Source organism: Eublepharis macularius, chromosome 15 (genome assembly GCF_028583425.1).
Source record: "Eublepharis macularius isolate TG4126 chromosome 15, MPM_Emac_v1.0, whole genome shotgun sequence".
NCBI lineage: Eukaryota > Metazoa > Chordata > Lepidosauria > Squamata > Eublepharidae > Eublepharis > Eublepharis macularius.
In genome coordinates this window covers 15601966-15890323 of record NC_072804.1, presented here as the reverse complement: position 1 = coordinate 15890323, position 288358 = coordinate 15601966, and the positions used below count along the sequence as shown (strand labels likewise).

The 288358-nt window shown below is 44.6% G+C and overlaps 2 protein-coding genes across 5 annotated transcripts; one reads left to right on the top strand and one right to left on the bottom strand.

The window, feature by feature from the left end:
• Positions 1-49964: 49964 nt before the first annotated feature.
• On the bottom strand, positions 49965-145449 carry ADGRA3 (adhesion G protein-coupled receptor A3). 2 transcript variants are annotated; one of them, XM_054999223.1, is made up of 19 exons: positions 145166-145449; positions 129450-129521; positions 120301-120372; positions 118240-118311; positions 117155-117226; positions 116471-116631; positions 100554-100767; positions 98631-98795; positions 82971-83172; positions 82344-82493; positions 66766-66927; positions 66301-66504; positions 63399-63612; positions 63071-63279; positions 61662-61786; positions 57333-57456; positions 56261-56406; positions 53859-53954; positions 49965-53400 (listed from the first exon to the last, which is right to left on the bottom strand). In XM_054999223.1, the coding sequence occupies exons 1-19, from the start codon at positions 145426-145428 to the stop codon at positions 52155-52157; spliced, it is 3969 nt and encodes a 1322-aa protein (XP_054855198.1). In that variant the 5' UTR covers positions 145429-145449; the 3' UTR covers positions 49965-52154. The 2 variants fall into 2 exon arrangements, with proteins under 2 accessions (XP_054855198.1, XP_054855199.1); XM_054999224.1 differs by lacking the exons at positions 49965-53400; positions 53859-53954; positions 56261-56406 and having other exon boundaries at positions 57345-57456; positions 63067-63279.
• Positions 145450-157150: 11701 nt separating this feature from the next.
• On the top strand, positions 157151-284462 carry LOC129343294 (cytosolic beta-glucosidase-like). 3 transcript variants are annotated; one of them, XM_054999440.1, is made up of 7 exons: positions 157151-157230; positions 192167-192256; positions 226863-227063; positions 240183-240410; positions 248340-249145; positions 251613-251736; positions 284209-284462. In XM_054999440.1, exons 3-7 carry the CDS (start codon positions 226943-226945, stop codon positions 284412-284414), a joined length of 1485 nt encoding a protein of 494 aa, XP_054855415.1. In that variant the 5' UTR covers positions 157151-157230; positions 192167-192256; positions 226863-226942; the 3' UTR covers positions 284415-284462. The 3 variants fall into 3 exon arrangements, with proteins under 3 accessions (XP_054855415.1, XP_054855417.1, XP_054855416.1); XM_054999442.1 differs by lacking the exon at positions 192167-192256 and having other exon boundaries at positions 157172-157230; XM_054999441.1 differs by lacking the exons at positions 157151-157230; positions 192167-192256 and adding an exon at positions 226529-226602.
• The last annotated feature ends 3896 nt before the right edge of the window (positions 284463-288358 follow it).

Genomic DNA, 288358 nt, shown 5'->3' with positions numbered 1-288358 from the left:
ATACATGGAAGTAAGATCTGCCCACTAGTTCCAAGGCCAAATGCTTACACCTCAGTGTTCAAAGGCTCTAGGGTTGCCAACTCTAGGTTGCAAGATTCATGGAGAGTTGGGGATGAGGCCTGGGAAGGGAGGTGCAGGGGTTCAGTGAGGTATAATCCCATAGAGTCCACCCTCCAAAGCAGCCATTTTCTCCAAGGGAACTGATCCCTGCAGTCTGGAGATGATTTGTAATTCTGGGAAATCTCCAGGCCCCACCTGGGAGCTGGCAACTCTTACGTTCCAAACATGAGGCCTGCATCCTGAAAAGATGATATATGGATTATGAGAGCCAGTATGTGTTGTGGTTAGAGTGCTGAACTAAGTTCTGAGAGAGCTAGGTTCAAATTAGGGATTTCCCCCCCCCACTCCCACCATCCACCATCCGCCACCACTCATCTGGCTGGTGGGAGGAGGAAGGAGGGGGAACAGGCCTCTCAGGCACACTTCCAGAGCCCAAATCAGCCCGCTGCAAAGTGTGGGAGCACTCCCAGGCCCTGTGCGATGATGTCACTTCCTGGAAGTAACATCTTCATGTTACCTTGGGAGCATGAGCACACAAAGATGAAAAGGAAGGTGAGTGCTGGGTCCCGTCCGTCCCCCCCCCCCTACTGGGAAGGGAAGGTAACCTGGCAACCCTAGTTCAAATTCCTTCACTGCCATAAAGTTCATGGCTAGCCTCATTTACCTCGCAGGAAGTGAAGACAGACTAGTGGAAAGAACAGCTATGGACACACCTTGGTGGAACGGTGGGATAAAAACTCACTAGAGAGAGTGTACATTCAGAGATCATACTTATCGTGATGCGAGCATGCTGACAGGGGAATTTTTGTCATCGTCCTCTGCTGCTAATTATAAGTTCCCCAATTACTACTTACCCAAATATATTCAAGACACCAATCACAGTGATACAAGGAAATATGTGTTTTATTGTGTTTCAAACAAAACCCGGATGCATATTGCCTTTCTCTGGATCATATGCATAAAGACCAGTTACATCAGAGAATCTTATATACTTTAACACTACTTGTTTACAGAATAATTGTTGATTGTTTACCGAATAAAAGATCAAAAGGGTTAATACAAACATCCCTTCAAAATTACATTTCCCAGGGTGCATGGCACCCGACAAGCTCGAGTGACAGGATATGCAGATCTCACTGTAATATAAACAACTCAATGCTGAAGTCATACTTTTGTTAGTTTGAAATGCTTCTGGGAAGTAACACATTCAAGGTTAAATCTTAGTTACAGAACGAAAACAGTGAAAAATGTTTACTGTTGTCTCCGAGGCTCTTCTCATGTGTGTTGAGATCAAGCTGACCCTGCAGCCCAATCACGGAAGTGAGGGAGAAAGCATTTGCCACTGAGGCAGGTTTGCCTTTTTTGTGGGTGTTCAGCTTCAATACTACTCACATAGGATTTTATGAGAGAGGTCCTCAGAAAAATCCCTTAACACATGCACTCCCCTAAACATACATCCCCTTCAATGTGTGGAAATTGGGATTCGGCAATGGGATGAGCCTGGTCTTCTACACACACATCTCTATACCAATTGACTCTCGGAACTGGACTTCCATGCCTCCAGACGACCCCAGCTCAAGGCTGTATCTAAAAAGGACATTTCACCCTTGGACATCAACTAATTTTAGACATGAAACTGCCATTGCAGAAAAGGTGACATTCAAAATCAATACTTTCTATTTCATGCTGGCTGTGTTTAATTTTAATAACAGCTCCACATGAATCCTCCCATCCTAATGCGACTCTTATGCAGACGTCCCCAATTTCAGTGCTTTCTGCAGATGATATGAGACTGCTCTGTTCAAAACAAACGTACATTCAAGTCCTCCTTTTCCAATGGAAACTTAACTAAACCTCTTTTTATTCCTATTAAAACCGCTGGCTACAGTTTCAGCACAAAATATCAATAATATTGATTCACTGTTACCCATCCCCTTTTCTTGACTATATAGCTGAAACTGAAGATATTGTATAATGAGAAATGAAAAATGTATTATTGTATAATGAGAAATGAAAAATATGGTATTTTAATAACGATAAAATAAAATCACTATCGTAGATGATCACACACACACACACATTAAGTTCCACAATGCATTTCAGGGTATAGCTGATAAACATGCCACCTTCAAGAGTTACACTTTTCTAGCTGAGAGTTTTCAACACAGGGCTTTTCCACTGGTTCTGTCCCCGACTGCTTTGATTTATCCCCTGACTTCCACATACATTTTTTTTTTGCTTTTAGTTTTCACTTTGTTTATTTTTAATTCCCCCCCCATTCCCCCCCCCCCCAGTTCTTATGAGACCACTTTTAACACCAATCTTTTCCTGGAAATCAATTTTTTCCTCCTGCGTAATGTTTCCTTTGGTTTTGTTTATCCCACCCACCTCCAAATCACTTTTCATTGAATGGACATTCATCATAATCGAGCCAGTCCTCCCTCCTTCCTCCCCCCCCCCTCAACTCTTAGTTTTGTTTTCTATCTTTTTGTAATAATCATTTTCATACTATTATATAGACTTACCATTGTAATAATACATGTAGAATTCTCAGCTTTCATTTAAAAAGAAAGGTAAGTCTCTAGCCCATCCATTGAGGAGATATAAGGGGAAAGGCAAATCTCTTTAATAGAATGGGCTAGAGACTTACTTTTTTAAACAATAAAATCTAGGGGATCAGAGAATCTGCTATGTATTGTTATAATGGTGGACCATTATAATACTATGCAAATGATGGTTTTTTAAAAAAAAATGGCAAAAGCCCTGAGGGGTGGCCACTTCTGGCACCAGAAAAAGCAACTTGGTCTGAAAAGCACATAGTATTGGGATTTTAGCAAGTGTCCTACGTTCAGTCATGAAAGAGTTAAATTGTTGTTGTTTTGTCAGATAGCTAGTTAGCATAGAACCACTTAGGCCTCGAGTAAAAGTTCCTGCCGTAGAAAGGGGAGTCTTTAGTTTTAATTAAGGAATCTAGGATTGTCTATCAGATGAACTAGTTTATTGGGGGCAATTAACTAGCAACATATACAAAGGTTTTATTGCTCTTTGTTCACTCTAAGACTCTCACTCTCTCCTCTTCTAGTCTGATGATCAAGATGTAGTTAGTTAGCTATTCTTTATTTTCTCACAAAAAGTACCCTTTCCCCTGATATGTAGTAAAAGTATTTTTCTAGAGCTAAAACCACAGAAGTCCGTCTACTTATTTCTACTGCACTAATACTAAACTCTGCAGCTTTAAATCCACCAACAGAAGGTTATTGGCCCAACACACTTCCCCTGCTCTAATACTAAACTCTGCAGCTTTAAATCCACCAACATATAGCCGCTGCTGCTCCAGGCTACATCCCAACAGAGGTTGGTTTGCCCCACCAGGGCCAGCTTCTGCTTCCTAGCGCTGCATCAGCCTGGCTGGGGCTCTCTAATTATAAGACTCTCTGGTTATAAGGGAAAGAGAGGCTGTTTCCTGTTTCAGTCCACCAGGGAAAGCCCAGCTTGCCTCAAAGAACAAGTTCTCAGAACTGGGTACATGCACCAACTCACTGCCATGGAATTTAACATTTGCTATAAAATGACTAATTCTCCAAGCTTCGTAAGAATTTTTTAACAGGTCTGATTTACATGAATGTCCTTTTGAGAAATTAGGGAAACTTGCCCATCCCTAACCCTTAGTGATGTATTCTACAGTAGAAAGAAATACAATTCAATGACCTCAAAAATGGGCTATAAAGAGTAAAAGATGAGAAATCTCTTGAAATGGCAAAAGGCAGAGAAATGGGTAGATTAAATTTGATCATTTTAAAGGAAATAAATCACAAATGTTATTACTAAGCATATTAGCAGATAACAGTTAGCATTTGCATTGGGATGTCCCAAGTTCAAATTCGGAAAAGGATATATTTTCATCTGTATGGATCTCTAGATCTCCAACATTCAGTTTCAGATGCCAGATAATTATGTGTGTGTTGTGACACAGAGTCCAAATAATTCTGGTATTAATTTTAAAAATTGATGTGTCTTAAATACGCCTCTGCTCTAGCATCTTCTAGGATTGCCACTATGGTGGGAGGTTTGCCTGCCACCACTCCAAGCAGCAGAAGGAGAAAAATAAAAATGCTACCAGCCTCTGCACTTGTATGTCACTTCTGGGTACAACTTGGAAATAATGATGGAGAGCTCTGGGAACCACCAGAAATGTTATGGTAAAACCATAGAGCTTCTGGCGATTCCTACAGCCACCCATTGTCACTTCTGGTTGAAGCAACCCTAGTTGCTTCATATGCTACATATACCTTGCCCTGAGCCCTTTTGCTGAGAGGGTGGGGTATAAATGTGATAAAATAAATAAAAATAAATACAGGTTCATAAATACGGCTGCTTCCTCATGGATATTTTGCTCAACCTTCATTTCCTAACTGGAGAGCTTTCTTCCTCCTTGTACCCATACATTGTTCTCTGTTCATCTCCCTGCCAGGTTTCCTTCTGCTTTTCTCCATTCTTTCTCAAACCTGCTTTGATATGATACTCTTTGAAACAACACAATCCTGTTTTGTTTGCCATTGCACTGAGGTGTAAGCATTTGGCCTTGGAACTAGTGGGCAGATCCTGCTTCCATGTATACACCTCCACACAGCTTGTATCCCTCATTCCAATCCCCAAATTTGTGAATGGTCTGTCCTGATGAAGAGAGCTGTGGTTCTTGAAAGCTGATGCTACAATAAAGTTGGTTAGTCTTAAAGGTGCTACTGGACTCTTTACTTTTCTGCATTCATAGTCACAGTGAGAGCAACACAAGATCAAACTGTACATGACAGTGACCTTGCAGTTGCCATGAGGAAGCTGTTACCATTGTAAAATCATTGTAAAATGCAAGGGCCTGATCCCACAATGTGGTGCTCTTTTCACCCTCCCCCACACCTTTTCAAGTGCCAGAACATCTGGGGCGGGGGGGGTGGGGCTTTTGGTGCTTGATAAGATGCGGGGAGGAATAAAAGCCCTTCAGCCTGCCATGCCATGGACCCTCACGACATTTTAAAAATCATGTTTTATTGGTAGCCATGATAATGTCATCACATCTAGTTTAGCCCACAGAGAATATTTGTGTAGATTCAGACTACATGAAGGCTGCCAGTCAAAGCAGCCCTTCTTCAAAATGCAGGAGGAGAATTAGGTAGTTGCCTAGGCAGTGACAAGTCTTCCCCTGAAAGATAACGACAACAACAACCATGAAGCAGTGCGAAGCACATCTGTGAACTGGACACGGTCAGGACAGTTTGCCTACCTTTCCTACTTCAGTAGCAAATTGTGCTTGAAAAAGTATAACGAGACAGAGTAGTGAACAAAATGTTTTGGATTGTGTTGTTGTTACATTGAAAATGTATAGAATGAAATATTTATTTCTGTTATAACCGTTAGAATGCTGTGAATTTTGCACCTAGCACTTTCAGTAAACACTATAAAGTACGTTATGTTGTTATTTGACGCCAGTCTTACAGCGGTGGGGTTTCCCTTTGTATTGTACTTTCCTAACAAGTATATTCCAAGACATATTGTTGATTGGTCAAGTTTTAAAAGCAAGATTTGGGTGAATGTATGTGGGAGGACTACAATATCCATGAAGCAGCGCAGGAAAATGCACGTGCGGATTTATCCTAATCCAGACAGTTTCCCAACTATTAATGAATACTGAGAGATGCTGCTATAAGGGACACAGAAACAAGGCTTACTACTAAGTCATAAATAGGGATGCTATGAATTTCATAGCAAATCTGTTGGTAGTCAAACTTATCATTTAACGTTCATAATTCAGTTGTAAGACAATTGTAAGCCAGATGTGCTCGGATTGCATGGAGCAACTCAAAACAGCTACCAAACCATTTTGCTTCTGCCTGTTGGTCAGAAGCCAACAGAACCTAGGAATTGGGTTTTGATTCCCACTTCTGTCTCCTGAAAAATAGCTTTACAGTGAAGCTGTAAAAAGAAGACGAGAAAGAGATTGTTTCTCTTCTCTCCTTTCCAAGCAGGGCAGGGACAAAAGCAATGCTTTTGATTTTAAAAAGAGAGTAGAACGATTTTTCTCTTCCAATCTGGATGGGGACAGAAGCAATATTTTTATCTCCCCAATCTCATCATTGCAAAATAGAGAGGAGAAAGAGACCTTTTTCTCCTCCACTTTCAAGCTGGGCAAGGGGGCAAGAGTAATGCTTCTAAGCACCTTGTTGCAAATGGAAGAGAGAAAAGTTTGCTTCTTTCCTCCCCACCCAAAGTTGTCAGTTTGAGCTGCAGCAAAAGGATAGAAAAAATTGTTCATTTCTCCCCATACCAAACTGAAAGCTTGGCCTGTGGAGAACTGGGAAATCAGCTGGGCTTCTGATCACTTGTGCACACCTTCTTGCTAAATTTGCTGCATCTCAGCAAATCTGGGATGCAACGAAGTTTCCAGCATGGTAGAGCAGGACAGGAGACCCTGACTTCCAGCTGATCAGCTGGGAGTCAACTTCTGATTCTCCTCTGCTAAAATGTGCTGGGTACAATGCAAACTTTCCCCATGTGAAAAGCAGAAGCTGAATCTCAGCTGATCCCACAACAACTGTGTAAGGGTCTTGGTTTTGATTTGGAAAGTTATGCATGGGTCAAAGGTTAAACCACATCTCCCATCACTACCTGGCCTTGATTTGAATAAAATCCTAAGATGGCTTTTAATTCATCTTTATAAAACACTTTGTCACATCTGTTTTCACTGTATGCAAATTGCAACTAGCTTCCTGTGTGACATCAGAAGACTGTGATCATCCACAAAGTTTCCCATCAAGCCCAATAACATTATTGCCTTCCCCATCCCTTTTATTTTCTTTTTGTTCAATATACACCAGGATGAAGAGCTCTGGAGAACATGGAAACGATGTGCTGATTGGCCCTAAGGGAAAGCACACGAACGGCTACATTTGAATTTGTTTTAACACATCCAACCCAGCTGCCTACAACATTCATGATTTGAATGCTAGCACAAAAAATCCTGTCCCTGAGTTGGATCTGGAATGAGTTTTCCACTAACAGAAGAGGAGGTGCCATATCTGCCCATTACCCCTTCCTGCTTCAGACCACCAATTTGCGCTGTGCCATTTTTGAGTGCCCGCTGTCCCACGGGAGCAGTATTTTGGGAGATTGATGGACTGGCTTGCAGTGGGGAGGAAGGAAAGTTTTGTTCCACTGACGGAAGTGCTTTCCATTAATGGAAAGTTTAATCGGAATCCAACTCTTGATTGCTACTATCCACATATCTAGTCGTATACCAAAGTTCAAAATTGGGAAATGTTATTTGCACACTGCCTACTGCTTCTTACAGTCTTCTGATTAAAACTCGTTGCTTGGAATAACCTTGGATAGAAGGAGCATGACTTAAGTCAAGCAGATATAACTTGGAAGAGCAGCACATGCTAGAAGTGCTAAGAGATTTAAAAGGCAAATTTTTAGAAATGCACAGGAAGCTAATTTGGGAGGTGGACACAAGGGCCGATTCCAGACGACTAACCTGAAGGCACTGCATGCTGCCATGTTCCGGATCGCGATGGGGAAAACGCGAAATATCGCATTTTCTCGTGCGAGTTTTGCGCGACGTCGCGCCAAACTTGCACGAGAAAACGCGATATTTCTCGTTTTCCCCGTCGCAATCCGGAACATGGCGGCATGCAGCGCCTTCAGGTTAGTCGTCTGGAATCGGCCAAGAACTTGCACCCTTGAGTGCGGATGAGAATTGAAATGTCTTTAAATCAACAGGGCACAGGTGGCCTCTAATATGCATATCAAGCAACCTGAAAATGCATTCAGAGAATGGCTCCAGAGTCCAGACCTGGCCGGGTGAGTCAGCCCAATCCTATGCACATTTCCTCAGAATAAAATCCCACTATATTCAATGGGTCTTGGTCCTCCTAAATATGTGTAGTCTTAGAATAGCAGGAAATATGAAGACTTAATACGGCACAAAAGAAAATGTGTACTCTGGGCTGGTTTTTGAAACTAGCCTCTCTTTGTAAAAATCTCCCCACGCTTGCCCATCTGTTGCTTGTAACTCCAAATATAAATAACTGCTAGTGAAGTATACACTAGGCAGGGCTGGCCCACCCATTGAGGCCGGTGAGGCTGCTGCCTCAGGGTGCTAAGGTGCCAGAGGGGCGCCAGCCCGGGGGCAGGGGCGCGCGCCATGGAGCCGCCGCTGCTGCCACCAGCCAAGAGCGTGTACAGGCGGTGGCAGCATGGGGCAGCTGAGCAGGCAGCCTCCCGTTCAGTTGCTCTGTGGGCCAGGCGCAGCCGGCGGCCAGGATGGCCGGCTGCACCTGGCCCACAGAGCAACTGAATGGGAGGGCTGGAAGGCCCCCCCCCCCGTGCGCACACCAGCCCTGCATGATGATGGCACATGTGGTGATGTCATCACCCAGCCCGGCGAGCGCGTGCACACAGAGGCAGCCGTTAAGCTGGAGCCGGCCCTGACACTAGGGATGCCAGCCTCCAGGTGGTAGCTGGAGATCTCCTGGAATTCCAGCCAACAGGCATCAGTTCTCCTGGAGAGAATGGCTGTTCTGGAGGGTGGACTCTGTGGCATTATCCCCTGCTGAGGTTCCCACCCTCCCCAAATCCTGCTCTCTCCAGGCTCCACCCAAAAATCTCCAGGGATTTCCCAACATGGAACTGGCAAACCTAGTATGCACCATGAAGTGAGCTTCAATTCACAAAACCTTCTATTGGAATACAGAACCAACATTTTAGCCGCTGTATTTACATGGTCCAAGTGGAAGGGATCATTTACACAGAAGGCCCCTCCATGGGAATACAGCCTACCAAGTGTCTTCATGCAGAGACTGCCAGCAAGTCTCACCTGGCTCAAAGAAAGCTTCCTTCTTGGTCTGCCCTTTGTCTTGAAAACTACTTGACTTCCCTGCTTTCTTTACCTCCAGGAAGAGGCTCTGATCTGGCTGGTTAACGACTCCTCTTTTTACTTGCTTGGCTATGGCTAGAACTGACCTTTGGATTCTTTTGTTGGCTGTATCACGGCAATCCTTCAAAACTGCCCTGTCCCTTTGCCTTTGGCTCACCCTCTGATCTAGTCATATCTCATCTGCATTTGTCATGCAAGACATAAAACTACGTCAGCTGCAAGCCTAAGCAACTTGGGATCCAGCAGAGCCTCGGGAACCAGTGTTTGTGGCCTGCCTGGGAGGAGAAAAGGGCTTAGACCCACCCAGGATGCCACAATATATGGTCAGCCAGGTGCATTCAGATTGGTAGTTTGCCAATTTTGCAGACCCACATGAATGCATGAATGCTCAAAAAAAGTCTTGGATACCCAAGGTGACCTTTGGTTTGAAAGACAATAAAACTTACTGAGGACCAAGTGGGTCTTGCTTGTTCTGCACACTCAACAGCCCAGAGATGAAGTGAACAAAGTCAATAAATGGAATGAAAGACGCATCTAAGAATAATGATTTTTTAAAAAAATCTTGTGTACATAGATTAGAAATATGCACGCTGCCACATTTATACTGATAACAGGACAAACCAGCCTTGAACAATTGATAAATAAAAGAAATAAGCTGCTTTGGGGATTTAAAAAATCTTGCATATGTAGGTTAGAAATATGCACGCTGCCCCATTTATACTGATAACAAGAAAAAACAGCTTTGAACAATTGATAAATAAAAGAAATAAGCTGCTTTTAGGTCAAGAGAACGGATAGAAACTACATGGGTGAAAAATCATAATGATCGTTTTGTAAGGAAATGATAGAAGTTTCTTTTATCAAAACAAATGCAAAGAATAAAAGGAAATGTCAGAAAGAACACACTTTGCAACTCTACAAACAGCAGATGCCGGCAGGCAGGCTAATCGCTCTTGCGGATTCAGCTTTCTACATAAGGCAGGGCATTATGCCACTCATCTTGGGTACTTGCAAGTGGCAGATCTGAAATAGCTAAGGAGTTAAACAGGCATGTAATTCTGCATCCTACTGAGATTAAGCCATGACCCAAGAAGAAGTGGGTGCAGACAGCAAAAATTTCTCCAGCCCAAGCACTGCGTTGTTGAGCATCTATCTGCCTATATAGCCCATTACAAGTGTTACCTGAATTGCTCTCCTTGCAATAAGAGAATTGGGGGGGAGGGAATTATCAGCAAGGAAGACAGCTACACGAGAGGCAGTGACTAAAGGATCTTTTTAAACCAATTTTTACAGGGTCCCTTCCCAGATAGCAGACGAGACTGGTGCTTTAAATTCAAAGAGTAAACTTTTATTGAAGAGGAAAAACACTTGCACATACAGGAGTAATTAATAAAAATGGTTACACACACACACACACAGAGTCCTAGGAAGCTAGTCAGAAGTTGGAATAGAGGGAGGAAGGGAAAAAGTATATCTACCTATCCTGAAGAGTAGTACAGTCCACAGGAAAAGAGAGTAGCTTCAAACACCTGCGTTCTCGACCAGGAGAGCGAGAGGCTTAGGGCAACCTCAAGGGAACAGCGCCTTGGATCCAGTAAGCATCCACTGTTCGATTTGAATGGGGCCAGGGCATTACTCTCATAGGGTGAAACGTGCCCTGAGGTGGGAGAGCCCACCTAGCCATTGGAACAAAGACTCCAACAGTCTTGGGGACCAAGATCAAGATAATCCAAACTATGATATTCTTCATTACTATGTATGGATGTGAAAGTTGGACAGTGAAGAAAGCTGAACGAAAGAAAATTGATTCATTTGGAATGTGGTGCTGGAGGAGAGTTTTGCAGATGGACAGCCAAAAAGACAAACAAGTGGGTTTGAGATCAAATCAAGCCTGAATTCTCCCTAGAAGCTAAAATGACAAAATTGAGGCTGTCATACTTTGGTCACATCATGAGAAGACAAGATTCTCTGGAAAAGTCAATAATGCTAGGAAAAGTGGAAGACCTAAAATGAGATGGCTTGACTCAATAAAAGAAGCCACATCTGTCAGGGCTTGCAGCAGCTGCCGCTGGGCGGGGCACTGGGCGGTCTGCTCCTGACATCAAAGGGGGGCCAGGGATTCTGCAGGACCCTGCTCTGTGGAAGGAGAGGCGGTATACATCACCCTGGCTCCCTCTCAATCCACTCGCTGGCCTGCTCAACCTGGCCTGCTTACCCCCTGCATCCTGCATCCTGCATCCTGCATCCTGCATCCTGCATCCTGCATCCTGCATCCTGCATCCTGCATCCTGCATCCTGCATCCTGCATCCTGCATCCTCTCCTCCTCCAAGCCTCCATTCTTGCACTACTCTGCTCTCACTCCACACCATCACTCCTTACTCACACCCACCACCTCAGAGCTCTTCCTAGCCACCTTATATGGGGTTTCCTTTCCCTGCCCCGCCCTCCTTCTAGGCTTGTTCCCTCTCCTGACTTGGCCCAGCTGTGCCTTCCCTCAGGTGTTTCCCTTCTACCACTAATCCCTTCTTGGCTTCCTTGCCTTGCTGGCAGGGTGGGGTTGAATGCAAGCCATCCCCAGCTGAGGTCTCCTTGGCGTTCCTCACAAGGAGCTACCCCAGTAGGCCTTTGAACTGCTGAGCTTGCCTGGCCTTGCTCGTGAGGAACTGCCCCAGCTGGCTTCTGTGCTGCTGAGCCTGCCTGGCCTTGCTCGCGAGGAGCTGCCCTGGCCAGCTTCTGTGCTGCTGAGCTTGCCTGGCCTTGCTCGAGAGGAATTGCCCTGGCCAGCTTCTGGGCTACCTGCTCATTGATGCCGGGCGGGGCTGCCCATCTCCTCCCCCAGAATGCCTGTAGCAGCTCCACCTGGAGGGGCTTGGCTCCTAGCAACTCCTGAGCCAGGCTACTGTCCTCTTGCTGGGGCGTGGCTCTGGGCTGTAGTGGCTGCTTCTCCTCCTTGGCTGGTAAGGGCTCTGTTTGGGCTGTTGCTGGGTCCCTATTCCCCCTGTTTTGGCCCTTTTCCTCTAGCCTATTTAGCCCCCTCTCTTCCCCCTGGAGGGTGGGACTGGCTGGTCTCTCTCTGCTCCCCCCCAGCCCTCTGAGGCTTTGGCCTTTTGCCCCTTCCCCCTGGAGTGGGCAAGTTCTGGACGTGGTTGCTGGCTGGGGTGGTAGGGCCACTGCCTCCCGGTTGCCTCCCACTGCTCCCTCCTGGCAAGTCTGGGGGCTGGGACTCAGACCCCAGACAACATCCTCCAGTTTGCAGGAGCTGAGCAAGTGTGTTAGTGATAGGACATTTTGGAGCTCTCTCATTCATAGGGTCGCCGTAGATCAGAGGCGACTTGATGGCACATAACACACACAGAGGAGTAGCCTGGCTTCTGCATTTTGGACCAACCAAAGTTTCCAGACAGTTTACAAAGGCAGCCCATGTAGAGTGCATGACAGTCATCTAACCTGGATGTGATCAGAGTCAATAGTGTTCCCCTTCATTGCTAACTCATCTTGATTTGGCCTTTCATTTTTTCTTAAAATTACCTCAAGTCCTTTCAAGAGTCTCACATAAAACACACTTTAGAACTCCTCAAGAGTCCAGCAGCACCTATGAGACTAACAAAATTTGTGGTTGTTACCTGAATTGGTCTCCTTGCGAATAAGTGAATTGTGGGGGAATTAGCAGCAAGGAAGATGGCTATACAAGAGGTGGTAACTACGGGATCTTTTCCACCAATTTTTACTGGGTCCCTTCCCAAATAGCAGACGAGACTGGTGCTTTAAATTCAAAGAGCAAACTTTTATTGAAGAGGAAAAACACTTGCACACACAGGAGTAATTAATAAAAATGGTTACACACACACACAGTCCTAGGAAGCTAGTCAGAAGTTGGAATAGAGCTTATGACTGTTACTAAAATAAATTTTTTTTTTAAAAAAAGAAGAAGTTGGAATAGAGGGAGGGAGGGAGAAGTATATCTATCTATCCTGAAGAGTAGTCCAGTCCACGGGGAAGAGGGCAGCTTCAAACAACAGTGTTTCGGCCAGGAGAGCAAGAGGCTTGGAGCAACCTCAAGGGAGCAGCACTTCAGATCCAATAAGTGTGCACAGAGAGAGAAAGAGTCTTAGGGAAGAGACCCTAAGGGAGCAGTGTCCAGGAAGTAGGGGTTCTGGAAGCATGCATGATTTGAATGAGGCAAGGGCACTACTCTTATAGGGTAAAATGTGCCCTGAGGTCCCACCTAGCTGTTGGAACAAAGACTCCAACGGTCAGTTCCTGGGAGTAACAAAGGGTTTGATAACCTTGATTGGTAGCTGCCAGAGTGTGTGAAAGCAAATGCAAAACTTGTCCTGGCTCTGCACAAAAGGACAGTTTGTTAATGAAGTCCACTGGAGCTAAATTGATTAATTTAGTTGGAGAATGTACTTCCCAAGAATGAATTATAAATGCTTATGAATGCTAGTTGATTCTCTCCTCAATCATGGACAGGAGATCTCATCACGGAAGGAGGGAAAGGGATGTGTTAAGTGGGGGTGACTCTGCGAGCCCTTTGTTGTGCTGGATTCCTTTAGGAGCTGGGGAGACTGCAAAACTATTCACCGCTCTGCATTTACATGTGGCATTCCATTCACGTCTGGGTCTCCCAGGCGGGATTCAGCAACTGTTAGCTGGAACTCCCCTGGCTGCAATTCAAACTTCCATCTTAAATCCAGGGGCCTTGTGGTTTTATATCACAGGTAGCCATGTTAAATGGCTATTAAAGATGGCTGAGGCCGGGCTGATTGCTTACATGGTAGCATATGAGCTTTCTTTTTTTTTTCTTTTTCTTTTTAAAATTTTTTTATTGGTGAGTACATAGTTATTACATACATTCCCCATCATACCTAATTTATTTCAACCCCCACCCTTTCCCTCCCCCCTCCTTATAGACTTCCAACAGCTTTCCAACCCTTAACCTATCTTATTACTTAACTTATTTTCCATTAAATTCTTCTAAATCATATATGTATTATATCTCTTACTCTAAGCATATTCAAATTCTCTTATATATACTCTATCAAATCCACTAATATATCCATTCTCTACATCACTATTTAAACTGTATATTTTTGATAAAGTCTCTTAATAGTAATACTAGCTTAGGTTAATTAATAGCTAAATTTTCCCATTAGTGGTAAAGTTACTTCTCTGTTCTATTTAAGAAATCACAAATTAATAGTTCTCAAACTGCCACAGTCCTCCTTTCACATCCCATTTTTTTTCTAGATATTGTTTCAATTTCCCCCAGTCTGCAATATATTCTCCTGGATCAAGGTCTTTAAGTTTTCTTGTCATTTTATCCATCTCAGCCATGTACAGCAATTTGTAAATCCAATCTTCTGTAGTTGGTATTTCTTGTACTTTCCATTTCTGCGCATATAAAAGTCTTGCTGCTGTAGTCATGTAAAATAACAATGTTCTGTACTGCATTGAAACATCTTCCTTTCCCAAGTTCAGTAGCAGCAGTTCTGGGTTCTTATTTATTTGGGTTTGCAAAACCTCATTAATTACTTTAATTATATCTCCCCAGTATTGCTTAGCTACCTCACAAGTCTACCACATATGGTATAATGATCCTTCATGCTTTTTACATTTCCAGCATCTGTCTGACATATTAGTGTTTCCTCGCGCAATTTTCTTTGGTGTTAGATACCACCTGTACATCATTTTATATACATTCTCTTTAATATTTGTACAAGTTGAAATCTTCAGTGTATTTTTCCACAAATGCTCCCAAGCTTCCATTGTTATTTCTTTATAAAAATTTATTGCCCATTTCACCATCTGGACTTTAACTGTTTCATCTTCCGTGTGCCATTTTAGAAGTATTTTATAAATTTTCGAGATTTCTTTTTTACCTTCTTGTAAAATCACTTCTTCTAAGCATATGAGCTTTCATGAGTCACACAGCTCACTTCTTTTGTGAGTCACAGCTCACGTCTTCAAATACAGCTAGAAACATTCAAAACCCTGCTGTATCTGAAGAAATGAGCTGTGACTCACGAAAGCTCATACCCTACCACAAATTTAGTTACTTATGGGTGCTACTGGTCTATTTCTCTTTAGAAATCTTGTTACACTTTATTGTTCCAAAACTAAATGGCATGTTGTCTGTCACCATGGCTGACACTCAAAGCTGCCCCCCAAGACTTCACCACATGAAAATCTACAGTAAAACTGGAGTTTTCTTCTCAGGTAAAACATGTGGCAAATAATGAAACCAAAAGAGTTTCAATATGATTTTTTCAAAGGGGAGGTGTCATAGGTTGCTGCCAGAATTAAAGTAGAAGCAAGCACAAATTAAGTGTTGAGAATTAAAGAAGGTGAATGTGTTTATGTCCCTGGTGAACACACACTGGAAAGGCACTCGTGTTCTCCTCGCCTTATACCACCACTGTCACGTTTCACATTTCACATCAAAACAATTCGAGGAATATTATGTTGGTTGTCCACTGAGGTCTGCTGGCTCTAAAGTGAGAAAAATAATCTGTCCCCAAACATTTTTCTACAAAACCAGAACAGAAAGATACACTTTTGTTTAATGAGATGATCAAGTATATGGGAAAGCCATCAAGGGCAATAAACACTGCAAGAATAAGTCCCATTTCCTTTACCCAGATTTCCCTTTTAGAAAGTGCCATAGCTGTGCGTCACTGAGCTATTCTTATTTGCTCATCTGTCAAATTCTCATGATGTTTCAAAAATCTTTATTAGTCTTCTGGTTTGTTGTATTAAAAACACCAAATCCAGTACAAAAACACCTGAGCCATCTCTGTTTTTATACTATTCTATTAACCAGCTTTCTGGATTATTTCATTTCATTCTCTGGTTTGTTATGGGGCACACAGACTTTCTTTTCTGCTCTGATTTAATTTAATCTGTGCTTAATTTTGTTCCTCCTGCTCACTCTCTCTCTCTGTATGCATATTTTATAACATTTCCCAACAGTTTTTCCATTCAAGTGGTGTTTAAAATATATGATTTAAAAAATATAAATCAAGAATTCAAAAACTAAGACTGAAGAAGAATAAAAAATAGTGGTTTTGACAGAAGTGCTGTTGAATCAAGCAATCCTTTAAAAATAACAAATAAAGCAGTGGGGAATTTATAAGTCTATGGAAGAGTACAAGCTGGGATAGCAAAACGAAACATTCAGACAGAGTCTAGTTTTCAATATGGATTTCTGGGAAACAGACAAGAAGCCGTTCCTTACCTAGAAGAATATGGTGACCGGCTCTGGGAAAAAAGGATGCTCCATCCTAGGAAGATACTTGGCTTGCAACTGCCCAACGTTTGGTGAAGAGGTCTCTGCCTCCATGGCAGCCATTTTGTGGAAATGGCAATTTTACATTCACAAAATTCCAAAAGTGTCCGCAAGCTCAGCGAGACTAGGGGCCATTTGGGTTGCCAGCCTCAGGTTGGGAAATTCCTGGAGATTTGGGGGTAGAGCTAGGGGAAGGCAGAGTTTGGGAAGGAGAAAGGCCTCAGTGGGGTATAATGCTATATACTCTACCCTCCAAAGCAGCCATTTTCTTCAGGGCAACTGACCCCTGTTGTCTGGAAGTCAGTTATAATTTTAGGAGATCTTCCAGGCCCCAGCTAGAAGTTGGCAAGCCTATCTGCCACACATACTATGTAGTCAATAAACTATAACCCACGTGTGGTTCCTTCTGACTCACATAGACAAAGCAAGTTTTCATTGCGCAAAAATTTGATCTCTACAAAATCTATACTCTGACTCTTTGAACTTGCAGAACTGGTCTTTCCTGAAACTGGAATCCTTCCCAATGCTAAAGATTAGATATGTCCCAGTCCGCCCTTTCCTGGATTGTCCCTTTATAATAGAGTCATGTTAGCTTTTCACCAATCCCTGGATACTGCTCTGGTTGCTGATGAAGTGTTCTCATCCATTCTGTTTGTCCCTGAGCGCTTTCACCATTTTAACGCTGAAAGGTCTACAGTCCTGGAACTTTCTCTGTTTTCAGATTTCCGGGTTTTCAATCCCTTTTCTAATAACCCTTCGCATACAATTTGCTTTTTTCACTTAGATAGTAAGACAATGTAGGTCAGATGATATTATTCAGTGAGAAGATAAGACTGCCACCTGAGGCCCCTTTTCTTGGTAACAAAACAACCCAAGAAATCTGGTGAATCGACCTTCCAAAGAAACTTGCCTAGGAGCAGACTGTATATGTGACTATCAGCAGAGTGCAAAAACTGCTTGTTCTCTGTAACATAAAGGAACAAAGCAATACTGTTATTTAAAGGGTGTGAATCTCTTTAAGTTTTCTATTGTGTCTTTAAAAACTGTTAGAATAACAGCTAGTCCCAAGGACAGATTCTTGCATTTAGTAAACACTGATATTTCTTCTTTCACCTTTTGGGCTTTGTACAAAAAGGAACTCCATACCACACATTTCAAAAATGTGCCTGCGATTTTCAAAGCAGAACAAATGAAAATGGGTTGGCCAGAGATCTTGAAAGGAGGGAAGCAGAGGGCGGTGGTCATCTTCTGCAGAGTGAAGAAGTGAGTACCTGTTGTGATGCTGTATATTATTTTTAAACTTCTGCTGCTGCTATTTATCTGAATGGTCTATCAACATTTGCATTTGTATAGACCGTCAGAAATATACTGATATTATAGACAGAGGGAAAGACAGTAATTAGTTTTGTTGCATTGCATCAATAGGTCTGGCCCAAGCAACAAAATCAATTTATCCTTGGGATTAAGTCGTGACTGGGTCAACATCAAGTACAGTATATCGGTCACCTCCGTCTAGACTCAAAGTGAGGCATTGATTTCATCCAGTGCCAATCACAGGCTGGTTTCAGTTGTGACGCACGTGGCAGTTCGTGGCTACTGAAGGCTGTTTTGTGAGAGATGAAGCGTGATGCTTTTGCCAGGCGGCGTTGGGAGGCAGGGATGGGGGCAGGGGGGCTGCTCGCTTAGAGCATCGGTCATGCAGAACTGCTGAGATGGGAGAAGCATCTTTTTAAAAAGAAAAATCATTTAACCTGTAAAATAGATATAATAAATTCAGATAAACAAACATAATACAGCCATTAATCCATAGGATTAATAAAGCTAAACATTATCGATCAGATCATAAATTTCTAAAACATCAATTAAACTATCAATGAAGATAATGTATAATATAATAATTTAACACAAATATAAAAATCCATTCGCCAAATCAAAACAATAACCATTTTTGGTAAAAGGGATTGCTCGGCAAAACTTCATATTCCGTCAAATATTCAAGTATAAAATATGTCTGCATGAACTTTTCTACTGAGATATATGAGTTGGTATATCTAAACTGACCACAATTTTGTGATGGTAGAAGCATCTAACACGGTCACTGATGTCACAGCTATGTACAGTTTGCATCTTTCCACCCTCTTCTCTGTGCCCTTGGACCACAGTAAAATCGCCGTTCCAGTGCCTTCTGACATTAGAGGGGCAGTGGCTGAGTGCTAGAGTATCTGCTTGGCCTGCAGAAGGTCCCAAGTTCAATCCCCGTCATCTCCAGTTGGAAGTATCAGAGAGTAGGTGATGTGAAAGATGCATTATGTGGCATTAAACCAGTTTTATCTACAAGGAACAGCCCCCCCCCCCGAACATTGTATTTTAAACTGAGGGCACTAAAGATGGCAGAGATTTCTCAGCACACGCAAAACTAAAATTTCCACTGTGCCTCGGGCAAAGTTATCATGACTAAAGTAGTTTAGAATATATAGCATGGACCTGCCCAAGGTCAGACTCAAAGTAATCTCCCTAGCAAGCTTGGATGCTCAAACATAAGGATGTTCAAACACGTATTGGTTTGATTCACACTCGACATTCCAGGGGCGAGCAGGAAGCTGATTTTTCAGTGAACTCGTTACAAGCAGCTCAGTCCTGTTTGCCGGGTTACTTTTCATGGTTTGTTTGTTTGTGGTCCACCTTTCTCACTGAGACTCAAGGCGGATTACACAGTGTGAGATTAGTACAGTCAGTATCAATGACAATTTCATAAACAATGCTGTAGGGTAAATAAACACAAGTTTACAAAGACACAACATCAGCAAGAATCCAATGCACAGTTGAAGAAATGCTGAAACAGAACATAAGCAATTCTAGGGCTGACATAGGAGCACACATTTAAAGCAACACAGTGGTGAAGTCTATGGGTGAAGTCTATGGTCCCTAACTTATTAGTCCCCTCCCTACAATACAAAAGCCTTTTTGAATAATTTGGTTTTGTATCATTTGTAGAAAGCTAGGAGAATGGGGGCCTTATCCTGACCTCCTCAGGCAGACTGTTCCACAAGGTGGGGGCCACCACAGAGAAAGCCCGTATACGGGTTGCTGTTGATTTCGCCCATGTGCAGGATGGCACCTGCAGGAGACCCTGTTCAGATGAGCGAAGCTGCCGTGGAGGAACATAGGGAGGGAGGCGGTCCCAGATAGTATAGTATAATGCAGTCAACAGCATTTCTTGTATGTCCATTGTCACATGGCTCGTCATCACTGCTCGCTGCGTAGTACTCATTCTCCTAAACTAAAGTGAGCAAATTAATCAGTCAGCCCATGATTATAAATCATCACCATATTTTTAAAAAACAAATTCATCATTTGTGTTGAATTTCATTTTATTGTTAAGGTAACTGTCATATATGCCTGTCAGCATATCTGCCATGAATGTATTCTGTGTTATGTACTGACCCTCTGAGGACATGAGAAGTTTCTTATTGATGTTAAGGCAGTAGGTTATCTCTCAAATATTTACTTTCTCTTTGCCCGCTGCTTCCAGAAGTGTCCTTGAAGGCTGCTTGTGGCCAGCTCGACATGTATCCTTCTTGGGGACTGAGATGACTTTATTCTTTGTTCTGTCTAGCCAAAACCTAGCTTCTCCCTTTCACCTCCCTGGCTCTTTCGTGCCCAAAACTTTAACGGTCCCTATCCTGATGGCGGGAACTTTCCCTATAACTAACATCACCAACCCCATGTACATCACTTCTGCCAATTCAGTTGTCTGAGCATCTTAAACGTGATGGATCTCTAATAAAGTTACTTCAACCAATACACCTGCGTTGGTTGTTGTGGGTTTTCCGGGCTGTATTGCCGTGGTCTTGGCATTGTAGTTCCTGACGTTTCGCCAGCAGCTGTGGCTGGCATCTTCAGAGGTGTAGCACCAAAAGACACTGAGAGATCTCTGTCTTTTGGTGCTACACCTCTGAAGATGCCAGCCACAGCTGCTGGCGAAACGTCAGGAACTACAATGCCAAGACCACGGCAATACAGCCCGGAAAACCCACAACAACCATCGTTCTCCGGCCGTGAAAGCCTTCGACAATACATCAATACACCTGCGTGTTTGCTGTGGAGAACTGGGGGATTCTGCCTGCCAAGGATTAACATAACTTTGCACACACATTAAGGGAGTCACAGCCCCCTCCCTTATACAGTTAAATACTAAACTCTCCCATCTATGACCCTGGGAGAGAATTCATTTCACCAACTGTATAGATGTGAAAGTGGCTTGCAAGGCAGAAGAAAACGAAAGTGAGCCACCACAGCTATTGCGCAGCCTCAAAGGTCAAGTGATCTTCATGGCTGTCAAACCCAAAATGTTCACATGCGGAACCTGTTTGCTGTGAGGCTTGTGGCATCCCTAGTCTTGGACAACTATCATCGTTATTCATTATCACCAGTTTTAGAGAGTCAGGAAGTAATTGGAGGATAACACTAAGATGGGGGCAATAAACCTTATTTGTATTCTTCCAGGTTCATTAAAAGGCAGGGATGTGTTCCCTGACCCTCCCACCCCACCCCAACTTAACCCATTGTTAGATATTAGAGGAATGGCAGGCTGGAAGGACATTATTTATCTGGAACGCGTAAACCTGTTGGTTTAACTAACCTTGTTAAAGGTGTTCATTTTATCATTCCCTTCCCAAGCTCTGAGTTGCAATCCACTGTACCGTAAGCTACAAATCTTCCAGGCCTGTCTCATTTGGCTTAATTCTGAGGGTTCGTTGGTCATAATCGAACACTGGCAGTATTCCTGCACTCTTCACTGTCGGCTAGCAATATTCTAGCAATAAATGGCCAAAGTAATTACATTAAGACAGGGAATATGCACTAAAGTTAATTCTAAATTCTCTTCCTTTTGAAGGAGACTCAGTTATGGCCAAAACTCTTTTTGAAAGGCTATGAAACCTTCATCATTATCTTTTAATTAATGATTTCATCATTGCTCTTAGCTGTCCTTCCAGTCTCTGAGTCATTCTCAGAAATCATGCATTTGCCTGAATCCCACCAGACAATTTCCTAAAGTCAAACAAAACTATGTCATACCTTTGCTAAGGACCTATATGCAGGCCTGGGCTTCAGAACTCAGCCTGAGGGATCTTTAATAATCAATAGTAACCATGGGGCCCCTGGTTCTGACTGGACTCATAATGTGCGGAGTTTAATCCAGCTCCTTGACCCCTTTTTTCTGACACCAATTGGTCCTTAACAGTTAAATATATTAACCTTGCCTTATTTTTTTCCAAATTTGTTCAATACAAGCTGTATGAGGCAGTCCGAAGACAGGAAAATGTCACAGAGGAGAGGGTTCCCCCCAGGAACATCTCTGTCCCCCTATGCCCCACCTTAGCAGCTTGGCTCAGCTGAACAACACTGTCACGATTGGGTGGGCCCGCTAGCGCTGTTGGTGGAGGGGTGGCTGTCCTGGCCCCGGCTCGAGTGGGTCCACCCCACTTCCTGGCACCAGCCACCTGCTCGGCAGTGGCTGCAAGAGTCCCGAGGGCAGGAGAGGGGTCCCCCGCACAGGCCCCAGAATGAGTGTCCTGGGACTGGGCCCTTTGCCTATCTGTGCCATGTGCACCTTCGAGGAACAGTCTCTTATGCCAGAGACAGACTCCTTCCCTCTATATTCCTCGGCCGGGGTATGGAGCCCTCCTTTATACCTCCTCCTTCATTCTAGCTCCACCCCCGCTCCCACGATCCTGCCCCGAAGGTAAGGCACAACACCTGAACCAAGTGTGGCCACATGCTCTGGCCCCGCCCTGGCCTATGCTGCTGACCGGGGTCTGGCTTCTCCCTGCCCAGCTGCCCCTCTCTCCCAGGTGGACTCTCCTGTGCCTCCCTCCCTCCTGGACAATCGCCGCCCGCCTCTGGGTTGGCAGGGGCGTGCCAACTCAGGAGGCATGCACCCTGCATCAGGGAGCAGTCAGTGTCTGGCCGGGTGGCGCGACGCAGGCTCACTGTTCCTTGAGACGCCTGTGCGCCATGCCACACTGCCGCATCTTCCCTGCGTCTCAGCTGTGTGGTGGGCCTCTGCTGCCGCCGCTGCCACTGTGGGAGCCTCAAGGGCTGGCCGTGCTGCGCTGCAGCTCCCTTGGCATCCCTGTCCTCCCACATCGCCACGGGGCCTCCATCTCTGCCTGGCCCTGGCTCCAGCTGTTAAGTGCAGTTGAGTGGGAGGGCGGTTGTCACTCATCCGGGGCTCGGCCACCATGGCCGTCACTGGACAAACACCTTCTAGGGTTCCCAGGTACCCACAGTGGCAGGCAATTTCTCAGAAGTTTGCCCCACTGCAAGCCATCCAGCAATCTCCTGTGACTGGCAGGCAACCCAGGCAAGAGTGCAGGGTTCGATGACATCACTTCCTGAAGTGACATCATCACACTTCATGCTTTTTTTTAGAATTGGCCCTGAGTGAAGCACAAAACACAATGATGTTACTTCTTGAAGTGACGTCATTGTGTTAGTACTAAGTATCAGTTCCCCCCCAACCAGAAGGGTACGGGGTCCTGGCAGCCCTAGTGCCTTCTGCTGGTGCCCTACTGAACATGGGCAAAACCAACAGCTGCCCATACACTTGCTTCCTCTTGGGTGGGATCCAGCTTATGGAGTGGCCTGCCTGAAGAGGTCAAGGGAGCTCCCACTCTCCTTGCTCCTCACAAATTATGCAAAACTGAATTATTCAGGAGGGCTTTTTTAAGACAGGTAACAGGGCTGTGCTGTAAGGAAAGAAGCCCCGGTAAACGGATAAGGACCGTAGACTGCTCTACTGCCTGTTGTTGCAAGTCTGCTCCTACTGGGGAGATTCTGCATTGTTTAATATGTCATGTTAAATGACTTGTGCTTTGTTTCCACATTGTTTCAGCTCTGGGTTGGATTTCTGCTTGTTTTCAAATGTCTGCAACTTTCGCATTTGCATTTGCATTGAATGTCCCTGCTGTTGATCTTACTGACTTAATGCCATGTAATGTGCCTTGAGTAGAGATGGGCACGAACAGCAATACGAACACAAAAAAAGCCACGAACAGCCCAATCTGCTGTTCGCAAACAAGCTGTTCGTGAGGCCCCATTCTAAACCAACAGGTGGTCGTGGCAAGCCTCGTTCGTTGCTGTTCATCAAGCCAGACAGTCTGGCACCTGCAATCAATTCCCTTGGCAGCTTAGGCAGGGATTGTCTGAACTCTGTCTGAACTCCTGCTGTTGCCCTGGAAACCCCAATCTAAGCCCCATTTAGCTTGATAGGCAGGTCTTCCTTTCAAGTGTGGAGCTCCAAATTTGTTAGAACAAGGGAGCAAAGAGCAGGGGGGAGGGGGGCTCCCAGCTCTGGCTTTGCAGACAGTGGAGAGACAGTTGCTGTTGGCATTTTGATAGAAAGAGTGCATTGGAGCTTGAATTTTCTTTGTGTGTGGTGGGATAGGGATCTACCCCTTCAAGTTCCAGGGCTGCTGCCAGGCTCTGGGCCGATCTATTATTTATTATTGGTACCTTTCCTGCTGCCTGCTCAGGTCAGATTTCTAGGAGTGGTGCAGTAAGGATCTTGACTTGGGTGATGGCTGGAGGAGAGCCTGCTGGCCCCCACGAACAGCCAACCACGAACATGTTTCTGAACAGGGCCATGTTCGTAGTTGTTTGTGAGTCCCTGTTCGTGGATGGCAACGAACAATGAACATCATGTTTGTTTGTTTTCTGTTCGTGCTCATCTCTAGCCTTGAGTCTCAGTGAGAAAGGTGGACTATAAATAACAAAGATTGGATGGATGGATGACTCCTCACAGGTGTGGCCCACCCACAGCAAATATTGAATAGAAAATGTATTCCTCTAATCTGTTTGCATTTGACACTCCTGTCATGGCTTGAAAGATCTATTGTAGCAAGCAAAAAAGCAGATTAAAAATGAACAATAGCTCTACATCTTAAGACAAAAATGTGATGGAAAATAAAGTCTAAAAAGAGAACAAACCCTATTTGTCACAACAACTCTTGCTCTTGTCCATAATGTCAGCAAGAGTTTTGGAAAAAATTCAGTAAAGGATGATGCTCCTTAAAATAGTTTGAACTTCTCTCTTATTCCTCCACCACAACCAATACATCCCCAATTTTTCTAAAAACACGGTGACTTTCTCTCCTCTAAATCCTATCAAATTAGTAAATTGCATCGTCAGTCAGGTATTGCCTTTTCACCAGAGCCACTCTTCATTTCAGTTCTTCACTTAAAAGCCGTTTCCGTGCTTTAATTAACTGCTGTGCCACCAATTCTTTTCCCTCTTATACAACATTTGTAAAGTAATCAACCCAAATATTCAGAGGATTATATAGAGTGCCTTGTCTTGTTATCTTCTTAATTACAGCTAACACTACTTTCCAAGGAGGAATAACTTTTCAGCAAGTCCACCAAATACACCCATTCTCATAGGGCTGCAACCAGAATTGCAACTGCTCTCCAGGCCACAGGGATCAGTTCCCCTATGTTGGAAGGTGGACTCTATAGCATTATACCTAGGCTTCCCAGTTCACCCACCACTGAGAGGCAACCCCAAAAAGTGCATACTGGGCACGTTCCTGGTGGGGCCAATTTTGGCCTCCAACAGGCTGAATTGGCCTTGCTCGAAGCATGGGAACACACCCATGGTGAGTATGATGGTGTCACTTCCTGGAAGTGATGTCATTGCACAAGAGCCAGGAATGTGTGCATGCTTAGCACATGCATGTGCAAAGACAAGATTCCAAGGAAGTTCAAGGTAAATGCCAGGTTCCCCCCTCCACTGGGGGGGACCTAATTATACCCCAATGATGTCTCTTCCATCCCCAAAGCCTGTTCTGTCCAGGTTCCACCCCCTAAATCTCCAGGAGTTTCCCAAACTGAATCTGGCAACTGCATGTTCTAATATTTTGAAGTGTAGCTTACTTGCACATAAAAGTGTGTCCTTGAGATTGTGAATCTCTTCTCCTGTGCTTTCTTTCCCACTCTTCATGCTCTCTCTGTCTGAGTTCTGATCCGGCTGTTACCATGACAGTCCTCAAGCCCCACCTCTTACCCCTACATTCTACCCCAAACCTACTTCCTGCCAAACCCCTACTTCCATGGAGGCCCAGCAGAATCAGCATAGCATGTGTAAGAGTCATGCCCTGAGGGTTACCCCAACTGCATGGTTCATTCTCACGACAATGCCAGATACTGGAGATGTGCTGGTGTAACTCGTGCCATTTTCTCTTGAACGTTTCATTTCTGTTTCTGCAGCAGGCGAGGGAAGACCTAGAGCTTGACTGAGGGAACTGCTTGTTTCTTCGGAGGCCCCAGCCAGAGTTAGGAAGCCTCAAGAGCAGCAGGAGCAGGAGCTGTTGAGTAGCACATAGGGGAAGATGGAGTCCTTCACTTCTTCTTTAAGTGAACATTTTGGACTTGCTGTTCTTTTTGTGTAACTGGACACCATTTGTTAGGGCTTGCCTTTGTTCAGAGTGCCCCTCCTGAAAGGCTCTGAGGATCCTGTCTTTGCAAATGTTGCTGTGTTCACAGCAATTATGATTCAGTGATTGTAAAGTTGTTGGGTTTATGATAAATGTTTGGCAACTGGGGTTGCAATGTAGTGTTCAAGGCCAATTTTTACTGAACTGGTCCTCATTGAGACCGTCCCTTCCACGTCTTGCCAGGAATGTTGTTCTTTCCAGCACCACTTGGGAGCGTCCAGCCCCGTTCCACTGTCCTTTCCCCCTCCCCACCAGCCAGGTGCGAGGGGGGTGGAAGGGAGAGGCTGGGAGCAGGAGATCCTCCACCCCCATCAGGGGTCTGGTCACCAGCAACCCTAGTTATAGGGGCCACTACAAAATGGCTGCCGTTTCTGACGGTCTGTGTCTTATTAGAATTGGCTATATCATTCCTTAAGCCGACACTTCAAAGTTCTTCTGAGCTACTTTGAGTCCCTCTTCTGGTATAAAAATGGGTTTAACATGTTTTAAAATACTTACATAGGACTTTCAAAAGATCTCCCATCCAGGCACTGATCAGACAACCCACAACAGCTTGGCTTTAGCAGGGTGGCAGCGAGGGTTGCCAGGTCCCTATACCCTCCCTCTGGGAGGGTGGGGGACTTGGCACTTACCTCGTGCTGGAAGCAAGGCTTTATTCGTGCGTGTGTGCCGACACCTGCGTGATGACCTCACCTTTGGAAGCGACGTCATTGTGCTGGCCATGGGAGCACTCTTGCGCTCCATGCGGGGCTGATTCAGCCTGTTTGGGGCCCAAACAGGAATGCTCCCATTGCCAGTGTGGTGATATCACTTCCAGGGGTGATGTCGTCACGCCCCTTGAGAGTGCATGCACGGCGCACGTTCCTGGGGTGCCTGTTGGTGGTGGGCAACCTCCGGGAGCTTGCCACCTCTTGCCAACCACTGGCAGGTCAACGGCCTAGGTGGCAACCCCCTGGGAGTTTGCTTGCCACCAGTGGGCACCTGGGAACCCTAGTGGCAGCATCATGTGCCTTCCAAACACACCCTGGATCCTCATTGGCAAACAGATATTTTCAAGCTGGCCAGGCTACAGAGTGTGCAGGAGGGCAGCCTAAATGAAAGAATTTAGTATTTTGGAGAGCCTTTGTATTTGGAAGTCCTGATTGGACTTACAGTATCATGTGATTTCCCAAGCTAAGAGGATTATGGGTTGTTACACATGTTCCCTGGCTGGAATTGCGGCAGGTCCTCTCTCTGGCCAGCAGCTCCCGGGGTGACAGATGTAGCACTGCTTGGTCCGCAAGGAAGGCTCTTGCTTTGACCCCTCCAGGGCACCTGAGAGTTTTCCCCCTATGCTTTTAGTGTCATGTGTGATGAAGGAACCAAGTGGTTGAGGCCAGGGACATGGTTACATCATTACCAGAGCAGCATGCATGTTCCTTTAAGTGCCTGGAACTCTGAGGTGGACTGAAGGACATTGAAACAGATGATCCATGGCATGTTAGGAATTAAGCATCGCACGAATATCTTAATTTTTTTCCATCCAGGGTTTATTCAACTAATATTTCAATCATTTATGTTGTCCTCAGCTTTGATCTCATTTTTAATCCTGACCATTCTAGCTAAGGCTTTTGTTTCTTTATACTGAGAGCCCTTTCAACTTGCATTTGCATGCTGATTTTCGAGGTTTCTTTAGCAACCTTGCATGCTTAATTTTTTGTGTGTGCACCTATTAACATATCTGCTTTCTTTTAATCCCAACTGGATTGGGGGAGTAGCTTTATTTTCTCTGTTCTGCGATCCTATTTTAATTATTACTTTGTTGAAAACAGAACATCTTTTATATATTTTTATTAATTTCTTTTATGTCCTGCTTAAGCCCTACTGCTGTGAGCAGTTAACATACATTTTTCATATATTACATTTATAAAACAGGAAGAAGTAGATGTTCTTCTTTGTATTTATATATTCTGCAGATTTTAGACTGCTTTTATATTGAAAAAATACTCAGTCTAGCTTGCTAAACAATATTAAAACTCCCATTAAAACTATCAATATGAAACAAATCACAATGTCAGCATGATTAATGCTGTAACGAAATGGTTTCCAGGGGTGAAATGAGTGTCAGTTGCTGTTATTCTGTCTTTAAAGAAAGGGGAGGAAATGTTCCCCATGAGGTCTGATGGGCTGTGGGGCCAGGGAGAGGCCTGCAGGAGTCTTGGTGTGGGATGCCCTCCTTCCTGGACTACAACTCCCAGCTGCCCCGGGCCAAGAAAGGGCGGGAAAAATAAGGGGTGGAGCCGGAATTGAGAGACTCAGCCGATCCTGAGGGGGGAAAACGTCAGTTAGTCACCCTTCTTGGTTGAAGAAGGAGAGACTCCTGCTGCTGGGTGAAACCCGGGTGCCTGGGCCATAAATGTGGAGGGCCTGGGAGGCAGGAGAAAGGGAATAAAGAGAGTCACCTTCTTGGTTGAAGAAGGAGAGGCTCCTGCTGCTGGGTGAAACCCGGGTGCCTGGGCCCTGAATGTGGAGGGCCTGGGAGGCAGCAGAAAGGGAATAAAAGGGAGTCACCCTTCTTGGTTGAAGAAGGAGAGGCTCCTGCTGCTGGGTGAAACCCGGGTGCCTGGGCCCTGAATGTGGAGGGCCTGGGAGGCAGCAGAAAGGGAATAAAAGGGAGTCACCCTTCTTGGTTGAAGAAGGAGAGGCTCCTGCTGCTGGGTGAAACCCGGGTGCCTGGGCCCTAAATGTGGAGGGCCTGGGAGGCAGCAGAAAGGGAATAAAAGGGAGTCACCCTTCTTGGTTGAAGAAGGAGAGGCTCCTGCTGCTGGGTGAAACCCGGGTGCCTGGGCCCTGAATGTGGAGGGCCTGGGAGGCAGCAGAAAGGGAATAAAAGGGAGTCACCCTTCTTGGTTGAAGAAGGAGAGGCTCCTGCTGCTGGGTGAAACCCGGGTGCCTGGGCCCTAAATGTGGAGGGCCTGGGAGGCAGCAGAAAGGGAATAAAAGGGAGTCACCCTTCTTGGTTGAAGAAGGAGAGGCTCCTGCTGCTGGGTGAAACCCGGGTGCCTGGGCCCTGAATGTGGAGGGCCTGGGAGGCAGCAGAAAGGGAATAAAAGGGAGTCACCCTTCTTGGTTGAAGAAGGAGAGGCTCCTGCTGCTGGGTGAAACCCGGGTGCCTGGGCCCTAAGTGTGGAGGGCCTGGGAGGCAGCAGAAAGGGAATAAAAGGGAGTCACCCTTCTTGGTTGAAGAAGGAGAGGCTCCTGCTGCTGGGTGAAACCTGGGTGCCTGGGCCCTAAGTGTGGAGGGCCTGGGAGGCAGCAGAAAGGGAATAAAGAGAGTCACCCTTCTTGGTTGAAGAAGGAGAGGCTCCTGCTGCTGGGTGAGACCCGGGTGCCTGGGCCATAAATGTGGAGGGCCAGGGAGGCAGCAGAAAGGGAATAAAGAGAGTCACCCTTCTTGGTTGAAGAAGGAGAGGCTCCTGCTGCTGGGTGAAACCCGGGTGCCTGGGCCCTGAATGTGGAGGGCCAGGGAGGCAGCAGAAAGGGAATAAAAGGGTCACCCTTCTTGGTTGAAGAAGGAGAGGCTCCTGCTGCTGGGTGAAACCCGGGGGCCTGGGCCCTAAATGTGGGGGGCCTGGGAGGCAGCAGAAAGGGAATAAAGAGAGTCACCCTTCTTGGTTGAAGAAGGCGAGGCTCCTGCTGCTGGGTGAAACCTGGGTGCCTGGGCCCTAAGTGTGGAGGGCCTGGGAGGCAGCAGAAAGGGAATAAAGAGAGTCACCCTTCTTGGTTGAAGAAGGAGAGGCTCCTGCTGCTGGGTGAAACCCGGGGGCCTGGGCCCTAAATGTGGGGGGCCTGGGAGGCAGCAGAAAGGGAATAAAGAGAGTCACCCTTCTTGGTTGAAGAAGGAGAGGCTCCTGCTGCTGGGTGAGACCCGGGTGCCTGGGCCATAAATGTGGAGGGCCAGGGAGGCAGCAGAAAGGGAATAAAGAGAGTCACCCTTCTTGGTTGAAGAAGGAGAGGCTCCTGCTGCTGGGTGAAACCTGGGTGCCTGGGCCCTAAGTGTGGAGGGCCTGGGAGGCAGCAGAAAGGGAATAAAGAGAGTCACCCTTCTTGGTTGAAGAAGGAGAGGCTCCTGCTGCTGGGTGAAACCCGGGTGCCTGGGCCCTGAATGTGGAGGGCCTGGGAGGCAGCAGAAAGGGAATAAAAGGGAGTCACCCTTCTTGGTTGAAGAAGGAGAGGCTCCTGCTGCTGGGTGAAACCCGGGTGCCTGGGCCCTGAATGTGGAGGGCCTGGGAGGCAGCAGAAAGGGAATAAAAGGGAGTCACCCTTCTTGGTTGAAGAAGGAGAGGCTCCTGCTGCTGGGTGAAACCCGGGTGCCTGGGCCCTGAATGTGGAGGGCCTGGGAGGCAGCAGAAAGGGAATAAAGAGAGTCACCCTTCTTGGTTGAAGAAGGAGAGGCTCCTGCTGCTGGGTGAAACCTGGGTGCCTGGGCCCTAAGTGTGGAGGGCCTGGGAGGCAGCAGAAAGGGAATAAAGAGAGTCACCCTTCTTGGTTGAAGAAGGAGAGGCTCCTGCTGCTGGGTGAAACCCGGGTGCCTGGGCCCTGAATGTGGAGGGCCTGGGAGGCAGCAGAAAGGGAATAAAAGGGAGTCACCCTTCTTGGTTGAAGAAGGAGAGGCTCCTGCTGCTGGGTGAAACCCGGGTGCCTGGGCCCTGAATGTGGAGGGCCTGGGAGGCAGCAGAAAGGGAATAAAAGGGAGTCACCCTTCTTGGTTGAAGAAGGAGAGGCTCCTGCTGCTGGGTGAAACCCGGTTGCCTAGGCCCTAAGTGTGGAGGGCCTGGGAGGCAGCAGAAAGGGAATAAAGAGAGTCACCCTTCTTGGTTGAAGAAGGAGAGGCTCCTGCTGCTGGGTGAAACCCGGGTGCCTGGGCCCTAAATGTGGAGGGCCTGGGAGGCAGCAGAAAGGGAATAAAAGGGAGTCACCCTTCTTGGTTGAAGAAGGAGAGGCTCCTGCTGCTGGGTGAAACCCGGGTGCCTGGGCCCTGAATGTGGAGGGCCAGGGAGGCAGCAGAAAGGGAATAAAGAGAGTCACCCTTCTTGGTTGAAGAAGGAGAGGCTCCTGCTGCTGGGTGAAACCCGGGTGCCTGGGCCCTAAATGTGGAGGGCCTGGGAGGCAGCAGAAAGGGAATAAAGAGAGTCACCCTTCTTGGTTGAAGAAGGAGAGGCTCCTGCTGCTGGGTGAAACCCGGGTGCCTGGGCCCTAAATGTGGAGGGCCAGGGAGGCAGCAGAAAGGGAATAAAGAGAGTCACCCTTCTTGGTTGAAGAAGGAGAGGCTCCTGCTGCTGGGTGAAACCTGGGTGCCTGGGCCCTAAGTGTGGAGGGCCTGGGAGGCAGCAGAAAGGGAATAAAGAGAGTCACCCTTCTTGGTTGAAGAAGGAGAGGCTCCTGCTGCTGGGTGAAACCCGGGTGCCTGGGCCCTGAATGTGGAGGGCCTGGGAGGCAGCAGAAAGGGAATAAAAGGGAGTCACCCTTCTTGGTTGAAGAAGGAGAGGCTCCTGCTGCTGGGTGAAACCCGGGTGCCTGGGCCCTGAATGTGGAGGGCCTGGGAGGCAGCAGAAAGGGAATAAAAGGGAGTCACCCTTCTTGGTTGAAGAAGGAGAGGCTCCTGCTGCTGGGTGAAACCCGGGTGCCTGGGCCCTGAATGTGGAGGGCCTGGGAGGCAGCAGAAAGGAAGTAAAAGGTGAACCTTCCCTGAGACCACCACCCCCTTAAGGTAGAGTAGGGAACAGTGAAGCAGACAGTGGTCCTCTTCAGTTTGATTTCCTGCCCTATGAGTTCTGAACAGGGGTGGGTGGGTCTACCCCTATGTGTTGTGCCTTTACCTGCTTTGTATATAGTGCCCTGTATATAGTTATTAATTATAACTTTTTGAATATAAAGGACCTTGTGGTGCTCTGACTATGTAAGCTCCCCCACTTGGCATGCTACAGGGAGGGAGGGAGCCCAGGAGAACTGATCAGGCCAGACCTTGGTGGGTTGCCAATTCTCCAGGGCCCACCCAAAGATTGGGGAATTCACTTCCCAGTAGGGAAATTCAGCCAGAGGGGTCTCACTGCCCCTCAGTCAGGCGGTGTACAATTCAGTGAGTGGTGGCAGCAACGAAGAGGGTGAACCACGCCCACCAGGGACGGTGGGAGGCAGATAGCGGGGCTAGCAGGCCATTGACGGCGGCTCAGTTGCCCGGACTGAGAGCTAGCATCCGTTCCGCCACAAATGCAATCACATAAAATCATCAAGAGTAACAGCCAGCAAGTTCAGTATTTCAGTGAACACCTTCTGGTTAAAACATGTCATTAAAAGTGTTTGCTAAAATGTAGTCATTATAAACCAACATTAAAGCTTGGCAGACTTTACCTGATTCCTCAAATATATTAAAGAAGAATCTACAGAGGGTGAACAACTGATGTCCCGTGCCCAATAGATGTCATCATGATGTTTGTCTCAGAAATATTCACGAGCAGGGGTGGGAGAAAAGATTTCAGTGAGTGGGAAGGAGTGTATGGGAGGAAATGCTCCCTTGGGCATTCTGGTCTTAGGCAGTCTATGATTTAAGGGCCAGAAACAAATAGGTAGCTAGGGTGCCAGGCCCCCTCAACCTCCCAGTGGGGGATAGGGGCATGGAACTTACCTTGGGGGAGAGGGGGTGCGCCCGCGCAAAGCGCGGATGCCCCCACAAGCACGATGACGTCACTTCGGGAGTGATGTCATCGCGTGGCCCCTGGGAGCACGCCCAGGCTCTGCAGGGGCTGAAAACAGGCCCGCTCCGTGCCAAAACGCCCATTTTGAGGTGCTGTGGAGTGCAGGAGCACTCCTGTGCTCCGCAGTGCTTGAAAACGGGCCCATTTTGCCACGGATCAGGCCCGTTTTGAGATGCTGCAGAGTGCAGGAGCACTCCTGCACTCTGCAGCTGTAAAAAATGGGCCTGTTTTGCCATGGATTGGGCCCATTTTGGGCGCTGCAGAGTGCAGGAGAGCCCCTGCCCTCCGCAGCGCCTCAAAACGAACCCAATTTTGGCTGAAACGGGTCTGTTTTGAGGCTCTGTGGAGTGCAGGAGTGCTGCTGCGCTATGCAGCAGCCCTGATCTGGGCCAAAACGGGCCCAATCCCAGCGGCTGCTGCACACGGGAGCATGCAGCGTCACGGGGGAGCATGCATGGAAGGTGCACCCCCCCTGCTGGTTAGGTAAGTGGGGGTGGGGGGTGGGGAGTGGGGGCAGGGGATCCCCCACCCCCACCAGGGGTCTGGCAGCCCATGGAATTGCTGGAATACTGGAGAAATGTGTTTCCACCTGCACGTAGCTACCAGGACAGGCAGCAGCATTCTGGTCCAAGTGAAGTTTCCAGGCAGTCTGGAAGGGCAGCCCCGGATCGGCAGCATGCCAGTAGTCTAATCTGGATGCGTCAAAGGCAAAGGTGAGCCAGTGACCCGATCTCTCAATCCCAGTAGAGATTCAAGATGGCCCATGGGTCCATAATGGTGCCTGGGGCAGTTTTATGCATGTTCCTGTTGGAAAGGAGGGGAGCCTTTGGACACTTGGCTGGCAATTGGAGCCCCTCTGCCTTCCCTCTCACTCCACTACACACTGTGAAGGAGCAATGGAAAGTGGTTGATGCTCTGGAAGTGCACAGTTGTACCAGGCTAATCTTCCTTTTACAGCAGGATTTGAGTCCAGTGGCACCTTAGAGACCAGACAGATATTCAAACTATAAGCTTTGGGGAACCAGAGGTCCTGACTTCAGGTACTCTGAAAATCTTGCTGGTTTCAAGTCCTGTTGTTCTACTGCAGACCAACGTAGCTACCCACCTAAAAGTTTCTTTCACTGGTGGGGTCCCTGATGGAAGGAAAAGCAAGGAAGTTTCTGAACCGGGGCTGCAGAACTTTGGATCCACCAAGATGAGTTCCGCTTACTTGCCTAGTCAACTTCCACCCTAATCCCCAATAGCAATTTACCTACTAATGAATTGTTTACCAAGCTTTGAGGAGGAAGAGGATGTGGTGGGGGAGGTCACAGGGAGGTCACCGTATTCACAGTCGGTTTTGATGCCTCTGGGATGACAAATATCTTATAGCTGTTTTCTGTCAGCAAGAGCCCATCTGCATTCTAGTCCCCCCCCCCCCGCTTTTCATTTAACTTATCTTTGCAATGGATTGCTCTGAACATATAAATTGCACCTTGATAAGTCATAAGTTTTGCTTTGCCAAGTAAATCAATTTTAATTACACTTTATGCATCGGGGGATTGAGCGTTTCATTTGGAAGCTTGGCTACAGCATCTTTGTCAATGCTGAAGGCAGGAGATAAAAGATGCGCTGAGCTTTCTCATCAGTGCTCATCATGGCCATGTAGGCCGTCTAAGCCTGGAGTGTGCGGCTCAGTGAGGCTATCAAAAGGGACAGAACATTAGCCTCTGACGCCCTTAATCTTCACTCCAGTGCGTGCTGTTTGGGGAAGAAAAGTATGAATATTGGAGTTACCTGTAAGTAAGATCAGACTGTTAATGCATATTAAAATAAAAACACTCAAGACGGACATTGATGGCAACATGATGTAAACTTACCGTTTAGCAGGACTGCATAGAACAGGTACATCTAAATGTTTGGGTCCAAGATTCATGCTGATAAATTGTTTGGTGTGCCAAGGACTGTCCCATTTCCTCCCCCTTATTTGCCACTGGCCCATGTGAGAAGGCTCAGCCAGCAAAGAGGATAGATTATGGCTGCTTCCCCTTCGTACTTGAAGAGTGTGCTGTGATTGGTGCAGGAGCAAAGGAACTGGAGGCTCCATGCAAGGGGAAGCCAGGCATGGTGGCTCAGGAAGTGCCAGCAGGGGTTGCAGGCCACCAAGACACCCGAGGAGGGAGAGCAGGGCTGGGGGAAGTGAGAGCCAAATGAAGAGTTTGGAGGCCCCTAGGCTGCACTGCTGGATACACCAGCATAAAAGGATGATTCCATATTTTATTTCAAGCATGCACCAGACTCTTGAGAGTATAAAAAATTAAGAGTTGAATTTATTTTTAGCCCCTTTGATCAATCCAGTGTGTCTTAACCATTATCTGTTTCAGGCAGCAATGCTGTATAGGCTAACTCAGCAGTAAGTTTCACTAGACTTACTTCTGAGTAAACATGCACAGGATTACATTGCACATGCCTGTTCCAAGAAGTTATGCGGCCGAATGTCAAGATGTCAATTCTCTAGCCAGAGTAACGCCATATTAACTTGTGTTATAATCAGTATTTGTCTAGTTTTCCTCCCTCCGGGCCCAGGTGTCGGCCAGGCCTTTCATATCCATGGGAGCGAAGATGAAGAGCCTTATCTATCCAGTGCAGCCAACGACCTTGATGTTCCTGTCTTCTCATGCCTTCGCAGACAGGACTAGGGGGGAGGCTGGGAATGGGTGTTTGAAATGTTGTAAGTTTCCTTTTACATGCCATTCTCAACAAAGCTTTCATTCAGCCAAGGGCCTCATCAGCCTTTGGATTATGGACACCTGTATCCTGAGCATAGTCTTTCAATAAACCTTTTGGAACCAAGAAACCTTGTGCTTCTTGCAAGAGGGGGTGGGGGGAGATGAACTCTAGATAACTGGGATTCCGTAGTCTGACATCCAATGGCTTTTTCTCCAAATTTATGTCTTCAAAGGAACGTTTCACACTTCATCTCTAAATATTTGCAATGTGCTGCAGAGGATTCTGGGATGAGTTTGAGCATTAGCTAGATGTGCTGGACTTCACAGTAGCCCACATGACCTGCAAGTACAAGATGGAACACAGCCAACTTTCACTGGGACTAAGTTCCTTGGAAAGACCCATAGCAGTAAGCAGACTGTCTTCAACAAAGATAGTCTGTCATTACTACCCTTTCCCTTGAAGGATCCATGAAAAGCTACCAAGGAACTGCAAGATCCCTCAGAAGTTACTACCATCACTGGTCCCCTTGCTTAACAATACAATCTTTATTAAAGACACTATTCCACTTTCTTTGGCAATTCATCAGCAGTTGGGAATAAACCACTTTCACTGATGGGATCACCTGATCTTTGGACTGGATCATCTTTTCATATGTGCTCTGCCTGACGTCCCTCTCTTGGATTGTTTGGGCTTCTGCCCTTATCCAGTCCACCCCAAGATCAGTAGACACACAATATATATCCCTGTGTGTCTGTCCTAGCACACCAAGAACCACACCGTGCGCCAAGTACCAGCAAGATCATGCCGTTAAATACTGTAGCAAAGCATGGGCATCAAGCTAGTCTCTATATATAAAGACAAGTGTCCTGACTAACTCATCAACCCCCAGCCCAAATCTCTGGACCTAGAAATCTGAAATTTGGGGAGAACGTTTTTTTGTGATGTAGAGGCTCACTAAGAAGGGATTTTAAGAAATTCTCCCCCTAAGGGGGTAAAAAGGGGAAAATGTGTTTTCCCATAGGGATACAATTTCCCTGTGTGGCTGGCAGGGTGCTCCTCCCTGCCCCGGCCAACGGCTTCTCTTCCCTAAGGTCATTTGCATATGTGGCCTGATTGATCATCTCCTCAACATTCTAAAGAGTATACAGTTGCTCTTGTGAGTCAATGAATGTGTCCTGAGGTAAAAATACACCTCCCAGTCTTCCCCTCTAGGGTTGCTAATCTCCCTGTGGGGCCTGGCTTTCCTGTGTAGCCAGCAAGCTCCTGCCTGCTCACACCCTCCCCCTCCCTGATGGGTCAGCTGTGGAATTCTGTGTTCTGAGGTAAAAATCAGGTAAAGGAAACTGCAGACAGTTGAAGAAAGACAGTACAAGACTCCTGAAAAGGGATTTGATATAAAAGTTAGTATGGCAACTGAGTTTTTAAATGATCATGGGGAGATGGTGCATGACCTTTCTAGGGGCCATTTCAAAGCGAACCTCTCACATTAACCTGCCAAAGTGCCTACCACACCACCCCTCCCTCAGTCCAATTCCACCTAACACCTCTTGCAGCCATCATTGCTTACTGCCCCAAAGAAGACTCCTGGCAGACATTGTGCAAGATATACCCATGCTAAAAGGAGGAAGCAACTTAAGAGATGCAGCAAAGAAATATGCACATCATACTCCTGTGGTGCACTGAGCAGCTGTGGCCAAGTACCAGCAAGTCCCGAGTCCAAGGGAAAGGTGGCCATCCCTGCAGGCCTGGGCACAGTAGTGATGACCCTAGCAAAACTAACAGCCACAATATACCCTGATATTCCCATTATCACGGAGAAGCCCATGGACTGGATGTGAAAGTGTGCCACTCTGACCCCGAAGAAAAACAAGGCTGCCATCATTAATGAAACACAACTTAACTCCCTCAAAGGGGCAGAAATGGAGTACAGATCTGTGGACTCAGTGGTGCAAATGGATGATGTGGTCCACTACCCTATGGAGTTCCTCAACACGCTCAACCCTCCTGGCTTCCCAGACCACAAGCTTCTCCTCAAAATGGGGGCTCCAGTGATGCTGCTCCAGAACCTCAACCCACCGAAACTCTGTAATGGTACCAGAATGCGAGTGAAAGCCCTCCACAGGAACATCATCGAGGCCACGTTGTTCACAAGCAGTGCTTGGGGGGGAGGGGGTCAGTGTTCATATCACTCATACCACTCATACCATCAGAGAATCCGTTCAAATTGAAGAGACTGCAGTTTCCCTTCAAGGCCTGCGTTGCTATGACGATCAGCAAGCTCCAGGGGCAGACACTGAAGGTGGCAGGAATTGACTTGAGGGAGGACTGCTTCTCACATGGGTGGTTCTACGTGGCCTGCTCCAGAGTGAGCTCACCCAGCAGCCTAGTGATCCTAGCACCTGAGGGGAAAACCACCAATGTGGTCTACAAAGAGGTCCTTCAGTAGATAAAAACAGGTTGTACGTACTTTTCACTTTATTTCTTACACTACAATCTTTTCCTTTTAAAAATCTCTTCAATAAATATTACATTTCAAAATTCACTCAATCAGTTTTAGGCATCAACATACTTTGCTTTATTCAAACACTTTTGTGAAGCTCGGGTACTACGCTATTATACTACAAAACCAACTCAGCACGCGCCCCCAACCAAAAAATGTTACATATATATAAAATTATAACTGGATTTAAAGTAGTTAAATACCGTAGTGAAGCGCAGGCATCAAGCTAGTGTTGCAATAAACGTTTTCCCATTTGCACACCTGTATTTTTGTATGCCTTTGAGAGAAACCATGTTTCCAGCTCACAAAGATGTATGCTACCATCAACATGCTAGTCCTGAAAGGACCACAAGATTCTGGGTTGAAAATTTTGTAAGCAGAGGGTGCCAGCAAATGCAGCTGTTCACCCAATCCCCCTTCCTCTGTAGCAGTCCTTTCCAACTCCCAGGAAGTTGATTCCCGGGGTGTCAGGAGGACCTGCTGCAGTGAGGACAAGATGAAATTATCTCCTCCTCCAAACATCTGTGTAGTTGCTCTTGCTGGCACCTCCATCAACACCATCTGTATTCCACTCTTCCTCAAATGAGTTCTTGATGGTTTGTTTTCTTCATTTAAAGGGCAGGGGACAGTCCTTTAAAAAGAACCATAGAAACAATTACAAATGTTAATCCCTTTATGGTACATATCCTTTTTCCTGCTAGTAGCCCTATCCAGCCCCACCGTGCTACCAAATCACTATTGTATCAGGCAATCACTCAAACTGTTGATCCTTGTCTCTTTGTAGAGGCTGTTTTGATAATTAAGTGTTGTCTGCAGTTGAATAATTGAATTCATGTTCTGTGATGGACTTATAACTCATTGCAAAGTCTCTCACATCAGACAGCAGACCTAATTCATCAGCTAATTAGTCCAATTATCCTCCACTTAGTCTAACAACTTTTGGACTCCTGCAGCTCTTTAAGACTGCAGCCCTGTCTGCTCACACTTGATCTGGGAAATCCATCCATCTCTACCTGATCTGCAAGAAGAGGAGAGGAGAGGAGAGGAGAGGAGAGAAGAGATTTGAATGGTGGGCCCAGTTGTGATTGGCTGTGCATGCTGTAAACTTGGTTATGTAAGGCCACTGCCCTGCAGTGTGGATGCCATGTCTAAGAGCTAAACTACACAAGACGAATTACATGAGGATGCTCAAGTGAAGGGAGACACAATGTTAGCCGGGAAGTGTAATTTGAATCTCACCTCTCTCTACAGCGCCAGCAAAAATTGCTCCTCGGAGGGTTTGTTAATTTCACCCCTCTGCAGAGCCAGCAAAGTTCATTCCTCATAGGGTTTCATAGAACCATAGGATTGGAAGGGATCTCTAGGGCCATCTAGACCAACCCCCTGCACAAAACAGGAAATTCCCACTATCTCCCCTCCCCACACCCCCAGTGGCCCCTGCTCCATGCCCAGAAGTTGTTAATAATTAGCAGAACGTTTGAGGAGGCAAAGAGGAAATTAACCACACAGCCTACCATCTGAGTTACAGACAACTTGGCAAGGGCTCGCATCCTGCTGCTGCTGATGTGATTGGCCTCAAACTTAGTTGGAATCCTGTCGTCACTGGAGCTGCTTGGGCTTGGCCAAAAGTGGGTGGGGCATCATTGACTTCAGCGTGAGTGTAATTGCTTCTAAATTCATAACTTTACAATGTTGAGGAAGGAAGGACTTTACCTTGGAGAAGCGTTGGATCAGCATCGAGCTGGCCACTCCTCCATGCCTTCTCAGACACATCCCATTCCCTCTCATTTCTAGTCAGTTGCACTGGAGGAGTTAGTAGCCACTTAAACGTAGTCCAGACTTGGCCTCCAGTCCTATGCACACTTATCTGGAAGTAAGGCCCATTTAACTCAGTGAGACTTATTCCTGAGTAAACATGCATAGATGTTGCATTGAAGTTACATGTATGCAGGGCTTTTTTTCAGGGGGAATGCGGTGGAATGGAGTTTTGGAACCTCTTGAAAATGGTCACATGGCTGGCAGCCCTGCCTCCTGATCTCCAGACAGAGGGGAGTTTAGATTGACCTCTGCACCACTGAGCACTCAGCAGTGCAGAGGGCAATCTAAACTCCCCTCTGTCTGGAGATCAGGGGGCGGGGCCACCAGCCATGTGACCATTTTCGCCGAGGGCAACCCCCTGACTTCCACCACCTCTTTTCCCAGAAAAAAAGCCTTGCATGTACGTAACCTGAAATTAGTCCCAATGGAAGGACCGAGCACAGATGAGGACCTGCTTACCTTTGGAGGGATTATTTTCCTTTCATTTTGAGAAGTATATTGGCAAATTAGACCACACCACCTCACAGGGTGTTTGTTGTGGGGATAATAATAATATACTTTGTAAACCATTCTGAGTGGGCATTAAGCTATCCTGAAGGGTGGTATATAAATTGAATGTTGTTGTTGTTGTTGTTACTGTGTGGTAACACATTGGTGTCTGGAAACCACATCATTTGAATGGGCATACAGAGACATACAGAGATGTAGGACACATAGCATGTGGGCATTTAGTCAACCGCCTTTTCCAGGAAGAACATTCAACTTTGCAGCTGGAGCCACTGATACAGCCTGTTGGATTTCTGCCTGTCATGCAACCTGTCACAGGAACAAGTGGCCCCTCTCTGAGTTCACATGGTCTGGTTGCTGCTTCCTTCCCTCTAGGGACATCCTTAATACAGTGTCTGTCGTCTTGTATGGGGTGAGAAAAGATAGTCTTTCAGCAACTTAATAAGGCACTTAACCTACTTACACATCCTTTCAGAATGTATTAGGGTAGCCAAAATCCTGCTTTACTTGGTGCCCACAAGACCAGAAATATTGATTTCCCATCTTCTTGATTACTAGCTTTGCTTTTCATAAATGCAAGCACTGAAGCTAATTTGGAAATGAAAAACTGGATTTTGTATCATTGCAGTGGATAATTGCAATTGTAATGCAGACCTGCAGTTTAAAACTGAGTCTCGCAATCTATTTATACTACCAGCCATCGGTATTTCAGTATTTTCTCTTGCTAGCTAACCCTATCTAAATAGCCAAATCATTCATTAATTGATCTCTCAAGGAATCATAGCAAAACAAAATACTCTAGGAAATGAATTATAAGTTGCTTGAAGATGCCTCTTTATAGTAATGCAAAGGAGTTTTAAATCAGTTTGATGTTTAGTATCAAAAGTTTCTCCACTTCCCACAGAAAGCTACAGTAAAGAGGCAGTATGAGCAGTCTGAGCATACATTTTAATGATGCTTTTCATGTGATTTCATAGTCACATCATGCACAGCTTTGTGAGTCCCGTGTTACTCTTCTCACATCGGTATCTTCTAATGAGGATTTCGCATCCCATCAATCTGCAGGGTCACAATTGATCTGCTGCTTGGCCAGGGCTTCAGGTCAAGAAGGGGGGGGGGAGAAGAGGTTTGGGGAGTAAAACCAAAGTGAAAAGCATTTTTATTCTTGTCATTCATAGATGCTGATAAGCAAACATTAAGTGCAAGGGGGAAAACTAACATTGTGCTGAAACCTGCTCTTTCCACCCTCCTAGCAGAAATAGTTGCAGCAAGTGAATGGCAGATGGAGCTGATGGAGAAACTAAAAAGGATGTAAATTTTGAAGAGTCTCGTTTCAGAGCGATTTCCCCCAGGTTTCTTCAGGAAAGTAGGATGCCCAAGTGATTAAGGGAGCCAATTAGCTTGGATCTGAGAGCGCAGAGCCAAGCGCCTGCCTCAGCCTTCTCAGAAGGTCGCCAAAGTGCAGATAAGGACTCAAAGCCTGTTGTTATTCTGCAGTGGAGCCACACTGGGACTTCCCCCCAGAAAGACTTACTGTGGGAGGTAACGACACGCCTGCTTCCTGAGCCTGCAGATGAGTTCCTGGCTGTCTATCAGACATGGAACAATGTTGCTTTGGCCATGGCCCTCTTCAGACATTATGTCCATGCAAACTGGGAGCCCACCAACTGCATGAATCAGGTGCATTTCAGGCACCACGCACTTCTGCTATGCGCAGTTCATGGGCTCTGAGTCTGCATGGAGGCAATGCCTCAAGAGGGTTCCTGCCGTGGTGAACCGAGTGTGAGGCTGATCTTAGTTCTCCAAAACGTTATAACGACTTGCTTGACAGCTACCTCTTCCATTTTGAACTCTGCTTCCACACACTCTCTGGTAGAAGGGAAAACAGTAAAGAATCCAGTAGCAACTTTAAGACTAACCAACTTTATTGTAGCATAATCTGTCGAGAACCACAGCTTTCTTCGTCAGATGCATAGAGGGTATGAAGAAACTGGCCAGATTTATATAGGTGGTGAGGGGAGGGGAGAGCGGATGCAAATCAGTTGCAAAAGTCATGAAAGAGGTGGAGTGCACAATCCAGGCTGGGTGTGACCCCTCCCCTCTATAGCTGAGTCCGAATGGAATGCCTGAAAGGCAGTGACTTCTGATAATGAGATAACCATCCAGAGTCTCTATTCAATCCAAGTCTGATTGAGTCAAATTTACATATGAATTCCAATTCAGCAGCTTACTGTTGGATTCTGCTTTTGAAATGTTTCTGTTTAAGTATGGTGACCTTTAAGTCCCTGATGGAGTGTCCTGGTAGATTGAAGTGTTCTCCTACTGGTTTCTGGATAGTGCCATTTTTTATGTCAGAGATTGCCAAAAATGTCCATGATTTACGGCCAAAAGTGTAGCTTGTTCTTTGTTACTTGTCTGAAACTTTATTTGAAAGATGGCTTTTCAATGAAATACTCAAAAGCTCAGTTAGGTTTAATGTTTCTGAAATTTCTTTGGATGTATCACAGCTATCACTGAAGAATGGCATAAGCCACTTCAACAACTGAGATAACGGGATTTTGTTCCAGATGGCTGTGAAAGATGGGACTATGGACTATCAGCCTTAGAGATGTATATTTTCTGGAAATTCTGAAGTCATGGGGGAAAGTAAACCTTGACATTTTGGGGAGAAATTGAAATATATGCAATATTTATTTTTCTGTCAAACCTAATCTTATTTTTTGCTGCTTGAACAACATGAGATGTTTTGTTTAGCATATACAATTATATTGTTTGGCACATATATGGTATTCTAAAGTATAAACGTCTTAGTTTTCTAAGCCAAATTTCAAATAGGAGGGAGCTGCAAATTGCAGCTCACTATGTTCCCTTCACAAGTTTCAAAAGGTATATTTCATAGAAGTTTGTTTAGCACTCTCCCAAAGTTCCCAATTTTTCTACTGGGAAAGTTGAAAAATGCTTAGGGGAAAATACTCCCCCCCCCCCGGGGACTTTCACATCTGGGGTTGCCAGGCCATTCCTGGAAACAGGAAGGAGCTTGAGGGGCAGGGATATGGAGGGGGGACACAAAGATGCATGCACCATGACATCACTTCCAGGGAAAATCCAGAAATGACAGAGAGCAGCTCAAGGAATTGCCAGAAACTTTATGGTAACCATTGACTTTCTTGCAATTCTTTGAAGTACCCATCACTTCCAGGTTTTCCCTGGAAGAGACATCATAGGGCACGGGCCACGAACAGGACATTTTTTCTGCTGCCATTGCTCCAAATGGGTTGCCATCTAAAGGCCTTCTGCCTGGCAAATCTATTCGCATCTCTAATCAGCCCTTTCTGACTTTAGATTTGATCATTTATGATTAACTGAAATTTTCACAGGAAGTGGCCTGTTCTCAATTGAAAACACATGGATATTCGTTCACAACAACTACCCTATAAAACTCAGTCACGCTAAGAGAGTATGGCTAGGCCCATGTCACCCAATGATCTTCATGGCTGTACAAATCAGAATCTGAGAGCTAAAACACATGAGACAAATTACATGAGGATGCTCAAGTGAAGGGAGACGCAATATTAGCCAGGAAGCTGAGTTTTAAGACAGATCGGAAGGCTTTGTCAATTTCCCCTCTCTACAGAGCAGCAAAGATTGCTCTTCAGAGGGTTTATTTCATCTTTGCCTTCCAGAAGGGGAGGTGAAACTGACAGAGCCTTTGGGAGGTGAAGAGGAAATAAAGAAACCCCCTGAGCAGTGATCTTTGCTGGCTCAGTAGAGAGGGGACATTGACAAAGCCTTCCAATCTATCTTTTAAAACTCGGCTTCCCGCTAAGCATCCTTGTGTAATTTGTCTCGTGTGTTTTAGCTCTGAGACTCACTAACCACATTCTAACCATAATTGCATGACTTCAAACTGTCATGCCTAATAAAAGGAAATGGAGAGAACTTTCATTTGTGGTTACACTGTATCTGTATAAGAGCCAGGTTGATATAGTGAGCAGAGTGTTGTACTAGGATCTGGGAAACTACAGGTTTAAATCCCCTTGTACTAGTGACAAACTCTCAGCCTAACCTACCTCACAGGGCTGTTGTTGGGGTAAAATAGAGAAGAGAATGCTAATTGCTTTGGGTCCCCACTGGGGAGGAAGGGGGGTTATAAATGTAGTAAACAAATAAACAAATGTCAAATACTGATCATAAAGTGAGTTGATATTTATTCATACATGGAAGATTCCTTATCCTGATTTTCTTTTCAATGAGGAACCAAAACGACTTATGCAGAGCACTCCTACAATTTAAATGAGCAATTTAAATGAACAAAATATGGTTTACATAAACAATCAGAAAAAAATCCAAAAGGCATATAAGCATCCTGGGCTGGGCAGATCCAGCATGGTGGGCCATCAAGGCCACAGGCTGTGAACCGAAGGCCACAATCCCTTTGGCTCTAGCCATTTGGGTCCGTCCCCCCCCCCCCATTGTCTGTGCTATATCCAGTAGAGACAGCAGCAGCAGCAGCGGAGGTGTAGGTGGGGAAGCGAACCTTACAGCAGTGCAACAAATACTAAAAGAAGGGGAGATCATTAAGAAAGCAGTAAAGAATAGAAGCATGCGCGAGTTTCCATGTCATTTTGCAGAGGTCACTGAACCAATTTATGAATTCATTTATGGGACTTGTATTAATTTAAAATAGTATTAGCACTTGATTTTGGAAATGTTTTACGGAAAAAAATTATATGATTAAATCATGATAAGGTTTGAGGGCTGTTGCCCAAGAGGCAGGGACCAAATAAGAATAATTTCATTTCTGGGTTGCTGGCAGGGTCCATTTAGGGCAGGGTCCTGCAGAAAGTCCTAACCCATAAATTTCAGCGTTCAGGCAGATTGGTATAGGAATAAGCAATCCTTTGGGCATTAAAGACCTAAACTCTTCCCCCCGCCCCAAACCTAAACTCTTTATGTCTTTCAAAGTCACCTTGAATCAAATGTGAAAGCCAGCTACAAGTTGGTGCAACTACAACAGAACAGTCTTAATGTTCTAGTTGTGACAGCCAGACCTCTCCTCCCACTGAGGGGCAGTTATAGATATGAAATCATAGACACCTTTCCTCATATAGCGTAAGTGCAAGACACTGCCTGGCATGAATTAAAAACAAAACGAATGCCAATCTGGAATGCCAATCTGGAGCCTGGAAAATATTTTAGAAGGCGAATCAGAATGGCTGACTGACTGAAGACCCTGTCCTTGCCCTAGAGAGATGTATAACTTAGGACAATGAGATCTCCCAAGAAACTCCTGACGAATCTCATCCTGCTTCACTTTCCCTCATACATTTACCCTAAATCCCCTTAATCCTATTCACCAAACTTGGTAGCTTTTCCCAACTGGTACTGAAAAGATCATCAAGCACCATTTACACCCAGAGTCCAGCCATCAAGCCTCTCCCAACTCATTATCCACCTCCGGAAAAAATCCATTGAGTCGTCGTTTTGGAAGAGGAGATGTCAGCTTGCCCCAGAGAGCAAAATGCAGAGGCAGAGGGGGAGACATGTTCAACCTTTCCAGTTAAACATCTGGCTGCTTTATTTTGAGAGTTCTCTTAAGGGAATAATCCCTACAAATATAGGTAGAGAATCCCACTTACTCCCTGTTGCTTGTCTCCTTTAAGCTAATTCACCTAACTAATTAGGAGACCACCTATTTGCATAACAACAGGATCATTATTGGAATCTGTCGAGCTAAAGATTCTGAACCATCTACAAGGACAATCCCACACAGAGTCTAAAACTGGATTAATATGATTCAAGGAACTGGATTTCTCACAGATCACCAGGCTAGGGCCTAGGAAATCAGAGTTCACAATGGATCTCCTTCCAGTGGGTTTTGTGCATTCCTAGTGTTAATCTACACACAAAGGCATGAAGGTTGCCTGCAATGTGCTAACTTTCCACAGGAAGTTTTGTAAAAAGGGAGAGCATTTGTGTAACCCCCAACTTGTGTTCCAGAAAGGCAGCAGGGCTATACCACATGCCCCCATCAAGTAAATCAGGTGTTAAAATGGATGAAATATAAAAGTTATAGCACAGGCTTGTGTAGTTTTCAGACTTTGAGCAGTGATGAAAATACAGACAGACATTGGCTTGGATGCTGTGCTAAGTATCTGTTAACCAAGGTGTTGCGTTGATTTTTGCTAATTCCTTTCTCCCTCGGTGGATTTCCAATTTGTTCCTCATGCTGTCCTTGAGAGTTCCCTGTCCTCCAGGAACAGCACTTCAGAGTCCATTTCACACAGTAAGGAAGTCCTGTTCTACTGGTGGACAGGTCTTTCATTATGAGACGTTTTCTTCAGGATCCAGGGCAGCACAGCAACGGTGGTTTTGTTGATTCCTGAAGCATTTGTCTTCAAGGCAGAGAATCTGTGTTCAAATCACCTCACAACCACACTGAGAAGATATGTCTGATTCTACCCTAGCAATCAGAAATAAAAATTATAGGTAAGGTGCATGGGGCAAGTTTGGAACTTTTGATACTAAGCAGTTATGATTTCTTTTTTTACAGTTACAGTACTCAAAATTAGTTTTGAGTTGTTTCAGAAAGATTTCATCTCTAGGCTTAACTTCATGGTTATTTTCAAAATTTCTGCTACTGTATCCTGTTGTATCTGTTTCACTGAATGTCCTAACTGTTGTTCATTATTGTATTTGCTCAGTGAATGTCCTACCTGTTGCGTGTATTGTATTCCACTTGTACTGTGTAATCCACCTTGGATCTCAATGAGAAAGGCAGACAATCAGTAAATGAGTAAATGTTGAAACTGAACCCAGACAAGACAGTAGTGATGCTGTTTGAGAAGGCAGAGATGTGAAGGATATTGCTCTCCCCACTTCCAATGGAGTTTGTCTGACCCTTGCAGACTCTGTTAAGAGCATACAGGTTATAACGGATCCAGCACTACAGCTGGAAGAGCAAGTTAAGGCCACTGCAAAAATGCTTTCTACAAACTCATTCTAGTCCCCCCACGGCCGATCAGGCCACTTTGATCTATGCCACGGTTAACAGTGAGACTTGATTACAATAATACACTGTACATGGGTCATCCCTCTGCGTTAATTCAGAGACTCCAGTTGGTGCAGAACGCTGCAGGTTCAATGAGGCTGCAATCACTCCATTGGTTACCTATCAGCTACCGGGTTCAATTCAAGGTATTGGCTATCACATATCAAGCTCTCCACAGCCTTGGTCCATCTTATCTATGGGACCACCTCTCTCCGTATGTTCCACCACAGCAGTTTGCTTGTCTGAACAGGGCCATCTGCAGGTGCCACCTTGCAGGTGGGCAAAATCAACAGTCGCCCATGCATGTGAGTTCTCTGTGGTGGCTCCCACCTTATGATATGGCCTGCATGAAGAAGTCAGGAAAGCTCCTTTTCTCCTGACTTTCTGCTAATGATGCATATACCGCCCTTCAGGACAACTTAACACCCACTCAGAGCGGTTTACAAAGTATGCTATTATCCCCACAACAATCACCCTGTGAGGTGGGTGGGGCTGAGAAAGCTCCGAGAGAGCTGTGACTGACCCAAGGTCACCCAGCTGGCTTCAAGCGGAGGAGTGGGGAATCAAACCTGGCTCTCCAGAGTCCCACCACTCTTAACCACACCACCAAACTGGCTTTTTACTCAGAGGAGGGATGCACAGTAACAAAGTGGCCTCAAAGGGAGAGATTTTAGGACTGTAGTGGCTGGAACTGTAAGTATGATCTTACTGGATTGTTTCTGTGTTTTAATATGTCAAGCTTAAAATTGCTTACGTTCCATTCAGCATTTCTGCTAGGTTTAAATCTTTGCAAATTTACATTTATAAACCCTATTACACTGTTTATTGAAATATATTCAAAATTGATGGTACTGACTCCCACTGTGTAATCCACCTTGAGCTTCAGTGAGAAAGGCAGACGATAAATAATGCAAACAAACAAACAGAATATTAAATGACAGGATGCATCGTAGGCAATGTCAAAGTATAGAAAAGTAGATTTTCACAGTCCGCATTTGAAATTTGACATTGTCAAGTCATGTCTTTGATTTTATCACAGGCCCCAAACGACAGCAGAGTTCTGTGCTATTAAGAGCTACTTATAATGGGACTTATTTTTAAAATAGTTGTCCCTCCTCAGCAACCTTAATGGGCTTTTTGATAACCAAGCTAAACACGCACCACGTAATTCACAAAACACACAACACATTTATTACAATGTAAGAAATCCACAGCTGTAACATTAGCTTTCCTGCCAAATGAGTTATTGAACAATTTTTCCAACTTTTTTTGGCCCATGAGCCAGCCATGCAAACCAACCTGGACAGAGCTCCACAATGCTGGGGAAAAAAAACCCTTATTTTTCACTATTGTAAGCTTCACTTCCAAAGGTTTAATATCTACTCGCAGGTATGGCTTGGGCATCGTTGCTCCACCAGTGGACCTTCCAGAGCATCCAATCAGCTACTACAGGAAGCCGGATGCTGTATGACATGGTTCAGTAAACTGACTCCGCAGTGGGGCTCTTCATGTTCAAGAGCTTCATTTCTTTGGAAGAAGTCAAAATCCAGGGAGTTTTTGTGCACAGCTAAATAGGATTTTCTAACCAACCCTGTTATTGAAACTATTGACTTTGAACATGCGTAGTAAGATTATTAGCAGTAAGATGAGAGACAAAAATGCTCCTCTCCATTTCATTCTTTATGATCGGGTTATTTGAACAAAAGGGCAATTAAATCACTCCCCCCCCCCCAAAAGCTAATTCCTCAAGTAGTTTTTAAAATATCCTGTGACACCATCTAAACCACAAAATTTTATTTAAGCCAACACTTGGAACCCAAATTGCTTGACCCCATCTCATCACTTGTAATTTTCAGTACAAAGGTTTAGATTCATTCTTCAAGACTAGAGAATTGTCCCGATAGATGTTAATGCTGGAATGTCTGTCATATAATTTACACTCACACCAACCACCATAAAAATTTGCTTTTCTTTATCGAAATGTTTGTGTGTGTGTGGGGGGGGGGGCAGTTTCCTTTGGCCCATTGGTTTCTTTCCTTTGGCCCACTGGTTTTCTTTGGGGCCAAAACGTTCAGTGATTCCATGGACGGAACTGCTGTCTTCACTCTGCAAGGGAGGTGGGGGGGGGGGCAGCCCCACAGTCGCCTTCCGAGCAAGACAGAGTGGGTGTTTCAGGTGTCGAGAGCTGAAGGGGCAAAGGCAGGAACTCGTCGCCGACATTTCATTTGACAGCAACAGGAAGGCGGGGAATTCATTCCCCGAAACATTTTTGAAGAGCCCAGCCAGGGTGACATGAGACAAGAGGGAAATAACTCCCTTTCAGGGCCACAGAGCAAATAGGCCTCTTCTCCCACTACTGGCTGTAATTTAACTGGTGTGTACAAGTGAGTGTGAGGAACACTGGGGGCTGCTTGCTAAGCTGAATCGAACTTAGCTAGGGAAATAATAGGGGGGGCGGGGCTTGGATATGGATTTACAGTTCCTGTTTGAACAGGGAGAGGTGCCTTATGAAAATGAATTGACTGGTTCAGTCAAAAAACCCTAACTCTTAAGATATTCTTTATTGATGAAAACATTCAAAAAATGATCTCTTTTCAACCTGAAAGCTGTAACAGTTAAAGCCAAAAAACTCCGTGTCGCTGAGAATGAAGCTTTGGTGATGATGCGAGTGGAAAGGCGGAATCAACTTCAAGAGAACAGACTACATCCATTAAGAGAATGTTATTAGAATTCAGTGTACAGTCTTGGCACCCAAGTTCAAATCCAACCATAGCACAGCCATTCTTTATTTCAGTTTTGCCCCAGTAAAATAGAAATAAAGTACATGGATGGATCAGAATTGGGTTAGCCCTCATCTTGCAACAGTTATTTTACTGCTTTTGCCTTCAAATGTCCTTAATAGTTCTGCCTTGGAATTAAGTCACTTTAAAGGAAAAATTACATAAAGAAAAGAAACTGTAATTCAGTAGCTTCGCTTCTCAAAGAGCAGTCCTCTCCCCTCTGCTTTAAAAACAGTGTACACATTTGGGCACAGGCACGGCCTGCCTGAAGTAATTCTTTGGAAATCTGCAAAGAGAAAAAAATCCTAATTTTGACCCTCAGGCCAACTTACTCAACACCAACTCCAGGAAAATATTTAATAATTCCTTAAGAAAAATGGAAAAGTTGTGACACATTTTGCCAATTTTCTGATAAAACAGTACATTTGCCATTTTGAATCCTTTGTCTCCGAGACCTGAAGAGCATTGGGGTGCTAGAATTTAACAATGAAAATTTTCAGCTTTGGATCACCAGCCACTTTCGTAACAGACTCAGCTACAAAAACTAACTGATAGAAACAAATTATTGTTTATCTGTACAATTCTCAGTGCCATGAGATTATCAGTTGCTACATGTAAAAACGCTCATTGAATACCAACTGTTCTCAGATCTTTCATTTTCACTTGACATTGGCTAAACAAACACAACCACTGTTTCACCTAATTCATACGAGAGACTCACAGAAGTACAGACAACTTAATGAAGATGCTTCTATGAATCTCTACCCAATTTATCCCTAGCTCTCAGAAATGATTAATCAGTACACAGCTTATATCTATGGAATGCTTGGAACTGTTTATTACAAAAAGTACCAAAACGTGGCTTTATTGAGTTCCTCTGGTAACAGACAAATGATACTTTCCAGCACAAGCATTATATACACCCTAAACTCTCCCATTTAAAGAACTTAAACCATCTGAGTATATTAGTAACTGGGATGGAGACGAAATGGAAGACGATTTTAAGAAGGCCAGAGAAGCAATTTCACTAAAGAAAAAAAAATGACAGAAGGGAGGTGTAGTAACAGAAGAGAAAAGGGACCAACAGATATGCAAACTATTTTTATTGTCTGCAATTCCCAGGTGATCTTTAGACATCAAGATGTTTTGCTGTGGGATACACTAATTCAGTGCACGTACGGAACAGTTAAATTGTTACTAAAATTGCTGATATAGGAAAAAAGATAGATGTTGTAGTCAGAACTCCATGACCTGCTAGACCCACAACATCTTTTCTTCTGTTTGATATTTAAAGTCACGCATGTCTCTGTACCATTTTAAAATGCACAGTTAAGAAGTGCACAACTAAAAGGTAACTCGTAAGCTGACCTACGGCATGGATTTATTTCTTGAACTACTCTAAGAGCACTTTTTTCCTTTAAAAAAAACATTTCCTGATCATTTCTGATAAAACAAACAAACTGGTAAGTATAAAGGTGTTTGGGCTACACAGTCTGGATATCTAGAAACCTAAAAAGTTTAGAGGCACATGCCTGTTACACAGGATGTACTTTTTCCAGTTCAAGAGCTGGATATGACCTGCACAGCCATCTTTGGCATATGTTTACTGTACCTTGTCCAGAGTAAGGAAGACAGCATTAACTTGATGGGATGTCCTCTACTAACTTGTAGACAAACAGCCCTGGCAGATCTGGATGTGTTCTGTGCAGAGTCATGCAACGGTGACTTAGAAACATTTCAAAATATTTTTCCTACATGAAAAGTAACTAGATGTTGATGACAGGAAAGGCCATTCCAAGAGTTTATGTCACCCCAAAGCCACAAATTGTCAGCAGCTGAAATCTGTTCGTTCTAAGGCACTTAAAAGAACCACTAATGTATAAATACAAACGACAATTCACCCTCCTGCCCCTTTCGCTATTTGAACCAATATGGCACATAACAAGATTTTAAAGAAACTTATTTATTTTACACATTTAAATATAAAAGTGAAATGCATTGGACATGTCTAGAAGAGAAAAAGTTATATGTAAAAAATGTAAGTATCCAATTCTGCATCAAAACAGAATCTGATAATTTAAAAAAATTCACAAAGAACAACTATTCTTTGTAAAAATGTCAGTGATATACTTCAAAAGGGTGTAAGGTGTTTCCATTTGGCAGATCTTCTCCCCTATCTCCTAGTCTCCCAACTTAAAGTACCTTTGATTGTAAACTGTAGAAAATTGTTCTGATCTGAAAAGGAACCTTTCTTTTGATACCCTTCAGCCTCCAACCTTATTATACAGTAGTTTCATGCTTCCATAACCCAGTCCTGATATTGCCGGTGCTGTCGGCACTTAGCAATGTCCCATCTTGGGCACTGCTTTTCAATGGCCCGTTTTGGGTAGCCAAATTTAAGCCATAGGATTTCTGCTGCCCTTCAAGCTCAACCACTATCGGCTTCCTTAGTAAGTCCTTTTTGAAGTTTGTCGGAGCTGTCTTTTCAGTGTTCCTGTGGCCTTTTTGAAGAGTACTACAAGCATCACTGCTGTCTTGTTGGGACTGAGTATACTGCCGCTCTCGGTATGCCAGATAAGCTCTCCGGCTTCTGGAATGTCCTTCACTGCTGTTTTGACGAGTTTTCGGCAAGCCGTTCTGGATGCTCCCCTCAACACTGGTGGGGACGTCATAAGCGTACTCCCGTAAGACTGTCAGCCTGCTGGCACGGTGTCCTTTATTTCTGTTTTTGTGATGACGACTTGGGTGCCCATTTGGCCGCAAAGGTGCCTCTAAAGGGGCCACGTGCATTTTGATCTCATTGTCTACCGAGTGTTCGGTAAGACTGTTATCAAGCGGTGGGCCCGTGTTCAGTGCTAAAGGGCCAGGAGGACACTGAGCTGCTGCAGCCTGGATATTGGTCAGTTTGCAACCTTGAGAAGAATTTCTTACGCTTGATGTGCTTTTATTAGTGCACGAAGATTCTGCGCTGCTATTGGTGCACTTGGCAGACTCCCCATTTGTCCCACCTGTATTGGAAGAGGGCTGAATGTTAACCTGTACCAAGTATGTGCTCCTTCCAGGGCAGCAAGTTGTTATCCAAGCATGCCTAATATCTTCTCTGACAATACCGTGATGTATTATTAGAAAACCACTAAGACTTAAACACACAACTCCAAAAAAGCAGCTGAATACCAAATCCAAAGGGTAAGATAAAGAAACAGCAAAAGCACCCAAAATCCACAGAGTCACATAAAGAAACAAAGTGAGGCTCACACCCAGCAGCTGAGCATGAAAACTGTGCTCGTTTTCCAAAACGGAAGAAGAAACCAGCGAGACAGACATTGAATCTTGATGGTTTAGTTCCCCATGTTCATTGGAGGCCAATCGCTGCTGTTCTTCAGTTGGTTCTTTAAGCTCAAACCTGCGCTCGGGGTGCCGTTTCAATTGTATAAATATGCTGAGAAAATACATGCAGTTTACAAAAATGATGAAACTGGCAGGTCCATAGAAAGCTCCCAAGCTTGGTTCCCAGGCCATCCAGCAGCTGCAAAAAAACAAAGCAAAGGCGTCCATTTTAAGGACGTAGGAAGAGCTCTGCTGGATCAGACTGGCAGCCCGTCTAGTCCCACATCCTGCCTCACTCAATGGAAAACCAGTCACTCTGGAACAACAGGGCACAGAGGACACGGCCTCCCCCCGATGTTGCCTCCTGGCATAGGTATTCAGAGGTTTACGGCCTCTGTAGATGAAGGCGCCCTTCAGTCGCCACGGCTAGCCACGGACAGACCAATACTCCACGAATCTGTCTACTCCCCCTTTTCTGTGGCCATCACTACATACTCTGGCAGCGAAGTCCACTTGTAAAGTAATGTTGTGTAATACTATGTATTTTCAGAGATCATTCCTGGTGTTGACAGTAATCATTTTGGCTGCCTGATAAAGCTGGACTAAGACTGATGGGCCCACGTCTACCCAGCTCCACTTTGGTGAGAAAATACTTACTAGGCTGCATTAGGTCTGCTTCCATAATTTCTGATGTTTGCTGCAGCTGTTATCCCACAAACAATGACAGGGATACCTCCACCAATCAGGTAGAACCTAAGACGCAAAGAAAATGTCAAGCAGTGGTTGCAACCTTCTTACACCGCAAGCCTAGAATCACAACAAATTTATCATTTCCAAAAGTAAAGGCAGATAAATAAGTAGAGGGAATTATTTTGAAGTTCATTTCTTTCACTCAATTGATGGGATTTCTCTCATGCAGACAAGTAAATAATCAGGAATATTGGTCTGCTGAATATCAAGTTCTTTTGTTCCACAGAAATGAGGCCATAAAAGTTGTTCTTCCCAAAAACGAGCTATTATCCCCATATTCTAACTCAACACACTTCCAAAACCTGTTGGACAGGTCAGCCAGAAGGCTGGTACACACAGAAGGGGCCTCTTGGCTTCAAAACTTCAATTTCAACTGGAGATCTTCTGTTGTGAGCTAAGTATGTGCCAGTGAACTCAACAAACACTCTTCCCTTCCTCCTCCTCTCATCTCTCTGAAGCTGTCTGAATGTTAGAATATGAACCCTTCAGGCATCAGTGCTACAAACCCTCACACCAACTTTCTTTGTGTTCATCAGGAACCACTTACAGATTTACAGGGTTCACATAGAGGGGCTAAAGTGAAAAGGACCTTAGCAAAGAGGTATGAATGGCCACAATCAAGTTAGTTTCTAACAGCTTCAGAAAGGACAGGACTGTATTCAGCAAATATGTTTGCTGGAAAGCTGAGAAAACAGCAGAGCTTCGAGTGCTACCGTAGTAATTAACTGAGTACTTTCCCTCTAGTGTAAAGTTTGATGTGCACAATCCACCAAGAGCTACTTCGGCACAAGCCCCACTGAAATGAGAGCGGAGACAATCTTCCTCCATTCCTACTTCAGCTGAGTAAGGGGATATGCAGGAAAAACTCCCAACTATTTCTCCGTCTTGTGCTCCATCGTCATTCTCTGTGAGCTAGAGAAAAATACTGCATGTGACAAATTAACACAGCAGGGTTATGAAATTCCACTCAGTTTTTTTAAAAAACTGATCAGTTTCTGCCACCTGGTGGACAACTCAAAGAAAGCAAAGCTTTACGGACTTGACACGAGTGCACCTGCGCCAAAAACCATGAAGAACGTGTTGAGTCCTGAGGAGGGAAGAGACATTTTGAAGCAGGGGAACGACGGAAGGTTATGCATCTTTTGGCCTCAGCTCCTCTGCTCTAAACCCCTTTCTTCTAAAGCAGGCTTGTTTCTTTTTAAAAGGTGCCATATATCATGTAAATAGCTTCCTAATGTGTGTGTATGCATGTGTCAAAGCAGGAATGTGCGCTCACAAGGTACACACTGTCTCCCTCCAAGGCAGTGAGAGCTACTCAGAAAAAGCCATCTTGTGTTCACGATTATGACAATTACGTAATGTGATAGCTGTTGTAAAGCTTGAAGAAAATCTTGTTTGGAGGAGAGGCATACAATGACTGCTTAGTCCAGGACAATGTTTGTCCCAAGTTTCAAGATAAATATATTGTATCAAGGTAAAAAAAAAAATCCTACATGCAAATCAACTGGTGGGGAACTGGAAACAAGGGTAGCAAACTTTCTGATCAAATGGAAGTACAGATCAGTTTCTTCTTATGTTGAACATCTGATTGAATTTCCAGTTCAACTAATGGAGGGTGGTACTTTGATTATACAGTTTGTTAGCATACATACCTCTGAACAAGTGAATCAAGGCCAAGCATCTTATATGTATCACCTCAATCTCCCACTCTACTGACATTTTCATCCTGTCTTTTCCCCAAGGAATTCAGGGTGGCATACATAGCCTGCCTCCCAATTATGTCCTCACAACAATCCAGTGAGGCAGGCAAAGCTGAAAAGGAGTAACTGGCTCAATGTCGCCCATAATTTCATACGGAGGATTTGAACTCAGTCTCCTGGATCCTAGCCTGATCCTCTCTTATATGCCCCTTGGACTGTCTCTGTCCCTCCTCCTGCACCCTATATATGGTAGGAAAGAGCTTGGGCACTTTAAGCAGCACCCTTCTCCTTCCTGACAATAACTCCACCCCATTTCTCAATCCCATTCCTCTGAGTCTTTATCCAGACTCGCTCCATTCCGAAATGCTCTACCGTTGGAAGAGTTACTTGTTCTGACTGATCTGAGCTTCCATCTCATTACAGGAAACCAGTGCTAATTAAAAACAGATGGACATGTCGCCCCCAAGCTTAGCGTCCACGAAATACTTCAAGCATTTCTCTCTCTGTCAATTAGGTGCTGGCATTTCACCTACAAGCTTACTGAGTTTTGAGTTCAGCCCAGTATAGACGCACAAAATTAAGAGGATGGTGAAGAAGAATACTGGTCACCTAAGCATTGGCCTGGGAGGAGGTGGTGGTTCATCGGGATCTTGACATCTTTTCACTTTTCTTGTGACTTGCTTGTAAATGTTCCTAGAAGTGACTCCCATCCACAGTAATGTGGCCAGCGTAGAGTAGTGCAGAATTATTCCAACCTGGAGAGTAGATGTTAAGACAACAAAGCCTTTATCTAAGAGATAAAATGCTTTGATTTAGCATTTGTGTTTTTTTAAATGCAAAAAACAAAAAACCCATGCAGAATGCCAGTATTTTTTTCTACAATGTTTATATCCTCTGGCCATAGCCAACTTAAACTTGCAAACATCCATTTGTTAACAGATAAATTTTAGTATTCACTGACAGCTTGTTTTGATAAAGACAGAATATAATAGACCAGAAAACTTCTGATAAGATAAAGTAACTGCAATCCTATACAGAGGTGCCCCATCTAATCCCCCACTAAGTAATCTTGATTTAACTTTTCAACTGCACACAGATCATTAAGAAAATAGACTTCAAAATATAAACTTTATAGAGCATAAGCCTGTGAATGTGTATATATTAACTAAAACACAGCACGAGTGAAGCCCCTGTGAATTTAATCGGTGGGGAAATCACTCAAATCTGTTCGTTCCAAACTTTCTTCTATCCACAGGAAGAGAAGTTTCTCATGCAACTATTTGTACTCAACGATAAGTATCAGAGTTCAAAATAGTTGCAAGCCATATACATTGTGAAGGGTGTATGTATGTTTACTGTCTCTCTCTTTAAAAGCCCTAGCACTCACTTCTGTGTACATGTCATGGTGCAGCACACGGCTTGCCTTTAAATACAGTAAAATGAGGCACTGAAAACGGGCTCCTAACAAAATGAAAACGACGCCTTAGAAAGGGGGAGGGCACCTAAACCCTTCTTCTGTTGGCTGCAAATCCTCCTCTAGTGGCTTTTCCTGCTGCTGGACTCCAAGTGCAGGTCAGCTTGCAACCATTTTTATAGAGGAGTCGTATTACTGCAGGGCTCCCTCCCCAGCCACCCTCATTACACTTTTTAGCACCTTTTCCCCAACACCCATTTCACTTACTGCTTGGCAAACAGTGGCATTCTTGCTCTGGGTTATGCCTCCAACATACATCACACATGTCAAGAAGATATGAAAGCAGAGGTTCACTAACATGTGCCAACTTTTCAAGCTGATCCTGATTACACTGCCAAACAAAGACACAGCAACATTTCAGACAATTGCCCACATTACACAAAACATCTGTTTCAATCCTATTCATCTGCCCCATCATCCTGGACCCACGTGGGCCTTCCAAAATGAATACTAAATATTCTGTACATCAGTCAGTTGCAAAGTGACCTGGCCAGGGTGTAGGAAATGTCCTTTAAGATAAAGTTAAGGGGTGTTATCAGTGGTTTCCAGATTCTGTAAGGTAAAGATAAACTGAGCAATCAAGTCACAACTAGGGGTGTGCAGTTCGGGTTAATGAAACCCGAAAAAATCCCGAATCACCCTGATTCGGGGTGATTCGGGGAAACCCGAATCAGCATACCCCGAATTGATTCAGGGCGATTCGGGGCAGCATTTTGCTTGCTTTTCAATGGGAAAAATCCTCCCCCAGGCTTCTCTGAAGCCTGGGGGAGGCATTTTCCCATCGAATCAAGCCAAAATTGGTGGGGGCATTCCTCTAACTCCCCTCTAACAACCTCCCAAGTTTCAGACCGATTGGACTTTGGGGGGCCATGTTATGGCCCCCCAAACTAGGTCCCCCTATCCTCGCCTATAAAAGGGCATAGCTTTAGGTTGCTGCTGCTAATCTCCATTATTTCCTAGGGGGGAAAATGAAGAGGCAGGCTTCCTTTGCCAGGGATGGCATTTTGCATGCAAAATGCCCCCCAACCCTCAGGGGCCCTTCTCCCACCTTTCCTCCCACACCCCACCAAGGCTCATCCTGCTCCCACTTGGGGGGCATTTCATGGCCTCCCCAAGTAGGTGCTCTTTTCTCTACTACTTACAGCTGGGGGAGGCTTGTCTTGCCAGGGGTGGTATTTTGCATGCAAAATGCCCCCCAACCCTCAGGGGCCCTTCTCCCACCTTTCCTCCCACCCCCACCAAGGCTCAGCCAGCTCCCACTTGGGGGGCATTTCATGGCCTCCCCAAGTAGGTGCTCTCAGCTCCCAAATTCCACCCCCTACAGCCCCACACAAACCCAATTCCCCCCCAGCTGCCACACATAGACCCAAATCCCCACATTAGCCCCTCACAGACCTAAATCCATCCCCAGCAGCCCTACACCCATAACCCCAGGAACAGGCTGGCCAGCCCTCCCCCTTTGTTCCCTATGCTGGGAACTTCTAAACTCTTTCCCAGGGCAATTCCGCACAGCCCAGGGGTGCCACAATGGTGGGCAAACTTCTGAGTGCCAACTTGTCCCTGGGAAAGAGCACCTGACCTGACACACAGACAACCACCCCCTGACACCCCCACCACCTACAGAGATGGCTAGCCAGCCTCCCCATTGTTCTCTATGATGGGAACCAACTGCACAACAAAGAATAAAACATGAACAACACAAAATACAGTTTTTAAAAAATTATTTTCTCCCTTTCAAAGTACAAGTAGGCAAAGCATTGACACATTACACCAGCAGTCCCCCACACAGAAAAATAACACAACTCTCACTTAACATCAGAGAATCACAAAAACACAATTCCTGTCAAAGACACTTTATTTCTTTAACTGCTTTAAGTTACACAGTAGGAGGGCACAACAGGGCATGATAGCAGTGTACTACACAAAATAATACAACCCACTTCACCGTTTTTGACAGCAATTGTGTTTGGGTGATTCTCTGATGTGAAGTGAGTTGTGTTATTTTTGTGTAGTACACTGCTTTCATGCCCTGTTGTGCCTTCCTACTGTGTAACCTAAAGCAGTTAAAGAAATAAAGTGCTTTTGACAGCAATTTTGGGGTGATTCTTTAATGTGAAGTGAGTTGTGTTATTTTTGTGTAAGATACTGCTGCCATGCCTTTTGACAATGAAATGCCCCCCAAGTGGGAGCAGGCTAAGCCTTGGTGGGGGGTGGGAGGAAAGGTGGGAGAAGGGCCCCTGAGGGTTGGGGGGCATTTTGCATGCAAAATGCCACCCCTCACAAAGGAAGCCTGCCTCTTCATTCCCCCCTTCAGGAAATAATGGAGATCAGCAGCAGCAAGCACAAAATAGGAGATTAGCAGCAGCAACTTAAAGCTATGCCCTTTTATAGGCGAGGATAGGGGGACCTAGTTTGGGGGGCCATAACATGGCCCCCCAAAGTCCAATCGGTCTGAAACTTGGGGGGTTGTTAGAGGGAAGTTAGAGGAAGGCCCCCACCAATTTTGGCTTGATTCGGAAAATGCCTCCCCAGGCTTCTCTGGGGAGGCTTTTTCCTATTGAAAAGCTTACCCGAACCCCCGAACCAAGCCGAATTGATACCCGAATTGCTGTACCTGAATCGGCTTGCCGATTCGGGTACAGCTGTTCCTGAATCGGCTTCTCGATTCGGGTATACCCGAATCAGGAAAGCCGAACCACTGTGCCTTTGCACACCCCTAGTCATAACTAGAGATGGACATAACTAGAGATGAAATACGAATTAAAGTTCTACACGAATCAGGCTGTTTCATGGTTTGCAAACCAGTGATTTCTCAGAGGCCATTTCTGATGAACTGCCACGAAGTTTTAGGCCAGTTCGTTTGGTTTGTTTTTCAGTTCATCACTATAGACAGCCTGGTACTGATCAATCAGTTTCCTAGGCAATGGGGGGGGGGAGGGATGGGCTTTCTGTAGACCTTCTGCTGCCCTGGAAGTGACATTTTCATGAACCAAGCGAACCATTTCGCAAACCAAGGCAAGTTCGTGGTTCGTGAAACGCGATGAACAACAAACCACACAATTTGGTATTTTCCCGGTTTGTGCCTGTCTCCAGTCATAACCAACTTATGACGACCCTCATGGGGGTTTTCAAGGCAAGAAATGAGCAGAGGTGGCTTGCCATTGCCATCCTCTGTATAGCAGCCCATTTTTTCCTTGGTCTCCTATCCAGGTTCCGACCCTGCTTACCTTCCGCGCTCTGATAACGTCGGGCTAGTCTGGGTTTATTAGACTCTGTGCCTTTCCATGTAAATATATCTGCTGAACAACACTTGCTTATTTACTAAGGAGACTGCACATTGCAGTAGATTTTATGGCAAGTTTTAGAGTATACACTTAATTTGTGTGGCATGTTGACATGTCAGCTCAGTCATCAGGCCTTGCCATCAACCCAAACGACCTTAAGAGTGTATCCTACAATACAGCCAACTCTTATCTGTATACTGCAAAGGAATATCAGTAGCGGTGGGCAAACAGTCTTTAAGAACATTTAGGCTACCATTACTGAAGGGTCCCTGGTTTATTTCTAGGGGACCACAGTGTCACACTCAAAAGTTTCCTGGAATACAGTTTGAAAATCATTTAGAATTGTAGCACCAGTTAATGTTAATATACGACAGAGAAAAGTACATGTCTGCAAAGAAGTTGCCCCACTAACATACGCCATGCCAGTTTGAAGATGGCCCAGATCAGAGGGACATAAAGGCAATTGTAAAGACTTCTTTTTTGCCATCAATTTGCAGCCAAGGTGGCTGCCACTTAGGGTTTTCAAGGCAAGACATGTTAAGAGGTGGTTTGCCATTGCCTGCCTCTGCATAGCAACCCTAGACTTATTTGGTGGTCTCCCCTCCAAGTACTAACCAAAGCGGCAATACCTGCCCCCCCTTCGCCCAGCCCGAATCAGGAGTGGAGAAGGTGGCAAAGCCTGCCCCCACCTTCACCCGCGTGGGATCAGGTGCAGAGCAGGTGGTAATGCCCGCCCCTCCTTCACTGGCCGGGATCAAGAGTGGGCTGTGAAGCAATGCCTACCTCCCTGCACCTGAATGGGATCAGGAGCACAGCAGGTGGCAATTCCCACCCCCTGCCTTCACTCAGCTGGGAGCAGAAGGCAATACCTACCCTCCCCTTCACCCTGGCAGAATCAGGCATGAAGCAGGTTGCAATGTCTGCTAGTAAGATATAAAGAGTTATTCTGATGGCATATTTATCTGTAACCCTAATGCAGTCTGTATATCATGCTTCATGCTATGTATTTTTATGCCAATAAAGGACTGATTACTAGTTGACCAAATGAGTTGGTGACTGACAAAACATCATTCAGCTTTCCAAGCCAGCTGATACCTTGAAACAAACATCCTGCCCGTCTTTTCCTAATTTAATAAGCACTTCTCTACTTCTAGTAGAAAGTTGCCACTACATGCATAAACTATCTGAATTCAACTAAACATTTCTTGAGTTTGATATGAATTCAAAGTGACGTAACATAGGCTGTTGTTACCTGTGATGGTATATGTAGCTAACTTTGATCATCAAGAGGCACATCAGAAGAATCACAGCAGAGGCATAGGTCACTGGATGCAGAAGGCCAACTGACTGGGTATATAATTCTGTCTTTGTCAAATCCTGACCAATGACAAGACAAGACATAGCATTAGTCCAATCCAGGCTACCATTTGGCATAGCAGCTCCAAAAGACTGCTAAATGACAATGTAAAACTTGGACAGAGCCAAACCTGAACAGTTAATTTCACTTTAGCAATTAAATAAGGCCTCCTTGGGCCTCCTTATAGCTCTCAGTTCCACCCCTCAGTCAGGAGTTCCTGAGGAGGGAAAATTGGTCATAATAATTAAATATTGAGAATTATTAATGCTGTTAGAGCCCCTTGGCACAGTCAGAAAGGCTGCCTTAATGACCTTCTCCCCAAATTAACAGGATGAATACCATGAGCACAGTCTAGCCATATCAAAGGATTGGGGAGGGGGAGTAGAATGACATTTGTTTGCTCCACCAGGTGGCCCAGTTATATTTCACTTGAAATCAGTTCCTTCTTTAAATATAAACCAAACTCAGTTAACGTTTCAGATTTTTTTTAAAAAAAACCTTTTCTACAGAAGGCTTAGGTGTAATTGTCAAATTGAAGAATAAGAATGATTCAAGTTCTAGGATTATACTGATTACCATTTTTTAAATACCTTCTAACACAAGAGTTCAAAATAATTTTTTATTTCAATCTTTTTCAACATAAGACTTCACAGACCATAGCATCACATATATTACATTTTTTTTAAAAAAATGTACTAGCAACAAAAATTAAGAACTATTGCTATTGATATTCAAAGAGACAATAGAGAGCAAACAACGATTGTACTTTAATGACAAATCCAGGTCCCTCTAAACAAATTGAAAATATTTTAAGTTATTTGTCATAGTAATACTTTCTCAATGACTAACCTGCTTAACAACACAGATATATTAAGGTTGAGAACAGCTTTGGAAATAATTCAAATGAAGTCAGTAGCCTTCAAGATTCTTTAGTGATTGGCCCACTCAAACCTCTGTGAGTTCATTACACTGTGTTAGTGTTTCCAAGAAAAAGTGGGAGGGAGGCACAGGACAAAAAGCCCTCCAAATTCACAGAAAGTGTCGTCCTCCTTGTTCTGGAGGTAATTCTTTCTTGCCACAGGTTAGCATGAGAGTGGTTATTTAACAAGCCCAGATTGAATGAGACGTTTGCCCCTGTCTACCCAAATGAAATGACAGGGGATGTCAACCTGTATCTATGCCGAGATCCAGCATACCATTCACTAGTTGCGTGGGCAGAGGCAATGAAAAAAAGAGGTTTTTCACTTTTAGATATAAAAAAACATTCACATAGAAAACTGGTAAGGAGTTATCAGCTCACCTACCATCAAGACGGCATAGTTACTGAGCGAGTAGCACTGTATGGTAGTGACATTTTCATCTGAAGAAAGAACGTGGCATCCATCCGATTTCCATCCTCCTTGTCCGTTCAACAAATCAAAGTCCCACTGTGCCGCAACAGCGTCTGCGCCATGTGCAATGCGTCTCAATGTCACATTAATAGGAATGTGCTGATGGGGTAGACTTAAGCCATCTTGTTTGGTAATAAAGAAAAAAAATCACTTCATGCATACCCAGATGTCAAAAAAGCAATTATTTCAAGGTTAAAGACACAGATATAGAAGGCACCAAGCTCATGTTCTAGGAACAAACCTATTTTGGTGAGGATTACTGGCGTGACCACAGTGCACCGCTTTCTGTCATCAGCTAAAATTGTTGAATTCCCTGTGGCTGGGAAGAGTTTCCCATTGCGGAATGCAATAAGTTGCAGCTTGTAGACTGTATCATCTGCTGGCTTGACTTCTCTTCTGCGCTTTTGTGAAAAAAGGGCAGGTGGCAGTTGTATAGATGCCTCCACAACAGTGTTCTACAATCAAATAATAAGCATTACTGCAGAACCAAAAGAGCATGCTGCCGATGCACTGTCTATATTTTAAGAAGCTACTTCTTCAGTCCTTCAACTCTGAATATCCTTTCTCTCAGCAGAACCCAAGAATATGTTTTGGGGTGGCCTGCACATTGTCTACCAGAGTCAAAGTTAAGAGCAAGAGCTTCTTCTTTACAATAACCCCCAAGGTGCAATAGCCTTGTCAGACCCATTTTAGTAAGGGAAATTAGGACCATGTCATCTGCACATAAACATATTGAAATTTTTTGATGGCCCAATAAAGGGGGAGTGAAGTGGGGACCTGATAGGCTTCCAACTATGTTGTTAATACACAGATTAAATAGTAGGGGAGCCAGCATGCAACCCTCCTTCACGCCCTTCCAGATTGGAATTCTGTCAGCGAGCCAGAAGTTCCTACTCTGACTTGGGCGTAAGTATCTTTGTGTAGCTCTTGAAGCAAAAGTAGTGGGCGATTGTTGATGTTTATGTCTGTTAGCCTCAACCACAGTCGGGTCCTGTCAGTCGAGTCAAAGGCATCAGCCAGATCAACAAAAGCTACATACAGTGTTTTCAAAGAGCCTTGGATGCCTGAATGAGCCAACTGGTGAAGTGTTAGACAATGGTACTTCATCCCTTTCTGAATACTGCTTGGACTGGGTGAGAAATTTGGTTCTCATCTACCCAGTTTTCTAATTTGGACAACTGGAGTCCAACATGGAAATCTTCCTACACATATGGAGAGTTTTCACTCGTGAGTAGAGATGGGCACAAAATGAACTATGGAACAAAATTCTGTATGGAATGGCCGGTTCGTAGTCAAAGAACCACGCGTTCTGTGGGACCGCGTTTTTCCTAACCAAATGAACTTTTCTTACCGTTCCATTGCTGGTTCGGACACTTTTGGTGCCAAATACTCCCTCGCCCAGGCAACGGTGGCAGTCTTTAGTTTGCCCCCAATCTGAGGCCTCCGGGCTTGACTGGCAGCTGTCCCTGCCAACTAGAGAGCTCCCACTCTGGCCTATCCAGCCAGGAAAAGGCGGGGGGGGGGGGGGGGTTAGAATCTCCAAGGCAACTGAGGAGATGGACCTTCAGCAGCCATGGTAACACCAATCTCTTCCTTCCAAAACCATGGTAGGCAGGTTTTTCTGCCAACCAGAGTGCTCCTGTGTTGTTCAATCTCTTGACTTTTTCCATAAATAGGGGAAGCCGTGTGATTCCTGGTTTCAGTTTCTCTAGCGTGGGAGAGGGAGGAGAGCTTGGTGGCTTGGTGGCTGGCTGTGGTGTTGGGATTGTGATTGGTACTTGGATCTTTGGCCTGCACTTCTGGCTGCTGGAAAAGGGGCTGAAAAGCCTCTTTTTTCTCTTGCTTTGTTTTTCTTACTGACTGGGGACTGGGGAGGTGTTTGGGAAAAGGGTGCTTTTTTCTTTGAGCATGAAGGGGGCCGTCCTGGCCCACCCCCGAAATGGGTTCGGAAATTGGGTGAGTTTATTAAGTTTGTGTTCCATGGAAATTAACGAACCATGAACCGAGCGGTTTGGTTTTTTCCGTTCCGTGCCCATCTCTACTTGTGAGCGATGTTTTTAGAGGTATCTGCTAATACTGATACTTTCCACACAAGGTGAGGAAGGGCATATGAAAGGAGGATGTCTACCCCCTCCCCAGCTACAGCTCTTAAAAAGAGATTTCAATACCTGCAACCCAAACTTAGCCCTACCTTGGATGGCCCTGGCTGGCATGATCTCATCAGCTCTCAGAGGCTAAGCAAGGTTGGCCCTGGTTAGTACTTGGATGGGAGACTACCAAAGTAATCCAGGGTCAGTACACAGAGGCAGGCAATGACAAATCACCTCTGAACAGCTCTTGCCCTGAAGACCCTACGGGACTGCCTTATGTCAGCTGTGCCTTGATGGCACTTTACACACAAACACCCCTGAACTTACTTGAAGGGGGAATCTTTTCCGCCAAAAGAACACTGTCTTGCATAATTTATGAGGTTCTCATAATCTCTAAACCACACCCCGTGAACACTGGTATGGGACAAATATGCACAAGCATATTTACTTGTACCTAGCACACCATTTGCTCTACTTAAGAGTCGCTGCTGTAATAGTAGCCAGTTTCTCATACTAAGCCTGGGAGGCAAAGGCTTGAACCTCCACTCAGTCATACAGCTTGCTGGGCGGCCTTGATCCATTCACCCTTCTCAGAGTAATTCCCAAGGATAAATTGGAGTAGAAAGACCCATGTAAGACCCTGAGCACCTTGAAGAAAAGGCAAACTGACAGTAAAATGTACAGATAGTGCACGTGCACTCCTAATGCCATGAGCAGCCACCAATCCAGCTATCAAGTTTTTATCCTGCCTTTCCTCCAAGTGGCACAGGGCAGGGCACACAATCTACCATTTTACACCATCAACCCTGTGAAGTAGTTCAATCTTTGAGAGAATTAACTGGAGGCTTCACTCAGGGAATGGGGCATGAGTACATCATAGGAAGGGTTCCTTCAAGCCTTCCTTTCAAAAATCCTCTTTTTTTGCACAGGGGACCATTCACAATGCACTTCTACCCGAGCAATATGAAATGCTACAATCTAGGTAATGCTTTGCAATTCAATTCTGGTGAAGGTGTAAACTATCCCTAACCTACCCTCCTCCATCAGTCTAACCTTAAGTGCCAGGCTTGACAATGTATTGGAGACATTGCACTTAAAGCCCAGTTGCTTATCCAGATTTCCATCCAGGTCCCTTCGCCCATAGTCAGGCAGTCCCGTGCGGTCTGTCGCAGCCACCTTCTGGAATACGGTGCACGTCATCCCAGTGAAGCTTGAGCCCTTTATGACATAGGCTTCCACTGCAATATTTGGAGAATACTGTAGAAATCAAAAACAAAACCCCCACTCTGTACTGTATGCAATGTAGACACTGTCACCGGTATCATAAAACTCTTAATGAATAGTTACACTGACAGGAACATAAATGTCAAAATTCAAATATTTTGACCCCCCCCCCCCCCAACAGATTAATTGTATTTGCGCATGGAGTGAATTTCAAGTTTGTTTTTAATTGAAAAACCCTACTACTAACTACTAGCATAAAACAATACCAAAAAAACCCTCCATGCAATTCCCTACCGTTGAGTAAACCTGAGCACCATTTGCTAGTCGGTACGTTGCAATCCTCTGTAAACACTGTACAATTCTAGTACAAGCTTTTTCTTCTCTCTGTGCCATCCACAAGATGAGCTCATCGGCTAGCATGATATTACTTGCAATGTCAACCATCACGTCACCAAGCTAGTGGAGGAAAAAGAGAAGGATTGACACCTTTGCAAGCGTGTCTGACACACAAGGATTTTTAAATATAGATTTTGTTCCATCCCCTCACCCCAAGTCACAAACATCAGGCAATGCAGTTTAAATCATGCATTTATTTTAATTTGCATGGTTCACATCCTCCAGGGAACTCAGTTAATGGTTCCCCTGTTCCTCCTTTTACGCATACAGAAAGTCTTTTGTTTCACAGACTAATGTTAAAAACACCACAAAAATAAATAAAAACAAAGTTTGAGTTATAAAGTAACAAATCCCTTCAAGTTTGTAGTGTAAGTCTCTGTAACAGCCACCATTTTGACACTAATGTCTAATGTTCTGAATTCTCTGCTGCATTTAGTTCTACTTAAATGGACACATTTTAGTTTCATTTATTTGACTGTGGACATTTTGTACATGAGTTTTCACATATAGACTTTGTTCCCTCTGTACCTACACAAGCTCTCATAACCATGGTTAGTCCTCCAAATGCGTTTACTTGCATGTATCAGAGACCAGGTTTCTGCTCCAGTGTAATGTTATTCCCAACTGAAGTTGTGATTAGGGGCACGCACCCCCCACCCCCCAAATCTGGGAAATCCAGACTTGGGCTTCAGGGTTCTAAAAAAAATACAGGATTCCTGAAATGTGGGAAATATTCTCTGATCCGTTTAAGTTAGATCAGAGAATTCCAAACTTATTCAGCCATTATTCCTTACGGGGGAAAACTATCTGGGGGCTATCTGGAGGGAAGATCATTTTTCAAGGAAACTCCACCAAATTTGCAGGGACCCTACTCCTGACTGTCCTCTAAAGATCCTCCAAGTTTCAGGAAAATTCAACTCCGGGGTCCAATTCTATGATCCCCTGAAGAAGGTGTACCCAGCCACTCTCCATTGTTTCCTATGGAGGAAACATTTCCAAACAGAGAGACACAGTAAAAGACTGCCAGTGGCCAAAGACACACTCTCAAATGCAACCTCAACCTAGAGAAAGCTCAACAGAACCAAACTGAAGACCCCCCCCAAACCAAAGTGACCCCTGGACAAGCTGCCCAGTCAGGGGTGTGCACCTCCAAAAGATTTGGGTTTCCCACTTCGGGGTTACCTGAAGCGGGAAAAAATCCGGAATTACCAGAAACCCGAAGTGGCAAGCCGCTTTGGGAATCAGGTATTTAGCTCACTTTGGTATGCTCCGTAAAGATTCAGAGCATACTGAGGTGAGGGGAAGCAACCTCCCCAACCCCCAACCCCGCTTACATGGTCGGCAAGGAGAGGGGAGGCTGATCAGCTGGGCAGCGGGAAGGCACTGCTGTGGTGGCAGCGGCGGCAGCCCTCATGAGGCTGGGATGGCCCAGAGCCGGCTCCTCAGCTGCCACACCGCTGCCTGTGGGCCTCAGCAGCCAGCTGGGCAGCGGGAAAGGCTAGAGCCACCCCCTCCAGCCCTTCCTGCCCCTCAAATGGCTGCTGTGGTGGCCATTTGAGGGGCAGGAAAGGCCTCCTCCGCCTCATTCGCTGCTAGCTGGAGGGAGGAAGGGAGAGTTTAAAAGGTAAAACGCTTCCCACGCCGTTTGCAAATGGCGCGGCGAGCCTTCTACCCTTTAAACTCTGCCCTTTTCCAGCTGGCTGAAGGGAGTGGGGGGAGAGTTTAGAGGGTAAAACGCTCCCTGCGCCATTTTCAAACAGCATGGAAAGCCTTTTATCCTTTAAGCTCTGCTCCTTTCCAGCCGGCTAGAGGGGGGGGGCAGAGTTTAAAGGGAAGAAGGCTCCCCCCAGCACCATTTGCAAATGGTGCAGGAAACCTTCTACCCTTTAAACTCTGCCTCTTTCCAGCCAGCTGGAGGGAGGGGGGAGAGTTTAAAGGGTAAAACGCTCCCTGCACCATTTGCAAATGGCACAGGGAGCATTTTCCCCTTTAAACTCCCCCCCTCCCCAACCAGGCCCAGAAGGTCCTTTAAACTTCAGCTGGCCCAAAGTTTAAGGGGCCACAAAGCTTCCCGAATTGCTTCGGGAAGCTTTGATTCAGGTGTTCCAAATCCTTACAGATCGGGTCCGATTCGGGAATTTTTTCCAAAGTGGAAATCCGAAATACACACCCCTATGCCCAGCTACTCTCTATTGTTTCCTATGTGAGAAACATATCCAAGCAGGCTCTCTGGCAGAAAAACACAGGGGCAAGGCTGCCAAAGGCATATTATCAAAAATAAGAGGAAGCCCAACAGAACCAAATTGTAGCAAAGGAATGGATGGAAACCCCCTCTCCCCTCACTAATCAGGGGACCAACATCAAACCAGAGAATGTCAAAACAGAGAAGTCCACTCAAACCCAACTGAAGCAAGGGACACTGTCACAATTTAGCCCAACTGTACCAATGTCAATCATAAAAGTGAGACAAACAAGAACTCCTGCACCAATTGGTCACTCCCTCCCCCATACCTCAGTCCTCCCTCTGCCTCACTCCCCTCCTCCTCTCTTGGAAAAAAAGTGGGAGAAGCCTAGGAAGGAGCCAGCCAGAGGCTGAAGCCATATTTCCTGGATTTACCAGGGGCTTGGATCAGCCTAGGAAGGAGCCAGCCAGAGGCTGAAGCCATATTTCCTGGATTTACCAGGGGCTTGGATCCATGACTGGATCCCAGATTTTCTTATTTGATTCAAGGAAAGCTGAATTTTGCCAAATCAGCAAAAATCTGGGTTTTCTCTTGAATCTCAGATCCAGACTGCACATCCCTAGTTGAGATAATCCCTATCTATTTCAATAGTGACCTGAACTAAGGAGTCAAAACAATATATAATAGGTAGACTTCATCCATTAGAAAAATCCCCTCTTCCTCTGTCCTTTTGGTTACGTCCTGATTGAAGTTTCTAGACCAAATTTACAATGGCCTGTTAATGAAGCATGCTTTAACTTTCCAGAGAGGCTTATATTTTAAGATGATGCATCTGATAATACGTTATACTCTTTAAATAGTCCAGATTTGCCCAGCATCATGATGAAGATGCAAAAGAAATTTGTATTTAAAGAAGTACAACTGGAAATTGAATTTATTCTGCTGTGTGCTCTTAAAAAATATTACAAAACAGAAAAAAAGAGTGGAAAAAACTTAAAAATATACAGGCCCTGGCAGTGGTGACTGTGAAACTGGGAATGGCCATTCCTGGGTGTCAGCAAATGGAGGTTCAGTCTTCTTCCACAGCTAGTGTAAGAGCAAAATCATGCAAAATAAACTTCTCTGTAATTAAAAAAAATCCAGCCTCTCCTAGACCATGCCATAGCATTTTAGGAATTAATGACTAATTGTTAGTTTTTAAATTGGTTGTTTTTATGGAAATAGTTTTCCATTTATTATATGCCACACTGGGTATTACTTGGAATTGCAGATGGGTTTGTGAATTTCTAATTTTACTCAATGCCCAAATCATCATATTTCTTCAGTGTCTTCAACATTACCAGGAATTCCAAATGAGATTAACAGAAAAGCTACAGCAATAAGCAGGTGATAAAGTTAGAGACTAACAAGATTTTATTACAGCACAAACTTTGATGGTCAGAGCCCATTTCATTAGATGTGTGTAGTGTGGGGGTCCTCACTTGGATGAGACCTCGGGGTGTGTGCTTCGGGATTCGGATTAAATACCCAAATCTGACCCGATTCGGTATTATTTGGTATTTCTGAAGCGGGGCCAGCATAATGGCCCTGTTTCAGAAATACTGAAGCAAAGCAACCCGAAGCAATTCGGGTCAACCGGGAGCACTTTGCTGGCCTGTCTGCATTGCAAACAGGTCAGCAAAGTTCTGCAAAAAGCAGAGTTCCTGATCTTTCCAAGCAGAGGGGAGCGGGGAGGAGTGAGTGACTCACTCAGTCCTCTTTCCCCCTCCCTTCTTGCTTGGGATCAACCGGGAGCAAAGCACTTTGCTGGCCTGTTTGCATAACATTGCAATGCAAACAGGTCATCAACGTTCTGCAAAAAGCAGAGCTGTTCCCGCTCTTTCCAAGCAGAGGGGAGGGTAAGAAGAGGAGCGAGTGACTCATCGAGTCATCCTTCCCCCTCCCATCTTGCTTGGGGTCAACTGGGAGCACTTTGCTAGCCTGTTTGCTTTCCAATGCAATGCAACGCAAGCACACCGCAAAGTGCCTCCCAGGGATTCCCGCCTAATTTACAGGATGGGATGGGGTGAGTAGTCCAAGGGGGAGGAGGGAGGGAGATTAGAGAAGGGAGGGGGAGTTAGGAGTGTCCAATCCCACTGCTGCATCCTCCTTCCAGCCAATGGATTCTCTGGAAGGAGATGCTGCAGGGGATTTAAACTGGAGGCTTGCCTTTGGCCAGCCCACCTTTTCCTTGGCCTACACATAGACATTGTGAGACTTCCACAGCTGGACAGACTGTCTCCATTTTGGCTGGAGGTCTAGACTGGACTTCACTTCACCTGGAGGATTACCTGCCTGCCTGCCTGCCTGCCTGACTAACTGCTGGACTTCAGGACTGGTGAGAGAGTCAGTGACTCACTGGGTTTTCTTGGGGGGGGGTTGCTTGTCTGGGTGGGTGGGGAGGAAGGGGTGGGATTTTTTAAAAAACCTTAATTTAAATTACTCTTTAATTTGGGGGTGGGGGTGGATTGCTTCTTTTTGGGTGTGTGTGTGGGGGGGATTTTTTGGTTTGAGTGGCTTCTGGCTGGAGCATGTGTTTTTTGGGGGGAGGCTGGTCCTGATTTACAGTTTTAAATTTGGGGGGGGGGTTAATTTTTTTCCAGTTGTTGATGGTGCAGGGGAAACTGTTCCTGTTTTGAGTTGTGTGGTTTAAATGTTACTGTTGGGGGTTTAACTTTTTTCCAGCTGGTGGTGGTGCTGTGTGTGGGGGGGGGAAACTATTCCTGTTTTGAAGTTGTGTAGTTTCAACATTTACTGTTGAAGGTTTCATTTTTTTCCAGTTGTTGGTGGTGGGGAACTGTTCCTATTTTGAGTTGTGTGGTTTAAAAGTTACTATTGGGGGGTTTAACTTTTTTCCAGCTGTTGGTGTGTGGGGGGCAAACAGTTCCTGTTTTTAAGTTGCGTAGTTTCAAAGTTACTGTTGAAGGTTTAAATTTTTTCCAGCTGTTGGTTGGGGGGGGGACTGTTACTGTTTTTAAGTGTGTGTGTGTGTGTGTGTGTGTGTGTAAGTTTATGTAAGTGTGTTGGGGAGTTGTAGGTGGGATTCAGAGGGGGTTTGCTTGGGGGTGTTGCTGTTTTTTACTGTTGGTGTTTGGCAAATTTTACAGTTGGTGTTGGAGTTGGTGTTTCTTAGAATAGGTATTGGTGTTTTACAGTTAAGGTTTATTGTTTGCTGCTGTTGTTTTGTTGGTTGGGGGTTGTGATGTTTGTAGTTATAGCAGTGTTTGGTTAGTTTACTTTGGGTTTCTGAGAGAAATTAGTTTTAAATAGTGGACTTATGAGGTAGGCTAGTGGTAGGCTTTCGTCATTGATTATTTGCCCTCTAAAATAAATTGTTAGGGATTAAAGGCTAGTTTCCCCCATTAAATAGGCTTCTGTAGGAGAAGAATTAGTAAAAATTAGGTGAGGTTCTGTTCAAAGCGTATTCATATAAATAGGCTGTCCAACAGTAGTCCCTTAACTATGGTTTCCCTGCCCACCTCTGACACCCTTGGAGCCCAGCTGGGCACATTTTTTGTTTTTTTTTAAAAAAAATTTTTATTGGTGAGTAGATACAATGTTATTCAATACACAAATTCCCCGTCTTATCTAAATTATATCAGCCCCCTTCCTCCCCTCCTTACTGACTTCCAACAGCTTTCCAACCCCAAACCCCTCTTATTACTCAAATTACTCTTAACCATAATTTTTCTAAATCCTATATATGTTATATCACTTATTCTAAGCATGTTCAAATTCTTCTATATCTCCAATTTTCTAATATATCAATCTACATTTCACTGTTTAAACTATCTATTTTTTAATACAATCTCCTTATTACTAATATTAGCTTAGATTAATTAATAGCTAAGTTTCCCCATTAATGGTAAAGTTACTTCTCTCTCCCCTTTATAAAGTCACATATTAATAATTCTCAAACTGCCACAATCCTCCTTTCACATCCCATTTTTTTTCTAGATATTGTTTCAATTTCTCCCAGTCTGCAATATATTCTCCTGGATCAAGATCTTTAAGTTTTCTTGTCATTTTGTCCATCTCAGCCATGTACAGCAATTTGTAAATCCAATCTTCTATAGTTGGTATTTCTTGCACTTTCCATTTCTGCGCATACAAAAGTCTTGCTGCTGTAGTCATGTAAAATAGCAATGTTCTGTACTGCCTTGGAACTTCTTCCATTCCCAAGTTCAGTAGCAACAACTCTGGGTTCTCTTATTTATTTGGGTTTGCAAAACCTCATTATTTCTATTATATCTCCCCAGTATTGCTTAGCTACCTCACAAGTCCACCACATATGATAAAATGATCCTTCATGCTTTTTACATTTCCAGCATTTATCTGACATATTTGCATTTCCATGTGCAATCTTCTTAGGCGTTAAATACCACCTATACATCATTTTGTATACATTCTCTTTAATGTTGGTACAAGTTGAAATCTTCAAAGTATTTTTCCACAAGTATTCCCATGATTCCATTGTTATTTCTTTATGAAGGTTTATTGCCCATTTCACCATCTGGACTTTGACTGTCTCGTCTTCCGTATACCATTTTAAAAGTATTTTGTATATTTTCAAAATATCTTTTTTGCCTTCTTGTAGAATCAATTCTTCTAACTCCGAGTTTTTTAGTCTTATTGCTCCCTTTAGACAGCCCGAGTTGTAAAGATCCCTAATTTGCCTATATTGAAACCATCCATAGTGAGGAGATAACTCTTCTTGTGTCTTTATTTTTGGTATTCTACGTTCTATCGACATTATCTCTTTATAAGTTAAACATTGTTGTTCATTATAAACAGTTCTCGGATCTATTACTTCGTATGGTATCACCCATGAAGGGATACCACTTTCCATGTAATTCTTATATTTCTTCCAGATTGTGAAAAGGCTTCTTCTGATATAGTGATGCAAAAACATAGAGTCCGCTTTAACTTTATCATACCACAAATAGGCATGCTATCCAAACAACTTTTTGTGTCCCTCCAAAATCAGCAGTTTACGGTCTTTTAACGTTATCCAATCTTTTATCCATGTCAGACAAATTGCTTCGTAATATAATCTTATGTTTGGCAGTTGCTGCCCCCCTCTTTCTTTCGAGTCTTGTAATACCTTCATTTTCACTCGGGGCTTCCTGCCTGCCCACACAAAGTCTGAAATTTTTCTTTGCCATTTGTCAAATTGTTTGAAGTCTCGGATAATTGGAATAGTTTGCAGCAAAAACATCACACGTGGTAGCACATTCATCTTCACTGCTGCTATTCTTCCCAACCATGACAAATTTAATTTATTCCATTTTATCAAATCTCTTTCTATTTGTTGCCACAGTTTCTCATAATTATTTTTAAATAAATCTATATTTTTTGCAGTCAACTCAATTCCTAAATATTTTACTTTATTAGCTACCTCACAGTCCGTTATATCCATTAATTCTTGCTGTTTTTGCTTCATCATGTTCTTACACAATATCTTCGACTTCTTTTTGTTCACATGAAATCCCGCCAAATCACCAAATTCCTTTATTTTATCCATTATTTTTGGCATATTGTCTACTGGATCTTCCACTATCAACATTACATCATCCGCAAATGCCCTGACTTTGTAGGAAAATTCCTTTATTTTTATGCCACGGATTGTATCATCCTCTCGAATTTGAATCAGCAAAATTTCCAAAATCAAAATGAACAACAATGGAGATAATGGGCAACCTTGTCTTGTACCTTTACCTATTTTCAATTTTTTAGTCAAATCATCATTAACTACAATAGCTGCACACTGGTCTTTGTAAATTCCTTTAACTGCTTGTGTGAACTTTTCTCCCATTTGCAGCTTTTCCATAGTGGCAAACATAAAATCCCAGTTCAAATTGTCAAATGCTTTTTCCGCGTCTACAAAAAAGAAACCAACTTCCCTATCACAGTGCTTATCGTAATATTCAATAGCGTTTATTATTGTCCTTAAATTGTCCTTAATTTGTCTATTGGGTAGGAATCCAGTTTGTTCTTCTGCAATAGATTCCGACATCCATTCCTTTAATCTTTCTGCCATAATTTTCGCAAATATTTTATAGTCATTATTCAGCAACGAAATTGGCTGATAATTCTTAACATTGGTCAAATCCTGTCCATCTTTCGGGATCCCTGCCCACCTCTGACACCCTTGGAGCCCAGCTGGGCACATTTTTTGTAATGGGCTTTCCCTTTCAGCTTGATTCCTGAAGAAGAATTCAGCTGTTTGGTGTAGGTTTAGGTTCACATACATAAATAGGGCCCTTTAAAAATATTTAAGTGACCATCTCCAGTGACAGAGCCCCCCCTCCAAGTTTAGAAATAGGTAGATAAGCGATAAAGTCATGCTTTGGGCTGGGCTTTAGGGTTTATTTTTAAATCAACTTAATAGCTGGTAGTTAGTGTAGCCTCAAGGGGGGAGAAGCATGAGTGAGAGGAAAGCTGAGAGGGGTCCCGGGGGAAAGGCTAGCACTAAGACCAAAAGGGTGGAGGGGAGGGGGAGGGAGAGTGCTGCAGCTCTCCCCACACCTGAGTGGAGGATGCCCCCCCTTGCGCTGCTGCTGTTCACAAGCCTAGCTTCTGGTGACAAGCAAAAAACAAAGGGGTGCCTCCACTTGACAAACTAACTAAACACAACCATACGGAAGGCAATATGCAATGAACTGTAACATTAAAGAAACAGTACAAAACTGAATTATATCAAACAATTTATAAACTGCAATGTGCCCAGTGTAAATGCAGTCAATATAAAGTCAAGTAAATATTACAATGAATGAACCATCAGTAATGCATATGATCAAACCAACTGGTAAGCAATTTAAGTAAATAAGAGTCTCTCTGTGTGTAGACCACGTTACAATCAAACATCCCAGTAGAACAACCACTGCAAACCGTTCCTGCAGAGTAGCCACCACAAACTGTTCCTGCAGAGTAGCCAACGGGTCTATGCCAGGCGTTTGTCAATTCCCGTTTCGCGACAACCGCTTCCTCACGGGCAAGGTGTTAATAAGGTCTCACAATACACAGTCATTCTAGCCAGTCAATAACCAGTCGATGCAGAGTGACGGGACATTGACCTCCAGTATCTCCTGCAGAAATGTCAGAGGCTCACGAGTCACTTCTCGCACAGTGTGAAGTCCACTCAAAAACTGCGCCAGAAGCACACCTGGGCAGGTGCGCCAGAGCATCGCCTGATCTTTGATGCAGTCACTCGCTGGAACTCCACCTGTGTCATGCTGGAGCACTTGGTGGAGCAGCAGTGTGGCTGTCAGAGAGCAACACTTGGAGGCAGGAGGGTGAGTTCAGCCAGGAGGATTGGCTCACCATCTCCCAGACAGTGGAGGTCCTGAAGCCCTTCAAGGACTTCACTGTGGCAGTCTCATCTGACATGGCGACCCTGGGTCTGGTCATTCCTCCGGTGCACACGCTCCAGAGTTCAATGGCCTCCTTTGTGGACCCAGGTGCACCACGTGCAGACATTGTTCCAGCGGTGCGCACACTTGTGAGAAAGCTATAGCAGGGCATGCCTGCATTTCAGATTCAGTCGTTGCTGGAATATGGTCTTGTAGGCTTGCTCTTAATGCATCCAGTCTATCTACAATTGCTGCTTGTTCAGGGACTGGTAGAGTATTGAAGGAATCTAAGATCTCGTTGTCCAGTGCATCCAGATCCACAGAGTCAATGAGAGGTGGTATAGGCTTCTGTGATGGGGTCTCATTCCGTCTTGGAGTTTCCTTCTCCATGCCCCTGCATGTGAGTGGTTCAAGTGTTGAGTTGATAAATACATGGGCAGGGAAAATCCCTTTTGTTCTCAGAAAGATTTTCTTTCGTAATAAGAGTTTTGGGATTTTGGGGCTATTGAAAGTCAATAGAACCCTTTGGGTTTATGAGGGATTGTTCAGAAGTTCCACGGTTTTTATATCTACAAGACCAATTTGAAAGCCAAATAGTTCTTGGACATGTTGTTTAACAAAAGAGATGTCCTTCCAGGAAGGGGTGCCCCCATTAAATTTGCAAATGGTCAGACAGACCTGGTGGGAATCGCACTCTTCTCTAAAGTAAACTTAGAAGTAGAAATCCAGCAGGAGGAAGTTGGTACTCAGTGGCAAAGGGAATGCACCCTGCAATTTGGCCTCCCCTCTCCAACAGGAGGAAAAAAGGCAATCCAAAACTGTTCCAGCCCCTGTGGGCACAAATTTATTCTGATAATTGAGATGTCCTGGAACATGCGGTTGCAGTCATGACTGATTGGTTGAAACACAGTCAACTGAAACTGAACCCAACAAAGACGGAGGTCCTGTACTTGAGCCACAAAGGACTGGATTCGGGACTCCGGCTCCCAGACCCTTGATGGGGCACAGCTTGTGCCAGTTCCAAGGGTTAAGAGCCTGGGGGTGATCCTAGATGCCTCCCTGAAAATGGAGGCACAGGTCACAGTGGTTGTCAGTCTTCTTTTTTCCACCTGTGGCAGACCAGGCAACTTGTCCCTTACCTGTCTACCTGTGACTTAACTACAGTGATCGAGGCAACGGTCATCTCTAGCTTAGATTACTGTAACTCATTCTATGTGGGCCTACCCTTGAGACTGACCCGAAAATTACAGCTGGTGCAAAATGCAGTGGCGCACATCATTAAGAAAGCACCAAATAGGGTACATATTACAACAATATTGCACGAGCTGCATTGGTTGCCAGTGGAGTATCGGATCAGGTTCAAAGTCTTGGTACTGACCTATAAGGCCCTGTGCGGACTGGGCCAGCATACCTGAGGGACCGTCTCTCCCCATATATTCCCCAGAGGACCCTCCGATCGGGAGAAAAGCAATTGTTATTAGTCCCTGGGTCCAAGGAGGCCCGCCTGGCCTCAACTAGAGCCAGAGCTTTCTCAGTCCTGGCTCCTACCTGGTGGAACGCTCTGTCTACCAAGACCAGGGCCCGGCAGGATCTACTATCTTTCCACCGGGCCTGTAAGACAGAGTTGTTCCGCCAGGCTTATGACTGAGGCTGGGCCTCCGCTGGCTGGAGGATACAACATCTATCCCCCTCCCTGTGAGAGCAGCCCACCAGTGTTATTAAGCTGCTGCTATATTCAATTGTACTGTTATATTATTTGTTATTGATTGTATTGCCGCCCTCAGGGAAAAGAGTGCTGCTATTTTTATATTTTTGTATGATGCTTTTAAATGTTTTAATATGGAATGTTTGAAATGTTCTTGATGTTGTTATCCACCCTGAGCCTGCTCACGGGGAGGGTGGAATACAAATACAATATAAATAAATAAATAAAACAGGCCCCAGAAACGTTGATTGCCACTGGAGGGAGAGACAGGTTAAAGGCAGGTGAGGTTAGGGACTCACACACAGCAGGAAACACAGAGAAGCAGCCCAACTAAGCTATGCTGCTGAGGAGCACGTTGTCCTCGTTAAATGTTGTTGCTGTTAACTTGAACATTTTAATGTTCATATTGAAGGGCTGGGAGGAGTGGAGCGAGTAGGAATGGTGTGTGATACTATGGTTCGGTTCCCTTTGAGTCACTATGATTCTGTTGGGGGGATTTTATAAATGTTGTACTGCTGTTGCTGTATGCAGTTTCCCACCCTCAGCCCAGGAAATCCAAGAAATAAAATGTTTTTGCAAGTAATTCAATGTGTGTGTGTGATTCTCTGGTGTGAGGGTAGGTGTTGTATATCTAGAAGACTGTTGTGATGTGATACTAGTGTCGTGTGTCTTTAATGCTGTAAATGAAAGTGAAAAAATAAAAAATTTTGAACTTAATTCAATGTGTGGGTGTAAGATTCTCCGGTTTGAAGGTTTGTCCTCAGAGAGAACAATGGAGGGTGGCTGGCCAGCCAGCTCTGCGGGTGATGGGGAATTTTGGGGTTCATGTCTGTGGTTCAGGTGTGCTTTCCCAGGGATGAGCTTGCACTCAGGAGTGTGCCCTCTGCTGTGGCACCCCTGGTCTGTGCATAATTGCCCCTGGGAAAGACAGTTTAAAAGTTCTCATCATAGAGAACAATGGAGAGTGGCTGGCCAGCCTGCTCTGGGGGTGGTGGGGAATTTTGGGGTGCGTGTCTTTGGGTCTGTGGAGCTGCTGGGGGGTAGATTGAAAAGGGGATTATGCCATGGATGCTACATTCCATGTGTTCCTGCTGTGGGAGTCTGGATTTTCCCACAACAGGAACCAATGGAGAGTGGCTTGCCAGTTATTGCGGGGGTGGTTAGGTTTTTGGGGAGGGAGGCCCCCCAAAGTCCAATCTCCCTGAAACTTGAGGAGGGCATGGTAGGACAGGTAGGAGCAAGTCCCCTGAATATTGGGTGCATTTTGCTTGCAAAATGCCACCCCAAGCCACCTAGAAAGATCACTTGTTTTTCCCCATAGGGAATAATGGAGAGTGGAGGAGGATGGGGTACCTTATTTGGGGGGCCCTAACATGGCCCCCCAAAGTCCAATCATTCTTAAACTTGGGGGGAGGTCATTAGAGGAGAGTTAGGAGAAGGTCCCCACCAAGTTTGGTGTGATTCGTAAAGAAAATGCCACCCCACCCCCACCCCCCGCCTCACAGAAAGCCGGGAGCATGTTCTCCACTGAAACCCGAAGAGTGAAACCCGAATTTTTTTCAGATGCACACCCCTAGTAATCATGTCCAGAGTACAAAAGCAAATAGTAGCTGATATCCTTCAGCAACCACACAGAGACAAAAGAGGATCAAAGGGTGCAAGCTAGAATGAAGACCTTTGCTTTATCCAAAACTGTTGCAACTGGCCTGATCATAATTAGCCCACGAAGGACAGTGCACGTACTCTTACCCAAGGTCCTTTGCTAGAATGATACAATGCAGATGCAAGACCTTGATAAAATGATCTCTTTGCACCTGCCTGTTTCAGTTTCACTTTGAAAACTGCAAAGGCATGGAGACAGTAACTTTCCACAGAAAATCCTTTGCTGCTTAACCAAACCTGGAAACTTCAACTAAGGATCTCAATAGCCAAGAAACAGGCTAGGATCAACCACTTTCTTTACACAGAGCGTGGTCAATTTTTTTTAATATTGTGCCTCCTTTTATACTTCCATCTTATTTTTATTGATTGACTGTCGCTATCGAATCATGTGGCTAAGGACCACACAACTGCTCGAGCTAGACGTGTCTGTTCACCTCTCGCTCTAGGGATTTATCCTTCACTAACCCCCGCATCATACTTAAGCTATTTTATGATCCCCACTTACAGGTTTGCATTCACTCTTGCAAGACTAAATGCTTTCCCATCAGATTTACCCAAGTTTCTTATTCAGATAGACTGTCCGTGTGCGTCTGGCATGACAGAGACCGTAGCCCACTTACTATTGTTTTGCCCCCAATGGCCTGTTCTTGGCTTCCACTAGATATTTCCCATTTTATCAAAACACTACCTTCCACTAGAGTCAGGGACAATTTCTTATTTATTGGCAGATACTATTCCAGAAATTACAGTCTCAGTGGCAAAATTTCTGGCAATAATAATTTCACTGAAATGCAAAGCCAGTTTTAAATGAGTTTTAGGTCAGACTTAGCACTGTCATCTGCATTTAGGTATAAAGTTATTTTTTTGATATTTAAATGCTGAATTTTAATTATATGGTCCATTTTTATCAATTTTATAAAATATTCTATTTATCATGTATTTTTATCTTACAGATCTTGTACTTTTAACCCATTATTATTTAGTAATTGCATATCTGTACCTGATTTTAACTGTATTAAATTATGCTCAAGGCCTACGGCCATATAAGTAGAATAAATGACGATGGATGATGGACTGTCCTAAATACTGGAGGTAGGGCTGTCAGTCCCCCGGTAAGGGCAAGGGATCATCTTCTCCCAGCCTCTGCCCCCTTCTGCCACTCACCTAGACGGCAGGGAGGGGAGGCCCTGGGAAATGGGCCCAGGAGGCAAGAAGCCTCCCAAGCAGGCGTTCTCCCCACAGGTGGTGGTGGGCATGCTCCCACCCTTCACAGGGCCCCCTGTGAAGGTTGCCAAGATAAGTGCCGGGTTCCACCCCCCCCCCCCGGTTAGGAGATTAAGGGTACTTGGCAACCCTAACCAGAGGGCTCTTCTTTTGGCCAGGTTAGATGCTTTTCCCTCTGCTATTTTGCTGGATAGATTCTAAGGAGTAGCTTATTCAGGCAGACTGTTTCCTTATGACACAGTGCAATTGAAATGTTAGCTCATATCTTCTTTGATTTCATGCTGGTGGCCCCTTTGATAGATCTCTGGGTTCAGCCAATGATTGCTTCTGGTGCTTCTTTTGATACATTAAACTGTGCAGGGCAGCTCTGCTTCCAAAGCCACTCAGGGCATACACCAAAGAGACAGAGACAATCAGGAATCAGTATGTTGCCTTTGTAGTTTTATACATTTATGGCCCACATAGCTACAGCAATCATTACTGCCATATAAAGTAAACAGCACTCTGAGCAATGCATAAACCTAAACACTATTACAGCAATATTCCCTGTAGAGTTTCGCAAGGAATTCTCTCAGTCACAGCACTTCATCTGCATTTTCAGTTGACTGTAGGTTATTTAATATATTGAACATTCATACTAAATAAATAACTAGCACGCTGGCATTTTTTTATGGCTCACTAACGCAAGGCATCACTAAATGAGGCTTCACTCAGTAATGCTAGAAAAGCACTGTCTATTACCACACTTACACTCCTATGACAAACACTGCTCATGAATTCCTCTCTGGCACTTTTATAGCTTTTACTGCCTTCAAACAGTGACAGAACATTGTCAGTGTGTGTCAGTCCGGCCCCTATACATCACAACAGGAAAAACAACATTCTTAGAATGTAGTAAATCATCCTGTAATCCATAACCTACACACACTTAATGTCAAATTAAATCAGTCACTTAATGAACTATTTTGATTGTTTCAAAAATACAATGTGGAATTGCCTATTTAATTTAAAATATTCCTGGTGCTTTTTAATTTAGTATCTAGGGTTCTTTTAATTTGGTGGCAGTCTTAGTAGACTGTGGTCTCCAACATGTCTAAATGGGAAGATCAATAATGCTCTACAAGAAAATAGAACACTTCTACCCAAAGATAGATGTTTACTCTTAAAAGCTACTAGACAAGCACTTTCAAATTAGGTTGCCTCTGTGTAAGGGATAAAGATTTCAAAGAAAGGAGTATTAACTAATTGATGGTATAGCTTAGTTTCACAAATGAAATTTTAAAGGTGTTTCTCATTCTTAAATAAAATTACCTCTTTGTACTTCTCGGCAAATCTCCCAAATTTTTCTATCATTTCAGCCACAAAAATAACATCCATCTTGTCAGAAAAGTTTGCTGCTTCCACAGTATAAGCCAAAAGCTGCCGTGCTGTTGCCACAGCATTAGTAAGGTTGAGAGGCATCTGTACAAAACACAAAATATTGGTTCAAACACACAAGGAAAACAAATCAGACCAGAGTCGGCCATACAGAAAGATCCTCACTTGGAAGTCTGTTGATTAATGTGGCCCTGCTAAAAAAAAACGGATGAGATCCGAAAGGATTATGCCTCCTGCCTTCCCCCTACCTGACGCCCTCCCTTGGTCCCCAAAAAGCAGCTCCTGACTAACTGGGAATCCTCTGTAACCATATGTGGGAAGGGGGGGCCTTGCCTGCTAGAAGATCTGCTGTTGAAGTTCAAAGAGCTTTCTGAAATGCTCTCTGGGACATGAGCGGCTGCAGTGGAAGTGACCTGCAAATACACAGGGGACTCTTTTGGATACTAAATACAGTCCTTGAAATGACTAAAATGTCCCCTTCCATAAGTTAGCATGAATGCTTTCAACAGTGATTTATAAAGAATTTAACAGAAGATGGGGGGAGGGGGGAATGTGAGTAACCTGATTAAACATGTACAGGACTCTAGTGGCATCATTAGCATATTGGCACCGCGAGTAATCCTCTTCAGCCCAGAATCCTCCCCTGTTACATCTGCGCCAAGCTCTCTTCTCATCTTGAGAGTTGCCAGTATAGATTCCGCTGCCAGCTGAGTAACGAGTGCACAGCAGGTACGCGGTAATGCCTGCCAACGTTCGAGGCCACCTAGAGAGTTGAAGGCGAAAGATTAGACAAATTTACATGGCAAGTGTGAAAAAAAATTAGTAAACAACCGAATTGAGGTATACACATCCAAATGTGAGACACTTCAGAACTAAGTATCTGTGACCTATGGAAAAGGTCACCTTGGTGTATCTTCCCACATTAAAATTCAGAGAGCATGAAAATGCTGAAGAACATTACTATACTATCAATTTTAGTGTATTACCATTCAAAATTGTCCACAATATGGCAAACTTGAGGGGAAAAGATGCACTTGAAAGAAATTATATATAGCTGTTCCCCAAAGAAAAATTCATTGATGTGGGAGCCAGTTTGGTGTAGTGGCTAAGAGCGGCGGGACTCTAATCCAGAGAATCATGTTTGATTCCCCACTCCTCTGCTTGAAGCCAGCTGGGTGACCTTGGGTGAGTCACAGCCCCACCCATCTCACAGAGTGATTGTTATGAGGATAATAACAACATATTTTGTAAACCGCTCTGAGTGGGCATTAAGTTGTCCTGAAGGGCAGTATATAAATCAAATGTTAATATGTTATTAACTCAAAACTAGCATTTTGTATTGAGACATTACATCCTTTCAGAGTACTTGACAGGTCGAGATTTACCAACTGAGAATCTCTGGCCAAAAAAAGCTCCCAAAGAAATCTCATCTTGCCAAACTGCCAAACCAGAAACCAAAGAGATGTGGAAGTGTAATTTATTTGCTGCACTGGGGCCAACCTACGGTGGGGAACGGAGCCTCAGGTTGCTCATTCTCCAGCAAAGCTCGTTGCTAACCAAGGCAATATACTTATCCCCTACCCCAAAGTGCAACCAAAACACCACAAAACAGTCAGCAAACTTCTGAGTTTCCCAGAACTCTATCAAGATGCTCAATACCAGAAAAAGATATTTTGGAGTTTGATGAAGGAGCCATTTGTAGTTGAAAAATGGAATGAACATATGTTGTGGACTACTTAACAGTTAATCAAATGTCTCTCTAGCCATAACTGGAACATAGCAATTCTCTGTAAAGCAGAGAAGAGAAGAGAAGAGAAGAGAAGAGAAAAGAGAATAGTATTGATGTTAAGAAACGTGCAGACAAATCTAGACAAAGGAAAAGAGTCAAGAGAAGCCAATTATGTAACATTCCTCTACTGCTGATTCAGGCATCTCTTTCATACCCTTAAACATCGTTTCCTTTTCTGTTTTTCTCCTCCCCCCTCTTTTTTTGGTTTCTGTAGTATATTCTGGTTAGAGATGGGCACGGAACAAAAAAACCCAGAGCCACGTGATTCGTAGCATTCCACGGAACATCTAACCACGAACTTCCGACCTTTTCCCAGTTTGTGGTTCATCGTTCCGTGGCATTTCAATTGCCCTGCACTGGCTGCTGAAGCTGGTGCGGGGCGTTTGAAACAGACAGACCCTTTCTTCTGCTGCCGGGCAGCAGAAGAAAGAAGCTGTCATTTCACAGACCCCGCACTGGAACCGGCACGGGGTCTGTGAAATGACAGCTTCTTTCTCCTGCTGCCGGGGCTGTCATTTCAAACTGACAGCCCGGGCAGCAGAAGAAAGAGGCTGTCATTTCACAGCCTCCGTGCCGGTTCCAGTGCGGGGTCTGTGAAATGACAGCCCGTTTGTCCTGTTGCCCGGGTGTCTGTTTCACAGACCCCGTGCTGTGAGTCTGTAAAACAGACAACCCGGGCAGCAGGAGAAATGGTCTGTCAGTTTCACAGACCCCACACCTGTTTCAGCTCATCGGCTGAACCCCGCACAGGGTCTGTGAAACTGACAGCCCCTTTCTCCTGCGCAGGGGCTGTCAGTTTGAGACCCCATGCTGGGTTCAGCCGATGGGCTGAAACTGGTGCGGGGTCTGTGAAACTCCAAACCCGGCCACGGAACGGCTGGAAAAATTCATTTGTTCCATAAACAAGCGTTCCCATGGAACGCATGTTTCGGTGCAAACGAACCAGCCATTCCATACGGAATTTTGTTCCGTGGTTCATTTTGTGCCCATCTCCAATTCTGGTTGATCCTAATAAAAAAAATGAATTAACGCTACTAGTGTTTCTGGATTTTTTTTAAAAGGGACCAATACTTTTAAGACAGCACTTTCACCTCTCCGAACCATACAGACATGACCTGCCTGCAGCCAGTTTGCATGAAACAGTAAGCAGCTTTTTAGATAAGGGAATTCAAATAAGATCAGCATGTGTCAGAGTAACTTTCAAAGAGGAAGTAGCTTGGAAAGAAAGGGGTGAAGCATGGGGTGGGTGCATCATTCCTATGAACCAAAGACAAGAATCTGAGATTTGCTGTTTCAACAGAAGATGGAGCAGGATCAAAGGCCCACAAGTAAAAAACAACTATGTTGGGACACCCCAGTATCATGTGATTTTAAGTAAAAAGCATCATTAAAAATGTTCACAGTATGTCATAAGAGCCATGACCTGGATAGCCCAGGTGAGCCTGATCTCACCAGATCTCAGAAGCAAAGCAGGGTCAGCCTTGGTTAGTAACTGGATGGGAGACCCCCAACGAAGACCACGGTTGCAGAGAAAGACAATGGCAAACAACTTCTATTAGGCTTTTGCCATGAAACCCCATCAAGGGTCACCGTAAGTCAACTCTAACTTGAGGGTACTCTCCAACACCACCATGGCTTAAGAAATTAGAATATTTGAAGAGGGGAATCAGCAAGGGCTTGTGAGAAGCATCTCATCTCTCTCCCCCAAAATGTTCTCTTTCTTTTCCCTGGATCCTCCCCCAATGCCTCTCCCTCTTTCCTACCCACAACCAATATACCTTTATCTGTTCCCTATGTTCAGCTTTTCCCTCCTTCCCTGGCAGCCTCTCTCTAGGAAAAAGTTGGGCCCAGCTGTGTCGTCAGGCCCAGTTGTGTAGATAGGTAAGTTAGTGGTTGTTGCTACCAGGCCTGTCCTCATTGAATCTTCCTCCAGCAGAATACACAGGAGGGGAACAGGATATTTTCCAGGGTTGTTTTGCTTTACAAGTGCTGCCCTAAGAGCTTTACTTTACAGAAACTAAGGGACGGAAGGCTCATAAATACTGTTGTTGTTGCCGAGCGACTTCAAAAATGGCAACTGAAAGCTCAGTGAGCATTCTTTCCTTAAAGATACTGATGTTGACTTCCTTCAGATTTATAGAGCATCCTGCCAACCCATCCCTAACTTCATTTTGTTGATCTATTAATCCACACTCTACGATCCAGTTTGGAATTAGATATAACTATATATGGAATTAGGTATATAACTATGTGAAGAAGTGATAGATTACGCTTAAAGATTGTGCAGTTTCCCTGAAATTAAGCCAATTTTGAGGACTTTTCTGGTGATCAAAGAAGTATTCTTATCCTATTATCTTTACAGTAATTAGTATTAGGGGTGTGCACTTTGGGTTTCCAATTCGGATAAAATACCCGAATCGGACCCTATTTGTAAAAATTCGGGATTCCCGAATCGGGGCCACCATGGTGGCTCCAATTCCAAATCAAAGCTTCCACAAAGCATTCGGGTTGCTTCGGGAAGCTTTGGGGCAACTTTAAAGGGCCCCTTTCCTGCCACTTTCAAGTGGCAGGGCCCTTTAAACAGCCCAAACCCCACCCCTGAGCCACAGCCCCCCATCCTCCACCCCCCCACCTACCTTGGCTCTGATGCTGGGGGGGGAAGGCCTCCTCCACTGCCCTGCAGGCTCGCACAGCAGAGGAGAATGCCAAAAACACCCTTTCTGCCCCTCAAATGGCAGCCGTGGCTTCCTCCGCTGTTGCGCAGCCCGCAGGGCAGTGGAGGAGGCCGAAAACGCCCTTTCCGCCCCTTAAATGTCAGCTGTGGCTGCCATCTGAGGGGCAGAAAGGGCGTTTTTGGCCTTCTCTGCTGCCGCACGGGCCTGCACAGCAGCGGAGGAGGCGCCCACCACCCCAACATCAGAGCCAAGGTAAGCAGGGGGCTGGGGCAGGGGGCTGGGGTATGAGGGTGGGGTTGGGCTGTTTAAAGGGACTTGCCACTTAAATTGGCAGGGGGGTGAGGGGTGGGACGGTCAAGGTGTTGGGAGAAAACCCAGCCCCTTGAATCACTTTGGAATGCTCCGAATCTTTACGCAGCATTCCGAAGCGATTCAAATACCCAAATCTGAAGTGGCTTTTGAGTGTTTCCGAATGTTTTTCCTGCTTCAGATAAACCTGAAGCAGGAAACCCAAATATTTTCTGGGTGCATACCCCTAATTAGTAAAAATAAACACCACAGAAATTCAAATATTTAAGTAGAAAATTTGTATGCCACCTCTCCAAGGAACTAAAACCTAGCATTAAAAATCAAGCTCAAAAGAGAATATTGAACAGCTTAATATGAATTTAATAGTTTTCAAGCTAAAATCACTCTGTTAAAATAGTACAAAAAGATTAACTTTTCACTTAAAAGTCTGGGCAAGTAAACGTCTTGGTAGTATAGGTACCATACATACCTCAATAGCAGGGCTGTCATTAGGCTGCAAGCACAATAGTGTAATTCTTATAGTGTTTTATTCAGCTTGTATTGTATATTTTATCTGCATTGTCGCTTATATTTTTGCAGAAAGGGCGTTTTATTGTTTGCAATGGCCTTTGGCCCAATGCAATAAATCCTGAACTGAACATACCTCAAGAGGAAGGGTATGAGGGACTACTGCTGACAAAGGCCCATCACTGGTTCCTGCTGACCTCGGCTCTGAAGGAAAGGGTGCAGAGAGCAGGGCTTGCAAGGAAGCTCTTAGCTGGTGAGCTAGACAGTACGGGAGGAGGCAATCCTTCAGGTACCCTGTTCCCAACCCTTTTAGGGCCTTAAAAATAACAGCCAGCGCTATGAACTGAGGCTGGAAGCATATGGGCAGCCAGTGCAAATCTTTCAGTCCCCAAGTCATATATTTGCCATATTCTGCCCCTGACAGTAGTCTGGCTGCTACAAATAAGAACAATGGCAGCATTTGCAAGGTATTTACTGGGTTTCTGAGGTACCTGTCCCTTTAAGGTCTGACATTCCATAGTTACTTGTTTAAAAATGTGAAATATAAATATAATTAAATGAAATGACGAAACAGAGGAGCACCTCATTATTGCTTTTTACAAGATTCTGAAAAAAGCAAAGCATAACAGAGGCAACAGTAAGTGAAAGAAGTCTTTAAAAAGTCTATATATGGTCAGAACGCCCAGCATTACTTGACCCCAAAAACAGAGGGATGTATATCTGTATCAGGCTGCTAAGGAAGGCGGGGAAGGGGCTTCCCCCCATGTCATATCATCCCACCATTGAAATGCTCCCCCTGTACCCCAGGATGCTTTAAGCTCCAGTAGGGAGAAAAAATAAGAAAATCATAGGCAGCCTTTCCTCCTGTATTGAGGCTTTATGCAGCTGGTGATTTTTTATCAGGACGATCATGGAGGAGGATAGTGAATTGCCCTCTCCCATGTACCAATCACTTTTGATTCTAAAGCAGCAAATCTATGCATACCACTATGAGCATCTTCTACTTTTCTCAAGAAAAGGCTAACAGCTTTTGGAACTTTTGGGCTTTGAAAAGTCTGAGAGAAGAGACCTTCAAAGAAATGTATCAGATTATGAATGACTTGGAGACATAACTGAGAAATATTTCATGCTCTTGCTATCCTTGGAGGTCATCCAATGGAAATTATTTAAGAAAAAGAAAAACAGGGTTAACATACCTGTAACTTATGTTCATCGAGTTCTTCTGTGCCGACACACATGGGTACTGCGCACGCGCAGGCCAGCCGCCGGAAGATTTTTTATCGCTTTCCCAGCTCCGAAGGGGCCGTTTGCCGCGCGCCTCAGCGACCGTTTCCCGCCCAAACGGTCACATGCTCCTCCAGCGGCCAACGGCCCCTTCCCTCAGTTCTCCCTTGCCGCCGCTCATCCAACACACAGAGCCATAGCCCCGAGAAGACTAGAGCCATAGCCCAGCCATAGTACAGCGATCTGCGTTGGAGTTCACAGCGGGGTAGGAGGGAGGGTTGTGTGTCGGCACAGAAGAACTCGATGAACATAAGTTACAGGTATGTTAACCCTGTTTTCATCTTCGTTCTTCTGTGCCTCCACACATGGGAGAGTACCAAGCTTCACACAATAAGGAAGGTGGGGTGAAATCCAACTCAATTTTATTATACAACAAGAAAGGAACAAGATAACATATATACACATACACATATGTTACAAAGGAAAACATACCAACCCCACAACATCCAGCAAGTATAAATACATATCTATATATATATATACACCATATACAGCGCCTCCACCTCCCCATTGGAGCATATTAACCAGCATACTCCTAGGGAAACAAGGAATGGAGGACAGCCCTAGCAACAGCTACATCCTCATTGGCATTTACATCCACAGCGTAATGCCGTACAAAGGTATCGGCGGACGACCAAGTTGCAGCCCTGCAAATATTAGCTAAAGGTATACCCTTGAGCAGGGCCGAAGATGTCGCCTGGGACCGTGTGGAGTGAGCCCTGACACCCAAAGGGCAGTCCACCTTAGCCGTGGCATAGGCCTTCACAATGGCTGTCACAATCCAACGTGACACCGTCTGTGCAGACGCCCTGCGGCCCTTGTCCTTCGCCCCGAAACACACAAAAAGGTAAGGACTGTTCCTGAACACCCTTGTTCTTTCCAAATAAAAAGCCAAAGCTCTCCGCAGATCTAAACTGTGGAGGGCCTTTTCCCCCTTAGTAGAAGCTTCAGGGAAAAATACAGGCAGAGAAATCTCTTGTGAAAGGTGGAAGGTTGACACCACCTTGGGCAGGAACGAAAGACACGGTCGCAAGACCACCTTATTCGCATGAAAGCGAAGGAACGGGGGGTCTGCCCTAAGAGCAGCCAGTTCGCTGACCCGTCTGGCAGAAGTGATCGCCACGAGGAATGCCACCTTGTAGGAGAGCAAGTCCAGAGGGCACGTAGCCAAAGGCTCAAAAGGGGGCAACATCAACCTGGCCAGGACCAGGGAGAGAGACCACTGGGGCACAGGAGGTGACACAGGCGGGTAAAGATTAAGCATCCCCTTCAAAAACTGGCGGGACTTCAGGTGAGAGAAAACCGTGCAGCCATCCACCCGATCATGGAACGCAGAGATGGCCGCAAGGTGCACCTTCAGAGATGCTACACTAAGGCCCTGGTCTTTCAGCTCGCAAAGATAATCCAAGACCATCCCCAAGGGGCTATCCAGAGGCGCCACCTTCCTAGAGGCAGCCCAAGCCTCAAACCTACTCCACTTCGCCTTGTAGGCACGCCGTGTGGAGGGCTTCCTAGCGTTCAGTAGGACCTTCCTGACGGGCTCAGAGAAGCCTAGGGACGGGGCTGAATCCGCCAAGCGGTCAGGTGTAGTTTCCTGGGCTCGTGGTGGAAGAGCTCCCCGTGTAGGAGGAGATCCCTCCGGGGCGGAAGGGCCACGTAAGTTCGGCCGGACATCTCCAGCAGCTTCGGGAACCAGAGCTGCCGTGGCCAGAACGGAGCCACTAAGATGCAGTCCGTGTTGTCCCTCTCCACCTTGCACAGCACTCTGGGTATGAGAGGGATGGGCGGAAACATGTAATGTAGTCCCCGGGCCCAAGTAAATTGGAAGGCATCCCCAATAGAGAGGGGATCGCTTCCTGCCCGAGAACAAAAGACCTCGGCCTTGGTGTTCGCCGACGTCGCAAACACGTCTATGCTTGGGCGACCCCACTTCCGAAAGATCGGCCCAGCGTACTTTGCGTTGAGCCCCCATTCGTGATTCAGCATGTGCACCCTGCTGAGAGTGTCCGCCTGCACATTGTCCGACCCAGCTACATGAATGGCGCGAAGCGTCACCCCATTCCTGATTGCCCATTCCCAAATGAGCGTGGCCTCCCTGCAGAGGATCATGGACACCGTGCCGCCCTGTTGGTTCAGGTAATACATAGCGGTAGTGTTGTCCGTCTGCACCAGCACCTGATGGTTCTGCAAGATTGCTGTGAACGACATAAGTGCAAAACGAACAGCCCTCAGTTCAAGCACATTAATATGGAGACCCTTTTCTCTCTCAGACCACACATCCTGAACACATAGCTCCCCACAGAAAGCCCCCCACCCCTGCAGAGAGGCGTCCGTGGTTACGGAGAACTCGGGATGATGGAAACCAAATGGGGTCCCTTTAAACAAATTAACATCCGACAACCACCAGTCAAGAGAGGATATAACGGCTCCGGGAACAGAGAATTTAGCAGTCGGAGGATGCTGTAAAGCATTGTATCTCTTCACAAACCAATTCTGGAGCGGGCGCATCCGCAGCCTCGCAAAAGGGACCACCGGGGTCGCAGCAGCCATATGCCCTAGCAAGCATTGAATCATGCGCACTGGCTGATAACGATTCCGTTTAAACAGGGTTACCAGTCTCTTCAAAGAACGTGCCCGCTCTGGAGGCAATAAAGCCTTGGCCTCCACCGAGTCGAACACTGCCCCAATATAAGGCACAACACGGCTAGGTGTCAGCTTAGATTTTTCAAAGTTAACCAGGAGGCCCAAGCGTTCGCAAGTGTCTAGCACCAATGCCACATCTTGCAGCAGCTTAACCTCCGAGCTAGCTGTTATGAGCCAATCATCGAGATAGGGGTAGATGGTACAGCCCTGCTCTCGGAGAAAGGAAACCACAGGAGCCACGCACTTAGTAAACACACGTGGGGCTGTGGAAAGGCCGAAGGGGAGAACCTTGTAACGGAATACCCGCTGCTTGTAAACGAAGCACAGAAATCTTCTGTGCTCCTCCAAGATCCCCACGTGGAAATACGCGTCCTTTAAATCCAGGACAGCGAACCAATCCCCCTTCCTCAAAAGGGCAATTACAGCAGGCAGTGTGATCATCCTAAACTTGGTGACCCTTAGAAAGGCATTTAAGCCCCTAAGATCCAAAATGGGACGTAGACCCCCGTCCTTCTTAGGGACCAGGAAGAACCGGGAAAAGAAACCCTTCTCAGACTCCACAAAGGGCACCTCTTCCACAGCACCCTTGGCCAAGAGTGACCTAATTTCATCCTCCAGCTCAACCAAGGTATTATTCACCGCACTCAGCGGTGAAGTACACATCGGCAGTTCAGTGAATTCCAGCCCGTACCCCTTATCAACAATAGTTAAGACCCATGAGTCAGATGTTATTGACTCCCATTCAGACAAAAAAGGACTGAGTCTGTCCGAAAAGTTCAGGGCTGCCGCAGGGCCGGGTCTTCAGAACTGCCTTCCAGCCCCTTGCGGATCTTTCTGCTGGGGTGGAGGTTGAGACGAGCGGGGCTTGAATGGCCTACGCCTCCTGCCCTGGTGTTGCGCTGGGGTATACTGGCGCTGCGAAGTAGGGTACTGCGGATAGTACGGACGGGGTTGGTATCTGCTGCGGTACTGGTAGGGATTATACCTCGACGAGTACCGAGGCTTGAACGTAGACCTGTCCGCCGGAGTGACCCCCAGGGAGCGAGCCGTCTGCCGGTCCTCCTTCTTCTTTTTAAGCGCCTCGTCGGTGGTGGTAGAGAAGAGGGAGTCACCCTCGAAGGGCAGACGTTCAATCTTGGCCCTCACCTCCTGCGGGAGGGCAGTCGACCGCAACCACGAGTGCCTCCTAAGAAGCACCGCTGACGCCATACCCCGAGCAGCCGTGTCAGCCGCATGACTTCCAGCATTCATCTGTTGTTTTGATAATCGTACTGCCTCCGTCTGCAGCAACGACACCACCGCCTTCTTGTCAGCAGGGAGGTCAGTGACATAGTTGGCCAGCTTCTCCCATTGGTAGAGCTGATAGCCCGCCATAATTGTTTGATAGTTGGCTATCCGGAGGGCTAAAGCAGCGACTGAGTACTGACGTCTACCCAGTGCGTCCATCTTCTTTCCCTCCTTATCCGGTGGGACGGAGGAGGACCCCGACCTCTTGTGCTGAATCTCCTCGGCTATCAAGGATGATGGTGGAGGGTGCTTGATGAGAGACTGCCACGTCCCCTGTTTGATCTTATACATCTGTTCGATGCGTTTGGACGTGGCAGGCAGGTCAGATGGTGACTTCCAGACCTTGTCGATGATCTCCTCCAAGCCCTCCAACATAGGAAAACCTACTGTAGCCGGGTTCTCCCCATAGATTCTGCACAGCAACTTGTCTTTCGTCTTCGGGACCACGGAAGACACGTCAATCTCCAAGGCCTTGGACATGCGGGCCATTTGGTCTGCATAAATCCGCAGGTCCTCGAAGGGAGAGCTGGTGGATGGGCCAACATTGTCGTCTGGAGATGGTTCAGAGAACGACTCAGAGCGATAGCCGGACCCCACATCCTCGTCATCCTCATCAGACGCAAGAGCTGACACTTCGTCTCCTGGGAAGGGTGGGGGCAACCACTCATGACGGCTAGACGACGACGGCCCCGGATCCGATGATCTGAAGCCAGGTGGAGCCCCTTTACACTGGCATCGATAGGCCTCAGGTAGACCTGTAGCCTGTTGGTGACGCGCAGCCACAGATCGTTCGGATCCGACTCGCTCGGATCCGACACCCCCTCCGACCAGTACCGCTGGCTACGGGCAGACTGTGCAGGCGAAGGATCCCTGGTCGTCTCTCGGATCCGACCACGCGGAGCCGGGCTCGATTCCGGTGTTGGCGAACGCCGCCCACTCGACAGGACCACATAGGCCCCCGGATCCGGCACCTCTTCCTCAAGGAGGGGACGGTCAGGGGAGTCTAGGTGAGGTGATGGCGTAGGTGGAGACACCTGGACCACCTCCTCTGCAGGCCGGCGCCGAGGGGACCGAGAGCGATGTTTGGTCTTCTTAGCCTTCTTCTTCGGCACCGATTCGGAGGAAGCTTTTGGAACCGATGCCCTCTTGGTCGACGCCTTTCGTGCAGCCTCCGGTCCCGGGACTGCCACAGGCCTTTCGATCGACGCCGGGGCTGACCGTATCGGATCCGACTCGCCCGGTTCCGGCCTCGGAGTCGACCTCCCCGGTTCCGACCTCACCGACGCCGACTTGTGCGGGGACTTCGCAGACCTCGCCACCGAGCTTGCCCTCGACGCCGGCTTGTCCGCCGGGCGGGATGTAGCCACCGATTTTGAAGAGGCTACAGAGCCCGCTCGAGACCGGCTCCCGGCATGGGTGGAGGTTCGGCCAGCCTTCTCCGCGGCCCCAGGTTTCTCCGCCTCGGAGGGCCCAGGGGCGTCCAAGACCCGCTGCCACAGTGAAGCCTTGAGGCGGGCGGACCGCTCCTGCCTGGCTTTATGCGTAAAGCCCTGGCAGATCTTGCAAGTGGGGACTACATGTTCCTCCCCCAGACAAAGCAGGCAAAGGCTATGTCCATCCGTTTGGGCCATTTTAGCACGGCACTGGGCACAGTGCTTAAACAGGGCTGTAGAAGCCATTCCGGGGGGCAAACCAAAAAGCGAAGTCAAACACAGTCCTGGTCAAATACTTCACCAAGATCAGTCCGTCCAAATCAGTAAGCAGAAGAGAAGTCAAATCCAGTCCAAGTCAGTCACGAGAAAGCAATCCAAAGCACAGGAAAAAAAACACGGAGCTACAAGCGAACGTTCTCCTCAAGCGGCGGCAAGAAGAGAACTGAGGGAAGGGGCCGTTGGCCGCTGGAGGAGCATGTGACCGTTTGGGCGGGAAACGGTCGCTGAGGCGCGCGGCAAACGGCCCCTTCGGAGCTGGGAAAGCGATAAAAAATCTTCCGGCGGCTGGCCTGCGCGTGCGCAGTACCCATGTGTGGAGGCACAGAAGAACGAAGATGAAGTACTTTTGATACAAGACACCCATGCCACAGGCTTGCATGCATGTAAAGTTATAAAAGTACCATCAAATGAAAGCAAACTTAGGGTTTTAAAAAAGTATTACATGGATTCATAGTCTATCAACAGCTATTAGCTGAGCTACCAAAAATCAAGCCTCCATGTTCAGAGGCACTGTACCCCTTTGAATGCCAGATGCCGGGGAACATATAGAATAGCCTATATAATTCCTTCAAGCCCTCTTAAAGATTTCCAAGAAGCATCTGGCAGGCCACTGCTACAAAAGGGATGCTGTACTGATAGACCTTAGTCTGAGCCAGCAATGGCTTTAATTATTTTCAACAAGTTCCCAAAGAAAAGACTTGCTAGAAGAAAGCTGAGTAGTTGTTCCCCCAGAATTTGTTTGCTATTTTACATTTTGCTATGGCAAGTAATAAAAAGATGCTGTTTGCGCAAGATGCACAAAATATGCAGATGTAAAAGAAATATCCTGCTGAGTAAATATTGAGCTATATATGGAATTTCGAAGGACAATCAAGCTAAAATGAAGTACGTCTTATGTACACATCCTTCTTTCTTTGCCCGAATAAACCATTTTCTTCCTGGCAAAGAGTTCAACACCTTCAATATGAAATGGTTTCTAAGCAGAAGCAAAACAGGCACTTCCAGCTAAGCTCTATCCATCCAAAGCAGGAATAAAAGAAAATGTTCATAGGTGCATTTACAGCCATCTGTTCAGAATAATTTCCTTCACAAGTCAAAACCTGATTCCTGTATAGCCTCAAAAGATGAAAAACAACTCTGCGTTGCTGCTCTTTATATACCATAGACAGGGAAGTCAGTGAGTAAACCTGACTCTACCAAACCTCCTGATAAAGTTAATGATTCCAGAATCTTTCCTTCGAAGGAATTTCAGTGGGACAAAATCTCATTACATTAAATAATCAGTAAGCAGGACAGGTTATTTGAATGGGGAATGCTTGAAGGCAAACCTTTTTGCAAGCTCAAAGACAAACTTAAAAGTGTTTTAAATTGCAATGCATGTTCTTCCATGGACATCACCTGAAACACAGTTTATATCATAGGCTCAAGACAACAATGACTACAAATGGAGAGGGCAAAATACTGATGGGGAAAGCCCCCCTGCCCAAACTATGTTAGACATATAGTGGTTTGGATATGCCAGATGGAGCGATAACGCTTCCCCCCCCCCTTCTCAAACCAGTAGCTACCTCTTCTCTTCCCATTTCATGAAGCTTTTTTTACACACTAAGTTTATGATGTGGCCTTGAGACTGCTTTGGAGTCTAGTAAAAGTATATGAAGTTCCACTGCATGTGCAAAATTATGTACATTGTTTGTGCAATACGGCCTGGGTCCAAAGAATCAGGGCTATGCCAGTCTATTAAAAGCACATGAACCAACGATGAAATAACGATGGAAGCATTGGAACAATTATGGAAAAATACTTTAAAAATATCAACATGTACCAGTACTAGAGAGAATGGCTATAAAATGTTATATAGATGGTACTTAACACCGAAAAAATTAGCCATAGCCAACAAACAGCTATCTAATAAGTGTTGGAAATGTAAGGAGCATGAAGGTTCTCTATTTCATATGTGGTGGACTTGTCGTAAGGCTAGAGACTTTTGGAACAAAATATGTACTGAGATGTCTTTGATACTTTGTTATAATGTTGCAAAAAATCCAGAAATGTTGTTATTATCATTGCATTTGGAAGATGTTAATAGAAATGATAAGGTATTGTTATATTATATGATATCAGCAGCTAGAATAATATATGCCCAGTAGTGGAAGAGAGAAGAAATACCTGAAATTGAAGAGTGGACAAGGAAATTGTTGTACATGGCTGAAATGGACAAACCAACAAGAAATTTGAAGGAGCAAGATCCAGAAGTATTTTTAGAAGATTGGAAAAAGTTGAAAAAATATATGGAAAAGAAATGGGATGTTAAGGGACAATTATGGTCTTTCGAGGGGTTTTAAAGAAATTAAGTAAGATAAGATATAATTAAGATCCTTACTAATATTAAGAAAAGAACAACTTTAGTATAGAAATAAGGTATCATTAATAACGGGGGGTTGGAGTGCTGTTGGAAGTCATTATCAAAAAGGGGGGAGGGGAGGGGGTGGGGAAATATACACAGGGGAATTGAAATGGAATGTATTTGTATTTGAAATTGATTATATATTGATCCATCCAATAAAAATCTATTTTTTAAAAAAAGCAATGAGAAAGAGCACATGAACCATCACCTTCAGGTGATGATAAAAAACCCATTTCTAATATGTAAGTAAACACTCAACTGACCACCTATGACATAAAAATAGCATCCTGGTACAGATACTTTTGTACAGTGAAGGAAGTTGTTCCCTTTCTTATTTCTTTCAGGTCAACAATGTCTCACAAACATGAGTGAGGCAAGCTAGGAACGAATTGTGAGTCATGTCCTTTTATGGACCTCTCTGTGATGGACATGGTGGGGAAGGGGGAGACCACAGCTCAGTGGCTGTATGCAAGTAAGGCTCTCAGGTTTAATCCATGGCATTTCCCATTTAAAGGATATTAAAGTTAATGGATCTGAGGTAAGCATACATGCCTGAGACCTTAGAAAATTGCTGCCAATCCTAATAATTATATTGGGTTAGACCATTTATGTGACTCAGTATAAACTACAAGTTCAGCAACATCTAGTTTCACTTTGAATTCAAAATAAATTTTTCTGAATGCAGGTTATAACCAGAAGTTAAATTCTGTAAAATGTTTTGATTTGAACACAGATCTCACACATGTTAGGTTATAATACATAGTTTTCTTAAATAGAAATGACAGCCATGCTCAAAGTCACCTTAAGAAACAAATTCCTGAACTGAGCACAAGGGGGAGAAAAAGAGATTGAAATAAGGATACTAACAAGCATCGATTAATAACAAATGTGTATGCTCACTTCAAATACTAGAAAGTAAAACCGATCCACGTTAGAAACAGAGTTCTCACACACAGATAATCTAACTGTTGTAACTGATACCTCTAGAAGTAACACACTGTTACGAGTGACCAGCAACTAGTACAGAAGAGGGAAAGATGGGGGGGGGGGGGGAAGAGGGAGAAATAAAACACAAACTTGAGAAACTTGCAATATAAAAGGGAAAGGCATATTTAATATTGACAGTTCAATGCCACCAAAATGAGATACAAATGATACTTCAGCACCTACTGTATTCACCTCTTGAAAACAGTTGTTTACCGTAATATACAACTAATTACTATAAAAGACAACAAAATTCTTCCAAAGAAAATTATATCCTTAAAATTTCAATTTCCATCCATTTAGCATTCTTCTTAAATCATGGCTATTCACTGCAAATTTTACTAAATACTACACTAAGTTTTAGCTACCCTTTAAATCATTAAAAATTAAAGCTAATTTTAAGCTGTTGTTCTTTAATTCTGGCAATTTTAAGCTGAATGAGATGGTCAGCTTTCTTCCAACAAGCTGTCCCATTAAGAGACACTGACTGTATGTTTACCTCTCTAATGAAATTGAGCACTAGGATAACCCATTTAACAGGAAGGAGAATAGAACTGAGTAACAGTTGAGTTCAAAAAGCAATGAACAGCCACCACATCCACTTCCAAAGCTGTCATCACCAACCTGAAGTCACCTTTATTGTTGACAACTCTTTCCGGAGGACAGTATTGTGCAGAGCTGTCCAATACAACAATGTCAACAGTCCTTGAATTATTCCCACGTTTGGTCTGCACATGGCAACCCCAGTTGCCAGTAGATCCAGCTTGAATATTTAAGATGGTCAGGGCACTAAGATTAAAGTAAGAGGAAAGACCAGCATTCAAAAACGGCAAGAAAACATTCAGAAAGGGTCATTCTGTTCAAAAAGGCCATTTATTCAGCTTAGTGGGAAAAAAACCTTAAACATTAAAGATGCCCTAAACTAATAAAAAAGCACTGGGTTCTACTTGCACTAGAGCTCCAGCCCAAGCAGAAAGATGAGAAAAAGAACACAGTGGCTGCTTGCTCTAGGTCAAACTTGTTTTCTCTCCACTTGCATTTTTGCTTGCACAAAATCTTGAGCAACCAATTTGTAGACACTGATTGGAAAGAAAGTGCTAAACGTTACAATTAGGGGTGTACATGGGGAAAAAAAATCAGTTTTCCTGTTTCGGGTTTACCCGAAGTGCGAAAATGATTTATAATACCCTGAAAACCAAAGCGGCAAGCTGCTTCAGCTTCGGGAATTTAAATTACTTCGATATGCTCCGTAAAGATTCGGAGCATACCAAACTGAGGGGGAAAAGCTGTCTTCCAGCCCCCCCACCCCCACTTAGTCCCCCCGTCCTCCCCACCCCCAACCTACCCCATGTACCTGGCCGTGAAGCCAGGAAGAAAATCAGCTGGGTGGTGGGGAAGGCCAGAACTGGCACTTCCACTGCCCGCGCCACCTTCTCCGCCACCGCAGTGGCCAGCAAGGCGATGGAGAAGGCCCGAGCCGATGCCTTTGCAGCCCGCAGCAGCCAGCTGGGTGGCAGGGATGGCCAGAGCCAGCTCCTCCACCGCTCGTGCCACCTTCTCCACCACTGTAGCAGCCAGGTGGGTGGTGGGGAAGGCCGGAACCAGTGCTTCTGCTGCCCATGTCACCTTCTCTGTCGCCGCCGGGAAGGCAAAGTTAAGTGGGGTGGTGGGAGGGAGCCCTTTAAACTTCAACTGGCCTGCGGGGGGAGTATTCCCCTGCAAGCCAGTTGAAGCCCGGGAAAGGCCCCAAAGCTTCCTGAAGTGATCTAAATCACTTCGGGAACCTTTGATTCGGGGTTTCTGAATTGGGGCCAGCATGTTGACCCCAATTCAGAACCGCTGAATCTTTACGGATTGGGTCCAATTCGGGTATTTTTCCTAGATCGAATACCAGAAGCGTACACCCCTAGTTACAATTTCTTGTATAAATAGAATTGCGCTAAGTTCATTGCTGGATACAAGCCCTTCACTTTCTGCAATAAACAAGGAAAAATGATTTGATAATTTATGGCTTTGAATTTTAAGATTAATCTGGGAAAAAAACAAATAGAAAGGAGGCAGTCGTGGAAAAGAAAATTTTGGAGAGATTAAATTTTAAGAATGATGTTTGTTAAAAAAGGTGAGTGTTGTAGAGAAGAATGGAAATAAATACTGCACAGAAGACTTGATTTTATGTCTTCCACTCCAAAATGTGTCCAGTACAGCACTACTTATGGCAGAAAAATGCATGTTAAGTGCAAACAATAGCAAAAACTGCTCCCACGTGTACGTGATTGAACCTATTGGCAAAAGCCTACACACTTACAAACATATACATATGTGAACAAGAACCTTCAAAAATTTGGAGACCCAACTGCATACACAGGTCTTGTGTGCATAGGCTCCTCCTTCACAGATTATAGTGAACATGCATGGGGCCATAGGTGTGATACTGCTACCACTCTATGTATGTTCACTCTCCCTGAATAATTAACTTGTAAACTTCTATATACAGGTATTTAGCAAAGTAATCTCAAAATAACCAGAAACTGCAAATGAAACCCTTACCTTGCAATGAGTGAGCAGTTATGAATCATATTCTTTTCAACAAAAATCCCCTGGGATTCATCAGTTTCTACTATCTTGCCATCCTGATACCACAAAACCTGCATGTCCTGATCAATATATGAAGCCATACACTGGAAAGGCAGACTGTCTCCTTCAAATACAACCTGACGATGAGAGGGGGTCATGTAGAAAGATGGTAACTCCAGAGGTGGCTCTATATTTCATTGAAACAAACAAAAAATGCATCAAGTATTCAATCAACAATTTGTGGTATGACAAAATAAAAGTCAATGCAGACTTTAAAAATCATTATATCAGGAGAGCCATTTTGAGAATCTGGAATAAATATAAACTGAGACTAACACAGAAGACACCACTTTGGATTTCAACACAGGAAGCATTTTATAGAAGAGAGATGATTTTAAAACAGGGATGGTTGACTTACGGAGATTTACTAGAATTCTCAGAGGGAGATTGCAAATTGAAGACAAGGGAGCATTTAATAGCTAACAGATATACATGTCAATGGTTTTCCTATGCTTAACTTTTAGAAAGATTCAAATTAGATAAAAAATTATGGGGATTTGAACATGACAAGACTTGAGTTTGAAAAAGAGCTGTGTTTAAATGATGAACATGTTATTTCTAAAATGTACAGGTTGTTGCTGAAATTTGAAACAGATGAAGAATCTGGGAAAGATTGTATGGTAAAATGGGCTACAAATTTGGGTATAATATAATGATGGATCAGTGGGAAAATATGTCGATAAAGGGGCTTAAATTTACTTTCAGTGTTAGGCTTAAAGAAAATATTTATAAATATTTATATGATGTATCACTGGTATATGTCCCCTGACAAATCAGCTAAAACGAGTAAAGGTATGTCGAATAAATGTTGGAAATGTAAGAAACAAGAAGGAACATTCTATCATCTCTGGTGGACTTGCCGTAAAGCTAGAAAATTCTGGATTCAAATCCATATGATAACACAATTTTTTAAAAAGACTACTATACAGTTTAAGCCAGAAGCCTTTTTGTTGGGATCCACGGACAAACAGTTGGAAAATCAGCATGGGGTTTTATTTTTGTACATGACTACAGCAGCTTTTATATGCGCAAAAGTGGGAAAGCACAGAATTGCCTTCAACTGAAGACTGGATTATGAAAATGACAGAGTTAGCGGAGACGGCTAAACTTACAGCTTTGATCAAAGATAAAACATTGGCTGATTCCGCACACGTTGGATAATGCACTTTAAATGCACTTTATCAATCGTTTGAGGTGGATTTTTTGTTCCGCACACAAAAAGATCCACTCCAAATGATCTATAAGGTGGATTGGAAGTGCATTATCCAATGTGTGCGGAATCACTCACTGTCTACTTTTTTGTCTAACTGGAATCCCCTTATTGACTTTCTGCGTGAAACGAGGAAGAGTGGTTTGATGATTTATGGCTTTGATTTTTAAAATAAATTTAGGGGGGGGAAATAGAAGAGAAGCAGTAGTGGAAAAGAAAATTTGGGAGAGATGAAATTTTAAGAATGATATTTGTTAAAAAAGATAAGTGTTGTAGGGAAGAATGGAAATGAAGTATGTATTATTGTTTTCTTTTATTTCTAAGTTCTGTCTTTTCTTCTTCTTGTAAGCTTTTTCTTATCCTTTTCTTTGTTTCTACTTTCTGCCCTTTTTATTGAGCTTTTAATTCTATGAATAAAATTTAAAAAAACATTTTTTTTTTACTGGAAACACTTCTTAGTATCATTGAATGTGAATCTGAAAATTCTTATACTGAAATTTTACATAACCATTAGCAGGATCAGATGAGCAAACAATCATACTTCCTACGAGACAGCTTGTACTCTAGATCTAATATCAAAGTTCGAAAGACATCTGGGAGACAAAATACATATCGGTTGTATGCAAAGCAGGCTGGATAAAAATCAATGATTTTTTAATTTAAATTGGATTTTTTAAAATAATACATTTTTGAGGAAAAATCTATCTAAAGATAGTTTTCTGTTTAAGATACATTATAGTTCATCATGAAATGAGGATTCGTTTTTAATTATGTACCATGAGGCTATATATTCATGCAATGTTTAAATTTGTTGGTAAATAAATTCCATTAATTCATTCACAATGTCATGCTCTTCCAGAGGTTTCTGTAAAATTATTGGGCAATTTTTCTATCTAGAAGATATTATCACAGATGCTTGGGTTGTTTTTTTTAACAGACCTCCAAACTGTGAATTTGTGTTTGCAGAGATCACATGCCTCTTCTTCACAGAAAAAAATGTTATAAAATAAACATAGAGTTGAGAAAAAGACCTTAATCTCATTGTTCCTTTGCAAATCTATGTACACAGAATCAACCCCTTACTTCTTAAGTGCTAAGTTTAGCACTTTAGCGGAATATATCTGCACAAAAAACTAAGTATGAGGAAGGAGGGGCAAGCAGTAAAAATGAAAGTGAAACCTTTTGAGCAGAATACTTCACAAGTATTTCGATCTTTATGTATATAGCCTGAGGTTCATCGTATTATTCTTTCCTTGGAGGAGAAAACCTATAATGGCAGCAGGCCGTAAAAGAGACCCAGTTTGGGAATATTTTAATGAAGTTCCTCTATCTATGGGTAAGGCAAGCATGCGTGCAAAATGCAAACACTGCAACAAAGAAATGCAAGGCCTGGTGGCCAAAATGAAAGAGCATCATGAGAAGTGCTGTGATGAAGACGACAAAAGGAACATGTTTGAACAGGCAGGTTCTTCAGGTTGGTAAACGTTTTGATTTCATCATATTTAAAGACTGCCTTGAGGAACTTTCATGTTTGAGCTAAATTATATTTGTTATTATTACTGCATGTTACTGTCATAGAATCATAGAATCACAGAGTTGGAAGGGGCCATACAGAACATCTAGTCCAACCCCCTGCCCAATGCAGGATGAGCCTAAAGCATCTCTGACAAATATTCATCCAGCCTCCTCTTGAAAACTGCTAGTGAAGGGGAGATCACCACCTCCCTAGGCAGCTGATTCCACCTTTGAACTACTCTGACCGTGAAAAAGTTTTTCCTAATATCCAGTTGGTACCTTTGTGCGTGTAATTTAAGCCCATTGCTTCGGGCCCTACCCTCTGCTGCCAACTGGAACAGCTCCTTGCCCTCCTCCAAATGACAGCCTTTCAAATATTTAAAGAGAGCAATCATGTCCCCCCTCAACCTCCTCTTCTCCAAACTAAACATTCCCAAGGCCCTCAGCCTTTCCTCGTAGGGCTCAGTCTCCAGACCCCTGATCATTCTCGTCACTCTCCTCTGCACCCTCTCAATTTTGTCCACATCCTTTTTGAAGTGAGGCCTCCAGAACTGCACACAATACTCCAGGTGTGGCCTGACCAAGGCAGTATAGAGAGGGGCTATGACCTCCTGCGATTTCAATGCTATGGCCCCTTTGATACAACCCAAGATTGAATTTGCCTTTTTTTCAGGGCTTTTTTTCTGGGAAAAGAGGTGGTGGAACTCAGGACTGCACAAGGCCTTCACTTTGGGTCAGCTGGAACAAAGGGGGAGTTTTTTAAAGTTTAAATTGTCCTCGGTGAAAATGGTCACATACAGTTGTTATAAAGAAATAAAGAGCTGAAACAAGCAAATATTTCTTTTGGGGAGTGGCAGTGAATACAATGAGTAATACCAAATAAGCAGAAATGGTATAAATAATAAAATAACAGCATTGAGGGGTTTTTTTTTAGCGGAATCCATCATCGGCATAAAGGATTCTGGACACTATCCCCCTTCGAGATCACCATTCTCCTGACTTCCGGTTTGGGATTCATGGAGGTCTAACGCAGCTCCATTTGCGGAGCTGACCGGACTGCTGTTTTAACCGGCCGGAGGGGTGAAAATAACCCGCGGCCGACTGCTCTCAGGCGGGGAGCAGGCAAAGAACGCTCAAGACCCTAGGGTGAGTTAGATCTCGGACGAGGGGGGGCTCTACACAAGGAGTCTCCCCCCTGATCCTTGAGGTCCCACCTTGCGACGGGTCGGCTATAATCTCTGCGGCAGTTTTGGGGCCAGTTCGGCTGGCATAAGACCTACATACCCAAGCTTCGATCGGGGAGGGAAGTCGAGAGGAGAATTTAAGATCGAAACAGCGATTACAACCCGAGAAAGCTGAAGAGAAGGTAAAGATCGCTATCTCTTGAAACGGGACAGATTGATAAAAACAGAGAAGAAAGAAAGTAGATTTTTAAACTGCAACAGACTAGTGAAAAGGAGGCGAAGACTCGGCAGGAGTTGTATTTTAAAAGAGACTAAATTTAAAGAAGTTATTGCAAAAATTGGACTATTGTTTTGAATACCTGTGGTTTCGGAGCTGTGGGAAAAAGACACCATCGCGAGACCTGCTGTGGGAAGACGGGAGACAGGAAGTGCGTAACAACAATAGAGTGGCTGGAGGGAAGCGGCCCTTGCCGACGGACAGGAAGCAGGGAATCGCCATTTTTGAAAGGGGAAGGGTCGCGGCTTCAGCGGAAGAGGAAGTAGGCCATCTTGGATTACAATAACATAGAGAAACCATAGAGAAAAGACGCCCGACATTTTGGATACAAAAAAAATTAATTTTGGCAAAGATTGGGACATTTGAAAAAAAGGAAAACGTTTAAATATACGCCACGGAGCTAAGGAAGAGAGCAGATTCGTGGGAGCGAGCTAAAGCAAGCCCCACGATGTCGAAAAAAGAGTGGCAATCGGCGATAGAAAATTTGGACAAAAAACTTATAGACATGATGAAAGAACTTAAGGACACGAAACTGGAGCTTATTAAAGAGGTCAAAGAAGTTACACAGACAGTAAAGTCGGAGCTGTCAGAAGTGAAAAAAGGCGTGGAAACGATTAGTAGTGAATTACAAGGAACGCAGCAGAGAGTTAAAACAGTAGAAGACGCGATGGAGAATTTAATAGACACGCAACAAACAGAGATGAGACTGGTGAAGGGGAGGATGTCAGTTGCAGAAACTAAACACATGGAGAAGCAGCTTCGTTTTCGTGGTCTGCCGGAAGTGGAAGGGAAGTCAGCGCAAGAACAGATGACTGAGGTGTTGGCTGATTACCTGGGGAAGGAGGAGGAGGAAATTGTGGCTATCCTAGATGTGGCGTACCGTGTGAACTCGAGAATTGCAACCCAGAGGAAACTACCAAGGGATGTGATTGTGCAGTTTACAACTAGAAACATGAAAGAGAGGATTGTGACAAAACAATTTCAAGATCCATTGGAGATTGATGGCAAGACGATTATCATAATGAAGGAACTGCCCAGATCAGTGTTACTGGACAGGAAAAAATATAGAGTGCTAATTCAGACTTTGAAGGACATGAATATCAGGTACAGATGGGAGTTACCGGAAGGAGTGTCCTTTGAGTTTGGAGGGGCAAAAAAACGCATCAGATCTGAGCGGGAGATGGAGAGATTTATCAAGGACAATGAAAAAGACTTACCAACAAAACCATGAATATGGAGTGTAAAGTATTATCTTGGAATGTAAATGGATTAAACTCACCGAATAAGAGGAAAAATATTTTTCATTGGCTACTAAAACAAAAATGTGATATTGTTTGTTTGCAGGAGACCCATATTAGAAAACAGGATGTAAAATATTTAAAATCTGGAAAATTGGGCAAAGAATTTGTAGCGGCCTCTAACAAGAAAAAAAGAGGAGTGGTGTTGTACATAAAAGAGGAGCTGCAGCCAAAATTTGTTATGAGAGATGTGGAAGCTAGATTTGTAGCAGTGGAATGTAATTGGAATTTAAAGAGAGTGTTGGTAGTCGGACTTTATGCACCTAACGGTGCAAAGGAAAGCTTCTTTGAGGATTTAAGGAAGCATTTAGACGATCTTGTATATGACCAGATAATTCTTGCTGGAGATTTCAATGGAGTGACAGATTTGGAACTAGACAAAAAGACTACAACAGCACAAAAGAAAAGAGGACTATTGCCAAAGCTTTTTTTTGAGTTGATTCAACAAGAGACTCTCGAAGACGTATGGAGGAGAGAATATCCTAAAACCAAACAGTTTACTTTTTATTCTGCAAGGCATCTTACATTATCAAGAATTGATATGATCTGGGCCTCAAAGGACTTAGCGTTATGGACTAAGGAGGTAGAAATAATGCCGATGGTAGGCTCAGATCACAATCCAATTATGTGGAAATTTGGAAAAAGGAGGAAAAGGAAAGCCTGGAGAATAAATGAGGACTTGTTACAGGAAAGTGAGAATATGGAAATATTGAGAAGAGAGACAAAGTTTTTTATACAATACAACGTGAATAAAGAAGTACCAACCAATAAAGTTTGGGATGCTTACAAGGCGGTTGTAAGGGGCATACTAATGGACTTAAATGGCAGAGCAAGGAAGAAGAAAGAGGAGAAAAGACAAGAGATTGAGGAGAAAATAAAGGCCAAAGAAGCACAGTTAAAAAAGAGACCAGGGAAAAAGAAAATATATCAGGAAATCAAAATTCTTCAAGAACAGTTAACAGCAATGAGTAATAAAGAATTGGAGTGGAACCTTAAAAGACTGAATCAAAAAGCTTTTGAGGGTGCTAATAAACCTGGGAAATATTTGGCATGGCAATTGAAGAAGAAAAGGGAAAAGAAAATAATAAACAAAATCTGTGAAGAAAACAAAACGTATCTGGAACAGACTACCATTAGTAGAGCCTTTTATAAATTTTATGCTAAGTTGTATAATAAAAAAGAAGTAACCAAAGAATCAATAGCATCATATTTGGAGAAAACTAAACTTCCAGAGATCTCGGAAGCTTGGAGAAATAAGTTGAATAGTGAAGTAACTAATGAGGAAATAAGTAAGGCAATACAATCTGCAAATCTAGGAAAGGCGCCAGGGCCAGATGGACTTACGGCTAAATTTTACAAGACAATGGCCAAAGAACTGGCACCATTCCTAAAAGAGGTGATGAACGGAGTTTTTAGGGATCAAAGAATTCCAGACACTTGGAGCGAAGCGAATATATCATTGATCCCAAAAGAGGGCCAAGATCTGACTAACGTGAAAAATTACAGGCCTATATCATTACTTAACAATGACTACAAAATTTTTGCGAAGATATTGGCGGAGAGACTGAAGGGGTGGCTCTCGGAAGTCATAGAGGAAGAACAAGCAGGCTTTTTGCCAGACAGACAAATAAGAGATAATTTAAGGACAGTGATCAATGCTATTGAATATTATGATAAGCGTTGTGATAAAGAGGTTGGTTTCTTCTTTGTAGACGCTGAAAAAGCGTTTGACAATTTAAACTGGGATTTTTTGTTTGCCACTATGGAAAAGCTACAACTGGGAGAAAGATTCATCAGAGCAATTAAAGAAATTTATAGAGACCAGACTGCAGCAATTGTAGTGAATGATGAACTGACTAAGAAATTGACGATTACTAAAGGAACAAGACAAGGTTGCCCGTTATCTCCATTGTTGTTCATTTTAGTATTGGAGATTCTGATGATACAAATACGACAAGATGAGGAAATACGAGGAATAAAAATAAAGGACTACTCATACAAGGTTAGAGCATTTGCAGATGACATAATGTTAATTGTAGAAGATCCATTGGAGAACATGCCAAAAGTGATAGATAAGATCAAGGAGTTTGGTGACTTGGCAGGTTTCTTCATTAACAAAAAGAAGTCAAAGATATTATGCAAAAACATGACTAAGCAGAAACAACAATTGTTAATGGAAACAACGGACTGTGAAGTAACTAGCAAGGTGAAATACTTGGGAGTTGAGCTGACTGCAAAAAATATAGATTTGTTCAAGAATAATTATGAAAAATTATGGACTCAGATAGAGAGAGACTTGATCAAATGGAATAGACTGAATCTGTCATGGTTGGGCAGGATTGCAGCAGTTAAGATGAATGTGTTACCAAGAGTAATGTTTTTGCTACAGACAATACCAATCATCAGAGACTCTAAACAATTTGAAAAATGGCAGAGGAAAATATCAGATTTTGTTTGGGCAGGCAAGAAGCCTCGAGTGAAAGTAAAAGTTTTACAAGATGCAAAGGAAAGAGGCGGAATGCAACTGCCCAACTTGAGAATTTATCATGATGCAATCTGCCTAGTTTGGTTAAAAGAGTGGATGACGTTAAAGAATAAGAAACTATTAGCCCTAGAGGGATATAAAAAATTTTTTGGATGGCACGCATACCTATGGCATAACAAAGTAAAGGTCAACTCGATGTTCCTACATCATTTTGTAAGGAGAAGTTTATATACAATCTGGAAGAAGTACAGAATTTACTTACAAGAAGGAACCCCCTTGTGGGTGGTTCCATACGAGGTGATAGATCCGAGAGCTGTTGATAATGAACAACAATGTTTAACATACAAAGAAATAACTAAAATTGAAGTATCTAAACTTAGAATAAAGACGCAAGAGGAACTATCACCTAACTACGATTGGTTCCAGTACAGACAGATTAGAGATTTATACAATTCGGACTCTGTAAAAGGGGGCATACGAACAGAGAACTCGGAACTAGAGCAGACCCTTCTTAAAGAAGACAAGAAAAGAATATCCAAGGTATACCAAGTACTGTTGAAATGGTATACTGAGGATGAGATAGTTAAAACACAGATGGTGAAATGGGCTATAAATTTCAATAAAGAAATAACAATGGAGGCATGGGAATACTTGTGGAAAACTACAATGAAGACAACGACATGTATCAATATTAAAGAGAACATTTTCAAAATGATCTATCGTTGGTACATGACACCAAAGAAGATTGCGCTAGGGAACTTGAATACTTCTAATAAATGCTGGAAATGTAAGAAACATGAGGGCTCCCTCTATCATATGTGGTGGTCGTGTGAGGTAGCTAGGCAGTTCTGGGGGGAAATAATAAGAGAAATGAGTGAAATTTTACAGTTTCAAATAAATAAGAACCCAGAACTCCTGCTGCTAAACTTGGGAATGGAGGGAATTCCAGCCCATCATAGGACGTTGATTTTTTATATGACTGCAGCAGCTAGACTTTTGTATGCGCAGAAATGGAAAGTACAAGAAGTACCAACTATTGAAGATTGGATCTACAAATTGCTGTATATGGCTGAAATGGACAAGATGACAAGAAAACTGAGAGATCTGGACTCAGGGCAGTTTAACACAGACTGGGAGAAGCTGAAACAATATCTGGAGAAGAAATGGGAGGTGGGAGGAAAACTGTGGCAGTTTGAGAACTACTGAAATATAATAAAAGTATAAAAGAGAGGGGTGACTTTACCGGGGGAGGAAGAGAAATGTGAATTTATAAGCAGTTAGATTAATTGATTGAGATATATATAGATATGTATAGGTTAACTGATAGAGAATAATTAATGATAAGGTTTAAACATGAGGATTGACTAACTAACAATATTTTCTTTCTTTGACAAGATTTATATGCACCAAACTGAATGTAAAGAAGAGTTAAATTGATTGAGTATCTGAGGAGTTATATAGAATTACCATAAAAAGATGAAATGAGTAATACATAGAGAACAAATCAAATTGTTTGATTTAAATGTGGGAAATTTTTATGGTTTATGATATATAGGTTTATATAGAAATATTCAAAACTGGAAAATGGGATAAATTGTTTAACTAAAGACGTATAGTTTGGGTGTATAATAAGTAAGGGAGTTAAAGATGTACTGCTTAATAGAATTTAATAGAAGTAAGGGAAAAGGGACAGAGGGTGGGAAAGCTGTTGGAAGTCAACAAAAGGGGGGGAAAGGGAGGGGGTTAGAAACGGAAAATTAGGGGAAAATTGATTGTAATGCAAAAATAATAATGTTCTAACCCAATAAAAAACTTTTCAAAAAAAAAAAAAGAGAGATCACCATTCTCCTGTTCTACAGTTTCAGAGTTATCTGTCCAGGATAGTGTTTCAGTCACATCACACATCCACAGTATATCACCTAAAAGAAAGAAAAAAGCTGACCATCCAGGAACCATCACAGATAAGTTTGTGCTAAAAACTAGCAGATTAGAAAAAGTTAATTGATAAAAAATGCCCAATTTGTTTATGCAACAAACTCTTTTTTCCATCTGATTGAAAACCCACACTTCATTAATATGGTTCAGTCACTGAGATCAGGATACAGTCCACCCAGCGAGCAGATGTTGCAGGGAAATGGCCGGATAAAGTGTATGACAGAGAAATGGAGGAATGTGCAACAGCTCTAGAGGGTAAAATTATTATTAATAATTAATAATAATAATAACAACATTCGATTTATATACCGCCCTTCAGAACAACTTAATGCCCACTCAGAGCAGTTTACAAAGCATGTCATTATTACCCCCACAACAAAACACCTTGTGAGGTGGGTGGGGCTGAGAGTTCCAGAGAACTGTGACTAGCCCAAGGTCAACCAGCTGGATTCAAGTGGAGCAGTGAGGAATCAAACCCGGCTCTCCAGATTACAGTCCCGCGCTCTTAACCACTACACCAAACTGGCTCTTTTGATGGGAGAGCAATCTTGATGGGTGGAGTAATGTCCACAATGATCCTGTTGTTTGAGTTTGTATAACAACAGAAAAAGGGAATGTCTTCCTTGCAGAAACAACTGATGCGTCAGGAAATGCACACACAGCAGAATACTTACAAGAAGTGGCAGCAAAAGCTACAACAACATGTGAACAAAAATTCAAAAGTCTAATACACAGTTTGGTCACAGACAATGCTGCCAATGTATCCAAGATGAGAAGAAATTTAGAAGAGCAGGAAGAGTATACAAAGCTAATAACATACGGTAGCTGTGATCACTTGCTGCACCTCCTAGCCAAAGACTTCAGTGTTCCAGAAATAAAGACTAATGTTATTGAAGTTGCTAAATACGTCTGTAACAAACATTTTGCAGTAGCAGCTCTGAAAAGAATGGGTGGAACCAAGCTAACACTTCCACTAGAAGGAACTAGTCTGTAGTGGGCTGTTTTGAGCAGTATATCAAGAACTGGCCTATTCTGATGACAGTTTGTGAACAAAATCGAGAGAAAATAAACGGCACCGCCATGACCAAAATCCCCAACGTGGGGCTTAAGAGAAATGTTGAACATATGCTGAGCACCCTGAAACGCATTTCTGAAGCTTTAAACAAAATACAGAAAAAATATATGTTTTATTGCTGATGCTGTTGAAATTTGAAGGAACTGAGTGAGCACTTAGAAACAGAATTGCACACCGACAGAATTAAATTACAAGAATTCAAAAATGAATGGGACAAGCCCTGTCTCCAGCTCATTTCCTCGCAAATATTATCAGGGTCCAGGGTCAAACCTTAAGTGCTGAGGAGGAAGAGTCAGCTATGGCACGGGTATCCAGCAACCACCCATCGTTAATGGCAACTATGATAAACTTCAGAGATAAGGGGGAACCATTCAAGAAATATATGTTTGCTGAGGATATTTTAATGAAAGTCATACCAGTGAACTGGTGGAAGTCACTTAAGCACTTGGATTTAGAGACTGCTGAAGTAATGATTTCACTTTGAACAGCAGTATCTTCTGCTGCTGGCGTAGAAAGATTATTTTCTTCATTTGGTTTAATTCATTGTAAATTGAGAAATCGTTTGGAACCCGATAAAGCTGGAAAGCTCGTTTTTCTTTTCCAGGTTATGAACAAACAAGAAGATGAAGATGAGTGAACTACAGAGGACAATATTTTAAGTTTTTCATGTGTTTTTCATCTGGTTGTAAATATTAAGATTATACCAGCAAGAATGAGTCTTTAATGTAGAAAACAGACCTGAGCACGAACCAACCCCCCCCCGAACCACGTGATTTGTGGTTTGTAGCATTCCAAGAACCATGAACCATGAACTTCCCACCTTTTCCCAGTTCAGGAATTGGTTCGTGGCATTTCAACTGCCCCGCACCGGCTGCTGAAGCCGATGCAGGCGTTTGAAACAGACAGCCCCTTTCTTCTGGGTTCAGCCACGGGGTCTGTGAAACTGACAGTCTCTATTCCTGCTGCCCAGGCTGTCAGTTTCACAGACCCCACACTGGAACCGGTGGGAGAAAGGGGCTGTCAGTTTCACAAACCCCGCACCAGTTTCAGCCCATTGGCTGAACCAGAGCAGCAGGAAAAAGAGGCTGTCATTTTCACACACCCCGCACTGGGTTTAGCCATGGGGTCTGTGAAACTGACAGCCTCTTTTCCTGCTGCCTGGGCTGTCAGTTTCACAGACCCTACGCTGGAACTGGTGTGGGTTCTGTAAAACTGACAGCCCGTGCAGCAGGAGAAAGGTGCTGTCGGTTTCACATATCACGCTTTGGTTTCAGCCCATCGGCTGAACCCAGCACAGAGTCTGTGAAACTGCCAGAGCAGCAGGAGAAAGGGGCTGTCAGTTTCACAGACCCCGCACTGGGTTCAGCCGATGGGCAGAAACCAGCATGAGGTCTGTGAAACACAGAACTGGCCACGGAACGGTTGGAAAAAGTCATTTGTTCCATAAAAATCCAGTCCCACGGAACGTGTTTCTCTGCAAATGAACCAGCCGTTCCATCCGGAATTTTGTTCTGTGGTTCATTTCGTGCCCATCTCTAGTAGAAAACCATGACTAGTGATTTAAATCAAATCTACCCTGATGCAAAGTGTGTTTATATTAATTCCTGCTCCCTCTTTCAAAACATTTTAAAAATATTTTTTATTTAATTATTTCTCTTTGAGACTCAAGACAGATTACACAGTGAAAGTCAGTAAGATCAACAACTGGGATGTTCAATAAACAATACAATATTGTATGGGTTGCTGAAATTTGAAAACAAGGAGAAATCTGATATGGAACTGAAACAATGGTGAAACAATATAAACAATTTAGCAAGACATATTATACAACATGCAGCAAAGAAAGAGGATGTTATCGGAACTTGCTGTTAACTTACTGATTTTTGATTTTAACTGATGTCTGTTTTAATGGAATTTTCCCCGTGTTGTGGTAAATCTGTATTGTAAATATACTTGTATTTTACCTAATTTTTATCTTATCTAATGTTTTTTTTGTAATTTTGTGATGGGGGCCACCTCAGAGCACACATATGTGTGGGCTGCTGTTGATTTTGCCTATTGGCTGAGTGGTACCTGCAGAAGGCCCTGTTCAGATAAGCGAAGTTGCTGTGATGAGGTGCAGGAGGATTGGGATCCTATAGATATGAGGGACCAAGGCCATGAAGGGCTTTGTATGTGATGGCCAAAACTTTGAATAGAACCTGGTAACTGATAAGTAGCTAATGGAGTGACTGCAAAATACGAGTAATATGCATGCTCCACCTAGCTCCTGATAATAGCAGAGCTGTGACATTCTGCACCAGTTGGCATCTCTTGAGTTGACTTTGAGGGGAGACCCATATAGATTGCATTATAGTACACTAGCCTCTATGTTACCATAGCGTGGATCCAGACAGCCAGATCAACTGTAACAAGGTAGGGGGCCATCTTCCAGGCTAGACCTGAACTGGAAGAAGGCATTTTTGCTGCTGCATTATCTTGTCTTTTTAGCAGCAGTGCTGGCTCTTAACTGAGTCTGAGAGGGTCAGTTGAACCCCATCAAAAGCGGAAAGCACAATGTTCTTTCACTTCCATGTACTGAGTGTGGCCACAGCTGGACCACAGTATTTGCCTTCTTGCATTATAACGACCAGGATACCAATTAACTCATAAGCAGCAACATTTAAGAACATAAAATGTGACTCCTGTCTATACTGCATTACCGTCCAAAAGGGAAGAGACCCTACCCTTGTACATGGCCATGCCATGACCATTAGTAAAAGTATTTTCCAGGAATTTGTTGAATGCTTTTTTAAAAACCCATTAAAGTTAGTGGTCACTACTACCACAGCATATGGAAGTGAATTATCAGATTATGCACTTTGTGAAGAAGCCATTCTTTTTTTGTTATTCCTGAACCTACTGACAATCCACCTCATTCAGAAATCTCAAGTGCTAGTACCTAATGGAAGAAACTTATCATTCTTTTTTATTTAAGTACACGCAACATTCATCACCACAGGACTGACGTGCATGGTGGATTAAAGCCAGGAAGTGATGTTTGTAATGACTGTAATCAATTTGTTTTTCAAAATTTTTGCATCCACACTATTGAGAAGCTCCGCAGTTTCCACACGTTTGCAGACCTGCCACTAGAAATATCCTCGCGGCTCGGCCAGTGCATCTGCTATCCCAGAATGGCTTCCTCCTGCCTTATCTTCTTGTGCTGCATCCCACTTCCCTCTTTATAGATCTAACTGTGATCCAATGATACTCAAAAATTGCCAAGCTAGCACAGATCACAACCCCCTACTAATACGCAATACGACAGGAAAGCATATACACATTAAATGCTTTCATAAACTTTTAAGTAATTTCAACATTTAAGCTTTTAACATGCTAGATTACCAAGGGAAGAAATCTCTTCATCAACATTGCTCAGCTTTTCTGAATAGCAAGTTATAAAAAGCAGATGAGATGTATATGGATTTGTCTATTAAGAAGATATATTATGGCTTTGTAGTAATATTTGACATGCCTTAAAGGCAATTATTAATCACTTCTTAACTTAAAAACTTAAGCATGCTCATACCGCAGACTACAAACTACTCAATCTTTCAGGAAAAAATGTGTTTGGATATCATACTGATAAGCCTCCAAAAATATAATTCTGCATATTATGGTTTCCATCCTACTGACATTCTACCTGTGGAAACAGATAGTACACTGTCTGGCCCCTCCCACCAACAATTCCTTTAGATACACCTGACCCCAAAAGCTATGCTGGGGACTGGGGGACCTGACTGGACAAAGTCTCATGGGCTAGAGATTTGGTAAGTAGGAGAATCAAGCAAGATTGCTCCTTCCTCTGACAGTGGAAAGATGGTATGATCCAACATAGTATCCTAACATTCCTTTATTATCTTTTCCCCCATGGCTCTGTTTGGAAGCATAGGGAAAAAACAAGTTACACTATTTTTAAAAAGCTGAGGTTTACGCAAGTTCCCATTTTTCTCAAAGAAAATTTAGACTCTGATATCATTTAAAAAAATACATCCACCAACTCAAGTGATATTCAGCTGAAAGAACTAAAGCTTCCCATGAAGCCAAAAAGATTTCTTTCTTCCAAGGTTAATATGCAAAATCAAAAAGAGTCCAGTAGCACCTTTAAGACTAACCAATTTTATTGTAGCATAAGCTTTCGAGAATCAAGTTCTCTTCGTCAGATGCATGATACAAAGACTGGTCAAATATAGAAGAGGGGGGGAGGGGAGGAGAGAGAAGAGGCAATTAGGGGGGGAAAGGGGAGGGTGCAACCAAAACATTCCTTTGCTAGTATATGTAAACATCTCCTTTTAGTGTGTGGATCAGTTGGCTTCAAAGGAGTTTGCCCTGTTAGTTTGTAGCAGCCAAACAGCTAGACCATCCAATTCCAATGCAGTATGAGCCTTCGATAACCACAGCTCTCCCTGCTAGATGCATCTAACAAAGATCTGTGGTCCCCGAAAGCCCACGCCAGGTGCCACTGAGCTCCCCCAGACCCCACCTCTGTAAAGGAAATCTGTTACCTGTGATAATGTGATAACCATTCATAGTCCCTATTCAGTCCCAGCTTGACAGAGTCAAATTTGCATATGAATTCCAGTTCAGCAGCCTCCCGTTGGATTTTGTTTTTGAAAGGTTTCTGTTGAACTACAGCAACCTTTAAGTCTTTAATAAAGCCTTTAATAAAGTTAATATGTTGTCTGATCATCATCACCACCAGGAGAACCAGAGCAAAAGTACCAAATCAAGAGGGAAACTGAGAATAAAGATGCTTTTGGGCTGTACACAAGAAAACCACATGCACTGGAGATTCAGCATCACTCTTACCACATGTCATAAGTTCCTGCTTTACGCTCAGAACCAGCTGAGCCTGTAGCGACTTGGGGAAAGCACATCGGGTCTCGCGTACCGTTATGTTTCTGTCCTGTAACCACTGCTGCATCCACAACATATTACAATCACATAGAAGATAATCAGTCTGAAATTCTCTGGAACATAAAGAACAGACAGGTTCTCTTTTAAAACATATAGTCTCAATGAATTCAGGAAGAATTTTTAGTATTGCTTCCAAATAGTTGAAAATCAAGAGACAGCCATGTTTTGCTATTTGGAGTTATATATTTCAGCCTAAGACCATAACAAAAATTACTAGATTTGCAATAATAATTCACAATAATCTAATGGCACAAGAGAGAGCCAGCTGCCTGACAATTTACACAAACTTACGTACGAGTACAAGGAGGCAATTTTTGCTTGTCACAAACAACTAGATCGTTGGGTCATTTATAAGCCTGACGTCAATATATGCATCAAACATCCTCTTTCTCACTCATAAGAACTTTTAGTTTTTATTACAAGGACTAGAATGCCTACTGAAACACTTACTTTCAAACAAAATGAACTAGGCTAAATGTAGTTCTGTACTGCATTTGATTTCAGCCTCAAAAACTAACTGAAGCATTAAAGATTACACTTTCTGCTTTAAAAAGCCTCAAACAGATCAGTACTTACAAAGATTTTAGTGAAGTAAGATGATCAAATGTTCCTTGTGCAAGTGATGAAAACAAGTTTCCTGAAAGATTTCTAGAAAGGTGTTTTTTAAAGGAAAGAAAGCAAACATTAAAACTAGATACGAGTAATTCCTAGTTCTTAGAGATGGAGAAATCTGCATTGCTGAACTTGGTGTTTTACGCTAAACCTAGCATCTTAAACAGTATCTCAAGCATTTAAGCTCTCATTTGGCTCACTTCTACGCCCAATAGTTTATTTACAGCTAGTATGGTTACATGAAAAAAATCGTAATAAATTTAGATGGCACTGTGTTCAAACCTTTAGCAACACAGATAACGCACAGTACAGGATAATGTATTTTGTGTCTATGCCACAATTTGCTATATACAGGTTAGGAATTGAAAAGACACTCCATACTGCAAATAACAGTGTAAATCTCATCATAAAAGGCACCTAAAACTTGGTAATTAAAGAGGACTGGGAAAGCTGCGGAAATGATCTAGTCAACCTCAGTTTCTCTTTCCAATCCTGGCCCACAATAAAAATGAGGAAAGTAGAAAACTGGTGTCTAGTCTACTGCTTTGTGTATTTTAACACCAAAGGTCTTCAAACAAAGAGAACCCACCAATGCTTTTAAAATGGCGAGATAAAAAATGCACTCAGATTCCTCTGCAAAGAAGCATACGGTGGCTGCAGAGTTGGTAGAGAAGGATACAGAAAAAGATGGTGGGCAGGAAGAGAGCGCTGGGCCTTCAAAGCCAATTGTGTCAAGCATTACCAGCTACGGAAGAGAATAACATGCAGTAAAAATTGGACTAAAAATAATGAGTTTAGACTGGAGCGACTCTGCATAGGATTATGTTGTAAAAAACCTACACACTGGTGGACTCCCTTCACAGAAGATGAGTATATAATAAATTTCTAATACTAAATCAAGATTCCACGTGCCAATCCCTTATCTTTTATCTGATTGGCATTTTGCCTCCCCCCGCCGCCCGCCCAGAACAACAAGCTGCCCGTGGAGCACTTTTAAAATAAGGGGAAAATAGCATGCTTGAAGTTACATTTACAAGAGTGATACTTACAATCTAATGAGATTTGTCAGTCCTTTAAATATATCAGTGCTTAGGCATCCAATTCGATTGTTCGTTAAGTCTCTGCCCAAAGAAAACAAAATAGAAACAACTATGTACCTTTCTAAAATGCTACTTTTTCTAATGGCCAAATGATTGTCAACAGTATAGGTAGAATCAAAGATGATAAAAAGATTCTGGCTGAACTGTTTACATGTTCTGATAAGCTCATTTAAACTTTTATATAGAGATTGTAACAGGTGGACTATTCTTGATTTGCAGTGATTTTGGTGAGAATCTATCCCAAGAGCATGTTTAAGTACCGGAATGTATTTTTTTTTAAACTTTGGGGGCTTTTTAAAGGGGTGGGGTCATTTTAGATACAAATTTTTGTAAAGTTGCCCCCTTTCTATGACTGGTGGCATCTGCTGAGGGAGGCTGCCACTCCTACAACCTAGCTGATCCAGGGACAGCTTGCCTCTCTGCTGCACCTGTAGAGAGACAAGAAGGCAGGTAGCTCCGTTACTGCTGGGGCACTCTTTTCCTTCATGCTTTCTGGCTTGGCAAGAAAGCACAGAGGGAGAGAGAGGCCAGCCTCTCCATTAGCTGGGGGAGGGGTGCCCTAGAAGTCACCCTGTGGGACCTGAGCAGCGGGGGGCGGGGGGCAGAGAGACACAGGGAGGAGTGCTCCCTCCAGCAGAAGCATTAGGCTGATTGACGTTTTCTGGCTGGAATGACTGGACTAACAGAGAAGCACAGAGGCAGTATCAGAAATATGGTTGTTATGACAAGGGAACCATTTGGAGCTTGCAGCTGGGGGTGAAGAGAGACTGGGAAGACAGAGGTGGTCCTGGAAGATGACATCTCTGGCTAGGTGACTCTCCTCTTTTTGTGTGTGTGTGCATGCGCGCATGCATGTGCATGTGCGCTTCTTAAATCCAAGGCCCTTTGTTTTTATGTATAGCCTTCTCTCTCTCTCTCTCTAGGGGAGTCATCTTATATTCAAGGTCATCTTCCTTTTGAGTATATATCATAAGCGTGCTTAAAAACATAACAGCATTAAGATTTAAATGGTCGTCCACATAACTGGTTCAAGCAAGGTCCGTGACATGCTTACAACTATACTAACTGGACTACCACAGTTCTCTTAAGGACTTTCTCATACTCACATGTCACACAACTTTTTACTTTCGAAGAAGGTTGCTACTGAATTGTTAACAAGTGCTGAATCCTGTGCAAGGGGCCTAACTTCTCCACTAAACATCGCTTTGCGGCATATGACTCCTCCCTGAAATTTTAATCTCCAAGTTTGACGAGTAGCACAATGAACACTGATGTGGGGCACAGAGGGAAGGAATTGGGCAACTGTCCTGTTGGAGGCTCAGCTGCTCACACCCCCAGCAACCACAGCTTGCATAAATACAATAGTCAGATGACTTGAATATTATGACATCCATTTTCTACGTGACCTGGTGTTATTCAGTATGTTCAAAAGAAAACCAACATGATGCGACTTATTTGGTAGAAGGTAGTTTTTAAGACATCATTGTTCTCGACATATATGAAGCTACTAGTGGGGGTGAGGGTGGAAGATGAACACAGAAGGCAAATGCATGTTCCTCATCCTCCCATGCAGGGGAACACACATCAAGTAACACCTGAACAAACAAACCTGCTACAGCTGAAAAAGCCAAACCTCTTAAGTTCCTCCAGACAAAAATCTTGTTGGTCTTTCACGTTCTACTGGACTCAAATCTTGCTCTTCTACTGCAGAACAACATGGCTACCCACCTGAAACTATCTTAATAAAACTAATGTTCCATCTCTATTATTTTAGTTGTCCCCATTGGTATTTTCTCCAGCTCTACATATTTAAGCAAGTAAGAGGAATTGTACACTGTTTTTAAAAAGGACACAATATAGATTTAAATAACTGCAACAGGACCCTGCACATCAAGAGGGCTCGTGCCTACAGCATAAAGGAATTTTGTCAAGATCACTGGAATTTTATTCCAGGCTGACACTTAAAACACTACCAACTTACACTTTGCTTAGTCCCATGTAAATACTTACAATTTTTTTAAAGATGAAAGTCCTATGAAAGCTCCTGGATCTATAGCACTAATGAGATTGTTCTTCAGGTCTCTGTTTAAAAGGAAGAAATGTAAAAAATTATTACAGAAAAGCAAACTACAAGACTGAATTTGCAAGCTGACAAGACTTCTTTATAATATTGTGTGTGTGTGTGTGTGTGTGTGTGTGCGTGTGTGTTATCTACTTCCAAAACGTTTCTTCAGAAAATGAAACACACGTGACATTTCTGAGCTGACTAGAATATTAGGTTGCCATCACAGTGGTCCATTCTTTAAAACAGTGATGTTATGTTTTATTTTGCAAGCTATTTCAAGCAGGTTCCCCAAAGAGAAGGCATTAAAACATTCTAAATTAAAAAAAGCATTTCTTTCTCTGAAATGGTCTTGAACACATCCAGATCTGGTACTCACCTTTAATGTCCAAGCAGCAGCATGAGGCCCACTAAGCTCTAGCACATGGCAGGAAGTTATACAATACGAAGAGGAACCAGAGTTCTGGCCTCATCTGCTCAGGGAGCAGAGCTCTGAGTTGTAGGTGTACATAGAACATTTGTGGGTTGTGTTGGGGAGGTGGTCAGGCCAGGAGAAGAGAAATATCAACGACAAGCTTTTGTGTGTGTGTGTGTGGGGGGGGTGTCTGCGAACCTGCCTGTACTGTCAAAAACCTCCTTGCCCCAGTGACCCCTCATCTCACTGCTGTGCTGCTCCTCTCAGCAGCAGCCTTGCTCTCTCGATGCATGGGCACAGCAGGGAGTTCTTCTGTAAGAGCTCCCCAATCCACCAGTTGAAGTCCACTGTTCTGTTCATTCAAGAGAATGGACTTCCAGCCACCTTAGGAGATACAGGATGAACCAAGAACACAAACAAGCAAGAGGTAACAATCTTGCTGATGCATAAATGGAACACAACATGGCATAACAGAGTTTGCTCCCCTCACCCCAGTGCACATACAAGCTCCACAGTAGCCTATTATACGGCCTCCTTGACTCAGCAGAGTAGGGGTGGAGTGGAATATGAGAAGTGTACACAAACTCCCTGTTGTGTACAATGACCTGGAATACCGGCCGCATGCACAACTAATCGTACACACTGTGGTGGGGCAAAGGCGAAACAAAGAACTCGTATCTTATGGTGAGTCTTCTCTATGGGGAAAGACTGGATTTACAAGAACTTTAAAGTAAAGGTCTATAAGCTGTTGGAACCATTACGGTTAATAATAAAAACACCTGCATATCTGAAAATCTGGCAGAATTCTTTCTAGCTTTTTACCTTGCAATCAATAATCTATACATTTTAAGAGCCCAAATGCACAATCTATCTGGCAATAAATAATTTCAGAACGAACTGCCTCAGTAGCTGAACACTTGGTCCTTATAACCTTCATACATTACTATACAACATCAGCTGCTCCCTTTCCCACAAATCCCAAGAAGCGTTCTCTCTATTGAGCGACTCGTCTCATAAATTCTGTCAAACTATGCATCCGCGATCAAGTTCTTTACGAATGCAGTCTGAAACAGATAGCGGCCTGAGCCTTCAAAATCAGGAGAGGAATCTATTAGGACACCCAAAGGCTTCTTTCCTATAACTCCACTCCATCTACTTCAGGACCTCTTTTTATCATACACCCTGGTCAATCGCACTAAAAAGGTACTGGATGACGGAATGACGACATACAACCTCTTGGAGGTGCTGTCGTGCCCCACAGATGCCAGCTGAAAAGACATAAAAGGCTATGCGGCACAATGTGCCCTTGGGACTTGTCAAGCAATCCGGTTTGGGAGTACTGTCAGGGATCTACCTCAACACTTCCCATCGCCCTCACTGTAAAGCAGCTCTCCAGGAAAGAGAGATGCTGACCAGAAATTTGGAGAATCAAAAACAGTCTTATAAAAATGCATCTAAGGAAATATACAAGTTGTCTAGCATCACAAGTTAGAAGAACTTGCCACAAAATAATCCTCTCACTCCATATTATAAGACGTGGTAGGTAACACGTTCTTTTCTACTTGGCAATGCAGTCTACAGTCTCATTCACAAACTGTGGTGAGCCACCAGATAGATGGGATTCACTTCCCACTTGAACAGATTGCCAAGCTGAACGTGTACACACACAATTAATTCATGAAAGCTCTTGGTTGAGTGGTTATTAGCTATTAGAATGATCATAATTAGAATTGCCAAAGTTTGTAAAATGCCACATTTGCACTCATGAGCCATAACTCAGAGTTAAATGTGCCTATTGATTCCAATGGCCTTAAGGTTTTTAGTCACAATGTTTGGGCCATAAGCAGACAAGCACATTTATCTGGTAGTGCTATATGGCCTTAGGAAAAAATATACTGGGGATGATATGTCTGCTGAGAGCCAACTGGCTTGGGGGGGGGGGGCTGGCAGTTCCAGAACCTGACAGAAAGACAACATAGCTCTTTTGAAGTATATCCTATTTTTCAATCTTTGCCTCAAAGCACAATGAAGGTCTTTGACTGTACAAAGTTTTGCTTCTGCCAGTTTGTAATAAGGATTATCTAGGTCCTTTTGCATCTAGCTGCCAGGGTCACCTTGATGAATGATCTGCACTGGCTACTGATAGAGGAGGTAGGTCCCTGTTGGTTCTCTCAAATTTGACAGTGGTTTTTACCATTCACCATGGTATTTTTCTGGACCACCTACTGGAAATATGACTTGGTGTTATGCCGGAGTTATTTTGGTCCTGTAGGTTTCAAGTGGTGGTGCAGGGGGGGTTTCTGTTTGGCCAGCTGGCTACTGACTAACAAGATTCCATCTTGTCCCCTATACCCTTTAACATCTGCATGAAACCAAAGGGAGATACCGTCTGGGGTTTTAGCATGAGCTAAAACAAAAGAGAGATGACATTCAGCTCTCTCTCTATTTTCCACCTGAGTCCAAGAAGGGGGTAATCTGGAGAGACTAGATGATTCCAAACAAATTTAATCCGAACAGAACAGCAGTACTGTGGACTGGGACTAAAAGTGATCCAGTAGAAGACTGACTTAACAACATTTACACATGCCCTGGTAACATCCAGGCTGGACTACCGCTACACAATCTGCATAGGGAATTTTAGGTGCAGATGCTTCCGCTGGTGCAGAATGAGGCTGCCAGCATTTTAACATTGGCACTCCACTTGCCCCCAGTCCTGGAGCTCTTCTTTTTTAAATAATCTAATACCCTACAGGCTCTAAAAAGGGGAAGAGGGTCATGAATAAACAGTCAAATGGAAAACACACAGATCAGGGTTTAAAAAAATCAAAAGCCTGCCTGAAGCAGGCTAGGGCGTGCGGGGTAAGGAAACCCACGCTGAACTCAGAGCTAACTGCACAATAACAAAGGAACAGGAAAATGTATAGTCTGCCCTATAACAGAAAGCCCCCAACTGCATCTGGACAGTTACTATGGATAAACTGTGGACCAGTAGCCCCCAGATCAAAACCTCATCCTTACCATGAACTTAGCCCATAGCCTGAAAAAGAACACTGCCCGTCTCAAATCCCCCCATATGAAATAATGACCAATTCTACTGAATTACTGATTGTTGAGGTAATTCAGGAAAAACGCTTTAAGGGCAGCATATAAATTTCTAGTTTACGTTTCTATATTTCAGTTGTTCTACTTAAGGAACAAAACATATTACAGTTTCAACATAATTTAAGCTTGCAACATTGCCTGAAAAATAAGAGAAAGAAACAGTTGTTTTATCAATAAGCAAATTTTGAATTAGGTTTATTTGCTTCCCTTCTTTAAAGATCAGAAGTTATTTGAATCATGGTATTTGACAAATGCTTTAGGCTAGCCCTGACCTTTCATGACTCATTAAGCAAAGTTTATCTGTTGACCAAGGTGACCTCTGCAGTTATTAAAAAGAAAAGGGCAACTTCAGAAGAGCAGAAAAGAAGTAAAAGGACCACCAGCCCCAAAATAGAGAGTCATCCACTTGATTCAAACAAGCCAAAATTGTTAAACACGCCCCATTAAAAATTCCTGTGCCGTTACATTATATATGAAACCAAGGTGGCAATGGGAATAGAAGGGACAGGCTACAGGGGGAAGGACGGCAGCTAAGACTCCTCCCACCACTTGACAGGATTCCTGTTATGCCAAAAGGAATGAAGTGGTAGAAGATGGTTTAGTAAAAGTTTACCATTCTGTTCAACTATTTAAGATGTCAATATTGCAGCACTATTTGCATATGAAGGAGAAAAAACTGATTTTATACCCCCTAGCATCTTCCAAGTCCATTTAACTCTATGCCCCATCCATGTTCTACTTGATACATTAACTAAATTGTGAACTTTTCATTAAAACAAGCTGAAAAATTCCCTTTACTGGTAACTGGGAAAAGCAAGTCGCCTATGCCAGTTTCTCCCTTCCCTACCTTTAAAATGACCAACAAGAGGAAGCGGAATGAAACCCAACTGCATACAGCCAAACCTCACAAGACCTCCCCCACCCTACCCCTGCAACCACTCAATGGCTTTAGGCAAATTAAGCCATTTACATTAACTGCCCCTTCCCAATAATTCAGAACAATCTACTCCAGCATTGGTTTAAGATCCAGAACTATTACTAACAGTACAATCCTAAGCCTTGGCCGGTCATTATCGTGTGCCTGCCTGCAGATTTCCGGCACCACTTGGTCTCTCCCAAAGGATTTTCGTGAGTGCACAAAGTTGGCGTGGCAAGTGTGGCTAGGAGAGAATGTTCTATAATTGCCCTGGCAACTCCACCAGAATCCATCAATTGCAAGCACGATGAGTGGCAGGGAAAGGTGTAGCCACTCCGCAGCCCGCGACCATCATCACCAGTTGCCAGTCCTGCCCCTCTGCCCTGCAGAGTGCAGGTGCACAGGGTAGTAAGACTCGACGAACCACACCGCAACAGAGGTGCCTGCCTCAGGAGGAGGCTTGCCCCGTGTGGGGAAGGGTGACACCGAAGGTGCAGGCAGTGCACCTGCCCACCCACCCGTCCCTCCCCATTTCCCAGAAGGGCCAGGCTGGCAGCCAAAGCACTACTCACTCGCAAACTTCTTCCCCTGCTGCTGCCTATTGGAAACAATGGAAGAGGCCTGAAGGATGGGGGGGGGCATGAATGCCCACTGATGTGCATTGGCTCCACTGAAATACATTACTGCATTGAAAAAATGCCAGGGAAACGTGGGGTTGACTACAAGAGTCGGGCTCTGGGGCTGGAATGACGGCCGCCAGAGTGGAAGAGGATGGTCCCTGGAACCAGAGAAACTGCTCCAAGGGTCATCATCCCATCCACAGAGAAAGATTCCCAAAGTTCATCCCACATGTCCCTTACATCTGTTCAATGCAGTAATCTATTTCAACGGCGCCAATGCAAGACAATGGGCATTCGTGTTCCCTATCATATCCAATGGGCCTCCTAGACTCTCTGGTTTTTTGCAATGGGCATTCTCATAACTCGTTTCAGAACCTCCCAAAGCCGGGAGGAAATCGCTCCCCTCCCAATACTGCACCTGTCATGTCCTTGGCAGCTACTTGAGGCCCGTAAGAAAGTATCATGCTGATCAGCATGGCTTGATGGGAAGATGCTGGGTTAGCCACTGGGGGGAGGGGTCAGGCTCAAGCCCTGGGCCTGATTCTCTGCCCCCGAGAACAGAAAAAGGGAGAGTGGTCTGGCCTTGCCGAAGCTGAGCCCCAAAGATATTGAGACATCGTTCCACATTCTCCTCCCCACAATCTGGGCATCAACACCCTCCCCCGCCCGCATGCACCAGTCTTCTGCCTGGCTTTTCAGATGCCAGCAGTAGCATTGCTGGCAGAGAATGAGAGTCCTTTGTGGCGCCTCAGCACCACCCCCACCCCCGCCACCAGACACACACACAGGCAACATACCCAATTCCACCCTGCTGCCTGCAGTGTATTTGTGGGGGAGGAAGGGAGAAGCTAAGTGGGGCTGAAGCCTCCAAGGTGCCACTGCTTCTCTTGGCAGCAGAGCCACACAAAGATGCAAAGGCACCTGGAGCATCATTGGGGCCACCTCATCCTTGCCAGCCAAAGCTAGCAACCATCCTCTGGGATGTGAAGAGGCAGCACTGTGAGGGATTGGGGGGGAGCAGCTTCTGTCTATCACAAGCAGACAACCAGGGAGGGAGTTGTTGTTCGACACAAACTTTACTGAGCTGCCAAAAGTGAAGAGGATGTCTGGATGCAGGTTGCCAACTTTGCTCACCAGGAAAGGGAGCTCTGCCTGTGTGCGTGGCATTTGGAGCTGGGAGAGACATTTCTTGTGCGGCTGACTCAGGTGCAGGGCTAAATTGTGGACTGACTGGGGAAACAGTCCTGGGGCTGGTCTGGAAAGGAAGTCAGCTTCCCTGATGGGCTGTGATATGCCTGAAAGGGAAACAGAGACATGTATGGCGAGGGCGAAGGGCTGGCCCTGGGAGAGTATCCATGCCCTGGGATGGGCATAGGGGTGGCAGTGGCTCCATCGTCTCAGGTGCTACCAGTAACCAGACGATGAATGCTTCTCCTGTGAGAAAGTGCTCCCTGACTGCATCAGGCTGTTTTGCTGCTGCTGCAGGTGCTACAAACTCTGTTCCTGTGAGGGAAACAGTCAAGGGTTTGCATGGTGGCCCTCACAGAGGAGTTACAAGAGCCAGCAGCCAGCCACCTCAACCCATGGCCTTGCACTCTCTCCTCTGTCTGAGGGACGAATGTGGCTGAGAGAGTCTGGGCGAAGCCCTAACATGGGCTGCTAGCATCCTTACCACCCAATCTCACCATCCTATTCAAGGCAGCTCTGTTGAGCACAGCTCTCTGGACAGCTTCTTCTTTGGCAGGCGTGGGCAGCGGTGCATTGAGGGCGATGGCAGCCCCACCCCCCAGCACCAGCCAGCCTCAACCGCAGAGCCCTGCATTAGGGGGTAGGGGCCAGCCGACATGCGAGGGGAGTGGGAAAGGGGTGTAACGTGTGAGTCAGAGCAGCTGGCTCCACAGCTCCTTCTTACCTGTTGGTGTGCCCTTGCCCCTCCCTGAGCCAGGACTTGGGATGGATTATCTGTAAGGGAACTTGAGTGGGAGTTGCTAGCCAGACATTCTGGACTTAGCTCTCCTTCTGCGTGTAGGTGCAAGGTGCACCTTGAATTTTGCAAATTTCCCCCCGCACACTCTTGCCCTGTCACTGTGTGCACTCTCTTCCGTCTCATGCTCTAGGTCCCCAGAGCCTCCATCTGTATCCCTTCTTACCTGGGATCATGAGTGCCCTGGCTGGAGGTTATGCAGGGTGGGCAGGGGAACGACTGGGTGCCAGGGTGCCACCAGTCAGCATCCTATGCTCTGCCAGGCTATATGGGCAGTGTTGGGCATGGGGGGAGGGGGGAGCACGACTTTTTCCTTACAATGGGCACCTGTGGGCTATGTAACATTTTTTTGAGGCATAACTTCCCACTGCTGGGGGGGGCATTCCTGTACCCAAATTGGCTTAGGAAGCTGACTCCTGCCCTGTCCACCAGTGCAAGGAGTTACACCACAGTACCAGTCGCACCCAGCCACTGCATCCGGGCACTGGCGGGGAACCTCGGTGCAGCAGAGCCAAAGGGGAATAGCAATGTAAGTCGAGTTTATGATGGTGTAGCAGGTAGATACACAATTGCGGGGGCTCGTTGACTTCCTTGGCACTTTCAGGCCCCCACCCATAGGACTGTGCTGTAAATCATCTAAAAGTTTTAAAGTACTATTAGCTTTAACAATAATTTTTAAACACTGTTTACAACCCACTGCCTTGTTGAATCCTGTAAGATCACAAGACTCCTAAGCTTAATAAAAGATTAAATGGAGGCAAAGGTTCTCTGACAAAACTTGTGTACCGTACCCACAATGACCCAAGTATGTTGTAGGGTGTGCCTCTTCCTAATGGTTAATGAACTAATCTGGAAAAGCTAACTGGATGCCAAAGGCTTCTTAGGGAGCGCACCTACACCTGATCAGGCCTGACATGAACAATCTAGAACATGATTGAAGAATACCAGACTATCCTATATAAAGTGAAAAGGTTTGTTGGCACCTATAAAATGTAAAAAAAAGGGAGGGGGATGATAGATATAGTCTTCGGCTGAAGGGAACTATTTGTTACATTTTAAGTGCCATGTAAGCAGCTTTACGTACCCAATACAGATATTTTATTTGGGAGTCTCCCATTCATCCCAGGAAATACCTTTAGAAAAGAAAGGGAAGTTTCATAACCAGTTTATGAAATGGAAGTCTGCTAGTTCAAGAAATAATTCCACTGGGAATGCTCAAGATCTTGGTTGGTTGTAAAGTGGTCTATTAGATCCTAGCTATTACTTAAACTGAGCCCAGGAGTCCAGAACAATAAAATCCAACTAAAATGGCTCGATGAAAAAAGAAACGTAATGTGGACATGTCAATTTCAACTTTATGAAATTTAGTATTCCTTAGAGTCAAAAACTATAATAGGAAATTGGAAGAAATATTTTATGAAATTTCGAAGAGCTCAGGAGAGCATTCTAAGACAACAGAAGCTGAACAGAAGTTGATTGATTGTTCAGTTAGTTACCAGACAGGAAAGAAAAAACAAAGGGAAATAAATATGCAATGAATTTAGGAAGAACAAGAGAAACCAACCAGAATTACCAAGAAGCTAAGCCAAAAGATAAGGAGAAACAAGACTGTGCCAATCTTTCCATCTGACAACTTGAAATATTTTCCTACTACATCAGGAGTGTCAGGCATTAAGACTATTAAGGGGATCCCAGAGACAAAACTGCAGAATCTTCTAAAAACACCCTTACCATATGTACAGAGCAAAACAAGTGACTATAGCAATGTGCATTTATTTGGAATTAAGCTCTACAGAACTTCGAGGCATACTTTCAAGTGTACATTAAAAAAACAGGAGGTTAAATGCTGAAGCCGTTTCACAAATACCAGGAGATACTGTTATTTCTCAGATGAACTAATTTGTTATGTATTTGTATGGCAGGGAAGTAATTCATGTACACATACCAACACCTACTGCTAAGCATCTCAATTCTTTTAAATAACATTGACTTGAATATAGTTTATAAAAGTGAGAAGTTTTTCTATTATAATAATGAAAACATAAGATTAGATAACTTACAACCGTTCAAGGTGGTTTAATCCAGCAAAAGAACCATTCTTCAATTCTGATATCCTATTGTTGCTCAGAATCCTATAATAAATTTAAAGAGAAGATTAAAAGGACATTCCAAATGAACACTCTTTTTTTTAAAACTGCAGTTGTACTATGTTTTATCAATTATTCTTTATAGAGGTGCTCTAGGAGAACAAGTTGAGTACTCGGTGGTATAAAGGATCCAAAGTTAAGCTGCAATTCCAGTAACCTCTCCACATCAGCCAACCAAGAAATCTAATATTTATCACTAAACATATAGTTCTAATCTCATATGTTTTTATTTCTTTGAGCTATCCAGGAAGCAATCACAGATGGAAACTTTACCTGGCATATAATTATTTAAAATCACTGGTACTTATTGTCCAGCAATTTGCAAAACCTGAGACAAGAAACCACCAAAAGACGGGGATTTTTCATGCCTTCCAGCACAGACTGATTTAACATAACAAAAAAGGCTGCGATTTAAATACCTCATTTAAATTGCTCCCCATCTGTATATATCCTCAGATATTTCCTAAACAGAAGTGCAATCAGTGATAGACAGATCCAGTAAAACATACTGATTTATAACTATTACCCTAGGAGCTGTAGTCAGACCTTTTGTGCCATAATATTCTCTACTTAGAGACAGTGGTATGTGATTTAAAGTTTGGTTCATTTGTGTTGGTGTATAACTTTGTAAATTTACACCTTACCTATCTGTTGTCCAAGTGGCTCATCTCGTAAAACTAGTAATCTAGAAAACTAAACCTATTAAAAACTCAATATAGTAAAACAAGTAGAAACCAAAATATCCTAAAAACAGTATTACAGAGATGACACTCAGTTTAAGTCACATGAGCACCCGAAGCTGCCTTACATGCAATCAGACCATTGGTCCATCAAGATCCGTATTGTCTACTCTGACTGGCCACAGCTCTCCAGGTTCTCAAACAGGGGTGGTCTTTCACATCACCTACCCCGTCACCCTTTTACCTGGAGACTGAACCTTTTGCATACCAAGCAGATGTTCTACCCCTGAAGCAAGGCCCCTTCCCCAAATCTCTTTCAGATACTTAATTTCTATACTGCCTATAAACCTTGGCTTACAACACAGTTTTTTTTAAAAAATCAAAGAACTCCATACAATGAAACAAAATATCTGTCTCACCCCTTTCTTAAACTTCACTTGGGAATACAGGAGCAGACTATAGAGACCCTTGTTCCTCTTGGTCAAGTCCTTTCCTTCAAAGATCCTACAGTTACTACTACTGGCAACACAGCATTCTCCCTTGTTTCCAGGTTGACTAGCAGCCCAACAGCAACCACTAGAGCAGTGATATTCAATCAGTGGCTCAGCAGTCAAATCTGATTTTTGACATGCGTCTTATCGTTTTTCTGAGACTATTCTCCAATGTAGTGTGTTTCAAGAAAGTGGGCAAGGCTCTTTCACCAATAGGGCTTGGCAGGTGGCTTACACCTAGAAACAACTGCTGACAGGGAGACAGGTAAGCTGCGAGACTCCCCGAGGCCTCATGCTTGGGATGGAATTAAATGTAATTCTTTTGGTTGATGGTAATTGCGAATATGGCTCTCTGTGAGCTGCAGAGTGAGTTCTACCACATTCGTGAAACGAGATACAGCTCCCACTTACCATGACTGAGTCAGATGACCTGCGCTGCAGCATGGGGCATTCCACCAGCTATTCTAGTTATACTCGCTTTTTTATTGAAAAACAAGATATAAACATCTAATAATTAATGGCCACAGTCAAACACAAGTTTAAGCTTTACTACAGTATTGTATCATAAGATCAAGAAATGTGCGAGGGAATGTGATTTCACATCCACTATGACAAAACTTCCAATCAAGATGTTCCCATGGTCTAACATGCTTGGCAGAATGAAATGGGACTTCCTCTCGTCTATTCATTTTTAGTAACAAACTTAGCTGTGAGCAAGTACATCTCCAAGTGCTGAACCCAAGAACGTGATGCTCTCCTAAGTACTTATCCCACCTCAGAGGACATATAAAAAATAATTTTATAATTCTTCACTTCCAGCTTTTCAATTATCTCATGCACACTGTTGCTCTTCTCCTCATCCCTTAAAAATCCTTTCTAATCCTCACCAATTGGTAATAATAAAATAAGCTTTCTCCTCTGAAACATCCTGAAGAAACTCACGAAACCCACATTTGGGGGAAGGGGAGATATCTGACATTAAGTTACCTGCAATTTAGTAAAACAGAAACCTTTGTGGAGGGTTTTTAGCCCTTAAAGCTTAGAGGAGCATGACTCAAAGTGAATATTGTTAGCTATGGTTAAATTAGAATTTAGATTTCAAAAATCAAGAAATCAGAGCGGAAATACTTTGAAAAAAATCACCACATATGGCCAAGTATGAGGAAAACGAAGATGCTTGCTGCCCTCAGAGTGAAATACTGATACAAAGTAAGCACAACTCTTCTCAGATCATCCAAAGAGTCTTAGTGGAGGGATCATTTCATAACATTCAGAGCCACAGGTCGCAAACACAGGAAGTCTCAATATGTAGCTTTAACATCAGCTATTTTTTAAAAAACCTCAGTAATGGGCTGGATGGACTCACAGTCTTACATCAGAATGGCAGTTCATCATATCTTAAGGATAAGGCTTTCCCCAAAACTCAGAAACCCTCAGACTGAAATTAACATGATATAATGTGTGTACACATAAAATATGTTGAGCACGGAAAATATCAAGTCACAAGCATGACTGATCCAGTTAATACTTTGGGGCGGGGGGGGTGGGGCGGGGGAGCATCAACCAACAGGCAGTGGAGTGAAGGTCTTGGTTAGTTTCAAAACCACCAAAATAATCCATGCAGAAATTTCTACTGGGCATAAATATTTCCCCCTTCACTTAGGCAAGTGGGGCACTGTTGTTATTGGTGAACTGCGCTCATAGAACCTGTGTGTACATTTTAAAACACTTATAAAGCTCTACAATGGGACCACAATCTAAAATGCAAGGCGCACAAAAGGCAGCACTGCACACGTATTTGAAGACTTTAGTATCTTGGCATATAAAAAGGGCTGATGTAAATTAGAAAAAGACTTTTTCCCTCTGGGAATTTCCACCCAGCATTTCCATTGAAAAGATAGGACATTCTGAGGAGCACTGGAAAAAATGCCATGAAACAATGTTATTTATACTTCTGAATTCTATAAATAGGCTAATTAATACAATTATACATACCAAGTTATAAATATTTCAATTTCCCCCAAGATTTCTGCCTCCTCCAGCTCTTTACAGCTCTACCTAGGATAACCATGGATCATGCAACTATTCAATTCAGTAAGACTAAAACCAGACACATGTTCAATGTTTCGGTCCTTTTCATCCACTGCTACCATTTCATTTGTTAATGCAGAACTATATCAAAACTTTCAATGACTGAACACAATCAAATTACAGAAAAAGACATGCAAGACTTTTGAGGCTCTTGTAGCAGACAAATGGTTAATACTGGACATAATCCAGGCATGATTGAATATCACTGCTCTTAAACATAAATAAATGTATTTATGTCGTTTATAAAATGTCATATATAAAAATGTCATTTATAAAAACAGTAGAATAAAAACAGTGAAATTTATAAAAACAGTAAAATATAGAAAGCTCAGTGAATCTACAGTGGCTTTAGATTCGTTTTTCTTGAACAGCAAGCCTCCAAAGATGCTTGACAAACTGCTTCTGAAAGTGAGCTGAATTTGAAAAAGTTTGTGATATGACATGACAATCAGATAAAAAAATTCTACACAATGAGCACAAATTTCTCGAGGGAGCTTAGCTGTTTCTTTGGATACTGGCAACTATGAACAGTAAAGAATACGTCACAGCATAAAATGAAAGGGTATACACTCAGAGGATACACAGCCATCTGTACAGTCATGGAAGATCATTTCTGCTGAAAACAGTGGCAACGTGGAAAGCCTTCTGAAGCACAAGTAAATATTTTTCCAAGGAAAGTTCCAGGGAAAACCATGAAAGTTGACCACATTTGGCAAATAAGAACCTTAACAGGATTGCACAGCACCAATATTAAGCACTGTCTGCAAACATCTGCGTGAATAAATGTATCCAAGATCAGTTTCTCTCAAGACATTTCTTTAATACTAATTTCTTGGAAAAGTTACTATATAAATGAAAGCATTTTCTTGTACTGCATGCAAGCAACTCTTCAACTCAAACAAAAGTACAAACAAGGAAAAATAAGGCTCTACACAGAAAACATTTTCCTTGTAACCTATGAAAACCTATGGAGGAAAAAATGCAATATTCCCCTTCTAATCTCTGCATACTGATAGAGCACAACAACGAATTCCCACAACTGCGTTTGAGGTAAAACGATCAGAACACTGCATAACCTGGTAAAATGGTTTTAAGAATTAACCACCCTGTGATATAACTGCAAGTTATCATATTTCTTAAGACATGCGCGCGGGCACAGAGAGTAGAGCCTGGAAGCTCAGAGACAGCCAATGTAGTTGTCCTAGGATATAGACCAATACATTCCTATCTGTCAAGACTTAGGCCGCAACATTCTGACCAGATGCTGAAGTTACAAGAGAACACACTGCAGACCCATAACTTGGCTCTTACATAGAATTTCTGCAGGTGCGAGGAGGGGTGCGATATTTGCTTATTTTTCCCCTTGAGGGAGACCTGACCCTCCCCCCACACCCAAGTTTTTCCTGGCTATCCCCCAGAAGCAGTAATGTGGGAGCTTTGGGCTGCTGAAGGAAGAGGGAATTAGCAGAAATTGCTCCTCTTTTTCTCCACACAAATTTTAAATAGGATTCAAAACTACATGTTTACATCTTTGCATCAGAGCACCAAGGTTTTTTTTAAAGTAGTCTAACTGTGACAAATTCTCCCCACCCCCGCTAACAACCTTACTCCTCCTACAAAAAAAAATTCAGGCCACCACCCTGCAATAGTTACCACCATTTTAAGTTTTGTATGAAATTTTAAAGAGGTAGTGCTAACAGTAGCTAAAATATTCATTTCGTGGTTAGCTTGGCAATTAACAAGTCACAAGCTAGTTCAGATTAAGTAGCAGTCTGTTACTTCAAGGCACAATAAGATCGTAAAATGCAGACTAGACAGAACTCTGTCTCCTTGTTCCCTAGACAGTGGTATTTGGAAAGGCAGATACGAGCGTTACTCTCAGTAGCTTCCATTCTCTCCAGCTCTCAACCTTAAAAAAAAATATGTTTAAGGTAACCTTTGTGATCAAAAACGAAAATGTGATGGCTTTATTACTTCTCCATTGTTAACTGTAAGAAATATAAAAAACTCATATCGGCCTCACTGATCTCTCTGCCTATAAAATTATTGTTTGGAATATCAAGAGTTGGAACAAGTAATCAACAACCACAAATTGCCTGAACATAATTTAGCTTTGGTAATGAAAAGTTTTGTATTTCTTGGTTTTGCAAATGGGCTTTTAACACTTAAAGGTATTTTAACAGGCTTCTGTTACCTGTTACTGCAGTTAAATGATAGTAAAAAATAAGATCGTATACACTACTGAATGCTGAGAACAACGGAACCATTTAACGTAAAAAAGAATCTCTGAAAGCTCGTTTGAGCCATTAAAGCTAGAAAGGTTGCAATTCTGGATCAGGTAAACAGGAAACCATCCAAAGTCCTGCTCCCGCACTATGAGGTGTGCTAGCACAAAGCTGTAGAACTCCAGACTGGAATTATTCTTTTTTTAAATGTTTTTTAGCAAAATATACTTTGGCAGTGCAATACAGAAGGTCTGATTTGGTAAAAAGGACCCAGGTAAAAAAAATCTTGTTCAGCCATGAAGATCACTGTGGCTACAGGCAACAGAACATTCCTCTGTCTTTCTCACTCCATTGGAGTAAAATGAGATCAGAATTAAAAAGCACTTTGTAAGTTAAGAACTACCATAAATCACAGTAATTAAATCTTTAACCTAAGGCTAAGCTATGCAGCACAGAGGAAAGAAAGTACAGGATTGATAGCTAGACGGCAAACACACAAAGAGAGAGACACTTTTCCTGCTCCTGTGTCTAGCCCTGCTGCCTGCATGGGGGCAGAAGCCTTAGCTTCAATATTCAGTGGAAATCTGCTGTGCCAGGGGCCACTTCTAATATGCGCCCTGGTCACAAGTTACATTGAATGCATGCACATTCCATGCCTAGTGAACACTTGACTTTTCTTTATATGTGTACTGAGTAAATTCTCATGTTACATTCAGCACACGTATGGCTGAATGCGTATGCTATAAAACCTCAAATTTATCCAGGTGCTGGCCTCTAGTTTCATTTGTAAAGGGAATGTACGTTGGCTCTTTCTTACAAATGGATATATGCACACACATGCAGGATGTATGAGTTCACTGTAACACGTGAATGGAGGACATGGGAAGAGCGTAGCCCCATTTCAATGGCCATCACTTTCCTTCCCAGCTAAGAATGCTACTTCAGCCATTTCTTTAGTCATTGCAACAGATGAAGTAGGAAACAAGTTCAAAGTCTGATCCTAAGTATTTTGGCTGCTGTACAAAGCATGCTATTTAGAGAAGTCAAACCTGAGTGTGGACTCAAGGGTCACCAGTCTCATCATTACCTTCATCTTTAAGCCATCCCCAACAGTTGGGCATACCACACAATCCAGAACCCTGCCAGTCACTTCTGCCTTCCCAATACTGAGCATTAATAACACCATATTGCTTCCTTATGGAAATAAATAAAAGGTGCATTCATAAGACTAACAAGGTAGGAGAGTAACTAAGCCTCCTGCCAGCATTACTTACCAACAACTCACTGTCACAGAAATAAGTGGTGCCAGGGACATGACTGGGGAATAGAGGGGATTCGTTTACATCCCAAAGGCACTCAGCCCACAACGAGGTGCTGGTATAATACTCTGCCATCAAGACATGTAAGAACTGCCTTGCTAGATAGTAACCCAGCATTACACTTCTAAATGCAGCCAATAAGGTGTTTTTCTGAAGAAATCAACCACTGTTTGTCAGCAACATCTAACAGCAGTGTACTGCTTCTAAACTTGAAGAGTCTATTTTCTCTACAGTGCCTACGAGCCATTAATACATGAATATCTACAACTACAAAAGGATTTCATGGCCATTGCCACATTCTGGGATAATATTTGAAGCACTTTTTAAAATTTCCTGTACCTGCTGCTAAACAACTGCACTTGAGGACTCCATACTTTAGTATTTTTCAGGACCATTTGACCCCAAATTCTATTATCTACCACTTGCTTGACAATGAAATCAGTCCATGCTACATAAAGTGACACTCTTTCCCAGTTCTTAACCAGTAGGTGTTCACAGTGAATGCATGTACAATCTACGTACAGCGTACATTTGATTTTTCTTTATACATGTTATGTAACATTCAACACATGTACTGTTAAATGAGCAATTTAAAATTCATATTTATTCAGGTACTGGTCCCTGTTTTCATTCGTAAAGTTATGTGTGCCAGCTCTTTCTTAAAAACAGATGTACTGTTCATAGTGTTCACTGCAAAGCCGATTTTATTATAGGACTAGCCACCTCTTGCCAACTTCAACATGGATGACCAATATGATGTTGAGCATACAGTGCTGATATGGCCAGTGCCCAGAACCTATCCTAACTATACAAATTTTATTTTCATTTAAAATATGTATCAATTGTCTTAATCACAGTTTGCAGCAATACACAAAAACCACTAAAAGAAAAAAATATTCACAGAAACACAAGTTTAAAAGCATAATTAAGTTAAAATAGTGGAATACTAAAAACAGCAACATTTAAAATCCAACAAAAATGCCAGCCAACATAAGCAAACTATAAAACAGTTACGGACTTAAGTTTGTTTTCATGCAATGCCTATTATGACCATTCTTGCTTTAGACAGAAGGGGCTCACAAAGCAAGATGTTGATCTTGACAAATGGGTTCACAAGGGAGAAGCCACCCTGGCCACAAGCTATTTATTGCTATTAAAGGCAATATGATTAGATGCATTTCCTTTCTGGATCAAAAACATTTAGTACCTTAATGTCACAATTTATCATGAAATATCTTTTCAGCTATAACACACACACACACACACACAAATACCTTTAGGCAGAATTTATAAGATTTCCTTGATGCAAAACTTGCAATTATACTCCACAGCTGTCCTGCCTTTTAAACCACTGCTATTGTGTACCCACATCCTTCTGCCTTTCAAGTGCCTGTTTCACTTTAAAAAATTAAAGCTGACTTTTAAAGTATTCTAACAAATCTCGTCCATAAGATAAAGGCTTGAAATTTGGCATGAATGTATTAACCCATATCTTTAAATATTCACTGTATCCCAGCTTTTATTTGCTTGTGAAGAATCCTGTGAGACCTCAGATCTCCAATCAGAAGTCCTCTCCTCCCGCACGCAAAATTACCAAGATCATGGAAACTAAGAGAAGGAATGTTACTTTCTACATACTTGAAGAAAAAGAGGGAATAAAATATGACATACTGGTACTAAAAATAGTAGAAAGAAAGTAGAAAAATTTATTGTATTCAGCCATAGGCCATTACAAGTCACAAACAACAAACAAAACAGAAACACAAGCTTGAATAAAATTGATGTGACATGGTCAAAGCATTAAAATTTAAAACTAGATACAACCATCAAACCATTTCCGGTTGTCAAATTCATATAGGACAATAAAAGTATACACAGTTAAAACAGTAAAAACAGTAAAAATCCCGTGTTCATAAAAATAGTATTAAAATAAGAAATTGTATGAAATTTAAGTACATTGCTTTCTGACCAATTAAATGTGTGCTACACAGATAAGTGACTCTGCTCTAATACTGCAAAGATTTACATTGCTTTCCAGAATTCTATTCAATTGCAATGAACTAAGGAGCTATGTTTGATGAAATGAAGCTCTAGTCTCTGATTTAACTTTCAGGGCACAATAAAAAGAAAGTAAAGGGTACCTGTTCCATAGACATCAATATGATTTGAGCATAGCAGATATTTTGTAAAATGTACCCTTAGACTAGGAAAAAAAGAGGAAGCCAGAAAATACACCAGTCTCCTGAATAAGGAACCCACGAAACTCTTCTCTGTGCTTGGTTTAAAGGGAAAGGTATTGTTTCCCTAAAGTAAACAGTAATATTATTGATTACTAGAGAATTCTTTTCTTTCCCAGCATGTATTTTTTGAAAGCTGCCCTTTTATCACTGAAGCCAGATATCTACAGACATTCTGATTGTTACCATTTTATTTCACATTTTATTAAAGAAATTTCCAAATGACAAACACAGCCAGTGTGGTACAGTGGTTAGAGTGTCAGATTAGGATTTGGGAGACTCAGGTGTGAATTCCCACCCTGCCATGGAAGCTCGCTGGGTGACATCAGGCCAGTCACACATTCTTAGCCTAATCTACCTCACAGGGTTGTTTTGAGGATGCACAAAGCAAAAGAGAGAATGTTGCAAGCTATTTTGGGTCCCCACTGGGAAGAAGCAAACAAAATTTAGAAGTTCATAATATAATGAATGAACAGATTTCCATTTGTTGAAACATACCCAACCAAACTTTTATAGTGGCGATACAGCATTTTTACTTGCATTCAAACTACCATATTTTGCTACTGGAAAGAAGTATTTTTTCCCCTTTACTCCATCCCCAACCTGAACTAGTACGTCCTTTGTTGTGTCATATTCAAGTAATACAGGCACCAATTGGATAACGCTTGTGACTTCACTACTGACAAGTGGGAATTCCTCACCACCATACCATTCTGTGAACCTTTCCATTTTTTTATAGTAAAATCCTACAAGAGTTACAGCCTTCTAAGTCCATTGAAGGCAATGGGCTTAGAAGGGTCTAACTGTGCAAAAGATGGCACAGTTAATCTTTAGTGCCATATTACTTGGCGGCAGAGAAGCAGCCCTTTAAAGATAAACACCAAACAGCAGCAAATCTTTTTTTTTTTTTTTATAAATTTTTTTATTTTTCATAACTACAAAACACTACACCAGACTATCACAAGGAAAGGGAAGAGGGAAGGGACAAAGGGGAGTGGAAAAAGAAAAAGGGGGGGGAATGAACTACAAACACTAAACACTACACTTCAATGTTTCCCTTCATACTGTCATAATACAAAAATAGCTCCATAGAATAATGATGGAGTGGTTAATCATACAGAGAATAAACATTTCAAATTCTGATTAAACTTTCCTCCCCCTTCTGGGTCCCGGACGCAATTCTCTCTGTGCAACTGCTGTTGCAATGCTCTCCTCTCCCCCCCCCCCTCCGGCTCCTCCTTTTCTTCGTTCTTGGTGCAGCAGAATTCTGGGTTTTTATTCTCAAAATCCTTTAGTTGATCTTCTGATAATATCTTATAGGCCTGATCTTTATATCTGAACCATATTCCTTCCGGGAATAACCATTTGTACTTTATTCCATGGTCCCTCAGAAGAGCTGCAAACTTTTTATATTTAAAACGCCGTTTCCGGACTAGAAATGGAACGTCCTTCAAAATCTTGACTTTCAAACCCATAAAGTCCAAATCCGCATTGTATGAGTTATATAGGATGGTGTCCCGAATCTTTTTAGTTGAAAAGTCAATAATGATCTCACGAGGCAACTGTCGCTTTGTTGCATATTTTGAAGAAGCCCGACGGACCTCCAAAATGTCGCTTTTAACCTCTTCTTTAGTCGTCCTCGCGGGTGTCGCCAGTAGTTCCGAGACCAAATCCCACAGATCCTCATTTTCCTCCTCTTTCACGTTTTGGAGACGCAAAATTGTCTGCGTTCGTTCCACTTGTAGCCCGATCAGTTGGTTCTCCACCAACTTCAACTCCTTTTTTGTAGCCTTCACAAGTGACGCACTTTCCAGAGCAGACTTTTCTGCCCCCCCCGCTGCTACCTTAATGGTTTTCACCTCGCTTTCAATTAAGCCCACCCTTTGATCAGTTTCGTTCAGCTTGTCAACAAAGGGTTTTATAGCTTCCACCACCGCCCTGCGCACCAATTCTTCGAGCGACTCCCCTTTCTGCAAGGTGGCCGAGATTGACTTACCGAGAGCGGGACTTTGCTTCTTTGCTGCCATTTTTGGGGGGGGGGCGCCAACAAAATTCTGGAACTCCACGAAGGGGAAGAGCGAGTCTTCTTCAGATCAACCTCTCCTTCACAAACGCTTGTAGAACAGAAGGGATTCGCTTGTTTACAGGCTTCCGCCTGTTTCTTTTACTTGCCGTTTCTCGTTGCCCGGCGGCACTCGAGGCGCCGCGCACATCTGCCGGCCTCCATAGGGACAAACGGGCAATTCCCTCCCCGCATTGATTTCGGGGAGTTCTTCCCGCCGCGTCCCGGACCCTGGCTCCCTCCCTGGGAGTCCTGGGGGCTAATCCTTGCAGATCAGCCGCCCGGTCAGGGTGCCCGGTCGTTTCCTCCCGGACCAGCCGAGAGGAGCGTCCGGCATGGCTGAGAAAACGAAACCGACTCCAAACAGCAGCAAATCTTATTCCACAGCAAACCTTTGGGGCCTATTTTTAGCAGCTTAATTACAAATGTCTACAAATTCCCCCGTCTTTTAACACCTCATTGCATACCTCCCCTGGTTTAAAACAAAACGTCAACTAACATGAATACAGCCATCCACCACCCCGAGGTCCCAACATGTAAACATATGTTACACAAGGAAAGGGATATTATAATACTGATAATGAACAATACAGCTATAGGAATTATCTTTTTTTATGTCGTAAGACTCTTTTCTATGGTCGCCTGTCCCCAGAATCCTGCAAACTGCTTAAGTAATTTTACTTCTTTTACTTGCTTCTTCAATTCAAATTCATGAAGTTTACTTAAACTGTATTCCAATAATGGACTTTGGCATCCTGCGTTATATGTAGGATCCAGAGACCACTGTTATTTACAACATCAAAACATTTTACTGGTTGGAAATTTGGAGAGAATTGCATTTCTATTCTAAAGTTTTAAAATTCTGAAGCATATCAGAATAGCCTGTTTCTTTGCAGTGAGTTTCTGACATTAATCTTACATGCAATCAAGCAATCAACAGTTCACACATAACTTCCCACCCCAAACATGAAACATCATTCCAGACAGGCAATGTCCACCTTACGCTGTTGAACTACTCTGCACGTAAGGACCAACACAACATTTACTTCATTTAATGCAACGCAGAACTCTTCCTCAGACTGGATGTTCAAGAAAATATTTGGTGGGGGGGAGATGCTTTGCAAAGCACTATTTCTCTTGTTTTTACAGCCTATTACTCTCTACCGATGTTTAACTAAGAAGTCAATCTCAATGAAATTGACAGAACCTGCAGCCCAACCCTATGCACTTACTCAGAAGCAAACCCCGCTGAGTTCAGTGGGCAATATACTCCCATATAAATATGACGAGATTGTAACCTTATATCTGAGCAGAGACATGGATTTTCTAGGAAAAACTTCCAATTCAATTATTAAAAACTTAAGTATTTAAATAATGGTTGTTGTGGGTTTTCCGGGCTGTATTGCCGTGGTCTTGGCATTGTAGTTCCTGACGTTTCGCCAGCAGCTGTGGCTGGCATCTTCAGAGGTGTAGCACCAAAAGACAGAGATCTGTTCTCTGTCTTTTGGTGCTACACCTCTGAAGATGCCAGCCACAGCTGCTGGCGAAACGTCAGGAACTACAATGCCAAGACCACGGCAATACAGCCCGGAAAACCCACAACAACCATCGTTCTCCGGCCGTGAAAGCCTTCGACAATACATATTTAAATAATGTTAGCAAAGGAAAGCTAATACACTATGTATAAGCACTGAGGTTTGCCCATGCTTCATATCCCACATTTAGCCCATCTAACATGATCGATTTGCAGCTCAACAACTGTGATAGTTATATTTCCATATGCAGGGCAGAAAATTTACCCATGGAAAAATATAGCATTGGACAGTTGTCTGGAATATTTCTCTGCATCTGAGTAAACGTGATTGTGACTGGGTTACAAAATGAAGAACACAACTTCACTCTGGCACAGTTAATGTCATTCTGACGAAGAGAACTGTGATTCTCGAAAGCTTATGCTACAGTAAAGTTGGTTAGTGCTACTGGACTCTTTTCAACTTTAATCTGAGGGTTCTTGTGCCTTTTGCATTCCTAGGCTCTGGTACCTAAATGTTCAGATGTTCAGACCTTTCAGCACCAGACGCTGGGGACAAATAGTGAGAGACTAACAGCTTATGAGCTACTTGTAAGTTTCTCCAGACACCTGGACAGCCCACTGTTGGAAACCCAAACCTGTCATTAATCCTGGACGTGTGAGTTAGTGCCCACAAGTGGATCATGATTTGATCTAAGAAGGCCTGCACCACTGGCATAATTTTCTAGTTTTGTTTAGAGTATTTAAGGAGGAGATACAGAGAGAGAGAGAGTCAGAGACAGGAGATGAAGATGGGCAGGAAGGAGGGATAGAGCAATTTTATTTACCTCATTTATATCCCACATTTGTTCTCAATGGGGATCCAAAATGGCCTACAACATTTTCCATTCCTCACCACTATCCTGTGGGCTTAGACTGGAGTAAATCTGCTTAGAATTCCACTGTTAAGTTTCTCAGATCCAAGTTCAACACTTTACCCCTAATAAAAATTAATGGGGGCATGTGGTCTGAAAGATGTTGAATACTACTGCATATAACTTTGGTTTACTCCACCAGGGTGCTTTGCATATTGACTGACCTAAGTTCCTGGGTAGAGGGAGAAAGGAAGAGAAAAAAATTGTTTCCCCAAAAGCACTAAATGCAAAAAAAAAAAGGGGGGGGATATTTATTATTACTGTTGGTAAAGCACTTGTGATAGCTACGACAAAACTCTTACTGACTCAAGACACCACACTATAGAACTTAACTTTAAAAAGTGACCAGTTACCAGTCTCATGAGGGAGACTGTTTTTAATTATAACTCATCCATTACTCTAAAGACCCTTTTCTATTTACAGTCTTCAACCCATCCCATAATAAGACTGGAGTCTCTTAGCTACGAATAAGACAGTATTAATTATGAAACTCTGATAGGTAAGGCTTACGAAAGCTCTTTCGTATCCTCCTCACAACTCACCACATTTATTTATGTCATTTGTTTATTTATGTCATTTCTAGTTTGCCTTTCTCACTGAGACTCAAGGCAGATTACTCAATGTGAGATTCGCACAGTCAATTTCAAAGACATTTCCATAAATAATGCCATAAGGTAAGTAAACACAAGGTTACATCAGCAGGAACCCAATAGAGTTGAAGAAATACTGAAACGGAACATAAGCAATTCTAGGGCTGACATTAGACAACATGAAGCACAGGTAGCTCATAGGAGCACATATTTAAAACAAGAGATAGTATGTAAGGCAACACAGTGTTGAAGTCTATGCTCCCTAACTCATTAGCAAAGCATTATCCCCCTCCCTACAATACAAATGTCCTTGATACTGATTGTACTAATCTCACACTATGTAATCCACCTTGAGTCTCAGTGAGAAAGACAGACTATAAACGACATAAATAAATACGTTTAATTTAGTTTATTAGAACTCTTGCCCACTCTCTCCGCAAATGGGCTCAGGGCGAGTTACAACACCATACAGTAATACAATAAATTAAAACAACAATACACGATAAAAGACAAAACACACCATTTCATTGTTGCAATACAAAAGTTAAAACCATAACCTAAAATGCAACATGAGATAGTTCACCATAATACATCCCAGCCACCAGTTATCATGGAGGCACGGCAGGCATCTAAGATCCCCTCCCTATAATAGAAAAGCCTTTTGAATAATTCAGTTTTGCACCGAGTGGAGACTTTTAAAAGAATCATCAGAGTCCCCAGAAGACTTCTTTAGGTTTAGGTCTCAACACGCCTATGAGGGCTGCCCCACCCTCCCCCGCAGTTCCCCTATGGTTGCCAACCTCCAGATGGGCAACTAAAGAGTATCACAAAAGAACATAAGTACCACCAAAAGTTGTGAAAACTAAGAAAAATGCCAATATACTATATTCAGAACATCTCATTTAATCATAAATCATGGGATTTTTGCATAATAATCTCTACTATTGGACACACATCAAAACCACCCAAGGCTGTACAAAGCGCTAGTGTAGAAGACATACAGCAATGTAAGGCTCCTATGGGCAATATACAATACCAATAATCAATATTGCAATAACCTACTAAAGTGCTACGTGCAAAAGCAGCGACAAACACAGTAATTCCTTATTTACACAAGTGAACTGACAATCGACATCGTTCATTTGACGCGTGTCCAACAGTAGAGATATTATTATGCAAAAATTCCATGATTTATGATTAAATGAGATGTTCTGAATGTATGTTGGCATTTTTCTTAGTTAGTTTTCACGACTTTGGGGTGGTACTTGTAACCTCCAGGTGGAGACTGGAGATCTCCCAAAATCACAACTGATCTCCAGGCCACAGAGAGCAGAGACTGGCCGTTTTGGAAAGTGGACCCTACAGCACTGTTCCCTGCGGAGCTGCTGAAACCTCCAGGCTCCGTCCCCCGACTCCCCAGGAACCCCCCGCCCTGGAGTTGGCAAGCCCTACCCCGGGCCTGCCGCCTGCCTGCCTGGGCGCTACTCACAGGGTGACCGTCCGGTCGGGCAGCGCGTCGGGGCGCAGGACGCGGTCCAGCTCCAGGCTGCTGCAGACCACCTTCGCCCCCGCGGCCGCTCCTCCGTCGGCCGGAGCCTTGCCGCTCCTGGGGCGGCCGCCGCCTCCCGCGCCGCCGTCCTGCTTGCAGCCGGGGGGCAGCGCGGCGGGCCCGCCTCCGCCCCGGTCCAGCAGCGCCAGCAGCAGCAGCAGCAGCAGCAGCCCCGGCGGAGGGGGCCGGCGCGGGGCCGCCATGGCCGTCTCGGAGGGGGCGCGGCGGCGGCGGCGGCGGCGGCGGGGCCGGGCGGGCGCCTCGCCTGCTCTGGCCTTCTCCCCCTCAGCGCGGGGGGCCGGACGCGGCTGGGGCGGCCCCCGAGAGGCGAGTCGGAGGAGGCCCCGGCGAGGAACGGGAGGCCGCCATGAAGGGACGGGGAGGGGGGAGGGAAGCGCCTCTCCTCGCTCGACTCCGACGGCTTGCTGAGGGGAACGGGCATGCGCGAACGAGTCGAGCGGGCGCACGCGCATAACCGCCGCCTGAAGCCGTCGTGCCCTCACGTGAGGGAGGGAGGGAATCTCCTCTCAGGCGCCCTCAGAAATCTCCTCGCCCGACACCGACGGTTTTCTGCGGAGAACGGACATGCGCAAAGGCGCCGAAAGGGCGCACGCGCAGGACCGGAGGCTGAAGCCGTCGTGCCCTCACGTGAGTTGGGTTATTTCCTTGCTAGCCTCGTGCGCTGCGTGGAGTGTTTCGGGCAAGGTTGCCCTCGCCCCTGCAAGCGGAGCGCCAGCCTCTCAAGGAAAGCGGTGCTCATCGGGGCGATGTATTTCTCCCTTCTAAATACAAAATCATGTTTAAAAGTGTAATTCACATCCTGTCATGGGCAGATCATCTCATTCATTCTACCTCCCCCCCCTCATTCTTGTGTAAGTGTAGATGGGGTATTGAACTTGAGCCGTTAAAATACCGAGGGGTAGAATGGTCTTTCTGCTCCCTCAGACTGCAGATAGGGAGTCACATTGTGGAATACCTGCTCTCCGTTTAAAAGCTCCCTGCAAGTAGAAAACTAGCTCAGCAAGCAGGTCTGTGAATGCAAATCATATACCCTCAAATCTCCCATTGTTTCTCCCTCCATTTATTTCCCTTAAATGACTCTCTGATGCTTGCAGCCTTTCATGCTTCTTCAAGCATACTTAGTCCTCATCAAGCAGGGCATTTGTGAGAGGGAAGACTTTGTTACCTAATTGACAAAGTCTTATTTTTTTCTATTTATCTGGGACTCTTACATCCATTCACATCAGCAATTGGACTTCTTTTTGGTTTTAATCCAGTCCCATCATTAAGAACACCGCTATTCGTACTTATCCTCTGCAATTTCCCAGTAGCCAGTCAAGTGCCGTCCAACCTGGGCATCCTGTCTTCCATCACTATATCTTCTTTCATTTTGGATTGTCTCATCATTGGGTTTTCGAGGTAAGAGATTATCAGAAGCAATTTACCATTGTCTTCTTCTGCACAATATTAACCAGGGTTAGCTGAAGTGACATTGCCATTGTCTGTGAAAGATCCAACAAAAAGTGACATCATTGTGCGGTCCAGGGAGCATGCGCACACTTTGTGCACACACATGTGGTACCAGGGGCACCACCTCCTGCCAAGAGTTGCCCCAGGTGCTGGCAACCCACTGAGTTCCACCACCTCTTTTACCAGAAAAAAAGCCCTGATATCAACCCATCAAGCCTGTATTAAATATGCAGGACTTTTTTCCTTCCAGGCAGTTGGCAACCTTATCTGCAGTCCCACTTTCCCATCACTGCCCAAATCTGCCCGCTTTAGTTTTCTGTTTCATTTTTATTCCCATGGAATGGATCTGTCAGCACTGAGAAGAGGGGTGCTGGTGAGAAAAGGGCTTTAACATCTTGAGTAGGGAGACCTCTTGCTCTTACGTCCTCTGGCCAGCAGCAGTTCTTTTTAGCCTGCCAGAAATTCCACTGGCCCCATCTGTTCTTTTTCCCTTTTTAGAAATACTGTGATGCCTGACCTGATGAAGAGTTCTGTGGTGTTTGGAAACTTGCACATTGTTACGTGTCACTTTATATTTATTGTCATGGTCACATTCCCACCTTTATTTAATGATATTTATGGTATAGAGGCATTTTGCACTTGGCCTACTGTGTTCTTCATTGTAATTGTCTGATGGTGACCCTATTGTTACATGGGTGACTTTGTTTGCCTCCGAGTTCCTTTGGCAGCTTCATATGTGTAGCGTGTATGAATTATTTATGAACAATGAAGATATGAGTCTGTCCACACATTTGTTTTCTTTGATTTACTTCATTTGTTTATTTGTTTCTTTAGTTAGTTGGTCATGGCGCTCTTGCAGCTTTTCTCTTGACTGTACAGTGCATGGAAGGAAGTCCTGGCAATGTAACTGGCAGTCATCTATCATGTGGTGACCCACAGGATTTTAGGATTGGACTGTCCAAGCCATTGGCTTTAGACATCCAAGTTCTTTAGCTGGCCGTCTGACTCGCGGGTCCTGCAGCCTTGCTGCAAGTGGACAACCTGGAAGAGCCCAAGCGGTTTCCCCCAGCATATTTTTGGTCTATTGGCCCAAAGGGATTTGCTGGCGATCCTATCGCACCTGGCAGATGTCACCCAAAGATAGCCTACCCTGTTAATCGATTTTAGGAAGTTGTTTCTGTGGTAAAAGATTATTGGTATAAAAAATAATTAAAAAAAAGATTATTGGTATAATATTACACAACCAATAGCTTTCCATTGCTTGCCAATTTTTTTTCATCCACATGTAATAGATCATGCATACACCCACACCCAGCTTTTGATCTGGTGAAAAAGAAAAATAGTTTTCAGTGTTTGCATTGAAACCTTCATAGGCCTTCAGGGCAGAAAACGCTCATTTATAATCTCTGGGGATTTTAATCAGCTTTTCATTTGCTTGCCTGACTCTGTTCCTTTCATCTGTTCAGGGTTCCTTGCTTCGGAAGCTCAGCTCTGTCTAGGTGTGAAGTTCTGTAAGAAGCCGGCAGGTGAATCTGCACGGAGCTCTAGCCAAGAGGGCGGGTAGAAGGGAGGAGGGGATTTTCAAGTTGGTTGACAAACAGTTGAGGGCTTAGACTCTGTTACAGAGAAGTAATTAAACTTAAAGATTACTCGCAGGAAAATGAGTTTTACATTTTTAATTCAATGCATTTGCATTTACAAATGTTGCTAATGAAAAACATTACAGGAGTCCAGTGGCACCTTCAAGACTAACACAACATTTATTCCAGCATAAACTTTTGTGAGTCAGAATTCACTTTATCAGATTATGAAATGTCCGTAGCAGCCATATATATATAAACTAGCTTGATACCCATGCTTCTCTACGGTATTTAACTACTTTAAATCCAGTTATAATACTATGGGTATGTAACTTTTTTTAAAGTTGATTTTGTAGTATAATAGCATAATACCCAAGCTTCACAAAGGTGTTTGAATAAACCAAAGCATGTTAAGGGGATGAGGTGTGGAATGTGAACAATCAGGCTGCATACGCAAATGTCCTCTGTGTTCCAACTGTCGGGGGGGGGGGAGGGGAGAGAAGAGGTGTGGAATGTTGTGAGCCCCAATCAGCCCTCATATGCAAATTACCTTGAAAGGCTGGCCCAATCAGGAAAGGGTGGCCAAGCTGGCAGTGGGCGGGGGCACAAGCAGGCAGCAGCCTACCAGCCATACAGGGAAGCTGCGTCCCTTTGGGAAAACACATCTGACCCCTTTTTATGCACTTAGGGGCGAATTTCTTAAAATCCCTTCTTAGTGGGTGTTTACATCATGAAAGGAACATTCTCCCCAAATTTCATGTTTCTAGGTTCAGGGGTTTGGGCCGGGCATTGATGAGTCAGTCGTGACACTTGTCGTTATATAGATATGCGTATATATGACAGCTACTAGACTCCTGTTTAATTATGCCACAGCTGACTAACATGGCTGCTTGAACGGTTGCTTTATTTATTTTACAGAGTTTGTAGTTACAAAGACTCCATTTTTCTATCTAAAGTAGGTGAAGAAAACACAAACCATTTTGGTCTGGGGGCTCAGACTACATTTCAACACTCCATTTTTAAGCTAGCTCACTTTGCTAAGCAAAGATGGATGCTGTTAGCCCGTGGTTCTCAACTGACCCAGTAAATGGCTAACCTGCTGCGCTGGGCCTTGAGCAGCAGTTTGAGCTTTTCAAGGAATAGAAACAAATGTGATCACCAGCTAACGTCTGTATATCGACCTGCCGTTAAAGGCAGAACTACTGAGGCTGCTTACATAGCTGGCAACCATTTGCAATTATAATCCTTTTCTTTAAGCTGTGTCTGAGGAGAAGGGGTGCAGTTCTTGCTCTTCTGAAGGACAATGCCAATGCCGGCACTTGGCTCCCAATGTTTAAGGCAGTGTGGTGTAGTGGTCAGAGTGAGGTGAAACAGCAAAACTTGGCTCCAACTCCTGATCAACCCACAGTGGAGAATACTAGCAGTGCCGTTCTGTGCAGAGTTAAATTCTTCTAAGCCCATTGACATTCTCCTCAGAGTGGTACTGCGGGTGGCCTTGGGCAATCCTTATATTCTGCCTATCGTCCCTCATAGAGTTATTGTGTAGGTCAGGGTTCCCCATCATCATTGTCATCACCACCACAATAACATTTAATTTATATACTGCCCTTTGGGACAACTTAATGCCCGCTCTGAGTGGTTTACAAAGTGTGTTATTATTATCCCCACAACAGTCACCCTGTGAGGTGGGTGGGGCTGAGAGAGCTCTGAGGGAGCTGTGACTGACCCAAGGCCACCCAGCTGGCTTCAAGCAGAGGGGTGGGGAATCAAACCTGGTAGTGTCCTGTGCTCTTAACCACTATACCAAACTGGCTCTCCATGGTGCCTATCAAGCTTTGTAGCATATGGGCAGGGCCATTTAAGGCGGGAATTGTTATTGGCTGCTCTCATGCAAATGAAAGAGTTTTCCCCTGGAGGATGAGGAGGACTCATAAACATCTGGGCTTCCCTTAGTCAGTCTGTGGTTTTATTCTCCCTTTAAATTTCCTTCTTCCCAGGAGGTGTGAGGAGGGAGGTTTTCCATTTGGCTCTGCCTCCTGTGGCAGCCATTTGGAGTTTGGTTCCACCTCCTGTGGCAGATATTTGGGGGGGGGGCACTCACCACCCCCTCTCAAAATTCCACAGGTGCCCACAGGACCAAAAGAGTTGAGGACCGCTGGGTGGATAAAATGAGATTAATTCTCAGCTCCATTTAGGAAGAATGCTGTATGCACAGGGCAGAGAAATGCACTCCTGTGCCCAATGGAGCAGCTGTTAGGTACATGTTATTAAAATGCCAATTGTGGAATTTCCACATACACATTCAAAACCGGAGTGTTTAAACAGAATCAGAAATGCCCCCACCTAGAACAGCTTTCCAAGTTGTCAAAGCTACGTTTCCCAAAACACTCCACCGACACCTGTAGAGGCGATCCAGTCAAATGAAGAAGCGCACTCAAGTATAGCCAAATACTATAAAAGAATCATAGTTATTGAAGCAGTACTTTAAAAAACTAAACATTTTATGTAGTTCTTTTTACAAGACCCTGCCCACGGACTCACCATCGAAATATGCCCCAAAGTTGGAAATCGTTATATGAAACCAAAATAGAGAGGGATGGAAAATGGAGACAAGGAGAGGGTGTGCGTGTGTCTTCATCTTTTGAACAGGGAGAGCTTGAGATGCCTGCAGGTCAGGAGGTTCCAGAAAAGAGGTTTGTTCATTTTGAAAGGGAGCTTTTGGCATGTGCTTTGTATTCAGGAAGGGACCGTGGCTCAGTAGCAGAGCAGCTGCTTGGAATTCAGCTTCAGTCGCCAGCATCTTCGGCTAAAAGGACCAGGGAGTAGGTGATGCGAGATACAAGCGTGGCCACACGATTCTTGTGATCCCAGATGTTATGATGTTCAGAGCTTATCCTTCTATGAGGGTCATTGCTACATGAACTGACAAGAAGAGGCAGGACCTTTCGGGTTACAGAGTACGTGTTTAGCCAGTTTGGTGTCGTGGTTAAGAGCGCAGCTGAGATCAGGCGTGGAGCAGGTGCCAATGCTTTCCCCCCACATTCACCCAACCAAAATCGGAGCGGAGCAGGTGGCAATGCCCACCCCCCGCTATCTCCCGGTCAGGATCAGGCACGAAGCAGGAGGCAATGCCCACTCCCCCTTCAACCCACCGGAATCATATGTGGAGCAGGCGGCAATGCCTGTCCTTCCTTCTGCCAGCTGGGATCAGACGCAGAATAGGAGGCAATGCCCGCCTCCACCCCGCCTTCACCTGGCTGGGATCAAGTATGGAGTAGGAGGCATGCCGCCCCCCCTTCACCCAGCCTGGATCAGGAGCACAGCAGGTGGCAATACCTGCTCCCCCTTCAATCTGTCGGAATCAGGCGCATAGCAAGCAGCAATGCCCATCTCCTCTTCACCCCGTTGGGATCAGATATGGAGCAGGCGGCAATGCCTGCCCTCCTTCACCCGACCGGGATCAAGCATGGAGCAGAAGGCAATGTCCAACCCCTCTTCACCCGGACAGGATCAGGAGTGGAGCAGGTGGCAATGTCCACCCCCCTTGTCTTCACCAGGCTGTCAGGAGGCACGAAGCAGGAGGCAATGCCCGCTCTCCCTTCAGCCTGCTGGAATCAGGAGTGGAGCAGGTTGCAATGCTTGCTCCCCCCTCCCCCCCCATTCACCCGGCTGGGATCAGGCATGGAGCAGGCAGGACTGCCCACCCCTCTTCACCCTGCCAGAATCAGGCATGGGATCACTAACAATAACAACGCCTGGGACTAATTAAACTAATCAGTAAACATTAAGTCACAAAAGTCTACTTATATTTCAAAGTGCTCAGCGCAATAAATATCATTAATTACTTAAGTTACAAAGTTACCAATTCATATACAAAAATACATGTCCATCAAATTCAGAGATAAATATACAAATGTTATGCAAAGACCGTATCCTTCCAATAGAGTCTCTCAGTGATTGGGGAAAAATCTCTTGAACGATGTAATTAAATGTTAGTTCTTCTCTTAAATGCTGCTAACCCGAGCACTGGAGCCTCCTGCATAGTTCACTGTTCTGTTGGTGTACAAAAGTAAAGAAGGTGGTTGTATCTTTAAATCCCTTTTGCCAGCGATGGGCAGGAAACGAGAGACCAGGGTCTCAGCTTCCTAACTCGAAGCCATGGGAAAAGTTGGGACATCAACGTATCTCAAACAGACCAAAATTATTTCTGGGCCGTTGTCACACGGGCATCTCTTCCGTTAAATTTACAGCATATAGCGTCCTACCTGTTATCGGCACAGTAACGTTTCTTTGGGTCACCTAACGGCTCTTCGCGCCACCAGCTGTCCACACCGAAGCAGTCTGTTCTGTTCTCTCTAACCGCGCAGAAGCAGCTCCTCCCCCCCTTTTTTAAAATTATTCTGGCGTTTAATTCCGCTATAACGGAATAACAGCATATAAACATTCCGTTAGAGCAAAACATTACGACCCTTTTGTTTTTCCAACTTTGAAATTATATAAATAGCCCTTTGCCCGCCGAAAACTCCCTGTCTGGCATGATCCCCATCGCTGAAGACTCTGCCATGGCGATTGAGTCATTTTTACTTCAGCAGAAAGTTTGCATTGTGTTATGTCGTTATGGCGTTATAAGGACATAATAAAATAAAAAAAATGGGAGTCGCAGGAAGAAATGGATTCTGGGATTGAAGGGAGGGCATAGGACGCTGCGAGGCGAAATACATCGATGTGAGGCATTCACACTGAGGCACAAAATAGCGCGACTATCAAGCACAAAGCAGAAGAGAGAAAATCGCTTCAGTGTTGGAATAAGGTGGGTGTTTGCTGGGAAATAGCGCCATTTTAGCGCTAAATAAAAGCCCGTGTGATGATGGCCCTTATTCTCTTCTTTTGAATAGGTGGCCTCCAAAGGACCCCAAAGGGACCTGGCCCTACAAGCTGCTGGCTAGATCATTCAGCTCGTTTCATACCACCTACACTTCCTCAGGGGCCAGCCTCGCCTCCACCCGTATAAGTGACTTCCTATAAATAAAAGGGTTTGTGTCTGTTAAAATCTCGTTTGTTCTTTGACGTTATCCATCAGTAGTAACAAATCAACTGGAAATTAACCCACTCACCACAAACAGTCTACTATTATTCTCATGTGCTGATCATTCGATACACCTCCAGGACGGTCATAGTAAAGGTTCCCACTCCCTGGAAGACTTAAATACAAACACGCAGCTGCGTTTACTATGCATTTACTAGTAATAACATACTTTGTAAACTGCTCTGAGTGGGCGTTAAGTAGTCCTGAAGGGCGGTATATGCATTGAATATTATTATTATGTTATTAGCTTATGATGGGTACTGGGTGGCAGAGCAAGATTCTGCTTAACCCCCCGAGATCCCTTTTGACCCAATTCGAGCTCCTTGGCCAGTATTAAAGACAGCGCTCTCCTGTCACAGAATTGCTAATGCTACCAACTGTAAGCAACATTTCACACATTTTCCTTCCCTCCCACCAACAAGAATTTTAAATGTAACATACTGATACCGTTTCACAACTTCACAAGTTCAGACGCCATCAGGCTTGGCTGGGATCAGCTACCTAAAATCACAATCCCTCCTCTTTAGAGGCCTCGGCTATTCATCTGGTCTTGCGAGTTCCTCTGCTGTTGGGCATGATGATCCACCCTGACTGGATGGTTGACTCTTTTGATCTTGTTTTCATTTTCCTCTAATAATGCAACACATCTACCAAGTTCTCATTTGGTGATACCTGCACAGCCACCCACACGCCCCCGGCCTCCTTTCCAGGTGTCTCTTTCTGCCACCTGAGGGCGATACTGCTTGCACCCGGTGGTGTAACTTCCGGCTCACAAAAGTGTAAACCATAACCGATTCTCAAATAGTTTCAGCTCACCTTCCTCCCTTCTAAACCATGTCCTGCCTTGTTCATGACCCAGCACCAATCATCCGTTCTGCAAGTGACTGGGGCAATCCTGACTTGGGAAATCCCTGGAGATTTGGGGGTGAGGCCTGGAGAGGGCAAAGAGGGAAGGACGCCGGGCAGGGATGTGATGCTGCAAAGTCCACTCTCGGAAGCCGCCATTTCCCCCAGGAAAACGGATCCATGTATTTGGAAGATCAATTGTAATTCAGGGGGAATTCCAGGTCCTGCCTGGAGGTTGGCCAGCCGAGCACATGCATTGCAAGGGTGCCACACTTCCAGTCTCTCTTTCCATGCACATTGAGAGGGGCAGGGTTTTTTTTCTGGGAAAAGAGGTGGTGGAACTCAGTGGTGGAACTCAGGATTGCACAATGATGTCACTTTGGGTCAGCTGGAACAAGGGGGGAGTTTTTTAAAGTTTAAATCACCCTCGGCGAAAATGGTCACATGGCCGGTGGCCCCGCCCCCTGATCTCCAGACAGAGGGGAGTTGAGATTGCCCTCCGCGCCGCTCCAGCGGCGCGGAGGGCAATCTCAACTCCCCTCTGTCTGGAGATCAGGGGGCGGGGCCACCGGCCATGTGATAATTTTCAAGAGGTGCCAGAACTCTGTTCCACTGCATTCCAGCTGAAAAAAGCCCTGGAGAGGGGCAACACAGATGGCCAAGTGAAATCACTCTGCTGCAATTTGGATTCTTCCAGGACCCTTGATGTTGCTCCTTAGGGCAGCAGCGCTCTTCCTGGCCTGTTTGTCTTTCCCGCTGCTGACTCTCTCGGTCCTGGACTTGATGCCAGTGAGGTCATCATAACTCTGCCTCCGAGCCAAGCAACAAGTGACGCCTGACACAGGTTGGACACTTGTCAGCTTCCCTTAAGTTTTGATGGGAAATGTAGGCGTTTTGGTCTTGCAGCTTGGCTCTCCATTTAATTGAAGTTTACAAAGCAGCAGTCTATGGGAGGGAGAACATGCGGTCAGGAGGGGAGTGCAGGCATTGAACTCTCACCGGGCACCCCCCCTTCCCCTCCACTGAGTGTGTGTGTGGGGTTTCTGTAAACTTCAATTAAATGGAGAGCCAAGCTGCAAGACCAAAACGCCTACATTTCCCATCAAAACTGGAGGGAAGCTGACAAGTGTCCAACCTGTGTCAGGCGTCACTTGTAGGTTGGCTCTCCCTTCATGGCACGTGACCCTGATTTCATCAGGGAGTATCTGCATCTGCAGAGGCACGCGATGGCTATTCTTCCATTCCTTTCCAGGTTTTCTGCGTACACCTGGAAACCAGGTTTGCCAACTCTGGCCAAGGAAATTCCAGGAGATTTGGGAGTGGAGCCTGAAGAGTGCAGAGCTGGGGGAGGAGAATTGATGCCTGTAGATCCCTTATAATTCCGAAAGTTCTGCAGTCCCCGTCTGGAGGTTGACAAGCCTCTGAACAGCTGGCCGAGCGTTCTGCCTTCCAGCACTAAAGTAAGACTATGATGCTACAAACACCATTGATTGATTGATTGATTGATGTCATTTCTAGTCCGCCGTTCTCACTGAGAATCAAGGCGGATCACACAGTGTGAGATTAGTGCAGTCAGTATCTTTTAAAAAATACTTTCTATTTTATTAATAAGATTAAAAGCCCAATAAAAAGGGCAGAGAAAAGAGAAAGTAAAGACAAAGAACTAGAGAGAGAGAGAAAGAAATACAAGAACAAAAATTTAAAAAACAAAGAAAAATAATACATATTCCATTTTCCATTTTTCTCTACAGCACCTATCATATCTTTACAAACATTTTATTTGTAGTTTTGATACTTCCAAAATTTACCTTAATACTACTCCCCTTCTATTTATTTTCTTAGAAACCAAATCCATAAATCATCAATTCATTTCCCCCCATCTCCCACAGAAAGTCAGTAAGGGCTTTCCAGTTTACTATAAAGGTAGACAATTGGCTGTTTCCACACGTCTTGCCTACCTGCGGAACTTCGCCCAGAAGACAGCGTCTTCTCGCGCAAAATCGCACCAGGAAGATGTTGTTATCAGGGAGTTTTGTGCAAAATTGCACAAAAGTTTAGCCATCTCTGCTAACTCCAGTACAGTCAGTATCCAGGACATTTGTCTTGTAGGGAGGGGGTCTCAGATGCTTCACTAATGAGTCACGGATCATAGACTTCACTATGTTGCCTTACGTACTACCTGTTGCCTTAAATATGTGCTCCTATGAGCTACTTGTGCTTTATGTGCTCCAGAGTTTCTTCAACTCTGTATTGGATTCTTGCTAATGTCTTTATAAACTTGCATTTATTCACCCTATGGCATTGTTTATGGAAATATCCTGACATTGACTGTACTAATCTCACACTGCGTAATCTGCCTTGAGTATCATTGAGAAAGGTGGACTATAAATGATGTGAATAAAACAAAATAAATAATGCCATAGGATAAATGCAAGCTTACGAAGACATAACGTTAACAAAAATCCGATAGAGAGCTGAAGAAATGCTGGACCAGAACATAGGGAGTCAATCCGCAAGCGATGAGGGCTGGCGCCTTGCAACACAAAGTAAAACCACAGCACTAACAGTGCAATCCTAAGAAGAGTTACACCAGTCTAAACTCATTCAAATCAATGGGACTACACTGGAGTAACTCTGTTTAGGATTGCACTGTAAACCCTACTTTACACGGATCGACGTCCGCTTCAGCTAGGCCTAGAATCAAGCGGCCCAACCCTCCTCCTCTACAGAGCGCAGCCGGCCTTGTCCCGTTCATTTAAAGGGTTGAAAAGCCCTGGGAAGTGGGAGTCAGAAAGCATTGTGGGAATTGTAGTTTCCTCCGGACCTCTCTTTCCAGTCTCTGCAATGGGCGACGAGGAGAAGGAGAACTACAACTCCTCCTCTGCTTTCGCCGCAGCCGTCGTCGTCGGAGGGACAAGTCCTCGCTCATTGGCCGGCGCTGCCGTTGGCGAGGAGAAGGTCCGGAGGGGCTCCGGGGCTCGCGCGTGTCTGGAAGCGCCGAGGAGAGCTGTGCGCCTTGGGGGGTGAGTGGCTTGCGCGGCGCGTGTTGGCACCTGCGCGGAGAGGGCGGGTCCGAAGGCAGCGCTCCAACCGGGAGCCTCGAAGCACCGTCGAGCTGCCCGGCGGCGTGCAAGCAAGAACGTGCACTGCAGTCGGAAGCGTGGATCCCGCAACTTTCTTTACATTCCTGTTGCCCGAAAAACCGTGAATGTGCCTTACCAAAGTAGTGTCAAAAGTAGAGCCCGGAAAGTTAAGCAGCCGTTTTTTAAAAAATTAAATACTTTATTTTATTATTAAAGCAAAGGGAGATACAGGAAGAAAAAAGGGAGGATAAAAAAGAATACAAAGCTGTGTGCTACGAAGTACAAAAGTCTTATAACCTTTAAAGGTGTTAGAATAATATTTGAGACTGTTTAAGGTATATATTTTCAAATAAGCAACACACACAACATTCAAGCCTATTTCTAATCCTGATCTTAAACGGTAGAAAAGAGCAAGAGTCCAGTAGCACCTATAAGACTAACAAAATTTGTCATAAGGTATGAGCTTTCGAATTTGAGCTGTATCTGAAGAAGTGAGCTGTGACTCATGAAAGCTCATGCCCTACCACAAATTTTGTTAGTTTTATAGATGCTACTGGACTCTTGCTCTTTTCTACTGCTACAGACAGACTAACGCGGCTACCCATCTTGATCTATCTCTTTATCATAAAAGAATGAAAAGCTCATTATTACCCCTATCCTGTCACTAAAAAGATAAAGGTGCAAGCACCGAGTCATTACTGACCCATGGGGGGACGTCGCATCACAGTTTTCTTGGCAGACTTTTTTTTAATGAGGTCATTTTCCATTGCCTTCCCCGGTCATCTACACTTTACCCCCAGGAAACTGGGCACTCATTTTACTGACCTCGGAAGGATGGAAGGCTGAGTCAACCTTGAGGGGGCTACCTGAACCCAGGATCACCAGTGGATCGAACTCAGGTCGTGAGCAGAGCTTGGGCTGCAGTACTGCCGCTTACCCCTCTGCACCACGGGGCTCATCTTACCATTACATTATCTTTTACTTAGCAGTATTTTAACGCTGACTTCTTAACAATATTTCTGTGTTATCTATCAGCCATTCTTTTCTATCAAGCAGTCCCGCTCATTTTGAAAGTTAAACAAATTTTTGGATAAATTATTCAGTTTCTGTTAACGGCCTTCCAAATCCAGAAAGTTTCCCCCGTGAATGCAGAGAACCAGGACCGGATCTAGGGTTGCCGGCGCCCAGGGCAACCCAAGTCTGCCCCTTTCCCTGTGTGCACACAGCGCGTGTGCGCTCCCGACGCTGTGTGATGATGTCATTTCTGTGACATCATCATGCGGGGCGGAGCATGCCACAAATGCGGCAAGCCGGCTGCCCCGGCACATGGTGTGCCGTGGAGCTGACAGCGGCAGCGCAGGTGGCTGGGAGGCCGCCCGTGCCATTCGCCTGCCCCACTGAGGGGGTGGCTGGCTTGCCGCGCGATCCCTGTCCTGCGGGGCAGGACAGGGAGGCGGCCTCCACCCTCCACTCAGCTGCCTGTGCTGCCGCCGGAGCGCTCGTGATGGCTGGCAGCTGTGCCAGGCGACCCCTCTTTACTGGTGCCAGGGGCAGACTACCCCCCCCTGCCCCCCCCCATTATTCCGGCCCTGCAGAGAACTGAGCATGGTTTTAGATGCAGAGGATGGCAGTGTATGGTCTTGCTGTCATAATATTTTTTATTTTTTACTTCAAGCTTTTCTTACAGTATAATCTCTATATTTATTAATTTCACTTATACCCGTTTTCTACTCAATGGGGACTCACAGCTGCTTACAGCATTCTCACCTCCATTTTCTCTTCCTGCGAACTCTGTGAGGCAGGTTAGTTGTGTGGCTGGCCACAGGCTCTCCTCTATTTTATCCTCACAACAACTCTGCAAGGTAGGCTGAGCTGAGTGGCTCAAGGTCATAGAATCATAGAGTTGGAAGGGGCCATACAGACCATCTAGTCCAGCCCCCTGCCCAGTGCAGGATCAGCCGAAAGCATCTCTGACAAGTATTCATCCAGCCTCTTCTTGAAAACTGCCAGTGAGGGGGAGCTCACCACCTCCCTAGGCAGCTAATTCCACTTTTGAACTACTCTGCCCGTGAAAAAGTTTTTCCTAATATCCAGCCGGTACCTTTGAGCATGTAGTTTTAGCCCATTGCTTCGCGTCCTGCCCTCTGCTGCCAACTGGAACAGCTCCCTGCCCTCCTCCAAATGACAGCCTTTCAAATATTTAAAGAGAGCAATCATGTCCCCCCTCAACCTCCTCTTCTCCAAACTAAACATTCCCAAGGCCCTCAGCCTTTCCTCATAGGGCTCAGTCTCCAGACCCCTGATCATTCTAGTCGCTCTCCTCTGCACCCTCTCGATTTTGTCCACATCCTTTTTGAAGTGAGGCCTCCAGAACTGCACACAATACTCCAGGTGTGGCCTGACCAAGGCAGTATAGAGAGGGGCTATGACCTCCTGCAATTTCGATGCTATGGCCCCTTTGATACAACCCAGGATTGAATTAGCCTTGTTTGCCACCGCATCACACTGACTGCTCATATTTAGTTTACAGTCCACTCTTACCCCAAGATCCCTTTCACATATACTATTGCCCAGAAGTGTATCCCCCATCCAGTATTTGTGCTTCCCATTTTTGTGGCCCAGATGTAATACAGTGCACTTGTCTTTGTTGAATTGCATCCTATTCACAGCTGCCCACTTCTCCAGAGTATTCAGGTCTTGTTGAATTTTAATTCTATCTTCTTGGGTGTTTGCTACTCCTCCCAATTTGGTATCATCAGCAAATTTAATGAGCAGCCCTTCCACTCCTTCATCCAGATCATTGATAAAAATATTGAAAAGTACTAGGCCCAAAACCGAGCCCTGCGGCACCCCACTGGACACCTCCCTCCAATCTGATGAAACGCCATTGACCACCACTCTTTGAGTGCGGTCCTCCAACCAGTTCCCTATTCACCGAACTGTCCTATAGTCTACTCCACAGTCTTCCAGTTTGCCCATCAGAATGTCATGGGGGACCTTATCAAAAGCTTTACTGAAATCCAGATAAATCATGTCAACTGAGTTCCCCCGATCCAATAAGCTGGTCACTCGATCAAAGAAGGAAACCAGGTTGGTCTGGCAAGATCTGTTAGGAACAAAACCATGCTGACTTCCCCGGATCACTGAGCGGTCCTTCAGATGCTTACAGATTGATCCCTTTAAAATCTGTTCGAATATCTTCCCAGCAACAGAAGTCAGACTGACCGGCCTGTAGTTTCCCGGGTCATCCTTCCTCCCTTTCTTAAAGATTGGGATAACATTCGCTCTTCTCCAATCTTGTGGCACATCCCCAGTCCTCCAGGAGGCCTTGAAGATGATGGACAGGGGTTCTGCAAGTTCTCTGGAAAGTTCTTTGAGCACTCTTGGATGCACCCCATCCGGCCCAGGGGATTTGTATTCATCCAGTGCAGCCAGATGCCTCTCCACTACCTCTCTGTCAATGTCAATTAGCCACTCAGGCTAATTGACATTGACAGCAAGCTTCCATGGCAGAGTGGGGGAACTCGCATCTTCTGGATCCTGGTTCTTGTCCAGTGGCATCTTAGAGACTGAGTGTATATGCTTTTGAGAGTCAGGTGTCACTGGACAAATATCCTGCTGTTCTACAGCAGACCAAAACGGCTACCAACTATCCTTCCGGATCTTAGTCTGACACTAGCCACTATACAACACTGGCTCTCTAAGCTCAATATTGGTATTGGGGCCTGCTAGGGCTAAAAAGTGAGGCCGTAAAGACATAATGGAGCATAGATTTACTACTGCTGTTGATTTCAAAGTGTAAATTGAATGCTTGTTTCTCAGATTTGTCTCCTTATTGCTTTGGCCTATTGTATAGAAAGGGGGTGACAACAAACACCTCTGGGCAGTTCAGGGCTCTTGTAATGATTGTTGGTGAGTGTCTATGCGTGTCCCAATTTGGTAAGGGTAAACGTTCCATTTCCCATTCCCATTCCCATTCCCATTCCATGCACTTTGATTCCCCCTCTTAAAAATGGGCAGGAGTGGTCTTTTTCCTAGTCTTGCCGTGATTCATTTGAAGATGTGTGTAGCTCGATTGGCATGAGAAGTACAATATAGTCCTGCTGCTTCCATAGCTTATGTCTGGCCTCTTTCAGAACCTTTTAGTTGAGTGAAATGTTTTGGGAACGTGCTGCAAGCAGGGAATGGGGAGGCTGAGTGGCCTGGCGGTGCTTGTGTGCATACTTGCGCATCCCTGTGCGATACACTGGCCAAATGCAAAACACAGCGTCTGTCAGCTAAGCTACAAGAGACGAATTACACGAGGAGGAGGAGCACATGAAGGAAGCTGAGTTTTAAAAGAGAAGTCTTTGTCAATTTCCCCTCTCTACAGAGCCAGGGAGGCAAATTGGAAATTAGCAAACCCTCTGAGCAGGGATCTCTCTCTGGCTCTGTAGAGAGGAGAAATTGACAAAGCCTTCTGATCTCTTTTAAAACTCAGCTTCCGGGCTAACATTGCGACTCCCTTCACCTGCTCCTCCATATGTGATTCGACTCTTGTAGCTTGGCTCTAAGACTGTGCAGTGAGATTCAGCCTTCAGTCGTCTAGTGATCAAATCCACAGGAACATTTTTTTCTTTGAATTTGATGCAAGCTCAGCAGAACCAGTTCTGACAAAATTGGCTGTAAGTCCTCTGCTGTTTACTGGGGTTTAGTCCCAGGAAAATGCTCTTAAATCTGCAGCAAGAGGCTTCTACCATGTGATTTCAGGTGGTAAAGACTTCCAATAAAAAACAGGGTAATTCTCAAGTCTCCTGCCAGAGAATGTGTGCAGAAATCACTCCACATGCTTTTGAGAACTGTAGTTGAGGTTTGTCAATCTCAAATTAACTACAGTCTGGAAACTTTGTTGCATGGGATTAGCAGGTAAATTCTGTTTAACTGTTTGTACAAAAAAATCCTACAAAGCTCTTACTCTCATAAAAATCTGAGCCTGATTTTCAAAGGAGGCCTCTGTACGAGGTGACTTGAAAATATTAAATGTCACCCCAATTTTTAAAACCTAATCCAGAGTGAATCCTGGATAGTTTGCCTAAGATGTGTTCCAGATAAATTAAAAGAAAATGTTATTAAAGAAAGAATTATTAAGCACATTGAAGAACAAAGTTTGCTAAGGGAAAATCAGCATGGCTTCTGCAAAGGGAAGTCCTGCGTTGTCAACCTCTTGGAGTGGTTTGAGGAGGTTAACAAGCATGTGAATAAAAGCAATTCGGTAGATATCATACACTCTGACTGCCAAAAGACTTTTGACCAGATACCTCATCAAAGACTCCTGATTAAGCTTAGCAGTCATGGAATAAAAGGAATGATCCTCTTATGGATTTAAAATTGGTAAATGACAGGAAGCAGAGAGTAGAAAAAAATGGATAGTGTCCGGGGTCAGCAGCCCAGCCCCCGGACTTGCTGACAGGCAGCGGCAGGGGGCAGCCAGGAGACAGCAGTACAACCGCTCTGTCTGGCAAACAGAGCCAGAACCTGCCTACTCCAGGGGGAAGGGGCGAAAGGCCAAAGCCTCAGAAGGCTGGAGGGAGCAGGGAGAAGCCAGCTAGTCCCACCCCCCAGGGGAAAGAGAGGGGGCTAAGCAGGCTAGAGGAAAAGGGCCAAGGCAGGGGGAATAGGGACACAGCAACAACCCAAACAGAGCCCTTACCTTCCAAGGAGGAGAAGCAGCCACTACAGCCCAGAGCCACCCCCTGGCTAGAGGACAGCAGCCTGGCTCAGGAGGTGCTAGGAGCCAAGCCCCTCCAGGTGGAGCTGCCACAGGCATTCTGGGGGAGGAGATGGGTAGCCCCGCCCGGCATCAGTGAACAGGCAGCACAGAAGCTGGCCAGGGCAGCTCCTCGCGAGCAAGGCCAGCCAGGCTCAGCAGCACATAAGCCGGCTGGGGCAGCTCCTCATGAGCAAGGCCAGGCAGGCTCAGCAGCACAGAAGCCGGCTGGGGCAGCTCCTCGTGAGCAAGGCCAGGCAGGCTCAGCAGCACCGAAGCCGGCTGGGGCAGCTCCTCATGAGCAAGGCCAAGGAGACCTCAGCTGGGGATGGCTCGCATTCAATCCCACCCTGCCAGCAAGGCAAGGAAGCCAAGAAGGGATTAGTGGTAGGAGGGAAACACCTGAGGGAAGGCCCAGCTGGGCCAAGTCAGGAGATGGCACGAGCCTAGAAGGAGGGCGGGGCGGGGAAAGGAAGCCCTATATAAGGTGGCTAGGAAGAGCTCTGAGGTGGTGGGTGTGAGTGAGGAGTGATGATGTGGAGTGAGAGCAGTAGGATGCAAGGGTGGAGGCTTGGAGGAGAGTGCTGGAAGGAGGAGATGAAGGAGGATGCAGGGGGTAAGCAGGCCAGGTTGAGTAGGCCAACGAGTGGACTGAGAGGGAGTCTGGGTGAGGTATACCGCCCCTCCTTCCACAGAGCAGGGTCCTGCAGAATCCCTGGCCCCCCTGTGACGTCAGGTGCAGACCGCCCAGTGCCACGCCCAGCGGCAGTCGCGGCAAGCCCTGACAGATAGTTCTCACAATGGAGAGATGTGAGCACTGGGGTCCCACAAGGATCAGTATTGGGGACTGTGCTATTTAATTTACTCATAGATGATTTGATATTGGGACGAGTGGTTTAATATCTGAGTTTTCAGATGATACCAGATTACTCAGGATGGTGGATTCTGAAGTGGATTCAAGGTGTATCTGAAGAGCTACAGGAGGATCTCTTAAGTTGGGTGAGTGGGCAGTAATATGGCAATTGATGTTCATTGTGGGCAAGTGTAAGGTAATGTGTGTTGGAACACAAAAGTTCCTAACTTTAAATAGATGCAGGTGAGGGGTCTGAACTGGGTGAGAGTGAGATTGAAAAAGATCTTGGGGTTGTAGTGGAAAGCTTGATGAAAATGTCAAACCAATGTACAGCAGCTGTTAAAAAGCCTCAATGCTAGGAATGATTAGGAAAGAGTTTGAAAATAAAATGGCCAATATTGTAATACCCTTGTATCAGGCTGTGGTGTGGCCTCATTTGGACTACTGTGTGCAGTTCTGATTGCTATATCTCAAAAAGGATATTCCAGAGTGGGGGAAAATTCAGTGGAAGACAACTAAGATGGTTGGGTTGAGTACCTTTTCTATGAGGAAGAAAGACAAGGGGAGACATGGTAGTGTTTTTTTAAAATTATACGTATGGTGGAGAAAGTTGACAGAGGGAGCTTTCTCTCTCCCATAATACTAGGAGCAACCAATAAAATTTGTGGGAAAGGAAATCCTTCTTTACTCCACAAGTAATTAAACTATGACGTTCACTGACAATGGACATAGTGATAACCATGAGCGTAGATGGCTTTAAAAGGGAGTTAAACAGATTCGTGGCTACTAGCCATGGTGACTGAAGCGAACCTCCACATTCAAGGGCAGTATAGCTCTGAAGACCAGTGCTGGGAGACCGCATTGGGGGAAGGCCTCTCTACTCAATTGGCTTTCCAGGGTAACTAGTTGGCTACAGTGTGATACAGGATGCTGGACTAGATAGACCACCAGTCTGACCCAGCAGGCACTTTTTGAAGTTCTTATTAGGGATGTGCGCTTCGGGATTCTGATTCGGGATAAACACCCGAACCTTGCTCGATTTTTAAAGATTCAGGATTCCTGAATCTGCCCCAGCTTTGCTGAGCCAATTCAGGAATCCCAAAGCAAACCTTTCTGAAGTGATTCATATCGCTTCGGGAAGCTTTGGGCAAAGTGGCAGCGGCTATTTGCACTGCATATAGCAAGAAAAGTGCTGCTTGCTTTCAAACTTCCTGCCTGCTGCTCCTCCCATCAGGTGAAAAAAGGGGTGGGGCAGGAAGTTTGAAAGCCACCTTTTTTGTGCTGCTTGCAAGCGGCATGAAAAGGGACACTTTAAAATGCTGCGTTGCTTGCTTCAGCTGATGGGAGTGAAGCAAACAATGTGGTGTTTGAAACTTAAAGCAACCCTTTTTGTGCCACTTGCAAGCAGCATGAAAAGGGTGCTTTCAAACGCTGTGCTGCTTGCTTCATCCTATGGGAAGAGGAGCAAGTGGCGGGGCGGGAAGTTTAAAGCAACCCTTTTCTTGCCGCTTGCAAGATGCACCAAAAAGGTTGCTTTGAACTTCAGTGTGCTCTGTAAAGATTCCCGAATCTTTACAGAGCATACCGAAGCTTTTAAATACCCATATTCAGAATTGTTTTCCCAAAGCGATACACACGAATCTTTTTCGGGTGCACTCCCCTAGTTCTTATACCATTACTTTCATCTGCTGGTTATGCTAGCATTCCACCTACACCTCCAATGTACCTTAACTAAGATTTCATTTCTTCTTTATTAAGAGCCGTATTTGGCTCTTGTGGCATAGGTTGCAGACCCCTGCCTTAGACCCATATTGTGCACAATATTTTGGCCTTTGCAGGCAGAAATGTGTGCACAGTAGGTGCGTGATTGGGAGGAATAAGTTATACGTAAAACTATGTAACTATATATAAAAATGGACTGTGCTGCAGTCTGAAATCCTTAATCATAATTAGCCTGTGACTATCCTGGGAAAAGGAGGAGAGTCGTACCTTATCTCTATTTTTGAAAGGCAAGTTAATTGGAAAGATAGTCTTTAAAGGAGCCATCATGTTAAATTTTATTGGAATTGCTTATAAATGCCTCCCTCTCTGTGCAAACTACAGAACAATGCATTCGGCATGAAAAGAGATGCCCTTTGTAGAATCTCTAAACTTACATTTGCTCAGATAAAGCGTGTGGCAATTACAGTCAAACGTATAAGTTTTATACACTGCAGCTGCTGTCTTGAGCCTGTTCTTTCCTGTCAAATGCAAATCGGCCCATTTATCAGTGGGGTGAAGTAAAAGGGGAGGGGGCTGTGTGTACTTATCTGCCAATGTGAGTAAAGAAATAAAGACGACTGTTACATAAAATGGAAACAAAGTGCATTTTCTTTATTAGAGCTCCCACAAACAAGTAAGCACAATAAATGCTATTTTCTTACAGTCAATTTTCTGTCTAAAGGAAATACAGCTAACCAGTGACTAATACATCAGAGTTTTTGCTTATCACTGAAGAAGAAGAAAATGGTGTTTGCTCGTGTTGATTAGCATTTGCCATTTAGAAGAGCATTTTCATTGCGGAGTGGGGGGGGAAGAAAAGAGTTTTTCGAGGGAAGTGTTTCCAGCTCTTTAGAAACCTAATGCCTCATACACCGTTTCCCTAATTTGAAGTACTCTATGAATCCTATCATAATTGGTTTGGAAACTAGTAGCCCTGTTGGTCAATTAGAACAAAATTCACAGAGGTGGTAAAATAATACCTTTGTTAAATCTAACCAGTCTTCAATACAACGCCAAAGTTTTAAAGTCAAATAGATTTCTTCCTTGGGCAGAGTTGGGTTTCAGACCACAGCCCGCATTGTGTAGTGGCTTGAATATTGGATTAGGATCTGGGAGACTCAGGTTCGAATCTCTAATCTGCCACGGAGCGCGCTGAGTGACCTTGGGCCAGTCATATGCTCTCAGCCTAATCTACCTCACAAGGTTGTTGTGAGGATAAAATGGAGAATGGGAGAACGTTTTAAGCCATTTTGGAGAGAAAAGTGGGCTTTAAATGAAGTACAACAATGTTTCTATTCCTCAGGAGTTCCTCAGGACAAGTTGCTGGTTATATATCTCCCAAATGACTGTTTCTAATGGTTCAGTGGGCCTGCATACCAGGTATGCATGTCAAAGGCACAAATTCCTTTACTTAAGAAAAAAGGACTTTTTCTTTTATTGGCAGCCTTGCTGTAAATGTTGCAAGGGAATGTTGCTGTAAAATTTTGCATTTTCCCACTGAAACCTGAAAGACCATCGGTTTTATTGAGCAACGATTTCATTGATTGTGGTTTTGAAGCACCATATCCGTAAGACCTGGCAAAAATGTGTAGTATGGTGGCTATGGATTGTTTTTGTTTGACTTTCTGCCTTTCCTAAAGAAAAAAAAAGTTGCAGTTCTGAGGGCATAAACTCTGTTAGGTCCCCTTTACGCAGCATTCACACTTGCCGTAGTAAGCACTGCTGTTTGCTGTAGTGACTGCGTCATGTGTGAACTGCAGGCTCTTCTCCCTACATTTGGAGATGTGTGCCAGGTATCTGTGCACTCCTGGGTTCTTTGTACACTATGCTTTGCAGCTTGCACAGAGATCTACTGTTGTTGAAAAAGCATTGGACTAGGATAGAGCAGACTCGGGTTCGAATGTCCATTCAACCATGGAACGCAGTGGATGATCTGGCTGCATTGTCTCACAGTCTAACATATTTTGCAAGGTTGTTGTGTGCAGATAAAATCGATTAACTGTTTATATTTTCCTGAGCATGGACAGGATGTGGGGGAAAGGCCATATCCCAGCAGATTGTGGAGGCAGTTGGGAATTTCCTGCATTGTGTGTTGGGGGGTTGGGCTAGATGACCTTGGAGGTCCTTCCAACACTATGAATCTATGAAATGAGGTGTAGCTGCACCAACCATGATTGGTGTTTAAAGTAAAAGTGAGGCGAGATTGTACAAGAGTTATGGAACCATTGCCCAAACTGCAGGCCTGCGACTCTTTCATGTTTGTCTTTTGAGAAAATAAAACGTGGGATCTGAATTCCTTTCCCTATACTAAAGTGAGGCATTATGTCACGCTCAGGGCGAGGGCTGCCCATCCTGGGCGCAGGGGAACTGAGGTGGAGCACCGGCAGTTCAAGCAGTCCCGTGGTGTGCAGGTAAGTGAGTGTCCTAAGATGAGGTCGAGAGCTGGGAGGTCAGTCTATCAACGGAGTGAGAGAGAGGGGGAAGGGAGTCCGGAGGCCAAGCCAGCATCAGAAGTCGAGAAGTCCATCAAGCCGGGGGAGGGGGGAGTGAGCGAGTGGGAGTCCAAGACGAAGCTGAGGTCAGGAATCAGGAGTTCAAGCCGAGGGAGGATAGGGCACAAAGCAGGATCAGAGCTCCTGGTCGCAGAGCTACTGGTTTTAGGAAGTGGTGAGTGAAGTTGCTCCTTTTATGCTCAGGTCAGCGTCCGAGAGCGAGGGGCAGGTGTTTCTTCTTCGCCTGATTGTGGTGCCTCACTCTCAGAGAGCAGCCCTGTCCAACGCTGAGCCTGTAGATGCACACTCCTGCACCTTTCCCACACAGCCTCCCTCACCCAGGTCCTCTGCCCTGCGGCCGGCTCGAGAGGCTCGGGTCTCCGGGGTGCTGGTTCTTCCTCCTCTCTGTATGACCCCTCACCCCTGATAGCTTCCCCAGAGGGCCCGGGCTGCTGCTCCATTAACGGCTCCTCTGGTGCTGTGGGCGGCTCCGCTGCTGGTTCTGCTGGCTCCTCCGGCCCGTCATCCTCTGGGGAGGACTCGCCGGCAGGCAGGGAGCCCTGCCAAGGCTAACCCATGACACATTAGCTGATTCTTTCTGACGGACCAGTCTGTTTCTTATCCTGCCTTTCCTTCAAGGTGTTTGGATAGTATACAGTCCTCTGCCTCTCCCTTTTTGTTGTCACTTCAATCCTATGAGGTAGGTCAGGCCAAGAGAGAATTACTAGCCAAGGTAAGCAAGCTTTGCTACCAAGTTAATGGCTGTGATTGGAACTCAGAACTTCCAAATCCTAGTCTGATACTCTAAGCACTATGAACCCCTCCTTCCTGGCCATGAATGTGTGAAAACTCATTGTGTGGTGCTAGTATGTGATGTCACTTTAGTTACTTACAAAGAGCTGCAGGACTACTGCTTCCTTTGCCAGTTGTGTTTCTTGTCGGAGTTGGTTCTGCACTGTGAAGTGACTTTCCTTCGGCAGAGGGTTGATGAGTGTTTCGAACAGCGCCAGCTCTTTCATCATGTGACCATAATTGTTGGCTGTCATTAACGTGTAGACACATTTAGCGGGTTCTTGTTTTCCACAACCTGCCACAGTGTGTTTGACAAGGAACCAAGGTGGGCTTTCAACAATTTGGGTTTATCTCTTGTGCTCGAATGCCAACTGCTTTGTGCCACAGATATTTTTCACTCTGCTTCTTCCCCATTAGTTATTGTTTATCCTACTACTTTACACTTTTATTTATCTGCACGCCATGAGAGTCTGGATGGAACCTCTGCTGTGTCTCGCCTTTCTTCTGTTTAACAAGTTACAACAGAATCCTTTCCTGTCCCTTAAAGCACAGAATGACACACGAAAAAATTATGGCATGATCTACACCGAGCGTATCTCCCCCAACTCCTCCCACCTTCTGTAATTTTCCTTATAAATGTTTGCAAATTGATTTTCTTCCTATATGCATCCAAAGTAGTATTGTTATTCCTTAATGTGCCTTTGGACTTCTATTTTCTTGTAGATACACCCTGTCACTACATTTGTGACCTCAGACCTCTGCTTTCTTAATTTTTTTTTTTTTTTTGAAAAATTTTTTATTGGGTTAGAGCATTTTTATTTTTACATTACAATCAATTTTCCCCTAATTTTTCGTTTCTAACCCCCTCCCTTTCCCCCCCTTTTGTTGACTTCCAACAGCTTTCCCACCCTCTGTCCCTTTTCCCTTACTTCTATTAAATTCCTCTGTCTAAAACAGATATACATTCTCCATTATATTAAGCAGTACATCATTAACTCCTTTAATTATTATACACCCAAACTATACGTCTTTAGATAAACAATTTATCCCATTTTCCAATTTTGAATAATTCTATATAAACCTATATATCATAAACCATAAAAATTTCCCACATTTAAATCAAACAATTTGATTTGTTCTCTATATATTACTCATTTCAACTTTTTATGGTAATTCTATATAACTCCTCAGATACTCAATCAATTTAACTCTTCTATACATTCAGTTTGGTGCATATAAATCTTGTCAAAGAAAGAAAATATTGTTAGTTAGTCAATCCTCATGTTTAAACCTTATCATTAATTATTCTCTATCAGTTGACCTATACATATCTATATATATCTCAATCAATTAATCTAACTGCTTATAAATTCACAATTCTCTTCCTCCCCCGGTAAAGTCACCCCTCTCTTTTATACTTTTATTATATTTCAGTAGTTCTCAAACTGCCACAGTTTTCCTCCCACCTCCCATTTCTTCTCCAGGTATTGTTTCAGCTTCTCCCAGTCTGTGTTGAACTGCCCTGAGTCCAGATCTCTCAGTTTTCTTGTCATCTTGTCCATTTCAGCCATATACAGCAATTTGTAGATCCAATCTTCAATAGTTGGTACTTCTTGTACTTTCCATTTCTGCGCATACAAAAGTCTAGCTGCTGCAGTCATATAAAAAATCAACGTCCTATGATGGGCTGGAATTCCCTCCATTCCCAAGTTTAGCAGCAGGAGTTCTGGGTTCTTATTTATTTGAAACTGTAAAATTTCACTCATTTCTCTTATTATTTCCCCCCAGAACTGCCTAGCTACCTCACACGACCACCACATATGATAGAGGGAGCCCTCATGTTTCTTACATTTCCAGCATTTATTGGAAGTATTCAAATTCCCTAGCGCAATCTTCTTTGGTGTCATGTACCAACGATAGATCATTTTGAAAATGTTCTCTTTAATATTGATACATGTCGTTGTCTTCATTGTAGTTTTCCACAAGTATTCCCATGCCTCCATTGTTATTTCTTTATTGAAATTTATAGCCCATTTCACCATCTGTGTTTTAACTATCTCATCCTCAGTATACCATTTCAGCAATACTTGGTATACCTTGGATATTCTTTTCTTGTCTTCTTTAAGAAGGGTCTGCTCTAGTTCCGAGTTCTCTGTTCGTATGCCCCCTTTTGCAAAGTCTGAGTTGTATAAGTCTCTAATCTGTCTATACTGAAACCAATCATAGTTAGGTGATAGTTCCTCTTGCGTCTTTATTCTAAGTTTAGATACTTCAATCTTAGTTATTTCTTTGTACGTTAAACATTGTTGTTCATTATCCACAGCTCTCGGATCTATCACCTCATATGGAACCACCCACAAGGGGGTTCCTTCTTGTAGGTAAGTTCTATACTTCTTCCAGATTGTAAATAGACTTCTCCTTACAAAATGATGCAGGAACATCGAGTTGACCTTTACTTTGTCATGCCATAGGTATGCGTGCCATCCAAAAATTTTTTTATATCCCTCTAGGGCTAATAGTTTCTTATTCTTTAATGTCATCCACTCTTTTAGCCAAACTAGGCAGATTGCATCATGGTAAAGTCTCAGATTGGGCAGTTGCATTCCGCCTCTCTCCTTTGCATCTTGTAAAACTTTTACTTTCACTCGAGGCTTCTTGCCTGCCCAAACAAAATCTGATATTTTCCTCTGCCATTTTTCAAATTGTTTAGAGTCTCTGATGATTGGTATTGTCTGTAACAAAAACATTACTCTTGGTAACACATTCATCTTAACTGCTGCAATCCTGCCCAACCATGACAGGTTCAATCTATTCCATTTGATCAAGTCTCTCTCTATCTGAGTCCATAATTTTTCATAATTATTCTTGAACAAATCTATATTTTTTACGGTCAGCTCAACTCCCAAGTATTTCACCTTACTAGTTACTTCACAATCCGTTGTTTCCATTAACAATTGTTGTTTCTGCTTAGTCATGTTTTTGCATAATATCTTTGACTTCTTTTTGTTAATGAAGAAACCTGCCAAATCTCCAAACTCCTTGATCTTGTCTATCACTTTTGGCATGTTCTCCAGTGGGTCTTCTACAATTAACATTATGTCGTCTGCAAATGCTCTGACCTTATATGAATAGTCCTTTATTTTTATTCCTCGTATTTCCTCATCTTGTCAAATTTGTATCATCAGAATCTCCAATACTAAAATGAACAACAATGGAGATAACGGGCAACCTTGTCTTGTTCCTTTACTAATCGTCAATTTCTTGGTCAATTCATCATTCACTACAATTGCTGCAGTCTGGTCTCTATAGATTTCCTTGATTGCTCTGACGAATCTTTCTCCCATTTGTAGCTTTTCCATAGTGGCAAACATAAAGTCCCAGTTTAAATTGTCAAACGCTTTTTCAGCGTCTACAAAGAAGAAACCAACCTCTTTGTCACAACGCTTGTCGTAGTATTCAATAGCATTGATCACTGTCCTTAAGTTGTCTCTTATTTGTCTGTCTGGCAAAAAGCCTGCTTGTTCCTCCTCTATGACTTCCGAGAGCCACCCCTTCAATCTCTCCGCCAATATCTTCGCAAAAATTTTATAGTCATTATTGAGTAGTGATATAGGCCTATAATTTTTCACGCTAGTCAGATCTTGGCCCTCTTTTGGGATCAATGATATATTCGCTTCGCTCCAAGTGTCTGGAATTCTTTGATCCCTAAAAACTCCGTTCATCACCTCTTTTAGGAATGGTGCCAGTTCATTGGCCATTGTCTTATAAAATTTAGCCGTAAGTCCATCTGGCCCTGGCGCCTTTCCTAAATTTGCGGATTGTATTGCCATATTTATTTCCTCATCAGTTACTTCACTGTTCAGCTTATTTCTCCAAGCTTCCGAGATCTCTGGAAGTTTGGTTTTCTCCAAATATGATGCTATTGATTCTTTGTTTACTTCTTTTTTATTATACAGCTTAGCGTAAAATTTATAAAAGGCTCTGCTAATGGTAGTCTGCTCCAAATACGTTTTGTTTTCTTCACAAATTTTATTTATTATTTTCTTTTCCCTTTTCTTCTTTAATTGCCATGCCAAATATTTCCCAGGTTTATTAGCACCCTCAAAAGCTTTTTGATTCAGTCTTTTAAGGTTCCACTCCAATTCTTTATTACTCATTGCTGTTAACTGTTCTTGAAGAATTTTGATTTCCTGATGTATTTTCTTTTTCCCTGGTCTCTTTTTTAACTGTACTTCTTTGGCCTTTATTTTCTCCTCAATCTCTTGTCTTTTCTCCTCTTTCTTTTTCCTTGCTCTACCATTTAAGTCCATTAGTATGCCCCTTACAACCGCCTTATACGCGTCCCAAACTTTACTGGTTGGTACTTCTTTATTCACGTTGTATTGTATAAAAAACTTAGTCTCTCTTCTCAGTGTTTCCATATTCTCACTTTCCTGTAACAAGTCCTCATTTATTCTCCAGGCTTTCCTTTTTCTCCTTTTTCCAAATTTCCACATAATTGGGTTGTGATCTGAGCCTACCATCGGCATTATTTCTACCTCCTTAGTCCATAGCGCTAAGTCCTTTGAGGCCCAGATCATATCAATTCTTGATAATGTAAGATGCCTTGCAGAATAAAAAGTAAACTGTTTGGTTTTAGGATATTCTCTCCTCCATACGTCTTCGAGAGTCTCTTGTTGAATCAACTCAAAAAAAAGCTTTGGCAATAGTCCTCTTTTCTTTTGTGCTTTTGTAGTCTTTTTGTCTAATTCCAAATCTGTCACTCCATTGAAATCTCCAGCAAGAATTATCTGGTCATATACAAGATCGTCTAGGTGCTTCCTTAAGTCCTCAAAGAAGCTTTCCTTTGCACCGTTAGGTGCATAAAGTCCGACTACCAACACTCTCTTTAAGTTCCAATTACATTCCACTGCTACAAATCTAGCTTCCACATCTCTCATAACAAATTTTGGCTGCAGCTCCTCTTTTATATACAACACCACTCCTCTTTTTTTCTTGTTGGAAGCCGCTACAAATTCTTTGCCCAATTTTCCAGATTTTAAATATTTTACATCCTGTTTTCTAATATGGGTCTCCTGCAAACAAACAATATCACATTTTTGTTTTAGTAGCCAATGGAAAATATTTTTTCTCTTATTCGGTGAGTTTAGTCCATTTACATTCCAAGATAATACTTTACCCTCCATATTCATGGTTTTGTTGGTAAGTCTTTTTCATTGTCCTTGATAAATCTCTCCATCTCCCGCTCAGATCTGATGCGTTTTTTTGCCCCTCCAAACTCAAAGGACACTCCTTCCGGTAACTCCCATCTGTATCTGATATTCATGTCCTTCAAAGTCTGAATTAGCACTCTATATTTTTTCCTGTCCAATAACACTGATCTGGGCAATTCCTTCATTATAATAATCGTCTTGCCATCAATCTCCAATGGATCTTGAAATTGTTTGGTCACAATCCTCTCTTTCATATTTCTAGTTGTAAACTGCACAATCACATCCCTTGGTAGTTTCCTCTGGGTTGCAATTCTCGAGTTCACACGATACGCCACATCTAGGATAGCCACAATTTCCTCCTCCTCCTTCCCCAGGTAATCAGCCAACACCTCAGTCATCTGTTCTTGCGCTGACTTCCCTTCCACTTCTGGCAGACCACGAAAACGAAGCTGCTTCTCCATGTGTTTAGTTTCTGCAACTGACATCCTCCCCTTCACCAGCCTCATCTCTGTTTGTTGCGTGTCTATTAAATTCTCCATCGCGTCTTCTACTGTTTTAACTCTCTGCTGCGTTCCTTGTAATTCACTGCTAATCGTTTCCACACCTTTTTTCACTTCTGACAGCTCCGACTTTACTGTCTGTGTAACTTCCTTGACCTCTTTAATAAGCTCCAATTTCGTGTCCTTAAGTTCTTTCATCATGTCTATAAGTTTTTTGTCCAAGTTTTCTATTGCCGATTGCCACTCTTTTTTCGACATCGTGGGGCTTGCTTTAGCTCGCTCCCACGAATCTGCTCTCTTCCTCAGCTCCGTGGCGTATAATTAAACGTTTTCCTTTTTTTTAAATGTCCCAATCTTTGCCAAAATTAATTTTTTATATCCAAAATGTCGGGCGTCTTTTCTCTATGGTTTCTCTATGTTATTATAATCCAAGATGGCCTACTTCCTCTTCCGCTGAAGCCACGACCCTTCCCCTTTCAAAGATGGCGATTCCCCACTTCCTGTCCTTTGGCAAGGGCCGCTTCCCTCCAGCCACTCTATTGTTGTTACGCACTTCCTGTCTCCCGTCTTCCCACAGCAGGTCTCGCGATGGTGTCTTTTTCCCACAGCTCCAAAACCACAGGTATTCAAAACAATAGTCCGATTTTTGTAATAACTTCTTTAAACTTAGTCTCTTTTAAAATACAACTCCTGCCGAGTCTTCACCTCCTTTTCACTAGTCTGTTGCAGTTTAAAAATCTACTTTCTTTCCTCTCTGTTTTTGTCAATCTGTCCCGTTTCAAGAGATAGCGATCTTTACCTTCTCTCCAGCTTTCTCGGGTTGTAATCGCTGTTTCGATCTTAAATTCTCCTCTCGACTTCCCTCCCCGATCGAAGCTTGGGTATGTAGGTCTTATGCCAGCCGAATTGGCCCCAAAATTGCCGCAGAGATTATAGCCGACCCGTCGCAAGGTGGGACCTCAAGGATCGGGGGGGAGACTCCTTGTGTAGAGCCCCCCCTCGTCCGAGATCTAGCTCACCCTAGGGTCTTGAGCGTTCTTTGCCTGCTCCCCGCCTGAGAGCAGTCGGCCGCGGGTTATTTTCACCCCTCCGGCCGGTTTAAAACGGCAATCCGGTCAGCTCCACAAATGGAGCTGCGTTAGACCTCCATGAATCCCAAACCGGAAGTCTGCTTTCTTAATTTTTTTAAGCACCTGATGCCTCCAACTGTCTCCTCTAGCAAAAAGAGGTCATCTAGCATTTTGATCGATTGGAATTAAATTTGCTATTGCACTTAAAGGAGAAAAGTCGCTTTCTAAAACATGTTATGCTGAGTCACACATGAAAATAAACTGTCAAGCTGTGCAAGTTGTATTTAAATCTTCATTATAACTCTCTCCATGTAGAGTAAAAGCACGTTGCTTTGTGTTTTAAAGACACCTCCCTCTTCAGTCTTCTGGATTCCTTACCGTACCACCTACCTTACCGATAATCTCATTTGATATATGGTAGTATAGAACAGATTCTTGTTCTGTTTCGCACTTAACTGGAGGACTTTCCAATTAAGCCTTTGCAAGTACAGTGTTTAATTTAGACTTTGTAAAACATTATTGCGTGTTAATTAAATACCATTGCAAATTAAATAAATACCAAGTGCACATTAAAACATATTTGCGGACTATTAAAAGCTGCAACATAGGGTTCTTATCAGTTTTGTAGTAACAGCTCTATTACAGTGGATGTTTAATAATCTGTATTCAAATAACATACATTAGTCGTCTTATTAAATCAAGATTAATTGTACAAAGGGGAGCACTAATTTGAAAGGTTACTTTTCCCCCTGCAGATCTGATCTTTCCATAACATCCTTTACCCATTAAAATTGGTGTTAAAGACTCTGTAAATTTGTTCCATGTGTCATTTAGGAGGGAGTAGTTACTACATGTATTGAATACCTGAGAAAAATTCACATTTTCTTGCCTGTTGCCATCTAGTATTAAATAACATTATATTTGGTAATAACTTATTATGGCATTCTTTGTAAAGGTTGCTCAGATTCTGACATTTCCACTTCTTTTGTCTCAATAAGTGGGCCTCTGCTGTAAGGTTAGGCATTTTGGTAAAGTTGCAGAAATATCCCACTCACAGGAAAACTAAGGATTCTCTGCAAGATGAACCTTCCCACCACCACTCAATGCTGCCAGCTGCTGTGTCTGTTTGAAAACGGTGAGAGATTTGGGGGTGCGAGATCTCGAGCACCATTCTGAGCAGTTCGACTCAGACACCTATTCCGATCTATTCAATGGGGTTTGCTTCCAGGAAAGTGCTCTTACATGGCAGATCACTTATGGAATTGAGGGGGAGAGTTCATCATCATCATCATCATCATCATCATCATCATCATCATCATTATTGAGGGGGAACTGAGGGGGAGAGTTCAGCAGCATCATGTATAACAACAACAACAACAACAATAACAACAACAATAATAATATCCTGCCCTCCCCACAAGCAGGCTCAAGGCAGGTCACAACAGAACATAAAACATACAAGATAAAATCACAATCAATTAACGCAGCTTTGTAATAAAACACCTGCTCACTGTATAAAAACCATATAACATCTGACGGAGGTGGAGGTGCAGCTTAACCATGTGTGGTCGCTCATATATGGGGGGTAGATGGTCAATACCCCCTACAGACATAGAGGAGACCAGGAGAGAGGCTCATTTGGTGGAAACCCTGATGGCCTCAACCATATTCCTGGCGGAACATCTCCATCTTACAGGCCCGCCTGAAGGAGACAAGATCTTGGCGGGCCTGGGTGTCCTCAGACAGAGAGTTCCACCAGGTTGGAGCCAGGACTGAAAAGGTGAGTGTGGAGAGTGGTACATTGTGAGCTCTTCGGGGGGGAAAGACAGAGTGTAAATGAAGTGTTGGTGGTGGAGAACGCCCTCAAGTCATGGCTGACTTATAGCAACCCTTGGGGAGACTAAGATACCAGGCACCCAGGGAACACAGGCTGTGTGCGTGCTCCCTGGGGGCGCAGTGATGTCACTTCCAGAAGTGATGTTGTTATACTGGCTGTGGGAGCATCCCTGTGCTTCATTTGGAGCCAATTTGGGCCCCAAATTGGCTGAATTGGCCTCATGCAGAGCACAGGAACACTTGCGCAGCTGGCATGATGACATCACTTCCAGAAGTGACGTCACTGTGTCAGCCCGGGGCATGCACAAAGAAGGAACATGCTACCAGCACAAGGTAAGTACCAGGTCTCCCAGCCTCCCGGCGGGAGGGTAGAGGGACCATCAACCCTAATACCACCCTCACCCCTCTTCTTGGTGTCTGTTATTTCTCCAGACCTCATCTGGCAACCCTGGCTATAAACACTCTTTTGTTTTTTTGGATTTTACTCTGAAGATTATCTGCAGCTATAGAGTCCTTGAATGCTAAGGTGATTTCACAGGTTTTTATTGGGGGCAGGTATTTGGATTCGAGTCTCTGAGTCCGTAGATTATCTACATCTTTATTTTCTCGATGGGATAACAAGTGTACCCAACTGTGCTGCAGGAACTGTGCTCAGAGCAAAGAACGCTCAGCACACATTGGAGTCTAGGGCTTCGATAGGCACCTCTGCACTGAGGCTGAAGGCTCTTTCTTCCTTGCCCAATGATCCGGGGGGTGGGTGGGGGGGTGGGTCTATTGAGGGAAGACACCGAGAAAACTTACACGGCAGAGTGGGGATTTGAACCTGGCTCTCCCAGATGCTAGTCTGATGCTCTAAGCCCACATAAGGTGATGTTAGTCACTGGCAGGGCTTTTTTTCTGGGAAAAGAGGTGGTGGAACTCAGTGGGTTGCCCTTGGAGAAAATTGCCACATGGCTGGTGGCCCCGCCCCCTGATCTCCAGACAGAGGGGAATTGAGATTGCCCACTGCGCCGCTGAGCAGCATGGAGGGCAATCTCAACTCCCCTCTGTCTGGAGATCAGGGGGCGGGGCCACCAGCCATGTGACCATTTTCAAGAGGTTCCGGAACTTCATTCCCCCATGTTCCCCCTGAAAAAAAGCCCTGGTCACTGGATGTGTTAAAGTGGTGAGCCAGCCAGAACCACGGTCTGTAGCAGGCAGTACTGATGGGGCCGTGCCAAAATGACACCCCTTTTGTAAGGCCTTTGTTTCTGAAATGACTTTCTAAAAACAAAAGGGCAGTAGAACACAGACTATCTTGTCATAAGCAAGTGGAGGAATAAGCAACATCATCCTTTACTGAACTTTATCCAAGTCTTTTGCTGACAATATGGACAAGAGCAAGAGTTACTATGATAAATAGGGTTTGTTCTCTTTTTAGACTTTATTTTCATTCACATTTTTATTTTAAGATATAAAGTTATTTTTCTTTTAATCTGCTTTTTTTTGCTTACTACAATAGATATCTCAAGCCGTGACAGGGATGTCAAATACAGATTAAAGGAAAAAAATTTCTACCCAATATTTGCTGTGGGTGGGGCACATCTGTGAGGAGTAAACTGTCTGAGTGTCTGTCCTTATCTTTATCTATTAATCTAATCTAATATTCCATTTTCTGCCCAGTGAAGACCCAAAGTGGCTTACAATGCAAAAGAGAAAATACAAGAGAAGGAGGAGGGGCGGCTTTTCAGTACAGAGCAGGGCTTCCTTTCTCTCCTGGGTAATCTTGATTAGAGATGGGCATGAACCGGAAAAAAACAAACTGTGCGGTTTGTGGTTCGTCACATTTCACAAACCACGAACTTTCACAAACCTGCCCCGGTTTGCAAACCAGTTTGTTTGCTTCGTGAAAACGTCACATTTGGGTCAGCAAATCGTCACTTCCGGGCCAGCAGAAGGGAAGTCCCTCCCCTGTTGCCTAGGAAACTGATTGATCGGACCCAGGCTGTCTGCAGTAGGGGTGTGCAAGGCCTGCCTGTTTCAGTAAACCTGATTCGGTTTTAACTGAATTAGGAAACCGTTTCGGTATTCAGGGAATACCGAATTGGCAAGCCGTTTCGGTATTCGCGTTTCGGCTTGATTCGGCCATTGTTTTCAATGAGAAAACCTCCCGGGATTCTGGGAGTCTGGGGGGGGGCATTTTCTGTCCGAATCACACCACAATTGGTGGCGGCCTTCTACTAACTTTCCTCTAACTACCCCCCAAGTTTCAGAAAGATTGGACTTTGGGGGGCCATGTTATGCCCCCACAAACAAGGTGCTCCCATCCTCCTACTCTTCATGGTTCTCTATGGGGAAAAACAAGTCATCTTTCTAGGTGGCTTGGGGTGGCATTTTGCAAGCAAAATGCACCCAACTTTCAGGGGACCTGCTCACACCTGTCCTCCCACCCTCCACCAAGTTTCAGGCAGATTCCACTTTGGGGGGCCATTTTATGGCCTCCCAAAGAAAGTGCCCCTATCCACCTCCACTATTCCCTATGGGGGAAATAAGAGAGGCTTGTGTGGCTAGGGGTGGCATTTTGCATGCAAAATGCCCTCAACCTTCAGGGGCCCATCTCCCACCTGTCCTCCCACCCTCCACCAAGGCCCAAGCTGATTCCACTTGGGGGGGCATTTTATAGCCTCCCAAAGATGTTGCTTTTAGCCCCCTCCCCTTCTCCATTATTTCCTATGGGGGAAATATGAGAGGCTTGTGTGGCTAGGGGTGGCATTTGGCATGCAAAATGCCCCCAACCTTCAGGGGCCAATCTCCTACCTCTCCTCCCACCCTCCACCAAGCTCAAGCAGATCCCACTTTGGGGGGCCATTTTATGCCCCCCAAAGGTGGTTCTCCTGCCACACCACTTTGTCTTTCTACTGTGGGGAAGGCTTCCACAGTGCAGAAACACATGGTATCGGGGTTACCAATGGCCACAGCCACAGTCCACCTGCACCCAAACTGCCAAATACCACACACACCCTCCCCAAAACCTAACCTCCCCTGTCCTGTGGCCAGCCACTTTCTATTGATTTCTGTTATGGGAAAATCTCCCACAACAGGAACCCACAGAATGTGGAATCTATGGCCACGGGCACAGCCCCCATTTTAAATATACCTCCCCCCACAGCCCCACACTGACCCAGAGACACCCTCCCCAACATTCCCGCGCCAGCCACTACCCCAGGAGCAGGCTGGCCAGCCGTCCCCCATTGTTCCCTGTGATGGGAACTTTTAAACTCTCTTTCCCAGTGTAATTATACTCAGCCTAGGGGTGCCACAATGGTGGGCACACTCCTGAGTGCAAGCTTGTCCGTGTAAAAGAGCACCTCTGAACCACAGACACCCTCCCCCCAATTCCCCCACCACCTACAGAGATGGCTGGCCAGCCAGCCCCATTGTTCCCTATGACGCAAACCAACTGCACAACAAAGATTAAAACACACACAGTGAATAAATTTTTTAAAAAATATTTTCTCACTTTCAAAGTACAAGTAGGCAAAGCATTATGACACATTACACCAGCAGTCCCCCACACTGAAAAATAACACAACTCACTTAACGTCAGAGAATCACAAAAACACAATTACTGTCAAAAACACTTTATTTCTTTAACAGCGGTAGGTTACACAGCAGGAGGGCACACCAAAGGGCATTCCAGCATTCCCCTACACAAAAATAACACAACTCACTTGACATTAAAGAATCACAAAAACACAATTCCTGTCAAAAACACTTTATTTCTTTAACTGCTTTAGGTTACATAGTAGGAGGGCACAACAGGGCATGAAAGCAGTCTACTACACAAAATAACACAACTCACTTCACTGTTTTTGACAGCAGTTGTGTTTGGGTGATTCTCTGGTGTGAAGTAAGTTGGGTTATTTTTGTGTGGTGTACTGTTTTTATGCCCTGTTGTGCCCTCCTACTGTGTAACCTAAAGCAGTTAAAGAAATAAAGTGTTTTTGACAGGAATTGTGTTTTTGTGATTCTTTAATGTGAAGTGAGTTGTGTTATTTTTGTGTAGGGGAATGCTGGAATGCCCTTTTTTATGCCCGCCTGCTGTGTAACCTACAGCTGTTAAAAAATAAAGTGTTTTTGACAGCAATTGTTTTTTGGGTGATTCTTTAATGTGAAGTGAGTTATTTTTTTTGTAAATTACTACTAGCATGCACTTTAGTGTGCCCTCCTGCTGTGTAACCTAAAGCTGTTCAAGAAATAAAGTGTTTTTGACGGGAATTGTGTTTTTGTGATTCTTTAATGTGAAGTGAGTTGTGTAATTTTTGTGTAGGGGAATGCTGGAATGCCCTTTGGTGTGCCCCCCTGCTGAGTAACCTAAAGCTGTTCAAGAAATATAGTGTTTTTGACAGCTATTGTGCTCTTGTGATTCTTTAATCTGAAGTGAGTTGTGTTATTTTTGTGTAGGGGAATGTTGGAATGCCCTTTGGTGTGCCCTCCTGCTGTGTAACCTACAGCTGTTAAAGAAATAGTGTTTTTGACAGTAATTGTGTTTTTGTGATTCTTTAATGTGAAGTGAGTTGTGTTATTTTTCAGTGTGGGGGACTGCTGGTGTAATGTGTCATAATGCTTTGCCTACTTGTACTTTGGAAGTGAGAAAATATTTTTTAAAAAACTATTCAGTGTGTGTTTGTGTTTTAATCTTTGTTGTGCAGTTGGTTCGCATCATAGGGAACAATGGGGCTGGCTGGCCAGCCATCTCTGTAGGTGATGGGGGAATTGGGGGGAGGGTGTCTGTGGTTCAGAGGTGCTCTTTTACAGGGACAAGCTCGCACTCAGGAGTGTGCCCACCATTGTGGCACCCCTGGGCTGTGCATAATTGCCCTGGGAAAGAGAGTTTAAAAGTTCCCATCACAGGGAACAATGGGGGACGGCTGGCCAGCCTGCTCCTGGGGTAGTGGCCAGTGTGGGAATGTTGGGGAGGGTGTCTTTGGGTCACTGTGGGGCTGTGGGGGGGAGGTGTATTTAAAATGGGGGCTGTGCCCGTGGCCATAGATGCCACATTCCGTGGGTTCCTGTTGTGGGAGATTTTCCCATAACAGGAATCAATAGAAAGTGGCTGGCCACAGGACAGGGGAGATTAAGTTTTGGGGAGGGTGTGTGTGGTATTTGGCAGTTTGGGTGCAGGTGGACTGTGGTTGTGGCCATTGGCAACCCGGTCCCATGTGTTTTTGTGGTGTGGAAGTCTTCCCCACAGTAGAAAGACAAAGTGGTGTGGCAGGAGAACCACCTTTGGGGGGCATAAAATGAGCCCCCAAAGTGGGATCTGGTTGAGCTTTGGTGGAAGGTGGGAGGACAGGTAGGAGATTGGCCCCTGAAGGTTGGGGGCATCCTGCATGCAAAATGCCACCCCTAGCCACACAAGCCTCTCATATTTCCCCCATAGGAAATAATGGAGAAAGGGGGGGCTAAGAGCAGCATCTTTGGGAGGCCATAAAATGGCCCCCCAAAGTGGGATCTGCTTGAGCCTTGGTGGAGGGAGTGGGGACAGGTAGGAGATGGGCCCCTGAAGGTTGAGGGCATTTTGCATGCAAAATGCCACCCCTAGCCACACAAGCCTCTCTTATTTCCCCCATAGGGAATAATGGAGTGGAGGTTGATAGGATCACCTTCTTTGGGAGGCCATAAAATGGCCCCCCAAAGTGGAATCTGCCTGAAACTTGGTGGAGGGTGGGAGGACAGGTGGGAGCAGGTCCTCTGAAAGCTGAGTGCATTTTGCTTGCAAAATGCCACCCCAAGCCACCTAGAAAGATGGCTTGTTTTTCCCCATAGAGAACCATGGAGAGTAGGAGGATGGGGGCACCTTGTTTGTGGGGGCATAACATGGCCCCCCAAAGTCCAATCTTTCTGAAACTTGGGGGGGTAGTTAGAGGAGAGTTAGTAGAAGGTCTCCACCAAGTTTGGTGTGATTCGGACAGAAAATGCCCCCCCAGACTCCCGGAAAGCCGGGAGAAGGTTTTCTCATTGAAAACAATGGCCGAATCGTTTCAGTAATCTCTGTTTCAGTATTCCCGAAATTTTTCGGCAGTCAGAAAAAGTTTCGGAAATACTGAAAAAAACCGAAACGGCCCTGATTTGGTAACTTTAACCTAATTAGATTACCGAATTGCACACCCCTAGTCTGCAGTGACGAACCAAAAAACAAACCATATGAACCAGCCTAAAGTTCATGGCAATTCGTCAGAAACGGGCTCTGACGAACCGCTGGTTTGCGAACCACAAACTGATCTGGTTCGTACCAAATTTTGGTTTGTATTTCAGATCGTGCCCATTTCTAATCTTGATGCCAGCTCAAAAATTCCTGTGAGCACTCCAGGCCTTACATACATGTAAAGCACAAGGAAAATAGAGTCTGTTACATGTTACGTGGCTGCTGCTATCCAGCGAGCAGATGTTCCCCATCTCTCTCCTGTCATTGCTGTTTGGGCTGTTGCATGTAAAGAGCAGAAAACATAGGACTGGATCCAGTGCAAAATTTCTACTTGTGCTAGAGCTCTTGTGCAAGCAGAAACACAGGAAAAAGACATCAGTAGCCACTTGTTCTAAGTCAGACTTATGGTATCCTTTCTTGCAGTTCTACTTGGCCAAGATTTTGTGCAGCATGTTTCTGGGCCCTGTAATATATAAGGAGGGAAGGGATAGATATTGTGTATGTTCTTCCACAAGAAGAACTGTGCCAAGTTCATTTTTGTTTCCACTTGCATATCACTGGATCCAAGTTGTAAAATAGAAAGTTTTAGAAAGCTAGAACTGAAATGCAGCCTTAGAGCTGGTTGAAAGAGTGCGTGCCCCAGAATCTGATGTACAAAAACCATGCAGAAAAACAATAGAGTTTCCAGTGTTTTTAGGATCTTGCTTGCTTCTGCTGTGCTATATATTTACAAGGCCCCATATGTCTATAGTGCTTTCTTACCTGGAAAACCTGCTTGGTAGCACTGCCTCTGAAACTTCTCATAGGTTAAGAGAGCGCATGACTGGTTGCCCAGGCACATGGTGGTGGTGGAGAGTGCCCTAAAGTCATAGATGCCCCATGACAATCCCCTGGTGGAGTTTTCATGGCAAGAGACTAACAGAGGTAGTTTGCCATTGCCTGCCTCTGCAACCCTGGTCTTTGTTGGAGGTCTCCCATCCAATTACTAACCAAGGCCGACCCTGCTTAGCTTCTGACAAGATTGGGCTCACCTGGGCTATCCAGGTCAGGGCCGTCCAGGTGCATACCAGGCAGGCATTGGTTGCTTGGAACTATTATAAATGTTGCATTTGGGGGTAAAATAAAACACTGAAAATAAATTAACTCATATGATCTACTTGGAAGGAGGTCAGTCGAGATTAGTTGACCATGCAACAAACAGAACATGGTCTCGGTTAGCAAACTTTATTTTAGCAGCACTTAATAACAAAGAAGTACCTAAACACAGAAGTTCTGTCTGTCAGCAAAAGAGACCTTGGCAGTATGCCACCCACAGAATCACTGGCAGTATATTGCAATTCTGCTGAGGTTCTTTTATGGGTGTTTGCTGTATTAAATATAAAAATAGTCTGTGACCTAGACCTTGGGAAGTTGTACCAGGTGACTAACATTGATCTTTTGTACATTTTGAGAATGATGAGGTGTTGTAGTTTCTGTTTGGTTGTGGGCACAGATAGTCCAAGATACTTTACAGGCGACTAGCTGGCAAAACTACCCTGTTATCATCCTGAAAACCCATGCCCCAACAAAAAATAATCTTTAGTACTGTAAAAAGAACTGTTGGCCCTGGCACATCCAGGGGATTAAGGTAGGCGCAGTTGAGCCTCAAAGAGGAGGACATTCTTCCAAAGGTGAGTGCCACCACTGAAAATACCTTGTCTCAGGTCATAACCAGCTTTACTGCCCGTCTCACATCTACAGGTAGGAGAACAGTAGGGTTGCTAGGCATGGCATGGCAACTGGCAGGAGTCCAGGGTGTGGGGATATAGGGTGACAGTGTGACATCACTTCTGGGGAAAACCTGGAAGTAATGTTCGTATTCACTAGGAATTGCCGGAATCTCTATGATAAAACCATGCAGAAAAACAATAGAGTTTCCAGTGATTCCCAGAAGGGGCTGGCATCACTTCCGGGTCTCTTCCAAAAGTGATGTCATACTGTTGACCCAACAGTGGAGTTTTTATTTGTTTTTTCGCCTACCAGAAGGTCTCCCACCATAGCAGAAGACCTGGCAATCCTGGGGCACAGATAGCATAGCTTGGTAAGAGGATTTTTCTTTTTCTTCTCTCCATTGGCGCACTCCCATTGCCACCTCCAGGTTTCCTTCTCACCTTTGTGTTCTTATTAAATACTTTTCATTGCAATGAAAGATTGGTCAGCCTGGATTTTTGAAAGCAGCTTCAGGTGCTCAGTTGTGCCTGGTTGTCCTGTCCTTTCGTCCTGCTTTTTCATTTAGCAGGGTCGCATTTTCTCTTGGCTTGTGTTCCTCTTTATGAGAAAGGTGGAGTGATCTTCCTCTGCTGAAGGGAACTTTGGCTATCTCTGCGTGTCACATTTTTCTCGTGCCCTTCTTCCCCTTGATCCGAGCAGCAGAGGGTGGCTTATGTCATTTCCCTCCCCTCCGTTTTATTTTTGCTACAGCCCTGTGAGATAAGTAGCGAAGATGATGGCCCAAAGAGAGCTTCATGGCAAAGTGGGGATTTTAACTTAAGTGTCCCAGTGCCAGTCCAGTTTTAACCACTAGATGATACTGTATCTGTGTATAGGGTTGCTATATCTGTGTCATAAGTAGAGATGGGCACGGACCTGAATACGAACCAAAAAACCCCACGAACCCGCCCAGTTTGTGGTTTGCGAACCAGTGGTTTGTGGAAGCTCATTTCCACGAATCTCCATGAACTGATCTACTGGTTTGTTTGGTTCGTATTAAAGGGCAGTTTAAATGGGGAAATGGCCATTTAAACTTTTCCTGCCACTTGCAAGCAGCAGGTCCCTTTAAGCTATCAGCTGGCAGGCGGCAGGGGGGATCCCAAAACATTAAAACACTTCATGAATGTAAACCTTTGGTACCTCTTCTATCTTCTTGCACATTGCTCTGGTTATGCTTACTAGGTTGTTTATCTCCCTTAATACATGGGTTGTTTTTTATTCATTTCATGAAAGTACAAACCAGGTATCTTTGGCAGCCTTTAACAGCTAAAGAGGTTAAGTTTTGAGGGACCCTAAGTACCTTATTTAAATACTGGGGTATTGGCAGCATGTAGGGTCTTTTTTATCCTACTATATAAAAGGTTAGGTGTATTAAAGACAACTCCTGCCCTGATGCATCTCCAGAGGGTGCTGCTGTGGAGGGAAGCCCAGATAAGGCACACAGACCATTAGAGAGCACGCCGCTGTGGGAAAACCAGGCAGCAATCAGGTGCAGAGTAGGCAGCAATGCCTGCTCCTGCCTTCACCCAGCTGGGATGAGGAGTGGAGCAGGTGGCAATGTCTGATCCCCATTTTAACCCATCTGGAATCAGAAGCAAAGCAGGTGGCAATACCCACCCCCTGTTTTCACCCAGCTGGGATCAGGATTGGAGTAAGTGGCAGTGCCCGCCCCCCCTTCACTCAGCTTGGATCAGGAGCAGAGAAGATGGCAATGCTCACCCGCCACCTTCACCCAGCTAGGATCAGGCACGGAGTAGGTGGCAATGCCCACCTACTGCCTTCACCCAGCTGGGATCTGGAGTGGAGTAGGTGGCAATGCCCGCCCCTCGCCATCACCCACCTGGGATAAGGAGCGGAACAGGTGGCAATGCCGCCCCTATTCACCTGGCTGGAATTAGGCACAGAGCAGGAGGCAATGCCCTCCCCCCCTTCACCCGGCCGGGATTGGAAGCGGAGCAGGTGGCAATGCCTGCTCCACTTTACCCGGCTGGGAACAGGTGTCGTGGCTACAAGACCCTGGCGCCTCAACCCAGCTGAGGGGCCGGCAGTGTCCTATAGACCAGTTCACACAAGTTACAAAACTGGTAAACAAGGGAAAGTCCCTAAAATGCCCTACAAATCTGCCACCAGTCCCTTAGTGTTTTCCCAAAGCCTAGGAGTGGAGGGACACCACTCCAAGCCTGTAAGGGAACTAAGCAAAATGAAGCTACCTTGCAAGAATGGTTTTGCAAGCAGAGCCCACAGCAAAATAAGTTTATGGTAGGTGGTTCACGTATGTTTGCAAACGTAAGTTCAGCAGAATAGTTTAAAGCTTTGAGACTCTAAAGTCAACAAACCCACACAGAAATATAATTATTTTATTTAAGGTGCAAGGTCATAATAAATGCATGGGAGAGAATGTGAGGATGAAACAAAAAAACTCTATAGCTTTGAAAGCTCTAACTATACATACCAATATTTCAGCAGAAGGTAAATCACAGAGTTGTCAAAGGTGCGGGAGGCACAGTCCCTGGTTGAGAAGCAAAGAATGGCTGGGCTTCACAGCAAAGCAAAACGGGTGGTTGCCTGAGCTTCCATCCAGTCGGAGCGAGATTTGAGATGATGGGCGGGTTACAATGGAGGCTCTCTGTAACCCACCTACGGTCTGAATCTCCATGTTGGGTAGTTGGTTCATATGCCATTTTGGTGCCTCCGTGGTGCGGGCCCTGCATCCAGTCAGGCAGCAAAACGCTGATGTCACTGGCAACAGGAGAGTACGTGCTAAAGAGGATGGGAGCAAAAGCTGCAGCCCCTGGCGCCAGCCCTCTACCTTGCAGGTGCAAATTGGTTCTCAAAATCAAGAATGTTAACTGGTTCACACAACAGTATTATTTTACTATCTCGATGTTAGGAGTTTGCATTCTTTGATCTAGAACAACATTTCATTATTATTATTATTATTATTATTATTTGGAAAAGGCTTTGGCTCAAAAAGGAATCTGTTCTGCCTCCTTTAGCTTGCCTACAGCAGAGTGGGTGGCTTTGCAAACAAGCTAAAGAGTGGAGCAGATCTCTCTTGCCTGTCTCTGGCTTCATTTCCACTTGACACTTTCTCTTGGGAAGTATTTCTGAAGAACGTCAGACATTATATATAAAAAATCACTTTGCAAGCTTCTGAGCTGCAGCCCCTTAAGACACGGAATCTATGTCTGACTTCTGGTCCATCAAATCTCATGCAAGGTCTCCTTTTTAAAGGCACTAGTTTAGGTTGTATGCAATATACGTATGAGTTTAGTATGAGTTGCCAAATTAAAGGGTAAAAAAAATCAGAAAAAATTAAATATTTGAGCTTGCTGAAACTGATAGACATATGAAGAGTCTCTACCAGCTATTGGAAGATCCGCTGCGATGGTTCCAAATTTGCAAGATTTCTGCCTTCAGTTCATTATAGTGCTCATGTGCAAATTTTCATCATACTCATTGGAAGCAAGTCTGGAGGGCCCTCTAAAGTGGGAGGGACAGACTAGGAATGCTCATGGTGAGTTGCTTACTGGTAGAAGAGAAAGCAGCAGGTAGGTAGCTATGCAGAACAGCAGGATTCGAGGCCAAGGGTACCTTAGAGGCCAACATGATTTTCAGGGTATCTGAAGAAGGAAGCTCTGACTCTCCAAAGCTTATACCCTGAAGATCTGGTTTGCTCTAAAGTGCCACTGGACTCAAATCCAGCTAGGAACCAGTGAGGAGAAAACCCTGAAGGAAGATCATAAGGCACAGAGTAGCTGAAAGGCTACAGAGGACTCTCTAAAGCAGCTGTTGGAGGCAGGAAAGTGTTCTCTGTGGTCCATTGGGATGTGTACAACAGTCTTGCAATTTGGAAGGAGCAGAAAGAGAAATCAAGCCAGGCAGTCAGGTAAGAGGCTCTGCGGGGACGTTGAAGGAAGGGGTAACAGTTGCCCTGATAGAGCTTGCTGGGGCTGAACAGCTGAGAAGCTGGAGAGAGGGATCGCTCGAGGCCCCGTCCCCTTCTAAAGATGCTGAACCAATCAGCTGACCCCTGAGATCCAGCAGAAACTTTCTGTCTTGCCTGTCTCCATCTGAGAATCTCAGAAAGGTGCAGAAGGAGCTTCCAGGTAAAACCTATTTGAGCAAAGATGGTAATGGGATAAAATAAACACGCTTCTATACGACGGACAGCAGTGCTCGTCAAATCACCTTCTTCTCTGTTAAAAGCTTTGTGGAGACCCAACTTCAAATATGCAGTGGATACGTGGCAGGGAGATGCAGCCAGTCAAGGGTCCCCAAGTGTTTAGGAATTTGTCTCCTTCCCTGTAACATGGTAGAACATTTCTTCCATAGCCTGATGTAATTCTGTTGTGTGTCCCCTTGTCTTAAGCTTTTGGCTGGCAGAGCGTTATACACGGGGCTTTTTTTCTGGGAAAAGAGGTGGTGGAACTCAGTGGGTTGCCCTTGGAGAAAATGGTCACATGGCCGGTGGCCCCACCCCCTGATCTCCAGACAGAGGGGAGCTTAGATTGTGGCATGGAGGGCAATCTAAACTCCCCTCTGTCTGGAGATCAGGGGGCGGGGCCACCAGCCATGTGACCGTTTTCAAGAGGTTCCGGAACTCTGTTCCACCGCGTTCCTGCTGAAAAAAAGCCCTGGTTATACAGAGTGATGGACAGTCATGTACGTTAGGGATAAGAATGTTGGACTGATTCGAAGACACTATTTTGGGCATCTGTCCTGCGAAATTCGAAGCTTCATGGTGTGTGTTTAGCATAGCAGGCAAAAAGGAAGCTGTAAAGAAAGATGCCTCTCATTTCCTGTTATTTTTTTTTTACTTTTTAAGAACTGAGGTAGTCAAAGTTCTTCTCACTAAGAACTCAGTTTATAATATGCTTTTTAACTTTTGGTCTAATCCTTTTCACGCTTGATTTAAGATGTTAATGTAGAACTAAATCCTTCCCTGTGTGGTAACTCTTGATTTAGACAAAAAAAAGAGAGCCTTGCGTCTTGGAAGAGTGTTGGTCGTGTGACGTGAGCTCATGGTCTTGGCCTGAAGAAAGGGTGCCTGCTTAGTGAATATTCTTGTTATCGGGAGCTTTTCTTTCCATCTATCTTTCAAGGTTTTAGATTCTCTCAGCTCTTTCTGGGGAAGAGAGGAGGTATAATTCATATAATAGGTCCCAGAAGCTAAATTCATGTTGATGCTTTCTTGTGAGAAAACCTATCTACTGAGTATTCACTAAGAGAATGCTCTAACTGCAAAGAAGTGAAGTGCTTACTTGACACTTTTGAAGGGGCACCTCTGAAGAATTCCTTCTTTTTCTTCATGCAAATACTATTCAAATCACTTCTTCAGCAATTAAAGAGCATTAGGTAGGCCCTCCGTTAAGATAAATGTACCTTTAAAAGTGGAGTCTATCATTATTTAAAAGCAAAGCCCTAGAGCAAAATGCGTGCCGTTGCCAGCAGCTTTCGTTAAATCTAAAATTAGCCATGCTGATTAAATGGATTTTGCATAACCTTAACTGTTAATCCCGCATATTGGAATCTCACCCCCACCACCACATTGAAAATCTTAGCACACTAAGAATGCAAGGTGGCTTAGGAAGTTTCTTCTGAGTTTTATTTTGGTAAGTTTTAAGCCTCTGTGTCGGTGTTAATATTGATGCCAACTTTATGACAATAGTAAACCATTCCTGATACATAGCTGGCTGGCAAAATGCATACTAAACTCCAAGGGGGAAATGCTGCTGTTTGTTGAGAAGGCAGAATTTAAGCCATATGGGAAAAGAGGACTGATTGTTTTTTTAAAAAAGAAATTAAACACAAAAGAGTTCGATCCAGAGCTGATGCAGATGGAAGGATACTGGTAGAGAAGAGGAAGGGGGTATCTGCTGGTTCTCCCTTCCCACTACAGGCTCCGATACAGAGGGACGCAGGGTATTTTAGGTGGCAAAGTTTTAAATGGATGTCATAGCTAGATACTTGGAGGGGAAAAAACAGGGTAGCTGGTCCTCCTAGCAAGCAGCCCCAAACTGAGAGCCACAAAGAATTAACCATGGTATTGCCAGTATGAAAATAAAGCAGGTGGCAGATTCTTGTAGCAGAGGTTGAGATAATGCAGATGTCAGCCCACATGTCAGAAGAAAGTAACCTGTTTTGGTGACTCACCGTTGGGATCATGCATCCGATCCATTCAGATGATGGATTTCCATAGATTTACAGCTGTTTCCCAGGCTCTTATGCCTTGTGCTGGATTGTTTATTTTTGCTTGGAAGTTTTTTTTAATGAATCAGATGAAGAAGTAAAAGTAGACTGTATTTGTCTTGTTCTTTAATATTTGTAATTTTCCATACATGCTGTACAGTTTGTTTTTATATTGGCAATACATTTTCAAATTCTTTGTGGTCCTTTGTGTTGTACTGATAACTAGATGTTCAACAGCTGACGTGGGCCCTTTCAGCACGGTCATTTTGCTTCAGTTCAGTTTCCGTTCAGCTTCCCAAGATCTCCAGAGTTCCACATCTACAGGGACTCATGGGATGCAGAATCAAATATTGTCCCTCTTTCTCCCGAGTTTTCCCTCTCCGGATATACCAGGACCTTTTCTGCCTCTGCATTGCCACTGATGCATCCTGTGTGTGTGCAAAAGTCTTAATCCTTAACTGTGTCTCTTCCTTTTGTTTTCCCAGGCGCTGATTGGTTGGCTGCCCGTCGGTAACCATTCCCACCCTCCTTAGCTCTCTGAACTCCTTTCCCGCCATTTTTATCATTAAAGCAAGGTAAGATTCGTAATGCCTCTGCTTCATTTGCTTCCTCCCTCCTAGCTTTAAAAGTGAGGGAAGATTCATAAGGCTGATGCTCCGTTCGCTTCCTCCCTCCCAGCTATACATTCTCATTTATTTTTTTAAAAAGCCAAGAAAGAGTTGTAATGTTGCTGCTAGGAAAGGGTTAAAAGGCTGATGCTCCATTCACTTCCCCCCTCCTAGCTATAGCCATACACTCTCATTTATTTGTTTTAAAGCCAGGAAAGAGTCTTAACATTGCTTGCTTCCTCCTTCCTAAGCCTATGTGTGTTTCAGGATTCTCCTAATGCCAAAGAGGAAAAAAACTCCAAAGATGTGTGTGAATAGCCAGGGAGGGAGGGAGCCGCAGCAGCAGGGAAGCACACTTCACTGGCTTAAAAAAAACAGTTAATGAGAACGTATGCTTATAGCAAGGAGAGAGGAAGCCAAACAGTCTTTTAAACAGGAGGGAGGAAGCGAATGAAGCGCCAGCCTTTTAACCTTTTCCTGGTTTTAAAGCCAGGAGGGAGGAAGCGAACGAAGCAGCAACGTTATGACTCTTTCTTGGCTTTAAAAAAAAATAAACAAGAGTGGAACATGCACGAAAAGTACATGTTTCCCCCCAGAATCTGCCACCAATTGCCTGTCCAGTGGCCATGGGACAGCCCAATCTGGGAATGGGCTCCAACCTTGCAATATTATGACGCATGCACAATTTTTTTTTAAAAAAGTGACATCAGCTCCAGCCCCCACAAACAGCAGTTTCAAACAGACACCTCTCAACTTGTCAGCAGACACTAAATTGCCTCGAGGTTGTGCAGTGCAGAATATTGGGAGCCCAAGCCGATTCAGCGCTGATTGGCGTGAATACTCAGAGGCACTGGCTTAAATTGTGCTGTGCTGAAAGGGTCATGGAGCTGGAGACTAGGGGGAGGAAGAGTAGGGGGTGAGAAGGGGTCTGTAACACTTCCTCCCATCTGTCTGCCACTTCCTTCCCTGTTACTGTCCCTCCTGCAAATCCCTCCCCCAAGTCATTTTCCCTAAGATGCAGCAAGCAAGCATTGATAATCTTGGCTGGAGGAATTGCTGCTACAGGGAAAAGATATAGATCCAGAGGAGTTATCTGTGTTAGTCTGTAGTTGCAAAATAGTAAAGAGTCTAGTAGCACCTTTAAGACTAACCAACTTTATTGTAGTATAAGCTTTTGAGAACCACAGCTCTCTTTGTCAGATGCATCGTCCGCTTTTGAGAACCACAGCGCTCTTTGTCAGATGCTTGGCAAGTATGAAGAAACTGGCCAGAGATGGGCTATGTCTCTGGTCAGTTTCTTCATACTAAGGGCTATATCTCTGGCCAGTTTCTTCATACCCTCCGTGCATCTGACAAAGAGAGCTGTGATTCAGGGAAAGGATTAAGATACATCCTGCCACTGCATCCTTCAGTGCCTTTCTGTGTGTGTGTGGGGGGGGACAGTCCTAGAGTGTTCAGCATTCAGACCCTCCCCAAAGGGGACCAGTTCATATTTCCTGGACAAATGGGACATGGATCCTGGGACTGGTCCTGCTGTGCCTTGACCTCCACCTCATCCGGCCATTTTCAGGCATTTTCAGTATGCACAGGACCGGCGCGCCCATAGAGGCCAGATAGGTGGTGGCCTCAGGCGCGGGGTGCCAGAGGGAGTGCTGGAGGAGGCGCAGGGGCCGGGAGCGTGCCCCCAAAGCAGAAGCCTCCTATCCCTCCCACCCTGCACTGCCACCGCCACCGCCAGCACAAGCCCCCCGGCTGGGCGCAGCCACTGCAGGCAGGCATCTGTGGCAGTGCAGGCAACCGAGCGGGAGAGCTCGAAGGCTGCCCGCCACAGTGATCGGGCCACCGGCGGCAGCACGTGCGCACTCCCGTGATGACGTCATGTGTGACGTCATCATGCAGGCTGGTGCACGCGTACGCTTGCACGTGCACGGGACAACATCCAGCCAGCCGGCCGAGAGCACCGCAAACCCTTGCACTGCCCCTGAGTATGCATCATCCCCAGCTTGGCTACATGCTATCCTTGGGAGAGAGGTGGGGGTATAATCTGACTTCTTCTTACTCCAGTTGCCGGTTTGAGGCCAGCCCAAATCAGACTCAAAAGCAGACATTTTCTTGTGTGGGTGCTGTGGCCTCATGTTGTTCATGAGGTGGCGTACTTGGGCAGGTTACGATGGCCCTAAGGGAACACGAAATGACTGGCTGATCAAGGAGTTGGATCATGTTCCTGATAAGAAAAAGTATAAAGGAAACGGGGGGGGGGGGTGCATGTGACAAGATTGAGTGGTATATAATTACACAAGATATGGAAAAAAGTAAATATAGAGAACTTTTTCTTCCTCCTCGGTGATACTAGAGGAAGGGGGACTGAGGTCGATGGGCAATAGTTTCAGGACCAGCTAATACTTACGTAACTGATGGAATTTACTGCCTCGTGAAGTAACAGCAGCTGCAAGTGTAGAGAACTTTAAAGGGGGATAATGTGGAGGATAGTTCATCAGTGGCTTCTAGTCCTTTATGTTCCCTTATGGAACCTTTATGTTTGGGGGGGGGGGGCGTGGATGTCTGAATATCCGTTCTGTGCGTGGACAAGATGTGTAGATTTTGGTCTATGTGACCTCCTTGCAGGCTTTCGAGAGGTGTCTAGGAAGGAACTAGGCACTACGGGAAAACAGGTTGTTGGAATAGATGTGGACCTTGAGTCCCATCCAGCTCTTATGTCCATATGTCAAAATTTCTCACCTAGTTTCTTCTCCGGGGATCAGCATTCCTATAGCAAAAGAAGAAGAAGTCCAAAACAAGCAGTGGTGGAGAACTTGCTTATTTCTGATGTTCTCCACCCCCAAATCTCAGGAATAACTGCAGGTGGATTTAAGTGATGATACGATCTTTCAGCTCCTCTTTTCTAAGTTTCTTTGAGGAAAAAAATCAAAATGGCAGACTATTATAGAGATTCAATGATTTTAGATCTCTACTGCTTCAGTTTTGCCCTCCAGAATTCTTGAAGAAATCAATTAGTGGGAAAATTATTTATTAATTGAGCACTTAGTGTTCTGACTTTTTTATATCAATTAGCACTTTCGTCCTCCATGTATAGAGCATTAATGTATTAATTGCTTTAAACCTCACTTTATCAGCAATGAACCGAATGAGCTGACAGTTGTGTTTTGTACATATTTATATCTATTATGCAGAAAATTGATCACTACAACTCCCTGAAGTCATTCACCATCATTGATTATGACAATTTCTGCTGAATAATTGGCTGGCAAAATTGGGTTTTTAGAAACTAATGATCCTGTGGTTCGTGGGTCAGTTCAGTAAGAAATTGAACTTGGGTGGAACAGAGAATTTTCTTAATTTTTTCCACTGCCTCTCAAATGCCTTGAGGATATTATGTTCCCCGCCTGTTTCCTTCCCTCCGTAATAGTAAACATCGCTAAATACACATTGTGTGAAATGTTTATATACTGCTGAAATAGTAGAGCTTAGCTATAATTGTAGAAGGCACCCAGTTTATTCAGAGACCACAGCTGACTGAAGAGCTCCAGTAGGATCTCCGCAAATTGGATGAATGGGCAACAGTGCGATGAATGACTTGCAATAGCGAAGACAGAACTTGCTGAGACTGAGAGGAGGGGGGGACTGAAGGGGGGGTATGTTAATATAGCACAAGAAATTAGTGAATGGATTGTATTTTAAAAATGGACACCACAGTTGGATTGTAGACCTTGTAAGGCCTGCTTCTCCAGGCATCTTCTAGGTGTCTGGGGGCATGGTTGGTATCTCTCCTGGTGGCTAGGAGACCGTTCCCTTCCTGAGGATACTAGGGCCTGGTTCACACAGATAGTACACAAGGCGGTGAAATTGGGTCTTGGCTAGTGTTGCCAGGTGTCCAGTGTGCACCTGGACAATATGGTATTTGGGGGGACAGTCTGGGGAAAATGTTCCTCAAATACTAGACACTTCCCCCTGCCCCCTGCTCCATTGCCCGGGCACCTGGTCTCCTGCGCAGCTCCACCCAGGAATGGCCAGCCTGCCAGGTGTCTGGCTGACCTCCTACTGCTGTGCAGGAGGGGTCAGCCGGTTTCGGCATGATGACATCACTTCCATTAGTCATGTCATCACACCAGGCGGGAACTTGCACATGCTGGGCATGTGCAACTCTAAGACAAAAAAAAGGACAGTGCCACCTCCACAGGGTCCGGAATCATAGAATCATAGAATCATAGAGTTGGAAGGGGCCATACAGACCATCTAGTCCAACCCCCTGCCCAGTGCAGGATCAGCCTAAAGCATCTCTGACGAGTATTCATCCAGCCTCTTCTTGAAAACTGCCAGTGAGGGGGAGCTCACCACCTCCCTAGGCAGCTGATTCCACTTTTGAACTACTCTGACGGTGAAAAAGTTTTTCCTAATATCCAGTCGGTACCTTTGTGCATGTAGTTTTAGCCCATTGCTTCGCGTCCTACCCTCTGCTGCCAACTGGAACAGCTCCTTGCCCTCCTCCAAATGACAGCCTTTCAAATATTTAAAGAGAGCAATCATGTCCCCCCTCCTCTTCTCCAAACTAAACATTCCCAAGGCCCTCAGCCTTTCCTCATAGGGCTCAGTCTCCAGACCCCTGATCATCCTTGTTGCTCTCCTCTGCACCCTCTCGATTTTGTCCACATCCTTTTTGAAGTGAGGCCTCCAGAACTGCACACAATACTCCAGGTGTGGCCTGACCAAGGCAGTATAGAGAGAGGCTATGACCTCCTGAGATTTCGATGCTATGGCCCCTTTGATACAACCCAGGATTGAATTAGCCTTTTTTGCCACCGCATCACACTGACTGCTCATATTTAGTTTACAGTCCACTCTTACCCCAAGATCCCTTTCACATATACTACTGCCCAGAAGTGTATCCCCCATTCCAGACCCCATCTGGCAATCCTAGCCTTGACTACTGTGCCTTGGACTGGAGGGATTTTTTGTGTCTGAAATCCCATCCGTGATTAGTTCTTCATGAGAAAAGGCCTAGCTGCACACAGACAACTTAATGCCCCAAGAAGAGTGCTACTCTAGACTTTCCCCTTTTATGGTGTTTTCCTGTGCATAGAGAAGCTTTTAAATACAAAGGCAATTCAATCTTAAAGTGCCACAGTCTAGGAACTCTTCTCCAACTTATTCTGTAAACTAGGAGTTGGATTCTCTGAAGCGCCAATGGGAAGTATTGGCAGAGACCGATCTTCTCTGTCTTCCCTCAGCAGCTGTCTGTGAGTGCCCTGAGGGCAGTAGTGAGGTTTGGAGGACCCTCCTGGATTAAAAACTACGTAAAAGGGCTAGCTGCCATGAAGGGAAAGGAATGGGTGAAGCTGCCTCTCTTGCCCAATGCCTCTTCCACCTGAGGAAGGCTTGTGTGGGAGGAGCCGAAGCCTAGTATCCAGCCCTGATTCGCTAGCTTGGAGAGGAGGCACAAATGCTGTGTGTCTCCTCATTCGAAAATGTGAATTGGTGATGATGATTCATAGAACTGGCCTACACAGTTGGTTTTTATCAATCTTGTTGACATGTTGCTGCTGAGTACAGCCTGTATGTGTGTATATCTGTTTATAAGAAAAAGACAACACATTTTCACTTCAAGAATGAAGCCAAGGCCGGGTACCTGGATTGACATGGGGTTTCAGTCACACATTGCAGGGCTTTTTTTCAGCAGGAACGTGGAAGAATGGCATTCTGGAACCTCTTGAAAATGGTCACATGGCTGGTGGCCCCGCCCCCTGATCTCCAGACAGAGGGGAGTTTAGATTGCCCTCCGTGCTGCCGAGCGACACGGAGGGCAATCTCAACTCCCCTCTGTCTGAAGATCAGGAGGCGGGGCCACCAGCCATGTGACCATTTTCTCCGAGGGCAAACCACTGAGTTCCACCACCTCTTTTCCCAGAAAAAAAGCCCTGACACATTGTATGTAAATGTAACAGCACAACCATGAAATCTAACTACATATATAATGATAAAAAGCAGTAAACTGATTTCATTACAAAGTTCATTTGTATTCCAAAAGCTATTAATAAAGTCTAAACATTCATATACCCAATTACTGTAGAACCACTGATGTATCAAAATAAATTCTCTTTATCACATACTATGTGGTAACAGCAAGCTAATGACATCCAAAACAATTTGAGTCCAAAACAATTTGTCTCTCTTATCTCGAGAAGAGGGGAACTGCTGTATGTTTAAAGAAACCTCCACTGCAATTATAACTAGAGGTGGGCACGATCCCCAAAAAATCACCAATCAAGCTGATCGTGGCTCCGCGCCAGCGATGACCCCAAATCACCAATCCACACCGATCATCTCCCATTTCCGATCTGTGGATCAGATCAGGGAGTGGGAAGGTGGGTGGCGGCGGCGACTGCCGGGCCCGGTGGGCACGGGGAGGGGACGTTTACACACACACAAACACACTTAGAGCAGAGGGGAAAAAAGTTTTTAACCCGGCGACGAGTCGCCTCCCCTCAGGAAGGGGACGTTCACACACACACACACACACACAAACACACTTAGAGCAGAGGGGGGGAGTTTTTAACCCGACAACGAGCCGCCTCCCCTCAGGGAGGGAACGTTCACACACACACACACACACACACACACACACCAGCTTTTAAAAAAAAGCAGGGACAGAATCCTCCATTCCTCCCCACTCAATTTTAAAAGCAAGCAGCCAGTCTTCCAAAAGCATATTTTAAACAAACACACAGAGCCGTGAATGAGGTTTCCCCACAAAATACAGTGTTTTAAAAGCAGGTTAAAAACAGCGAGTGACAGACAGAAAAACAGCCATTCCTCCTACGAAGCCCCATTTTTTTAAAAAAAGCAAAAAATGTTTGGAACACCCCCTTTCCCCTCCCTCCCCTGAGTCTCTTCTCCCAACTGGTGGTGAGTGTGTTGCTGCTCCATGGTTGGAAGGAAGCCCTGCTGATCAAGGAAAGCTGGGCTTCCATTTGGGTTTCCAGGGCGACAGAAGGAGGGCAAACACAGCTCAGGCATTCCCCTGGCTCCGTTGCCCTGGGAATAGATAACTGGCGCCTGATTGTCTGCATCCCCGATCAGATCCCAATGGCCTGAATCAAGCCCCGATGAAGGCCCCCCCCCCAACGCTGGATCGGTCGCCGTGGACGGCACCAATCCTCTGGGTCCCGATCGCGCGAACACCATTATCGTGGGTATTTTTCTATCGTAATGCTGATCGTGCCCATCTCTAATTATAACACACAAATTCAGAAGGAACTCCAGTTCCATTGGAAGTTCATCTTCAGATGCATTATAATATGTCCATTGCATCTGGTGGGCAAATGTCTGACTCCAACGTGAAGCTTGGCTGTAAAGCAGGAGGTACAATAATGCTTGAAGAAGACATGAGCTTGATGCAAGGGAACCTGTTTGAAAGCCCTGTTTCAAAGCTATTTTTTCAAGGTTACTGCCACTTAAGCAAAGTCTTCATTATTGCTGCAGTTATAAAGATAATAATTGCCTGTACCTTGTCCAGCAAACAATAAAACAAACATTCCACTATCAAGCATAATACGGTCGTCATTTCATCAAAACATGCTTCCCATATGCAACTCCATTCCTTCTGTAAGCAGCTCGAGTAGAGAGTCAAAACAATTACTCCCTTTATCCTAAACCGCTTCTTGCAATGTCCTAGTTTACAAATTAAAGAAACATCAACCATTTAAAAAAACACCATCCCTATGTACTGAACAGGCAAGCCTGCCATGCTATACTTGCAAGAGTAATCTATATACATGTTAAGACCTTGTAGAAATGTCGAGTTTAACTGAATGGCCCAGTAAGCCTCTTGCTTGAAAAGTTCCCTTTGGATGTTACAATCATAAAGACCCTTAACCACATGTAAAACTGAAAATCTGAAATCATTTTCACTGTGATCTGCTGTCACAAAGTGAGTGACCATGGGTGCGTCCATCATCTTATTTTTGATCCTAGACTGATGCTTCAGTATACAGACCTTAACCCGTCGAGTTGTACTACCTATGTATAACCTTAAACAATGACATACACAACATATAAACATTAGATGTGTTGCAAGTGGAGAATAATCTTAAATCTATACTATAATTCTCTCCTGGAGTTTTAAATTCCTGTCCCTTTAGGGTCTGGGAACTTTTGTAATGTCCCATGGGTAATATGTACCCTATGGTCTCCGGTTGGTTGCTGATGAAGGGTGGCGTCTCGTATCCTGGGATGTCATTAATTAATTCCCAGTGTCTTAGTAATGTTCTCCTAATGGAGTTGGCCAAGGGTATGTATTCAAAAGCACACTTAAGATTACTCCTTTCCACCCTATTAGGTTCATTGAGAAGACCAGCCTTATCCACACTGTCAGCACATTTTTTGGTCCACTCAACAATCATTGTTGGATACCCTCTGTTCTTAAAGTGTCCAATCATCTCCTTTCTTGCTTGTTCATAATCCCTACATTGTGTTGAGTTCCTTCTAAGCCTGAGAAACTGACTGTAGGGAAGATTTTTTCTGAGGTGGGGGGAAGGTACCGTAATGTAGGTAATGGCTCCTATCAGTGGCTTTTCTGTAGGGCCGCATGCCTGAAGTATTTTTCTCTGACCTATACACAATAACATCTAAGAAGGGAACACTGAAACTGTCATATTGCCAAGGGAATTGAATATTTGTATTAATACTATTCATCCATGTACAAAAGCCCCAATCTTATTACCCTAATAAAAAATAATAGAAAATGTCATCTATAAAACGTTTGAACACTCTTATGTTGTCAAAAAATGGATTTTGCACAACATTGCAAAAATTCTCCTGTTCTGATTTAGACATATACAAAATTGCAATGCTGAGTGCAACAGTACAACCCATGGCCTTAGCCTTAACCTGTAGAAAGATTTTTTTCTCCAGAACAATGTCTAATAAAGACAACAGAAAAAATGCGGGAGGGTCAATATTTCAGGAATTCAAACCAATTTCAACCACTGACTGAACTTCTTCACGGGGAATGCTCGTATATAGCACAGTCATGTCCATGGTTAAAAGGATGGCCTCTTTGGGTAAAGAAATCCATTCGAATTTCAAAATAAAGTCTTTGGTGTCTTTTAAATAGGATAGTGCCTCCTCCACAAATGGTTTCAAAAAGAAATCCAAATACTTAGACAAAGGTTCTAAGGGGGGGACGGGACCTGACTTGTGAATTTTGGGGAGGGTATAAAATACTGGAACGTGGGGGTGGGGATTGATCAAAATCTAGTGAATAGACTCACTGATCATACTTGTCACGACGACTGCCTCATCCAGAGTCACTTTGATGATATTAGTAATATGCTTAATCGGATCCTCCTTAATGGGGTAATAACTAGTGACATCAGTAAGTTATCTTTCTGATTCCTGTAAATAATCATTTCTATTTCGAATAACTATCACTCCTCCTTTATTGGCCTCCTTATTTACAATTTGGTTGTCATTAGCCACTTGTTTTAAAGTTAAACATTCAGGAGAGGTAATAGGGTACTGACGTTGTTTGAAATCCTTCTCTAATCTCGCAATATCCCTGAGAACCATTTTTTCAAAAGTTGTTATAGTTGGATCACTGACATACAGATTAAATGTCAACTCAGCCTGTAAACTGAAATGTTTCTTTCCTCTTTCCCTTGTGGGAGGACTAGCAAAGAATTTTCTAAGTTTTACCTGACGAATGAGTCTAAAAACATCCACCCTTTTATGAAAAGCATTATAAGAGGGTGTGGGGACAAAGCCCAAACCCCGATTTAAAGCCTGATGTTCTATGGGGGACAAGCTCCTAGCAGACAAATTAACTATGAAGTTTTCTTTTGTCCCCTTGTTGAAGGGGCCATCTGAAAGAAAAAAAACCCTTTACTTGTCCTTTACTTTTGCTATGGGGTGGGAACTGTTATGGTGGGTAGTTGCTGGCTGATTTACAGAACTAAGGTTCTATTTATTTTGTTTAAATCAGTAATTTTTTTGCGATGTGTATTCCTTTGCCTTTTTGATAAGTATTTAACTTATAATAAGGTTCTGTATGTGATATTCTGCATATATTTAGTGATAAGGAAAGACAACTATATTGGTTGAATATACTATTTTATGGGCTTATGTTCAGCATGGGATCATGGAATGTTAAGGCCGTAAGAGATGCTAGCAAATGCAAAAAGGTTATCTCCAAATCTTGATGCTGATGTGGCTTTTTAACAAGAAACTCATATAATTGCAAATGATAAAAACAAGTTGGGTTGAAGATGTATATGCTACAGATACGTCTACTCAGTCTAAGGGTGTGGCTACATTAATACATAAATGTGTATCTTTTCAGATTCAAGAAGTAATAACAGACCTAGATGGTCACTCTATTATTTTGGTAGTGAAAAGTTTTGATTCTCTTATGGTTATGATGAATGTATATGGTCCAAATGTGGATTCTCCAGATATGTTCCATCAAGTTTCAGTAACTTGGTAGATGTTAGATGAATATTTGTTAGTGGAAGGAGATTTTAACAAGATGCTAAATACAGCTTTAAATTAAAAGACACCCTCACATAAGGAACATTCATTGGTGAGATGTACACTTAGGTTTGATTGATCCTTGGCACATGTCACACCCAAAAGACAGAGACTCTATCTTTTTTTCCTTTTTTACATCATAACTGTTTTCGACTAGATTATTTCCTTGTTTCAGATGTGTTGATGCTTCAGTTTAAAGCACATGATATAGTTGTAATTGTTATTTCTGATCATGCCCCTTAAATGTGGGGGAGAATGGAGAACAGGACAGATGAGAGGCGAGTGTGCAGTCTTTCTAGCAAAGAGATGCAAAATGCCAGCTCTCTGTGTGGTGCAGTGTGAATTGGAAAATAAGGGGAGATACATTAAAGATGGGAAGTAAAGATATACCTTTCTTAGTCTGCAGAGAAATCAGGAGAAGGGAGAATCCAGCATGCAGGAAGTCTGTGGCAGTCATTGGAAAGCCCAGAAGGACAAAGTGATTTCGGTGGAATGCATTAGGATCTACATCAGAGATGGACAGGAACTGGAAAAATAAGAACCATGAGGTTCATAGTTCGTTGCGTTTCATGAACCACGAACTTTCACGAATGTGCCCCAGTTCACGAACTGGTTTCTTTGGTTCGTGAAAATGTCACTTCCAGGTCAGCAAATTGTCACTTCCGGGTAAGCAGAAGGTCACTTCAGGGTCAGCAGAAGGTCTGCAGAAAGCCCAACCCCTGTTGCATAGGAAACGGATTGATCAGCGCCAGGCCAGCCCGGTTCATGCCGAATTTTGATTCATATTTCTGTTCGTGCCCATCTCTAATCTAAATATTTTAAAATGGATTTTGTTCCTCCAACAGTCTCTGCAGCTAGAGAAGTATGGTGCGTAATACCACAACAATATCAATTTGACCTGTTCTCACATGCTAAACTAACATTGTGTAAACAACGAGTCCGGGAATATACAATAAACAATCAGTTCATTTTTTCTTTTTCTTATAAACACTGTATTAGTGCAAAGATGCAAAAGTGCAAAGTGCAAATGAATAAATACAATGTACAATAAATACAATAAGATCTCTTGTTTCTTCTGTCCAAGTAGTTATTGAGTAATAGCAATGTCCAAAGGGAATACCGTGAAAACCCACAATGGGGACTGAGCAATATCCAAACGGAGAGTCACAATGTTAGAAGGGGAGTGACCCCAGTCCAAGTTGAGGAGAAATCCAAATGTGCCAATGGGATTATGCGTGCATGTTATACATGATCTATACGAAACGGGAATTGTATAACATGCACGCATAATCCCGTCGGCACATTTGGATTTCTCCTCAACTTGGACTGGGGTCACTCCCCTTCTAACATTGTGACTCTCCGTTTGGATATTGCTCAGTCCCCATTGTGGGTTTTCACGGTATTCCCTTTGGACACTGCTATTACTCAATAACTACTTGGACAGAAGAAACAAGAGATCTTATTGTATTTATTGTACATTGTATTTATTCATTTGCACTTTGCACTTTTGCACCTTTGCACTAATACAGTGTTTATAAGAAAAAGAAAAAACGAACTGATTGTTTATTGTATATTCCCGGACTCGTTGTTTACAGTTTCTACTATCCGGGCGTTTTCCTCTGTTGTGCTCAAACTAACATTGTGGGCAAATCCAGATTTAAAAATTGGGAAGAAATCTTTCTTATGGAAGACTTGGACAGATAAGGGAATTTTTACTTAGATCAATTAATAGGTAATGATGATGAGTTCTTGTCATTTTTCCAACTGAGGTCTAAATATGATTTGCCAGCTTCTGTGGAATGGCAGTATTTAAATTACAACTCTTGTTGGTGTCCAACTGTGGCCTAGCAGCTTTGAGTGCTTCAGAATCTCCCCCACTTTTGGAGATTCTTAATGAATCAATGCAGAAAGTGAAATCTACAATAGTTGTTGTTGTTGTTATTGTTATTATTATTTCAATTTATAAACCACCCATCCTCAGGGGCTCTGGGCAGTGAACAACAGTTCAAATCAATAACAAGAAAACAATAATTCTAAAATCAACATACAATAAGCAATAATAAAATAAATTAACCAAGTACATTAAAGTGCAATGGTGGTGAGAACCCCCCCACCCCAAACGTGGGAGGCCAACATGGCACCGCCCCCTTCAACCACCGAATGCCTGGTGGAACAGCTCGGTCTTACAGGCCCAGCGGAATGATAATATGTCCCACTAGGCCCGGGTCTCCATTGACAGAGTGTTCCACTAGGCTGGGGCCAGGACTGAAAAGGCCCTGGCCCTGGTTGAAGCAAGGTGGGCTTCCTTAGGGCCAGGGACCACCTGTAAACATTTATCCACTGATCAAAGCAGTCTCTGGGGAACATACAGGGAGAGGCGGTCCCGAAGATATGCTGGTCCCAACCCGCTCAGGGCTTTAAAGGTAAGAACCAACATCTTGAACCTGATTCGGAATTCAACCGGAAGCCAGTGCAGCTGGCGCAGGAGAGGTATGATATGTGACTGGTAGGATATACCAGTCAGGACCCACGCTGCCACATTCTGGACCAGTTGTAGTTTCCGGATCAGGCCCAGGGGTAGCCCAGTGTAGAGTGAGTTACAGTAATCTAGCCTGGAGGTGACCGTTGCATGGGTCACTGTAGCCAGGTCCTGGGGCGTCAGGTAAGGGCAAGTTGCCGGATCTGACGGAGATGGAAAAATGCAGACTTGGCAACTGCCGTGACCTAGGCCTCCATCGACAGGGAGGCATCCAGGAGCACGCCCACCTTTGCCAGTGGTGTCCCATCCAGGGCATGGAGCTGGATCCCAACATCTGGCAGCCCCTGTCCCAGCTGCAGGACCTCCATCTTCACCGGGTTCAGTTTCAGCCTGCTCTGTTTCAACCACGCCGTCACAGCCTCCAGAGCTCGGGCCATGTCTGGCCGACCGTCCGTCAACAGAAAAAGCTGGGTGTCATACGGATATTGATGACAGCTCAGCCCAAACCTCTGCACCAACTGGGCAAGGGGGCGCATGTAGATGTTAAATAACATTGGGGAGAGTATCTCCCCTTGCGGAACCCCGCACACCTGAGGGTGATGGGGTGATAAATCTCCTCCGAGCACTACCCACTGTCCCCGACCCTGGAGAAAGGAGACCAGCCACTGTAAGGCTGTTCCCCTAATCCCCACATTGGTGAGGCAGCTGGCCAACAAGTCATAGTCGACCGTGTCAGATGCTGCTATGAGATCAAGTAACATAAGCAGCACTGACCCTCCTCGATCCAGATGCCTGCGAAGGTCATCTATGAGGGCAATCAAGGCCATCTCTATCCCATGGCCAGGACTGAAGCTGGACTGGAATGGGTCCAGGACTACAGCATCATTCAGGAATTCCTGAAGTTGTACCACCACCACCTGCTCAATCACTTTGCCCAGGAACGGGAGGTTCGACACTGGGCCGTAACTGGACAGGTTGGTGGAGTCCAAAGATGTTTTTTTCAGGAGGGGCCGCACCACCGCCTCCTTTAACGCTCCAGGAAAAAAACCAGAGCTCAGGGAGACATTAACAATGGCCTCCAAATAGTCCCATAGCCCCTCCGAGCTGGCCTTCACCAGCTAGGATGGGCAGGGATCCAGATGACAGGTGGTTGGCCTCATCCCCTGCAGGATCCTGTCAACTTTGTCCCAGGAGAGCAGCCTGAAATGATCTAATACAGACCCAGAAGACGGTCAAGGGGTCTCCAGTTCCCTTACTGTATCAACAGTGGGCGGCAGGACACGGCCTGCTATTTGCCCGCAAAATAGTTCACAAAAGCCTCACAGCCAATAGTCGAATCAAGAATTTGGCAGTCTCCCTGAGAGAGGGAGACCGAGGATCGAACTGTTTGAAATAATTGAGCTGGGCGTGAGCTAGAGGACACAATGGAAGCAGCAAAGAAATCCCTCTTTGCTGCTTTCACTGCCACCTCATAGGCTTTCATAAACGTCCTATAAGATGTTCTTGCCTCTTCGTCGCGCCCCCACCTCCACACTCGCTCTAGCCGTCTCAGAGACCACTTCATCTGGCGAAGCTCCTTGGTGAACCAAGGAGCTACCTGTTTGTGGGCTCGGAGAGGGAGGCAGGGGGTAATAACGTCGATGGCTTCGGAAAGACGGCCATGCCAATCATCCACCAGCTCATCTAACGTACTGCCAGGGGGCATCGGATCCTGCAGAGCCGCCTGGAAACCAATTGGATCCATAAGTCTCCATGGGCGAGCGTAAATCCACTCACCGCCCACCCAGGAAAGGAGCAGCATGGTCAAATGAGCCTTCAGAACAAAGCAATCCGATCATGGCACTGCATCATAGGCATCCAGGACCACCATCATCCCTGCCCCCCAAATCAAATCCACCGTGTGACCTGCTTGATGCGTGGGAGCCGAAACAAACTGGGAGAGTCCTAGGGCCGCCATGGAGGACACCAGGTCCATGGCCTGCATGGAGGCATCGTTGTCAGCATGGACGTTGAAATCCCCGAGAACCAAAAGTCTCGGGAATTCCAAGGCCCAGCCGGCCACCACCTCCAACAGACAAGACAGGGAAGATGCAGGTGCAGTAGGCAGTCGGTACACCATGCATATTGCCAACCTCTCCTCGCCGTCCAATGCTAGGCTCACACAATCAATGCCAGTAATTTTTGGGGTGGGGAGTGGTCTGAAGGAGAAACACTCCCGAAGCAAAGCCACGCCTCCCCCCAACCACTTGTCCAGGACTGGTGGAGGACCGAATAACCTGGGGGGGGGCTAGTTCTTTCAGAGCGACCGTCTCGCCCTCCCTCACCCAGGTCTCGGTCATGCAAACCAGGTCCACATTCAGTGCTGCAAGATAATCTTGCAGCGTTTTGGTCTTATCATTTATGGACCTGGCATGGCACAGCGCCAGTGTCGGAGAGTGGTTTAATATCCTAGCCCCACAACAGGTATATCTTGGGATGGGACGCAGATTGGAAGGGCACCGAGCCCTACCATGTCTCAATGCCCTTCCCTTCCATAATCTGCTTCTGCCACCGTACCTCCCACGTCCCCGGATCACTTGGATCCCTGACTCTGAGCCGGCCTCCGCACCAATGATCATATGCTAACCCGCCACCCTCCCAAAATCAAACAATCCACCAACAATCAGTGACTAAGCAACCAATCATGCATAAAACCCCAATACCCTACCAAATTAACAACAGGAACAATACACACAGACTACAATAACTAACATACTTGGTATAAAAACAACAAACATCAGCAAAGCAAGCAGTGCAAGTAGTCCCCTGGCAGCAGCCTTGTAGGCTGGAGCAGGCAAGGGGCAGGGCCGGGCAGATGGAAAGCCCAGCCCTTGATGGAAGAAGCTCCCTTGGCAGCAGCGGCAGCAGCCGTGCAGTTATATCTTAATATCTGAGGTTGGTAAATCAGTATGATACACAGAGCCTTAGAGATGAACAGAATAACGATCTGGAGTATCAGTTTTGCTAACTTAATGGGATAAAGCTTTACGCCATATACCTGTTGTTACTATGGGTCTTAAGTTATGATATTCAGCAAAAATTATGTTTAGAGTATATTGTACCCTACAGATCCAGAGGAGTTAGCCGTGTTAGTCTGTAGTAGCAAAATCAAAAAGAGTCCAGTAGCACCTTTAAGACTAACCAATTTTATTGTAGCATAAGCTTTCGAGAACCACAGTTCTCTTCGTCAGATGCATGGAGGGCAGAAAGAAAGAAAAGAAAGAAAGAAACCCTACAGCTCTTTTTACTAAAGGTTTAAGAACAGTGTCTAACGGTTGGCAGTGTAAGTCACAAGATGCATCTCTTAATAATAACATAACATTCGACTTATATACCGCCCTTCAGGACAACTTAATGCCCACTCAGAGCAATTTACAAAGTATGTAATTATTATCCCCACAACAACAGACACCCTGTGAGGTGGGTGGGGCTGAGAGAGCTCCAGAAAGCTGTGACTGTGCTTTGGATATATTTAGTCATTCAGCCCTTTTGGGAGGAAGTTATTAGTCATATTAAGTTTGTGTTAGAAAACTCGTTTATTTTTGAGGATGTTAATGTATGGTTAAACTACTTGACAGTCTCTTGCTGGACGGTCAATGGAAATGGACCCTCTGTACCCTTACAGTTGCTAAAAGACTTATACTTCAGCACTGGAAAGATAAAAGCCCACCACCTGTAAATCACTGGATTGAAGATCTTATAAATTTAGCAATATTTGAACGTATTGCATGTAGACGTATGGACTTATTTTTAGATATTTGGAAATCTTTTATCGGTGTATAGATTTACCAATTGCATTTTTGTAGGCAGCGCTGTTTTCTTTTCTTCTTTTCCTTCTGTTTTTTCCTACTTTTTTTTTGTTTTGCACTAATAAAATATTTTTTTTAAAAAAGATTCATGGGGAATAAGAATTAATACTTTTGTAAAAACGTACCTTCCTAGTACAGTTAAATGTTTCCTCTCCAGCAGGGAAAATTGGAGTGAACAACTAAGATTTTTGGAGACCCAGGTTTGAAGCCTCACTCTGCCATGGAAACTTTGGCTGGTCGCTCTCTCTCAGCCTAGCCTACCTCACAGGGTGGTTGTGAGTGATGAGGATAAAATGGAGGAGAGAAGAATGAAATGGAAGCCTGTTTGGGTTCTTCATTAAGGAGAAAAGCAGGAGTATAAATTTTTAAAAAGTCCGACAGAGCATGACTCTTCATTAATCTAGGAATTTCCTTATTGTTACAGATAATATGATGGTGGAATTGGACTTTATTGTAGAAAATTACACTTGGTTCTCAAGCCCAGTCCCAATTTGTAGACCTCTAGATAGCACTAATTTATATTCGACAACCCATTAGGCTTGCCAACCTCCAGGCAGGGTCTGGAGTTTCCCTAGGATTACAGTTGATCAGTTCCTCTGGAAGAAATGGCATCTTCAGAGGGCAGACTCTAGCCTCTCTCCCCTCCCCAGGTTCTGCCCCCAAACCTCTAGGAATTTCCCAAGCCCAAACTGGCAGCTTTACAACCAATTGAAAGAAGAAAATAATGTACTGAGGTTGGGAGCCCATGATAAATTTGTGGGGGTAGGATTCCCAGGTGCCTGCTGGGGGTGGGCAAACTCCCTGGATTTGCCCCCTTGCCCAGCAATTGCCCAACAATTGGCAGAAGGTAGCAAGCCCCCCCCCAGAGGTTGCCTCCCTCCCTCAGTAGTGTGTGTGAGTGCTGAGCTCCAGGGTTAGATGAGAAGGATCTTGGTGCTTCCTTTAGTGCTGGAACCAGGAATAGAGCGTGATCGTTCAGCAATTAGTCTGTGCGCAGCTCAAGTGAGCAGGAAGATGCCTACCTAAACTCACAGCTGAACAGAACAGCAAATGATCTTTTACTGAACTGCTATAAGGAAAGTTTGAGGAGGAGTGAGGGCATTTCTTTGAAGAGGAGTGATGAACTATAATTAATTAATCAATTAAATTTATTAATTAATTAGACTTAATTAAGAAGCACATTTCCTCTGATCCTGCAGGACTGTATGAACTTCAGACGTGCCAAAGTTCTTAAAAGTTTATGGACTCGGTGGGGGGATGGGGGGGCAGAGAATTGGGGTCAGGAAATGTGTGCCTTACGGGGCACACCCCTCTGGAATAGTCATTAGGCGCCTCCACAGACCTTTCTGCTGTTTTCCTTGGAAAGAAAAATGCAGTCCGCAGCCCATCCACACTCCCTGTTTCCTCAAGGACAATGAGCACGCTCACTTTTCTCTGGCAATTTTGGGGTGTTTTGTTCTTTTCTGTGAATATAAAAACTAATATTTTTCTACATACCTGGGGAATTGACTGAGTATGCAGAAACTTTGACTTCATCTGGTTCTGTTTCATGGAGTGGTTCTATTTCACTACCCCACTAATAGTCAGGGGAGCATAAAATTTGCTTTTAGAGTGGTAATATTAGCCTAGAAGGTATATATAATCTGTGCTAGATTGAACCATTAATGAACTTAGCAATATTTGCTGATTTGCATATGTTAATTCATTTAGCCAAGATGTGTTGATGCTAAGAACTAAAATTAGCCAGTGTATCAGACCACTGGTCCATAAAATCCCATATGTTACTGTTCCCAGTATTCAGATTTGGGCGTTTCTTGTGGAAATTTCTAACATGCTAAGAGTCGCCGTGCAAATTCTTAGGAGTGATGTCTGTCTGGAAGTCAGCATCTTTGTGCAGTTTTGTACAATACTTTTTGTATGTACCGAATCACTCTTGTGCACATGTCGGCTGCATTCACGTGGAGAATGGTTTTTTCACCCAGTGCATCACAGATATGACTCTCAAAACACCCACCACTGCGTCATCCTTTTAATGACATGAAAGGGGAATATTGACACCAGTTGCCTGGTTCGCACAATAAAATTCTTTCTGTCAGTGTACTCACAGGAATCGTTGGAATGGCTGGTGCCTGAGGGAGGGGGAGTTCTGTGTGAGCCAGCCCTTTGTGGAAGAACCGGACATCCAAACGGTCTTCTGGCTTACCCAGCTGCTGAGAATGTATCTCCGACTATTCCCAGTTTACAATTATAGGCCTGTTCTGGGCATTTCCCAACATGTATGTTAAGAGTGAGTCTGAGGAAAAGTAACCTGAGAAGCAAGTCTGAATTAGTTGGCAGTTTGAAGTTGTTGATATTCTGAGGGTTGCTTGAAGCCAATGCAATAACTTCAAGTTGTGACATTTAGTAGGAAATTGCTGAGGGTCTGTTTGGATGTAGGAAATATTTAACAGGCCTGTGGGTATAACAAAAATGCACCACTGCTGGAGATAAACATTTCATTTTTAAAATATGTTGCTTTAAACCCCCATCCTAACAATGTTCAGTCTGAACTAAATCCAATTGCTGTCTATGTTATTTGCTTCCAAGCAAGCCTGTTTAGGATTTGCCATCTTAAATGCAATATTTTTAGTGGCATTCTTTGAAACACACACTGGAACACTCTTGTACACACAAGTAGGGTCTCTCTTGCATCTTTGAGTGTGAGACTAAGGCCTACCTATGTGTTTCTTGATGCTCACTTACTTCTTCCCCAAAATACTTATTCCCTAAAGCTGAGGCCCAGTCCTGGCTTTCCTGTACCTCACTGGAGTAAGAGGTTTTTCAGAAGACCCCAGGAGGCATCGGCTCTGAGTCTGCGTGGCCTCCATTCAGAAATATCTACCTGCATCATAGATGCTCAATTTGGAACTTCCCAACATTTTGTAATTCTTCCTCTGTGACGATCTTGTTGTGATTGGTCACACCTCTCCCCTTGTGGCAGCCATTTTGTGGTGGCACAAACTATCCTTTCTAAAAATTCCTGTACTGCCTATAGGATCAACAAGGCTGGGAACTCCTAGACAAGGGGCACTGGCTTACAGTGTCATAAGGGAAGCCATTGTGGGCTCACTTACCATGGCTGATCATGGAGAAAGAACAACTTGCATCTGGGTTCCTCTGCTTTTGCAGTCCAGAAGAGGCAGAGGAAGAGACAACAGTGGGCAGGAGAGAGTATCAGTGATGGGCGGAACCAATGGGGAGCGGCACAACACATGGAGCTTCAGTCCTTCTGTATCTGATGTTATATCTGACAGTTCAGGCTTGAAGCCAGGCTCCAGTCAAGTCAGAAGAATATATTTTGAGCTTATCTTCAGCCTAAGAAAACAACAGTGGAAATTTTTTGAGGAGTGCTTTGCTTTAAATTCCCTCTTGTTTATCAATTTCCAGACGTATGTTTCAGGCAGTAATCCAGCTATATAACAATTGCAGGCTTGCTAGCACAGTGGTGCAGAGGGACACATATATCTTGGGTCTTTTCTGGGCCTCTGGCCAAGGCTGAATGCTGTAACTGTGTGGGGAGAAATGTGTTGTTTGATATTAATACCTATCCCCAGAGTGTTTTTAATGTCTTTAGAAAGTTCTGTGGATCATACGAACAGGCCTTGTGCAGGTTTTATTTTTTTTCAGTGGGTCTCGCGCCAGAGAAATTCCCAGTGGATTTTCCTCTTCTTCTTAACAATTTTTTAATTAAGAGTTTTATATCATGAAAGAACAGAACCTAAAAATCTACAATTACACAAAAACTAATAAAACAAATAAAAACAGCTAACCAACATATAAAAAAAACAAAACCTACAAATAATACAAAGAAATAACATAAAAAGAAAAAAGAAATATATGAACTAAAAGGCTTCCTATTTTCCCCGCAACAAATATTGGCATCATTTTCAAATTTACGCTTACTCTAAATAATAATTAAATGCTCTCTTTTTTCTAACGTCCAAATTTCTTCATCCATAAATCCACAAATCATCAAATCATTATTATCTGTTTCATGTAAAAAGTCTATGAAAGGTGTCCATTTATTAACAAATGAACTTACTGATTTTTTTCTAATTAGCGAAGTAAGTTTTGCATCATTGCAAATTCCAGCACCTTTGTCAGCCATTCTTCTGTTGTAGGTAGCATCAAACTCTTCCAATTTTGTGCATATAGTAGTCTTGCTACTGTAATCATTATAAGAAGAGATCACCAATAATTTTCGAGCTGAATGTCCATAATTCCCAACAAAAAGGTCTCTGGTTTCAGCTGAACTTTAATCTTTAAAATCTTCTGGACTTATAGTTGTATTTGTTTCCAAAAAGTTTTTGCTTTCTTACAAGTCCACTACACGTGGAAAAATGATTAAAAAAAACCCTTTTCTTGAACAAATGAATGCATCTAATTTTTATTACATAAACAAGAGGATCGGAATCCAAGTTCTCCAGGATCTTTCCGATATGTGCAATGAGCACATATCAAGTGTCCCTCAACTTTTTCTGAGATATGGAATATGATGGAAAAGAATTACCACACTTGCACTGGTTAATCCTTAATTTTGGTCAAATTCAATGAAATTGAGGTCCCCACACCTCAAGGTAAACATCTCAGAAATTTTGAGGGAAGCCAAAAGAGTTTCAGTGAGATTTGTCTCTTGGGGGCAGGAGGAAGAGAAAGGATTCATCACAATTTCACCAAGCATATCTATTGTTTGGAGAGGCCCATAAATTAGAGGTAGTTTGTCCCGTAGCTCAGAGATAGAGCACATACTGTGTTTGCCGATCTTCCAGTGCAAATCCGTGGTATCTCCAGTTACAAGACTTCAGAACCTGGACAGGGGGAATCACTCCCAGCCAAAGCAGGTAATTCTGGGCTAGCTAGATCAGTGGTCTGACTTGCTGCATAGGCATCTTAATAGGTTCATGTGTTTGATGGAACAGAGGAAGCTGTTGGAAACATTGTGTCTTAAATACGAGCCCATTCTGTCTTTACCAAGTGGTACCATTGATACATACATTACTAAAATTTAGAAATATTAGCATTAGTGCAGCCTGATACTAACTTTGGGCAAATTGGATCAATGTCGCTGCTACTCTGGACCCAAGTAAGAAACACTATTGCAAATTTCCATCATTGATATAAATACGAACTGGTAATTTTTACGTGGTTTTGTGCAGATGCATGTCGTCCAAAATCAAATGAGCGAAGGATCTGACTTTGACTTATGGCACAGAGGAGAGGAGTCATCATGAATACTGTAGAAATCAAAAGTGATATTTTCAATTGTATTTCATTGTTTTCTTCTCATGCTTGAAAGTTTTAATACCAGCACAGTTCCTAGCACTAGGAAAGATTTTTTCATGCTTGGATGACAGAAGGAATGGAAGCTCTTCAAACGGCCTAGGAAGAAATTCTAGTAAATGTCAGCGAGGGAGGTTGCTTGGTTGTGTTTCCTTGGGGAGGGGGAAAGTATCTTGTTTTCTTTTAGCAGGAGTGTACATGTGTGCATCAGGACTTGTTATAGCAGGAAGGATAGATAACTATATAACTAAGTTAAGTATTCCCTCCTTCTCAAACCCATTGTGTCCCAAAGAGTTTCCCCTAAGAGAGATTGTGCTCACACTCATTCAGGATACCTAATCAAGTTCCCTAAAATGCTAACGGAAGAAGTGTCAAGCTTTTCCAGGACGAGGTTAGAAACTTGCTTCAGCACAGAACTCTTTTGTGGAGTTAACAGCTACCTTTGTCAGGATTCGGGAAGAACTGGGGATATTTGTAGTTTCATCGTTTATGCTGCAATTTTCTTTGAACTGAACTAATAGAGGAGGAGTAATCAAAAGAACTGAAATCAAATGAGCTACCGGATGCATCACTGTGACTTTTGTTGTTAAGTAGACAAACTCTTAAGATACTAAAAAGGTCACTGCCGCACCAGTCTAAGGCCTGTATCCTTTAATATCTCATTCATTTGTGCATTCCAACCAGTCAATAGATAGCTGTGCTAAAAAGAAGCAGAACTGATCTATTTCTTTCTCCTTCCATTAGCACAGCTTGCAGGGCAGGGTGGAAGGAGATATCAGGTGTGCATTTTTTGTGATATTCCGAGAAAAACATAGTCATTTCCTGGCATCCCAGCATGTATTTAGTAATGTTTGGGACAACAAATGGTAGGAAAGCCATTTTTTAATAATAGGAACAACCTGTATTTTCTAGATTTCAAAAAGACATGCAGATTACTTTTCAAATTAAATGATTGTTTTGCTACTTGGGGAAAAAAGCATTTATCAACATTTTGCAGAATAAAAATGGGGGGTACACAGGAACAAGAGCTTTTAAGGAAAGATGTTTTCTCCCTGAAGAACTCGAGCCCATCTACAGATGGTAGGAGACATGACAGGACACCTGGGGGGCTAGTTGACATTGACAGAGAGGTTGTGGAGAGGCACCTGGCTGCACTGGACGAATACAAATCCCCTGGGCCAGATGGTGTGCACCCAAGAATGCTCAAAGAACTTTGTAGAGAACTTGCAGAGCTTCTGTCCATCATCTTCAAGGCCTTCTGGAGGACTGGGGATGTGCCACAAGGTTGGAGAAGAGCGAATGTTATCCCAATCTTTAAGAAAGGGAGGAAGGATGACCCGAGAAACTATAGGCCGGTCAGTCTGACTTCTGTTCCTGGGAAGATATTAGAGCAGATTTTAAAGGGATCAATCTGTAAGCATCTGAAGAACCACTTAGTGATGGTTTTGTCCCCAACAGATCTTGTCAGACCAACCTGGTTTCCTTCTTTGATCAAGTGATGAGCTTACTGGATTGTGGGAACTCTGTCGACGTGATTTACCTGGATTTCAGTAAAGCTTTTGATAAGGTCCCCCATGACATTCTAAGGGGTAAACTGGAAGACTGTGGAGTGGACTATAGGACAGTTCGGTGGATAGGGAACTGGTTATAGGATCGCAGGTCAATGGCATTTCCTCACATTGGAAGGAAGTGTCCAGTGGGGTGCCGCAGGGCTCAGTTTTGGGCCCGGTACTTTTCAATATTTTTATCAATGATCTGGATGAAGGAGTGGAAGGGCTGCTCATTAAATTTGCTGATGATATCAAATTGGGAGGAGTGGCAAACACCCAAGAAGATAGAGTTAAAATTCAACAAGACCTGAATACTCGAGAAGTGGGCAGTTGTGAACAGGATGCAATTCAACATAGGTAAGTGCACAGTATTACATCTGGGCCACAAAAATGGGAAGCACAAATACAGGATGGGGGATTCACTTCTGACTAGTAGTGTATGTGAAAGAGATCTTGGGGTAAGAGTGGACTGTAAACTAAATATGAGCAGTCAGTGTGATGTGGTGGCAAAAAAGGCTAATTCAATCTTGGGTTGTATCAAAGTGGGCATAGCATCGAAATCGCAGGAGGTCATAGCCCTTCTCTATACTGCCTTGGTCAGGCCACACCTGGAGTACTGTGCAGTTCTGGAGGCCTCACTTCAAAAAGGATGTGACCAAAATCGAGAGGGTGCAGAGGAGAGCAACAAGGATGATCAGGGGTCTGGAGCCTGAGCCCTACGAGGAAAGGCTGAGGGCCTTGGGAATGTTTAGTTTGGAGAAGAGGAGGTTGAGGGGGGACATGATTGCTCTCTTTAAATATTTGAAAGGCTGTCATTTGGAGGAGGGCAAGGAGCTGTTTCAGTTGGCAGCAGAGGGTAGGACCCGAAGCAATGGGCTTCAATTACATGCCCAAAGGTACCAGCTGGATATTAGGAAATACTTTTTCACAGTCAGAGTAGTTCAAAGGTGGAGTCAGCTGCCTAGGGAGGTGGTGAGCTCCCCTTCACTGGCAGTTTTCAAGAGGAGGCTGGATGAATACTTGTCAGGGATGCTTTAGGCTGATCCTGCATTGGGCAGGGGTTGGACTGGAAGGTCTGTATGGCCCCTTCCAACTCTGTGATTCTGTGATTCTGTAATAGAAATACTTACTGCTTGATGGTATTGCACAAGTTGCACAAAAAGTTATATTACCTACTCTTTTGCAGGCTAGTGAAGCGGAATCACTGGTGTTTCCCTACGACTCTCATGGAAAGCCATGTTCCTACAGGAATGTGTAATTAGGGATCTAGAGTTGCCAGTCCTCCACTGGGGCTGGGGACCCCTGCTCTCACCCCCTGCCCCCGCTTTTCTGGTTGGCGGGGGGAAATGCTGGGGAATGCGCTTCTCAGGGCACGCTCCTGGGTGCTGTAGTGTGCTTCTGCACATGACAGTGGGCCAATTTGGGCCCCAAGTAGGCTGAATGAGGCCCATTTGGGGCCTAAATTGGCCCACTGTGGTGCTCACCAGGGCCCTCTCAGCAGTGCTTCCGTGCTCTGCAGCGGGCCAAATCAGGCCCATTTGGGGCCAAAATCAGCCCACTGCAGAGCACAGGATGTCATCACACAGCCTGGGAGTGCATGCGCGAGCGAACACATCAAAAAAGTGAGTGCCAGGAGTCCTATCTCCCACCCAGAGGGTCGGGGGACCTGACAACCCTGTCGGGATCCCAGGTTCCCATTGGTTCCAAAACAGCTGATGATCACCCACCACCATCAGGCAATCCAGGCACAAGCTCCTGGCAGATGTGACAACATCACTTCCAGAAGTTAGGTCAATGCGCTGGCTAGATTGCCCTCGGCACCACTTGGCGCCACTCGATGTGGAGGGCAATCTCAACTCCCCTCTGTCTGGAGATCAGGGGGCGGGGCCACCAGCCATGTGACCATTTTCTCTGAGGGCAACCTACTGAGTTCCACCACCTCTTTTCCCAGAGAAAAAGCCCTGGTTGTGGGATAGAAGCAGCATGACCTCTTGAGGGTACTGTAAATGTTCCCGGCAAGCCTGCCTGGATCCCCGGGGTGCAGCAAACAAGAGAGAATCACAATGTCAGGCTACCAAGAAAACAATTGTGAAGCCTAACTAAGCATAGCAATCAAGGAAACAAATGTACGGGCTGCCAGTCACCTTCGGGGTGTCAGAAGGCAAAGTTCCAAAGGGAGGGGCCTGTGAAGCCCCACTGCCAGGCTCAGGAGCTGCCACCAGCCTCTCTTAACCAAACCTTTAGATGTGGAACCGAGAGGCAAGTGCCCAACCCTACCAGGTTTTAAACAGAAAATCAGCCCTGCAAGGTAGGCACTTGGCAGGTTGAGTCTAGAAGCAAACTAACAGGGCAGCATGTGGCCAAAGAAATGCATTTGGATTGAAGCCACAACTCTATGCCAAATTCAAGAAAAGTAATTTATTAAAGAAAAACGCAAAGGCAAACAAAAATAAACGGAGGTATGTGGAGAAGCACAAAACAAAAACACACCATTTAAGCTAGGCTACGTTTCCTAGACGTCTCTGACTTGTTCCAGATGTTACCTTCCGCAAGTTTCAGAGTCCGAAAGGGAGCTTTAGCTCTTACATCCAGAGCTACAAAAGACAAAAGCACAGGAATCTACCAATGACATCGCATTCGAGAGCAGGAGCAAATGCAGGTACAGGTGCAAGAACAGGAAGAGGGCCTCCCCGCTGCTCCTGGCTTCGTTGCTTCCTCTTTTCTTGGCTTCTTTGGGCTCTTTTGAGACTGGAGAAACGACTCTTTTCAAGACCGGCCGCCTGCCGCTGGACTAAACTCTTAGTCAATCAGAAAGGCCAAAAACCTCTGTTGAGAGACTTGGCCGTGGCCTGTGTCACAGGTAAGGGAGGGAGGAAAGAACTCACCATCCCACTCCCATAACGCTGCATGCCAACAAGCCAGGAGGCCAGTGCCAGCCTCCATCAAGCTTTGTCCTTGGAAGCTGTTTAAGTTTTGTTCCTGTGGCTCAAGGCCTCTTATCTGGCTGGAGAAGACAGCGCCAACCAGCCCCAATTTCCTAAAAGGGAAAAATAATCTCAAAAGCCTGAACTAAGATGTTTTAACTAAAAAGAAACCAATTGGATAAGTGAGTTTCCTTATAAGTACAAAAAATCCATTGGGCCCAGGTTGTTCTGAGGCCTGTGAGAAGTAGGGGTACCATTCCCCCACCCAAGGCAGGCGATCCCCTGCTCTCACCCTCCCCCTGCCCCCGCTTACTTGGCTGACGAGGGGGGGCGTGCTTCCTGAGGCACCTCCCTGGGTGGCCTGGCGTGCCCCTGGGTGGTGCAGTGCACTCCTGCGCCTGCAGTGGGCCTGATTTGGGCCGAATCGTGCCCTGCAGTGGGCTGATTCGGTGCCCTGGTGAGTGCCGGAGTGTTCCCAGGCTGTCCCTCGGCCTGCATGATGATGTCACTTCCGGGAAGTGAATCATCACACAAGCAAGGAGAGGGGCAAGGTAAGAGCCAGGCCCCTGATCTCTCACCGGGGGAGTCAGGGGACCTGGGAACCCTAGTGAGAAGTCCATATGTCTCTAGGGTTGGAAAGCCCAGAAGTACTCTATGGTGTCTCTAAGGCTGTCAGCTCTGAGCTGGGAAATACTTGGAAATTTTGGGAGTGGCGCCAGGGGGAAGGCAAGGTTTGGGTATGGGAAGCATCTCAGCAGGGTACGATGCCATAGAGACCACCCTACAAAACAGAGCCATTTTCTTCAGGCGACCTGATCTCTGTGGCCTGGAAATCAGTTATAATTCTGGGAGCTCTCCAGCCAGCAACTGGAGGTTGGCAGCCCTACCTATCTGATTTAGCTCTAACTCAGCATTGATTCTGGGAGTTCAGCGACAGCTAGAAGCCTCTCTGGGAATCTATGGGCTTTCATTTTAACCTTTTGCTTCCATTGAAATCATAATAAGAGCTCTTCCGTAGGAAGTTGGACTTTCATCTGTTAATAACAGAAAGAGAAATGGAATATTGATCCCTTTATGCCTCTTCACCAGTTGGACTTTCATCAGATGGACTTTTGACTTTTATTTGTTGGATGTGATACTATTATCCATTGATTGCCTATATTGCATATATTTACATATTTATTGTTTTTGCACCTTGCACTTTGCATGTTTATAAAACCAATAAAAACTGTTTAAAATTTTTCGACATTGTACCCTGGTTGTGTATAGACAATGTTTTCCAGTTAAGCAACAGGCGAAAGTGAGCAATTTTGAATCACGAAGCAAGCCTTCCCCCTCCTCTCTTCCATTCGAGATGGGTGTGTTCCCTCCCTCACGTCTGACTGTATCCTCTTTAAATGTGGGAAGCAGGCAGAGGGATTCCCGCCCCCCCCCCCCCGGGACCTACGGTGGCCCTTGGCAGCCCTGCCTCCTGCTCCCCCTTCTGTGGAAGTGCAGAAGGAAAAGATATTTTCCTGCTTCTATTTTAAACTCTTTCCAACACTGGTCCCTAGTTTAAAACACAACCCCCCTCGCTCTGGTTGACCTGTTCTTTCAGTGTCTGGACTGAGCCTAGAGCTTGTCCTGGATTCTGATTGGCCAGATACATTGCATCATCCACCACTGAGGGCCAAGCTACACATGACAAATGACACTTGAACGGCAAGTGGATTGAGTGGAGGGCAAGTGAACAGGGAGAAATACACTTGCCTTTCAAGTGTCATTCGTCATGTGTAGCTTGGCCCTCAGTTGCTCTGTAATTGGAGGTAATAAGAGTGGGGTCCATAAGGATTCGCAGGTAGGGGCGATTGCGTTTTCCCTCTCCATGCCAGCAGCTGTGGTTTGTCCTGCCCCATCTTTTGCTTAGGCTCTCCTCCCCACCCTGCTCCAACCACGTGTCGCTCGCCTTCTGCCCCGGAATCCTTCCCTCGTCTGCCTGCTTCTCCACTTCCGGGCTGCCTGCTTGCTATTAGTCGCCTGCCTCCGCCTCCTGTGTGACTGGGGCCAGTGGTGGGAGAGGGGGTTGTTGCGGGGGCAGCCAGGGCTGGTTACAACTTCCCTGCCTTGCTTGCTCTTGGTGTGCACCAGCAGGGCTGTGCACCAACCCCGCACACACACGGTTTTGTTTTTTGTTCTTTTGAAGGGAGGATGGCATCTGCGCATGTGTCCCCATTGCTTTTCCATTTGGAGACATTTAACCCCCAAATCATTTTTTCCATGTCAAAAAGATTGTTCTGCAGCCTTGGGAGGGGGGGGTGCCCCTTAGATTTTCAGAACCCTAAATTGCATATTTTACTGTCCCATTTTGTAAGTATATTGACCAGCAGAGGAGGCAGCTCTTGGCTATGAAATACAAGAACAGCAAAAGATTGGAGGAGAAAATGGAAGAATTACTGTCTTGATCACATAGCAGACCTCATACTTGGGATCTGACTCTACTTAGCCTTCATTCCCAGCTGCTGTCAAATCTTGTAGAATTTAAACCAGGAGCTTTTTTGAGTCAGTCACCAATTTCCTTGTGTGTAAAGTGTCATCAAGTCACAGCTGACTTATGGCAACCCATAGGGTTTTTTAGGGAAGAGGTGCTCAGAGGTGGTTGCATAGCTAACCTGGACTTCCTTGGCGGTCTCCCATCCAAATACTAACCAGGACGGACCCTGCTTAGCTTCTTAGAACTGACAAGATCAGGCTAGCCTGGGACATCCAGGTCAGGGCATAATTGCTATACTCGCTGTGTTTTTGCCAACTGAACCATACTTTAGCTGTGACTCAAGATTATTCTTTTGTACAATGGGACAGCTCACTCAGATTTGTCTCTGCCTGCTCTAAATCTTGCATGCCTTCCAACTCTCATGGGCTTTCCTCTAGTTTCTTACTATGCAGAGTAGTTTGCTCGCTTCCAAGGTGAAAAACTGTTAAATTCTGCCCATGTTTCAATGTCCCCAATTCCTCCCACTCTTAATATCTACAGATCTAATTAATCTGCCGTTTCCTCCCTCTTCCAGGACAATAATGAAGCCGCTAAATAGTATCAGAAGTAATACCATTTTTTTCTGTGCCATGTTAAATGTTTCTTCCACCTGCGTGAAAGTTATTGTTTATCATCATCGTTCCTTTGACAGCGGGAGGGGTTATTTTCAATTTAAGCAGGTTTTTGTGAAAACACGTTGATCGGTGAGTTCGTAAAACCTGTCCTTGTTAATGATGCTTGTTGATGCTTTGCTAGTCTCTGTGGGGAAATATAACTTTACCACTGTTGGTGATTTTTCTAGAACAAGGTGGGGGTTGCATTATATAAGTAGAGGTCCAATTTAGAAAATCCCACCACCCCTAGAATCTCTGCCTCATGGATCCGATACCATCTTTGAGACTTGAGCGCTCTTCCTGCCGTTTATTAATAGACTCAAATTCGGTGTCTTGTGGAGCAGAGCAAGTATTGCCTCTACAAATACAGGTTTTGTTTAACCATCGTGGCTAGTAGCCACTATGACTTATCCTCCATGAATCAATCTAATCCCTTTTTAAAGCTATCAGTGCTAGAGACCATCGCTATATCCACTATCAATGAATTCCGGAATTCAATTACTTGATGAGTGGAGAAAAAGTTCTTTCCATTCACTTTCTTCACCCCATGCATAATTTATGTGATCTAGTAGGTAGCCACAGGGCTTTTTTTCAGCTGGAACGCGGTGGAATGGAGTTCCGGAACCTCTTGAAAATGGTCACATGGCTGGTGGCCCCGCCCCCTGATCTCCAGGCAGAGGGGAGTTTAGATTGCCCTACGCGCCACTGAGCAGCATGGAGGCCAATCTCAACTCCCCTCTGTCCGGAGATCAGAGGCGGGGCCACCAGCCATGTGACCATTTTCTCCAAGGGCAACCCACTGAGTTCCACCACCTCTTTTCCCAGAAAAAAAGCCCTGAGTAGCCATATTGGTCTGTTATAGAAGAGCAAGATTTGGATCCAGCTAGATTTTCCAGGGCATGAGCTTTTGAGAGTCAAAGCTCCCTGAGAATTCTGACTCTTGAAAGTTCATACCCTGGAAATCTAGTTGGTCTTTAAGGTGCTACTGGACCCAAATCTTGTCCTTTAAAATATGTATACCATGCCCCCTCCCTGTCCCCCCCCCTAAATTAGAAAGTCCCAAACTCCTTAGCCGTTTCTTACAGGAAAGGTACTCCAACCCTTTGGTTACGCATTTCTGCACTTTATAATTGTTAGAATCTCCCCCCCCCCCCCCGCATTTTAGGTCATTTTAAAAGTCATATATTTCGGCAGGCCTGGAGGTTCCTCCCAGTATATATATCGAGTTGGCTTGTCCCAAGGTGGCCCAGTTGTGCTTCTTTTATTATTCTAACAAGGGACCAACTCTACTGTATCTCTAGAAGGAGCAATCAGGAAGCTAACCTTATGCCCACACCGATCAGAGGCACACCACCTAAAGATGAGTGAGAATCTCCTACCTTGATACAGTTTCCATTATTTTCTAAACAGCCACTGGGAAAACGAGAACTGATTTCCATTGCTGTCTAAAACCAAATTCAGATTTGGCAGGTGAAATGAGCTTCAGTAGACCGGTGCGTACCCCCGTTGGCCAAACTTCGAATTGGACGGGGGAGACATGGATTCAGATTCTAGCCTGGCCATAGATCCATAGGAGTTAGCCGTGTTAGTCTGTAGTTGCAAAACAATAGAATAAAGTTGGTTAGTCTTAAAGGTGCGACTGGACTCTTTACTTTTTAGGTTGGCCAAGATGACCTTGGGGGCTGCTTGCTCTTTCGCAGGCTAACCTACTAATAAAAAAGTCCTACTCAGCAGTACAATAAGGCAGTAACTTTATGTGGATTGCTAAAGTTTAAAAGTTGCAAGTTTGCCTTTCAGAAACGGTTTTATAAACTAAAAATACATACAGATGTGAACGTAGGTAATAACACCATTTTTCCTCCAATGATTTACAGCCATAGATCTGGTCTCCTATGTCAGTGTTTTCTAAGTCCGGCGTTCCATGCGAAGGAGAGCAAATATGGCATATGATGGGAATTCAGTTCATAGAATTTGACCTTTTTTCCCCCTGGTGCACATTGCTTGTGGCCCAATAAAAGTGAATGATAACTTTGGTGTAAATCAGTAGGGGTCTGCTTTAATACCAACCGAGGGGAAAACAGCTTTCACAATGCTGGAACAATACAGTTGCATTGGCGCCATCTAGTGTGATCATTTTAAATACGTTTTCACAGATAGAGGTCTTTTGAGGGCCAAGCTAGAAGTGACGAATTACACTTGCCTGGCAAGTGAACAGACTCACGTGTATTCCTCCCCGTTCACTTGCGCCCCGCTTGCACTCCACTCACTCACTACTTGATCGAGTGGAGTGCAAGTGAACGGGGAGGAATACACGTGAGTCTGTTCACTTGCCAGGCAAGTGTAATTCATCACTTGTAGCTTGGCCCTGAGTTTCCTTTCTTACCAGGGAAGTAGCTTTCTGGTGGGGTCAGGAGAGAGATTGGGGGCCAACAGCTTCTCTCCAGAGTTTGACTAGGATGAACAGGTGTTTATCTTGAGGGCGGAGGCAGGAGTGGCAGCACCCCAGCTTTGTAGCCTGGGATCCAGGGATAAGAAGATGAGCCTCGGTGCAGTTAGATTAGGCTAAGACGGCCAATTCCAGGTTGGGAAATGAATGGAGATTTGGGGCTGGAGCCTGTGGAGGGCGGGGTTTGGGGAGGGGAGGGATCTCCCCAGAGATGTGGTCCCATAGAGTCCACCATCCAAAGCAGCCTCCTCCTCCACGGGAACTGATTTTTGTAGTCTGGAGATAAAGTGTAACTCTGGGAGGTCACCAGACTCCCCTTGGAGGTTGGCAACACTCGGTTAGGCCCCTGGGCAGCCCTGCTAACCTCAAGTCTTTTGTAGTATAAATGTTACAGCAGGAGTGGCTGATATGCTGGAAAAACAACTTTCCAAATGGCTTCCCTTCCTAAACTGCATTGCTGCTGCCACAGATAGTGTTATTTATTTATTTTATTTATGTCATTTCTAGTCCGCCTTTCTCACTGAGACTCAAGGTGAGATTAGCACAGTCAGTTTCAAGGACATTTCCATAAACAATGCTATAGGGTAAATAAACACAATTTTACAAAGGCATAGCATTAGTAAGAATCCAATACAGAGTTGAAGAAATGGTGAAACAGAACATCAGCAATTCTAGGGCAGACATTAGATCACATGAAGCACAAGTAGCTCATAGGAGCACATGTTTAAGGCAACAGGCAGGGCTTTTTTTCAGCGGGAACGTGGTGGAATGGTGTTCTGGAACCTCTGGAAAATGGTCACATGGCCAGTGGCCCCGCCCCCTGATCTCCAGACAGAGGGGAGTTTAGATTGCCCTCCACACTGCTCCAGTGGCGCGGAGGGCAATCTAAACTCCCCTCTGTCTGGAGATCAGGGGGTGGGGCCACCAGCCATGTGACAATTTTCTCTGAGGGCAACCCACTGAGTTCTACCACCTCTTTTCCCAGAAAAAAGCCCTGGCAACAGGTACTACATAAGGCAACATAGTGGTGAAGTCTGTGGTCCCTAACTCATTAGTGAAGCATCTGAGAGCCCCTCCCTACAATACAAAAGCCTTTTTGAATAATTTGGTTTTGCATCCTTTGTGGAAAGCTAGGACAGTGGGGGGCTCTCCAGACCTCCTCAGGCAGGCTGTTCCACAGGGTAGGGGCCACCACAGAGAAAGCCCATGTGCAGGGTGGCACCTGCAGGAGACCCTGTTCAGATACGCTCTGTTTTCTCACGGAAGAGTTGTTCCTTTTCAAGTTCTGTCTTAGATGTGTGAAAAGGCCTTCATAGGTTGAGTACCGTGGGCCTCTTCTGTAACTTTTTAAAAATATAGCCTTACGAAGAACCATATGTTTTCCTTCTTTCCTTCCTATAACACCCCTCCCCGCTTTCTCCCAGTTCCTAGTTTCCCATCTTCTTATAAGCAGATTTGCTCATCCCAGACAGCTGTTTCCATCTCAGCTCCTTTCACATCACCTACTGCCTGGTCCTTTCTTTAAAACTGGAGATGCTGGGAATTGAACCTGGGACATTCTTCACGTGCAACAGAGGTTCCTCCACTGAACCATGGACCCCGCCAAATCTTCCCCTCTTTTCCCAACAGTATTAATTGGCAGAAAGTGCTTTAGGGTTGCAGGCGCACAGACAATAAGAACCGGCAGCAGAGACTCTGTTCTGGTCCATTGTCCTCACTGAGGGCCAAGCTACAAGTGACGAATGACACTTGAACAGCAAGTGGATTGAGCGGAGGGCAAGTGAACAGGGAGGAATGCACTTGCCGTTCAAGTGTCATTCGTCACTTGTAGCTTCGCCCTGATCCTCTGACTTCCTCTCTATCGTATTGAAAACAGCCATCATTCTTTCGTCCTTAACAGAAAACCTGGCATTGTTTGCTGTCCAATTAATGATTACCATATTGCAACATCTTTTGCTGGCTGTCCTGCCCCCCTGCCCAGGTGTGGCCTCATCTCAGCCCACACTGTGTTTAAATCAGGCTTGGTTTTGCAGCCCTGAGACTGCACCGGGCGTGTCTGTCTGTAGTTTGCAAGATTAAAAGGTGGCTGATCCCAGTCCTTAATAAATTGTGTGTGTGTGTGTGTGTTTGTATGATTTGGGGGGAGGATATTAAAATATGCTCTTCAAAGAGAGGTTGCTGAAACAGACTGGAACGCAGCAATTTATTTTCCCAGGAGGATATCAATCCTTGTTCTCACAGAAGGTTAACCGTTGCCCTCTGGACCTGGGGCGCTCAGGCTGCGACTGAAGCAAGATTTAGTCCTGAGATTCCCGTTTCACATTTTCTTTCTTCTCTGACAGACACAGAGTTTTCTCTGGGCAAGTGAAGGCAGAAAAAAAGTCCTCAGTGACCGAGAAGAGCGGCAGATCTTCCCACCGACATGGCCTCTGCTCCCCCTGTCGCTCTCACGTCCCCTGACTACTGCAACTGGAATCCAGAAGATGCTTCTTTTCCAGAACAGTTTGCGTGGGGCGCATCAACTGCAGCATATCAAATCGAAGGTATCCAATTCTAACTGACGTTAAGTTTTTTGTTTTTGTAGCTGCAGCTTGGGCTGGGGTCACCAATGGGTCAGAACTGCCATCCCCTTTATTGTTTCATAAGAGTCCCCCCGCACCATTTTTCTGTTTTCTCTTGAAGCAGCAGAGCTCAAGTACGTACCTGGAAACACTCACCAGAAGGGAATCGTAGGAATGGATTTCTCAAAGAATCCATTGGCAGACAATGGCTACTTCCACACATGTTGGATAATGCACTTTCAATGCTCTTTAGTGATCATTTGGAACTTGGTTTTCATGTGTGAAACACAAAATCCACTTCTAAAGGATAACTAAAGTGCATTATTCAACGTGTGTGGAAACGGTCAATGTTAGTGCAAGACTGAACACCAAAGGAGCCAGTTCTTGTTCAGTTCTGAGCTGCTGATGTGTCCGGATAGGAACAGCTCCCCATTCCACAATAAGCTCTAGGCCACCCCAAATCCTGCATCTCTGCAAACAGGTTACAGTGCCCCTGAATGAATGGAATCCTGCCCTCGAGTCATAGTTGACTTATGGTGACCCCTGGCAGGGTTTTCATGGCAAGAGACTGACAGAGGTGGTTTGCCGTTGTCTGCCTCTGCAACCCTCATCTTCATTGGATGTCTCCCTTCCAGTTACTAACCAAGGCCGACCCTGCTTAGCTTCTGAGATCTGACGAGATCAGGCTCTCCTGGGCTATCCAGGTGAGGGCTACAACGCTCCTAAGAGGTGCCTTTAAAATCATGGCTGGTCCAAAGGTTCCTTTTGGCTTCTTCCCTCATAGAATCAGAATCATAGGGTTGGAAGGGGCCTCCAGGGTCATCTAGTTCAACCTCCTGCACAACGCAGGAAATTCACAACTACCTCCCCTTGTCCCCTCCCAGTGACCCCTGCTTCATGTCCAGAAGGTGGCAAAACACCGTCAGGATCCCTAGCCGAACTGGCCTGGGGGAAATTGCTACCTGACCCCAAGGTGGTGATCGGCCTTTCTTTGGGCATGAAAGAAGGGGCCATGAGAACTAAGCACTGATGTAGCCCTTCCTGCCCTCCCTCTCATGCTCTGCCCGGGTTCACAGAGTCAGCATTGCTGCCAGGTGGCCATCTAGCCTCTGCTTAAAAACCTCCAAAGAAGAAGAGCCATGGATAAGTCATCTATAGATGTGTATGCCAAGGGACATCCTGTATTATCTGTGAGGATCCAGGCTGCCTGTGACTCCCAGATGAACAGGCCAGGAAGTTATTGTGGTCGTGATGGGAAATGTGGGTTTGGAAGAGGGCTTGCCTTACTGGATTTAGGAGCAAGCGCCTTTGGGAAGAGTGATGGCGTCTGTGAATTGACTTGAGGGATGTCTCGATCAGCAGCTGCAATTTCGGGTTATTTTAAATGGTGTTATTTTCTTTTGCAAACTTTGCTGTCAGGGCTGCTTTATTGAGAGGGGGGAGAGTGTAGCTGTGCACTGCTTTAATTGTTTCCTCACCTTTTGCTTTCTCATAAGAAAAAGTAATCCCTGAGTTGTTTTTACTGCTGCTGGAGACACTCATGTTTTTTTCCTCTCTCCAGTGCATGTAAAAGCAGGTTGGGGGAGCTTTTACCCAGTGACAAAATGGCCCAGGTGGGAAGGAACTTGGATAAAGCAGTCCAGGTAGTTAGATTTTGCAAAAGAAAGGAATACTGTTGAAAATAACTGCAACAAAGAGTTGAGCCTTAAAAATTTTCTGAGTGCTGTTGAGACCCATGGGAGCGGTTGCTGCTTTTCGCCTATTTATTCAGTTTATTTAAAATATTTATATCCCACCTTTCCACAATGACCAAGGTGGCTTACAAAATTCTTATGCGATTATAAAACATAGTTTAAAACACATACATTAAAGCACATGAAGCTAAAACCTTGTCACTACCAGCTGCCAGAGGCATTCGCTAGCAATTTCAGCTAAAAGGCAGGTGAAAGTAATTCTGCTTTGCGCCTTTTACAAAGGAGGGGAAGGTAGGAGCGTTATGTCTGGCAGGCTGTTCCAAGGGTGGGCATAGCTGCTGAAAATGAGCATGCATGTGAAGCGGCTGAACAGAGATGACTGTCAGAAGTGAGCTGCCTGAAGACCTTAGTAGGCGCATGAGATCATATGGAGAAAGCCCGTCTATCAGCTATGTGGGTCCCAGGCCATGAAGGGCTTTAAAGAAAACAACTGACACCTTTAAGCTTACTGACTCACACAGAGCTAAACTATAAGTGACGCCTGACACAGGTTGGACACTTGCCAGCTTCCCTCAAGTTCTGATGGGAAATGTAGGCAGCTTGGCGGAATGTTGGACAAGTGACAGTTGAAAAGTCCATTGGACAGCAGTGGGAGAGCCAAGCAGCGAGACCAGGATGCCTACATTTCCCATCAAAACTGGGGAAGCTGCCAAGTGTCCAACCTGTGTCAGGCGTCACTTGTAGTTTGGCTCACAGATTCAGGCACAGGTTAGACAACACAGCTTCGAGTCCAAATGGGGTATTCCAGAATCAAGCCCACAATAACAGGCCAAGGTCAGAGGCAAGGGAATCAGTCCCAAATGCAAGCAGCAGGTGCGTTGCTTCCGCACAGCCACTCTTTTCTTTAAGCCCCACACTGCTCAGCCACTTGTGCTGCATCATGCACCTGCCAGCTGTCTCAGTCCTGCTCCTGCAGTTACTCATCCTCACTGCTGATGCTGGGCCGGTGCTGAGCTGCCAGCCGAGCACTGCGCCTTCTGGCTTGAAGGGCTCTCGTTGCCTTCCTCTGACGGCAGTTCTGAGGCTCTGGGGGGAGGGCTGGCTGGTGCCTGGCCCTCTGCTGCTGGCCCTGAGCTGGGAAGATGAGGGGCCGATGTGCCGGCTGGGGGTCTGCGTCTGATCCTTCAGAGACTGCCTCCTCCTGCAGTCCCTCTGCTGCTGGCCGTGGATCTGGGTCGGGTTCATCAGGTTCGCCGGCTTCCCCCGTCCTCGGAAGAGTCCTCTGCTCATTTTGCTCATTTTTAAGGTGCCACCGGATGCCTGTTTCATTAGAATTCAGATTTTGTTTCATCTAAATGCAGAATATAAGCCTATCTGTAAGCTCAGCTGGGCTGGTCTGGTCCGGTCCATGCCAAGGAAAAACAAAAGGTAACCAGTGAAGTTGTCAAAGCACCGGTGTCATATTATCATACCAGCATAAACCGTTCCGTAATCCAGAAACGGCATTCTATACCAGCTGAAGCTTCCACACAGTTTTCAGGGGCAGCCCCAAGTATAACACGTTACAATAATCATTTGGATTTTGCGAGGCGGAGGGGCAGGGTAGCACCAAACTTCACATTTAATCCCCTCAAAAGAATAAATACATCTGTGCCTCTGGAAGAGATGTTAAACACAACAGTTGATTAACAATTGACATTATAAGAGGGAATTGTGTGTCGGAAAATCCTCCCTTACAGATAGGCTTATATTCTGCATTTAGATGAAACAAAATCTAAATTCTAATGAAACAGGCATCCGGTGGCACCTTAAAAATGAGCAAACTTTATTCCAGCGTGTGCTTTGTCAGTCAGAACTCACTTCATCAGATATATGCTTATTTGTCGCAGTTAGATTTATATTGAAGTATAATATTGCTTTGGATGGGCCCCTCTGTGCGTCTAATGAAACGAACTTGGACTCTCAAAAGCTCATTTTGGAATAAACATTTAAGGTGCTGCGAAGACTCCTGTTTAATTTTGCTGTAACAGACGAACACATCTCTCTACATAATTGATCAAGATGGGCAGCCGTGTTTGTCTGTAGCAGTAGAAAGAGCAAGAGTCCAGTAGCATCTATAAAACTAACAAAATTTGTGGTAGGATATGAGCTTTCATGAGACACAGCTCACTTCTTCAGATATCTGAGCTTTTGTGAGTCACAGCTCACTTCTTCAGATATCTGAGCTTTTGTGAGTCACAGATATCTGAAGAAGTCTGAAGATATCTGAAGAAGTGAGCTGTGTCTCATGAAAGCTCATATCCTACCACAAATTTTGTTAGTCTTACAGGAGCTTTTTTCTTCGCCTAATTGTGGGGACGTAAATTATGTGATTTGGGCACAAATAAAATGAAAGATGCTTCTGAGCAGTCATGTGGTTTATCTTACACCTGTGACAATCCCACCCTAGAGGGCTGATGTGTTCATGATGTATATTTGCTAGTGTAACAGGGTGTTAGCTATCTTTTATCTTTTAAAAGCGTTGAAGGGTCCTGCTGTTTCTGAGCTCAAAGTGCAGTTTCAAGAGATTTACAGCTCAGACATATCAGCATGAACTTTCAACCGAACGCTTCAGGATGTGGCTCCTCTTACCAAAGGCCATCCTGCTGCAGGCTGCGCTTAGTTAGTTGTTTGTTTGCTTTTTTAAAAAGTCCATCCATTTGTCCACTCGCCATCTTTTATCCACTAACTTTAAAACTATTTTCTGCGCTGAGAAGCAGAAAAGCAAATCACACGTGAATTGATGCCAATGGTAACAACACATGCTGCCTTTTCATGTGCAGTGGAAAAGAGCAAGAGTCCAGTAGCACCTATAAGACTAACAAAATTAGTGGTAAGGTAGGAGCTTTTGTGAGCCACCGCTCACTTCTTTGGTATCTGAAGTGATACTGCAAGTTTTGTTATAGGTGCAACTGGACTCTTGCTCTTTTCCATGGCTACAGACAGACTAAAATGGCTACCCATCTTGGGCTCATGTGGAAATGTTTGTTCTGTGAACAGGGACTTTTGCGTTAGTGCTGTGGAGAAGTGTGAATTTTGTGAATATTTACTTGAAAATCAAAGTTTATTAAAATTCATTGGGGCTGTAGCCTCTTATCATTATTACACTGGCTTACAACATCATTATCCCTTCTTCTGGGTTATCCTCAGAACAACCCTGTGTGGTAGGTTATGCTGAGCGAGAGTGACTGGCCCAAGGTCACTCCAGAATAGGGATTTGAACCTGTCTCCCCCATATCCTGGTTTGACATTCTAACCACTGCTCCATGCTGCCACTTTTGGTCACGGGCAACCCTCTTCCTAGGCTGTTCTCTCTCCCTCCTTTCCTCACTCTCTCTCACATTCCCCTTCTGGCCTTCTCTCTCATTCCTCTGAACCATTCATCAGTCAAGACCTCAGTGGTCTCGTCCTTCTCTTGGCCTCAGCTCCGCCTTTCCTTAACCCCTTTGCCTGTCTTGCCTTTCTCTGCTGATAGCAGACGGACTTAACTGCTAGCCCCATCTCTCTGTGATGTCATGGCAGCCTAGCCAATCACTGCCAGAGCCATCGATCACAAAATCCCTTAACGCCTTGCAATATAGATTCTTCCAGTCTCTGTACATCAACAGCACAGTGCAAGAAGTTCATGGAACATTTAGAATTTGGGCCTAGTGTTTTTAACAGCATCCTGGTAGCCTCAAACCCCCTTATTATAAGCCTTTTTGGAAAAGATGTTCTCACCGAATAAAAGTTTGAAGAGTTAAATCTTTCCAAGGGAAGAAATTGAATCTTTAATTGATGTCAAAGTTGATGTGTTAGAAAACTTTCAGCACTCTGAGGAGCTGACGAAAATACGATTGCCTTGAGTCACCGAACCACGGGAAAACGTGAACCTTGAGAGAGACTCAAAGCGCTTTGATCTAATAATTGACCTACTTTGAAGGTTGTCCCACATTAAAGTTCAATTTGCCCAATAACCCTGCGTAGATACATTGGTGCACTCAAGCTATGATAAAATTCTGTAAAGAACCAGAGACGTGACTGAAAGTCTATCAGGAGCCCAGCTGCAGAAGGGATATTACATATTCTAGGAATGCTTTAAGTGTCTGCAATATGCTTAACCTTGCATTACACTTAGATTTAATAAGACAGATGCGTATTAAAGTACTGAATATACTTCAGGGAGCAATTTGGCATCGGCAAGGGATGGACTGGATGACCTCCTAATAGGTCTCTTCCATCTTTAATTTCTATTATACTAATTGATTATTAAAACTCTTTTTATTGAGGGCTGGTATATTGCTATTACATAGATATTAATCTTGCAGACTAGCTGATATTTAATTTATAGACAGTTCTAAGCTATAATGTCCTTTTAATTTTTGAGACCGGAAACTCTGAAATGGAAAACTGAAAAATGTTTCCACTTGTAATAAAGACGAGGATTTGAGTCCTTTTTCATTTCTGTGATCAAAGGCCCACTGTGCAGTGCTGGAGATCAGTGTCTCAATACATCGGTACTCAAAATGCACGTGCTCAGTCATGTTTCGGGCGGCAGCCTTGCCATCTCCCACCTGCGTACACTGATGTCTTCTCTCTGCAGTTGGTGGGATTACTGCTGAAGTAAGTCGTTTGAGGACTGCCTATGTAATGTGCTTTCTTGCTCCAAGGCAGAGTCCCGGGGTGCTATCCCAATTGCTTCCTTGCACTGGCAGAATGCTAGCAAAGACTCACTAGGCCTGCAGCCCTCTTTTTATTGATGGGCTGTAATAAATGGGTGGCTAATGGGGGAAGGGGGAAGAAACCTAGGGTGGCATCTGTTTTTCCCTCTTGGCAAAGGCTAGTTGGTTTCCATCCTTCACTGCATCCATAAATGTTTTAACTCAAAATAAATCGTGTTTAACTTGATGAAGGTTAAAGGATTACAGCTGAACATCAAGAAAACAAAAGTAATGACCACTGCGGAATTACACTATTTTAAGTTGACAATCAGGAAATTGAAATCGTTCATGATTTTCTATTCCTTGGCTCAATCATCAACCAAAAGGGAGATTGCAATGAAGAAATCAAAAGAAGACTGAGCAGCTGTGAGGGAGCGAAAAAAGATCCTTAAAGATAAAGATGGCTCTCTGGGAACCAAGATCAAGATAATTCAAAATATGGACGGTGAAGAAAGGTGACGGGAAGAAAATTGAATCATTTGAAATGTGGTGCTGGAGGAAAGTTTTGAGGGTACCACGGACAGCCAAAAAGACAAATAAGTGGATTCTAGATCAAATCAAGCCTGAATGCTCCTTAGAAGCTAAAATGACAAAACTGAAGCTATTGTACTTTGGTCACATCATGAGAAAACAAGATTCTCTGGAAAAGTCAATAATGCTAGGAAAAATGGAAGGCAGAAGGAAAAGAGGAAGACCTAAAATGAGATGGCCTGGCTCAATCAAAGAAGCCACGTCCTCCAATTTGCAGGATCTGAGCAAGTCTGTTAATGAAAGGATGTTTTGGAGGTCTTTCATTCATAAGGTCACCATAGGCAGGGCTTCTTTTCTGGGAAAAGAGGTGGTGGAAATCAGTGGGTTGTCCTCGGAGAAAATGGTCACATGGCTGGTGGCCCCGCCCCCTGATCTCCAGACAGAGGGGAGTTTAGATTGGTGGCACGGAGGGCAATCTAAACTCCCCTCTGTCTGGAGATCAGGGGGTGGGGCCACCGGCCATGTGACCATTTTCAAGAGGTTCCGGAACTCCGTTCCACCACGTTCCAGCTTTAAAAAAGCCCTGGCCATAGGTCAACAGCGACTTGATGGTATATAACACACACACATGGATGCGAGAGCATCTATCATGCAATATTAGCACCTTTCAGGCTCTCTCCAGCCACCTGTGTGAATGTTTACTACCTGCTAATGCAGAACAGAAAGGCATTTGCCATGCACATGAGCATTTTGGCCAATGTCATTTTCACGTTCCCACCTGAAGCCTGAGCTGCCCTAAGCCTTCCTTGTGAAGCTGCCCTTATTCAGGACATTGCCTCTAACCCCCCACCTATTGCAAAATGGAGTTCAAAGGATGCTGCATTTGACACGGATATTACCTCCATCTGTTTCTGCTTGAAGCAGGTGCTGCGAATACAAGAACAGTCCCCATTATCCTTTTTAACACTGGTTCCCTTGGGAAGCTCAGCCATTATTGCAGGATCCTCTAATGCGAGCTAATTAGATTTAACAGCAAACCACCTCTCGGGAAGCATAAAGCCCCGCAGCAGTGACGGCAGTCCTGGAGGAAGTTCCAGACCTATGATAAACACAGCCCGTCTTTCAAGACACCTGCCAGCGTGAATCAGCATGGTACAGTGGTAAGAATTTTGGGCTAGGATCTGGGAGACCCAGGTTTGAACCCCCACTTGGCCATGGAAGCTTGCCGAGTGACTTTTGATCAGTCACACGCTCTCAGCATAACCTACCTCACAAGGTTCTTGTGAGGATAAAATAGAGGAGGGGAGAACAATGCAAGCCATTTTTGTCCGTCCCCCCACCCCGCAATTGGGGAGAAAAGTAGGGTGTAAATGAAATCAAAGACGCAGTCTAGGACATGGCACACTCTCAGAAGCTCAACGAGACCTGTGCAGGGGACCTGTGATTAGACACTCTCCTATGCAGCCCCATCCTACTGCTTGGGAAATTGAGGAAGTAGCCATTTATGGCAGACTGGGAGATGGAGGTTCCCCCCTTCAAGTTTGTCCCCTCCCAAGCTTCTCTTTGCTTCTGAGAGGGTACAGATGCTCATGCAAAATACATGTACAATTCAGGATAACACCTTGAATCCTGTACCTGTCTCTTTCCCAACAGCAGCTGAGTAGAGTTATATACTTTAGGAAAACAGGCCTCCCCCAACACCACTTCTTCAAACACTGGAGGAGCCTTCCTAAGTGGAAGGGTCTGATAGGGATCTCCTGTATCACCTCAAGTGGAGCCCACTAGGATTGTGCACAAAGAGTTCCATCATATCTGCAATTCACCTCCTCTTCATCAGTTATCTAACTTGCTCCGTTCCCTCCTGTTCTCCTGTTGAAATTTCACTCAATCCAACATTTAGATTGCAACCTATCTAGTGTATTTTTATCTCGCTCACCTTCCAAGGAGATCCAAGCCCCATAAATAATAATAATAACATTCAATATATATATACCGCCCTTCAGGACAACTTAACACCCACTCAGAGCGCTTTGCAAAGTATGTTGTTATTATCCCCACAACAATCACCTGGTGAGGCGGGTGGGGCTGAGAGAGCTCTGAGAGAGCTGTCACTGACCCAAGGTCACCCAGCTGGCTTCAAGTGGGGGAGTGGGGAATCAAACCCGGCTCTCCAGATTAGAGTCCCACGCTCTTAACCACTACACCAAACTGGCTAAAGGATTCTCCCTTCCTCATGTTCTTCATAGTAATCCTGTGATGTAAGTTAGATTGAGTGTGTGTGTGTGTGTGTGTGTGTGTGTGAGAGAGAGAGAGAGAGAGAGAGAGAGAGGAATGGATGTAATCCTGCTTTGGTGCTTTCTCCTTTAACCTTCATCAGTAGTCATTTCAGGTCTTCACTATTTTCTGCCAGTAACGTGGTGTCATCCTCATATTTCAAACTGTTAATGTTCCTCCCACTAATTTTCACTCCACCTTCTTCTAGATCTAATCCAGCTTTCCTTATGATGTACTCTGCATAGAGGTTGAACAGGTAGGGAGATAATCTGCATCCTTGTCTGACACCTTTGCCAACTGGAAACCATTCTGTTTCTCCATATTCTGTCTTGACAGTAGCCTCTTGTCCAGAGTACAGGTTGTGCATCAAAACAGTCAGATGTTGTGGCACCTTGATTTCTTTTAAGACTCTCCATAGCTTTTCATGATGCACACAATCAAACGTTTTGCTGAAATCTATAAAATAGGCTGATTTTCTTCTGATTTCCCTGGTATGTTCCATTAGCCATCATAAATTTGCAGTGTGATCTCTCATGCCTCTTCCTTTTCTGAATCCAGCTTGAACATCTGGCATCTCTTGTTCCATATATGGTAAGAGTCTTTACTGTAGAATTTTGAGCATCATGTTGCTTGCATGGGAAATTAATGCGACAGTCCGATAGTTGCTGCACTCTTTGGCATCCCCTTTTTTGAGAATTAAAATGTAGACTGAGCATTTCCGTGTGCCATTGTTTTGTTTTCCATATTTGTTGACAGATTCTTGTTAAGGTTTTGATGGACTCCATTTCTCACATCCATAGCACAGTCTTAATTGCCATTCCCTCTTCCCAGGGAACCCTGGTGGGAAAACAGAGCCCTTCTGATTCCCTTGGCATCCAGAAAGGTTCTTGTGAGGTTGAGCATCATTGCTCTCAACCTGACTTAAGAGGCACTCTTCTGTCCCTGGAAGGAGGAGAGGAGGAGTCAATTGCATACTGGGGAAGGAAGTTGAGAAGGCTCAGAATGTAGCCCTAGGAAAACTAAAGGAGAAGGAGAGGTTGGAAGACAGCTGTCCTGCTGTGCTGGTGAGCAGAGGGAAGGAGATCCTACCTGCCTTAGGAAGAGTCTGGAAACCCTGAGATGAGCAAAGGAAATGGGTCCTCTGCTTCCACCTGTTGACTCCTGGAGGAATAACACACTAGTTGCCAGCAACCTATCCCTGTTTCATCCTCCTCTCTTCCTACCATCAGAATGCATATCCCTCCCGTCCACATCCTGTTCCCTGGCCTCACCCCTACCTGCACAATACATTCATGGATCCGGCAGTGTGAGTCGATGGAGAGTACACTGGCTTCACTCTCTGCAGTGTGAATTTATGCTACTCTCGCACAAGCATATTCAATCCCAATCACAGGAACAGAGCATAGACGTGCACTTTATGTGTGTGCAGACCATGTGCGACAAAGGCCTGAGTACCTGCTCCTGCTTCCCCTCTACAGCCATTGGCCCTATATATAAGTATATTATGTTTAGGGGTTTACTGTGGATATAGAATCTACTGGGGCAAAGTAGAGTTTCCCTGGGAGTATGAATACTGGGGCTGAAAGGCATGCGATTGCATTTTTATCATACTTTTATATAAGACTTTGGTATCTTGAAACACTCCATCTAAAATTATCTTGGTTATTTATTTATTTAATTTTTATGCCGCTCTCCCCGCAAGCGGGCTCAGAGTGGATCACAACATTTTAAAATGTACAATAAAATAGAATAAAATTTAGCAGCAATATAAACATTAATAACATTTAAAAAATAAAAACAGCTATGCACCTATTGCCCTGCCCACTCAGCTTAGATAACCTTAGATTTTACAACAATCCTGTGTGGTAGGGCGACAGGAGAGCGGAGAGAGTAAAGATTTTGCCTGGATCCACCTGGTGAGCTCGCATCAGAGTCCACGTTTGAACAGAGCATTTCCTGGTTCACGGCTTCTTCTATCAAGCCACTCTAGCTCTACACTAGGGATTTTTTTCTCTTAAAAAAAGAAGAGAGATATGTATGATCAAATAGCCTATAATGACATTTTAAATAGTGACCTCTATCAAAGACTCTGAAATCACTATGAAATATCTTTAAACTATCAGGACACAAAATTTATGCAAAGGTTGCAAAAACCTGGTGTAAAATTTAATTTGGTGCAAACCTTTGCAGGTTTTTTTTCTTCTTCCTGCAGACGCTTGTCTAAGCGAAAGGCAGACATTTCGCAGAGGCGCTGTTACATTCATTCATCTCCCGCATGCCTAGGGCCATGGCTTATAATGGCATTTCCGTTCTTTCTAACAGACTGTCAGGACTTTCAGAGGACATCCCAGACAAGCCAAAGTGCCTCTTTGCTGGACAGATTGGTCCTCTCCTAAGGGTGCTCTTTGATACGTACTGATGTGTTTGATGCAATCCACCTCCACTTGGGAGGGGGAAAAAAAATCACCTTTACTAGGTTGATACGGGGCTTAACGAGATACTCTTCTCCCCAGTCAGTGATGTAGTTAAGTAATTTTAGATTCTGGATTGCAAGGGACCCTTTTAGGTGACAATGTGTACTTCAGTTGCAAAGGGACAGCCTGTTTCCCCCGCCTCTTCTGACCCCATGGCCAGAGCTGTTGATTCCCATTCCCCCCCAAGACCAGCACTGATGGCACCAGCTTTAAAAAAAAAATCTAGTGATGTTAGAGTATTTTTCAGAGGCTCCAATTTAATTTAAAAAAGCAAAACCACGTTAAGGATTCTTGTTTACCGCAAGGGATGCAAGTAGTCCTGGATTGTATCTGTAACGTCCTCCATGTTTTATTCCCTTGTGGCCTTACAGACCACTGCAACTCATGTACGTCTTCGTTCAGCTTCTGGAGATATTTGTTAAAAAATACACCAATGCTCTTAATTTAGGGTGGACCCGCACATAAGAAGTGATGGATTTACTTTTTTTATTGCCTTTCTCACTGAGATACAAGGTGGCTTACAAAATGTGAAGCGATACAATCAGATACCATCAGGGCTTTTTTTCTGGGAAATAAGGGGGTGGAACTCAGGACCGCACAATGACGTCACTTTGGGTCAGCTGGAACAAGGGGGAGTTTTTTAAAGTTTAAATCGCCCTTGGCGAAAATGGTCACATGGCCGGTGGCCCCGCCCCCTGATCTCCAGGCAGAGGGGAGTTTAGATTGCCCTCCGCGCCACATGGCGCGGAGGGTAATCTAAACTCCCTTCTCTCTGGAGATCAGGGGGCGGGGCCACCGGCCATGTGAACATTTTGAAGAGGTGCCGGAACACCGTTCCACCGCGTTCCAGCTGAAAAAAAACCCTGTATATGAATATCCCTAAATGAATCGATAGACATGTGAGTTAAGGGTAGGTAAAGGTAGTTCCCTGACCAAGCACTGAGTCATTACCGACCCATGGGAGGATGTCACATCATGATGTTTAAAGGCAATAATTGCAATAAGGGAGGACCAAAAAGTTACTTCATATAAAGCGTCACAAACATCTGGTTTCCCCCCCCCCCAATATTTCTTATTTTATTAATTGATAAGATTAAAAGCCCAATAAAAAGGGCAGAGAAAAGAAAAAATAAAGAAAAACGGATAGAGAGAGAAACAGAAAAAGGGAAGAATGGAAATTAAAGAAAAAAAGAAAGAAAAATAATACAAACATCTGGTTTTGTATAAAAATGTATGCCTAGGATGTGTATAAAAATGTATGCCTAGTTTATACATTTGTATAAAAATGTATGCCTAGTTCTTCAGCTAGAGGAACTACCGCTGAAACTGAAGCTGTGAATGAAGCGCCGTCTGATTCTTTTTTTCTTGCCGGCTTCTCTGTCCAGTTTGACATTCCACGTGTGCTTCTTCTGTGTCCCAAAACGTAACCATTGTTTTGTGTTTCAACAGGAGGCTGGAATGCAGATGGGAAAGGCCCCAGCACTTGGGACACGTTCACCCACCAGGCAGGAGATCGTGTTTTTGAGAACCAGACTGGTGACGTCGCTTGTAGCAGCTACACTCTGTGGGAGGAAGATTTGAAATGTATCAAACAGCTTGGCTTGACTCATTATCGCTTCTCTCTTTCCTGGTCACGTCTATTACCTGATGGGACGACAGGTTTCATCAACCAGAAAGGCAATTGTTCCTTTAAAATAGAAAGTTGTGCTGCTTTAATTCAAGGTTACTGCCACAGTCTGGCATAATTAATCCAATGTGCTATTCTGCAGTGCAGTTTGGAAATTGCAGCTTTGTTCAGGGTAATTATGGGATGATCTGGATTTTTTTTAACCTGGTGCCAGTCAATATTCTAGGTTGTTTATACTGTTACCATTTATGAATGGGTAAGGGATATTGATATGTGCTAGTTTGAAAATCACATATTTTTGGTCACTTAAAAAAAATTCAGTCCCATCAACATAAATGTCCCCCCCCCCATTTTTTTCTTTAAAGGAAGATGCTGGGGGTAACCACCCTAGTGAATAGGAGCAAGAAGGTAAAAGAGAAGGGGAGGTGGATACGAGTGAATGCAGTCAGGTGTTTTTGGTTGAGAACGAGGTCAAAATGGCTATGCAGGATGTGCCATCACCTTTCAAGCACATGTGATACCAGTCTAAGAGACTCGGCATTCAAATATGTGTCATACTTTCAAGCCTGTTTATTTTAAAATGGAGTCGCCATCAGGATTGCTGCATCAAGGAAGAGAGAGGCCGTGGGGAGGGGGGAGGGCAGAGAAGGACGATCCTTTTCTCCCCTGCCTTTTTCTCCCTAGAAGAAGCCAGTTCTGAATTGTGATCATTCCTGGGGAAAACACAGAAGTATCTATATTCCCGCCCCAGAAGGGTATATTCTTTTCTTCCCTGTTGGAAAAAACAGCAGGGGGAAGGAAGGATTGAATGGACAACCAAAAAAGTCTGTATTGTGGTTTTTATGAGATTGCTATTTTAATGGGCAACAGCAAGGCCCAGTAATTGGTAATCCTTGTGTATCAGGCCCACACAAGTGTGTGTAAGTTACATTTCATGCCACCTGCCCTCACAGAGGTGAGGCAGGTGGGGACCAGAGACAGGTTTTTTCCACTGGTTGCACCTTGCTTTGGAATATTCTTCCCCTTGAGGCTCACCTGACACACCCCTTATTCTCCTTTGGACACCAGGCAGAAACACATTTATTTTTGCCAAAGTTTTTTTTTTAAAAACTCAGGTGTCCCATCATTTTTAATCATTTTACCGTCTGCTTCTAGCCTGAGGTCTATTTCATAAAGATTATATAAGTTGGTGGTTTTTTAAGGCTGAGTTTACAGTTTGCCTAGGTTTTTGTGGCTGGAATTTTTATGATTTTAATAATAATAATAACACTTGATTTATATGCTACCCTTCAGGGCAACTTAACTCCCACTTGGAGCAGTTTACAAAGTATGTCATTATTATCCTCCTGACAATCACCCTGTGAGGTGAGTGGGGCTGAGAGAGCTCCTAGAAGCTGTGACTGACCCAAGGTCACTCAGCTGGCTTTAAGCAGAGGAGTGAGGAATCAAACCCGGCTCTCCAGATTAGAGTCCTGCCACTCTTAACAACTACACTAAACTGGCTCTGTCTGGTATTATTTTGCTTCACGAGCCATCTCAGGGGGAGGTGGTGTATATCTTCTTCTAAATCAATAAAACAATAAATATCAAATTCAGAGTACCAAGTATGCTGATCACATCCCTTTTGCCCCAAAGCATAAATGGGGGGGAGGGGGTTCAGGATCAGGTTGATTGAGGACCGGCTGTGCTTTTGCCTGTTTTGACATGAGCAGGGAAGTGAGTAAGTGAGCCATTGGGAGGGGGGCTCTATGTCTGTCTCTCCCCCTGCCCAATAGGCATCCTTCAGAGATGCCGGGCCATCGTTCAACAGAGCCCCTACAGCTGAACTGTCTCCCTACCCTTTCAACGCTAACTGGGCTGAAAAAATTTAGCTTCATTTGGGACGACAGCCAAGGTTCAAAAATGCATTTTGTACATGGCACTAAGAACCTACAAACCAGATCCATCTTTTATCAAGTCTTTTCCCATGAGGAGCAACTTTTCATTTCCCCATGAAATGGAGGAGTCTTTCCAACCGAGAACATCATCATGGTTGTCCAGCTCACAGCAACGGGACGTGGGGACAGGTTCTGTCATTTCGGGCAAGTTTAAAAGATGCTGTTATGATGAGATGCGAGAGTACAATTTGCTTTCAAATTCAGTGGTAATTTTTTAGAATCCCCCCCTTGGTTCTTCTTGTAAACACTTTTCTGATTAATATTATGAACTTTAAATTTAGCAAAAGGGCACGGAAGGCTCTCCAAGTCGGCCGCTTTTCATTAGGCAGGATCTCGTTTCTGCTGAGCAGTGATCTGTTGAAGAAACTCTATCAGCCTTGCATGGAAAAGGCCACCACCGTTCCTTTGGATAAACATTTTTTTTCAAAGAGCAATGGAAGAATTAAGAACTTCAGAAAAAAGTTTTTTTTAAAAAATGGCAGAAGCTGATTCAGAAACTGTTTTGCATCTAAACCATGGATTTGGGAAAACTTTTTAAAAATATTTGTTTTTGATTTTTTTAAAATAACCTTTTTTAACCACAACAATCTGATAGAGTGAGGTGATCAGTTTCAGAGAGCAGATTTTGGGGTGTTCAAGGGTGGCAAACTTGTCCTTTGGTTATTTGATTTTTTTTCTTAAACTCTTGTGGAGGGGGCTATTTTGGCACTCGGGGCCAAACTACAAGTGACGAATGACACTTGAATGGCAAATGGATCGAGTGGAGAGCAAGTGGAGGGCAAGCAAACAGGGAGGAATACGCTTGCCATTCAAGTGTCATTCGTCACTTGTAGTTTGGCCCTCGGTCTCAGAGCCAAGCTACAAGTGACGAATTACACTTGCCTGGCAAGTGAACAGACTCAAGTGTATTCCAAGTGGAGCGCAAGTGAATGGCAAGTGAACAGGGAGGAATACACGCAAGTCTGTTCACTTGCCAGGCAAGTGTCATTCGTCACTTGTAGTTTGGCTCTCAGGTTCCAGAATCTCTGATGATCTCATTCCTTTTAAAATGTCTGATAAGATGATTCGGTTTCGTTTTCGCAGCCATGTCGGACGCTCCTCTCGGCAGGTCCGAGAAGAAGCGGCCGAGCCGCCTGGCCGGGCGGCTGATCTGCAAAGGTTAGCCCCCAGACTCTCAGGCAGGGAGTCTGAGTCCGGGGCGCGGCGGGAAGAGCCCTCTGACAGATCGAGGCAGGGGGTAAATTGCCCGTTGGTCCCTATGGAGGCCGGCAGATGAGCGCGGCACCTAGTGTGCTGCCGGGCTATGGAAAACGGCAAGGAACAGGATTAGGCGAAAGCCTGCAAGTAAGCGAATCCCTTCTGTTACTACAAGCGTATGTGAGGAGTGGTGGGGTCTGAAGGTTAGAAGACTTGGATTTTTCCCCCCTCATAGAGTCTCGGAAGATTGGCGGTCCCCCCCCCCTAAAATGGCAGCGAAAAAGCAGAGTCCTGCTCTTGGCAAGTCAGTTACGGTGGCCTTGCAGAGGGGCGAGACGCTTGAGGAACTGGTTAAAAGAGCGGTTATGGAAGCCATAAAACCCTTTGTTGACAAGCTGAATGAAACAGATCAAAGGGTGGGCTTAATTGAAAGTGATGTGAAAGCCATTAAAGAAACAGCGGGGGGGGGGCAGAGAAGTCTGCCCGGGAAAGTGCGTCACTTACGAGAGCAACGAACAGGGAATTAAAGTTGGTGGAAAACCAGCTGATCGGACTGCAAGTGGAGCGAACACAAACCATTTTGCGTCTCCAGAATGTTAAAGAGGAGGAAAAAGAGGATTTATGGGATCTCGCCTCGGAACTTTTAGCGACACCCGCGAGGGCAACTAAAGAAGAAGTGAAAAGCGCCATTTTGGGAGTCCGTCGGGCATCTTCAAAATATGCAACAAAGCGGCAGCTGCCTCGCGAGATTGTTATCGAGTTTTCATCTAGGAGGGTCCGGGACAGTATCCTATATAATTCATACAATGCGGAATTGGACTTTCTGGGAAATAAAGTCAAGATATTGAAGGACGTTCCATTTCTAGTTCGGAAGAGAAGATTTAAGTACAAGAAGTTGGCAGCTCTTTTGAGGGAACGTGACATAAAGTATAAATGGCTACTCCCGGAAGGAATCGGGTTTAGTTATAAAGATCAAGCTTACAAGATTAATTCGGAAGATCAGCTAAGGGATTTTGTGGATAAAAATCCAGAATTTGGACCAGACACCAAGCAAAAAGAAGAGGATCCGAAGCCTGAAGGGAGGGGGGAGGCAATGAGCGCTCCGGCGGTAGCTGCGCAGAGGGAATTGCGCCCGAGGCCCAGGGGAGGGAAAAAGATTTAATTTGAACTGTAATTTGTAATTTGTATGATCAACCACTCCGTCACTACTTTATTAAGCTATTTTTTCACTATGGCAGTATGAAGGGAAAGCATTGAAATGTAGCGTTTAGTGTTTGTAGGTTACCTTCCCCTTTTTTCCACCCCCCCTTCCCTTTCTCTTTTTTCTCCCTTCTTTCCCTTCCCTTGTGCTATTGTAGTCTTTTGTAGTTACTGTTATTGTAGTCTTGTATGTTAGATATTGAAAAATAAAAATTATTAAAAAAAAATGTCCGATAAGATTATTTTTGTTCTTAGGTTGGCTCTGAATTTTGTATTTGAAATAGTGTTGGATCTAAAGCTCCACAGTCAGAGTGAAGGTGGAGGCACGGGACCTCCTCCCTCCAGCCCAGTGGTCCTCTGCCCCCCCAGTTTCTGGTCCAGGGAGTTAATAGACCCTCAAGAATGGCATAGGAGGCAAAGTGAGGAGAGGGTGTGTGTGTTATGTGCCATCAAGTCACCTCCGACCCATGGCGACCCTTTGAAGGAAAGGCCTCCAGAACATCCTGTCATTAACAGACTTGCTCAGAACCTGCAAAATGGAGGACGCGGCTTCTTTTATTGAGTCAAGCCATCCCATTTTACGTCTTTCTCTTTTCCTACTGCCTTCCACTTTTCCTAGCATTATTGACTTTTCCAGAGAATCTTGTCTTCTCATGATGTGACCAAAGCATGATAGCCTCAGTTTTGTCATTTTAGCTTCTAGGGAGGATTCAGGCTTGATTTGAGGAGAGGAAAATTGACCAAAATCACGTTTCCCTTCACTACAATAGAAGTGCTATTCCATCAGTTCAATTGCTGTACTACTGGTGGTACGGTGCCTCTGGATTCGGCCTACAATGTATCCTACTTAGCTTCAAGACACCCACTTTGAACATAAAAAACAATGATCTTAAGTAATGGACACAGGAGCCCTGTAAGGTAGATCAGGATTGTTATCCCCAGCAAAGACATGGGGCTTAAGCGGAGAGTACAGTTTTTTATCTAAGACTGCCTAGTGAATTCAGTGCAGCACCAAAATTCGATCAAACTTTGGCAGGAGTTAATAGAAACCGACCACCTGCGTCAAAGGGAAAGGGCTGTGGCTCAGGGGAAGAGCCTCCACTTTGCATGCAGAAACCCCCAGATTCGATCCCCAGCATCTGCAATTGAAAGGAACAGGTAAGAGGTGATGTGAAGGACCTCTGCCGGAGAGCGGCTGCTGGTCAGAGGAGATAGTGCGGACCTTGATGGACTGACGGTTACATTCAGTATCAGGCAACTTCATGTGTGATTCAGGTGTGTTTTGCTGAGGGCGGGTCAAAGTAGACCCGTTCCTTTTCCACTGGATAACCGCAAGCCTAAAGCATGTACATTTCCAGTCTGTTGTTAGTTATCAGGATTCCTAGTTTCCGTAGAGCCCAGTGAGATGGCCAAAGGGATAGGAGGTGAGGATAGGAGTGACATGTCTTAACATCAGCGGTCCTTTCAACAAATTAAATCAAAAAAGTTTTCAGCTAAACATTAGGAAGAACTTCCTGTCTGTTAGAGCGGTCCCTCAGTGGAACAGGCTTCCTCAGGAGGTGGTGGGCTCTCCTTCTTTGGGGGTTTTAAAGCAGAGGCTAGATGGCCATCTAAACAGCAATGCTGATTCTCTGAACCTGGGCAGATCATGAGAGGGAGGGCAGGAAGGGCTACATCAGTGCTTAGTTCTCCTGGCCCCTTCTTACACGCGCAGGGTAAGGCCAATCACCACTTTGGGGTCAGGAAGCAATTTTCCCCAGGCCAGTTTGGCTAGGGATCCTGACGGTGTTTTGCCATCTTCTGGGCATGGAGCAAGGATCACTGGGTGTGTGGGGGTGGGGGATGGGGTGGTAATTTGTAAATTTCCTGCACTGTGCAGGGGGTTGGACCCGATGACCTGGAGGCCCCTTCCAACCCTATGATTCTATGATTATCATCAAGAAGACTGTGTGTGTTTTTGGGGTGGGGTGGGGGGCTGAGCACCAACGTGTGCAAGGTCTATTGGCATCTTGCTGCATCAGATGCTGCATTAAACGCAGGATGGCTGGCATGCTTGAGATAAGGCCGGCCTTATAGTGCAGCTGCAGAAACAGAATAAGTTTAATGCTGAACACTGTCCCTGTAAAAATAGTGGAGAGCAAGACATCTGGACCTTTATAAAAAAAATAACAAACCAAAACCAACAGTGAGAAATTGGCTCTTAGCAAAAAATGTGCTTGCTCCTGAATGCATCAAGTTCCCTTATATTCTAACTGACAGCCCCTGAAGCTCAATGCTGACCTCTTGGAGCCAAGCTACAAGTGACGCCTTACACAGGTTGGACACTTGTCAGCTTCCCTCAAGTTTTGATGGGAAATGTAGGCGTCCTGGTCTTGTAGCTTGGCTCTCCATTACAGCTGCAAGTAAGGATATTTGGGGTTGGAGAAGTAAGGATAATCAACTGGTGGCAAAAATGGGGGCAGGAGGGCACAATACCGCCCCCCCCCCAGGAGACTGTCAGGAAGAACTTGTCCAAGCCCCAACCTCAGCCATATGCCTGGTGGAACATCTCTGTCTTCAGCAAAACGATGACAAGTCTGTCCAGGCCTGAGTCTCAGCAGACTGAGAGTTCCACCAGGCTGGGTCCAGGACCGAGAAGGTTCTGGCTCTTGTTGAGGCTAGGCAAGCTTCCCTGGGGCCAGGCACCACCAGCAAGGTGTAAGACCTAAGCAAGAGTGTTATTAGGACTCTGGTTGATTTAACAATTTGCATCTGAACATGGGAACTGATTCCACTGTGTCTTGGGGCAAGCTCAGCCATGGGTAGCCAAACTCATTACAAAACTACTTGCTGAGATGAATTAGTTTTGCAATCCATGATGTAATTTTTCCCGTGAGAAGAATTGGTGCTGGAAACACATTGAGAATTAAAGTGAGCACCTGCCGCTGTCGATCTCCTGTATTGTTTCACAGCTCTTGAGTCCCTTTGGTTGCTTCCGTAGGTTAACTCTCTCCCACTCCAGATATTATGAACGCCCCTGGCAAGGAGTGTTTGTAAAATAAAGGCTGTATATATGAATAAATATATATGCATGGCTTTGCTCGTTTTAAGAGGAGGTTGTTTTAAAGGTTTGAGCTCACAGAACTGCTTCACCAGCAGAATTGCTTTCCTCCAATATAAGAAGGAAATGGTCTTCCTCAGGGAACATCTCCTCCTCTCGGAGGCCAGCCCCGCTGCTGGCAGGATGCAGCATCCAGGCTACTCAGAGAGCTGATAATGCTAAACTAGACTCCCTCTGTTGGTTGCCCAAATTCTGGATCCAGACAGGAAATTCCCAGTTCAAACCTGACCTCATCTACAAATGTATTGGGTGCCACTAGGCAAGCCGCCGTCTCTTGAGCTTCAGCCCTCCCCTACCTGTAAGGTGGTGATGATAATGGTCTGTCTTTCAGGTTTGCTGTAAGTTTTATTTGAAATACAGGAGATGCTAAGAGGTGTTACCTTTCATAAAGGTGATGCTAAGAGTTGTGACTGCTGCTGTAAGGAAAATTTCATAACGAGGTTAGAGCCTACGAGTCTGACGGAAAAAAAATGAAGGCTACAGAAGACCCAGGCCTGGTATACTGTGCACCACTGTGAATATGATCATCTTGCTTTCTGTTTCAGGAGTCGATTATTATGACAAAATGATTGACAGCCTGCTAGCCAATGGTGTGACGCCCATGGTGACGTTGTATCACTTTGACTTGCCACAAAGTTTAGAAGATCGGGGGGGCTGGAGATCGAGTGCGACCGTGGAAGCCTTTGAGGCGTATGCCCAGTTTTGCTTCAGAACCTTTGGGGACAGAGTGAAGCTGTGGATCACCATCAACGAACCGTATGTTGTTGCAGAGCTTGGCTATGAAAAAGGCACTATGGCCCCAGGTGTTAAAGCACCTGGTACGGGAGCCTACCTGTCTGCTCATAACATGATCAAAGCTCACGCTTCAGCCTGGCACGCTTATGATAAACTATTCCGGAAACAGCATGGCGGGCTTGTGTCTATAGCACTCAACTCGGACTGGGCAGAACCTTTTCATCCAAATTCTCCTGCGGACCATGAAGCAGCTAAGAGACATATTGGGTTTTGCCTGGATTGGTTTGCTACCCCAATCTTTCTGAATGGTGACTATCCAGCCATCATGAAATCCAAGATCTCCGCCATGAGTAAAAAGCAAGGTTATTCATCATCAAGGCTTCCAGAATTTACCGAGGAAGAGAAGATGACAATCAAAGGCACTGCTGATTTCTTCTCTCTGAATTATTATACTACCCGCAAAATTAAGAACCAGGATTCCTCATGCAGTCAGCCAAGTACAACTGAAGACAAAGAAGCAGAAGAAGTAACAGATCCGTCCTGGCCTGTAGCAACTGGCAGCTCTTGGCTGGCTGTGGTTCCATGGGGTTTGCGCCACTTGCTGAAATACATCAAGGTATGGCTTTGGGTCTTTCTTTATCACTAGCTTAGAACATATTCTGGTAACATCTAGATTAGACTACTGCAATGCTCTCGACATGAAGTTGCTTTTGAAGATGGTCTGGATGCTACAGTAGGTAGAGAGTATTGTGGACCACATCAGTCCAGTCTTGTTCCATCTACATTGGCTCCTAATTTGCATCCAGCCTCAATTCAAGGTGCAGGGCACTTTAAATAATAACATAATAATAGCATTCGATTTATATACCGCTCTTCAGGACAACTTAACACTCAGAGTGGTTTACAAAGTATGTTGTTATTGTTCCCACAGTTACCCTGTGAGGTGGGTGGGGCTGAGAGAGCTCTGGAAGAGCTGTGACTGACCCAAGGTCACCCAGCTGGCTTCAAGCGGAAGAGTAGCGAATCAAACCCGGTTCTCCAGATTAGAGTCCTGCTGCTCTTAACCACTACACCAAACTGACTCCCTCCCTCTATGTCTTGGGGCTAGCTGAAGTCTAGCAATCAACAGGAGAGAAACAGAACCATGGTTTTCAAAATATCTAGTATCTATAGCCCAGGAGAGCCTGATCTCATCAGAGCTTAGAAGCTAAGCAGGGTCGGCCTTGGTTAGTAATTGGATGGGAGACCTCCAAAGAAGACCAGGTTGCAGAGGCAGGCAATGACAAATCACCTCTGTTAGTCCCTTGCCATGAAAACCCCACCAGGGTCGCCATAAATCAGCTATAACTTGAGGGCATTCTCCTCCACCACCAGTAATTGGTATATAATCATGATTATGAATATCCCCTTTGATGAACATGTTACTAAGTATTGTTTTACTAGTAATTTAATAGAAATGTCTATTCCACCTCTTCCTAAGCAAAGAATCAAGCCAGCAAAAAGTAAGCATTACCTAAAACAATATATCCAATTAACTCATGGAATATCAGAAGAATTGGACTAGATAAATTACTGGAGTATAAATTCATCAAAATCCATTCTTTATGATGGCTCACTGGCTTTTCCATTTTCAGAGACAATATATGTTACACTGCCCTAACCTTCAGATCTCAGAAAATAAGCAGGGTAGGCCTTGGTTAGTTATTGGATGGGAGACCTCCAAAGAAGACCAGGTTGCAGAGGCAGGCAATGGCAAACCACCTCTGTTAGTCTCGTGCCATGAAAACCCCACCAGGGGTTGCCATAAGTTAGCTATGACTTGAGGGAACTCTCCACCACCCCCATCTTACTTGAAGTAAAGTAAATAATTGAGGAAGATGGGAGAGTTAGGGCATGGAACAGCATGGCTAGAGAAAGTGTTAAAAGGCTTATCTAGCCATCATTGAACTTATTGGGTGCATGTTGTAATAAACATGGGACACATAGCCCCTTCTGGCATGCAACCCAGTGTGCCCATCCAGAACTCAATTGGTACCACTCACAAGCTAGGCAACTAAGATAATATGAGGATTCCATAAGCTCTTTGGGTATCCTTCTCATTTTGTGCCCCAGCTGCAATAAAAGATCAGATAATTTATCAGATTAAATTATAACAGCTAAAATGACAAAACTAAGGCTATCATACTTTGGTAACATCATGAGAAGACAGGATTCTCTGGAAAAGTCAATAATTCTGGGAAAAGTGGAAGGCAGTAGGAAAAGAGGAAGACCTAAAACAAGATGGCTTGACTCAATAAAAGAAGCCGCGTCCTCCAGTTTGCAAGTATGTTAATGATAGGACATTTTGCAAGTCTTTTATCCGTAGGGTTACCATAGCTCAGAGGCAACTTAACAGCACGTAACACAGACACAAATGATAACAGCACACAATAACAACATGACCTTGGTGGAAGTTTAGACACTTTTATTTATTTATTACTGTGAGCTGCCTTGGGTCCTGCTTTGCAAGAGAAATGCAGGATAAAATAAATAAAATAAGGAAATAATATCGTTATTCTCTGCAGTTCAATGGGATTGTTGTGGCTGGATCTATTTGTACTTGGCAAGGTCGTCCCTGCTAAAGATGATCTCTTTATGTTGGTCCTCTTTACATTGTGAGGGGCCATGTGTGTGCACACAGTGGGTCATTTCATCACCGGAGCTGCCCTTTGGATTCCAGTTCCTAGATGTGTATGTAGCATATTCCAATAATTTCTGTCTGGGGAATTAGCCACAGTTTGGTCCCGACCGAGGGGTTAAAAAGCAATGACAATAAAGCAGACGTTACGCAGAGGTAGAAAGATATTTTAGTATTCTCATTAAAAAAAGTAATTTCTCTGTCTTCATGGATATTTGCACAGTTTTGCTGTTCCATTGTTAGTGGTAAAAGGTCAGTTCGTGGAAAATTAAGTTAATAGGGTCAGTGCAATTTGATGAAAACCAGTTTGGGGTTGTGGCTTAAATAAGAGAGGGGGTAATGCACCTGATTTTATGGGCTTTTCTTAACATCTGTGCTGAATAAAACTTCTGTTCCTTTGTTCTAGGATACATATAATCACCCTATAATTTACATCACTGAAAATGGGTTTTCCCAAAGTGACCCTGCTCCGCTTGATGACTCTCAGCGCTGGGAGTATTTTAGGCTGACGCTACAGGAGATTTTAAAAGGTACAATTTAGAGTGATGAAAGATCAATTGTGCAAACTTAATATAATTTTCTTATGGGCCTATTTACATTTAGCAATGACTAGCTGGGTCTTGAAGCTTAAAGCTCCCGTACATCAGACAAAGGGAAAGTTATTAAACTGGGGAAAGTGTAGCAGACAGGAAAGAAAAACACTTTAGTTCTCCTTTGCCATCTTGGAATACGATCAAATGAAAGAGGATCGGTACTTTTTTTTTAAAAAGAGGAAGTTGCATTCTTTTGATCTGGGTTCATAATGTTAAAATGGTAGGCTGTGCTAATTGATACATGCCCTGACAGTTAAGCAACAGATCTGAGAACTATTGATACAGAAAAAGAATACTGTCTTTTGGGACTGGTGGGATAAGTGAAGCTGACATAGAAAGAACCCAGGTGCATTTCTGCACTGAGCAACAGATTGGACTAGAAGGCCTTCCAGGTTCCTTCTGCATCTAAAATTATACAGTTTGGAGGAATCTGGCCAATTAAGAATGGAGACCAAAGATAAGTAGCAGATGAGGGGTTGAGCCAAGGCAGAGTCTAGATTTTATTGACTTTTGGAATTGCAGTAATAGTGACATGATAAAACCTAGATTTACTTGCAGGGACAAGTAAAACACTGGCTGACCTTGAACCCTATTAAAAGTTACACTACTTTAAAAACAAGTTGGTTTAGACTGGTTTTCCTTTGCTCTTTTGAAAATAGCTATCTTTTAGAGACACGTTTTAGTATGTACTTCTGCACGCTGTCAAATTTGTTTAATTTAGTTTCAACTGCAATTCTTACAAAGGGGCTTTGTAAAGAGATCTGTGTTGACTTGTAGATGGGTGACAAAATCCATAAGATCCATTAGATCTAAACTCCCCTCTTTCTGGAGATCAGGGGGCGGGGCCACCAGCCATGTGACCATTTTCAAGAGGTGCCGGAACTCCGTTCCACCATGTTCCAGCTGAAAAAAAGCCCTGCATACATACATACATACATACATACATACATGCGTATCTCAGGGAGGCTGTGGAAACCATGAACAGTTCTGGAGGCAGTTTTGGGGTGGATGAGGGCTAAGAAGCTGAAATGTAATCCTGACAAAACAAAGGCGCTGCCAGTGAGGGGAAGGAAATATCTTCTCTATTTCCTCTAAAGTAAGAGGTTTGTAGCTTGGGGGTGCAGCTGGACTTGATTATACTGTTGGATGAAGAGGTGGCACCCATGGGCAGGGGTCCCTTTCACCAACTTTCTCTGGAGAGCCAGCTGGAGCCCTTCCTGGGAAGGAAAGCTCTTGCTATGGTGGGGCATGTCCTGGTAACATCTAGATTTCTTGATTGCAGTGCGCTCTGTGTGGGAGTACAGCCAGAACATTGACTGGAATGGATCATAGGGGCCATAGCACGCCAGTCTTGTTCCATCTACACCACCTATCTATCTATTAAAGTGTTTAAAATGAAATAAATAAATGCTGGGTATCTTACTTAAAGGACAAGAGGGGAGCAAGTAGGAGTTTATCTTATTTATTTAAAGCATTTATTAGCTGTCTTTCTACTTTATGGCACTCAAGGGGGCTTACAGTGTTAAGGCAGAGAGGAAATGACATCACACGCCTTTCAGGTGTAAATCTGGGGGTGGGAGAACGTAGATGAGCAGGTATGAATTCAGTCTCAAAACTTCAAAGTGTGAACTCTCTGGGGGGTCTGAAACAGAACAGCCGTTACAAATACTGGATAAAGAGTTAGGTCAGAGGTTGAAACAAATAAGTAAGGTGATACTGGTATCAAGCTATAGTTTGGTAAAACATGTTAAGAATTTCTAAAAAGCGGTTCCTTTGGAGTGTTTAGAGATTGTAGTGCATAAAGGAACTCAAGTCTCTGTTTAAGCCCGATGGGGGATGAACAACAAGCATGGAAAGTTGCTTTTGTTGGAAAGAGCATGTTGGAATGGACGGACTCTTGGTCTCATCCTGTTGTTTCTTATCTCTGTGTGATGTCCTCTTCCTAAAGGCACATCTAACCACTCCCTGTGAGCAGGGCCTATCTTAGAGTCTCTCTACACGAGATGAATTACACAGGAACAGTCAAGTGAAGGGAGAGACAATGTTAGCCGGGAAGCCGAGTTTTAGAAGACAGATTGGAAGGCTCTGTCAGTTTCAGCTCTCTAGAGATGGCAAAGATCGCTCCCCAGAGGGTTTGTTTATTTCCTCTTCGCCTCCCTGAAGGCTCTGTCAATTTCACCTCCCCTTTGGGAGGTGAAAATAAAATAAACAAACCCTCTGAGGAGTGATCTTTGCCAGCACTAGAGATGTGAAACTGACAGAGCCTTCCAATCTGTCTTTTTAACTACCCTTCCCAGCTAACATTAAGTCTCCCTTCACTTGAGCATCCTTGTGTAATTTGTTTCGTGTAGAGAGACTCTACGATATGAGTTACATTTAGATTAGTTCCTTTCATGAGGATAGACAAGGGGAGATGCACATTATCAAAACACAACGTTGGGGCAAGGGGGTGTCTGCTTGTGTCTGCTGTCAAGACACTGCCGTTGCCCCATAAAGCTGCCACCAGTCCCTTGGTGTTTCCAAAAGCACAAGAGTGAAGGGACACACTCTCAACAATTATTTTCACACACCTGAGCAGCATATATTTGGGGGAAGTTGTGTTCGGAATTGGTTGTTTGAGTTGAAAAAGTGACACTCTTCTCCTGCCGTCATTCCTTTTCATTATCGTTTTGAGTTAAGGCTGTTTTGTCAGTTCCTATAAAAGGATGTCTTGTCATTCCAATGGTCTTCAGATAACAGAAATGCAAGTGTACTGAAAGAATATTACAATGTCAAAATGAAGCACTGGCACGGCACTTCGGTCTATGTGCCTTTCCAATGTCAGGATAAAATAGAAACAAAAATATTGATCAATAGAACAGAGTATTAGACGTGATTAGATAAAATGCACACAATGCATTATGTGTTATTAAGTCCTATTAATGTTAAATGCAAATAACTTTGCTGGGTTATCGCTAAGAATCTGACTCACAAAATGAGAGCTTTTAAAAACCGTAGCTGTGGGAATCTGTACCTCAAGTACAGATTCTGTATAGTTGCCTAAATAAAACAGAGATGAAGGACTGTCCTAGTGTGGGCTAGATCTGGCCCCTAATACATTTCACAGGACCCCTCGTGTACTCTCTCATTCCCCCCCCCCCCATTATTTTGAATGTTATGTATGTAATGTACGGCTCTTACATCTAGACGGTCAACCCTCGACTACCATTTCTAAGTGCTGAACTCAGCCACTCAGAACCCCTAGTAGCCCTTCTGCAGGGTTGAGGCCGCCTTAAGTTTGTTTGAGACTTTCCCAGTCTCTGGATTCGTTCTTTGGGTGAACGTGCACACAGCTGGTCAGATACTCAAGACACAGGCTTGACTATAATTGTTGTTTATTAATTCAGAAGAGTGTATACAGGGCTGCAGGAATCACTCTATAAGGCACAAGCAAAAGGGCAATAAAATAACTTATAAAATAACGGTAAAGGGCAATAAAATAACTTATAAAATAACGGTCAAAACAGGTCTCCAAGTGTGAGCATGTCAGATTCAGAGTGCAGTGAGGAGGCCGCAGGTGCAATTAATTAAGGAGGCTGCTCATTCCATTCCCAGGGTGGCAAGTAGAGATGGGCACGAACAGGAAAAAAACCCTGAACATGATGTTCGTTGTTCATTCCCATCCACTAACAGGGACTCACGAACAACCACGAACATGGCCCTGTTCATGAACATGTTTGTGGTTGGCTGTTCATGGGGGCCAGCAGGCTCTCCTCCAGCCATTATCCAAGTTTGGTCAAGATCCCTACTGCACCACTCCCAGAAACCTGACCTGAGCAGGCACCAGGAAAGGTACCAATAATAAATAATAGCTTGGCCCCAGAGCCTGGCAGCAGCCCTGGAACTTGAAGGGGTAGATCCCTACCGCACCACTCCGAGAAACCTGACTTGAGCAGGCAGCAGGAAAGGTACCAATAATAAATAATAGCTTGGCCCCAGAGCCTGGCAGCAGCCCTGGAACTTGAAGGGGTAGATCCCTACCGCACCACTCCGAGAAACCTGACTTGAGCAGGCAGCAGGAAAGGTACCAATAATAAATAATAGCTTGGCCCAGAGCCTGGCAGCAGCTCTGGAACTTGAAGGGGTAGATCCCTACCGCACCACTCCGAGAAACCTGACTTGAGCAGGCAGCAGGAAAGGTACCAATAATAAATAATAGCTTGACCCCAGAGCCTGGCAGCAGCCCTGGAACACACAAAGAAAATTCAAGCTCCAATGCACTCTATCAAAATGCCAACAGCAACTGTCTCTCCCTCTCCACTGTCTGCAAACTAAGCCAGAGCTGGGAGCCCCGCTCCGCCCTGGTCTTTGCTCCCTTGTAACAAATTTGGAGCTCCACACTTGAAAGGAAGACCTGCCTATCAAGCTAAATTGGGCTTAGATTGGGGTTTCCAGGGCAACAGCAGGGGTTCAGACAGAGTTCAGACAATCCCTGCCTCCAGGTTGCTAAGGGAATTGATTGCAGGTGCCAGATTGTCTGGCTTGACGAACAGCAACGAACGACGTTTGCAATGACCACCTGTTCGTTCAGAATGGGGCCTCACAAACAGCTTGTTCGCGATCAGATTGGGCTGTTCGTGGCTTTTTTTTGTTTGTATTGCTGTTCATGCCCACCTCTAGTGGCAAGCCAGAACTGGGCCTGTGAAAACTTACGAGCCTGAACCAAAGCACTCAGAGTAGGCATGTAATGTATGGCTCTCCTAGACAAAAAATATCAAGCAGCTAGCAAATGAATAGGGACTGGTCATAATTTGTTTAGAACAAACTGAGAACCTATCCCTGAGAGATACAGATCCCAGGTGCCCCCTGATGGTGGACCATCTCCTAGCAGTTTGTTGGTGATCAGCAGGAGGTTTTGAGCCACCGGCAATCGCCTGCTACCAGTAATCACCTGCCACTAGCAGGCACCCCAGGAACACACATGGTGTGTGCACTTCTGGCAGACACAATGATATCACTTCCAGTAGTGTCGTCATTGCTCCAGCCATGGGAGCGCTCCTTGCTTTGTGCGGGGACAATTTTGGTCCCAAAGGGTCCCAAAGCTCTCTCGTGGCTGGCGCGATGATGTTCCTTCCAGAATTGAAGTCATCACATCGGTGCTGGGAGAGAATACATGCATGAGCAAGTTTGTCCCAGTGAGTACTGCCCCCCCCACCCAGTGGCAGGGTATAGAGACCTAGCAATCCTACTCAGAGAGTGCATTAAGTATCTGACCACCACCATGAACTTACCTGCACAGCTGGGGAGGCCCTGCTGCATGTCCCACCACCTTCAGTGATCTGAGCAGGGTGTTTTTTTTTTTGAGAAAAGAGGTGGTGGAACTCAGTGGGTTGCCAGCACAGGGGGCAACTCTTGGCAGGAGGTAGTGCCCTTGGTACCACATGTATGTGCGCAAAGTGTGTGCACGTTCCCAGGACCACACAATGATGTCTTTTTGGATCAGCTAGAACAAGGGGGGAGTTTTTTAAAGTTTAAATCACCCTCGGTGAAAATGGTCACATGGTTGGTGGCCCCGCCCCCTGATCTCCAGACGGAGGAGAGTTTAGATTGCCCTCCATGCCGCTCGGCATGGAGATCAGGGGGCGGGGCCACCAGCCATGTGACCATTTTCAAGAGGTGTCCGAACTCCATTCCACCGCGTTCCAGCTGAAAAAAAGCCCTGGATCTGAGAGATCTGATGGATCTCATGGAGAGGCTAAAGTGACATGGACTTTTGGAAGGCCATGCCATGGAACCTCATTCCATAGGACGTACCTGTGGCCTGATCCCTTTCCGGTTTTAAAAGTTGCGTAAAAAGGTTAGATTTTGAGGGGATCACCTGGCTAACTTGCTAAAATTTTTACTTTAGCTCTCTCTCTCTCTCTAGTACTGCTCATGTGGCTATTGCCTTAAGCAGAAATTAAAATGGGAAGTACCTTACTTAATGTCATTGCCACAGAAAGAGTAACAGAATCATTTGTATCCGATAATAACCACGTCACCTGCACTCTCATATTGGGTAGTTCCACATTTTTAAGTAGAGGGATGATTAAGCTAGTCCTCAACTCACTAACAACAACAACAACAACAACAACAACAACAACATTCTATTTATACACTGCCCTTCAGGACAACTTAATGCCCACTCAGAGCAGTTTACAAAGTATGTTATTATTATCCCCACAACAATCACCCTGTGAGGGCCACTCTATAATCGTATGCTCAATGGTTTCAATTTTTTCATCTTGGCATCTGCATGTTCTGTTGGCATCTGGTACTTTCTTGTATCTACCCTCCAAAACTGCCGAGGGAAGGGCAGTCATTCTTGCCAATGTAAAAGCTCTTCTGAGCTTTGGTACTATCAGATGATAAAAATACTTCGGCAGTTATATCGGGAGGGCAATACCTAAGCCAAGAGTCGAACATACCCTCCGTGCCCTAACAGACATACTAGTAATGTCCAACTTCCTGACACACATTTTTATTTGCCTAATTATATCCTTGGTCTTTGTAGTCTATATTGTTTGTTATTCCTAGGCATTTCATTTTCTTTCCCTTTTACCTTGGGTCTGTCGTATGCTGGATGATAGGCTCAACAGTGTTGTTTGGTGCAGGTTTTCTTTGTGTCTTTTTTGATCTCCTGTGTTTGGTTCTTGTTGGGGGGCGGGGTTGAGTGTGTTTTAAAACATTTGTTGGAAGCTGCTTTCAAAATTTACTGCAAAAGGGTACGGAATATAAATGTTTATGGTAAATATAGAGACCATGAGAACATACAAGCTAATCACACAACACTGTAAGGCAAAGTAGTAATAATTTAATTTAATTTAATTTAATTTAATTTATTACATTTATATTCCGCCCTCCCTGCTTTCGCAGGCTCTGAGCGGATAACAGAAATACAAATATCAAATGCCATTAAAAAAATTTAAAATATTACTTCTAACACACTACATCTAATCAATTAAAATTACAACTATGCAAATATATAAATGTCGTATATTTGCATATAAATAATTAAAAGCAGCACATAATATAGATTTGGTGTTCCGTACAACGATTCTTCCAGAGCAAATGTATGCCGTATTAAGTGTGGACAGAATTAAGTGCGAACTAAGGCCATGCTACCCATGCATTCATGCCGCTGCAACCAGCCACAAAGATTATGGCTGGATCTTGGGCCCATCACCTTCCAGATCTGTATCACTGGTGACTAGATCGACGCTGAGCTCTGTCATCTAGTGTTGCCTGGATGCTGGGGTTTGGCTTGCTTTCTGCTGATGGTAGCATGGGAGGGCAATAGGTGTAATGTATGCCTGTCACCACTTGAACTCGTGACAGCTAGGCCTGATCCAGGACCCAATGCTGCTCCTCCATGTCACAAGATCCTAAAAGTTTAAGTAAATTTTGAAGCAGGTTCCATTTCAAACACTGAAAACTGCTGAGCTACAGAGATCTTAGCTTCTTGTTTTGTGTCCACAGGGAATCCGTGTTACATCTGCATTTTACCCCCAATAGAAAGGTAGTAATAGTAATTTGGGAAGGTTCTGGCAGAGTAGCGGGCATGTTTGCTTTCTGATTAGAGCCCTTCCTTGTAGCAAAAGAAATCCCAGCATTTTCACTGACCTCAAAAGACTCTTCTTTAGGAGAAAGAGATTAAAAAGCCTGTGGATTTCAACCTTAAAGGGTAATTTAATTCTTAATATCTTGCCTGAAAAGAGTGCTTATTCCCCCATTTAATTTCTCCACAACAATGTGACAATTAAATATGGTTCCTTCTGATTATTCCCTACTGGGAGAAACTCTTTTTGTCTCTCGTTGAGCTCTTCTACACTGTAAAAGTGAGGAGTTTAAAGCTCAGTTTTATGGTGATTTTACAGCCGAATCTCAGTTTATACCTCCCTGGCTGTTAACATGTACACAGAAAAATATAAAATCAACTATGAATATCAAAGAACCTCTAATGATGGCCTGTATTTTATTATATTTTAAATTTTCTGTGGTGATATAAGTTTCTCACTCACAAGGCAAAACTGCAGCTGAAATATTTGAGAAGTCACACAAAGAACAAGGTTTAGACCTTTCGTAAGGTCATTGCAATATATATTCAATAATGTTAGTAATGGTTGTTGAGAGGCACATCTGAAGTTAACACAAAGGCCCACATATTATATTATGTTCATATTACCTGTCCTTGGCAAGAAATACATATTTCTGCGTGGGCATATTCGTGCAATTTTTCCAGAGCATGGAGTCCTTATTGGTAAAGGCCGGGCCTCCTGGGGTCACACACTGTGGACAGATTTTACCACCACCTCAACATCATCTCCAGGTGCAACACTGTGTGTTCCCTCATGGCTAAACAGTTAATGGCTGCCATGACTAGTACTTCTTCACTCAAAGAACTTGTGGAATTTACTGCTGCAGGTTGTGGTGACAGCCATTCGTTTAGTTGACTTTAAAAGGGGATTAGACAAATTCATAGAGAAGCCATGATGACCAAATGGAACCTCCGTGTTCTGAGGTAGTAGCCTTTTAAATGCTAGTTCTGGGAAAATAAAAAGAGCATTGATGTATCATATTAGCCAGGAAGGATCAAGGTCTAATTTCCCTTCAGACTAGTGCTCCTGGTAGGCCAAAGCTCTGCTCCTCAGCTTGAGAGGGAACAGCTTGTAAAGCCTCAGTCAATTAATCTCCCCTTTCTACAGAGCCAGGGAGATGGCTGCTCAGAGGGTTTGTTAATTTCCTCTTTGCCTCCGAAAGGCTCTGTCAGTTTCACTTCCCCCTTTAAGAGGCAAAGAAAAAAATAAACCTTCTGAGCAGCCATCTTTGTGGCTCTGTAGAGGGGAAATTAACAAAGCCTTCCGATCTCTTTTAAAACTCAGCTTCCCAACTAACATTGTGACTCCCTTCACGTGCTCTTCTTCATGTAATTCATCTCTTGTAGCTTAGCTCTGAGCCATTGATTGTTTCCTTAATGTTGAAAAGTAAAGGAGAGATTAAAAAAACAGCTGAGGGTAGAGTAGAAGTGCTGCAGGACTGTTAAGGGTTAATCCTTCACAGAAAGAGAGAGCTTTAAGTGACAGCCAACTGTCATCTGATTGCATGAGCTGGAAAGAGGAGAGTCTGTTTTCAGCCCTAGCTGAGAGGAATCCAGTGTGAAGAGTTGGGAGACAGAGTCCTAACGGAGAACAGTTTTAACACAGAGAGGAGAACTGGGGGAAATTTGGTAAGGAGGTTTGGGAAGTAGGTGCAGACTCCCACTGAGGTCAAAGATCTTCTAAGGAGAGGAGATTTTTCCTACCCATTCATACAGGAAGGTGGCTCTGGAGAGTGAAGAGATCCCTGGGTGGGTGTGGTTGGAAACGGCCTTTTGGAGATTTTAAGATTCAGTTAAAAACTGAAGGCGAGCACTGGAGTGTGCAGAGAACGGGTTTGGAGTACTAGAAAGAGGTTACCAGCATTCTTAAACCCAAAAGAGAAAAAGAATCCTAAAAGAAAGTGTATTAGAGTGTTTGGGGAAAACACCGGAACAAAAGCCTCTAAACATAACAATTTAAGTATCTGTGAAGAGCACCAGTAGTCTGTACATGTTACCTCAGAGATTTCTATGTTGAATCACCTCCGAAATTTTCAACCACTGTATTTCACCTGACCCTTTCCCTCTAAAATAAATAAACTAGTTCATTATTTTTGAATTTTAAAAATATCTCTGGTGCCATTTCTGCTGTTCAGGGAAGGTACATTTTTTTAAATTTATTTTATTAAATTTGTAGCCCGCTCTCCCCACAAGCAGGCTCAAAGCAGATAACAACATTAAGCAAAACAAATGAAGATGAAAACCACAATAATGTTAAATAAAACGATCAACATTTTAGATTCAGATAAAACAACTTCTCAATACACGGTTTCTCATATTGCACAACTCAGTCTCCAAATCTCGTGGAAAGGGGTGGCAGCTGTTAAGGGGACAGCCAAGCCAAGGCCAGTTGGAGGGAGAGGCCTCCCACAGAGGGTCCACTAGCAGCCACAGCTGGAGAGAGGGGTTTTGCCTGTGGATGGCGATTGGATGCTTGTTCTCTTTACAGGATAACAATTTATGCTTGTCCTAGTACTCCAACATCGGTGGCAGAGAAAAGGCAAAGCAGCTGAAAGAACTTGAGATCCTTTTGAATCTCATGGCCTGGCAGCCAGGGGGGGGGGGGAGGGAGACTTACCAGCGGGGGCTCACCAGTGATATAATCATGTCACCAACAACGTGCTGATGTCACTCCCCATGCACTTCGGAATCACATCAGTGGGACAATGGAGATGCTCTATCATTTGGGCAAAACATTATGGTTTAACCATAGAGTTTCCTCCAAATGCTAGAGTATCCCCATTGACCCACTGATGTCAGTTCCAGGTGTACGGGGGTGGACATCAGTGAATCGGATCAAGCATCAGATCTTCTGGAGTCTTCCGTCCATTCCATCCATTTGACCCCCTTCTGCCTCTGGTGGCAGGAGATGGTGCCCACGGCTGTCAATTTTGTTGAAACAAGTTTTGCAGAGTTCCAAGTGAAAGCTCACCATTTGTATCCCATCTTATTTCTGAAAATTTTGGAGTGCCTTGTGTGTTACTTATAAGGTAAGCTAGAATAAGGAAACAAGTTACTTGCAGGGACTCTCATAGTGCAGTCCTAGCCTATTGACTTCAGTGGGTTTAGAAAGCCGTCACTCTACTTAGGCTGTACTATCAGGGAGCTTCTTGGCTGAGCAAATATGAACACACACACACACACACCCAAAGTGTCAGTTCTGTGTTCATTTACTCCAACTTCGCAGGTCCCTTCTTTTAATTTTCAATCATAACTCAGAATTAATTTTCTTTTCTTTTTATTTGTGATGGTGGGGGGGGGGAGCGCGGAATTACATGAAGCAGAGCAAATAACCATTTTGTGATCAAAGAAATTCCCTGGGACTCAGCTGGCATTCAATTACCCTTTAGATACTTTGTCTGTCTCCAGAGTTCAGTGGTGCTTTTTCATGTGTTCAGCATCTTCCCATAGTGGATTGTGCGTATGTGTGTGTGCTGTACAGTCAGTCAACTGTACATTCTCTGTAACTGGAGGTGGCAGTGTTTTGCTGTATCCATTTCATATTCTCTTATAGTCAGAAAAAAGTCTGCTTTAATTCTTTCATCTCTAATCTATTGATCTTAAATGAGCTCTAGGTATACACCTGTTGCTAGTTTGTAGCAGGAAAGGAAGATTAACATGATATGAAAAATGTCTTTTATTTAAACAAAAAGCTTTTCCTGAACTTCAGCTTTATTAATGAATTAATTAAAATAAATACGGAATACTGTATTTATAAATTTATTGTTGTGCTTTTTTATATAACGGGGGGAGGAAGCCCCTAGCATGACATCTGAATTGGACGTGCAATGAAGGCTTGTTTCAATCTAATTTGAAAGAGATTCTTCTTCTTTGGGTGAGGGAGGGAAGATAAGAATAGAGCACATCGTGGCCAGCTGTTCATTTTTTCCCGTCGCTTCTGAGCATCTGCAGGTCTTGGTGCTTTGACTGCTCTGTGATACAGCTGCTGCTGTAGGTCCACTAATAACCTGAGTCCCTTTCTGTCCTTCCGGAGGTGAGGAAGTAGTTTACCATGCCACATCGAGAACAGAGAAGGCTCACGTTGCAGAATTCAGCTAATCGGCAGGAACTTTGTAGCAGCAGTGAGATCAGTCCGAACTGAATTCAAAGAATAAATCTGTCTCATAGTTTTAGTTGCATTTTGTTAGATCAGCCAGCATGAAAATGTTTCAGGCGAGCCAAATATTTACAAGTCGGAAATGAAACTGCAGTGGGAATACAAAATATATCTGTATTTTTCTTATTCTATGTTCTGACTCAGAGCCTAACGTCTCTACTAGTTCAAACTGTTCTATCACGTTGATGTTTATCCATCTCCTCCTTGGTGGTAATTAGGGGTATGTGCTTTGGGTTTCTGATTCGGGTTTTTAACCCAAATTGGGCCCGATTTAGAGAGACTTGGGGTTCCCGACTCAAACCCAGTATTGCTGAGCCCATTCAGGAATCTCGGGTTTTTAACCCAAATTGGGCCCAATTTGGAGAGACTTGGGGTTCCCGACTCAAACCCAGTATTGCTGAGCTCATTCAGGAATCTCGAAGCAAAGCTTCCCGAAGCGATTTGTATCGGATTCAGTCCCTGGCATCTCCAGTTAAAATAGTCAGGTAGCAAGTGACGTGGTCGACCTCAGCCTGAGACCGTGCAGAACTGCTGCCAGTCTGAGACTCTGAGGGACCGATAGTCTAATTCGGTATAACACAGTTTCATGTGTACATTTATCTCCCCAGCAATGTAGAGGAGGTCATCTTCCTTGTGTATTGAATGTGTTTATCTTCAAATCTGAGAAATCTGGAGATCGCAGGAACCCTTTTTTCCTCCTTGTGTTCAGCTTTGAAGTAGTGATAGCCTTTTATGGCACATTTGAAGCCCCACGGAGCTTGGGTATTGTACCCCTCCCAACATAAGCACTCCTGCCCTTTTCAACTAGGTTTTTCTCTGAGACAGGTGAGATCAAAAGTGGGAATGAAGAAGGGGTTTTCCATGACAACTTGGAATAGCATTTGAATTCTTAGCTTTCAAAAAAGTAAGTCTGTTGCCAAGGGCTTTTTTTCTGGGAAAAGAGGTGGTGGAACTCATTGGGTTGCCCTCGGAGATAATGGTCACATGGCTAGTGGCCCTGCCCCCGATCTCCAGACAGAGGGGAGTTCAGATTGCCCTCAGTCTAAACTCCCCTCTGTCTGGAGATCAGGGGGCGGGGCCACCAGCCATGTGACCATTTTCAAGAGGTGCCGAAACTCCGTTCCCCTGCGTTCCAGCTGAAAAAAAGCCCTGCTGTTGCCCTACTAAAGGCTGATATGCAGCACAAATGTGCATGCATTATTATGCCTAATTGTTCAGTGAGCAGGGTTGCCAGGTCCCTGTACCCTCCCACCAGGGTGGGGGGGGGCGGAACCTGGCACTTACCTTGTGCTGGCAGCGAGGTCTCTTTCGCGCATGTGTGAAGTGCGCGCTCACTCCAGTGCCTGCATGATGATGGCACCGCCTGAAGTGACGTCACACCAGGCACGAGAGTGCTCCCGTGCTCCATTGGGGGGGGGGGATTCAGCCAGTTTGGGGCCCAAATCAGCCCCCCTTCCAAAGTGTGGAAACAATCCTGTAGCACTTCTGGCGGTGATGTCGTCATGCCCTTTGGAAGGATGTGCATGGTGTGCGTTCCTAGGGTGCCTAGGGTGCTACTGGCAGGTCAGCAGCCAAGGTGGCAAACCCCTGGGAGTTTGCCTGCCACCAGCAGGCAGCTGGGAACCCTATCAGTAAGACATGCACCTGCCCCCACCTTCCATTCTAGCCACTGAGGGAAGTTGCAGCTGTGATTGATACGCTTGCTAAACTCCACAGCACTTTGGACTGTTTAAGAGCAAATCCTGGTACAGTCAGGTTGTTATGAACCCGGGCCTATGTAGTAATGCCTAGCGGCTCCAGGGAAGCCTGTACTAGATTGACTACAGGGCCTACATTTCCCAGGGCCCCTTTGGACCCTGTGATTTGTCAACGGGATTTGGAGAGAAAAATTGCACCAATAGAGAAGTAGGGGTGGTGGTGCCCGAGAAGAAAGGATAAAAGGCCTCACCCCTCCTAGGGAGCAGAGCTGAGGAGAGGCTGCTGCAGGCGGAGGGATCCTTCGTCCAGAAAGGGAGGGGGGCAGCTTGAATCCAGTCACCAGGAGACAGCTAGGAACAGTCTAGTTAGACACATTAGGCTGTTTTGTTTTGTTTTGTTTGTTGACCAGCCTTTACTGTTCTCTTTATTCTACACAGTTTTGAACACCAGTTATTACTAAACTTGTTAAATAAATTTGTTTATTATTCTGCCTGGGTCCTCACGCCGCATTCAGCCACATATAAAGTAGAACCCACTAGGAAAGAGGTTGGGTGCTCTGGGCCCTTCCAGAGTGGTGGCAGCCTACAGAGAGCTTCCCTGGTTCCTGCCTGCTGAGACCCGGGTAGACCCTGCTTGCCGTAGTTTCCCCCACAGTAAAAAAAGATGCTACCTCACACTTCCCACATTTTTGTGTTAGTTGCCTGGAGCAGACTCAAACCAATTGTTAAACAAGGCAGCAGTTAATATACTTGATTCAAATAACGAACAGACTGTTTACATAATATGCAAAAAAGGCAGCCGAGATGAGGAAAACTGGTCCTCCAGTAGAGATATGGGGGCATGCCATATCCTTTGGGATAATCCTGCTACTGGAGAAGGAGGCAGGGCCAGCTTGCAGTGGACATCTTTGCTCTAGAGCTTTTCAGATGTGATGATAGTATGCGCCAGGAGCCTGCCAGCCATGTTTTCCAGGAGTGCACGCTACCTGTGATCCTCCCAATACACAGAGTTGCCGTGTTGTCTTAAAAGAACAGCAGGTGGCGTTTACCTGGATGTACAGAAGGTGTACCTGCTATGCTAAGCCCTGATTTCTTGGAGATCTGGTTTGCCTATACCAACACTGAAAATCCACAACTTGCCCCTTTCAGATAATGTGACGATTATGTGTATTGGGAGGCTGTTCTCATGGTTGCTAGTCTGGTACATGCAACCCTCTGAAAAATTCTCCTGTCCTATTTCATGACTGAGGGAGGGAGAGAGACCTTCAGTCGTCTGTGAGGCCTGTAATTTTATTATAAGTTGTTTGAATGATTTGCCACCTTCAGCACAGGTCAAAGTAGGTTAATGTCAGAATTAACGCTGATCCGTGTGGCTTATTGTGCTTTGTGCATGAGGCCTTGTATTAGTTCCGTCTTTCATTCTCTTGATTAACGAACATCTCTTTGCATCATACATCATTTACTTGTATGCTTGATTGTGCTACTCTTCCACTGTTGTACGATTTGATTATTTTCGTCTAGCAGCAAGAGAGATTCTCTGTGCAGCAATGCTCCAGTCCCAAAAGTTCTGAAGGAGAAGACATATTTCATAATTTTCAATTCACAGTATACAAGGAGTCTTATTTTCTGAATCAGTATTGATCTGCAGTTTGCAGAATATGGCAAGTCTGAGAGCATTTCGTTTAATTAAAAGGAATAGGCTTGGAGTGGCTTTGGAGAGGCGGTAGGAGTAACTTTGGTGCCTTTGGTTTGACAGCTGTGTGTTTGCTTTTGCTCTAGAGTCTGGAGCTAGACAAATGACAGATATAGCCCACCAGAGTCTTGTGGCTTTGGAAAGCTAACCATGAAATATATCGGATGGGATTTCAGAGAAAATATCTGCAAATAGAATGGGATGGGCCATCTCCCCCAACTCCTCCCTCCTGTGACAGACATCCAACCCACCCATGCTGTTTCTAGGAGTCTCCTGTCTCCCAGGAGGAGTATTTGGGTGGACATTTTGGGCTGCAGCAGGAGTCAGCAAGGAAATCCTGTGGCACTGATAGGACCAAATCCCTCCCATCTCTGAAGGATCCAAACCAGTGTCTCCAACTCCTTCACATTGTACGTCGAGCTTCTAAGACCAAGGCTGAAGTTGAAGACGGAGGTCCTGCACTAGGGTCGTGGGCTGATGGGTTTGGGGCTCCCGATCTTTGATAGGGTGCCTCTTGCACCAGCGCTGACAGCCAGGAGTCTACGAGTGACACTGAATGCTTCCCTGTCAATAGAGGCCCAGGTTGAAGCAGTTGCCAGTCTGCCGTTTCCCATCTTTGACAGGCTAGGCAGCTTGCCCCCACCTTTCGACTCATGGTCTAACAACAAAATAGCAAAGAGTCCAGTAGCACCTTTAAGACTAACCAGCTTGATTGTAGCATAAGCTTTCAAGAGCCACAGCTCTCTTCATCAGATGCATGGAGGGTATGAAGAAACTGGCCAGAGATATATAGGTGGTGAGGAGTACCAGACCCTGCAACAGACCCAGATGCCAACTCTGCTCTCGTATGTACCCAGAAAATATGATTACAGGACCCAGTGGCATCAACTACACTGTCTCTGGCTCTTACAGCTGCTCATCCTCCAACGTGATATATGCCCTCATGTGCCAACAATGTCCTTCTGCTCTGTACATTGGACAAACCAGCCAACCTCTACGCAAAAGAATAAATGGACATAAATCTGACATTAAAAATGGCAACATCCAGAAACCAGTGGGAGAACACTTCAATCTACCTGGACACTCCATTAAGGACTTAAAGGTCACCATACTTCAACAGAAACATTTCAAAAGCAGAATCCAATGGGAAGCTGCTGAATTGGAATATGTAAATTTGACTCAGTCAGACTTGGATTGAAAAGAGACTATGAATGGTTATCTCATTACCAAAAGAAATTGCCTTCAGGCATTCTATTCAGATTCTGCCATGGAGGGGAGGGGTCACACCCAGCCTGGATTGTGCATTCCACCTCTTTCATGACTTATTGTCAAAGGCTTTCACGGCCGGAGAACAATGGTTGTTGTGGGTTTTCCGGGTTGTATTGCCGTGGTCTTGGCATTGTAGTTCCTGACGTTTCGCCAACAGCTGTGGCTGGCATCTTCAGAGGTGTAGTACCAAAAGACAGAGGTCTCTCAGTGTCACAGTGTGGAAAAGGTATTGGCAGGTCATTTGTATCTACTCAGGAGGGGTGGGGTTGAGCTGAGTCATCCTGTAAGAGTTTCCCAGGGTGTGGAATGCTAATGGCGGGAGGCTTCACTGTATCCTGAGGAGGTTCTTTTGCCTATGGATTGGTGCTTGATGTGCTAATCTTCTCTGCAGGGCTATTGTCGAGTATAGAGTGTTTTGTTAGCCTGGTGTTTTTCAGAACTGGAAACCATGCTCTGTTCATTCTTAAGGTTTCTTCTTTCCTGTTGAAGTTTTGCTTATGCTTGTGAATTTCAATGGCTTCCCTGTGCAGTCTGACAACGTAGTTGGAAGTGTTGTCCAGTATTTTGGTGTCCTGGAATAAGATACTGTGCCCTGTTTGAGTTAGGCTATGTTCAGCCACTGCTGATTTTTCAGGCTGTCCAAGTCTGCAGTGTCTTTCATGTTCTTTTATTCTTGTCTGGATGCTACGCTTTGTGGTCCCGATGTAAACTTGTCCACAGCTGGAGGGTATACGGTATACTCCTGCAGAGGTGAGGGGGTCTCTACTGTCTTTTGCTGATCGTAGCATCTGTTGTATTTTTCGGGTGGGTCTGAATACTGCTTGAAGGTTATGCTTTTTCATAAGCTTTCCCATCTGATCAGTAATTCCTTTGATATATGGCAAAAACACTTTTCCTGTAGGAGACTGTTTTTCCTTGGTTGTTTGATTTATCCTGGGTTTGATTGCTCTTTGGATTTCATTTCTGGAGTAGCCATTTGCCTGAAGTGCGTGGTTTAGATGATTAATTTCCTCATTGAGAAAGTGCGGCTCACATATCCGTCTTGCATGATCCACTAATGTTTTCATTATGCCTCTTTTCTGTCGGGGGTGGTGATTGGAGTTTTTGTGTAAGTACCGATCAGTGTGAGTTGGTTTCCTGTAGACCTTGTGACCTAACTGAAAGTTTGCTTTGCGGAGAAAATGCTGTTGCCCAGGTAGCACCAGAAAATAATATGCAGTCATGCGCATTGCCCTCTTCCCACCAACAGAGTTAATTAAGTGGTATAATGAATATAAGTGGTATAATTAATAGAAGGTCTCTCTCCCCTTGGGAATACTGCCACCACATGATAAGAAACAGAACAAAACATAGGAACTTTTCAGTGGGAGGTTGCTGTTATAACTTGGTTTCCTGGATTTGATTCACCATTAAAACAAAATGAAACCGCAAACTCTGGGTGAATTTCTAGCTAGCTTGTTTAATTTACGCTCCCCTATAGCCACCCTATCCCAGTATAAGTAGCCACTTCCTTCAAAAGTTTCTCCCTATTGTCGTGTGCAATAGCCTGTGGTCTCATTTAAGCACATCCCTCAATTGCTGATGAGTACTCATATGGAGGATAAAAATGGTGTGAATCTGCCTGGAGTGCCATGTGCATGGCAGAGGCACACACCTTCCTTGTCTCCCTCGGATAATAGCATGAACTGGCCTTAGATGTTCCCAGTTCTGGCAGCCAGCAAGTATGTATTCAAAATTTTTATTTATTGCCAGTTAAATCACCACACAGATTAAAGGTAGAGAGAAGTCTAATAAACAAGCATGTGGAATTGCGCCTGATGTGTTTCTCCCTCCTGATTTTCCTTTTTAAATATGCTGACTATTGCATTGTTAGTGGCCGATTCCATGCGCACAGATCTTCCGCTTTTCTCCTTCTAGACAATCGGCACTATGAAGTTGTCAGTTTGCAAACAATGCTTGCAAAATGCCACTCATAAGAAATCCCTGGTATTTATCTTTAATCCTCTTTATCGATGCTCATGCATTTAGTTTCTGTCTACCTTCCACTTTAGCTACGATTACCAGCACCAGAAAAACTCAAATATAAATTGGTCTTGACATTTTGAACCTGCAGCACTTTCACGTGGTTTACAATCTGCTCTTGTTTATATCTCCAGATAGCAGGAAGTTAAAAAACACCACCAGTTATGGGCTCCGTTCAAATGTTTGGCACCTACACAATAGCCTGTGGGAGTGTGGGAGGGCTGCTAGGAGGCACTGATGGTGATCACAGGCCTGTGCCTGGTATTTGGGGTGGGGGTGGGGGACTGTACACGTAGCCGCTGTGATTTGTGTAATTGCGTCAGCTCAAAAAAGGATTGCTTCAGTCATGCAGGTTGCGGAGTCCAGATCTAAGCAGTCATGGGGAACAACTAGTTGAATTGGGCACGGCCCCGTTCCTTAATGTTTCCTTTTTACCTTTCCACGCTGTTGCTTGAGAGGCGCTCTTTCAAATCTGGCTTCCAAAGGGCAAGAGCCAGAAAGAAGGTCAGTTTCTGTTGTGTGAATAAACTGAAAATTACTTGGAAGCATTTGCCAGTGACCTGAAAATAAGAAGAGTCCTGCTGGCTCAGATTAAATGTCAGCGTAGTCCAGAACTGTGTTTCTGACAGCGGACAGCCCAATTTCTTTAATTATATTTTTTAAATCCCAAAGGATGTTTGTGGGAAGCAAAGGAGTCTGTGAAGCCACTAGGTCCTGTTTGTTCCCCAACAGCAGTGCTCACGTGGAACATGGAGCAGCCACGCGGCGCTGTGACTAAAAGCCATTCCTTGACTATCCTCTCTGGATCTCCCTCGTACAGTCTGTTTGGCATATGCATAGCACAGTTTTCTTTTTTGAGAGGGACACCCCCCCCCCAAAATGGTGAATGCAAGAAGTATAATACATGAGTTGGGCAGAGGAAGAGGGCTTTGCTGTGTTTTCTCTCTCTTTCTGAGGGGGCCAGTGGAGTGGACCAGGATATCATAGGGTTGCCAGGTCCCTCAAGTCTGCCAGCGGGAGACTGGGACGCTGGCTGCTACCTCATTGGGGGCTGTCCTTGTTGTGCCCTTTTGACATCATCGAAAGGGAGGAAGGGCAGAGAGCACAGGCAGCTCTGTCTCTCTCGCCGCCGCCGCCATGCCCCTTGTCCCTGCCGGCGCGGGCAGCACACGGGCAGCAGCAGCAAGAGAGAGCTCTCGCACGCGCCGCAGCCGCTGCTGCCCCTGTGCTGCCCGTGCTGGCAAGGACAAGGGGCGCGGTGGAGGCGGCGAGAGAGAGCAGGCTGTGGCCACCGCAGCTTGCTTTCTCGCCGCCACTGCCCCTGTGCTGCCTGCGCTGGCAGGTACAAGGGGTGCGGCGGTGGTGGTGACGAGAGAGCAGGCCATGGCCACCGCAGCTCGCTCTCTTGCTGCCTCCGCTGCACCCCTTGACCCTGCTAGCACCGGCTGCAGAGCGCCGGCGGCGGCCATGGCGAGAAAGCAGGTGGCGGCGACGGCAGTGAGAGCGGCATGCTCTTGCAACCGCCGCCTGCTTTCTCTCTGCCACCGCCTGCTCTCACGGCACAGGAGCATGCCACGCACCCAGGGGTGCGCCGCGCCACCCAGGGAGGGGGCGCCCCAGGGAGCGTGCCCCCCCCAGCCGGCCAGGTAAGTGGGCACAGGAGAGGGAGGGTGGGATTGGGAGATCCCCCACCCCAGGCGGGGGGATGAGAACCCTAGGATATCACCGCTACAGAAGAGGAACAGCCAGGGCTCATTTCGAGGGGGAATGCACAGGAACGCAGTTCCGGTAGTTCTCCAAAGAGGTCACATGTCAAGTGGCCCCACCCACCTGATTTTTGGCCATTTTGGCCAGGATTGGACCCAAAATGGCCAGGATTGGGCCTCTGACAGGTGCTGGATCACTCTCCCACTCAGCAGCAGCCCAATTCTGACCATTTTGGGCCCCTTTTCAGCCATTTTCAGCCCATTTTTGCCATTTTGGGCCCAATTTTGGCCCTGAATGGTCAGGATTGGGTCCAAAACAGCCAGGATCGGTGAGGTCAGGGGGTGTGGCATATGCAAATCAGTTATGCTAATGACACACTTCTGGTGATGGCGAGGGGGTGTGGCATATGCTAATAAGTTATGCTAATGAGTTCCTGCAGCACTTTTTCTACGAAATGACCCCTGGGAACAGCATTTGACAGATGCCTGAACTGGGAAGGAGAAAAGAACAGCAGCACCTATAAGAATAACAAAATTCGTGGTAGGGTGTGAGCTTTCGTGAGCCACAGCTCACTTCTTCAGGTAAAGCTAGAATATGAGCCCATCACATTCTAGCTGCATCTGAAGAAACGAGCTGTGGCTCATGAAAGCTCACACCCTACCACGAATTTTGTTAGTCTTATAGGTGCTGTGGGACTCTGTCTTGCTCTTTTCTACTGCTACAGACAAACACGGCTACCCATCTTGAACTGGAAAGCTAAATGAAAATACCTAGGCAAAAGCAGAGAACATAATGAGATTGGTATGGGGACTACCATTGTAACACTAAAAAAAGAGAAAATGATAAAATCCTAGAAAATGCCACTGGACTCTGGGAGGGAGAAATTAGATATTTCTGTAAAAGAGCTGAAGGAGCTGTCAGCAGTGGGAAGGACCAGTGAATTGATGTCTTAAAACTCTCAGAATTAAAAGACCTTGTGGAGCATGAATGTCCCATGGCATCAAAGCTAACAGAGAGATCAAGGAAAGGAAAGTATGCAGAAGAGACCCCAACAAGAAACGGATGGGTAATGTGCTAGACAAGACAAATGATCTCTTCTGCCATACACCTGAAATGGTTCTTTCAGCTATTGTGACCACCCATGGTGGTTAATTAATTAGACGACCTTCATGATACAGTGATTAATGGCAAGATGGGTGTAAATAGATCTACGCTAATTAATAATGTGGCTGTCACCGGCATACCTAGGCACTGCAGAAGAGGCTGAAAAGAAAGTCATGCCACAGATCTGCTTTGTAGATTGACAGACACATTTGGTGTGGTGAGTGCACATGTAACGGGGTACACCCCATGTAGCAAAATGTTCTTTGTAAAGTAGTTATAAGTATACTACCAGCTCTGGCCTGGGCTCTTTTTGCTTGTCTGGATCTCTCTAAGGCTCTGTCCGCAACTGCGGTTTTCCCCAGGGGCTGCTCTTCATTCTGGCAAAGAGAGGGTGCATAGTCTGTGCTACATTGCATAAGTTTCTGCTCTTGCTTCATAGTTTTCCTGTGCAAACTCATGTCTTTCATAAGAGCTGCAAGTTCTTTCTACAGTGAGTGAAAATTCATTATAACCTTGTATCTCTTCTGAGTAGAATAGATATCAAGTGGCACCTCTAAAGTCACTTTCATGTGAGCTCTTTAACCTCTGGCTTCTGAAGGCAAACAGATTTTTTGTTTAAGTTTTCACATGCCATAAGGATAAAACACAGCATTCACACAATGAAGCCATAATCTGAGTTTTCCAAAACCTGTTTCAATCCCTTGTTGTTGCTAAGCTTTATTCTTTATGTAACCCCCAGAGTCAAGAGGACCAGGTTCAATGTTTACCAATTCAAAATATAAATGCAATTTATTTAAACACAACTATGAAACATTCCCAAAATTATCAATACTGGATCAGTAACCAGTGACCCCAGAGCAAAGTCCTGCTCAATCCCTTGATAAAGTATCCACAGTGTAATGTATTGGTCGAACTGTAGCTGATAGAGAACTCAAGGCTTTGCTATCAGTGGCCACTAAGTACGGGTGGCAGCAAATCAGGAGAGCCGGATAAAGACCAATCACTGAGCTGTAAATAAGTTACAATGTATGTGAGTTATGCAAACGAGGGTATTCTAAAGTACGTGTTCTCATTGGCTATAACTCTTTGGGAGGGAAAACTGGTATGTATATATATTGAGGGTTTCTGTCAGTTGTTGTTGTGTTGTGTGTGGTTATACTGAATAAAGAGCTGTTGGTTTACTTCAAGTCTGAACCCACTATTTAATACTGGCGACGAGGATGGGATTTCTGTTTGGGTATGCAGCCCCAATACCAGAGCGATATCACTAACAAGGTGCTTGGGTAGGCAGCCCCAAGACCTAAGCTGAAATCTTAAGCGTGAGGAATTGTCACCTCCACCATCTGACATACGCTCGCGTCGTCCAGAAGGCAGACATGGCCGCTAAGGGCCACTTCGAACTGTTTGACTCAACAGCCGAGGACTGGGAATCCTACATTACCCGCTTCGACTTCTACCTTGAGGCGAACAAGATTGAAGACACAGATCTCGCGAGAGCAACGTTCTTCAGCGTGTGTGGGCGTTCCACATTTGATATAGCACGGGCACTAGTGGCGCCAGCCCAGCTTCAAACTACACCGTTCGACACAATAAAGAACAGACTCAAAGAACACTTCTCACCACAGCCATCAGAAATAGCCAGCAGACACGCGTTCTACAACCGCAACCAAGCCCAAGGGGAATCCATAGCGGCATTCGTCACAGCCCTCCGGCAGGCAGCCCGGCAATGCAATTTCCCTGACCTAGAGATGGCACTTCGGGACAGGTTGGTGTGTGGGCTGCGAAATGAAAAACTACAAAGACGACTCTTTGCGAAGAAAGAGCTGACTTTCAAAACAGCGCATGAGGAGGCACTCGCTGCTGAAGCAGCAGAACAGTCTGCAAAAGAGGTCCGGCAGTCGCACACTTCCCCATCATCCCGCAGGGCCGAACAGGTACATCAGGGGTGTGTAGAGGACCTGTCATCATCAGAGGATGACGAAGAAGAGGTCCTGAGAACTAAGTTCCACGGCAAGCAACCGGGGGGGGCCACAACATTTCAGGGCACCCCTTGCGCAAGCTGTGGAGGACCTCACTGGAGGAAGTCCTGCCGGTTCCGGGAAGCACAATGCCGGAACTGCGGGAAGATGGGACACATCGCTCGAGCCTGTCGCTCTGCAAAGAACCAAGTCGGATCGCCCAAGTCCAGCCACAAGTCAGCACTGGGCTACAACAAGGCACCCAACCGCAAGAGCGACTGCCATACAGTCACTATACGCCACGCTAATGTAGCCCAGACTAGTGAGTCATCAGTGCAAGCATTACGACCTCCAAGCAGCAACAAAATAAAAGTAACCGTGAAAATCCAAAACATGCCATGTGAAATGGAAGTCGACTCAGGGTCCGCGTTATCCATCATCTCGTCACACACCCTCAAGCTGATACGCAGAAGGTCATCCACACCTCATCTTGAATCAGCAAACATGGTGCTGAAAGACTTCCAAGGCCGCCGCGTGCCGATCATGGGCATCGGCACATTCCAAGTAAAGTACAAGGACTTTATGGCCCACTACGATTAGTGGTAGTTCAAGGCCGCCAACCTAGCTTACTTGGCCTCGACTGGTTCCGCCCTCTCGGCATCCAAATCGCAGGCGTGCAGCGGCTGCATCGTGATGAGGTAGCATCAGTATGCAGAGAGTTCTCAGCAGTCTTCGACGGGGCCCTTGGTAATTACACAGGACCGCCTGTCTCGTTTGACTTAGACCCAGCCGTGGCCCCCATCTGCCTGAAGCCTCGCAGGGTTCCATTTGCGCTCAAGCCAAAGATAGATGAGGAACTGGATCGTCTGATCGAACAGGGGATCCTGGAGCCAGTTTCTCACGCTAAATGGGAAACTCCCATAGTAACCCCACTGAAACCCAATGGAGCAGTCCGAATTTGCGCAGATTATAAATGCACAATCAACAAAGCACTACAGCAACATGCCTACCCAGTACCAGTCGTGAGCCATCTCCTGGCATCGCTTCAAGGGGGAAAGATTTTTGCCAAGCTTGATCTGGCACAGGCTTACCAACAACTACCTGTGGACGAGGCGACGGCAGAAGCCCAAACGATCGTGACACACCGAGGGGCGTTCAAGGTTAAGAGACTACAATTCGGCGTCAACGTCGCCCCAGGAATTTTCCAAGGCATCATGGAAGGACTTCTACGCGGAATTCCAGGCGTCATTCCGTACTTTGATGACGTCCTAATCGCGGGGGAGTCAGAAAGCGCACTTGCAGAGAGGCTTCGCTGTGTCCTTCGCAAACTACAAGACGCCGGCTTAAAGGTAAAGAGAGAGAAATGCCAATTCGCTGCTGAGAGTGTGGAATTCTTGGGATTCCTCATTGACGCAGCCGGTATTCATCCCACATCAGCAAAGGTACGGGCCATTAAAAGTGCACCTCCTCCAGGATCAAAGAAGGAACTACAATCCTTCCTGGGCCTATTAAACTTCTACCACGCATTTTTGCCACATAAGGCCTCAATTGCAGAACCCCTGCACCGCCTTCTAGATTCCTCCGCCCCCTGGGGGTGGGGCAGAAGAGAAGCCGCGGCGTTTGAAGCAGTAAAAAAACTACTGTCGTCAGAGAGCGTGCTGACACACTTTGATGAGAAAAAACCACTCGTACTCGCCTGCGACGCCTCCCCATATGGTATCGGAGCCGTCTTAAGCCACAGAATGCATACCGAGCATGAAGCACCCATCGCCTACTTTTCAAGAACCTTGTCGGCTGCGGAACGAAACTATGCCCAAATAGACAAGGAAGCTCTGGCAATCGTAGCTGGGGTGAAAAAATTCCATGATTACCTCTACGGCCGGAAGTTCCTCATCGCAACCGACCACAAACCACTCCTGGGACTACTCTCTCCAGACAAGCAAACGCCTCAAATCCTTTCGCCCAGAATGCTGCGGTGGACGGTGTTCATGTCTGCCTACTCCTACGACTTACAGCACCGCCCCGGCAAAGCAATGGGACATGCCGACGCCCTGAGCCGCCTGCCACTTGCTGACCAGGGGACCGACCCATCTCCAGCTCATCACATCATGCTGCTGGAAGACTTGCCGAGTCCACCACTTAGAGCCTCCGACGTGGCGTCACACACTGCTAAAGATCGCACCCTCAGCCGCGTTCTCAACTGGGTGTGGAGGGGGTGGCCATCAGGCCAGCTGGCCGAAGAGTTTCGGCCGTTCCTCATTAGGCAGCACGAACTCTCAGTGCACAAGGGCTGTCTGCTATGGGGAAATAGAGTTGTAATTCCCAGCAAACTGAGACAACAAGTGCTGGAGGCACTACACAGCGGACACCCAGGCATAGTCCGCATGAAGGCAATGGCGCGCAGCTATGTTTGGTGGCCAGGCATGGATAGGGCTATCGAGGAATGGGTCCGTACCTGTCAGCCGTGCCAAGAAACACGCCCAGCTCCAGCGCAAGCCCCAGTACATCCTTGGGAGTCAGCGAGAGCACCCTGGTCGAGACTCCACATTGATTTTGCAGGGCCATTTCAGGGACAAACCTTCCTAATAGTTGTGGACTCTTATTCAAAATGGCTAGAAGTTGTTCCCGTCTCCACAATGACTACTGCTGTGGTCATTAGGGCCCTACGTCAGCTGTTTGCAACACACGGTTTGGCTGACACGGTAGTGTCAGATAACGGAACACAATTCACGTCAGCGGAGTTCCGGCAGTTCCTGGCCAACAACGGCATCAGGCAAGTCACGTCTGCTCCGTTCCACCCTTCCACCAATGGGCAGGCAGAACGGATGGTGCGGACAACAAAGGACAGCCTTCGGCGAATCAGCCAAGGAGACTGGCAATCGCGATTGGCTGCGTTCGTGTTACAGCAACACGTCACGCCGCATTCTACGACAGGGCGTAGCCCCGCTGAACTACTAATGAACAGGAAGCTCACCGTGACTCTCGACAGGCTGCACCCCGACCTAGCGGATGAGGAAAGGCCCATGCCGGAAGGAGAGGTAAGGACCTTCCAGCCGGGGGATCTCGTATATGCCCGCGACTACAGCGGACGTCTGCCATGGGTGCCTGCGACCGTGGACACCACAACGGGACCAGTGTCATACGCTGTTGTCGCTGCGGATGGCAGGAAACTACGAAGACACGTGGACCAGCTACGACGCAGATGGCCGACCAGGACAACGGGAGCCGAGAGCTTACCAACGCCCAGTGAACAAGATACCATCCCTCCAGAAACGGACAGTGAAGCTATACCACAGCAGGCACCAACGGTCAGCTCACCGGCTGCAGAGGCAAGTACTACCCCCGAGAACCAAGCGGAACTAAGTAACGGGCTACCAACTGCCCAAACACCGGCTCAATTGTCGGACGCACTTTGTCCCTCGCCTCAAGTGACCTTACGAAGGTCCCAGCGGACTCGGACTACTCCCAGCCACCTGAAAGATTATATTTGTTAGGAGGTCAGTTCTGACTTAGGGGGGAGGAGTGTAATGTATTGGTCGAACTGTAGCTGATAGAGAACTCAAGGCTTTGCTATCAGTGGCCACTAAGTACGGGTGGCAGCAAATCAGGAGAGCCGGATAAAGACCAATCACTGAGCTTTAAATAAGTTACAATGTATGTGAGTTATGCAAACGAGGGTATTCTAAAGTACGTGTTCTCATTGGCTATAACTCTTTGGGAGGGAAAACTGGTATGTATATATATTGAGGGTTTCTGTCAGTTGTTGTTGTGTTGTGTGTGGTTATACTGAATAAAGAGCTGTTGGTTTACTTCAAGTCTGAACCCACTATTTAATACACAGACAGTTCTGTGGATTTGGCCAGAGGCTCTGCCTGGAACAGCGTCCGAAATATCCAAAAGGCCTCGCCACAGCAGGACTCAGTGAAGATGCTGTCTGAATCCTGGAGCTTGCTTGTTGTCCTAGGAGCAGTCCCCCTTTTCTCCTAGCAAGAAGAAGTGGGGCAGCTCTGTACTAGGGTGCTGGTCTGAAAAAGTCAACGAGTTCAGCTGCCAGCAATTCCTGTTCTTTGCTCTTCCTTGCTTCTTCAGCTGTTCTCAGTTACTGCAGTTCTCCCAAGGAGAAGGGTTCAGCTCTTCCAGCTAGCAGCTTCAGCTCTGTGATCTTCATAGCTCCAAAGCCTGGGAACAAGCTTTGCCTTCCAAAAAGCAGCAGCTTCAGCTCTTCTTTTTTCTCTAGTATTTCCAGGTAGCCTAGTCCTGTATTATACCACCCCTCCTAGTCATGGTGACCTCTTTTTTCTATACACTCCCCATGGGCCTTTGCTAAACATGCAAATTAAACAACTCTAGGTACAGCTCAGTTATCTGCTAGTCTGGTCTATCTACGTACCTGCAGTCTATTAATCAGGCCTAGATCCTAGGCCCGAAACCCTTTTTCCAGTACAGGTTTACATTCAGGTGTGCGAAGCCTTAAAAAAACTGCTGTCAGAAGAAGCTAAAGCAGGTTGAAAGAGCCCATGTGAAGGGGACCTTAGATTAGCCAAATTTACTCATAAGATTTTATGAGTCAGACCTCTCTTCTTCACATGCATACAGAATGGAAATTTTTATTTTATTTATTTATTTAAGTCATTTATAGCCCACCTTTCTCACTGAGACTCAAGGCGGATTACGCAGTGTGAGATTAGTACAGTCAATGTCAGGAACATTTCCATAAACAATGCCCTAGGGTCAGGGCTTTTTTTCAGCAGGAACGCGGTGGAACGGAGTTCCGGCACCTCTTGAAAATGGTCACATGGCTGGTGGCCCCGCCCCCTGATCTCCAGGCAGAGGGGAGTTGAGATTGCCCTCCACGCTGCTAGAGTGGTGCGTAGGGCAATCTCAACTCCCCTCTGTCTGGAGATCAGGGGGCGGGGCCACCAGCCGTGTGAACATTTTCTCCGAGGGCAACCCACTGAGTTCCACCACCTCTTTTCCCAGAAAAAAAGCCCTGCCTAGGGTAAATAGATACAAGTTCACAAAGACATAGCACTAACCGGAATCCAATACAACATAGTGGTGAAGTCTATAGTAGTGAAGTCTATGGTTTGTTACTCATTAGCAGAACATCTGAGACCCCCGTCCCCACAATACTGCCCTCAAAAAAAGCCTTTTTGAATAAATTGGTTTTGCATCGTTTGCAGAAAGTTAGGTGCAGCCTCCTCAGGAATGCTGTTCCACAGCGTAGGGGCCACCACAAAAAAAGGGGCTTGCAGGCTGCTGTTGATTTCACCCATGTGCAGGGTGGCACCTGCAGGAGACCCTGTTTAAAAGCAAAATCATGGCGGAGGGGAGGAACTGTGGCCGAGAGTTCATATAAAATATCCATTTCATATGTTTCTGAAGAAACTAGTTCTGGCTCATGAAACCTTATGCTGGAATAAATGAGGTTAGTCTTAAGGTTGCCACTTGATAGATTAACGCAACCTTTTTGAAATTCTTCTGAGCTTTGTTGTGTTCTTTCTCACTTCCTTTAAAATTGGGCCTAGATCTGGCCCAAATTGGCCTGGAATGGGCTGCTGCGGAGCACGGGAGCACACCTGCACTCTGCAGTGGCCCATTCCAGGCCGATTTGGGCCCGATCCGGGCTGATTCGGGTCCAGATTGGCCAGGATTGGGCCACTGTGGAGCATGTATTAACCAAATAAATAAATGAAAACTCCAACGAGTACAGTATTGTGACTTGGAAACTTGTGTTTATGGGAAATGTTTGAAAAAGATTTTGGGCCAACAAGAGGATTAAGTGAAATTAAGTGAAACAATTAAGTGAAATGTCCTCAGGTTTTTGTAACAGGCTCCGCTTTGGAAACTTTATCAGAGTACTTGTGTAAACCTACCTTCTATGATGCTCTAGCTGATTAAAATGTACTCAGTTAAAGATGAACACAATTCATCTTTTTTCCACGTGAACGTTTTACCAAAATGCCTCTGTCTACCTGTTCTGTTCTAGGAAGCACTCTAGGATATTCTCAGACACTTTTATTGAACAATTTCCTCTTTACATAGTATTTTCCTTACACTATATAGAGAGAAGAACCTCCTTTAAAATTAACACCTATCAGAGTATATATTACTGTTCCCTTTCGGTTGTGTGATTGCATCAATTTTGCTTGAAGAACATCAGAACAAAGACATAATTCTGGCATTGGGTTCTGAACTGGGAGGGGGGGGGCAGTATAAGCTAGCCACATACTCTAGAGAGAAGAGACCTTTGTATTTCTAAATTAGATAGTCTGTTTCCAGAGCAAAATTTAGCCAAGTTCTACCTCTTGTTCTAAAAAAAAAAGAGGAGGAGGAGGAGGGGAAATTGCCTTGAATGCAGCATGGCATCAGAACGCAATTTAAGGACGAATGGTGCGAACGGGTGCCCCCGGCTTAGAGATAATAAGCTCCCAACATGTTTTTCTAATCAAAGTATCGGCATGGAGCTGCCATGTTTAGTGAATGTCATATCATCAAGGAAACAGCCCATCACAAGTTCACCGTGGATGTTATTTTGGTGCCTCACCTTTATATTACACTTGCTTTCAGGCACACCCTCCGTTCCCTTGTATAATAGCGTAAAGCTTTTTTTTTAAAAAAAACTTAAAACACAAAAGAAGAAGCAAGAGAACAGCAGTCCCTTATCAGGTTTGTTCCAGCTTCAGCAGACCAGGAGCCATCCCTTGTCGTCCTCAGTTATCTTTGTATGCAGTACTGTTTTGAAGAGAGGCCTAATACACAAAAGATTGTTTCCCCCAAGATTTTGGTACCTCATAAATCAAGCTGACAAGTCACGTGGCAAGATTTCCTTTCCCTGTTTTGTATATAGTATGCAGACAGAGGATACAGTAGAGTCCCAGTGGCTTATTTTCTAATAATGTCAAAGGCCTGCTTTCTTCACAAGCTATATTAGACTCTACTTCAGTGAGTCTTTACCTAAATATTATTTTTTGTGACAAACCGTAGAGGCATGTTCTCTTGCTCTTTCTGCGCACAGAAGTTGCCGTTTAATCAGCAGAAGCGTAAAATGCTTACATTTGGGGGCTTTCCTTTGCTGTTTGTTCACATGGTGTTTTTCATTGATTGATTTCCTCCATGTCAACTCATTGCCAAACTATTTTTTAAAATATAGAATAAGCATGTAGAATTATTTTTCTAAGAATATGGAAAAAATGAATGAGCTGCTTATCATCTCAACTGAGATGAATCATTCTTTGGAGGCTACAGAGTTGGGTCAAGAACCAGTTTGGGTTCCGTGTCCGAGCTCAGCTGATATTTGTGTGTCAGATGCAATATTTGCACAAGGCTTATGTGTGCATAAAGTTCAGTGGCCGGAGGCCTAACACCTGTGATTAATAACTCCTGTAAAATTCAGGCAACAACCACAAAGTTCAAATTTGATACCCTCTGGATATTGCATATTTTATTTATTTGTTTGTTTGAAACATTTCTATGCTGCCTTTACACCCAATACAGGGTCCCAAAGACGGCTTGCATCTTTCTCCTCTGTTCTGTTTTATCCTCACAACAATCCAGTGAGGTAGGTTAGGCTGAGAGTATGTGACTGGCCTAAAGTCACCTAGAAATCTTTCATGACAGAGTGGGGATTTGAACCTGGGTTCCCCAGATCCTAGCCCAACCCTCTAACCATTACATAATATGTCATCTATGCCTTCTGTTCACTGTGTGGGTGTCTGGAAAACTTGAACGTGGGCAGATGCAAACCCATGTTGCCTCCGTGCACAGTTTGTACATTACAGAAATGCTAGATAACAAAGAGTCCAGTAGCACCTTTAAGACTAACCAACTTTATTGAAGCATAAGCTTTTGAGAACCACAGCTCTCTTTGTCAGATGCATCGTCAGACTCTCAAAAGCTTATCCTACAATAAAGTTGCATCTGACGTAGAGAGCTGTGGCTCTCGAGAGCTTATGCTACAATAAAGTTGGTTAGTCTCAAAGGTGCTACTGGACTCTTTGTTATCTAGCATTATACTACTGGACTGTTTACTGTTTTGCTACTACAGACTAACACGGCTAACTCCTCTGGATCTATGACCAAGAAATGCTAGAGGTACTTAGCATAAAAGAACATCGAGACTGTTATTATTAGAATGTGTTGAGAATGTGGCTTTAAAAGGCAGAGTCCTCCAGCTGCAGGGAAAGGGTGGTCGGCAGCCCTCACTTCCCTTCTCCTGCTGTCATTTGGCTCTGTTACTTGGTTCTTTCTGTTGCCTTATAGAGTTTGAATTTTCAAGCATGTAAAGAGGGGAGAAGGCAGAAAGAGAAAATTGGTTTTCTAGCTACTGAGGATACAACAGTTCTAAAGTCCTTATCGAGAGTGTGTTTTCCTTGGAGAACACGCTACTGCGTGAGAGCTCATATCTCTCTCAAGTGATCATTTATACATAAATTTTTTAAATCCTGGGTTTCTGCCATAGTTTTGTTTTTTGTCCAGTTTGTAGTCTTTACTTCTTGTACCCTTTAAGCCTTCTTTAAGCTAAATAGTTTGAGTCTCTTTAGTGGGGTACATAGCACGTACATAGATAGATTCCAAGAGTCTGTTTTGTGTTCAGGAGCTAGTTCTTCCTGTAACTGCATGCTGTTCCTTGTCAGGGCTCTTGAACATGGGAGACCAAATATGACATAGTATTTCACCAGTAATTTATACAAAGGTGCCTTTCCTGCTCTGTCCCACAGGAAATGCCCCTTCATTGCTCCCAAAAATTAAACTTTCGTTCTTTGCAGCTACATCAGGTTGATGGCACATAATCATCTTGTGATACAACAATATACAGACTCACAAATATATCATGAAATAAATGATTGGTTTCTAATATGGATGAAAATGAAATCCAGCCCTCAAGCCATAGTTGACTTATGGTAACCCCTGGCAGGGCTTCCATGGCAAGAGGCTATCAGAGGTGGTTTGCCATTGCCTGCCTCTGCAACCCTGGTCTTCGTTGGAGGTCTCCTATCCAATTACTAACCGAGGCCGACCCTGCTGAGCTTCTAAGATCTGATGAGATCAGGCTCTCCTGGGCTATAGATAGTAGATATTTTGAAAATCATGGTTCTGCTTCTCTCCTGTTGATTGCCAGACTTCAGCTAGCACGGTTTTGCAACCAGCACCAGTGTATGACTCCTTTCCTTTAAATTTCATTTCAGCAATTTACATCGACAGTGTCCAAGTGAGAGGCTATTTTGTGTGGTCCCTGCTAGACAACTTTGAATGGAGTTGTGGATACAGCTCTCGATTTGGACTCTTCCACGTGGATTTTGAAAATGCAGCTCTCCCTCGAGTTCCTTACAGATCAGCAATCGAATATGCCAGAGTTATTGCCAACAACAAACTGATGAATTCACATGAGTGATTTGAATAAATGTCTGTATGATGTCATCCATGCAGTGATGAGATCTTCTAAAACCATCTTTTGAAAAAAGCTATGCTTGTTTGTTTGTTTTTGCTTCTAAAGCAAATATTTGGAATTTAAACAGAGCAGAGTATCAGTGCCTGCCTAGCTCCAGTGGAAACTTCAAGTGCATTTCTACCTGCATATTGGGTCCTCCTCTTCCCTAAAAATATCATAGTTGAATAGGGGGTAAGAAACACTGCAAGCTTCAGAATAGCTTGCCACGGAGAAGGCACATTTAGATATTAAAAGATCAGGGAAGTAGGTACCATTAATTCTTCAAACTTCCCCAAGGAGAATGAAGTTCAGGGTACAAATACAATATTTAATTTTCTTAGTTGAAAAAGGACAGGAGATTTATGATGTATTTATACTGTTTGTATTATTGACGATACAAGCTGAGCTTAGTGGAAGCAAAATAGTCTCCTCTATTAGTCAGCAGCAAAACCATTAATTCTGTATTAAATTCCTAGGAAAAGCCCCTGCAACTCAAGGTGCTTTGCTTTCATCCAATGTAGTTCTCTCTTTCTCTGATTTTTTTTTCTAAGTTCAGACTGAAAACTAATCTCAAACGATGTCTCGGCTTCCTTACGCCAATAGGTGGAGGTCTTCTTCCCAGGTCTTAGTTGCTATTACATCCCAAAATCTGGGCACAAATCAAGGCACATTTATGTTTTTTTAAATGCCAGACTACCCACTGAGGAAATAGCCAATCATTTCTAATCATTAGCAAGTAATCAACTTAACAAAAGATGATCAACCTGCACTAAAGGCGGGCATGAACTGAAATACAAACCAAAGTTTGTCATGAACCAAGCCGGTTCATGCTTTGCAAACCAGCGGTTTGTGGGAGCTCATTTCTCATGAACCGTGACGAATTTTAGCCTGGTTCATTTGGTTCATATATCGGTTCGTCACTGCAGACAGCCTGGTGCTTATCGATCAGTTTCCTAGGCAATGGAGGGAGGGGGCTCTCTGCAGACCTTCTGCTGACCTGGAAGTGATGTTTTCACAAACCAAACAAACTAGTTCACAAACCGGGGCAAGTTCGTGGTTCATGAAACATGACGAACCACGAATCGCACAGTTTTGAATTTCCCCAGTTCGTGCCCATCTCTAACCAGCTCCCTTAACAATATGAAAGTGTGCTCCAGTATTGAGTAAAAATTCAGCGCACAGTTACAACTGGTCCATTGATTAAATAGGTACTACACTCAAGGTTGAATGTTTTGCTAATAATATTACATTTCAGCACCCAGACATTCTAATTCTCCCCCCACCCCAAAAGCCTGAACTCTGTGAATTGTATAAGTTGTGCATGTTGGACAAGTTTGCATAGTTCTTTTTGGCATTATGCTGTGATTTTAGCTGTTTTGCACAATTTATTTTGTTTTCACTCTCAGTAGAGAGGAGAAAGGATAGTTCATTCAACTAACCCTCCAGCTTCTGAGAGATTTGAGCAAGCAGTGCACTCACTTTTAAAGCTGAGAATAGGCAGAGTTTATGCTTGAAGAATCTACTTTGTTTGCCAAAGCTCCTGGATCCACTAGTTGAAGCCAGTTACAAAATGTCTCTGTCCAGGGGGCGGAGCCAGTCACAATTACTTGCTGTACACGAGTCACATCTTGGGACATCTGCCCAGGCAAGTGTAAATGCACGTATGAATTACTAGACATTGGGAGTCACAATATCAAACCCTACTCTGCAAGAAGACTTGGTTACAGACAGTCAATTGAAGTTACCACCTTACAGTCGAGGAATACTGCTGCAGAGAGACTAGGGATCCTTTCTTACTGATCATTTTTAAGCAGCAATTAATGTTAACATTCTTGGTTATGATTTTACTGAAGTGGCTACAGTTTGGCCAAGGAGAGGGAGGGGGGCGGGACTAGGTTGCTTACCTTAGCAATGGAGGCCAGCCCTTGCTAAAGTGGGTACTTTGGGGAACAGAATGGGAGAGGGGTGAAAACTAAGCCCATCCTGAGGGCTCTGTGTGAGCCAAGGGACTCTGGGTAAAAAGGATCCCCATGGCTTTTAAGCCAGAAATTTCAAAGATTGACAGTGTCCAAGCCAAGGGTCCAAGAGCAGATCATGTTCTGTCTTTGGCTTGTTTCTGGGTAAAAACACATCTTCCCATTCATAAAGACTAGCAACTTGGTAGGCTTTTAAAAAAACAAAGAGAAGAGATCCTCAGGAAGTTGGACTCTACTCCCAGGGCCACATGAGATGCTTTTCCGACAGTCCCTTTGGGTTGCATCCATACAAACAAACTGTACTAAGTGGGCCTTGGAAGTCTAACCTTCTGAAGTTTTGGCTGAATAAACAGCTAATAAATTAGTCGTTTTCCTGTATCAGGGCTAATGCTTTTCTTAAGTGCTTCACTGTGAAGGAGAAACAAGGAGAGCATGAATATTCTGCCCAGGAGCGATTTGAGCCGCTCTAGAGCAAATGTCATTTCGATCCGAATAACAGCATTTCGATCTCAACAACATTTCGATCTGAGTAACAGCGCAGCCAGATGCTCACAGCCGTTGCTAGTCTGAGGGCAGAGGAACAAGAACAGTGCTGAAAAGGCTGGGGACAACATACCTCCCAGAAAGGTCGGGTTGAATGCCCCTAGGCTGTTCCTAAGGGGAAAGTCTAGTCCCACAGCAAGGGAGCGTCTTGTTCATGGAGAAATAACCTTCCCTCGCCATCCCTTCCTCTTGCTCACAGAGGCAAAATCAAAAGAGAAAACCACTGCAACAAAGGACGCTGCCTGCAGTCCCACACGGGTACCACAAAGGAAGAAAAGAGATTTTTGAAAAAAACTGAGTACAAAAGGAAGTTTATTTGCAATAGGATCAGTAATCTTAAAAACTGTTAAATCTTGTGTCTGTAAAAAAATACACAGTGCTGATTGCTTAGATTAAAAATGCTTTTTTTTAAAAGAAAAAAAAGCAGTGTGCTTACATTCTGCAGCTGTTCAGAAAAGACTAGAAGCTTAAAGAAGGTAACATTACTTGGCTTTGTTTCTCCCTTTTGTGTAAGCCCCTCGTCTCCCTTACCTGTGCAAACGGCACACCAAAGTGCGCTGCTGGGGATTAAGACTTCCTTTGCTCCCTTTGACATTTCACGCTGCGGGGGAGGACTAGGAAAGGAAGTAGTTCTTTTGCCATGAGTGTGTATTCTTTGACTGTGTTTCCATTATTTTTCAAACAACATTCCTACATTAGTATGCTTATCTTACAGATGAGAGTATTGATTGCACAGCTGTCTTACAACTCATCTTTTACAGATTCTGTATAAAAGCCAGTTTTCTCCCTTCCTGTCACGCCTTAGAGTGACCAAGGCACAGAATCCAGGATGAGGCTATGGAGATCCGATTTTTAGGGCCAAGCTAGACATGCAGGGTTTGAAAGAGTTGGTTCCCCAGACCCAACTCAAGCCTCAGAATGCCTCTGTAGGGAAGGAGGGGCTCCCCCCCCTCAAGCCATTTCCCCCTGCTGGGGGGGGGGGGCGGGTGGAGAGTGCTCTCAAGTCATAGTTGGTAAGAGACTAACGGAAGTGGTTTGCCATGGCCTGCCTCCGCAATGCTGGTCTTTGTTGGAAGTGTCCCAACCCATTACTAACCAAGGCCAACCCTGCTTAGCTTCTGAGCGCTGACGAGATCAGGCACTCCTGGGCTATCCAGGTCAGGGCCTGCTTTGGGGAGCAACTGTTAAAAACAAAGGAGACCCGAAATGGCCTCAGAATGCCTCTGCGGGAAGGAGGGGCTCCTCATTTCCCCCTGTCAAAATAGCAGGGGAGGTTCCCCCTCCCCCGTTTTTTCTGCTCCATGTGAAGTATGTGCACATGAAGCAGTATAAATGGGGGGAAACTGCTCCCGTGCTATCGTGAGGCATTCTGGGGCCATTCTGAGGCCA

What these genes read in the sequence shown, in the direction of transcription:
- ADGRA3 (XM_054999223.1), bottom strand. Translation starts at nt 145,428, where the DNA reads ATGGCGGCCCCGCGCCGGCCCCCTCCGCCGGGGCTGCTGCTGCTGCTG. An exon ending in CTGACAAATCTCATTAGATT is followed by an intron (nt 117,227 to 118,239) that starts GTAAGTATCACT and finishes ACACCTTTCTAG; the next exon opens with AAATCTTTCAGGAAACTTGT. An exon ending in ATGCCACTGTTTGCCAAGCA is followed by an intron (nt 56,407 to 57,332) that starts GTAAGTGAAATG and finishes TCTACTCTCCAG; the next exon opens with GTTGGAATAATTCTGCACTA.
- LOC129343294 (XM_054999440.1), top strand. Translation starts at nt 226,943, where the DNA reads ATGGCCTCTGCTCCCCCTGTCGCTCTCACGTCCCCTGACTACTGCAAC. An exon ending in TGCAGCATATCAAATCGAAG is followed by an intron (nt 227,064 to 240,182) that starts GTATCCAATTCT and finishes GTGTTTCAACAG; the next exon opens with GAGGCTGGAATGCAGATGGG. An exon ending in GCTACAGGAGATTTTAAAAG is followed by an intron (nt 251,737 to 284,208) that starts GTACAATTTAGA and finishes ATTTCATTTCAG; the next exon opens with CAATTTACATCGACAGTGTC.